Source organism: Anarhichas minor, unplaced genomic scaffold, assembly GCF_050575085.1.
Source record: "Anarhichas minor isolate MPS153535 unplaced genomic scaffold, ASM5057508v1 ptg000017l, whole genome shotgun sequence".
Lineage (NCBI taxonomy): Eukaryota > Metazoa > Chordata > Actinopteri > Perciformes > Anarhichadidae > Anarhichas > Anarhichas minor.
In genome coordinates, this window is record NW_027466463.1 from 9,621,887 (window position 1) to 9,890,000 (window position 268,114).

Below are 268,114 nucleotides of genomic sequence, written 5' to 3' on the forward strand. Positions count from 1 at the left end.
CTATGACTTTTTTGACATCCTTTGCTTTTACTTTTTTATGACTTTTTATTGACACACAAGTGTTTTTAGGCTTTGTCAACATACTTTACTATGACTTTTTTCATGACATACTGCACCAGTTAATTTTTCATAACTTACCAAACTTTGACTTTTTTAAACTTTTCTATTACATACAATACTATTACTTTTTTTTTTTTACAGTTCTGCACATAAGTAATGAATTCAGATGCGTTGATATGAAAAATGTATACTAAAACCTTCGCTTCAAGTAGGCTAACTTATTGACATAAATAATTAGCAATAAGGCCGATGTTATTCTTTTTTTCATTGTCAACAAATCCGATGCAAGGTCCAAAATCAACAAAGCCCTCATATGAAGGCCAATCAAAGACCTCTCAATGAGTAAAATTAATCAACTCAATTTAGCTGGAGCTGCAAAATGATGCTATTCAGACAACAGATAGGTGAGACAGGCAACAGGAAGTGAGACAATACGCTTGCCGTAGGAGACGACTCAGAGGATGCCTTTCCAGCATTTATTTGCTGCAGAAGACAATACAACACACGCATATTAACTTCTGGTCTCCCTCTTTGAGGAGGTGGTCTCAGGAGGATAATGACGCCCTGCAGGACTGCTTTGAGTCAACGGATTGGGATGTGCTGTGTGGACCACATGGGGAGGACATCAACAGCATGACGGACTGCATCACAGAATACATAAAATCCTGTGAACAAACCACCATTCCATCCTGGACTGTACGCTGCCTCCCCAACAACAAGCCATGGATCACCAGTGACCTGAAAGCTCTTCTTAATAAGAAGAAAGCAGCTTTCAGATCTGGGGACAGGGACGAGCTCAGGAGAGTTCAGCGTGACTTGAAGGTGAAGCTCAGGGAGTGCAAGGACTCTTACAGGAGGAAGCTGGAGGCCAAACTCCAGCAGAACAACGTGAGGGAGGTGTGGACCGGGATGAAGCAGATAACTGGCTTCAAGGTTGGAGGGAGACAACCAGGGGGCTCCCTGGAGAGGGCAAACGAGCTAAACTGTTACTTCAATAGGTTTAGTTCACAGCCCTCATCTGTCTCCTCCACACACCACACCTCACAAACACCTCTGCTGCCTCCCCCCCCCCTCCCCCCTCTGTCCCCCCTGGTGAGCAGCATGGACACAGAGGGCTCTTCCACCACTGACACCATGACCACCCTCCCCCCCTCCCTCTCTGTGACGACTTACCAGGTTAGGAAACAGCTGGAGAGACTCCACCAAGGCAAGGATGCAGGACCTGATGGCATCAGCCCCAGGGTCCTGAAGACCTGCGCCATCCAGCTGTCTGGTGTCCTGCAACACCTCTTCAACCTGAGCCTGAAGCAGGAGGAAGTCCCAGTGCTGTGGAAGACGTCGTGCCTGGTTCCTGTACCAAAGAAGACGACCTCATCTGGCCTCAATGACTACCGACCAGTTGCCCTCACATCACATGTGATGAAGGTGCTGGAGAGGCTGGTCTTGGCCCACCTCCGACCCTCTGTAATTTGCTTACCAGCCCCTCGTGGGAGTAGACGACTCCATCATCTACCTGCTGCAACGAGCTCAGTCGCACCTGGATGGAGCCGGTGGCTCTATGAGAATCACTTTCTTTGATTTCTCCAGTGCATTCAACACCATCCAACCACTGCTGCTGAGTGAGAAGCTGCGGGTGGTGGGGGGTTAACGAGTCCACCGTCTCGTTTCTTATTAAAATATGGAAAATGCAGACATATAGAGGGGATTAAACACTGCTAAGTAACACTGTTCAACAATATAAAATGTTCTGTAAACGATTAAAACACTGTGGAAGCAGCTTCACACTTTTTATGTTTGCATTTTGCATTGAATATTTGAATTGAAATGATTCAAACCCACACTGTGCATGCTGCAAGAACACTGACTGAACGAGTTCATCAGTTATTGTCCTGGTGTTGGCTGGCACCGTGTGGTGACAGTAAAGCAGTGCATGTGGTCACCATAAAGCTCTTCATTGCTTGTAAGGGTTGGATTGTTTGGATTGGTTACACCCGCTGCAGCACAGTTTGTCAAGGGCAACTTTACAAAGGTCAGGGGTCATATTGGAAACTGAGGCACCTACCATGATCTGATAAACACTTCCCAGCTTCCTGTGTTGTTTCTATTGGAAAATCAGTCACAAAATTAAAGCATATCACCATTCATGATCATTTTAAAGGTTTTTTCCAAGTTTTATTGTCATTATATTAACATTTCTGTGGTTTATGAATTAAGGTGTATGGCAACATGGCTTGGGATTCTTTTCTCTTTTTTTTTTTTTAATCGCATAATGCTCGTTTCAATAGCTTTGGAAATAATGAAGGTTGAAAGATGGTCATTATTTATCTTGTCCTGTCTCCTGCCCGCAAGCTAATGGATTTTAATTCATAATGCTCTCCTTCACAGCCTCCTCCTTCTATAGAGTGAAACCACTGGCAAAAGTCTGAGATATTCCTTTCAGTTAATGTCATATATAATTTAAGAGGTAATCGGACATACAATGTGACATTCTCATTCTCTTTCTCGCTCTCTGTTCCCTATACATAATGATCTGCTAAAAGACGTTTGTCTCAGGCTTATTGCACTGTCCTGTTCATTTCATTAGTGTTTTCTTTTTTGTGTGACAGGGGCTTTATCCTGAGAGGGGAGAGTGGATGACACACTCCTTCTCCAGCTTTCCAAAAACCACTCATGTGTCCATTAGATTTGTGTGTTTTTTTTCAGTGCTGTGGCTGCTGATGCCCTTATGATGAAACCACATCACCCCTGCATCATTATTTCTCATATAGAAAGAAGAGCACTTTCCTTGAGACTGAATCGACAATACCCTGAAAATCTATTCATGCATCTAAAGCTCCCAATGTGCACGAACTCTTTCTATCCGCATATAAGAGGACATGTTCTCTGTGAACCAGCCAGATAAACGATTGAGTAAAAGGAACAGACAGTCCTCCAGCTTTGTGAATATGGGTGTTATTTAAAATCTTAATCTTATAAATCTTATATCATAACTTTAGTTCTCAATTTCCCGGGGCTGTTTCTAATCAGCTGGAGTGTGAATTGGACGGGCAGATACCTTTTGTCTTTGTCACCTGGTAAAAGAAGGTGTGATGTCAGAGTAAATCAGTCTGGGTTGAACCGGGGGAGGCAGAGTGTTTCTGATGATTGTAATTGGTTTGCAAAGGCTTTGCAAAGCTAACTCTGAGTTGTGCAAACTGAAGGTGTTGATGCAATCACTGCTGCCAGATCCTGGCTCCTCCTTTCTTCTTTTTCTTTCTGTCTTCTGTTCGTTCATTCATTCTTTTTTTTCTTCAAATCATCCAAAATCTCTGCTGTGATATTCTGAGAAAAGGAATGAATGAATTTTAATAGAAATATTTGACTGCAAACCTGCTAAAAATGAAAATGTTCAAAGTGTTGCAATGCCAGATTTGAAACCACATATCCAGACACCATTCATCGGCAAAACAGCCACAGCTCTGTTTCATTTTGCTTTCAAATGTATCAAAACTAACAGGGGGTAAGCAAGTTCATTTATTTAGTACTGTACAATTTTATGGTACTTGTAGTTGAGTAGTTGAGTATTTCCATTATCACAAGTCCCAGTACATTTCAAAGGGAAATACTGCATTTTCACTACATTTACTGTATGTGCCATTATACTTTCAAGTGAGTATTTTACGAAACACATTATAAACGTATAAAATGTAATGCATTGTTTAAGATTAAATCAGTGGTTCCAATCATTTTGGACCTGTGACCCCTAATGAAAAAGCTGCGTCTGGTTTGGGCCCCTTGACATGTTTTGTGCTAAAATACTCAGATGGTTTTACATTTATTTACCCAAATATTTCACATAAAGGAGAACTTTTACATCCTTCCTGCCCAATTAACACCCCAGAATTATTTCATGACCTCTTGGCTGGGAACCAATGGACTGAACTACCATGTGTATTTACAGTTAAAACTAAGTTCCATGTATTAGTACTGTCTTACGATATTGTTGTATTACTTTTACCTGAGTAAAAGCTCTGAATACTTCCTCCACTTCTGAAAATACGCTTTTCATATGAATGGATTTTAGTCAAAAGGGCAGAATAGGACACTGATTAGCTGACAACTAGAGCTCCTTTAATTTACAGTAAGTTAGAAGAACCTCTTGAATAAAGGGTTCCCTTTCAAATTGGAATTATTCTATTGACATGAGTCAGTCATGATAGTATGATGTTGATCTGATGTGATACATTGTCGTGGAACTGCCTGTAAGAAAAAACAACTTTTCACGTAATCACTTGAATAACTGTGTTTTTATTGACGTCTTTATCTGATCGTTCATTTAGAGGAAATAAGAAGCCCTGCGGCGTAGTTCCTTGCTGTTTTAAAACACCAAAACTTGAACAATGTGCACTCAGTGAATAAAACCAAAGAGTTTATACTGTCATAAAATAAACTCCCTGACTGACTGTGTGATTGGGAGCATGGTTGGACGCCGTGTTCAAAGCACAGTGGTAAGTCTTCCAGTCGGCACAGCAGGCTTTATTGACCTTTCACAACCAGGCAGCTGTTGCTAATTGTTTACCACCACATCCTGTTTCTTCACTGCTTCCTTTATTGAAGAGACTCACCTGCATTTATAATGATTTGTCATGTTTGTGACGGCTGGAAAGCTCTGACTTCAGATGGCTTTGAGGCCCCTGAATCTTGGTGCAAAATGTACAGTTAGTATATTTCACTTGATTGCCGTTCTTACTGTTCGTTTATCAGAGTAAATATTACTTCACTGCTCTTATCCAATGATTGTGCTCTGTATTTATTGTTAATTTATGAACCAGATGTTGTACTTCATGCCTGATTGAATTTCAGCCGTTTTTGAAATATTGAAACAATGTCACATTAATTAACTACCTTTCTTTATACCATATTTGTACAAGGTGATAATGTTCTCTATACCTTAAGTTAAAGAAAAAAGAAAAGAAGAAATCAGATAATTGGAAACATTTCCAAAAAGTAGGATCACAGTAGGATCAAGGTCTGCTATGATATCTTCTTGCGTTGGTCTTTAACATTTTCAAAACCTTAAAGGCCAGCACACTTTAGTCAATATATTCAAAACAAGAAATCAAAGCAGGTCATCCTTCACGTTACTGAATGCACTCACCATTCAGGCGCTCAGGTGTCAGTGTATATTGTTCAAATTCAAATTCTTGCTAGCAATCTAATCAAACAGATTAAACAAAACAAATATATTTAGGTCATATTTTAACGGGGCTAAAAGGGGGGTTTAAAACCATATTATCTGTAGTACTTTACTGTGGTATAAACTTTATTTACTTTATATTTAATGAATAAATATAGACATATTGAGACAGTTATTGATTTAACTTTAGTTTTTGAATATAAACTGTGATAACAACATTTCTGACCAGAATTCAATGTTGAATTAACATCTGCAGCAATAATTAGGAAAGCGGAGAGCATGAGAATAAACAGAAGTGAGAACAGATGCGGGGATATGAAATGAGACGCAACAAAGACTGATCACATCTTCCAATCCCTGTTACCAGTTTAACTGTTGTGAGACAATTAACTCCTCGCATCCTTCATTGCTTGATTAACTTTCAATATAGACAAACGAACACATGTTTTACCCATGGCTGCTCGGTGACGTCAACCTACTACAACCAATCCAGAAGCTTCTACAGACACCCTTTTTTTGGTAATCCTCTTTGGTAAGCGGAGCTGTCCGTTCAGCATCGCACTGTGCGCTCTGTTTGCTCCAGAAATAGTTCCTTACTTTAAGTGGCCATGATCGGATTTTCTGTTCAGAATTGTCTTCATTTTGCTGCTCAGGCATGGCGCTACCTTGTAGAAATAGTTTTACGTGATGTTTAGGTGGACCTACACACTTTTACGCACTAAAACCAAGCGGGGATTTCGTTAAGAGAGTGTTAAGGGTTTAGTGTTTGGCTTTTCACCTTCCCTTTGATTTTCCTTTACGGTAAACGCCGCCGGTATGTTTTCACTCTTGTGCGGATTGTTATGTGTTTGTGCGCTTGGCAGCGGTCAACTACCGAGCGGCCAGGCGGACGATGGGAAGCGATACATCTGCCGGGCTGTACCCCTCAGCGGCGATACAAGTTGCCCTGTGACTTTGTTACCAGAGCTGAACGCCGGGAGCCAGGAAGAGGAGCTCAGGAATACTGTTATGCAGCTACGAGAGACAATTTTACAGCAGAAAGAAACGATTTCCAAACAAATAGGCACCATCAATGAGCTCACCACCAAGCTGTCCCTCTGCGCCTCAACCACTGACGATAGGAAGTACGACAAGGGGGGTTCCTGGGGCAAAGAAAAGCAAAATACAATGGGGGATGTTCCCAGAGATCCAAATGACACAATCGACAGTCTTGGAAAAACCATGCAAGGTCTCAAGGACAGGCTGGAGAACTTGGAGGTAAGTCTGAACCAATTGCGCAAGGTATACCCTCTGTACCAAAGCCATGCGTAAAGGCACCGTTTGACTCTTGGAGCGGACTTATTGGATTACCACACAATGTGGGTTCAATGCTCAGCAGTAGACGGGCACTTCTGAGAATCATTACGCACCATAGTGATCTAATAGAAGTTCCTGTGAGAACGAGGTTGTCTAATTGGCCTGCTTTAAACTTCTTCAAATGATGCATGGCATGTGACAAGAGCTACTATTCATGTCAGACCAACTGCAGTGCTTTAAAAAGAATGAACACTGGTTTCCTCACATTCTTAAAATGGCAAAGTGCGTGATAAACGGTGGCAGTAAATGATCATGTAGGCCTATGGAGAGGCACATGCTGGGGATCATTTATCGCCTCATGTGAGTTTAACGTAAAAGTAAAAATAAACTCATCTAATAACAGGATTGGAAGACTGACCAAAACCTTATACAGTCCTTAAACTATATCTGCAGGCATGTCAATCAGTGATCCAGAACAATGGACTGATAGAGTGGTGATGTAAGACATCACTTGTTGCAGCTCTCAGGGGGGGGGGGGGGGGTCTCACTGCCCTTGATCATCTCGTTGCACTTCCTGCTCATGTTGACCTGTCCGTCCTTCCTCATAGCAACAGCATCTGCGGGCCAACGTATCCGGCGCCTCGTTCCCCAGTGAGCTCCGCGACCTGCTGCAGCGCCGGCTCAGGGAGCTGGAGAAGCAGCTCTTGAAGAAAGTCAGCAGCCTGGAGCAGGAGAAGAGCATGCTGTCCAATGCCACAGCCGCCTACAGGCTGAAGACGGAGAGCACGCTGAGCGCCCTGGTGGACAGGATCAGTGAGCTGGAGAAAGGTAACGGAAAACATTACTTATTATAACTGTACAGATAAAGTTCAGATGAAATATTGTTGTGAGATCATCAGGTAGGAAAGGTAATAGAGAGGATGAGTTAATGGGAAAATGGTACATGGTGCTACACAGAAGGAAATAGAAGTCTGTTTAAAGCATGCTACCTATTGTACATCTATTACACTAATGGAGGGGAGGCAGAGGAAGGCACTCAGGGGAATACAAGAGTTGAAAGGGTCTGATGAATCAGAGACAGACAAGGACAAAAAAGGGCCTTTGTTGAGGTTTTATGTAATGTCAGTCTGTGTATTAAACATAAAGGGAAGTGAGGCTATTGTTTCCCCGTTTCCATACCAAGGTAGCGATTAACAAGATTAAAAAAACAACTCTTGGGACACTTCACACCTCTACCTTCCTGACCTATTCTCCCCTCTCTCTCTCTCTCCATGTCTCATTCCAGGAGGAGGAGACTTCAAGTCCCCGGAGCTGTTTAAGCTGTCCCTTCCCCAGCGGACCAATTACCTGTACGGCCGCATCACCAAGAGCCTGCCAGAGATGTATGCTTTCACACTCTGCATGTGGATCAAGTCCAGCGCCAGTCCTGGCATCGGCACGCCTTTCTCTTACGGTGTACCGGGGCAAGCGAATGAGATTGTGCTGATCGAATGGGGCAATAACCCGATAGAGCTGCTCATCAATGACAAGGCAAGTAGTTTGTCGTTTCATGAATCTACTAAACCTTTATGGTTTTATGATAAACTACACCACAACTAATTACATTGTATTCTGTACCATTAGGTGGCTCAGTTGCCGTTGGAGGTACGCGATGGAAGGTGGCACCACATCTGCATCTCCTGGACCACACGGGACGGCCAATGGGACGCTTACCAAGATGGAGGGAAGCTGGGAACTGGCGACAACCTGGCAGCCTGGCACCCCATCAAACCCGGGGGGGTCATCATCCTGGGGCAGGAGCAGGTGAGGAAGTGCAGTAGGACTCCATGAGTCTGACACACGCCCGCATCTGTAGATTTACTCATCACTCTAGCTCCTTTGTCATGATCAAAGAAAGCAGAACAGAACACGAACAATGCACCATCAACTAGTGCAGCATTTTCCCATTTTCACAAGTCAAACACTTCCAAGTGCAATGTCAAGCAGTTCTGCTAATAAGCAGTGTTATTTATGGAGCACCTTTGCACACCTGAAGCAGCAGTAATAAGGGTGTGGCAGGTTATCTTGACAAAATAATTAACAAAATAATGGGAGATCTGTCACTGCCCACAGATGCTGAGGTCTCCTTCTGGACCAATCTGGGCATTATTAAAAAATGTCAGAATAAGATCCATCAGTCTGTTAAGTTTTGTGGAAATCAAATCAGTATTTGAGAACTCTTCTTATCAGAGGACATTTTCTACCTATATGTCTCAGATCAAAGTCTTAAAAGCAACTAATTCAATTTAACACGTTTTTATTTTTTTAATCATTTAAATGATGGTCCAACACTTTGCTTCCTTTTGGAACAACTATTGGATGGATTACCATGACATTTTGTAGACATTTGTGTTCCCCAGAGGATGAACTCTCAACATAGACTAATTGTTACCACATTTTGTACTGATAGTCATTGCTCCCAGATGATGTGCGCTAGTAATGTTAGTGATCCCCTGACTTTGTGGACATTTATGGTTTTAGGTTACATGTCCTAATGACTATTGGATCGATGATGTATATTGTGTACAGTACACCTGCTAAGCATCAGCATGTCCTTGAGTGCATGTTAGCTTTGCTGATGTTAGCATTTAGCTCAAAGCACTGCTGTGCCTAAGTGCAGCCTCACAGAGCTGCTAGCATGACTGTAGCATGAGCGTTAGCACAATGAAAGAGCTAAATCAGAAGGCAACAACGTTGCTCAGATGATGTTATGAAGGGTCATTCACGTGAGTGTACATAACACACACCGCATTCTGCATCCTACATATTGATAGTAGGGATTAATAGTGTGTACTATAGTAGTCAGCACTGTGTGGAATGGGATCACAGTTCAGACAGAGCGTTTTGTGAACTATGGTGTGACACAGGTGTGATTAATAACATTAATCATGGGCCCATTCTATTAAACGAGTCACAGTCATAACAGTGAGCCAGCATGCACAATACCACGGCCCTGGCCCACCTAAATGGAACAGGACCATAATTATGTTAAAGTTATTAATTACACCTCTGCTTACCCTGCAATGACATGTCAAAATGGCTGTTGGGAAAAGGGCTTATGAAACAAGCACTGAAATGGTGCCTTTATTTCTTAATCAAAGCTTAAGTAAAATCTTATCGTGGCATATCAGATATTAACACAAATGTTGCGCCATTTTAGATGCGTCAACGTTTGCGTCGTCGAGCCGAACAAGGAATAAAACAATAAAACACTGATTAACCCTGAAAGTTTAATGACTAGCCCACCCATAGTCCCACTGACCCTCAGTGAGATAACTGCCTTTGATTACATCGTTGTTGATGCGTTTGCCATTTACACCCTGCTGTTTATGGCCCTTACAGGACGTGGTGGGCGGGCGCTTCGATGCTGGACAGGCCTTCGTGGGTGAGCTGAGTCAAGTGAACATTTGGGACCGCGTTCTGAAGCCGGCCGAGATCCAGTCCATGGCTAACTGCAGTGCTTATATCCCTGGAAATGTGATCTCCTGGCTAGCAAGCAACGTTGAAGTTTTTGGGAGGGGAGCGTTCAAGCGGCCCCTGGAGATGTGTCAGGAGCGACTGCCGGATGCTTAAAACTCATCTGTCTGCCTCTCTTTAGATTATCTGCTGTTTCCATCCATTCAGCACTTTTTTTTTTAATTGTCTGCTCTTGCTGAGGGGCAGTTTATGGACTTTACTTTACACATTGATGTGTAACAAGTTAGTTTTATCTGCTCTGCGCAGAGAGAATTTTGAAATTTGGGATCCAGGTGAGAGGTCATGTTAACCCCATCAGAGAGCTATATGTATCAACATTTCTTTCTTTACCATGACTAAAGTACTTCAATCCTTTAATACACCCACCACCATGGTAAAAGGTCACCTCAGGCATCGGCGCTAATCATACCTCCTCATCCCCAAACACTCTCCCACGCACCCCTCCCTCCTCACTCAAAAGCTTTGAAGTAATGAAAATCCACTCTAGTCCGGCACAGACGCACGCATGTTCTGCTACTACTACAAATACACTGAGGTCCAGACTAGCTGACAGTTTTCCTTTGACATGTGAGTTGGTATTGCGTGCAGTGGCAGTGAGAAAAGATTAAAGGTCAGGCTAATGTTATGTCTATTCCTTAACTTGGAATAGGCTTAGAGCCAACTCCAATCCCACCTCTGATCCGGACGCGTTCAGTCCTTTTTTAGGAGGATATAACTGGAAAAGTACAGTCTGGCTCTTTATCTGTACTAGCGGCTAGTTGGAGCATGTGTGAAATAGATAACACAGTGATACCAGTGATACTAGTGAGTCTATCACCGTGCTTTTCTTTCTTTGCCTTTTTCCATTTCCAAACTTGTTGAAATGGTGAATCGTGTTGGAAATATATTCATAGCTTCAATGTTGTGATATATCTTCAGTTCGTGATTTGTAACATTGTTGCAGCGGATTGTCTAAACAAGCATTCAGCAGAAAATGTAACAGATCAAAACTCTCTGAAATGTATTTTGAATGTGTAGTGTTTTGCATTATTTAGTGTCTTTTTTTATGTAATCACTGTTTTTAGCCCATGTATAAGGCATTGCCCATCTTTTTTTGTGGCCTTCGTATCGAGACCTAAGTGCCATTAAATGTGTTATGTGTTGAAAATACATTGCTTTGCCAATAATGAAAATGTGGAAAATAAAGAAAATACATATGTCGGTTTTGTTTTATCTTTCAGCCATTACATTGCAAGTTTCCTTCTAATCAATGTACTTCCTGTATTTCATTTTACACATGTATTTATAGGTATTTAATCATTCAGTTATGGTAGATCAACACCAGTTTAAAATCACTTTGCCTCTTGGTAGCCGTATTGGTCAAGCTGGTGAGATGACATAGGAGCGGCATGAGTTAATCACACAGGCTGAGCAGGATCCTGAGGCTCAGATGGCTTGGGCCAAGACAACAGGTGTCCTGGGTGGCATTAGCAATACTTAACAGATGAGAAAGGCTGAAAGGTCAGAGGTGGCATTGCTCTTCCTCAGACAAAACAACTCTTTCCAACCACACACTGCTCTGAAAGCTACTCAAGTATAGGGCTACAATTGTACATATATTTTGAAGGCCATAAAGTATGAACTTCAATAAAATCCAGACAAATTCAATTTTATTTTTAGCTCTTTAAATGCGGGATTAGCTGCTGAACCTCAACAACTGGTTAGATAGAATGTGCAAAACAGTTCTTATATATGATTGTCAAATGCACATCTGCGATAAATAGAATAATATTTGGTAAAGAAATTATGACATTGGCCTGATTTAAAAACAAAACAAAAAACATTACACTGCACCAGTCTCTGGAGACAGGCATTGGGTTTTGCTGTTGCAGGTTTTACAATATAATCTTCGGTAAAGTCGTCTGATTAATTAGTTAAATTCACACAAGGTTGGCTGGTTAGTCGTTGGTTTATTTGTGTCGTGCCAAAAATGTAGAAGTGATAAAAAAATGATGGGAAACAAAGAGGCGTAATTAAGTGTATTACCTTGTACCTACACAAAAAACTTACCATGACAACCAGGTGAAAATGTGTGACAACAGCAAGTTATTTGATAAATAATTAAATGGAAAAGGATTTGTGTTTGAATGGCTGTAAAGGCAGCATTCACTGTTTTTTCAGTGACTCTATCAGCACCATGTTACTTAAAGCTGCACTAATCAATATTTCTATATCAACAATGCAGCCTTAGATCTGCTGAATGTGCAAATAGGCACCTGTTTGCTCACATGTTCTTCACATCAGCTTAAGGCTTTAAGCTCTGTTGCTTTAACTTTATTGTTGTAATTTAGGAAACACATTTCTAATCAGAATGTTATCCTACCACATGGAAGGCTATTTTAATATTAACAACTACCCACCAGCGGTAGATGATGTAGCATATATTTTTAGATTTATTGTTTGTGAATAACATTTTCTCACACAGCCTCAGCAGAAGTTCGTTCAATGATCTTCTTCTACAAACTGTGAAAGGCTGCAGACTTTAACCACAGCGGTGTTTCAGCTCAAGGTCGATCCTCTGATGGAAGTGACGTATTCATCTTCAGCACCGGCAGCTTCCCACAGCGTCTCTGACAGCTGGCATTCATCAGGAGACTCACAATTAATAATGTTGTGACATCTCTAACAGAGGACGGGCAATCATTAAACACCAGCAAGGTGCTCAACGGCGTGAAAAACAATCTGACTGACGTCAGCGCAGTTGGAAAGATTCAAGGATTTTATTCAACCTTTTACAAGTTTTTCACTAAGTAGCTTGTACGTTATAATGCAATATGTTTTCTATATTGTGTGTTTATATAGAATACTATATTGCTCCATATGTGGCAATATCAGCCCACCACTTTGGTCCAGACTCAAATATTTCGGCAACTTTTGGATGGAATGCCATGAAGAAATGCGTCCAGAGGATGAATCCTAATGACTGTGCTGTTAATTCATACTATTCTCCCACAATGCAATGCACAATGGAAATGGAGGAAACAAATGTACATGAATTGTGGGTGAAATTGTGGGTTAAATATTGAAAGACAAACAAAGAATAATCAGTTATGCTTTCTCTTTATGAAGTTCTTACGAAAGTACCTGGCAGTAGTTACAGTTTGATTGACATCTTTGTTTCGCTTGCATCATCATCGTCTGTTAGAGTTAAATCAATATAATAATCATCAATATGGGAAAAAAACATAAATAAATGATTCACATTCACAGCATCCTTAAGTGAACACTCATTGTTTAAACATGACCGGCAATTGTGCTATAAATTTATTATGAGTTCATTTGAATGTCAGCCAAAGGTCTGTGACTCATTCATTGATCACCCATTAGAACACAGAAGGTGCATCAACTACTGGCTTACTGAACATTTCGAACAATTCATTAACACATTATTTATTAAAAACAAATCATTCACAGAATTGGCTATATATCTGTAGCATATGCAGGATGAGAATTGTTCTGTGACGCCATAACATTTTATGCATTTTCTTCTGTCTTCATGTGCAGTATGCCGGAGCACAGACAGAGGAGCAGTGTGACGGTTAAGAGCAGTATTGTGTCCCATACTGCAGGAGAAGTGGCTCCTTCTCTCCCCTCTCCACGTGGGAGAAGTTCAAAACAATTGCGCTTTGACCTTCAGAGTCTTGGTTCTTCAGGAATATAGCGTTGCTGGAAGTACCAATCTGTAAAAAATCAAATATGCCAAGACAAATGTTGTAAAACATATGTTTGTTTCAACGTATTAGATTAAACCACACAAACTTCCACAAAGACGTTTCTTGTTTTATTTTTGTGCCACACACAATTTGTTGCTCAGGCATGATCTATTCGTGGGCACAGACAGCCTCCTTGTGGTCATAAACTGCAATCACTGAGGCTCTTTATGAGGGTCTGGACTCTATTCATTAGAGCTAATGAAGACAAACACACATCAGGGAATGTTTACTGCTGAACATGATGAAGCAGTTTACCCTCGTCTGACTGAAAGTTACATTACATTTTACAATAAAATATAAAAGAATACTTTCTTCAATGTCAGTTGTCTTTGTAAGATGTTCAGTTCTCAGTACCTGAGATCTGTTGTGGTGACGAGGGCGGCAGGCGATGACCGTGATGAAGGAGAAGGTTGCTACAAGAATGGCAGCACATGACAGGATGAAGATCAAGTGGGTGTTATCTGCAATTCAAACAGAAGAAAGAAAAAAAAAACATGTTGCATGTGAGTGTGGTCCTTTTAGAATCAAAGTCACAGTGAAAGAACATTTACACAATGTCTTATGTTGATGTAGTTCCATTTGAAACTGGATATTTCAGACACAATCATGTTGAGAGCTAAAAAGTCGAGAGGTTTTCATAAACTATTCCAATACCCGGACTGTTCATATTGATATCAGAATGTTAATAAAACACTTAACTTTGTTATGTGGTTTTATCAAAGTGCAATACATGTGAATTAAAGTGTGCCATATAAACATATGAATACTGAAGGAGACTTTAACCATATTAAAGTCTCATCACAACAGCACCGAATCAATTGAACACAGCGGACATGTGCCGAGCAGTCAGATCGCTCTGTGAGCTGCCCTGATTCCTCCATTTTCACTGTTCCCTCTCCGTCTGTGGAACTAACGCGGCCTATCGGCACATGGTAAGTGTTATCTGAAACACCACATGACACAACACGGCTTCCATTAGATTCAAGAAGCTCTTTTGATTAGGGAAGACCATCCAGAAGAGAATGATTAAATGATTAATTATCAATTCACTTTTAGAAATAATTAACTGTATGCATGCACCGAATCGATTGTGAATTGATGAATCCATGTAGAGTGTCACTGATTTTGAGTCATTGAAACTGCATCAAAGCAGTGAGATCAGAGAGATAAGAGAGCCGAGCACATTATGACCTTAACCTTGTTAATGGATTTATATTTAGGGCAAAGGGTAACCGAAGGAATACATTTATATAATAACGTAGATATTTAAAGATAAATGAAAAACGGTATGGGTTTATTTGATGATAATACGATTTCACAAATAAAATAACCCAGTTCACCTGCTCAATTGAAAAGGGACATAGATTCATGAATAATTAGAATAAATGAAATAAATAAATAAACAAATACATACATATATATCAATTTGATATTTGTACTGTATATCAGTTGTTAAAAAGGAAAGGACCCTGAATGATCTAATAGTTTCCCAATTATCTGCGTTTTAGTTCCTCCCATTTAATTTCTTGTGTGTGTGTGTGTGTGTGTGTGTGTCACCACTCACTGTTTCTCCTGACATAGAGGCTGAAGGAGGTCTGCATCTTGCTGACGTCATTGCGGATGCTGATGTCAAGGCAGTGGACGCCGGCAGAGGTGAAGGTGTGGTTCAGTCGCAGGGTGTTTTCATACAGCATGGTCAGCGTGCAGCTCGCCGTCATGTCCGGCACACAGTTGGCCAGGAAACGCCAGCACACCCACATGGGAGGACTAAAGACACACACACACACACACACACACACACACACACACACACACACACACACACGCACACACACACGCACACATACAGGAGAGAGGTGTCCTGATATTTTACCTGCATTGGTCAAGCATATCAAATTCTAATTTAAATCTTAAAAATGAAAGAGTAGACAAATAAGGGGATATTCTTTTTCATACTGATAGTTATCATTGTAACTTGCATTAATCATATTGCATTAAAGATATCAAATTCAAAGGATAACCTGTTTTTAATTGCAATAAGCGTGAAAGAAAACATTTTTTTACCTTCCATCAACATGAAAAGCCAAACTTGTGTTCTGAGACACCTCGTAATCTGTGGGCCCCTTCAGCTCGATGCTTTTAATGGCATCTACAAATGAATTTCAGTTATTAGTCATTTTGTCACTTTCTAGGATTAGTTTAGGCTCAACTTTACTTGACAAAAATACAGAATGTACCTCTGTATCAATCCACTTTGACAGTTCGATCAGCACTGAACATCTAATGACAGCTACGTGAGACCATTTGACAATTCAAATCTATTCTTTTTCTGTTAATTTCCAAAATACTGAAGTTACCTCTATCTGTCTTGTTTTATTGAGATTTGCTGAAACTGCACCTCATCATCTGATCATTTTATTTGTTTTCAATAAATGAAAGTTGTAAGGCTGAATATGAAGCTTTTATTTTGTGTAAACTGCACACGAACTAAAGCGTAAAACTACAAACCGAGGACCTGGACATCCGTGGAGTAGACGTCAGTGATTGCAGGTGAATATTTGGTTACATTCACTCCTACTTTCAGCCGCAGTGTGTAGTTCCCTGACTGAGTGTAATGATAGCGGACAACTGGCTCAGTCCCTTGGATCACCTCTCTGCATCAAAAAGTGGAAGTAGTGAAAGAAAAAGAAAAGCATCCCACCTTTATTTTAATATTTAAAATGTGAAAAGTCCTCATACCCGTTCCCTAAGTCCCACGTGTAGGAGAACTTTGCCGTGCTGAAATTCTTTGGGGGATCGACGAGTTCAAACATGGTCTTAGTGGGAACATCTGAAGCCAGTTCTCCTGTGTCCCTCACGTAGGTGGCATTTCCCTCCATCTGATAGAAAACCAACTTCCCAGCGATGTTTTCTGTTTAAAAAAATTAGAATATTCTTAGTTATGAAGCCACAATAGGTGAGAAAAGTATAAATGGGAATTGTTGGATGGCCTACCCAAATCTGTCAAAGGCTCTGTGGTCTCTACCACACTCAGGCCGACCACAGGAAGGAGCATCAAGATCCATGCAACATTTTTTCTGCAAGCATATAATCCCACAGTTTAAAAAATAATGTCAGATGTCTTAGATTTAAGGGATGTTAGATTTACCTGTCCATATCTGCTGGTCCTCAGGAGGACCTCGAGTAGAAGTAAAGTGAATCCTGGGAGCAGAGCGGTTGGACATGGGGCAGCAGAGGGGTAATGTGCCTCCTCCTGACTGCCTGTGAGATTCAGAGCATGCCAACGAGAGCTGTAAAGGCTTGAAATTGTCGCCATGCGTTTCAATCATGTGGCTCTGGAGCAACAATCAGCTTTTGTGAAGGAGGCTTTGGCCGGGTCACATTTCTGTCAGAGATGTGGGGCCATCTTTCTAAGATGTGGCCGTTTAAAAAAACACCTAGTTTCATAAGGACAGTGGAGGTGTATTGATATCCACATGGTGGTGCTAACAACTCAAGGCTCAACCAAAAAAACAGGTTATTCATAGTGACTGGGGACTATTCTTAAATTATGTCTAGATGAAGTATATATAATATAAATATTGTTAACACTTCTTGTTGGCCTACATTCAGATTTGATTTTAAAAGTCAGCATAATCTCCCCTTTTCTCTCTCTTACATATAATGTACAGAAAAGAATTGTATGTATGAAGCCATTCAAAATATAGGCGACACATAATACTGAGAAGTGACATTACATTATTTGTTGTTGTCTTGCTAAAATACATTGAAGCTGTACCTGCCCCAAGGCCCTAGACCCGCAGGGGCCCCAAAAGACCCTTTTGTTTATGATTTGTCTACATTTGATTAATTGAAAATTTGTTTGAATGCGCACTATAGATTACGCTATCAACTGAAAGGGTCACTTCTTCTTAAGGCCTTAGAGAAAGGTTCTGGGGATTCACAGTGTGACATGTCAGATAGGAATCACTGACCTTATGGTCATGAAATTCTCATGTTCATTTTATGGTGAAACAGTGTTTCTTTATGGTAAAAGCTTGTATTCATATAGTAAAATATGGACTCAAACTCCAACCTTCAGAGTAAAATCTGTAATGTCTTTTTACTATAATTGTAGTTATACAGTAGTTTTTTTTTTTATAGAGACACTGTATTTATACAGTTTCTTTGTCAGTTAAGTACTTTGTCAGTTTGTTTACCTTACATGAAATGATTTCAGTTCCACACAATGAGGTGTACAGATTTGTACAGAAGTTTAGAAAAAAGAGAGCACTGTTGTCTGATTGGTACACTGTATTGATATGAACTTTGAGTTGAGGTATCATAATTGGTATTGAGGAAGGAAAATCTACTAGTTGCTTTCAGGCCTCTAACTGGGTTAATCCCGCCACGTTTGCATACATCTGCAATATGTTGCCGACAGCACATGTGAGCACTGCGCTACTGTACATTCTTGCATGTAATATGAACAATACTTTATAATGAGAAGTGGGCTATGCACCTTTACCCCAATTATGATTCGTGGTGCCTTTGAGTCTCACCAAAAGCAGGCTGGTAATAATACACTGATGGCTTTTCAATTGATTGGGGTATACAGCCCCTATCAGGCCATGGACAGTCATGTTTTACAGTAGATGTCAAACCATGTAATTGATTTGTCCTCAAGTTTCTAAAGCCATGTGTACTCGTGTACTCATGATACATGTTAATATCTCATCAGGTAGTCCAAAAACAGCATTTTACAGGTGAAAAACAATATGTGGCCCCTTCAGGTGTGACTGTACAATTAGTGGAAAGAACATTGAGTCAAGAACTGTACAATTATTAAGGTTGCTGTGGATCCATATTATGATGCTTTCTCCTTCTACTCCACTGCATTTCAGAAGGGAACTGTACAGACAGCTACAATTAGTGACTTTATAGATTTAATATGATAATGTGCAATGTTCTTTGAGTAAACAACTTAACCGCAGTTTATAAAGTGATTAAATCTGGTTCCATCTCGACTAGGTGTAAAATGAATATGTATTCCATGTTCTTGCATCATTGATAATTTTACTTTATAAATGCTTACATATCAGTGCTTTGAATGTCTTGTAATGGAGTATTTTTGTATTGCAGCAACGCTACTTTTACTTCAATAAAGGATCTGAATACACTGTCTGACTTCTACCACTACATGGATTAGCCTATTGTGCAACTGTTTGCATTACAGCGCCCTCTTTAGGCCAACTGGAGCGTTGTATTTTAACACCAGAACACAGTGCCAAATTGAGTCACACCTTTATTTTTTACAAGAGACATCTAGAGTCATAACTTTGTATAACATCTATCATGACGTCACGGCGCCCTCCCTCGCGCTCCGCCCCTCGTGAGCCCTAAACTCACGGGGGAAGTCTCTCTGTTGTGTGCCAGTCAGTCCGTCAGTCAGTGCGTCCTCCGCCCGCCCGCTGAGCGTCTCTCTGTCCACACGCGTGCAGTGAGGGTGCAGACAGGCAGCAGGACCGGCTGTGGGATTTATTATTCCGAGTCAACACCTGGATTACCAAACGCCAAATTTGTATTTTTCCTAATTTCTTACTTTTTCCGACTTCTGGGCTTGAAAAACAACCTGCCATCATGTCTCAGGCTCCAGATGATGTGAGCAAGCTTACTGAAAGTACATACAAGGTAAGTCTTTTGGCAAATAACGATATAATAATTCATGATTGATGGATATTATCTCTGGTTTGTGATGAAGGTTTAGAGGGGGGGGGGGGGGGGGGGGGGTGTCAGGTTTTTATTACTTATGTTATAACTCATTTTTGTTGCATTTTAACCATGACAATACGTCAAATATATAACAACACTATAAATGTGTTGGAGACAGTTATAGTGTGTCCGTTTTATTCCCATTACCACCTTTTTTTGTATAAAGGACCCATTCTGTTGAACTCATCAGAAACTCTCTGTTTACAAGGGGAATAAAGTTATTATTGGTTTTTTTTTAAACCGTATAGCAGCTTGTAATGTCCAACAACAAGAAAAAAGTGAATATTTTATTATTCAACTCTGCATGAAACACCACAAACCACCATGCAATCAAAGCCAACCTGCCGGTCTATGAGTGAGACAAACGTTTCTCTCATCAATCAAACTGCTCTAGCTTGTCAATGGACATTAAGTGATTTGATCAAAAGTCATTCGTCTTGTCGGTTTAGAGTAATCTAATCAAGTTTACACTGCTCCCACATGTGATAAGCAGGTGAGAGTGTGTCTGGGTGTGTGGAGCGGTACTTATGTCTCTGTGAGGACCAAATGTCTTCAAAATCCAAAAGAAGAGAGTTTGGACTAGAGGTTAAAATGTTATTTTATTGTTTGGTTTTAAGTTTTAAATGTAATAGTATAATTAGGTTTAAATGTGATTATTTAGTGGAATGTCCTGGCTGGATTAGCAATACAGTGCGTGTGTTTTGTGTATCTCTGTGTGTGTGGGTGTGAGAGAGAGAGAGAGAGAGAGAGAGAGAGAGAGAGAGAGAGAGAGGGAGAGAGAGAGAGAGAAACCAAGGAACCTGTTTCCCTTTTCCCCTCTCCTCTTCTGCTCTGTTTTTTTCTTCCTGTAAAGTCATACCTACCACTTCATTGTTCTACTGAGGGCGTGCCAGGGGAATAGAGACAGGGAGGTGAACAGCACTTGATTGTTGAGGCATTTCAATGAGAAAGAGAGAGAGAGAGAGAGAGAGAGAGAGAGAGAGAGAGAGAGAGAGAAGGGGGCAGGGGTTGGGAGGGGAGAGTGATGAGGTTCATACTGCAAATAGCTGCCACTTTGTACGGGACTTTGCTCTTATGAGGGAGTTGTAAAGCATGTGTGAGGGGTCAAGTTAAAGATTGAAAGTTTGTTGTTCTGACGTGATGATATTTTTAGAGCAACAGCGCACACACTTGCTCTTGTTTTCATGTGTTTCTGTTCTCCACCCACTCCCACAAAAATAGCCTCACAAGTTTTATTATCCTCGACAGGTCCTTTGAAAATGAGTTATCAAATTGTGTGAAACTGTTTCTAGATCAGGAGTAAAATATTAGTTTTTCCACCACAACACTCAATCTCTGCTCCTTTCCCCAGAATGTGATGGAGCAGTTCAACCCAGGCCTGAGGAATCTGGTCAACCTCGGGAAGAGCTACGAGAAATCAGTCACAGGTAAACACAGCTTTCACCCCTCAAAAAAGGATGACACCTGATGATCTATACGTCGTAATGTGAACTTTGAATTCGACCTCAGTGTCAGCAGTATCTCCACTAACCAAAGAGTTTGGTTTGAGTAAACTTTCACCAGAACACAAAATGGTCCGGCACGTTTCTCGGACGCTAACTGGATGATGTTTGTCTGTCTCTCCCATGCAGCGATGACTCTGGCTGGGAAGGCCTATTTTGATGCAGTCTCAAAGGTCGGAGAGAATGCTATCGTGTCTCCGGTCTCCAGAGAGCTTGGTGAGTTTCATGCAAGTCCAGGTCAAATCTACCTACAGTGAGTGAAATCTCAAGGGGGTCTGCCTGATAGCCATATTCAAATGTCTCTGTGGTAAAGCTAGAGCTTAAAAAAGTATAAATATAGTATAGTATAAATATAAATCTACAGCTAGCAGCTGGTTATCTTTGCTTAGCATAAATGAAACAGGTGGAAACCGCTAGCCTCTGTATACTGGTATGTGTTAATTAGTGAGGTTTGGAGGTGCTGGTAGGCACATTTTGTTGCCTTTGGACAGAGTCTGGCTGTTTCCAGACTTTATGCTAAGCTAAGCTAACTGACTGTAGCCTCATGTGTATCGTAGAGACACAGGAGTGGTTTCAATCATCTCATCTAACTCTTGCCAAGAAAGCGAAGAAGTGTATTTACCAAAAAGTTGAACTGATTCCTTTAAAGTCCCCATGAATATATGAAAGTGACTTTTCACATCACCACCATATGCCATATTTTGCCTGTATGCAAGTCAATTATGCAAACATCTGGAAATAACATTGAATGAACCCTTGTGGCACAGTAGCAGCAGCATTTCACTACAGTCTGCTCTCACGCTCGATCTGATTGAAGTGCTTCCTCTGTCTGTTCTCTGAGGCTGCCAAAAAGCCTGTACAGGTTGTTTTTCATCCATCATGTGACTCATCTCCAAATATTCTATTAGTGCTAAAATGTGGAGCTGGCCCACTTCATCCAGGGGTTGTAATTTGGGGCTATTACGATTCATCAAGTTTTTTATTTTTTATTATTATTCTGTGTCACTCCTTAATGCAGGGGCAAGAAATTGGCCCTCTTGTAAGCTCAAGTTGATGTGACATGCAGAGAATCAGAGTAGGGCAGTACAAATGGATAAATAATGCTCCGTCATTCAGCGCTGGGTCTTTTACCACAGTGAATAACAGGCATTGACGAAGTTCTCTTGTTTTGTTAGATGGCATTTGCATCGCTTCCAGTCATAAACAAAATTTGATGAAATGTCAGACCAGGCGAGGTGATTGTCACAGAGCTGCCACTGTGTGAAAGAGACAAGATGAAGCGTGTGTGTCACGTTTGGTGAAAATGTAAAAAAGGATTTAAGGAAGTTAGCAAACAAGGCAGCATAGTGTCAGCGTCTGAAAATGAAACCATGATGAAGAATACGTTTCATAATGCTCAACCGACAGAAAATCCGGACCCCCAAATATCACCTTTCTCCTGTCAGTCAGAAAGATTGTCTTCTAGATTTTTAATTAGTGACATTAAAAAAAGCTTTCTTATTACACATTATTATCCCGACAGGCTAAATGTATAAAATCCCTCTTGGTGCCAATTAGCGAAACAATTTCCGTACTCTGTTATCAGGCAATGTTGGCCAAGTTTGTCGTGCCGCATCTGTCAGTTAACAATGCAAGTACATCATTGCTTCATTAAAAAGTATGTTCACGCTACACGGTTTGCCGGTGACATTTTCACTGCATGAACGAGGTGGAATAACTTCACAAAGGCCATGCTAGATGCCCCGCCATCTTTACTTTCGAATATTTAGAGGAAAGTTTACAGCTTTAACGTTGATTGCAGCATTGCATATGTGCATCTCCAGCATATTTGAGTAGAACAATAACACTTTAAAGAACAGACAAAACTGATTAAAAGGGTTTATTTATAGGGAGTGACATTATTTGGCCCCAATCATAACAATCCATAGAAAACATTAAAATGGCTTCTAGTAAAAAGGTGAAAGTCTTGAACCCTCAGCTCTGCCTGCAATGGACGGTATTGAGGCAGTGTGAATTCTCTCACACATTGCAGCGAGCAGAGTAGCAAACACGCTGAACAAACAGTAAAAACAGAGGAGACTGTCTTCCCAGCCCTGATCCTCCTCATCCCCTGTTCCTCCATCTGCCTCACCAAAACGCCGGCCTTTACTGTCTGTCTGCGGAGGCCAGGGGAGGCCCGAACTGTATGGAAAGAGACAAACATCTACTTTCTTTTATATTGGTGCTGTATATATTAAAACAAAAGACATAAGACAGAGCTAAACAACGATAGACGTGTTAGAATGTACAGACTGTTCTTTACCTTCAGTCCTCGTAAATACTTCAACAGGATTTACGATTGCTTCTTATTGCCTGAAGTAAATCTTTAATCATACGCTCCCTCTCTGACACTAGGATGCTTGATTTAGTCATAAAACTCCAAGAATTGAGCATAATTTCTTTTTAAACTGCACCACTGTCAAGAATGACAAACCAAATGCATTACTGTGTTGTTATGACTGGATCTCCACTGCAGGCACCTGCATGGATTTTTGTCTCTGACGTGATTTCAGAGTTCAGTTTTTTTCCCCTCCCTCTGTGAATGGTGTGGTGTAAAAAGCACTTGCGTCACCGTGGTTGGCAGGCATTTGCAGAAAGTTACCTGAGGCTTTTACTTCATACCAAGCGGCTTGTTTTCCTTGTCTACAGTTTGTCCACATTTTCTCTTTCAAATTATAGCTATAATGGGGGTGAAAGTGTACAAGTAAAAAAGTCACAACTGCCTGAAGACAATGCGTGAAAACCTATTACCTGTGCTGTCTGATCTCTTTATTTATGACTTAAAAATCCGAACAGCATAGTTACTTTATCAGAATCGCTTTATTTGCCAAATGTTGGCCACAATGGTCACAGGAATTTGATTTAATGATACAGCGCACTAAAACCAAGAAAGGTAAACCCTTAGATGGGATTTTCTCCCATGTCCTATTTAAATAACCATCTTTCCTGCTCTTCCATCGCTGATCCTTTAATGGGCTGCGACCACTTCTAACCACTACCAATTACCCCAAATATTTAAGAACTTTTTAAAGTAAAAAAATGTCAATACACTCCACCATGGTTGCTAATGTTAGCTAACTTATATTGCTGTGTAGCCAATGGTAACAAATATATAATGCTGTGTAGCTAATGGTGGCTAATGTTAACTAACATATATTGCTGTATAGCCAATGGTGACAAATATATAATGCTGTGTAGCTAATGGTGGCTAATGTTAGCTAACTTATATTGCTGTATAGCCAATGGTGACAAATATATAATGCTGTGTAGCTAATGGTGGCTAATGTTAGCTAACATAAGAAAGATATTGCTGTTAGTGACATACTGAGTCAGTTTGCTCGTCTCTACTTGTGCTATATTTTAGTAGGGTACCATTTAGCATTGGACATACATTGTACTTTTTTCACTGAAGTAAAAAGAAGTAAACATGCTACGTGTTTGTTTTGAAAAATCAATGTGCCATCAGTTTTTGAGGTGAAATACTATATGATTATAGCTTGGCTATAAGTAAGTATTTGTGTTGTCATTCATATATAATAAAGTGCCATGGCAGCGCAGCTGGTTTGCCACATTTAAAAGTCATAGTTTTCAGTGGGTGTACAATTAGAAACTTCCTGTGCATGAGGCCATGACTGGACTCCACAGGGAGTTGCCATTCCACTCTGAAAAGCAGCAGGTATTCAGGGACTGAAAATGTTACAGGAGAAAGAATGGCAACATCCCCACCCCTTCCACCTTTTCTTCGTTTGTTGAGCCGAAATTGTTTTTTGAAATATTGAAGTATGTCAGCATGAGAAAAATGGTAATGTCAGCCAAAGCTATTTTTTTCTCCCCAGAGAATGAGGATTTAGAGCGGGGAAACCGCTGAGTGTTTCCTACCGATAGCTTCTGAAACAGGTCTCTGCTTTTGAGAAGGTCTCTGCTTTTTTATTTATTCTGTGGGGAGGTTGATGGTATAGATAATAAAAGATTGTGACATTTCAAACACCTGGCTTAGAGCTATTTCATGGGACCGTTTTGCTCTCTAGACACAACAAGCAGTTTTGCCCGAGACATCAGTACATGATGGGCAATTTATCTTTTTTTACAGACACAACATCACCAGAAGCATCAGGGAACCATAAATTGTTACTAAAAGTCAGTGAAGGTTCATCTCCCTTCATTTCTCTCCCTGCGTTATAGTTTGTGTCTGAGAGCACCTGAAGCAGACTCATTAGTCCTGGCTCCAAAAAACTTGTCTGGTGCAAAGTTAGTCCAAGAACTTCGAAAGCCTTCTTCTTGGCAAGAGCGGGTAAACTTGATAAAGTGGTCAGGCTCACCATTAATAACAATGCATGTCTCCATCACAAATAATGCAGTTTATATGTTAACCATTTAAGAATACATCTCCTCGTCAAGAACTTTAATAGTGGTCCCTTTGGGCCAGTTGGGTTTAAAAATGTTGGCAGCGCTTTTCTTATAATCAATGAGATGCATAGGCCAACTTAGTATACAGACATCAAAGTGGTATCGATCTTCTCATTTAACTCTTGGCAGGGAACTGAGTAAGTAAGTATTTCACAAAGATTTTAAACTATTACTTTAAAACCTTTAAAAAGTATTTAAAAATAGAAGTATGGGCAGCTGCTTAGGACAATTATCTGGACCATATGGCATAAATGTATCTGTGCCACCAAAATATCCAGGTCAGTCACACAGACACAGATTGTTTTCCCAAACCAGGCCTAGACTGTTGAAAATAAATAAAGGAGGGTGGAGGTTGTTTCAGAGTCCACTCATTGTTCAGTCAGTTATGACTCCTGTCGTCATACCACAGGTCCCTACTGATCCCAGATCTCAAACACAACCTCCTTCTGCATCTGCTATTAAAGTAAAGGCTCCCAGTACACTGGGAGTTTCCTCCAAGGGACCTCTAAAGAGACCAGACACTCACTTACCGCTCAATAAACCATGATGTCGGAGCATCTAAAAAAAACCCGTCACACTTCAGTCCTTTCACAAAAATATCCCACGAGTCCCTCCTTCGCTCGCTCGGCATCTGAAGTCGCTTATAGTCTATTATAGATTTTAACCATTATTTAGAGAAAATCTCTCTCTATAAACAACATAAAGCATTTTTTTTAAAAGTTATGAGGTTTGCCTTCAGTTTGTTGTATTAAGTAAAGAGAGATTCATATTGATGCTCGAGGCTGCAGTTAGTTTGATGTGTTCTAGTAATAAATGATGTTTAGTGCCGTGTGTGACTGCAGGTCATCGCTCTGTGTTAAGGAAGCTGTCACAGCTACTGATCTGGAGCACACAGTAGACATGCCGAATGGCAGTAGATGCTCCAATCACTAAACAATAATAAATGAATACAACCCAAAAACAGATGGCTATTGATCATCAGTAGGGTGAGAAACTGGTGATCTATATTCATGATGGCATCTTATATTGGTAATAACTGCAGGGCGCCGTCCGAAGTGCTCTAATCACGTACACGTACTTAGTATTTCAGTATGTGTGTGTGTGTGAATGGAGTGAAATAATTAGTCGATTAATTGATTAGTCGATCGACGGTCTTTGGTGATTTAATGGTAAAAGTAATAATAAAATGGCAAATTATTTAAGTTGTGATGGGATTTTTTTTCACCATAGTTCGACATTTTATAAAATAGGTGATTATTTGAAAAGTGATTGGCAGATTAATCGTCAATAATGAAATAGGGTTGTGTGTCTCCCAAACTTTATAGAGGGACTAAACTAAGCAATGCAGCCTTTAGTTTGCATGTTTGAGTTCATGCAGTTGTTGTTGACAAAACAATCTCACCTCAGGGTCCATTAATAAGCCACTCCCGAGCTTTCTTTTTCATATTACATGATCTTTATTAGCAGAGAGGGTTTGCCCAGTTTGTAGATACATTCAATTTTTTTGTCCATGTTGGATTCAAAGTTGAGTTTCAGTTCATTTCTTTACTTTTTACAAGACGGTCTCACCTCAGGGGCCATTTAAGAGCTAATCTTTGAGCTTTCAACATGATCTACCTTATGCAGTGTTTGTTGGTTCTGGGTGGTTGTTTATACAGTAAGTCCAGAGTCCAGCGTTTAACCACAGCCACCTTCCCATGTGTTTCCACGACAGTGAATTCAGCATTTAACACAGTGACATCATGATGATAACAGGAAGGGAGTAGCTCATCGATGGTCTCTCCCCACCTGCACAGGAATGTGTGCGGTTGAGACACCATTTGATCCTGAGTCATAAAGGAGGAGGCTACATTTCGTCAGACACACACACCGCAAATCTGCGCGGACAAGCCCAGTAATGCATATCATCATGATAAAACCGCTCCACAAGACCATGACCAATACATGCGCTGCCAAGTTCAGTGCTAACTCAGATGTTGTTTGCGCTTGGATAGAGGAGTAACCTCAATAAAGGAAAGATTTCCTTTCAGATAAAGTGACGAAATAAAGGCGAGGTTGAGGAAAGGTGCCACCGGGTCAGCTACGAGTGTTTGCCCTGCCGGCGTCATCTCATGTTGTACAGCTTGCTTATCTAACACCACATAGTCATGGGTTGGCACAGGGCACTCCCATTACATAAATAGCATCACCTGTTGAGAATGTCGAAATCCCTGCGTCCTCTCTGCTGTCTTGTAAAACAGGCATTTGATACTTGTCGCAAAGATTCCATACAAATGATATGTTAACTGCACCAGTTTTTAAATGACCAACTTCAGCCAGGCTTAAAGCTCCGACTACCAAACTACATGTTTCAAAGTTATCTTTTTCTAGTTGTAAGCTACAGTATCTGAATCAGTTGACATGGCAAATTTGAGTGTAACGAGGGGAGGAGAGAACAGGCGTGTTCATTACTCATAAGTCATATGAGTGAATCATGGATAGTTCAGTTTTCCACAGGGATCTCTTATCAACCATGTATGCGTAAAAATCCACGTGCACATGGTGCAAATCGTCGACGCAAGATTAGATTATCTTGGTACTTAGAATCTTCAAAAGGGGAACAAACAGCCTGCAACAGATAGAGATATGAGATTAGATAAAGTCAAAAAAGCTTGAATAGCAGTTCAGCCCAGTAGATGCTAAAAACTTTGTTGTAGCCAAATACTTCTTTTAGTTTTTTATTCACACTTTAGCTAGAGAGAATCCATTTTTGTACTTTTTTACACCTCAACTCTCACACCTTAATTCCACGGAGAGAAAGCAAGCATCCGTTATCTTGCTTTTTTGCAACATTGTACTTTTGCTCCCCTCTCGTGTGACAGATTCATGATTCACCGTACAGTCTGTACCAAGCTGTGGTAACGCGCTGTAGCATTTACCCTCCCTCTCGCAGGCTTTCACACCTTGTTAACCCCAAAGGTGAAACCTGCAGGTGTACAACGGCCTCTTTGAACCCCCTCCCGGCCTTTTCTCAGCCTCCCCCTTCCACCCCTCGCAGTCCGTTGTTGGGTGCTGTATAAACAGCCCCTGAGCCCCGCGCCACCCCTCCCTGTCGAAGCACAAAGGCAAGCATTTACCAGTACGTTCTGGTGACCTTCAGAGGGCAATGTTGTTGTAGCTGGTCGCTGCCTGCTGGATCACGGGAGTGTCAGTGGGTATCAGTGGGTCATTATGTTTGTTTGCCCTGAGTGGAGGCGTGCGGGGAGGAATGTCAGGTGTTTGGTCTAATGTGTGTTTAGGTAGAGTGTGCCGACATGGGCAGCTTTTAGAGATTTTTCACCTAAAAATCCCAAAGTGAACCTGACACCTGTTCCTGAAGGTGTTGAAACTCGAGCAGGTTGTTCTCTTTTCCCTAGTGGTGACACTATCACACGTCCAGATATGATGTCCCATATTGTTTTTTACAGGTTTCACCTGAAACACGGTGTCCTATAGTAAACCTTGAGTCTAGATTTCACCCCATTGTGATAGAGGTAGCACTATAAACTGCTTAGCTACGATTGTCCACTTCTGTTTACAGTATTGACTCACTCCCATTGTCTCGTGTCATATGCTGCTCTATCTATGCTGTAGCCTGTCTGTGAATGGAGACTGTTCTGTATCTGACCGCACGATACCAGAACGTTTCATAGAGATTACTTATTGACTGCTGTTCAAATATTGAAAGGAGATAATTCGTCTATAAAATATGGGCTTTAAAGATGTATGCAATGCCTGATGAAAACAGGCTTTGTTGGTTTATTATGGAAAGTATTCATAAATAACATTTTCTCCTGAATTTGCATCTGGTTATACACTGTTTGTCTGTGGTGGATGTGTATGTGTGGCGTCTGGTTTACATATGCTCGCTGTCACCTGCCTTGCCTCAAGGGATACTTATTATTGAGAAATGCACTTTCTTGCCAGGAGTAAGATGAGAGGATTGGTACCACTCTCATGTCTGCACAGTAAATATGAGGCTACCACCAACAGTCAGTTAGCTTAGCTTAGCACAAAGACTGGAAACAGGGGGAAACAGCTAGCTCTGTCTCAAAGAAACAAAACCACGCACCAGGCAGCACCTCCTGGAGCTCCTAAATGAACACATTATATCTGCAAATGCATATATGAAATGTGCAAATAAAACAAACCACATCATGGTTTAAAACAATGAGCTAACTCACAACAAGAAAGCAAAAGAAAATGTATTTTGAATGTTCTTGTCTCTGGTCAGAATACAAAGTCAATGGGCCATTGATCTCTGAAATACTAAAACATGTTCCTGACGTCTCTCTAGGTGTGGTTCTGATGGAGATCTCAGACGCCCACAGGAAGGTCTACAATGAACTGGATGAGAACGTGAGTACCCTTTAAAAATAGTCCCCAACAAATGCACAATTTACTGATGCTTGAGCAGCGTTTGGTAAAAATAGAGAGACATTTTGGTCTTTTCATGGGATTCGTTGACAAAACGAAAAACGTAGAATATGGCCAGCTCTGATTTTGAATGGACACCTTGTGCTTTCTCAATAAAGCTCACAGCTCTTAAGTTGTTCCTTTAGTCTTTGCTTCATTCCGTCAGACCCTGAATCAGAAGAATGAAAGCAAGATAATGGATCTAAAGAATGAAACGAGACAAAGCCTTGCCTTTGCTGCAATTATGTCATTAAAACAATTTTGTGCATTTTCAAGTCACCGACTGTCTTTCTTATAGTACCCTGTGGCCACCAACACTCAGCTTCTCTTCACATAACAGACAGAGATTTGCCATTTACTACACTGCCTGTTCCGAACACCTGACCTCTTCAACCTTTTGTGCTTATTCTTCACATTTTAGAGAGTTTTAATTTGTCGTAACAAAAGGTTAAAGAGAGTTTGTTGAGAGTGGAAAACCCACCAGAATCCTTCCTGACCCTGCTGCCTCGGGGTGAAATGCCCCCAAATACCTGACAAGAAGTAAATTAAAGTCAAGTGTTGTCGGTTTGAACACGGCGAAAACTGAAACCCAACACTCTCAGTCTTGTTGTCTGATTCTCTTTGGAAATAAGCCCAATCTCTTACGTAGAAAAGCAAATGACGTGCTGCGTGAAGGGCTCTCGTGTCTGCTTGTGCCTACCCTGGACTGATCCTAATGTATCTGCGAGAGGGGAAAGTTGTAAATCTTTAACCACAACAAGCTGATAAGACTTCCCTGATGGTCGGAATCTCATCCTCTCAGAAACCCATTATCATGCACTCCACCAGGTCACTCCACTCTTATCGCGGCGTCTCCATTGAGCCATGTGACTGAACTGTACATTGTGTTTAGAGCAGCGTGCATGCAGCATGAAGTGTGTTGCAATGAATTGAATGTGTGTGTGTGTGTGTTTGTTTTTCTCTGCAGTTCAAGACGTTCCACAGGGAGATTATTATTGAGCTGGAGAAGAAGACAGAGATGGATGTGAAATACATGAACGTAAGCGTAATCATATAATCATTTCCATCGCTTGTAGAACTCATAATGCAAACCTATTTCATGAACGCAGAGCTTAGATTGGCCAATTAGACTGTTAGGTTCTGTGAACCACAAGGTTATTTTAGCTTCTTTGTTTCCGAGTAACATTTGTATCATGAAAACTGCAACCTGCTCTCTTGTCAAACGTCCTGTAGGCCACCTTCAAGCGCTACCAGTCGGAGCACAAGGTGAAGCAGGACACCCTGGAGCGCTCTCAGACAGACCTGAAGAAGCTCAGGAGGAAAAGCCAGGGAAAGCACTCATCCAAGTATGAGATCAGAGAGAACGAGGTGAGAGTGAAACCAACACCGACGCCCTAACTTTGTTTTCCTTCCCTTCAAAACAGAGCATGTCTGATACTTTGCACCGCTCTCCAAGCAGAGTGCTATTGCGTGTTCACGCTGTGTTGCCCCGAGAAAAGAATATGCCGAGTGTGGAATTTATGTGACGGGGCGGAGAGAGATGTGGCCAAGATAGTTGTCATGATAATCACATACCAGTGTGAAGGAGAAAGAAGGAGGTGTGGCACTGAAATTGCAGGTTTTGCTTTGAGGTTATACTTTATAATTACTTTGAGATGTGTGTTTAAACACTCAATACCTTTAAATAGCACTTTTTTTATTGGATAGGATAAAGGAATAGGACCATCAAAAGTGCCACCACGCCTATAGCTGTTTGCATATTCTCTGTTTTTGCACGCAGCAGAATGAGACCATTATGCCTCGGCTCACTGCGTTTAAATATAGACGGAACATTGCGTTTCTATTGAAGGCGTACACACCCAAATTTGCACATGCGTGAATGCTTAAATGTATGCAGATAATCGTAACCAAATGGTTCATTCCTGGAAACCAAAAATGTAGTTTGTCAAGAAATGTCAGATCGACTTTCACTGCAACTAGATAGTTATATCATCCAATGACGTGTTTTGTATGCCAAACAGAGCTGATAGGGCTGCAAGAGAAACATCCAATCCTTCCAGATTGACCTTGCTCAAAATCATTTTAGTTGTTTGGTGTGTACACTTCTCTGCCCATAGAGGAATTAATCGAAGCTGAAGAGCAACAGCCAAAACAGGTTCCTAACAGCCATTTAGCGCTAATTAGCAAAAGCTAGCATGCTGACACGCTAATCTAAGCTGGCCATCGTAGTTACATTATACCGGCTTTTGATTGTGAGCATATTAGCATTCTGGCGTTAGCATTTAGCTCACAACGAACATAAAATGTTCGTCCCAGTGGATACAGACCTTTACATGACACATATAATGGACCATAAATACACAACATACAATATTAAAATCAACATTTGGAAATATTCTCCAGAAAACAACTTTCATTATAACCCATCAATAGGTAGAATTGTACCTTCAGCAGTGTTCAATGCACAGGAAATGCATAATAAATATTCCCAAGCAGACAAACAGCAGTGTGGAGTAATATATTCTTTTGCATCACACACACACATTTTGCAATCACACTGAAAACTAGTGTCACTGCCAAGTGGATAGTAGCGCACACACTTGGCCTTGAAGATTTAGTCAGTGTTGCCATCACCATTGCTTGAGTAGGTCTGTGCATTGACCCCGAGTATATTGTTTGAAGTGTATGCTTCCAAATGAGTGGTTTACGTCCTGCTGTCCGCTACCAACAGGCGACCGTAACACCTCAGACACCAATTTGCTTCGTAAATCAATGCGGTGAGATGAAGTCGAGACTGCAAAAGCCAGAGCAGTAATTCCTGTCTGTCTCTTGTTTTAATGTATTGACTGTTTTCATGTCCTCACTTTGATGATGGATGGTGTGTGGGCCTGGTTTGCTTCGACAGAATTGTTAAACAGAACTTGCAGTGATCGTAGGTTGTCTCCTGTTTATCCTTGCACTCGAATGGCAAGTTTTAGAAGACACTCTTACAGTAAGTCGTCCTATCTGGGATCCCTTCTCTCTCAGAAGAGTCTTTTTCCATTATCTGATTAAACACCGGTGGACTACAAAGGAGACAAGGCTAACGGACGTAGCTTTCTCATAATCATGTGTAGCCGGATGCCAGCGATGAGCTCAGTCCTGTCTTTGTGCTCTCCCACCTCTCGCTGAGAGTTTGGACGACTGTTTGCTGTGAAAGTGGGTACTCGAGAGCCTTGCTTCAGCATCTGACAGGCTATCGTGGAGAGAGAAAGGGACCAGACAGCAGAGGAGGGTCTTTGACAGAGCCCTCAGAGACAGGCAGCTTTAACCGGCACCATGACAACCTGGGGAAATGGGAGAAATACTGTAAAGGGAGTGGGTGTAGAATAAAGTAATAGAGGAGTGGGTTGAGAAGTAATTGTAAAGAGTTTATATGCCTTATATGAGGTCCAGTCGCCCATCTGCTCTGCGTTTACCGCTGTGCTGAGATCAATCCACGAGCAGCAGGAGGCCCAAATAAACTCGCCCCTAAGTGCAGAGACTTTGATTTCAAGGCTCGTTAGTGTTTCGATTTGTGACTCTAACCCGAGGCGAGCACACAAGCATTAAGTTGCGCCCACAGAGTTAACTTTTATTCAGAGAGAGAAAGAGCCAGTTTCCCACATTGGTGTTAAAGCAACACATTTACAATGTAGTAAAATAAAAAATACTTTATTAAAAAAATATTTAAAAGAAATTTATTGTAAATAACTTTTCATATTTCCTTTTTTTATGGCTCTCTTCTATTGTATTTCAAATAATATTCTTTATTTATTTATATTATTTTTCTGTAATTTATATTTATTCTATTTTTTTCCTTGGTATTTTCTTTTATTATTTACTTATTTGTTTGTTTCAACTGCATGTATTTACTGTTAAATATTTTTTAATTCTCTATCATTATTTTATTGCTATTATTTTGTTTTTTTCCCTTTCTACCTTCTTATGAGCCTGATGAAGCGCTGAGAGGAACACCTTGCTCTCAGTTTTATTGTTTTCTTCATTGTCTTTGTGGTCACTTCTCCATACAATATAGTACAAATACAATCTCTCCCTCATTATTTTGCTCATTTGAAACCTGACTAGTTATTAAACCAGTACCATGACCTACTTGCTATCCTATGACCCTGTCTGCAGTATGTGGAAACCATTTCGTCGCGCCAGGTGGACATGCAGAAGTTCATCGCTGATGGCTGCAGAGAGGCCTTACTAGAAGAAAAGAGACGCTTCTGCTTCCTGGCGGACAAACATTGCATGTTCTCCTATCACATTAGCAACTTCCATGAGAAAGTAAGCATGGACAGAGAGGTAATCCTGCATAGTCAGACCCCTACATTAATGGACAGTTTGACACCTTCCTTTCTCTGGTGTTTCCAGGCCAAAGAGATGCTGGCCGTGCGGCTCCCCAGCTGGCAGGAAAAGTGCAGCGACATCACCAAGGTGCCGGACACGGTGACCACCATGATAGAGGAGCTGTCCCCCACTCCAAAACAATCGCCTGTGCTTGAACATTACAACAGGGTGAGTATTAGCTGGTCCTGTTTGGATTCATGATATGATATCCGGATATCATATCATGAGCTTTATTCTCTTATCATGTGTTGCTTTTCACCCCTATCTTTAACACTCATCTTAACTGCAAGATGCTTCAGCTGTGGATAAAAGCATCCCAAATATTACACAAGGATAAACCGTGTAGTCAAGACTGGCCCTGCAGTGTTTCATCCTGTGTTGTTGCTTGTATTTTATCTTGCAATGGTGCTGACATCTGTTGTATCAGATTGAGGCTGTGTAAAGTGGTTGGTTATCGTTATCTGGCCATCAGCCATGGGAAATCCTGCACGTGCTGTTGTTGCTCTTGTACAGTCCCCTGGTTGTGTTTTTGTGTGGCAATTTATTGCCTCGTCAGAGGAACACATTCAGTTTCAATTACGATAATGGCTGTCCCCGTCATAGCCTTGACACAGACTTTACCCTGGTCATTCAGAGAAAATGCTTGTTTTCAAAATGTATTATGTCCGTTTCCGAGTTTGTCACATTTTGCATCTGCTCATCATATTCTTCTTCATCTCCTCAGAACAACGTGGAGTCAGGGGTGCCTCCTCCAGCGCCGCAACTGAAGGCACAGATCAGCCCGCTAGCCAACATGTTCAACCCAGAGGCCAGGATTCCTTTCAGCCCCCCGTCAGACCACAACTCAGGTACGGATGGCTTCTCTGAAACACAAACATAAATATACCTGTCCCTCACAAGTGACTGTGGCATCTCTCAGTCCTATCGTTAACCAGGTACATCAGCCAGTCACGTGTCATCAAGTTTTTGTCAAAATCTGAGCAATGTTGTCTGAGAAATTGTGTTGGAATTTTAAAAAACAATACAACTCTCATATCTGTGTGGTAAACGGAAGCTAGCCGTCCGTTAGCTTAGCTTTGCTCAGAGACTTGAAACAGGGGGAAACAACTAGCCTCTGTCCAAAGAGGTAAAACAAATCCCCCCCCCACCTTTCCCAAAATGTCAAACTACTTACTGCTTCAATTTAATATTGCTTTGAATTACCTTTTTGATTTCAAGTTCTGACAGATAACTGACATGATCCCATCTCTAATCTCCTCCAGACCAGGGCAGTCTTGGAGAGGTCAGTATGTCGCGGTCGACATCCCAGTCGTCCGGTCTCAATGTGGGCAGGAAGCACAGAGTTCAGACCGTCTTTCCCCACACGGCAGGCAACAACCACACACTCCTCAGCTTCGAGGAAGGCAACGTCATCACTCTGTTCATCCAAGAGGAGAAGGACGGTTGGTTGTACGGAGAGCTGGAGAATACACAGCAGTAAGTTTTCCACTAGTTTTTTATATTCCTTAAAAGTATCGCCTGTGAAGTCAAACGTCCGATACAGTTTATTCCTCTGTGCGAGAGACCGCCATTGTTGTCCAACATGATTCTTCACACCCACTGAAGTTTATTTTGATTCGATCCCACATACACAGCCCTGCTGCTGTAAATACGATAAATACTCCTTAATCCACCAAATGTGTAATAATCTGCCAGACAATCTGGGGAAGTCTGAAAGTACTGTGACACAGAACATTGTTGGTTTTGGTCTTTTCATGTGACTTGTTGACGATAACAAAGATATAAAACTATGACCTGGACAGGATATTGGGCTTTTAAGTCGGACATGACCTGAAGTGTGGAATAGGAACATTTATTGTGAAATTCCTCCCAAACCTTTGGCACACTCACTCAAGGAAATGTACTCAGCAGCACTGACACCCACATTTTTCACATAACTTAAGTTAGCAGTACATGTTTCCTGCTTTGTGTTTGTTAATATTTAGTTGTGCTAATACATCAGAGCTTAGGAACACAGAGTATGTCAGGTATGTTCCACATGACAGTCGTAAAGCTTGATCTCGCTCTCTCTCCATCTCTTGCCCCAAAAACACCACACACACACGCATGCCAAACATCCAGGTGCTTGTACATTACCCTAACTGATTTTCCCTTTTCCCTAATTGTCCCTCACCCTGGCACATGATGATGAGTGAATTAAATTAATATCTCAAGCTAAAAACGCAATTAAGATTAAATCACTCCTTTGAACAGCAGCTTTGGCTCAATCTCACCTCCAGATGGCAGAGAGGGGAAAATATTTTCAATCGCTTCAGCAAATTCTTCCCTGCTTTATATTCTCCGATGCAAACACTTATGGCACCTGTTGTCTTGTCTACTCAAATCATCAGCTTGGCCAATGTTTATGTTCGACAAGGAATGGTTGTATAGCTGCAGCAGCACAAATCCACAAAGCAGCCTGTGTAATTACAGTCACCTTCAACTACTCGCTAGATCAATTAGGCCTCATAATGCAGGCTTGTGTCGACTATTTGAAACAAATTAACAAAAGCCTCATCTGCTCCCTGTGTGTGTGTGTGTGTGTGTGTGTGTGTGTGTGTGTGTGTGTGTGTGTGTGCGTGTGTGTGTGTGTTTGTTTGTTGTAAAGAGGCTTTTGGAATTAAAGTGGTTTGCAAAGATGAGGACATGTTGGGAAGGATCACATTACATTCTGTCTCTTAGCAACAAATCCAGTGCATTGGTCTGATAAGCCATATTTTTCTCCAAACGTGACTTGGAGTCAACTTCTGGGTGTTAGTGAACGGAAACTGTCCGCCTGACATGGATTATATACAGTATACATGTCATTCAAGTGTGTCGTCTGTAGCAGCCAACTAATCTGTTGTATGCACACATGATGGCGAAAGTCAGTGTCAGTTTTTCTGCTCTGGCTCTCTTATGTGACTATTTTTTACAATGAAAGTCCTGCAAAAATGTAACAAGTGCCAACTATCCTTTTGGTGAAATTGATTTGATCATGTGACCCACTCAGGCTAAAAAAAAAAAAGTACAGAACATCATCTGACACTCTTAAAGATATTTATTATTTAGGTTACCTAAATACAAAACGTACCTATCTGGTACATTCTTCTGTAATTGACAAAGAATTGACAAAAATCACTAACCTGTATTGGCCTGATTGTTATGTGCTTAAAGGTTTGCCACTAGAATCTGGCACATTGTGGCAACTCTTTCTGGTTATTCGTGTTGTTGTAAATCAAATGTTTGGTTGTCTTAAGGAACAGCTTGAAGATTCAAGAAAAACACTTATTTGCTTTATTGCCAAGAGTTAGATGAGATCGATACCTCGCCCACGTCTTATATGACATGGACTCCAGGAAGTTAATAGTTAATGGATAGTCAAGTATTTATTGAACAATAAAGATTTTATATGACTGCTTATTTAAAATAGTTTCATGACATGATGGTGTGTTTGTCTTCCTTGTTAGGCGGGGCTGGTTTCCTTCCTCTTACTGCAGACCTTATACTGAAGCAGTGATATCAAACAGGTGAGACAACATTACAACATGCTGGGAAGTGAATCAATGATTTGTTTTACAGCTGAACCTTTGTGTCATGTGTGTTGGCAGCAATCTTGGCACGCCGGTGCGTAGGCTGAGCGTGGCCAGCCTGCAGGAGCAGGAGGAGGAGGAGCCTGTGTTGCTGCCGCCGCCCGACTACAGCGACGTCACCCCTTCTCGCCCAGTGGTCCCTTCAACGCCCTCGCCACAGAACAAGGTCAATACCAGCACCTCAATGAGCATCTACTGACCACATGTCGTCTGTTGTATTTATTAAATACATCTTTGTGTGGATGTGGTTAACTAGACATTGTTTATTCCATTAATCCACCATTTGTCACTCTTAAAAATGAGAATGGTATAGTTGCTTTTAATAATGTGGAAGCACTCTACCATAGGATGCAATGGAAAAAACGTGCTTCGTCAAGTGTGATATTTTGAAAACAGAGAGAAGAATATAGGATTTGGATTGGATTTACCGTCAGTTACCTGATTATTACTTAGAAATAATGCTAATGTTTGTTCGTACCTGCTGGATGTGTAAATAGGCATGTTTTGCTTGCTAGCTAGCTAGCTCTGGTTGCGAGACTAACAGTAGAGGACTGTGGTTGTGCTCGACAGCTGCCATGTTTGAATGTCTATGAAGTGGGCCACGTCACACGTTCTAGAAAAACTCTTATGTTCCCTGATAGGATATCTCCATTGCCTTGCCCAATTAATCACAGACTCTTTGACCTCGCCACAAAATGCCAACACACACGTCCAACTATTAGTCTGACTAATTGTGTCTTGTCAACATCTCCTCGTTGCATAGTAATTGCCTCCACACCCTTAAGAGGGAGCACAGCCGGATACACACCTCAATTCCTCTCACCAGTTCGAGGAAACATGTTGTATTTATCGAGATGAATATTTCCCCCAAATGACGTGTGAGCCCTAAAGCTGTCATGTATCCTTAAGTAGATGAATCGAGGCACAAAAGACAAGTGTGAAACAGACCAGTTCTTGTCTTCAGTTCTTGTCTTGTTTTAAGACATCTGAAAAATGCTCCCAGCCAGGTTGCGTTGAGGAATGGAGAGGTTAGAGGAGAGGGAGAGCGTTACATAAAGGACAAGAGTGTACAGACACAATTTAATTTCGTGCCCTATACTGTGTCCGCTGATTGAGAATGAACTAGTAGCTGTCCAGCCAGCAGACGAGCCCGGGCACACTTCTTTCTCCCTCATCATCACCTTCCTCGCTGCTCTGCCTGTACTCGGTGTCCTTTGTATCTGCTGCCTCAGGGTTTTACTGTGAAATAAACCACAGTGAGGGATGTACCTTTCCAACAGTAGGGATCCCAGTGCTTTTTTAAAATTTTTCCTTTGACCGTCTCATCCTCATATGATTCAACATTTTGTAAAAACTTAGCCCAGCATTGATAAGGCCACATACAACAAGAAATCCTTGCTCTGCCTTTGACAACATGTCCAGAGGGCTGAAGGCTGGCTGTGCTCTTTAGGTTTGTTATTGTGACTGTGGGGCAAAGGTGGAACTTGTCACCATTGTTCGGGGTATTTAGTTCCCTGAGTCAAGCCTCTCGGGCAGCATTCAAATCAAATCCCTTCTTCTTAAGACTAAAACGTTTTTTTTCAGGTTTGGAGTGCATTGAAAACATTAGAGTTAGATTTTTTTTTTTAAATGTGTAATAGTTTTTCATTTCTGAATAACGTTTACATATTTCTGGCAATTTGACTTGAAATGTCTGTGTCCCTGAAGAAACAACAAGTCAGGATTCTGGTAATATTTTGAGCCAGAAAAGAGAAAAAAAAAGCTCAAGTTGAAATGTTATTATGTTTGTAATTTATTCCTAAATGATGAATGTAAGAGTTTGTTGAGGGCAGTACACAACAACAACAACAAGAGAGGTGCTTCCTGAAAGGCAAAGTTCAGGACATAAAACTGAAGCTGCATGTTCAGTGACTTCTAGATGTTGTCTGCTCTCTAATGGAAGAGCAGGGTAATGCATGCTTTTCTCTGTAATTAGTAATGAATGCAATGCAACCATTCTTATAAGCTTCACAGATTTGAAAAAATAAAATGAAGTTTACTACGTTATAGTTACCTCTCTTTATCAGCCCCTCGTCATGCACAGTTAATGAAAGAATGATAAAATCGTACTTTAAATACTTGTTCCTATCTGATCTAAAATGAAAACAACATCCTAAACTAACTGACAAAGTCTTGGGTTGAAATATTTATTAACTGCTGTAGCTCCTCTTTAAACTTTATTTACAGCATTTTAAAAGCAAATATGGCAGCCTCACAAAGGTCAAGTACAATTTTTATGTTCCGCAGCTTTATCGTCCCCATGCTCACTTGGCTGTGTGGAGGGTGAAATGATTATTATTGTCCTCAGGTGAGAGAAAAAGAGGAGTGTGTCTCTTGCCATTGCAGTCTTTCTAGATTGTCCAGATTCCAGACTTGGTGAGGTCTCAGGTTAACATGGAGTTTAAGTACATGTTAAAGCTCCTCTGGGCGGATTGCGAAGGGGGGAGGGGGGGGGGGGGGGGTACTGTTGACGGGAAATCTTAACAAACCAGTCTGACAACACTGACTTTCTTCACAGCTGGTGGTGGTTCGTGTTGAACGTGTGTTGTTTCTTTGTCCACTGGATCTTGAAGGGTCTTTTCTTCTGTGTTTTTTTGACTACAGGTTTCTTTAGTCAATGGGACTGCAAAGGTTCCCTTTCTAGGGTGAGTGACCTAACACAACTAACCAAAACTCACGTTTCCACGGATGTGTGTTGGTAATTAAACTTTGGCTGATGACCACATAATGATGAATTTGAAGGCGTTATATCAGCCTGATGATTTTTTTCCCCCCATTTATTTCCTGCAGAGGAGGGAATCCATTTGCCACAGTCAAGCTGAGACCAACAGTCACGAATGACAGATCAGCACCACACGTCTAACACAAAAGATGAGGATTTTCACCGCTGTCATGCCTTCAGGGGAATCATGCAACATTGGACCCCTGCGACACACTAAATATCACCCCAACCCGACATCTCACCGGCCTGCATGCTTGTCTCCCTCAGTACCGGTCTGCTCTATTAAAGGAATCCATTGTTTCTTGGCACAAGTGTGTGTTGACAGTGCCAGTGTGTGTTTTATATTAGCCGCAACGGGGAAATATTGCATAATCAACACATGGAGAAGCAGGAATTCCAAGATTTTTGTTAAAGTAAGAATTCATCCCAAAACGAAAATTTAGAATATGTACGCGATCAAGATCCTGCACAGGAATGGCGGAGTCCACCACTACTATAGTGTGTAGATAGGTAATTACTGAATGTAAATACTTTGAATGGGACTAAAATAAAGCCATCGGGGCTTTTCTAGTTTCTAGTGACATGCTAACAAGGAGATACCTGAACCCTCATTTTGGGTGAACTGTTCCTTTAAGATGCAAAAAAGATGCTTAGACAGTGTCATAAGGCTTGTTTGTGCTGCAGTCAGTGCAGTGTTTTCATATAAAATGAAGAGATCCAGATTGACTTGATGCTGACAAGGAAGACCATGCATCTAGGCCGTCTACCTGACTTGCCAAAAATATATTGTCATTTCTGTTTTTGTTATAATTATTTTTGTCTTTTGTTTTCTTAAGAGGCGTTATGATATACAAAGGTTGTGAGAATGAAGAGAGAGTGACAGTGTTGGGAAAAACGTAATTTGAGTGAAGGCAAAACAGTATGTCACTGTTTAAAATGAGAAGGCTATTTATATACACTTGAGTATGAGATATTTAAATAAAAAATATGTGTGCAGAAGTCCATTCTGTGAAGGCTCCCTTTTGAATACGATCCCAAGATCACTTTAATCTGACTGCTGGTCTATTTAAACGGGCAATGACCTTTTGATGAAGGGAATTTGTTTTCACTGCTCATGGTTTCACTGTTGTTCAATTTATATTCTGTGTACAATGCACAGTTTATACAAAATAAAAATGTCCCGGGTAGACATTTGCATTGTATGAATGAAGTGGGTCATTGTTTGAAAGTATTAACTGTTTTGTAAAACACTTTTTTGTTGCCATGTCTTTGCTTTACAGAATGTAAATGTGTGATGAGGAAGTGACAGATGAAACAGTTGATTGATCCTCATAGACCCTCCCGTGTGTGTAAGTGAAGCCATCGTAGTTATTGCCTCATGCTTTCTGCAGAGTACCTACTCACATGTAGGGGGGAGACTGATGTAGTCTTTTTTTTCTCAATAAAACAAGGTAAAGTAAAAGTTTGCATAATTAGTGTTCGTGTTACTGCCTCACATTCGGGTATATTTTAGTGGAAGACTGGGATGAAAGAGATTACCTGTTTTTACTCTGTGATTTTAGAAGCTTAGTTGAATATTATCAAACTAATTTCCATACAAACATCTAATAAACAGTATAAAAACCTCTTAATTTTGATGCAGGGTAAGTACCAACTTTGTCATTATAGTGACCTCACGTAAATCACAGCAAAGCTTTGCACAGCTCCAACCTTGGCAGGCCTAATCAGCCACACAAATGAAAACACCTGTGTGTGAGTGCAGGGCTTTTAATCAATGAATCATATTTTATAAGCTGATTGTGTTGTCAGACAAATCTAGTGGGGTATTTAGTACTGGAAATTGAAAATACTCAATGAAAGTACTGGTATCCAGAAATTGTACTTCAATGCAGTAGTACCTGTATCATAATGCTGCTGTAGCGAACAAATTTCCCCTTGCGGGATTAATAAAGTATCCATCTATCTATCTATCTATCTATCTATCTATCTATCTATCTATCTATCTCTTACTTATCGCCGCTGTTATGAGCATATAATCAGGTTATGCGGCCAGCAGCGCCCCCTGCTGGAGGCTGAAGCTACAAACAACTGCTGCCGGGAAAACAGCCAATAGGAGCGAAGAAACAGCGGCACTTCCTGTTTCACGTCGGAGTAGACATATGATGTGACTATCAGAGCGACACAATTATGATTTAGACAGCTTTTTATTCATTATCGCCCCGCTGAATGAGCAGCGGTGACTCCTGCGCCGGTTCACGGTTCATGAGAGGAAGCTCAAGGTTGGTGTGTTTGAACTCTCGTTCATTTTCTATTTCCAGAGGCTTACAGCCCGTAAGCCTGCACCGAGAGCGAGTGTTGGCGTCCAAGCTCCAAGCTGGTTTTATTGTACAGTGAGCGTTTGTTTGGAGCATTCACAGCGTAGCTACATTTCACACCTCTGTCATTCACACCGGCGGTGTCGTGCGGCTAATGTGTAGCTTGAGTTGTTGACACGTACGTTGCTATGCAGCTGCATACGTTATTACACAGTAACACGCCACCAATAAATACACATATTGCTGTTTATTTTTGCTTGCAGCGTCGCTGTGTCCTCACTGTCAGTGCCCATGTATTCTTTGATAATCATTATTAGCGTCATTATGAGCTGCATATACAGTATTCAGAATATAGGTGACAGAGGAGACGCCTTTTAGCAGCAGCATCCCTGCCGGTTACGCAATGTTGTGACACGGAGACCAGCTGTTATAGCAGGCATTCAGCGGTCCTTGCATAGTTTACTGTTGTCGTTTCACGTTTGCCATGCAGGCGTAAATGTTGTGAGGACACTGACCAGGATGTAGAATAAATGGATTTGGGTCGTGGCCTGAGAAGAGGGGCAGAAGTTGTGTAAACAAACAAAAGAAAAACAAACACAGAGAGCATGGATCAGTGCCACCTCAACACATGACCCTTAGTGGGGGTTTTAGCATTGATTCATATATATGGTGCTGTGTGTATTAACGTCTCAGTAGGAAAACAGGTGCACAGGTGTCGATGATCAGGGTCCAGGTACAGTCTCTCTGGGACACTTGAATAGAGCACAGCCATCGATAGCAATGTTATTTATAACAGCTGTGCTCATCCTGCTATGATAAAGTAGAAGTGAGTGCATTAATGTCCCGGGGAGCTGTACTGTCTTATAGCATGAGATCTCCCTGGAAGAAGAGACCTTTTATCTGAATGGGACCTTCCTGTCTAAATACAGGATAAACCATGCCCGTCTCTCTGCTGTGGGCGGTGGACGTGTACGGGCGGGTCTACAGCCTGTCCACGGCGGGGCAGGTGTGGGAGCAGTGCCGCAATGTCCAGATGGAGTTTAAGCGCGTGACGGCAGCTCAGCAGTGCTGCTGGGGCATCGCCTGTGACAACAACATCTACCTGAACCTGCACGCTTCTGACCTGCCGGTCCGCTACCAGGAGGAGACCTACGAGAATCAAGTAAGCCTCTTCTGGCAGAATGGAAGCCAAGCTATTTCTTTGCTCTCACTATGCCTTCTTTTATTTCCTCAATTATTCTGAGTATAATCTAAAATGTGGAGTTCCCCCTCGAACATGTGTTATGTGTGATTGAGTGACTGAAAAAGCAAGTGAAACATCCTCATACAGCTGCGCCCCACTTCCTCTGTCGCTAACTCCAGCACACACCCCGTCAGCTGTGTGCGTTCACGAGCACATTATGAGTACGGTGAACCAGTTTTTAAGCAAAATACCACATACAGTGAAAGTATACTGTTTGCTGAACTTAAAGGGACCATCAGGTTGTTGTCACGCGGCTGTGTACATTAGGTCGATACTGTACAGTGGCTGTTTTTGTGACTTCCTCTCCAGGGAACATCTCACCACAAGTTCTCTTTGGTATTTCACAAACGCAGTGAAATTGGGAGAAAGGGCACTTGGGTTCGATTGTGAGGTGCAACCGAGGTCAAAAGAGTTACTTTTACGTTGCTTGTTTATCGCCCTGTGTGTTCTCTAACGTGCCGTCTCCGTCTGTCTTCCTGTCAGCGATGGAATCCTGTTGATGGTTTCTCGGATCGTTTGTTGCCAAGCGATCGCTGGCAGTGGAGTGATGTCACGGGTCTGCAGTACCAGCCTCTGGACAACTTCCGGCTGCCCTCCATTAGCTGGGAGTGGGAGGGCGGCTGGCACGCGGATAAAAACCTGGAAGGAGAGCCCACAGAGAAAGGGGTGAGTGTCCAGTTATTATTTTTGCTGGCATCTCCCTACTTTCAGCATCAGTTTCTGTCTTTTTAATTCCTGCCTTGTTTTAATGATTGTGTTTGTATCTGCAGGGATGGACCTACGCCATTGACTTTCCCGCCACTTACACCAAAGACAAGAAGTGGAACTCCTGCGTCAGACGCAGGCGATGGCTCCGCTACAGGACATACAAAGCCATGGACACCTGGGCTAAGGTGGGTTATACCTTGTGTGTGTGTGTGTGTGTGTGCGTGTGTGTGTGTGTAAAGCTTTCTGTTTGTTCACCTGCGTCTCTCTTCCTGTGTGTGTGCTCACAGATCCCCTCGCAGCAGACGACTCTTCCAGATCCTTTCAGCGACATCAGCTGTGGAGGTTGGGAGATCAGTGACGAGCCCAGGGGCCGGCTGTCACTGTGGGCTGTGTCCCTGCAGGGCAAGGTACAGCTCACACACACACACACACACACACACACACACATGCAACAACCACCTCAGCCTTAGGTGTCCCGTCACGTCAGCTGCATTTGCATTGCTTGATGCAGATACATTTCTCGTCCTCACTTACTGTCCCGATCTTGATTATCTAACCCTCCTTCTCTCCCCAGGTGTGGTTCAGAGAGGGAATCTACCACCACAACCCCGAGGGCTCTTTGTGGGAGGAGATGCCTCTCCCCGGGGAGGTGGTCCAGATCAGTTGTGGCCCGGGGGATCTGATCTGGGCGGTGCTGTGGGAGGGGCAGCTCATTGTCAGGGAGGGCATCAGCAGAGACTGCCCCAAAGGTACACAGGCTCACTGGTGGGAGGGCGATGATGGCTTGTGTGTGATTGCGTTTATTGTCTGTATTGAGCGTATTATTATTTTGCATGTCAGGTACCTCCTGGGCGGAGGTGGACTCTCCCAATCCTGATGTGGGAGCCACACATGTAGCCGTGGGAGTCAACGTTGTTTGGGCTTTGACCAAGGACAACAAAGTAAGGACATTCTGTAATGACCATATACCTTTTAATAAAACGGTTATCCTAATTAAGTACAACTGTTTTCACTCTAACAGATGTGTGTAATGCTAAAGAGCACTTTCTCCCCACTCTCCTGCTTTGCCAGGTGTGGTTCAGACGCGGTGTGAACTCCCACAACCCGAGTGGCTCCGGCTGGATCAACATGGTGGGAGAAATGATCATGATCAACGTAGGACTCAACGATCAGGTGACTATGAGCCACTTGACATCACAACTTGCGTAAAACTGTAAGGAAGTTGCAAATCAAGTACCTTCCTTTCTGTTGGTTGCTTTAGCATTACCGCATGGCTCTTAGTGCGAGGTTATGGGATGTGGACATTTCTAACCGATTGTTGTCGTGTGTAGGTGTTCGCTATCAGCTGTGAGGATCGGGCGGTGTACTTCCGACAAGGTGTGACTTCTCGCGAACTGAGTGGGAAAACCTGGAAGGCCATCACCGTCCCCCGAGACGGAGACCGATCCCACTCCAGTGCCAGCGCAAGCAGCCTGCAGAGGTGGAGAGGCCTCAGTGAACACACACACACACATGGATATAAACAGATTTTAGACGCTTTAGGGAGTGGGCTGCTGACATAAGTGGAGCCACACAAAGTTCACTATTTTCAAAGAGTAATTTTAATAACAAATCAAACATTTATCATTAAATTAATATAATTATTTGCTGTTATTATTGCTGGATTGATGTTTTAAAAAATGTACTCACATTTATATAATCAGGGGTCTGTAATCACTGGAAGCAGTTATAGTAGCTGACAGACCAGGCAGCAACCTCTGGGTCTGAAACGTGAATCCAATGTGAAAGTGCCTCTACTTCTCACTTGATTTATTCCCTCAGTAAACACTGTAAACATGAGTTTATGGTCTCAATCGCTAGTTTCAAGTCTTCTTCAACACATCATGATGTTCATTTAGTACATTATGGTCCCATTTCGAGATTAGGATTTAGGGTATGCTTAAGGATGCGGCTACCTTGTGATTGACAGGTCGCTACCACAGCGTTGTCCGGTCTGGAAGTTGTTCAAAACCGTAGTCCATAAACCAGTATAATCCACTTATATACAGTCTATGTTACAGACATATGTTTCCAGTGCAGGCCATCGTGTCAATATGTATGCTATATTAAATTCATGCGGTTCCTCTTTCTCTCCCTCCATGTCACAGCGCTGGATGTTACTTCTGTGGTGAGGTGCGTGCTCAGTCAGTAGTGAGCGATGTGGAATCGGACACAGAGAAAGGATCTATAGATGGAGCCAGCCGCCTCGTCGCCTCCATCTCCCCAGAGTCCTTTGTTGATGCCCCAACAGACCTCTCTGACCAACCTATAGACACCCCCAAACCCCGCATCCCCAAAGTCACCAGCGACAGCTTCATCTCTGAACTCGTCTCTGACCGAGAACCAGGAAAGACCTCAAGAGAGGGCGGTCCTTCTGCTCCAGCTGTTCTGGAGGAGGAACCCATCCCCGGAGAAGAAGAGGTGGAAGCCCCCTGTGCTAGTGTAGCTCTTTCCTCCAGCCAGTCCGGAGGGCCTCCTGACCCCCAGTGGAGTAACGTTGATCTGGAGGAGGCGCAGGGCCAGCAGGCCCAGACTGGAGCGGTGGCGGACTCGGCTGACACATGCAGCTTGTCGTCGGTAGCCACATACACTCTGGCCATAGAGGACCAGTACGGGGCAGATGAGCACCCTCTGTGGGCGTGGGTCAGTGGAGGCGGCTGCTCTGTGGACAGTCACTCCCAACTCAGCTGGTTTAACTGCTCTATGAACGCTTCATGTGAGTTACATGAGATAGCCTAGCTGGTAAATGATTAAGCTGTTAGACTCTACATTTTTTCAGCTTAATATTGAATCAGTGCTTTGAAGAATTGAGGCTGTTCTGGAGGTAAAAAAGAGATCTAATTACACACAAACTACAGCTCATGTAAAGAGAGGCTATTCATGTAACATCTGAGCTCCAAGGCTAGCATGACTACATTTTATTCCATGTCTGCAGGACACCCGTGGTGCATTTAAGGTAAAAACATGAGCCCATTTAGTTTCCCTTTCTGTTTTCAGTTTTTGATTTTTTTTTTTTCCTTTCTGTCTTTCCCAGCTTTGGTCCAGTCAGTCCAGTCCATGAGTCTTTCTGTCACTCCAGCCCAGACGGCAGCCTGGCGGAAACAAATCTTTGAGCAACTCAGTGACAGGACCAAAAGAGAGATGGATAATTTCCGACATTATGAACAAGCCATAGAACAGGTACTTTCCATATGTTGAGAAGACGAGACCTGCCCAACAGCAGGATCTTCAGGATATTTACTCTACTTTCTAACATCTGCTTTTATTTCTGTCTCTGGCTTTGTGTGGGTGCAGTCTGTGTGGGTGAAGAAGGGAACCATGCAGTGGTGGAGAGACTGGAAGCCACACAAGTGGATAGATGTTCATTTTGCCCTGGAGCAGTTCTCAGGACCAGAGGGCAACAAGGACGGCATCCTCTTCATCTATTACAACTTCTATGAGGAGAAGAAGGTGGGGTCGATGTTGCATAGATTTGATCAATACCACTGGGGCAGTTTCGTAAGCCTTCTCGAGGGAATTAGTTGTTTTGATGGTTTCCATGTCCGATTGTCACATTGACTGTATCTGTTAACACAACTGAGACCTTCCACGATGGAATGAGTCATTTAAATAAGTCAGTACTGCTGTTCCTTTTTCGAAAAACTACTGCTTTTTCTCTTCTTCTTTTTCTCTCTATTTACTTTCTATCTACTTGTGTTGTCTCTTCTTCCCTCTGCTGTCACTCTCTCCAGTACCTGCATGCCTTCATCAACGAGGTCACCATCCTGGTTCCTGTGCTAAATGACTCCAAACACTCTTTTGCCGTCTACACCCCTGAGCGGACCAAACAGAGGTGGCCAATCCGACTGGCAGCAGCCACAGAGCTGGAGATGCATGACTGGGTATGAATACTGCACAGCATATTTGATCCCAGAAAACCAGAATGGTGCACACCAATCTGCTAGGTGATCTAGATGCCCACATGATATGCACACATGCCCACCATTTCATTTGTATTGGCTTCTTTCTGTCTCTTCTAATCTCTCTCTCTCTCTCTCTCTCTCTCTCTCTCTCTCTCTCTCTCCCTTTCCGACCCGTTCTGTCTGCCTTCACCTCGTTCCCGATTTGAAGCTGGTGTTGTTGAGTGTCTCTTGCTGCAACTCCAGAGGGATCCAGGGTTCTCCCTCTAAGCAGGCCGTCTGGTCCATAACCTGTAAAGGAGACATCTTTGTCAGTGAGCCCTCTCCTAGTCTGGAGGCCATGGCTTACCCCACCCCCTGCGACCAGATGTAAGAATAAGAGTCACTCACGTACAGAGTTTTTCTTTTTTAATATTTGCCGTCTTGTTTTTTTTTTTTTTTATCTTAATCACTCAGCCTTCATGAAGCATTTATTCCTTTTGTGCAGGTTCTGGCGGCAGGTTGGAGGTCACCTACGGGTGGTGGAGTGCAACAGTGTTGGCATCGTGTGGGGGATTGGCTACGACCACACTGCCTGGGTCCACACCGGGGGCTATGGAGGAGGCTTCTCCCAGGGACTGGCCAGCAGCACAGATAACATTTACACACAGGTGGATGTCAAGAGTGTCTACATCTACGAGAACCAGAGGTGGAACCCTGTCTCCGGCTACACCAACAGGTAGAGTGTTTGCTCTGGGCGACGCTGAGATTCAACTTCAAGAGGGAACTGTTGGCAATTGCCAGGCTAAGACAGCTGACTGCGTCTACATTTACACCAGGGAGACTAAAAAATGGTCACATTTAGGAACTGTGATGAAATTGCAGACAGCTAAAGTGCGTGTTGTTTTGTAAAGTTTGATTTGAAATACAAAGTGACACATGACTCATTTAAAGTGTTTGTTTTTAGAGGGCTCCCTACAGACCGCTACATGTGGAGTGATGCATCAGGACTACATGAGTGCACAAAAACAAATATGAAACCCCCCTCCCCTCAGTGGACATGGGTAAGTACAGCTACACACACACACACACACACACACACACACACAGTAGGACAGGGATTCTCAAAGTGGGGTCTGTGAAAAGTATTTATTAATTTAAAGTCTTTAGCTTCTGTACTGTTACGCATTCCTGTGTAAAGAATTGAAATCTAACACATTTATACTCGTGTTCCTCCACATAACTACCTACCCGGTGTATTCTTGTGAGAGATCCTTTGTGCTGAAAAAACATTGAGAATCGCTGCACCAAATTCCCTGTGGTTCACAGATTGTGTGTAGCCAGAACTACTGATGTCTTCACAGTGTTTCACTTCCCATATTTGCTGTTTACAGGTGTCTGAGTGGGCCATTGACTACAGTGTTTCTGGGGGAACAGACAGAGAAGGCTGGCAGTATGCAGCTGATTTTCCAGCGTAGGTTTCATTTGCCATTCCTCAGTTGTTGTTGTTTTCAAACTATGCTGCCCTAATCGTTTTGATTTTAATTAACGTTTAATTCTACAATCCGCTCCTTCCTCTTCCCCATCTCTCCATGCAGGTCATATCATGGCCATAAAACACTGAAAGACTTTGTGCGTCGCAGGCGATGGGCCAGGTACTATAAAAAGCAACTCTGTCATATACAGTATGTGTATGGTCTGACAGTGGGTAGTGCACTCGACGTTTGCAGTTTTTGTCTGCAAATGTATATTTGCTGATCAACCTGTAAACAATACACAACAAATGTATTAACATGCTAATCACATGTATCTTTAGATAGTATTGAATGTGTGACTAATGTGAAATATATAGAGGTGCTGGACACAATAAAAGGAGCATCTTTACAAGCCTCATTGTCATTTTAGGTTGAAACATAATGCAGCACAATATAGAACTAAATAACACCAGCAACTCATGGTTTCAACTTTCCAAATAAGAGTGTACTATGATTCAAAATAACTTCTGCCTGGATGAAGTAATCAATGGCTCTTTTTTGCCACACGTCATACACAGATATTGTGTTTAGGGGCACCTGTGAGCTTTGTGTTTTTTTCCCCCTCCCGCACAGGAAGAGTAAGCTGACCACCACAGGACCCTGGCAAGAAATCCCGCCGATATCCCTGATCGATGTGACCATCCTGCCTTGTGCAGCGCAGAGCAGCGTGGACGTGGTTCCCCTGTGGGCGATCAGCAACAAGGGAGACGTGCTCTGCAGACTGGCAGTCACCACACTGACACCGGCTGTGAGTCACCTTTACGGCACAAACACAGACATGAACAGGTCGAACACCATTTAGTGAGTCACCCACAAACATTCTCAGCCATTTCCCTGATCTCAGGTCAGTACCACGTTGTCCTTCCCTGCTTTTCTTATCATATCCTTTAATACTAATGGAGGCTTATCGTGCATGACTCTGATACAAGAGTGCAGTGGGACATCTTTTATGTCTGATTCTTGAGGCAAAGATACCTCCAGTGCAGCTGCAGCAAAACACATTTTAAAGTACTTGGGAGGTAATTGTTCTAACATCCTCTTGTTGCTCACTCAGGGATCCTCGTGGCTCCACGTGGGAACTGACCAGCCTTTCAAGTCCATCTCCATCGGGGCTGCCAGCCAGGTTTGGGCCATTGCCAAGGACGGTTCTGCCTTTTACAGGGGATCTGTGTCTCCACAGAGCCCAGCAGGTCAGCAGGAGAACCTGTGTGTCATTCATGCACCTGTCCGGTTTGAATCTAAAACATTAAGATTTACTTATAAACGAGCAGAGTTAAGGACGCTTAAATGTGTCAGCTTCTGACTCTGCAAACAAAGAGGATTTTCACTGCTACAGTATTAAGTGTTGTGTCTCCCCCTGCAGGAGACTCTTGGTACCACATCCCCTCCCCGGCCAAACAGAAGTTGAAGCAGGTGTCTGTTGGGAGGACATCAGTCTACACTGTAGATGAAAATGGTACAAACGATTGCATTGGTGTTTAGAGCTTATGCAAACATTGATTATTAAGAAGTGGATACCTGATATTTGTGTTTCTTGGATTTCCTGTGCAGGTAACCTGTGGTACCGCCAGGGTTTGACCCCAAGCTACCCTCAGGGCTCCAGCTGGGAACACATCTCTAATAATGTACGCAAGGTCTCTGCAGGGCCTCTGGACCAGGTCAGTACCAGGACTGTTGTCACAGTAAGCCATAGAGTTGGACGTGACAGCCATCATGAAATTATTTGATGAATGATTCAGAATATATGTCTCGGAATTGATATATTTCAAAATGTATGTGTCAACACATGAATCCACCATAAGAGGTGCTGCTTTGAGATTATAAACAACCCTTTAATGATTTAGATTGTTGTTGTTTTCTTGCTGTGGGGTAGGTGTGGATCATAGCAGACAAGGTGCAGGGCAGCCAGAGTCTGAGCTGTGGAACAGTGTGCCATCGACTCGGGGTCCAACCTGTGGAGCCTCAAGGACAGTCGTGGGACTACGGCATTGGGGTAAGGCACCAAAGAAACTCTACTGTGTGACTGTGTTGTCAGGGTATTAAAGAGTCTTACATATTGTATTGTGCCTGATGTAGGCAGTAATGTTAGTGTACAGTGATTTGTAGTAGATCGCAGGCTGTCAGCAGATGTTGAGGCAGCGGATTGGGCTGCAGGAGGACGTTCAATCCTTTCTTTTGTGCTCAGAACCAGACAGTAAATATGTTTACTTGCAACAAACACAAGATTTCTTTTTTAGGGTGGATGGGACCACATCACAGTGAGAGGAAACTCCATGGAGCCGCCCCGCATCCATCTTCCCTCTCTGACAGCCCCAGCTCCTCAGAGCCCCCTCCCTGTCAGGAACACGGAGGTCAACGGCAACGCTGTGGGATGTTAGACACACTCGTACTGTACATAGCCTCCCTAAACCATATTACCTTTGTAGTAATATGCAGTTTGTAGTCTGTCGTTCTAGTGCTTCTACTTTTAACACTGGAGCAGCATCAATGATAATCCAACTCCAAACTCTAGAGGACAGTCTTCACTGCAATCAGTGCAACAGAAAGTTGTGACTTTTGGACTTTCAGAAGAATCTTAAGTGCTGAGCTGAATCCGTCTCCTTTTCTCTTTTCAATTTATAGTCGATCGACCCAAATGTCACTTTTTACTAAACTGTACGGGCATTTCTGTCTCATTCGTTTTTCGTCACTGACATTGAACTTGATGGTCTTAATGCATTTCCTTATTTATTCATCAGGCTGTTGGTTTCTGTGTATAGAGTACCTCATGTAAGGTCGAAATTAACATGGAAGCGTGATGTTTTTTTTTTTTTAAATAAATGGTGTACTTAACTTACAGTTGCTTAGCTGCTAAACTGTCGGCTCCAGGGCTAGAGTGAAGCCTGATTATTCTGAAGAATGGATAACAGGATAGAGCAAGCAGGACAATGTTTGATCCAGACGTCACAGGCTGCTAATCTGACACACATGTATGATTTTATACCACAGACTGCAGCATCTGTGTATCCCCCCCCCCCCCCCCCCCCAATTGGTTTCTAATCTTACAGCTTTCTGAAAGGACTTGTGAAGCCTGAAGTGTGGGCGTAGTGCTGCTCGCAACAATCCAGACAGTTTGGAGCCAGAGAATCCAATTATGTGTTCTGCCTGAAATCAAGGCAAGCAACCCAAAACATATGTTTTCTGCAAGCTGATGTCTGTTTTATTGGTGCAACTGAGACCCTAAACATCTTGCGAAAAAAAAAGGTTACTTTGTATTTTTTCAGGACATTTTAAAGTTTTCCCACTTCGAAGGACTCTGAGTGTTTTTTGGAGCCAGCATGTAGCAGCTGTAACAAGACCTGCACTGGCTTTATTTACCTGTGGTTGTTGCTGCTTGCCTTATACAAACAGGGAACTAATGTTTTATAAGGATTTTAATGTTATTTTCTAAAGAAATGTTATAATTTGTATGTTGTCTTGGAGTCCGTGCAATGGTTAACAATGTAAATAAGGGAATCGTGAGGATTACTTGTACAAGTCTTGTGGTTGAACCTTCCTCTTTCTCAGGAGAATATTTGCATGCTGTCTATTTCCTGATGGTAGGAGAATGACTGAGCAATTAGAAAAAAAGCACCCACTATATTTTTGTTATAAGTCTGTAAGATATTAATATTATACAATAAGTATATTCGTTGCTGCAATGATGAAATGCAGCCGTTCAGGCATCCATTTATGTTAATGGTCGGCTAAATTCCCCCATTTCATAATGCGCTGTCTCTAAATATGATCCAGCCTTTGGAAATGTTGAAAGTGTCCAGAGATCGGTGTCTTTTATCATGTATAACTAACATCATCCTATGTTACTGTAGCGTGCAACACATCAGTGCTATTGACATTGTGGAGTACTTTTCTCAAGTGTTGTGCATGGTCAAAGTAACAGTCCTTGTCAATAAATAAATGTGTTTATTGATGATAACTCCCCAAATAGCTTCTCCTGGTCTTTTTCACCACGTGGAGACACGAAAAATTTCGAATAACACACACTTTAGATATCATCTTTGCCCTCCAGCTATGGGTGCGCAACCTGTAAGAAGACACATGCTCTGAAATTGGTAGATTGTCGTGGTGAGCAAACGAGCAAACACACTTTCTATACTCTTGGTCATTTCAGTATTCAGGCCTGTCGCTTGCTTTTCTCTTCCTCCTCGATGTGACAGTTGTGACTAGAGGCTATATACGCTCAGCAGGTTTCTCAACAGAAAACACACAGAAGATCACAAGATAACACAAAAAGAGAACAAGTTCCTGCCCTGGCTCAAACCGTAGAAGATGAGAACTAAAGAGACAGAATGGCGAAAGATTAGCCCTGAGTACAATAACAGATACGTCTTCATAACCACAATCCATCTGCTCTTCACCATCCGGTCTGCAGTCTTTTTGTCTGCGAGGTGAATTGTGCTCAAATTATTTCATGCTTTGCATGAAGTTGTAGTCCAGACAGCCCACCTCTGGCTATGGTCAAGCATGGGTTGAATGTCGGAGGTCCATGATCTGGAACAGCACCCACTTCCTGCAGAGAACCGCATCTGAGCAGACCCCAGAGCAGTGCATCTGAAGGACATGGATATGGTTTGAGATTTGGCCCTAAAGCTCTCCCCACACCTCTCTCTGCCTTGGAGACGGCCCCACTGGTCTCCCGAACCACCTTGCAGCCACTGTTAGCTGCGCTGGCTGAAGCTGTGCATGTGGGTGAGGTACTGGGTGAGATCGTCCCCCCCCTCCTCCTCCAGGTGCTGCTGGTAGCACTGGAGCAGCTTGGCGGCGCTGGCCTCTGACGGGCCCCCGCCGGCTGGCAGGCAGTCCCCTGACATGTCCACGACGACGGTGGTTAAGGCTTTGATGTAATTCTTCGCCAGGGTCAGTGTCTCGATCTTGGACAGCTTCTTGTCGGTGTTGACGTGGGGGATGGCCTCGCGCAACGCTTGGAAAGCGTTGTTGAGTTTGTGCATGCGCTCGCGCTCCCTCTCGTTGCTCTCTAGTCTCCGGGCGCTGCGCTCCTTGGTGCTGGAGCCGTGCTGCCTGCGCCGCCGGCCTCCACCTCTTTTCCGCTTGCCGTCCCCGCCCCTCAGCGACCCCCTCCAGGAGCCACCGATCCGGACCGAGGCCTCCGAGCCGTCCTGCTCGCTGGAACCCGGTTCTGGTTCTGTGTCCGGTTCTAGTTCTGGCTCAGGGTCAGACCAGGTCCTCCTGGACGGTTTCACAGCCTTACCTTTGGACTTCATCCTGTGGGCCTCCTTCACCTTTCTCTCTGTGACAGTGTAGTTCTCGCAGATTTAGAAAGCTGGAAGCTGGAAGAAAAGATGGGAATGTGGGAAAAACGTTGTGTTTCTGAAATATATTTATGCATTTTAACAAGAAGTATTTTCATACAGTCTTCTCCCAGTCGGCAGGTAATCCCCAATTCCTGAATAAGCCTCTCTCCAAGTCAAACGGTTGTATCTAATCAGCCTCTTGCAGTGAGAAAACTCCATGATGTTGGTCTGTTAATCTACGCCTCTCTTATCCTCACGGCCCTGCGATAATGCCCGTTTCAAGGTTACACTCACAAAAACACAGAGGCCAGCCAGCACTCAGCTAATTCACCTCCAACGATCTTCATTCTACCCACTAGATGTTTACCTTAAAAAGATGGTGTTGATGAATGAACTTCTCGAAGTCAGTCGCGTTTGCTGTATAGCTTTAGTTGAGTGTTTTCCACAGTAAATCCACAAGCAGTGGACATTTCTAAACCATATTATCAAATACGGTAATGTGCTGAAACTGGTCAAATGTTTCAGATCAAGCTGTTTTACACAGATTAGTGCACATAATAAAAAGAGGAGGAAAACTAGGGTATTTCTCCATCAACATCCCTCTCTTCATTTTCCTAAACCAATATGACCCATACATTAGTGTTGTAACTGATATGAGATTAAACAGGCAAAAGTCCGTTTCCTTCACTGTAGTAAATGACAGCAGCAGCCATTAAAGTGGATAAAACAGCTTAAGTAAAACATGTTAAAGCCTTACCTTGGGAGTTGAACTAACTTTCCTCCTCCTCAAAGTGTTTACAGAAAAATCGTCACCATGCAGCCGGTCATTCAACGCACCATCATACGAAGTAAAAAGAGCGGAGAGAGCAGCAGACACACACACACACAAACACACAGACACAGACACACACACACACACACTCACACACACGCGCGCGCGCAGATAACTGTCACATGCGAGCTACCTGTAACTGACTGATGTCCACGTCGCGCTGTTCAGCCAATCAGAGCGCGAGCCCACTCCCTCCGGCTCTGTGTGCTGCCCAAATGTCCCGGGCTGCCTCATGCACGATGGCACTAAACCACAATAAATACTCTTCATTTTAACTGCGGTGTCCAAAAATGGGCTGCACTCAATTGAAGAGAAAGGAAGTTAATCAAATACACCACTCGGTGGTGGAAAAGGTTTTCACATAATTTACTAAGAATAAGTGAACGACAAAAATACTTGCTATAAGAATACATTATACATGTAAAAGTCCTGTATTACAAGATTTATGCTCATTACTATTAATGCATTAAGCAGCACTTTAACGTTGTATTAGGTCGAGGTATAGCTTATTTTAATATTGGGTAGTTTAGTCTGTGTCAATGCATCATATTTTATAATCTTATCAAATGATTTTGTGTAAAATCCAAAGAAACAGTTATTAAATAAACGTAGTAGTGTACAGATTATAATATTTCCCTCTGAAATGAAGTGGAGTAGAAGTATGAAGCAGCATAAAATGGAAATAAAAGCACAAGTGCCTCAAAAGTACAGTACTTGTTATTGGCTACTTACTTTTGTGCAGATAATCAGCATGGACTTTAAAAGATGCAATGATCCAGTGTTTACATTATTGCCGTTATTTGGCACATATTGTAAGGGGGTTTAATGAGATATAGTCGACAGAGTCAGAAGCACTACATTTAGTTTTCTCGTCGACTCCTTTAATTCGAAGCAGTTAACATAATTTCCATTGTGGCTTATCGCCTTCCGCTGCTTCATTTGAATACAGTCCTCCAGGCTACACCTTAATGTACAGAAGCAGGGCCAGGTCTCATTGACACTTTCTCACATTGTTTGCCTTTTACCAGACAAACAGTTTTAAACGTTTGGGACTGGACTGTGGCTGTCCTAGCATAATACAGATACAACTACTGTAAACCCAGCAAAAAAAACAACCAAAAAACAAGAAAAGAACACAAGTAACATTATCGTTTTAAGATAGTCACCCACACAACCCTCACCCATTTGCATGTGTGCTCTGAGGTAACTCCACCATGTCTGTTTGACCTGGGGGCCCAAGCACAACTGCTGGCAGTTTGGATTATTTGCCCTTTCCTGCTCTGATAGATAGCGGAGTGAGTCAGGCTGGTGTCATGGCAGTGAGATATATTGACTGACCATTCATCCGTTTCTGAAATATTTTTTTCAACTAAGGGAACTTAAAATGAAATGGTATAAACACATTTCAAGAAAAGTTGCTAAAGTCAATAGTTGACCATTTGTTATCATAAATTAACTAAAAGTTCTTAAACGTTTCAGAAATGCATTTAAATAGGTTTAATAATAATATGGTTTTAATGCTAATGGTGCTAATGTTGGTCTTCTTTCTACGTATGTGTACATCACCTTTATGATTTCTAAGAAAATATAATGTATAGCAACAGTAAGTCAAATGTTTTATGAATTAATTAGGGGAAAATGTGGCATGTTAGTTTTTCAGCTATTGTCAATACAACCCTAACACTGATATGAGAATATCACAAACATGGAACAACAACAATAATGTACAGGTGTGAGGCTCCCAGCTCTTAGAGCCAGACATGTTTAGCTTTTGGCGTCCTTGAACAGCTTGTGTGTGTGTGTGTGGGAAAACTAAGACTGGTCCTGCCAGGTTCACTATTTCCTCCTCAGGTACACTGTATCTAATCAACCAAACCTCGCTGATGCTGGCTCTGTGGAAACACTATCTATTCCTTTTAGTTTGTTCAGTTTCTGGCTCCATTGGCCCTCAGGCTTTCACTGTTTATTCAGTCACAGCTGCTGATAAATTCAGAGCTGAATACACTTCAGTAATGAGGCAAGCAAACAGGGCCTCCACAAGTATGCTCTGTTTAAGCAAAACAAACTGTCTAAACAACATATACTCCTCATATAGGTTCAACCTGGAACTTGTTGAAAACAACAATTGAATGATGAAATGTGATTCCAGACACAGATAACAGTTTTTTTTATGTTTATTTACTGGAATTGATAACATTGTGTTTCCATTTCACAGCTCAGGTCCAAGGACACAACCTGGCAGGAAAAGCAGCTTCCAAAGATGTTTGCAGCTGGAATGGTACCAGCACCGTTGTGTAACACACCACAGCCTGTGATCCTTTCTTACCGACAACTGTGAAAGCTGAATGCACTGACACACAGTCCTGCGTGGCTGTGATGTCACGAACGGCAGGTGCTTTTAATCCATTTGGAGCGGAGAGAGAAAAAAAAAAGCCATTAAAAATCCGTGACTCATCATAAAAGAGGAGGGAGGTGGGGAGATGAGTTAGAGGTGAAGATCTGGTCGATTAGTCAGTTTTTCCATGAGGCCAAGGCTGGCTGTCTGAAAGAAAAACAAGTGTGGATGTCACGTTAGGCCATGGTGACAGTGAGGTGGTCTTTGGCTGACAGCAGACGATGTGATGGAAAGGCTGCGTTTGACCACCTAAAAATTGTCCTAAAAATCAGCACCTATATACACCTGTGTGTGTGTAGATAACTCTTTATCTCACAGCTCAAGATCTGACTCAGTGACATGGGTGAGGAACAGGCAGGTTTGGGACAGAAAGAATCGCCGGGACAGAGCAGTGCTGCTCTGTGTAGCCAGGGACGAGGTGTGTTGCTGAGAGCGTCTGACACACTGAAAATGGTAGTTCTTCTCCAAAGCTGAAAAGTCATCGTCCCACTCCAAGCCTGCAGGCAAAACATACAATTAGAGACAACCGAGTGGCAATAAATAGCGTGCAGCATCTGGGATTGGCAGGATTTACACACACTAAAGTTTGTTAACCATCGTAGTGTCCCGCCCGGATCTTGTAACATAGTCAGAGGCCTCTTAGACAGTTAGTAAAATAATTAAATGAAAAAAATCCACATTGCAGGCCGAGTTTGAGAGTCGAGATTTTACCTTATTTATCAATAAATGACAAATTGATTTATTTCCCCAGAAAATATATATAAAGTCCGGAAAACTTCACTTCAGTAAAAGTTGCAATAGCACACTGTGGTCCCCATTATGAGGGCAATTCTTGTATCAATTGTGTCATTCATTTTTGTATGTTATACACTGTTGGATAGCTTAATCTATAACGATGCATCATATTTTATGAGCTCATCATATATATTATGTTTGTAAAATCTTGAGTTCGAAGGCAACTGGTCACTATAGCTGTGAGATAAATATAGTCCAGCAAAACGTTGAATATTTCCCTCTGACTTGTAGATACTATAAAGTGGTATGAGATGGAAATACTCACGTATTCTTAAACCTTTTCTTATTTGAGTAAATGTTCTTTGCTGCTTTCCAACAATGCAAAATGGTCGGCCGTGTTAAGTGTAAACATGGGATAAAACATGCAAAATCACTGGTATCGTCCTATAGTACCGCTGTCTTCGAATGTGACGTCTGGCAGAGATGTGTAGGCCTCAGAGTGCAGCTCCAAGGTGGGACTCTCCTAAGAATAGCAGCAGTGGGAATCAAACAGGGAACAAAGGAAGCGTCATCGCCTTGGCTTGGCTTAACAGAGTGGTCAGTAAGTAAACCCACCGAGCTACAGTGTAACAGACAACAGGAAAAATAGTACCTGATCGAACAGGTAGACCACGACGTCATCCTCGAAGGACACGCTCTTCCTCTTTTTTACATTCGTGTCACTCCCAGACAACGCTCCTGGAGCGTAGATGTGACAGGACTTCAGACGACTTTTGAGGTTGTGAAAATTGTCTCTGATGACAAGTTCGTGTTGATTCCCGTTAGAGTTGCTAGTGTTTGGACCGTGGGCAGCACTTAACGCATTGTCATCACTGATGTGCCAACCAGTATCCCCTATAGACAGATTACAATCATCAATGTAGCAAATATCACCAAAACGTTGCCGCGGTATGTCCACATCACAGAAAATGACAACCCTATCATTGGCACTGTCCTGCTGGGTCACAATGTTTGAATTCTTTTTGATAAAACTAAAAATCTCTCGCATGTTTAAAACAAGTCTCGTCCACGGGGCCTCCTTTGGGCGCTCTGAGACGTAAGAAGCTAAAGAAGTGAGCGTAGAATGATGCGGCTCCTCTGGAAGACAGCAAAGGTGAGGGGAGGTGGAGAAAGGTGACGGTCGCGTCACCATGCTTGATCTGCAGTCACTGTTTCTCCAAAGCTGAGACGATGCACTTCCTCTTTGATCAAGGACGCAGGTGATGGCCTGCAGCTCTTCATCGGCCTGGATCATCTCACCTGAGGATGTCAACAGCTGGAGCTCTTCATTCCTGTATGATGCACAACTTGTATTATGGGTTATTTCAACTGGTTCTGTTCATCATCTTGCAACAAACAAGTGAAGCACATTTTTTGGAGCTTAATGAGTAATTCCAATACATATTTTTGTAATAGTGCCCATTGTTAGTAACACCTGTGCTTTTCCTGCTGTGACAAAGTCAAAATGTCTGCTGTGAAAAAGGCCTATGATAATATTTTACGTGCCGATAATGGCTGAGACAGAAAACAGACACTTCTTTCTGGTGAGTGCAACATTATCATACCCATGTTGTATAGAGCAGAATTATACTTTAAAGGCATGACTGTGATATAATGTGCCAGTTACCAACTTAAAGCGGCTGTCATGGATATTTTTACAATGTATCAAATGACAATGTGAAAACAACGTGACAGTGTGAAAGGGGGGGTCGCTCGTAGATGAACCTACGGAGAATCATCAGAGCTAGTGAGTTTCAGCTTGTTGTTTAGCTACGGCCAACAACTTTACTGTTTTGGTTTCACTCTTACCGCTCTCATAGCATCATTTTTGGCCTCAGCCGGCAGCTGTTTTCAAATGGAGAAAGCTCTAAAAGCGTACTGAACAATACCTACCTATCCCCAGCAGACTGACACAGTCAGCGACTAGCTGGTGAACATAGCGGAGGATTTAACAACTAAAGATCCAGAAATTTCCCTCAGGAGTTGGTAGAGACCAAAAACAGAGCTAAAAGAGAGTGAATAGTGGACTTACAAATTGCCATGTGGCCATGCATATATGAAATTTAAAATAACTGTTTGGTCACACCTTGTCTAAGTTCGACACTTCCACAGGCTATGTTAGCTGTAGAGGACTAATATTTAGCCTGGTCTAGGTTTAGATAGCTTGGTCTTACAGTAGAGAATTATGTATTTGACAGTTACATTTGAGGAGTAGTTATCAATATCAATAACATAACCTGTATGTTTTTAAGGATAATGCCCAACACTGAAAGTCACTTGCATGTTTTAGTTTCAGGCCAAAGGGTACTTGGTTGTGGTTGGTGTACATTGGCTGGCCCTTTGACCTGAGATTATTTGTAGTCTCTGTCTGAAGATAATCTCCTTTTACAAACAAACATATTTCCATGGCAATGTCTTCTTTCTCTCTCTCTCTTTTTGATCCGTTTGACATTTCAAGAGGTGAGCTGCAGTGCACAGACCGCCCCACAGGATGTACTCAAACTGATTCGTCAGCCTTTGTGAAACACGCACACAAGACACGCACACGCATTATTTGGCCACTCGCTCCTGAGCCTGAATAAATATCGGGGACCCATCCATCCGCGGAGAGAAAGGCAATAGGAAACTTTCAACGCTCTGCAGTAACCAAGCAACCGCTGGATGAGTGACTCAGGAGGGGAAGAGAGGAGCTGACTCACAGCAGCTGTGACGTAAAGGATGTAAAAGGACACACACACACACACACACAACTGTATGGTCTCACACACGCATGCAGTAGGCCGTGAAGCCTGTAAACTGCCCTTTTTCGGGTAAGTTAACACCTCGCTGTGTAACAGGTGGAGGGGCTCAGGGAAAAAACAGATCACAGTCACTTCCAAACGACCAATACACAAACACACACTCAAATCCCCACAAAACAGCCAAAGCTTCCACCAATTACAGTGATAGATCTAAATAATACCTTTTGACACTGCACCTCCTTTTAGAAATCCAATTCAAACCATCCAGTGAAATCACCAACATAGCTCCATCCCCGAAGTATTTCAACTCTGTGAAAAAGAGAGAGGGACATGTCTATCATCTGATATGCATTGCCCCGAAATCTTGCTGCATCATGACGTTGCACAATGTGTTGCAACACGTTTTAATCTCTCTGCGTCCAACCACGCATGACACCAGCATATTTCTTTTCCTACCTTGCATCCTGCGAGCTCCACTCCTTCCCCCCCCCCCTCCCCCTGACTTTTAGTGCAGGGCAGACGCCTCATTCAGGGCCACCGAAAGAGACAAGCTAAACATATGGGCAGAGAGAGAGAGAGAGAGAGAGGGGGATGCACAGAAAAAGAGAGGAGGGGAGGGAGGCATCAGATGGAAAAGAGGGTGACTGAATGAGGGGGGGGGGAGGTATGTGGGGGTGAAAGAAGAGTGAAGGGAGGTGATGAGGAGGAAGAGGAAGGCTATGAGGACAATGAAAGGACAAAGCGCTCACATATACAGCACACTCCCTGGAGGCTGGAGGCCTTTCTGCAGCAGCAGAGTGCATGATGGGGATCAATAACTTATCTGGTCTAATGTAACACAACTGCCTGCCTGAAGGATGAGTGTAGCAGCAGAGCGGATGTCACAGTGACGCAGACAAGAGTTTCTCTACATTTTTGTTTATAATATTACCTTGCATACATTGAGCATTGAATAATTGAAGGATCCCTGTTGGTTTGTTGTATAATATTTGCTTCAGAAGGTTGTCTTGTAAGGAGCTCTGTTTCTGCCGGCACCTGTTCCATACATTTATAAAGTCATAACTGATTACTCCTCACCACTTGATAAGTATAACTTATTGTGAAATGGTCCCATGACACAATCGAAACTGCTGTACGTACTCCATAACAGTAGAAACTGTACATTTTCTGATTTGTCATTGTATTGAAGTACATTATTCATGGGCTCACTATTTGCCCCTTAGTCGATGCATTTGCTGAATGGTCTCCCCAGATGCAACAGTGAGCATTAGCTCCCTCTAGAGGTTTAAAGCAGAACAGCAGGCCGTTTTTGTCAGAAATGCAGAGAAGAGAACTGCAGCTGAGGCATGTTTCTCAGGCTTAGCCCAACAAAAACAAAACTTACCAGGTAATGACGATTTAGATATTTGGCTGATAGATATAAATGCCAATTAGTATGAAATAATGACATTTTAACGTAGCCCTATGTACACTTTTAACCACTATGTTACTGTTAATGATGCAGCTATAACAAGGTTCTATTAATAGAAACAGATATACAACTGCTAATGCTGCTACATCCTTAGTACTGTTATCATCCCTACTGCTACTGTACAGGTCCCTGTACTTCTGCTGCTGTGGCTCAGTTGTACTGTACATCCTCATCATCATGGAACCTCCAAGCGCCCACATTTATTAGGAAGTTCCCGCTGGTATGGTCCTCCCCTTGGCAACAAAATCACTGATGCTGGAGTTCTGCTTTTCCCACCCAGACAGCATCAGGATGTTGTTCCCAGGAGGCAACAATGTCACCATTCAGTCCGCCTCTGCTTCCCGCCAGAGGGGAAATGACAGAGAAAAGAAGGGTGCTGAAGCAAGAAGAGACACAGAGACGGACAGATGGTGTCCGCCCTCCCCCTTCCCTTCACTTCCCTGTAGGCCTACTGTCGTCCTCCGAGGCATCACATCACCCAGCAACCTGCAGCCATGGAAGGCTACCAGGTCAGCCGGTGCACTCTGACTGCTCACAGTCCAGTGTTTCAGTGCAGTCAACTCTTTTATTCACTGGACATTGCATGTACGTGTGAGGACGTGATGCGGTCGCCGGAGCTGAAAGCTTTTCTCATTGGCACAAAATGTGAGCTTGTTCCGGCACATTCTATTTTCACATTGGAGGAATGATTGATGCGCGCTCTCTGAGTCGCTCATAATGCGATATCTTGTCGACTTCTGCATCCAAATGTCAGATGAACGAGTGGCACCTCTTTGGTTTCAGGCCTTCTGACTGACCGGGAGGAAGCTGAGGAAGCCGAACAGTCGTACGTTATTATCTGCTGTGGTTAATTTAAGCAGAAGAAAGCAGCCAGAGGTGTGCTGAAAGCCATCAAGCGGGCGATTTTGGTTCACAACCAGCCCGCTGTGTCAGCTGCCCAACTCTCTCGTCATGCTACAGAGAAGTATCTCAATCCCACAATTCCCTGCAGCATACAGGGAAACCTGAGCCGGGGGCATCAACAGGTAGCATGTTTTGCCAAAGAGGGTGAGAACAAGCCCAAGCACCAAGGTGACACCTCAGCTTGAATTTTTACTTAATTGGTTTGGTCCTGCTATATCTCACTGCTCCGATTGAGCCGTAACAGGCTCTAACTGGAACTATCCTTTTACACTGCAGGCGCAGAATCATCATATCCAGCCTGCGAGTGACACCAAACAATCCGTGCGAGGAGTGTAATTGGAGATCTTTGGGCTTATTCTGAGCACGCGGGATACACCAGGCTTGAGGCCTGAAGAGGCCCACATGGAGCTGAAGTCACTGTCCTCCACCAATAGAACGGGGCGCTGCAAAGCGCCATGGATAATACGGAAAAGGCAAACATCCAGTCAGAACGCCGGTAGGGCTGTTTGCAGCCTTTATTTGGACACAGCATGGTCTTACAGCTGGAGAGGGGAGGGGTTCGAGAGGGGTTGGTTGAAATGTGACACTAAAATAACAACATACAAAATGCTAAACATGTCACTGTTGTGTACATGTTTGTTTAAGGTAATACAATTGTAATGTCCTCTCGAGTAAGCACTTTTTTGCAGCCTTTATATCTTCAATGACAGAAGCTGGGGTTCAGTTCTGCATTTGGTTTTGTTGCAGAGCAGCACTGGTTGCGCTGCATACTGGTGAGAAGTGCCTTAAACTCCTTTTAAAAAACATTTATCAATGGCTTTTTTTCTCTTAGGCAGGAGATTTATAAGATCTTAAATGTGTTTGCTGACAGAGTCTTTAATATGATGACATAAACGTGTAATCCACCTCAGATCCCTGGCAGAGTATTTATGAGCCTCTGTTGACAGCAGTACACCTGCTCTTCCTCAGTCCAGACCTGGGAGCTCTGCCTGCCCTGAACTAGCACCACTGCTGCCAAGGGCACTGCCATATTGGGAGAAGTGTAATGGTGTGTGTGAGTGTAACAAGAGGGGGGAGTGTGTGTGTTTGTATGACAAGGTGTAGAGAGACAGAAGGGGAGGGAGCTGTGTGAGTGAGGAAGGGGTCTGTGTTGGTGTCGTTATTCATTTCCTGGTGCTATAAGACCATGGATCATTCACCATATATAATCCATTTCATGACAGAGGGAGTAATACATATCTTGTTTACACAAAGTGTGTCTGACTCGGCGGAACAAGACCCTGCTGAAAAGCTAAATGAAAGTGCTACCATACAAAGGTGCCCTCCGTGATGCTAATGTAAAGAAGCACACTGAATTTAAGTTCTGCTGGGTTGTAAAATGCGTTCAGTTAGGGAATGTCACTGATGAATGTGCACACACTAAAGCTCTCATTTGCATGGATTTCTATTTCAGCTGTGACAATTTGAGTGTCAATATTAATTCACGTGTATTATTCAAATACATACGTACACTTAAATAGCACGAGAATGTATGTGTTAATTAAGATTTCAGTTGTGTTGATCAAAATGAAAAGTGTTGCTGAACCTAAATTATTTATAGGACCCATTTTCTATTTTTTCCAATGTTTGCGTGTATTAATTAATTCGTTATTATTATTATTATTATTATTATTATTAACCCATCAACATGACGTAAGATCAGAAATAATGTTTTCCAGTTATTGAAAACCTCTTTTTCTACAGCATATGTCATTGCAGTGTTTTACCACTAGGGGGCAGTAGAGTGTCGCAGTTGGCCCAAGTGGGATATCGGGTTGACGATTTCTGGAGCACACACACACAAACTGAAACTTGTTGGGAGAAATAAAGACATAGCAATGTTTTAAAAAAACATATAATCAGACTTAAAATTGTTTCCTTTGCTTTTTTTACTTTTACGATTCTCCGATCACACCCGCACTAGTCCTGGTACCGAACAAACAACAAAGAGCCAGAAAGAGAACAGCTTTTAACACGAAACCATTGCATCAGTGTGGCAGTGGTGAAAGGCCTGTGCCTGTCTGTCACTTCATGTGGGCCCATTTCTGCTTCTGCAATGTCTGCAAGAGTGTATGTATGTAAACACTTACCTCATCCCACCCCGTAACCACAGTTAAGGGAGCAGCTAAGAAGGGGGGAGCGATATTTCAGCAATAACATAAAGTTAACACAGAGTTGACACGTAACGAGGAATTGGTTTGACATGTCAGGACTGCTGACCTCTGACCTCACACACACACACACACACACACACGCACACATAGGCACACATGCTTGAGCACCAGCGGGCCGAGACAGCTGTGGGGCTCCTCGAGTGGTTTAAAGTGTTTATGGAGAAGCTGAGTTTGAGCGCTCGTTGACAGAGCTCTCGTTTACAGACACACACACACAATCCTGAGCAGATAAGATCAGATCTGTTTCAGCGGCTAATCTTAAATGTGATGAGGTTTACAGAGGCCTGTGACATTGGAATATATATATCTTTATTTGGGAATCAGATGCTGCCTGGGGGTATATCACACTGCCTCACACTATTGGAACAGGAAACAGGACACCAGGCTTTCATGTCAAACCCTTACTTTTAAATGGAGACTTATTTGGGCTCGTAAATCCCTTGTCCCCTGTCGTATGGAGAAAAAGTTGTTCAGAGGGAATAGATTTCAGGGGAGGACATAGCTTCTGTGTCCCGTACATCCATGTGTCCAGCACACCTATAAATCAAGACCATGCCTCTCTCTCCCTGACACCACTATCTTTGCTGAGAGCTCAACCTCCACTCCTCTCCTCAGAAACGCCCGAGGGAGTCCCTATCTCCCCCCTCCTAAATCCATCAACCCTCTTACCCTGTCTTGTCCCAGCACACAGATCCTATCGCTTGCATTCTAAGCTGGCTGGTATTCATCGGGCCCCGATCCAGTTGCACAGCAGCGACCACATTTAAGTCAAAAATGTAATGAGTCAGTATTGTCCCTTAGCTACAGCTCAAACAGATAAGAAATAGAGCAGCCCGGACGCAGAAGTAAGAAATGGCTGCACTTCTGTGCATTTGAAAGGCATTTCATATTTGCAGTTTATCTACCAGGCAGAGGAGGATCAACTTCCCTCCAGCCTGTGATAGACCAGGACAAACCCAGATCCTTGCTTCCTCCCACCTCGGCAACATACAAGCAGGTCTTTTCTTCTTAAAGGGAAAGCTTTGACATTTAGGGAAATATTCTTATTGGCATGATTCATACTGATCTCACGTCTGTACGCTAAATATGAAGCTGCTAGCTGGCTAATGTAGCTTCACATTAATTCTGGAAACAGAGGGAAACAGCTGGCGTGGGTGTTATGTATGCTACAAGACTATTTATGAGCCAGTATCAGTTACAAGACAACCAGGAAGTTACTGCTCCTGGCCATGAAATTGTTGTTGTTTTTACACTTTGGTTAGAAAGCCAAGCTAGCAGTCTTTGTGCTAAGCTAAGCTAGCTGGTTGCTAGCTGTATCTCTATAATCAGCATACAGATATGAGATTGGATTCGATCACTTCATCGTTAACTCCGGCAAGGACACAAAAAAGTGCATTCCTCAAATTGTCAAAGATTTTTATGGGATACCGAACAGTTTTTTTTTCTTCTTCTTCTTTTATATATATTAATGGAATGTTGTTCTCAGACACTATCCAATCAGGAGGATAATCAAACTTGCATTGAACCTCATTGTCCACAGGTAACTGTCAATCAAATTCATCCTCAAAAAGCTACTCTTGTACTTTTACTTGCAGTTTAGCACAAAAGATTGTAAAAAAAGTGCTTGAGTTATTTTTACATATTAAGTAAAGACCACTTTAGATTTACATTTATTTTTTACATTTTTATTTTAATGGTAAATTAATTAAAGCCAATACTGGCGCAGACGTCAACTGAAAGGCAACAACATGCACATGATACATGCATGGGCCGGTGTACAAAATAAATGCAGACCAAAACTCTCACACATCCAGTCTTGATTGATTCATGTCAAAACAGAGCAGTGAGGAGAGTTACACGCATACAGACACTGACACATTGAATGCCACAGACAACAGCAACACAGATTGAAAGATTGAGGCCAACACAGAGGAGAGAGAAGAAACTGTTAGCGAGGGTGGAGCTTAGAATGTGTGTTGGAGGGGGCGTCTTGGCTGAATTCAAGAGTGTCACTGGCATGCCCACAACACAGCTATAGATAGAAATAGAAGAGGCCGTAACTGAGCCCAGGAAAACAGAGGAGCAACCACTTTCCTCGGGGATGCATGTATGGATGAACAAGTCTCCCTGTCTGGGAAGTCGAACGCTTCAGACGTCGCAGGTGGACTTAGAGATTTAGTTCAGCATGCAGCAGGATATTATGTCTAACCTGATGACATTATCATCCATGTGAATTAAGGTGGCTTACAAGATGAATTGTTTCTGCTGAAGGCATTAAACACAGAGTGACGTTTGAAATCTGTTGTTGTAAATATCTTAACTGTTGAATTTCTCCACACAGAGAAGGTTAAAGGTCACTGTGACCATCAAGGGAAACATCATGCGTTCTCTCATGAACGTCTCATTGAAATTGTTTTGTTTTTTTCCCCATAATGCAAAGATATGTGAAGGTTATGAACAGGTCACTGAACCTGTCAGGATATACATCAACAACCACAACGACATAATCAAATAAAAAGGTTCACTGAGAAATATTCAAAGTACTCATGAAAACGATTTAATGGTTAATGGGGATAACACACACTTACTGATTGTGGTGAAGCTTTCATAAGTTGCTAAAGTGAATGGGAAGGACAAAAAGGACAAAAAGGGCAAAGATACTGGTGAATAGCGTGAGAAATAAACCCCACAGGCTGTTTTCTACAGTGAACAATTTGCTGCTGTTCAACAAACTTTGTAATTAATCTATTGTAGCTTTTACCTAAATGATGCATGATATAATAATAGATTACTTGTTAATTTACGATTAAAATGTTGACTATACAGGGGTAAAACCAGCCAAATTTCACACAATAAATCCCTATATATGTCAATATGTGTGAATTCATACATGATACATCCTGTCAAAGTGTCCTTGGGCAACACACTGAATGTCTACCAGCTCACTCAATGATAAGATGAGCGTTGTTTCTATAGATAGGCAGACTTCTACAAAACAATTCAGTGCAAAACAAGAATGTATTCAATACTGTCTAGTTCTTTCATTTGCGTAAAATGCGACCTACCATCTGTTCTTGTAATACTTACCTCTGCTGGTTCCCGTGTGCGGATTGTCCCATTGCTCACTATTTCCCAACACAAATGGAATAAAACAGGACAGTTTGTATGTCAGGCATGTAAAAGTACAAGATTCCAGGTCCTGCGTGATTTCGATATGTACACTAAATGGATTTATTTTCGCTCAAATTAAGCACAGAAGCGCATTAGATTGCTTCCTGTCCGCTTTGCTCGCAAAAGACAAGACCTCTCTTCAAGTGCAAGACACAAGAAAGAAAGTAAAAGTTGTCTATCAACGCAAAAGATTTTTACTGTGGTCTTCCCCGTTCATGGTTCTCACACTCCTTACAGCCAATGCAACAAACCAAATCACTACGTGCAAGGGACCGTCAGCCTCATCTCTATCCATCTCTCTCTGTGTCTGTCTTTTCCTCTCTGTCCCATCCCCCCCTTCCTCCTCTCATCCAACGCTCCATCACACAGGAAGCCTGGTCTTCCTGAAAACAAGTATTGGAGCGTGGAAAGGGACAAGGCTGAGGGGGGGGGGCAGGTACGTGAGGGGGAGCAGAGGATGTTTTTGTTGTTCCTCTGCCCCTCTGGTTGCTGCAGGCCTCACTGTAGTCCATCCTGAGGAAACCAGGCTCACGTCACTCTAAAAAGGCCTTGAGCCAACGGGGCTGCCTGTCATGGCCGGTTTGACGCAGCAGCTGCAGCGCTCCAGCAGCCCCCTCACACATGGGAGCTGTAAAGACATATGTGGGATTAAAATTTAGGAAAACACTGCTTTTCAAATCCTAGTGGCATTGGCAAGCAGGAAAGGTCGACACAAAGTCACAACGAGTGCATTTCAGTTACACAAAAGGGGTCAAATGTGGTGAGGAAAGATACTGGGAGGAGGGTGTGTGTTTTGCCAGAACAAAAGTCTATAACTTTGCCAATCAACCGCCCTCCAATTCCTATATTTAATAGTTGCAAACTGCCAAACCACCCGCAAGTGTGGGAATTCCTCAGCAGGTGGTTTTCCAGAGACTCCATCGTTATTGCAAATCAAAAAAATGTACCTATACCACTTGTGTTTGCTGTCTTTTGTTTGCAGTTTCAATGTTAAAATGAAAAATATAAAAAAAATGTGGCTCTGCCCCTCAGCAACATGACTCAACAATATGCGGTCACCATGAGGTCATTTTAGGTTTTAATTTCATTTAAACCTCCCCAATAGTCAGATAATAACTTTAAATTTAATAGAAAAGTTTTAAAAATCTCTGTATTAGACCAGTAATTAAAATGTTTTCATCTAACATATGATATATCTGGTTGCTCGACACCAACGTATGCTGCAGCTTGTGACTGCTTTCGATTGGACGGTGCTATAAATATTCTCTAGTTGTGTCTGATTCACAGTCTTTACTTCATTTCTTAATGGTGTAACCTGATTAAGTAAGTTTGAACCTATAAACGTTATGTAATAATAATGTACATAGTTAACAGTTATTCACATTAATGTTATTTTACCCAAATGAACCCACAGTGTGTGAGTGTGACTGTCACGATATATGTCGGTAGCATGTTTAGCATCTTTTTAGATGAACACCCGCTCGTTTGAGAGCTCACGTGCTAAATGTAGCATGTGGGAACAAGGTGACTGTGAGTGGAGACAGCTCCATTGAGCGCAGCCTGAAAGTGACAGAGGCCATAATAACAGGATGTTTACAGCCTGTGGAAACGCTGCCAGGGATTTCCACAAGCAGGCAGCGAGCAGCGAGGAAATGCAGGCCAGCCAGGTTCCCCCCAGATGCACCAAATATAACCTCACTGACTGTATAGACAGATGTTACCCGACTGGGGGTTTGTTCAGGTGGGCTTAATAAAACCACATTGACCTCTGACCCCTGGAGAAACCTCTCTTGAAAACACAGTTGTGCAGTGACAAGATTCTCCGTCTTTCAGCCTCCCTTTCACACACACACACACACACACGCATGCACACACACACACACACACACACACTCACGCACACACTGTTTGCTGAAGTGGTCAGCTGCAGATGACAGTGGACAGAAGGACACTGGTGGTTTCTGACACTGGGTGTGTGGGGGGGGGTGGGGGTGAAAACCTAGTCATTGTAACCAGTAGTTTCTTTCTGCTCGCCAGTGGTCACATATTGCACCAGGCTGCCACTTCCACCACAACAGAGTCTCCACCACCATGGCTATCACCGACTATCTTGCAGCCTCGGACATCACATCGGCTATTAATGCGTGTAAAGGTGAGGAGATGCTTGTGGAGATTAAAATGAGCATGTCCTGTGTCTTGCTCTTTGTCACGTGACGTAAGGCCTTTGTTTCTGCGGTTCACTGACCTCAAAGTAACATCATCATTTTAACTGCTTGGATCTAATTCAGTTTTGCCTGTGATTTGACTTTCAGCGAAGGATTCCTTTAGCACGAAGGAGTTTTTCAAGACAGTGGGTTTATCCAAGAAAACTCCAACAGAGATTGAGAAGGTCTTTACGATTTTGGACCAGGACAAAAGCGGCTTCATAGAACAGGATGAGTTACAGTTGAGTTTTATACACAGAAAATATATATTCTGTCCCATCTATAATTCACAAGTAGAGCTGATGTATCTCACCAAATTAAGCACATTCAATGTCTCATAACATTCTGTTCCCTTGTGTTTGGTGTCTTTTTTTTTCTTCTCAATGTGGTGCGTCATCCCTGTTCATCAGACTGTTCCTGCAGAACTTCTCCAAAGGAGCGAGGCACCTGACTGTAGCTGAGACCAGAGGCTTCATGCTGGAGGGAGACGCGGACGGAGACGGGAAGATAGGCTGGGAAGGTAAGAAGGTCTGAGCACGTAACTGTAGACGGCATGAGGAAGAGGAGCACTGCATTTCTTACTAACTCAGAGGTGACAGAGAATCCCATGAGTTCAAGCTGAGAGTGAAGAATACCACACATTTATCAAGCTACTTATTACTACTTACAATAAAGTGTAGGAGTAACCTTTGAGAGCAATCTGAGTGATCACATGATTTTTCATATTTATGCTTAGAGCAAAAATAGCCAATCAGATACAAGGATTCACCCTGCATCTACCATATTGTTCATTATCTTTACATTTTAATCTGTGATATGTTATGCAGCAAAAACACACGGTTATATGGGCTCATGCGTCTGGAAATAAAGTTGAACGATGTAAAACAAGTGAAAATTAAATTGTGAATAATAATAATAATATGAAAAACAATTGAAGAAATAATAGAGAAATAGAAACAAAAAGAAAACCAGCACCGTCACTTCATCAGCGAAAACAGATACTACAGGAAATGTCTCATTGTGAATTATACATGTTGTGTATTCATGGTATGGTGTTTTTGACTGTGTTGCTAGGCAGCTTGAGTGCAGCTACATAACATTGACCTCATACAAAGTGTCACTGCCAGAGCTGAACACTTCAGTCTGTTGGGTGTTTGTCGTCGTTGGGCTTTAATCAAATGAATGAATAGATGACGATTGCCTGGTGAATGTGAAAGAGCAAATTTAAAAAAATGTCTTCTGTCTGTCTTCTTTTTCAGAGTTTTCTGCGCTGGTCAAGTCTTCATAAAACATGCGTGACCCATGTGTTTTGTTGTATGGTGACAATCTCAGGGCGGACCTCTTTTTGTAATGTTAACTAGCTGCAGTAAATTACACAGACTCATCCAGAGATTTTATGTGTTCAGAGTAATAAGTTGTAGTTAACGGAATAAAGTGATTAAAAACATGAAATCTTGCGTCTCTGCAATGTGTCTTTCCCTTGCCAAGTGGTGAAATAAATGTTCTTTTCTCTGTGAGACGTTGCAGTGTGTTTCTTCTCTCTCGCAGACATGAGCAGAATCCTCTCATGTACCTCGTGTTATGATGTTATATTGAGCACTGGGGAGAGGTCCAGCCTGTCCAAGGGGGCTGGGAGGCTTTGGTTTCTCCAATTAACGGCATGAGCTGCTCTCCACTGTGCAAATGAAAGTGTTTGTCATTCTGGCAACCTCAATTTGACACCTTAGATGGGGTTATTTGGTATGACTTATATGTTTGCACTTAGACAACATGAACTCAACATATCAACTGTTATCTTTGAAATAGAGACAATTGAAAGATGACTTTGATATTTATCACCACAACCAAATAAATTCATACTTTGCTTCTGCTGACTTAATTAGATTTTTAACAAGCTCAGTCATTAATGTCTCTGCTCTGAGATTTGACTGTGAAAATGATTTATTTATTGCTAATTTATTGTAACTAAGAAGTATTTACCGGAGTAAGAGTACATCAATGTGAAATACTGCATTGCATTACGGCAAAGTAAAAGTGCAGAAGTATTTGCAACAAAAAGTACTTCAAGTAATAAAGTAAAACTTCTCATTGTGCAGAATAGCTCCTGTCAGTGTGTTATCTTGGTCATTATCATAGTTGGCTAAGATGGAAGTCATTTTGACTGCTTTCTGCAGCTATCAAATACACACATACATATCGATAATGTATACTATTATAAAAGAAAATGTGGAATTAAATGGAAATACTCACATCAAGTACAGGTACCTCGAAATTGTGGTAGAGTAAGTAGAGATGGGGGAAAATACCACAAAATATTTTGCTCAACCACTTCAGCCCAGAAATGTTTATTAGTGTGAATTGCAGGAGGGGGGGGGGGGGGCACACAGGCGGGACACAGCTGGAATAGAGGCTCTGGCAGACAAAGAAGTAGCTCTGTGATGGGAGGACAGGGGTGTCTGGCAGAGCCTCAGATGTGCTGGTCCAAGGAGTGCTTGCAGTGAGAAACTCTGGGACAGGATAGAGTTTCTGTGCAGGACTTCTGTCAGTGAGGCACATTTATTTGAAACTTTCTCTCAGATGGCAGAGAATATAAACGTACGTATGGGCGCTTCTATTTCTGGAACAAACTCCTGCTCTCAGGTGGAACGTTAGAAGAAACATCGTTCATTAGAAATCACAAATTTGATCACACAGAAGGGCAAAATAAGTATCTGCTGCAGCTTCGAGCTACTTAGCGCGATAGTCTGATCATGTGGTTGTTGATTTCTCAAAAATGTAAGTGGGTGAAGTTAAGGTTTAGCTTTTCAAATATTTTACTTTTTTTTTCAAATGCTCATTTCAAATATAAAGTTTAGAATAAGAAGGAGGGGGTGGTCCTCTTGATGGGTTTCATCCCCGCTGTGAGATATTTGTAATTTAAACCTGATATTGAAGAAGGGCAGGAATAGGTCCAGTATCTATGGCCGAGTCGTTTGAGGTGAGAGACCTCACTTGACCACAGCCAACGTTAAAGACCAAAGACGAGTTTTACTGAGCTTTTAAGAAGATTTGAGCTGAAAACAACATATCGTGCTTTTACTCTGGCTGCTGAAAAAGCACACACCTGAAGCTACTGAAGTGGAGGAAGTGACATATTAGTCAACGTACTTGAAGAGATCAGACTTTGTGGAACTAAATCTGGAGTTAAAATCGATTACATAAGCTACCCATAGGTTGCCTGTATAAATAATATATAATATAGGTTTGATTATGATTTGGACAGGCAATTCAAATCTGCTGATAATTCAATATTAGCTTTCGTCTCAGGATCATCTCAACACTGCCACCTGATGTATGATGGGTACATGACAGCCTGCACCTGTCTTGAGAGAAAATATGGGCATGGAAAGACCTCCATGTGCTAGTTCATTCATTTCATTGTCTGATGCTGTGTGAGAACTCCGTGTCATCACGCAGCCACACGGCGGTTTAACACACCGAAGTGTTGAGATGATGATGATACCGATGACATCAGCTTTTGGTGTTTCCTAAAATAGTATCGCAAATAGTTTCATCGCCATAAGGAGAAATGGCCTGAATGGGTGTAAGAGCTCCAAAAATAAAGCCTGGCAGACGGTCCTCAGCTGCATGTTCAGTAGATTCTGATATGTGCTGTTGAATTAAAGCATTAAAGTGGATCACTTGATTTGTCGAATCAAACCCCTCCCTCCTCTTTGGCCCCCTAATTACACTCTCTGATAAAGACTGGTGTAACATTTACAAAAATGCAATTAAGGAGGAAGACTAAACAGCTAAACTCACTTTCTGCAGCTTTGAATTAAGTCTCGTGTCGACAAACGCTCCACTACATTGAGCCAAACGCAAGAACTGAAAAATGTTATGGGATATATTCCTCTTGCGATCTTTGCAGAAAACAAAGCGTACAAAGTCTATAAAATGCAATATGATTTTTCAATTCAATTCAATTCAATTCAATTCAATTTTTAGACTCTGTCACCACATAACCATCGCCTGTGATGAGCAATCACAACAACCAGACTTTTCTGACACTGGCATGCCAGTAAAGTCGTTGCAGGCATCTTACGCATGCCAACACGGCTCGTTTTCACCAAAACTGTACAGTTCAGAGGCTCATGTAGGTAATTAGTCCTGAAAGGTGACTGTGGTGTGAAACTATAGGGTGGCTTGTGCTTTGCTATAGGCTACATAATCGGAAAGTTTTTTTATAAATGATTTCTTTAGCAAAATGAAGATGTAAAGTGACATTTAAAAGGGGCTTACACACAATGTATTTTATGAACATGCCATCCGTCATAATACAAATGAATTCTAAAAGTCACATTGAAAAGTTTTATGAAAAGCTTTACGTTGCTCGTGAGAAAAGTGTTGGATACGTGCTGATATTATGGCACAGTCTGTGAGGTTCATAACAACAATGTCATTATTAAACACACCTGTCTGACACACTACGTAGCTGCAGTAACTCACTCTATACAAACCTTCTTGACCTGCCCGACAAATTTGAATAAACAATATAAGAGTTTTCCTCGTTCTTCACTCCGTGGTGCTCTGCACAGTTTAACAGATCAAAACTACACGGCCACAGAGTATGTTTCACCCAAATCAGCAGCGTATATTATTAGCCCTATGCAATATCAAGCACTTTTGCATAGGCCCACACAGCCTACCATTTAAGCATCTTCATTTATGTGCATATAAATAGAACAGCTCTGTCTACTGGACACATTTTTTTGACCGACTGCTTCGACTGCTTTGCACACAGTGTCTATTACATAGCCTATGCATCATATTTCGGCCGGGTGAAGGTATATAAGCTTGCGAGAGCGGCTGAGTAGTTCACTGCAGTGAGCGCATCAACCTGAGAGCATCCACTCTAGCTTTTGGAGATATCCCTGAGGTGAGTTGCATTGAGGAGCTGCCGGCCTTTCGGCAATTCTACTGGCTGACTCAGAGAGTGTTTCAGGGCTTCAACTTCATGCAACGGGATACAAATCGAGGAAAGGGCCGCACAGGGCCAGATTCTGAACATCAGAGGCTCAGAGTTGGGCTTTGGACTACCTATGGACCCAAATGGGAGAAAAAAGCTATTTGCCAACCAACCACAGCTGCAAAGGATATTTGATCTTTTGCCTTGGAGGGCTTGGTTTTGGGAAAATTGGACTACCTTTTCTGATCATTTGTGCCTTGTCTTTTGGGGCTGCCAGAGAGGAATACTCACAGAGAGGAACTGTAAAATATATTGCATGATATAATGGAGATTACTGTAGCTCCTTAACTTTGAATGCTGAACCCTGACCTAAAGTGCAGTGAGGGAACTTAACATGCTTTACAGATTCAAAGTAAAACTGCTTAATCCTGTCTGATTTGCTACAGCTGAACTGATGATCTGATGACTTGTCCTCTGCTCTCCTCCCTCAGTTGAAAAAACAAACAACAAAATGGCATTAGCAGCATCCCTCAACCAGGCTGACATCACTGCAGCCCTCGCAGCCTGCCACGGTAAACCCCATCACGAACATGACACAGCATCCAGCATTGCAGTTTAGGAGAGCCTAGATGCACACTTTATCAGACCTGTGATGTCTTACTCACTTGTAGCTGAATGTCTTGCTGCAGAATTCACTTGTTCATACAGGATCACATTGCAAGATTATACAACGAGACACTTAGAAGGTGCTCCTTGCATCTTTGCAGCATTTATCATCACATGTCCTCTGACACCCATCATGGGGCTGGATCAATAGTACAGTGAGCATGCAGAATGTGACTCGAATGCAATTTCTGCTTGTCTTAGCACAAAGCCTTTATTCCAATTCATCAGTGAAGCTACTGTAAGGAAAAAAACGCCGCTGCAAATTAAGCTGAAATGCTGATTGAGAGTCAGAGCAGAGGAATAGCGACCAACTGCCAGACCTTGAAAACGAAAGGGCCAGTGCAGCTGCAAAGCACACTTCAGTTCCTGTTCGATAAATCTGCAATGTCTGATGTAATCCCTTATCTGTCTCCTCACAGCTGCCGACTCTTTCAAGTACAAGGAGTTCTTTTCCAAGGTCGGCCTGTCCTCCAAGAGCGCCGATGACATCAAGAATGCCTTCAAAGTCATTGACCAGGACAAGAGTGGCTTCATTGAGGAGGATGAGCTCAAGTATGCACCATCTCTTTTAGACTTTTACCTTCATGCCAGATAACAGAACAGACAGCCAGCTTGAAATGTTGGAACCAAATTAAATGAATTTCATGGTGAAATCTTAAATGATACAGCACTAAATACAATAAGAAGAATACAGCGAGTAAACAACTTTGGATATTTTCTGAAATATGACCTCTACAAAAATCTGAAACCAATCAATTCCTGATCTGACAGAAGACATGAATACCGGCCTATTTCTGGTCTGATGGCATATGTACTGCAATACTCAGCATTTCCCTCTGCTCGCCCTCTCCAGGCTCTTCCTGCAGAACTTCTCTGCCTCTGCCAGAGCTCTGACCGACACTGAGACCAAGGCCTTCCTCAAGGCCGGTGACTCTGATGGCGACGGCATGATCGGAATGGAGGGTGAGAAAAAAAAGAAGAGCTTTATCTGGAATTAGAACCAGTTCTAAATATATGTGAAGACCTCCAAAGATCTCGAAGCAACACTGACAATTCTCTCTTTCTTTCTTCTTCCTGCAGAGTTCGCCGCCATGGTCAAGTGCTAAATGAAGAACTGACCAACGTCTGACTTCACTACTCTAAAGGAACAACTTGAGCCAAGACATACTCCTCTCTTCTTCTCTTCCCTCTCACTCTCCCTCTCTTCAACTGTCCACACCAGTTTTATACATTTGACCTTTCCCCCCGGACCGTAAACAACCTGCTTCCCCCTCCTCCCTCTTCTCTCTCTCTCTCTCTCTCTCTCTCTCTCTCTCTCTCTCTCTCTCTCTCTCTCTCTCTCTCTCTCTCTCTCTCTCTCTCTCTTTCTCCCTCTCTGGCCATGCTCACCACTTTGCTGTCCAAGATGAATGTACCTGACTAAGTGTATAGGGTGGTTGACTTGTGTCTTTATCTCTCTCTCTCTCACTCACTTCTGTCCTTGTTTTACCATGTGAGTTTAGCTTACTGTGAGATCAGTGATGATGCACTTTCATGGGAAACGGACAGACGATGAGAACACAATAAAGGTTCTTTTTCAATAACTTTGACCCTGGTCTTCAATACGGTTGTGATTCACTAAATCAAAGTAACCAAAAAGAAAGTTTTTTGACAGAAAGGTAAACACAAAAACAGTCAAAGGAATTGGTCTCAACACTGCCGATGGCTTCTTGAGTTTTTACACCAAAGAAGATTATTTACATGAGTCTGGGAACAAGAAACACGTTTTCTGAAGCACTTAATGACCACAGCAGGGAAAGTGATCTAAAAGAGTTTTTTTTAAAGGAAATCTTAACTTTAATTTTGATGAAAAAGCCACTGAGGCCACAGCAACCACTGTGACCAGTGACACCAATGCTAAATGATAAACATTTAGCTAAAATGCTATTCTAATGCAACAGCAGCACAAGTCGGCATAATTAAAAAAGTCACAAGCTGACTCAATGATAGGCACTATATTACCGAAAGTTTGCTAACATTAGCCGCTATAAGCTACTGGTCGTACCAGACCAAGTAAGGCTGTAGCAGCATAAGCCCTGACTGTGCTTACACTTACAGTGAGATGAGATTCAATTCCCTGGCATGTCATGTTTGAACTAAAGATGGCTCTGTATTGATAGGAAGCAGCCACAAGGTGGTGCCTCTGATCTGCCAGTAAGTCACAAGGCTTTCACTTGCTTGATGGTTTCACATTGAAAACTTGGAGACTTGGTAAAAACACTGAGTTTGCTTTCTGAGCTTTACATGAGTGATAGTTCACTCTTTCACTTTATCACGCTTGAGAGGACTGAAAAAGCGTTAAGTCAGAGCGTCGCTGCATGTGGTTCTTTTAAGAATAATGAGATGTATTCCCTTGGTTCTCGTTACAAAAGAAAAAGCATCCCTCCCCTCTTTGCTATTGCCATTAGTGCTGACTGGATTCACAGGAGACGCTGCTGTGTCGGATGGTTTGAAAGGCTTCCCTTTGCACACAACAACCTCATCAGTTTAGCCCTCATTGTACAGTAAGTCAGGTGAGTTTGTGCATGTGTGTTACAGCATGTTCTAAATGAAAACCATAATACACCAAACTGACCCAACATATAAAACTCAAACTATTTCAACTGAATAGTTTTGTATGTGTCCTCTACTGCCATAGAGGTACGTTTTTGATGAAGTAGATAGTTTACTTTGTAAAGACAGTTCTGCTCAGGATCAACACGTATTTCCAGTTTTTAAACGTCCTCATATTTAGACATGCAACACTGTTAAATAATCATGCTTGTGTTCCACATACTCATTCCCTGCTCCCTGCTCTCTTCATGCTCTTGATGAATCAGCTTGCAGCTGTGTACATTCATGCATTATTGTTGTGCATAAATGGAATGAGGACTCATTTTAGAGCAATCCTCTCCCTCTGATGACATCTGTTTGAGATATGTTGGAGATTGGTAATAGGGCACCACATTGGTTCTTTTTAAGCTCAAGTCAGCAAGTAAAATGTATACCAAATACATAGCTAAGTAGAAAAATACGTATTAAACTCTGCATAGGGCCACAGACAGAAAACAATATGAATATAATGAATATAATGTTACTGACAAACATTGTGTATCAGTGTGACACATAATGTCATGAGGATAACACTGAGTCCAAAGATGATTTATGACCTGCTGCTCTCATCTGAATTCAGCAGATTATTCACTAAAACCAAAGAGAGAATGGGGACCTGATTAAATTTGAGATATTTAAGCTTCCACATATGCACCTGCAGAGAGAGAGAGAGAGAGAGAGAGGGGGATTTAGGAAATAGTTGATCAGACAACTTTATGACAGCAAGGGTGAGACGGAAGGAGATATCAGTCAGTGCACAGCAGATATAAACAGCGCAGGCTAATTGCCAAGTTAGGAACAAGAGAAGGAGGCGGCTGGCTGCGGAAACATTTGATCCGCCGACAGGTTGGAAACTCAAGCATCCTTCGGCATATATAAGACGGAGCCAGCTGTCAGCGGGGATCACAAAGCCTTATCTATCTGCTGCTGCTGCTGCTGCTTTGAACCTGAAGCCGGAGAGGACCCCAAACCAACAGCGGTGAGTCCCACAGATGCACGGGAGGGAAGGTGGGGGGGGGGGGACCATGATTTGCCGAACAATCATGACTTGCGTTTCGATGGGATCATAATATTAACATAGACACATCTGTTACATCTTTCAAAAGTAGGTTAATCCAGCATGACACAAATAATAATAAAAATATATTTTCTTTTCTTTGAACATGCAGGACCAACATGTCGCTCACCTCCATTCTTTCAGCTGAGGCCATTAAAAAGGCTGTCAAGGACTGTGAAGGTAGCATCTCCACACACACACACATACAGAGAGAGAGAGAGAGAGAGAGAGAGAGAGAGAGAGAGAGAGACACACAACCTGCCCTATACCAATGTTTGAATCTAAGTTATTTTTCATTTGAATACCAGCAAGGAAATTATGCAGAATACATGACTTATCCATGCACTTCAACATGACAGCACCTGAACAGAATTAACAGCTTTATCTCTCACTAACTAAATAATCCACAATTGATAAATCAACCTGCTCAGAATCTGTGTAGCATCCAGTCACTCTCGCATATTCAAAACACTCTCCGACTAAATCTTCTCTACGGCTGCATTGTTTTCAATATTCGACAGTATCCTCTCCACCAAATGTTTATCCAGCTTTAACTGAATTTGAAAAGGTTTTCAATCATCTTGTCTGTTTTAGCGGAGGCATGTGCCTATTGGACTTAAAAGATAAAAACATGGGTGGAAAATCTCCCACCTGGACAGCAGCCACATGCTGTTTTAATCTCCACATCAGCTCCCAACCTGCTAAACCTCGTGGGTCAGCCCTAACCCTATTTTTACTTCAGTTCTTATGTGTGTGTGTGTGTGTGTGTGTGTGTGTGTGTGGGTGTGTGTGGGTGTGTGTGTGTGTGTGTGTGTTTCCAGCTCCGGACTCATTCTGCTACAAAAAGTTCTTCCAGCTGTGTGGCCTGTCCTCAAAGACACCCCAGGAAGTCAAAGATGTCTTCAAGATCCTCGATGATGACAACAGCGGCTTCATCGAGGAGTCTGAGATCAAGTGTGTGAGACAATGACCGGATGTATAACTGTTCTCTGTGAGACATGATAAATCTAAAACTTTGATGCCTTTACTCGCATATACATCATCCTGATGCTGATGCTGTAATTATTTTGTACCTTGAGTCACTGTAAACACAGTAATGCACTGGAAACAATCAAATATTGGTGGTAGCAGTATTATTGGGATGGCACCATTAAGCCGTCTCGTGATAATCTGTTAATGGGCAAAGTGTTATTATTGCCTTTGTGTTTTCTAATTCCATCTGAGGATCGGCCCGAGCCGTGCAATTTAGGAATTGTTGCATTTATGTGCTTATTAAAGTGCACAATTGACTCTGATAATTACAGCACATATGTGTGTGTGTGTGTGTGTGTGTGTGTGTGTGTGTCTAGGTACTTCCTGCAGCGATTTGTCCCCGGGGCGCGGACACTGACCGAGGCAGAAACCAAGAGTTTCATATCAGGGGCTGATGATGACAGTGACGGCAAAATTGGAGCAGAGGGTCGGTATCTAATTTCTCACGTTGTGTTTGTACAAACTCGTGATGTCGGCAGAAATGATCTCATTGGCTGAATCAAGTCCAACAACCACAATCTGTGTCAACAGAGGAGGTAGCTTATTTAATTCTGAGAACACTTTCAACTTACAGTGCATCCGGAAAGTATTCACAGCGCTTCACTTTTTCCACATTTTGTTATGTTACAGCCTTATTCCAAAATGGATTAAATTCATTATTTTCCTCAACATTCTACACACAACAACCCACAATGACAAAGTGAAAACTGTTTTTTGCAAATTTTTGCAAATCTATTAAAAATAAAGAACGAAAACATAACATGTACATAAGTATTCACAGCCTTTGCCATGACACTCAAAATTTAGATGATTTCTTTAAGTTCACTCAATTTTGAAATGTTTAATTCTAATGCAATTCAAGGCTTTCTTCTGAAACACTTGTACTTGTACTGAGCTTTAACTCAGTGGATCATGCAGTTTAGATTTTGAGCGATTTGCTCCTGATGCAAAAAAAAAAGTTTGTATTGAATGTCGTCTCTGTGCCGTTCCTCAGGCTTCTTTACTTACAGTAAACAAAGGACTGACTATACTAAATAACAGCAACAACTTGAACATTTTTACTGTCGAGGTTCGGTTGAATGCATCTTTTGAGCTCAGAGTTAACAAAAAATGTTTCCTTCGATGTTTATTTGCAGCAGAGAGTACGAAATGAAATGGTACAGTATCTTGAGGATCCGTGTTGTGTCAAGTTAATCAGTATAGAAACCATCCGCATTGACACCAAACGTCATAGCGTCCAGATGCTACTCCCAGTTTTTGCCTATCGTCCAGTTACCAGCAATATCAATAGGATAAAGGATTTGGACAATCCAAAAACTGTTGACCACCACCGTAAGTAATTATTTCTGCAGATGATTCACAATTCAACATGCTTTTCTTCCTCTAGAATTCAAAAATATGGTCCTGCCCTGAGTTTACAGACGATAAGAGCTCAAGTCTTCAGGTCTTCGGTCCTCTCTCTGCACCTCAGGAGTCTTCTGATCCCAGCTTCCATTCCCTTGTGATTTCTTCTGTTTCCTACTAATCACTGTGTGTGCTAATTGTTTTTAAATGACCTTTTGTCCATTTAAACACAACAGGCTTTTATTAATGTGTCTTTCCTACGGGTACTTCTATGTCTTCTATTCTGTGCACATCTGTCAACGAATGAGATGAATAAACATGTGGAAACACAGATCCCGTCTTTATACTTATGTCCTCTGAGATTAATTAGTATGGGTAAACAAATGCTCTAAAATGATTCCTGATTCCATTTATGTACAACAATAATGCATGAATGTACACAAATGCTATAGCTGATTCATCAAGAACATAAAGGGAGCAGGGAGCAGGGAATAAGTATGCGGAATACAAGCATGATTATTTGCATGTCTAAACATGAGGACGTTTAAAAACTGGAAATACGTGTTGATCCTGAGCAGAACTGTCTTTACAAAGTATCTATCTAACTATCTACTTCATCAGAAATCTACTTCGGTGGCAGTAGAGGATACATACAACACTATTCAGTTGAAATAAATAGAGTTTGAGATGTTGGGTGAGTTTAGTGTATTATGTATTATATTTTGATATAAAGTTGCTAACAAATTACAATTATAAACACAAAATCATCACTTCATTGAACACAGACAAGAGAAGATGTAGTTTAGAGACAAACATACGTGCACTCATTATTCATAGATCATCTACCAAAATGTTTACAGTTTAGCTATTTGAATTTAGTATAAGTTTAGTCTGGGCTTTAAGTGATTACATTTGTTTATAAATAAAATATATGAAACATAAATTGGGTTGATGTGAAAGTGTTTGTGTCGGTATGCGGGAACTTCTTTCTTAATTGAAGTTAACAGCGTCATTATAATCGCCAGTGTGAGGACTTAATCCTCTTTACAAAATATATCTTCAAAAACCTGAATGATATCTAATACCAGACCCAGCTTTAAACAAATATGAATGTATTAACCCACATCATTGCACAGAAGTTGCTCAACTTCTCAGTATGGAGTAGGAACCTTTATTTTGTCCTGCCATCGATTGTACACGAACAGTTGAACTTGTGACACCGCGCCGTCAAAAGCAGGAAGTTAAACATGTAAAGTAGTATGCGGCATCTCCTCTCACTGATCTCATTTCCTTGTTTTTATTTGCGCACTTACTAACCAGGAGCACCTGAAAGTGTTCACGCGCTGTGAGGTGAGTGGGACCGTCGTGTAATTCTTTCACCGTCGCGCTTCACTCAGTTTCCCTCCGCCTGGAACACAACTCCACAGCTAGCAGAGACAGCTAGCTGGCTAACTAGCTGCTCAAACTGACTTAACGTCGTGCTTCTTATTAACGTGCAGAGCCACTGTACCGAAGGAGACGCTTCCGTGCACGTTAAGGTTTTAACGTTGCACTCAAAACCATGCTAACGTCAGAGGATTGTTGTGGTTACCTGACACTTTGGTAGTTTGTTGCATCAGCAAAACAGAAATATTGCACACAGAGTAATTCATTCATAAATCCTTAAGGAGCCTTAATTAAGGAGAATGAGTACGTTACTCATGGCGCATGCATTTTACTGCTGAAAGTTAACACTACATTCAGTTTCCAGTGTATTACTGTAGGCACACCTTGCTGAAACTAATGCATTACACTACAACAGCCCTGCAGTAATAACTCCTACACCTTCATGAAGGTTGTGTTCAATTTTTAGTTTTACATTTAACTTTATGTCCACATTTTGGGCCATAGTTTGTGATGCAAATGATCAGTGCATCCCTAGTCCAGGTGGCTCAGTGGGTAGAGCGGGTTGGTCTTTTAACCCCAATTTTGACAGCTCAAACTGTCTTAGCATGTTGAAGTGTCCTTGAGCAAGGCACTGGCTGCTCCTAACATAATTAAGGATGTGTTGAATGCAGAGTGTGAGTGTATGTATACAGCAAAGGTAATGAAGTGTTGTTGTTTTTATCCCTAGTATAAATGTCTTCTGTACTTTCAACTTTGACATGGTGTGTGTGTGTGTGTGTGTGTGTGTGTGTGTGTGTGTGTGTGTGTGTGTGTGTGTGTGTGTGGACCCTTGAGAAGTTAATGATGATTATCTCTAGATTTGTCATGTAGTGATGTGATGTACTTGTCTTCATTCTGCAGGCACACGGCATGCTAACCAGCGGCAAGTTCCACTAATGCTGATGATTAGGTAAAGCGGGCGCGTTTGTGTCGGTGCAATAACATCGAGAGGTCTTTCAGCTTCTAACTGTGTATCTGCTTCTGTCAACTTCCTCTTTGTGTCTGTTCCAGTCCCAGAATGGCCTCAGGAATGCAAGAGAAACAGTACACACCATCCCTGCTCAATTTCTTCGTTTACAACCCGTCATTTGGGCAAAGGGAAGGAGAGGTGAGGAGGATTCCCCAGATGACGATATGCTAAGCAGATGTTTTACTGAATCACTTCATTCAGGTAATAAGGAAAACATTTCGATGGTGTGAATTGCTAATTCAAGATGTGTTTTTTTTTAGGAAGAGAAGAAGATCTTGTTTTACCACCCAAGTGATGTGGAGAAGAATGAGAAGATCAGAAATGTGGGCCTTTGTGAGGCCATTGTTCAGTTCACAAGGTAAAGAGTTCAGTTCTGTACTTGCAACAGAAGCCGAGTAAAGCTGGAGCAGCATTGTCCCAAACATTTTACAGCCTGGGTGGATTTGAATGTTTATTTAGCGTTCTGGCATCTTGTCAAGAGTTGAGTGGATTTTAAAAAGTGTCTTACTTTATTTCCGTGGCTTCGTTTGATTCTCTGTGTTCAGAAAACCGAGAGGAACCTGAGGTATAGCAGAATAGGGAAATGTTGCAATAAGTGGTCAGACACACACTGATGCATATCTAATGTCTGTAAAAGCTCAAAACAAGGAGCCGGTCCTCTTGTTTTGGGTGTGTGTCCTTTGTTTCCACGGTCATGTCTTCTACCTTTTTCAGGACTTTCTGTCCAACAAAACCAGCTAAATCCCTGCACACACAGAAGAACCGGCAGTTTTTCTTTGAGGCCGAGGACAATTTCTGGATAGTCATGGTATCTCAAAGGCTTCCCTGTACATTATTTGTTCAGTATTCTCTCTGTTTCTCGAGAGACTTTGTTTAGCTAATCCATTTCTGTTTGAAATTCATTCCTCAGGTGGTTCGGAACCCAATGATTGAGAAACCAAACAAAGATGGTAAACCTCCCACAGTAGAATATCAGGAAGAGGAAATACTTGTGAGTACTGAGAGACGCTTGTCAACATCTGTATTTCTTTCATTGTATATCATCAGTTTGACGTTTTACTTAACATGCCCTCTTGCCTCTGTAGGACACTGTTTATGGTGCAGTGGTACGGCAATGCTACAGTATGTACAAGGTGAGTTTTAGAATCTGTCTACGACTTTGTTCTTTTGCATTTTTCTCTTCTTCTAAAAGCTGTACCCAGACTCTTGATAATGCTAAAAGAGTCATCTTGTAACAGCGATTACTCTCCTTGTGCTGCAGCTCTTCAACGGTACGTTTGGCAGAGCAATGGAAGCCGGCGGAGTGGAGCTGCTAATTCAGAAGCTTGAAAAGTTCTTCTACCGGGTAAGAAGCTCATCTGTCCAAAAACATCTTTTTTTCTAAGTGGATGTTTATTCTTTACTTGCCTTGAATATGCTGACCTTGCTTTCGCAGCATGATTCATTTAAATGTATGTGCACATAGTTAATAATAATAATAATCACAAACTCTATTTGATTAGCACCTTTCATACAAGAAATGAAGATAATTATAATTTATTATTCTCTCTCTACATTAGCTGCCTTTGCCTCATGCAACAGTCATTGCCGGAGCGACTCATCTCCGAGCATTAACGCTGATGTGAAAGTATAAAAGATTCATTTCTAATTAAGGAACGCTCTTCTTAAGTTAACGCGGGCTTCCCTCCTCACCGTGTAACCCAAAGACGGAGAGAGAAAGAGGCTGTGGTGTGGGGTGTCAGAGGTTGAATGTCAGGACGATGCCAGCGTCTCCACAGAGCATCAGTCAGAGAGTTTCTTATTCCTCTGTCGTTACTGCACTGTAAGCAAGCCCGTTATAGGTGGATAAACTAACCCCTTTCTTCTTTCCTTCTCCTGTGTCTCTGGGTTGTCTCCCCGTTTTTTTTTGTTTTTTTTCTCGGCGTGGTCGTGCACCTGCGTGCGTTTCCAGTATCTGCAGACTCTCCACTTGCAGTCCTGCGACTTGCTGGACGTATTCGGAGGCATCAGCTTCTTCCCACTGGACAAGATGACCTACCTGAAGATCCAGTCCTTTGTCAACAGAGTGGAGGAGAGCCTAAGCCTGATCAAATACACAGCCTTCCTGTACAACGACCAGCTTATCTGGTACAGACTGAACACTTGTTGAACCTGTGTGTGTGTGTATGTGCTTGTCCTTAAAATCCCCCCCTGGATGTGTTATTGTAGGGCACACACTTGTACAACCCTGCACATATTTGCAACCACACAACAATGTAAAATCCCAGCTTTGATATCTACAAACAGATCAGGGCATGCTGGATAAACAGGTGGCTTTAAACGCCACCTTTCAACCTCTTTTGGTTAATGTGCCACATGACACGTCGTTGCCTTTTTAATTGTACTGACTGCTGGGTGGGTGAGCGCGGGGGGGATTACGTCATTCCTAATGAAATGACTCGCGAGCAGCGTGGTCTTTCATCGTGAACTGTCACTGGACAACCCGAGAGGAGCCGTTTAATTATTGTCCAAATTTAGCGGTGTCGCTCTGGAGTATTCATTAAAGTGTAATTACAGCCAGGAGACACTCGCCTCATGATGCATAACACAATTGACAGCACACACACACACACACACACAAAACATGTACACAGCCACACATTTTGTTGTGCGTTTTAGCGTGGTGTGTGGTATAATGCTGCTGCTGTTGTTGTTGGGTCTGCAGGAGCGGACTGGAACAAGATGATATGAGGATCCTGTACAAGTACCTGACCACCTCGCTGTTCCCCAGACACTCTGAACCGGAGGTGGGTGGGGGGGCAGATAAAGTGAATAGCTTAAGGAAGCGCGGGAGACAAATTGAGGACGAAAAGAAAGAAACAAAGGAGCAGAGGATGTTTTTATAGGACGGGGAGGCTCACTGCTATCTACCTGCTTCTATAAACTCATTATAAAGCATATCTCTTATAAAAACATGACCATCTTGGCAATGATAGCGTGTGCCCTCTAATATGCTTCTCCTTGATACAAGAACGTCATGTGATCAATACGGTTTTTAATATTTATGATCCAGACTGACATGAATATGAACTCTGAATATCACTTTCAAAGCCATGCCGCTCATTTTCACTCGAACCCTCCCTTCACCTTCCTCCTCCTCTTCTATTTGTTGTCTTTTAGTTGGCTGGCAGGGACTCTCCTCTGAGGCCGGAGGTCGTGGGGAATCTGTTGCACTATGGGAGGTGAGTCGCTGGTCTGTATGGAGCTGGGAGGACACTCCCTTGGCTAACACTTGTTTAAGCAAAAGAGCAGGACTACCGCCGGTTCAGGGTTAAAATCCACATTTGTTCAGTTGCAGTACACATATGTAACAAGGGAGAGATAGCTCAGGTGTTTGCTGTCTGACAACTTGCATCTGCATAACGCCTGAAGTCAGTTTCTGAAGGTGAAGTGAAGACGCTGCAGTAGTCCAAGTCTGGCTCCTGGTGCCCTGTCACGGGATAGGAAACACAGATTTGAATGCTCTAACTGGATGACACACCAGATTATAAAGAGGATTTGATGAGGACCAGAAAAAAACAGTTAAAACTAGTAACTAGCCGTAAAGTAAGATTTAAAAGATCCACGCAGGCAAAGCTACACAGGAGAGGTTAGTGTTAAGTGGCATACTTGGAATCCCGTGCATCAACAGCACCACAATGGATTCCTTGTTCCGTGAGGGGTCAGCGGCTTCTGGTCCATTTTTAGTCTTGTTTTATCGTGAGTCTCTCAGACATCAGCTTTGACTTTCACCGCCGATCTTTGACTATTAACCCGGCCACTCTCCCCTCCGTCCTCTCCAGGTTTCTGACAGGACCTACTAATCTCAATGATCCGGAGGCCAAATTCCGATTTCCTAAAATATTTGTCAGCACAGAGGACGGCTATGAGGAGCTGCATCTGATTGTGTATAAGGTAAGGAAGAGTAAATGTGATCAGGAGGTTTTTTTAATGTATTAAAGTAGAAGGGAAGTTCTTTTTTATAATCTGTGATTTATATTCCACTGCTCTATCAAACAATATGGATTTTTTTAAGGATTAGACGGCTACATTTTTAAAATGATGAAGTACGTCCCACATTAATGCCATTTCTAACCTGTGTGACCTTGATTCCAGGCGATGAGCGCTGCAGCTTGTTTCATGATCAGTGGTAAGTGTGCACCGTCACCCACCTGCTGTTCTGACAGGAAATGATGCAGTTAACATTCACTTCCCCTCTCCTGGTTGATGTCTAAAAACAAAGTCCTTGTATTTTTTATTTTTGTTTTTTTTACTATGTAGGCCATTTTACTGCTCATTTAAAGCTAAAATATGATTCTTTTCTTTCAGCTCATGTCCCATAATGCCTGACTTTCTTCTCTCCTCCCTCTCTCTCCAGCCTCTGTGGAGCTGACGAGGGACTTCTGCGAACAGCTGGACGGCTTGGTGGGCCCTCAGCTTACTCTGCTGGCATCTGACATATGTGAACAGTTCACAGTCAACCGCAGGATATCGGGGTCAGTTAAGAATCCACCACTCTCCTAATTAACAATTTACCAGCGTCTGAAGAGGCCTTTTGTCTTTGAGGATACGGTCCGTCTTTTAACAGTTCTTGATTTAAATTGGTTTACGTCATTTACATCATTGACGACACAAGACAAGCTTTTAAAGCTTGAATTGATTACAGGAGCATCAATCAATTCATCATTTTAGCGCTACGTCATATATACAGGCGAAAACTGCTTCCAGAATGTAGCATAAGTGCGGGGGACAATGCCATTTAAACTATCGGTATCATCTTGATCATTGACAACATTTATCGCCGTCATCAAAAGTGTAGTGTTGCAATTTATTACATTAGCCATGTTGTTTGTCGTCAGTCTACAGTCAACCTTTTGCATTGAGTCTGCCTAGCTGGCCGCGTAGAGGAGACTCTGATATCACTGGATGTTGTCGGGGCACTACTCAGAGGTAACTCAAGCAGCAGAGCTTTAAAGACCGGCATCCTGGCCCACTCTCCTTTAACCCCAGCAGTTAGATTGGTCCTCGTCTGTAATCCAAGACCGGGCTCCCTGACCCGGGCAATTTGATGGGCTCCATTTTTAAATCACCTTGGTGAAAAATCCACTGAATAAATAATGCCGTCCCAAATTCCTCCGTCGTCATTGATGTCTGTGTCCCGATTTGGCCCGGTGTAACTGTCTATAATCAGAGGCATCATGTATAAGAATCTGTTGTACGTCCTGTTTGAATAATTACCAACACTTCTCCAGCGATGCAATCACAGTACCGTTTGTGTGGTAATAACACCGTGTCCTCAGCTCACTTTGACGTGGGTGGAGTAGGCTTAACTTAAAAGCACAACTTGCCTTTTATTGGATGTTATCATCCAAAGTGGTTTGGCTTATTGTATCATTGGGTCAAATAACTTTTAAAGGATTGTGTGGGCCCAGAAGTGGCCGAAGGCGCTTACTTTTTTAACATTTTGTGTCCATTCAGGCCAGAGAAGGAGCCCCAGTTTAAATTCATCTACTTCAACCACATGAACCTGGCGGAGAAGAGCACCATCCACATGAGGAAGACAGCCAGCGTTTGCCTCACGTCTGTTCACCCGGACCTCATGAAGATCCTGGGAGACATCAACTGTGACTTCGCCAGGTACAGCAGAGAACATTGGCTTTGTTAAACTGTCTGTTTCATCTTGAGCGAATGCGTCAAGACATTTGTTTAAAAATGTTAGTGACTGGCCACAAATCATCATCATCATCATCCTCCTCCTCCAAGCAGAAACCCAATAGTAGAACTAAAACTCTCTTCAGCTCTGAGCGTCAGCTGTGCAGAGTTTTTCAGATTTCACAAACCCAGGAAAGAAAAAAGACTACAAACTCTCTCCCGGGTATATCAGCAACATCTATGTCATTTTACATGTGACGCTCCTGGTGTCTTCTTCAACTCACTCCGTTTTGAAGCGGTCATGAGACTGTAGTCATGTGAGAATTCTGCGGGACAGTGGCATCGACAATCACAGCATTCATACCAGTATCATACCATACCAGTAATCAGTTCCTCTTTTAGTGCAGATGTTGTGTAGCTGCTGCTGGTCGGCACACGCAAAACATGATCACAGTGCTATTTGTGTCATTAAATATCGAAATGTAAGTCATTTTGTGTGTTTCCAATAAGAAATTACACTTTCTAGTATTTTAACTTAGAACATGGGTGTCATTTCTGACGCACACCATAAGAAATGTTAAATTATATGACTTGGTTTTAATGGAATGTTGTGGTCTGTGTTTTTGCAGTTGCCCTCAAATACAAAGAACCTGCCGTAACTGTGGTAGTTGCCTTTTATTTGATGGTGCTTTGTTATTTCTTTATCTTGCTCCCAGGGTTGACGAGGACGAAGAAATCATCGTAAAGGCAATGACGGACTACTGGGTAGTCGGCAAGAAGTCGGACCAGAGAGAACTGTATGTGATCCTGAATCAGAAGAACGCCAACCTGATCGAAGTAAACGGTATGTCTCCACCGCCTGGCGATGAGTAAATCTGTGTCATTACCGTCCACCACTATAGACAACCTGCCTTGATGCTAAATCTCGTCTTCACCCTTCACGCCCTTTGTCTTTTCTCCTCCACAGAGGAGGTTAAGAGGCTTTGTGCGACGCAGTTCAACAACATCTTCTTTTTGGACTGATGGAGCCATCAGACGGAGACCGTTTCACCACACTAAACACTGTCAGCGTTGCAGGGTATCATGACAGCATCAGCGTAATGCAATAATTGCATTGTAAAATTAAAAAAAAAAATTCAAAGCTTTGTAACCAGGTTTGTTTTTAATTTAACCTATAAAATTGTAATTTTCTCTTGTAATTAAATGTAAATCCAGATTTTTACTGTACATTTACTTTATTTTCTTTGTACATACTTGTAGGGTTTTGTTGGCTGTTAATTTGGATATCTTTCAAAACAAAATGTTTTTTTGTTTTTTTGAATGAACACATCATGACAATGTTTAAAATTAATTTATAAACCAACATGCACAGAACAGTTTACTCCAGGTTCCTTTGATGATCAGTCATAGTTTTAAAATAAGATGTCATGTCAAAAGTATTGTGGTTTGCAAACAACTGTGCTATCTTTAAATAAATTAAGGAGTAATTTTACTATGTGTAAGATAGTTGTTTTTTTTGGCTGAAGATGCTCAAAAAGTAAAACCATTAGGCAGCCTTTTAAACAGCAACATCAGAAATCATTTATTAAACAGTTGGACAGCTTCCATTTACTTACACAACATTTGTAAGGCTGCTTTTATTGTGGGATTCTTTTGAAGGAATTGTGCTTTTTTTTTTTTTTTGTGCTTTTATATCAATAATTTCTGCATCTAAAACAGGCAAAGAATCAGAACCGTTTATTGCCAATGTATGTAACATACAAGGAATTTGTCATGGCAGGTGGTGCATAACATTAGACAATCAACAACAATCAACAGTGCAAGGAATAGAAACATATTAAAATGTACAATAGAATATAAAATAAAGTGCACAACAAACAGATAACAGGACTGTAAACAAGTGTAATGTAAAAGTGACAAGTGTATTTAAATATGGAGGGATGTGCAGGGGAGTAGTAGGGAGGGAAGGAAATTGTCCTGGGGATGACAGTCAGTGGGGGACCCGGGCTCTGTTAATGAGCCCGACTGCGGATGGGAAGAAGCTGTTCGTGTGGCGGGAGGTCTTGGTCCTGATGGACCTCAGCCTCCTACCAGATGGAAAGGGCACAAACAGTTTTTGTCCAGGGTGAGAGGGGTCGGCTACAATCCTTCTTGCTCGCTTCAGGGTTCGTGAAGCGAACGAGTCTTGGAGGGACGGCAGATTGCAGCCGATCACCCTCTCGGCAGAGCGAATGATGCGCTGCAGCCTGCCCTTGTCCTTGGCGGTGGCTGCAGCGTACCAGACCGTGATGGAGGAGCAGAGGATGGACTCAATGATGGCTCTGTAGAAGTGCACCATCATTGTCTTTGGCAGGTTGAATTGCTTCAGCTGCCTCAGGAAGTACATCCTCTGCTGAGCCTTTTAAGTGATGGAGCTGATGTTCAGCTCCCACTTGAGGTCCTGGGTTATGATGGAGCATAACCCAGACCGCACCAGGTCACCAGAAGGTCAGTCTCCCACCTGTAGGCGGACTCATCCCCACCAGAGATGAGTTCAATGAGGGTGGTGTCATCCGCGAACATAAGATCTAAGATCTAACCAAAGAACTAACTTGAAGATTTACCTAAAATGTTTAAAACTTGGCATTGGAACATATTAACTGTTTCCGGGCCCCGATTGAATACTTTTGTGGGAGCCCAGTATTCTGAGATACAGACAGAATGAAACTCTTTAATTGTCTCTTCACACTCCAGACCAATGGATGTCATCAACTCCTAAAATGGTTACCACAAAATAAAATGTATCTCAAGAAGAAGAAGAAAAATAACCAATCAGTGATCACCAACCCAGTCGATTTGCAGCCAATCAGCGTCACCGTTGCTGAAATTCAAAAAGTCCCCCGCCATGATTGTTGTGTATTTCAGGCTGGACCAGGACTCGTTACTCTTTTTACTGGACGGCCAGTAGAGGAAGTTCGTTTTTACAAGTGTTTTTTTTCGGGGGGGAGAGAACAAGGTAATATATATGTATAATTATATATTATCTATGACGACAGTTAAGCTTGGTTTGTCGCTGCTTAACAAGGTAACGTTAGCTTAGTTCGACGCTTGCTCTGGCTTCATAAAGAGTCGGTTCGGTGGTGAGCTTGACGGGAACGTTAGTTGAGTCCCTTTAGCTAACTTTGTTAGGTAACGTGTTAACGTTACGCTTCGCACTAATTCGACGTATTGCGGTGTTCACGGACATTGTCGTTAACGACGGCTAACGTTAATCACGCGGGCTTTGAGAAGTATTAATCTCACGTCTGGTTTTGAACCACTGCTTTAAGCTAACGCCAGGTAGCTAACGTCATGTTGTTGTGTAACGTCACATTGTCAGGTAAAGGGTTTTTTCATAAACACAAAAGGTTACAACGCATTTTCTATCTTCGTGTAATGGCGTTTAGTTTTGGTTGATTTAACGTTAGTGGCTTTTTAAAAAACTTTAATTCAGTAACGTTATCCTAACGTAAGGTGAACTGATGTACAACGTGGGTTAAGGACGTACCAGTTGTCACGTTGTAGTTGCGGTGTTTAGCTTTACGTTAATGATGCTATTCTTGAGAGGGTTAGCTTGATTCAGGTAAATCCTGATGGGCATGACTTGCCATCATCTTTGTGTGTTAACTTAAATTGAAACTCAAGATTTAGAGATAATGTATGATAATAGATACTGACTTTAACCCTTACTTTTGTTTTTTTATGGTCTAATTTCTATCCAGTTGAGTTGTTATAGCTGACCACAGTTCAAAACAGACATTCTCTGATTCCTCTTATTTTGTTAAATTTTCAGTTCATAATGTTTTGCCAGATGGCATAACTACTAGCACATCAAATATGATTTACCTCTAATTACTATGCCAATAATGCACCATCTTCTGCCCCTCTCCTCTTTACTCCAGATACCTGAGTGAAAATGGATTCTCAGTTTGCTCACCTGCGCCAGCGGGACACCAGTGTGTCGATGCTGAGGGTGAAAATGTCCCGCAGGAGGTCTCGGTCCCAGAAGGAAAACCGAGAACGGGTCGTGAACACCCGCAGGCAGCTGGCCGAGCTCCCAGAGCTGGAAATGTCTTCCCTGGATGCCTCAATTGCTACGGCCAGCATGTCAACCATTCAGGAGAAGACATTGAACAATGCCAAATCTGCTCAAAGTACGTCTGCACTTTACATCGAAACTACAACTCAAACCTAATAACATGTTGACAATAAGGCACCCACAGCAATAACCCTCCATTTTCTTCACAGACGTGGCTGTAGAAGACAGGTTGAAACAGCTTGGGCGCTGGAAAGAGCGCAAGGCTCTGGAGAAAGAGAAGGAAAAGAGGGAAAGGGAGCGTAAAGGGGTGTTCAAGACCGGCATGTATCATCCGAAAGACACCCTTAACATTCCCTCACTGCCTGGAGTCCCAGCTGCCTCAACCAGAGCAAAGGAGGTGAGGGAGGACTCCTCAATAGACTATTTTACACCATTTACTGTAAATATCTACCCCACTACTCCTATTAGATACAATGACGTGAACTATAACAGAGGTATGGCTCTTTATGGCATTTATAATCATGAATGACTCCAAATGGTCAACATGTAATCTTTTGCTTGTTTTTCAGACCAAAGCGAACACGGCGTCATCCCAGAGTTCCAGAGTCACTCGTTCTATGAAGAAGCAGCAGCAAGTTGAGAGGGTAATACTGAGAAAGATACTGTTCTCATTATGTTCTTATATTAACTTCCATAAAAATAAAATCTAATATGCACTTGTTGCTTTTCTTTTGACAAAATGTCTACAGCCTCTGAAGATGCAGGCTCCAAATGCTGCGGAAAAAAAAGGTAAATAAATCTAAAGTCCCTTTTTTATTTTAAACGGAGCACACCGTCTTCCGTGACCTGGTGTATTCTAGATCTGACCTGTTACGCCTCCTACAGCTCAACCTGCTGTGGACCGATCCACCAGGAGCCGGGTCGCTGCGCCTGCTCCGGCTATTTCCAAGATTAAAGTTTCTGCAGGTGAGTAATAAGATTTAAAAAAAAAAATCCCCACACAGCTGAGACCAGCTATACTGTTGGTTTCACCCTATCGCGTTCCCTTATTTGCATCTCAATCTGTGTCTCTGTGTCATGCCATCCTACTTAAGTGGAGCCTGTCGTACGAGCTTTGAGGACCAGAGTGGCCAACAGGCCTCCCGTTACAGCGGCTCCTGTGGTGAAAGACAACCCGATGGGTAAGTCTGCAGATACGCGCTGTGCCAGGGCCGCAGTTTAAACAGTTTTTGCTATCGTTTGACAAAACCACTCTTAATATTCCTGAAATTCCTCTCCTTACCCTCAGATGTAAGAAACACAAGAAGCAGAGCGTTCGTCAACCACGTGGCCCCCTTTTCATACAGAGAAAACAACTGTAACGGTAAATCATTAAATGTTGATAAAGAGCCATCCAATTTTAGACGCTGTTGATCAGTTTTACTTTTCCCATGTGACTAATTGCTTTTAACATCTTCCACCATTTTATGTGCGTCTCTCCTTTTTGAATACGCAGCAGCTTCCATCAGCACTGATGAGCCTGTCGTGGTCATGGTGAGCATTTCTTTGAGTTTTACACACAGTGTGTTAAAGCTGCGCCTACATTTTTACCAGTAAAACGTAACTTAATAAGTTAATTAGTTTGCTGTTTTTGTGTTGTGTAGGAGACTGAGATGCTGGAACCAGAGGGAACACCTTGTCCCCCCAGCCCGGCACCCTGCTCTGAAGAGACAAACATGGCGGTGGACCAACCTCCGACCGACTCTGTCCCTGTTGTGGATCCCGTTGAAGCGTCGTCCTCTTTATCTTCTTTTGCTCCACAAGGCTTTATATTCCAGGCTCCCACTGGCTTGTCCTCCTTCAAGTTCGAGCCTCTCACTCCTCGCTCAGCAGACGCCTTCCTCACACCGAGGTCTGTCTGTTTTCAGTTTGTAGTTTTTATTCAGATATTTAAAACACTGTAAATATGAAACGACAAGGTACCGGAGATTTTTGTGTGTGCCCTCCATCATTTCTATGGTTTAAAACGTGGAGTTGTTTCCTATCTCAATGCCATGCTGTTGTTCTTCCTACCCAGCCCCAGCTTCAGTATTCCAGTGGTCCCCTCTTTCAACATTGAGCCTCAGGCTGATCCAAATGAACCCTCTCCCCCAAAATCCCCTCGCCGCTCTCCTCCCCGCACAGCTCCCACAATGGCCCCTCCCACTCCAGGCAGCCCCCTGGAATCCAAGCACGACGTACAATACTTCAGGTGACATCCCTTTTTTTTTAAAAGTATTCCTAGTCATCTATTGTTCACATTTTCCAATTACTTTTCACAATCATCATTTTTACAATCGTCTCTTTTTTTGTGTGTTCTTCAGATCTGTAATTGCCAATGAGACAGACGGACTGATGACTCTGTGTGTCCAATGGGAGTCTAAAGTGGATGATGAGTCCATCCCAGAAGAGAGTGAGTGTGTCATGCTGACTGTTTTGTGGTGTCCCTAATTGGAAGAAATGACCTTATTCCCTAACTGAACAGTTGTAATTCACTGTCTTTTCACTCATGTCTGTTCAGTGAGAGACCAGATGCGTACAGCTGTGGGCCAAGCGAGGCTGTTGATGAAGGAGCGCTTTAAACAGTTCGGCGGTCTGGTGGACGACTGCGAGCTGGGCCGGGGGGAGAAGATCACCACCTGCACTGACCTGCAGGGATTCTGGGACATGGTGTATTACCAGGTGAGTGTCCTCAAGAGAGGGACAACACACTGTTTCAGACACCAGACGCATAAGGAGAAAGATTATATTTGCTTTGTGCCATTTTTCAGGTCGAGGATGTCCACAAGAAGTTTGAAGCTCTTAAAGAAGCAGAGAGCCGAGGCTGGGTGGAGGAGCACAAGCCACCGCCACGACAGAAGAAAGTGGTGAAGGTGACGACTGTTTCTGAATATGTTTTTGTTTTCAAATAGGTTTGTTTGCTCTGTTTAGGAGCAAAAAGTGTCACGACATTGTAGTAAAGACTTGATGCCCGTACTGTGCTTTTGACAGAAACCACCTGCCAAGCCAACGGGAACTAAAGCGGCGGCCAAGTCTCGCCTGGCTGCTGTGAAAGCGGCCATGAAAGCCAAACAGCAGGCAGCCGAGGCAGAGAAGGCAGCGAAAGATGCTGGCAGTGATAAAGACAACCCCAGCCTGAACTCTGAGGAACCGCAGTCCCAAGCCGAGCCCCAACCGACGGTGGTCTTTGACGGAGGCTTCTTCCAGGTGGAGAGCCCAGCCAGACCATCGGGTGAGAGAAAAATAGCTAAACGGTCTTGCTTTTCATGTCATTCGTCAGCGTTTGCTTGTGTACTTTTCCCTGCTGGACTAACGATCATGTCGTCATATCGTCGTGTCTGTAGGTTCGGTGAGGAGACCCAGCCGTCTGATTGCTGCCGTGCTGCCTCAGGCCTCTCCGTGCTCCAACTACCTCACCCCTAGAAGAGTCACTCGGGGATCCCTTGCACTGGCACAGACCCCCCTTCACACCATCACCTCTCCCGCTCAGCCCGTCCACACTCCTGCCCACTTCCGCCTTGCCCTCGACCAAACCCCAGCACAAGCACCGAAGTCTCGACGTGGCACTCCGCAGTCATCCCAGAACAGAAAGGACACTGTAAACGTCTCCCTTTGTTTCTCACAAGTGCTTTCAGACGACACCCAGCCCGAGGGAAGTCCTGCGCACCAAGAAATGGTCGCCACGCAGGCAAACGCTGCTTCTGCTCCTGAATTGAGCACGCCCGCAACCGTGCATTCAATTCCATTCATTAATGTCGTCGAGGAGCAAGGCGAACCAGCTGAAGCCGTCGACCTCCCTCTCTCTCCATGCAAAACAACTCCAACTGTGCCCCAGTCCCCTGAGCCCTCATCATCCCTGAGTTTCACGTTGTCACCCTGTGTGACTCCCAGCCAGCCTCCCATCTCCTCCCCTCCTGCTGTGCAGGGTCTTCTGGAGGCCCACGGGTCTGTGTGTCTTACACCAGACATCTCTGTTGTTCAGGTAAACACATCTTCAGGCTTCACTAAATGTATTTATTAAGATGAATATCGGCCTCGTAAGATGCCCTTTGTTGAAATATATGATCCAAACTTCTTCTTTTTTTTTTTTTTTTTTGCTATGCCATAAACAAGTTATTTTTCTCTTTATTTCAGGAAATTCCTGGGTTGGACTTTGAGCGTTACCTCCAGCCGTCACAGAGATGCAGCCTGTCACCGTGGGAGGTTTTGTCCCCCGTGGTGGTGGATGTAGAGATGGAGAGTCCTAGCGCTCAGACAGAGGACCTGCTTACTCTGCAAGAACCAGGTATGATTGATGCCTATGGGTCCTGTGCATGCACACACACTGTACACCTGTGTTTTATACCATAACAACACTAATTTATACTAAAACTGCAGCAGACAGTATTTTTATTTATTTTTTTTATTGAAATGTGTTTGAAGATATCAAAACTTGGATTAAATTGAGTAGTTGTTCTCTGAGTGCCACTGATGTTTTTCTTTAACTGTCAATCCTCAAATATCAGACCTTCATGCTGCAACTTTCAGAGAAACTGTTGTGATTGCCTGGTTACAAGGCAATACCTCACTGGGCTTTATTCTGGCTTGTTTTAAATTGCACTACTTCCTTCACTCACTGTCATGCTCACTTCTCACTGTCACCACAGCACATCCAGCGGTGCGTTCAGCTTTGAATCTTCAGTCACCACAGGTTAAAGTTTTTCCTTTTTTTTTTTTGAAGTCTTTATTTCAAATATTGACTTTTTGTTGTTGTTTTTTTTTGTTAATCCACATTGGACTTAATTATCACTTCTATATCTTTATTTCAGCCTCATCATTGCTGACTAGTCTTACTGTATGTTTCTTTGTGTGTTTCTCAGTCCCAGACAGCCGAGTCTACCATGCTCCTCTACACCCCGGACCTGAAGGACCGGATACGCCAGTCTGTCTGTCCAAGTGACCTCATGGTCTTCACACCTCCGCTCTGATGTGTAGCCTAGAGAGTATCTTGTGCTTTTAGTTTTTGCACATATTAACTACTTTTTTTACTCTGATTGGAAAAGAAAAATCTTTGGGTGATTCTGACTTTTATATGGAAAATAGTATTGTTATACGATTAAAGTTATATTTACAACAAAGTATTGAACAATAGTCTTCATTTACATCCAAGCACAAATCGGCAGTACATTCAATGTTTTTATCAGTCACTGTATTTAAAGGCATTGGTTTGTTTTTGGACTCTGTGGACAGAACGGGTACAGAAAGGCCTGCTGCATCTCGTGTCATTCATCAGCCTCCTGATGCCCCCCCTCTACCTGTAACACAGTACAACACTGAGCTTTACACACATCTTTGGCACAATAACATGAGTAAAGGAGCAGTAGAGTGTTTTTTGTTGGAGACGGTCCACATCCAACAGGCAGAGATGATACTGGAATGGAAGCTCCGGGGAGGAAAGTGATCGGATGCCATCTAGTGGCTGCATTAAAGCAACTCATGAAACTGATCGGGTCAAACACACCAGACTATTTCTACACACATAAATCCACAACGCATACAGTAAAGAAATCTAATAAAATAAAAGTTGGTTCAATAAGATTGTAATTTTGATTGTAGAATGCTGCTGTTGAACCTGGTTTAAATCTTGAGAAATTGTACAATGATTACAACATGTTCTCTGGGAGTTGCTAGCAATGTGCTACCTGTCGCTCTGCCAGAGCAGTAAGTCTCTGGGCCTCTTGGCGGCGCCGCTCCTCCATGTTTCTGGACACCAACTGGTTATGTTCCGAAGCCGGGAAGAAGAAGTGGTTGAAGAATTGATGGATCGTCTGGTTCCAGAGCTCCACTTTAGTTCCTCTGGTTAGCGCGCCTTTTTCGTCACGTCTTTGCTCTAGAGGAAACATGACGCATGATACATGATACATGATACATAGTCACTGCAATGAATTTAATGTCCTGTCACTTTCTGAACATGGCATGTAGAAATGTATACTTCAACATTGTTTAGAATAGTGAGGAAAATGAACAAAACAAACCTGCAGACTGAGGTTTCTCAGTGACTTCAGTCTTGACATCCTGTTGACTCAGCACGTCCTGAGCAGTGGATAATTCTGCTGTATCACTTGATTTCCCTGTCTATAATAAGACACAAATACAATTATGTTTTTTAACACTAAAGCCAAGTCGTATAGCCCAGCTCCCAGCATATTTCATTAATATCAACAGAAGAGGTGTTCAACAAATTACTGATATCACTACTGGATATTTAGATTTATCTTTTCACATAATGGTGGATGTGTGATTTTTGATACAGATACTCATAACTCATGTCAAATCATTGCATAGGTGAGGCCCTAATTGTGAATTAATTTTTTTCCACATGATAGATTGCCCGTTGCAACCAACCTCCACCGACGTGGAACTAGAGATTTCAGCAGTAATGGGGGAATTCACTGGAGCGGCCACCTGGATAGAAAGAAACTGTATAAAGTCATTCTTTTGTTAGTTTCCTCTCGTGCAGGATTCCCAGCTTTACTGGGAATTCCAACAACTAAATCCCAGTAATACCGGAACAAGTACAGTCTTCACATCCAGTAAGTAAGGGGAGCAGAGGTCAAGAGAGGCTTGAAAAAGGATCTGACCGACTGGGAAGGGCTGTTTGTCATCTGTTTGTAAATCACCTCAGGGACATCCCTCCTGGCCTCAACGTCGGGGCTGGATGCTGACTGGCCCTCCTCCAGGCCTTCAGAAACCCGCTGACACTTCACCTCAGCAGAGCCCAGAAGTACCTCGAAAAACTCCAGGAATGTAATCTGAAGCGGGACAACAACAAACGTGATTCAGAGAGGGCTAGGAAGACACACAAAAAAGGGGAAGTAGATGAATGTCAACTTCAGGCCGACCTCCAGATCCAGACAGGCGGACAGGTTGCCGGGGTCGCGGCTTTCTGCAGTGATGACCTGCAGTAATCTCGCTGTGGTCAGGTTAGTGTCCAGCAGATGGAGATCCTGGCAGAGGTTACAATAGACTAATCACCACTGTGTCTAAATGAATGTACCGAATGCTGGTTTTATAATGTAGATTTAATTATTTAATCTAGTAACTCAAAATCAAACAGCATAAACTGCATCCATTTCTTATGTTAAGAGATGTCAATTTTTAAGAAGAAGCTAATTTCATCGTTCGCGTTACAGTCTGTGGCACCTTGAACATCCACAGCAGCTGGTGGTAGGTCATGGTCTGGTCATCTCTCGGGGTTACATTGACTTTGCAGTAAGCCTGGTAAACTTCCCAGCACTTCTTTGAGTAGCTCATAGCCACCACGGCACAGTCTGGCTGCCTGAACAGGAAGCCTGGATCAACACAGCTGCAGTTAATGGACTATTACTGCATAATATAGCGCTAAAACTGTACCTAAAAACTGATAATGACAGACAGAAACATTTTTTTCCTCACTCGACTTATGCCGCAATAAATCAGTTTGCTCTGTCAATTAATACGTGTATGCACATGAGCCTTTAATATTATACTGTCAGCACCTTTTACGTTCTTAGAATTAGGGAGGATGTTGTCCGTCATGAGTTTAGAAAAGCAGGCTGCCAGAAGGTTGTTTTGTGACCTGTGAAAAAAAGATGATGTTTCTCTGCTCAAACTTAGTTACTAAAGGATAAAAAGTTAATATTTAAAATTGTGTCCTTGTGTTATTTCTTGCTGGGGTAGTTATTACATGTCCCCATTCATTGTCATTAGTTTTGCAGGTATTTAGTCCTGAACCAAAGTACTGGACTAATTCATTCTGTTAGAAGTCCTTCCTTACACCGCGTCCTTATGGTAGATGTGGTAGGCCACAATCACTAGACAGCTGAGGAGCCTATGCAGAAGAATGGAAGTGTAAGGAGAGTGGACCTCTGCTGGCGTAGCATCCTCTGAGACACAAAGTAAATACATTAAGCACTCAAATACTGTAACCATGAAGCTATCAATGTCCTGCCATGTATATGTAAGGTGGATTAAGTATGTGGGAGAGATTGTGAGTGCCTCTCACCTCTGATGAAATGGTCCATCTGCGTCAGAGTGATGCCGTGATGGTGGATGTTACAGTCTTTGAGCAGGCGCCAGAACTGCAGGCTGGACAGCAGGAAGGTGTTATCTGGGGAGTGGGCATGGCCAAGTCTGCTGTAGAAACTATAGACAGACCTCAGCGCTGCCGCGTGCCTCAGCACCACAAACTCCACCTGTTTATCCGTGAGCCAGAGTATCAGGGCAGGAAGCAGGGGGGAAAAGACAAATATGTTGACGCTGTTGCAGTGTGAAGCGGGGACCGGACCTGTTTGAGCTCACTGCCGCGCTTTCTCTCGGGGATTTTCTCCAGAAGACGTTCAATGTTCAGAGGCATGTCTGTCCTTAAGATGGACGAACCTGTAACCAGACGCAACACTGTTTATTATCACCTCGATGGCAAGCTGAACCCTTTGAATGCACTGTAGGCGACTTACCAGGCAGAGCAGTGGGAGCGTTGTTACCGTTCAGGATGTGTGCCATCATCTGGTCGTCCACAAACTCCCCTTCAACAACATGCCCATCCTCAAAAGTGAATTTTGCCTTTGAAACCATATAGTACAGTAACTTTTACACATTCTTGTAACTATATACATGATGCCATCATCTTCTGCTCTTTTTCACCCTGAATTTAACTGAATTCAGGGACAAATGTGTATTGACTGTGAGAGGCGATTCTGTATTATTGATCAACCTTGCCATGTTTTTCATCCCTTCTCCATTCTTCTTCATAGGTCGCACCACTAGCGTAGTATAAGGTTCCCGGCCCGTGCCTCTGACCCTGAACGAAATCCCCTGTGTACCGATTGCTCTGGGAATACTGAGATCCATCCGCTCGCCTCATGACCCACACATGTGTGCCTCGTCCATGCTGCCAGAGAAGAGGGCAAAAAAACATAAACAGGTTTGCGTTTTTTAAGCAGCTATTGTCCTTGAATTTGTGCAATATGGATACGTTGGTGTCAGTGGCGTGCTCTCATACTTGGACTCCATTCTGCCACATCCCAACATACTGCTGTCCCAGTTTCAGCCACCTCATCGTGCCCTCTCCATGTCTCAGGTTGTTCTTCCACTCGCCGGAGTAAACGTTTCCAGAGGGGTAGCTGTTGAGACACCGGTGTCACCTTTGGGCAGTTCAAATACCACTCAGGCTACAGAATAGATGATGTACTCCATACGTACCGTCTTACTCCCCATCCCTCTCTGGTGTTCCTCACCCAGTCTCCTTTGTACCAAGAGGTCCTATCCTGGTTATAATACACTGCACCCTAACACAAAGAGAACCAATTACACACAAAATGTATAGGGACTACACCATATATGAATTGGTGGATCATACCTTGCCGTGCCTCTTGGCCTGATCCCACTGCCCTGTGTAGGACACACCATCCCATGTGTAAGTTCCAGTCCCATGTCGTATACCATTGTACACTTCCCCTTTATAGGAGCTGCCATCTGGCCAGGTGTAGGTGCCCTTGCCCATGGGCATGTTGCACACAAATTCTCCCTGATGGATTAGATATTAAAAAACCCTGCCAATATTTGATTTTGTACGTATACAAGACGCATGTTTCGGATGTTTTGTAAACATGGGCTGTTGTTAAGCACTTTGCTTTAGAAACACCCAATAAGATTTAAGTTCATTGCAGCTATCATGATGTATACCTCATATTTCAATCCGTCTGCTCCTGTGAAGACACCACGTCCGTCCATAAGTCCCTTGGAAAACATCCCCTTCACAAAAACAAAGAAGTGACTAGTTTTATTTACCCTTATGGAAATAAGACACACAGTCATGGTGTATTTTCAGAATATATTTGAAAGTGCATTTTAAGGCATGTAAAATTGACAACATGCATGCGTTCGAAGAAATATGTTAGAAATGTATTTGCAACGGTTTAAAATATCTCAAATTTATTTTAATAACTTTTTGTTAGGTTCATACACATTTTAAATGTATGTAAATGGAAATTAACTTACTAAATGCTCAGCACTCGGCTTAAGTATGCATTTACTGTATTGTTGAATATATTGTCTTAGTACCTCGTAACTATGACCTCCTTCAAAAGTAGCCACCCCTTCTCCATGAAGCTGGTCTTCACAGGTCTCCCCTTCATATCTGTCAATGAGACACCACGCAGGTTGTATGTAAACGTGACGCTTCAGGTCACATGACACTCATCATTGACGTTATGAGGGATGATTTACCTCTGCACGATTAAATTTAAAAATGTAGGGTATTCATGAATGTCGTCATTGTCGGGCTGCTCATCCTGCAGGTCTGGTTGTTTCTGTCCCACGTCCCACAAACAGCTCGCCAACTTCCCTTTCTCTCTTTCCTCCGCTGTATGAGGAGGCAGCTCTGCGTTTCCGCGCGTTTTCTCGTTTTCCTGTTTATTGGTTTTTATTGTAGTCTTCTTTTCTTCTTTCCCAGTTTCCATTTTTGCTCCGTCTGTTTCTCTCGTGTGCCTCTCCATGGTAACGGCAAAGCACGCTCACAACTACGGCAACCTCTATCGGTCAAAAAGGGTAATACCGTGACATCCGCATCTATTACTAACAGTACCACTGATTTAACAATATAGATAACAGAGTGACATATCAGGTTTATTTACCCTATTCATTGGGTGTTAAAATATAAAAAAAATATATACAATTTTATGATGCAAAAATAAAAATAAAAATAGAGCATAACAGATATTAAAAACATACCAAACAGTCAATAACAAGCATTTCAACCACACAAAAATACAGTATCTATGATGTGGACCCTTCTGTTAATCAGTGCAACACTCCAGTTATATTAAGCACATGTACAGTAAGATTCTCCCAACGTGGTCAGTCTTGTGAGATGATGTCCAGGTTGGCGAGGTGTCTCATGGTGGGCCTGCCGTGAGGACAGTTCCATGGATGGTCAATCTCCCCCATGTGGACCAGGAGCTTCTTCATCTCACCGACACTCAGAGCAGTGCCAATCATCACCTGGAGATGGATGTCAACAAAACAATCGCTAATGTGTCTGGAAAATAGTAACGCAATTAAATTAGTCGACAACAAAACAGTTGGTCTTATTGTAGATATTTCAAAAGTACCGTCACAGAGTTTTCAAACTACATATCACAAATACACCTGACACTACTTCCAATACTTGACGTTTTAAATGTGTGGGTTTTATATATATTTGATCTTCCATGCAGCCATTTCTTTCCAGTGCAGTGCTACACTGTTCAAAAGTTTCTTGAGATATGCACACGTCTACTTTTTTCTTTCAAATTAACAATATCATTGCAATGGCAATTTAATTAACAGCACGCACTAAATTCACAAGTCTCTGTTACATTACAACACCATAACTCCAATACTTGTCTAAAGTGTCTTGTTTATCATCAGTATGAACTCACAGATTTTCGACAAGATCGGGAGGCAAACATCTGCCTGACGCGAGACGGTCGACACATGACCCCTGGGCTGTCACTCAACATGAAGATCAGCTCTTCGATGTCGGCTGGGCCAAATGTCCAGTTTTTACTGGTGGGCAGAGATACCAGCTTAACCCTCTCCATCACCTGAGCTGCAGTCACAAAAAAAACAAAGTGGGAACGAATGGTTTTGAACTTGAGATAAAATCACGATTAATCACTCGTATTTAAAACAGTTAAATGTTCATACCGTCCTCGTCGACAAGAAATTCAAAGCCATTCTTTCTGAAAATCTCAATGTTCTCCATGAGGACGTTTTCACTGACAGCGGTGAGGTGAAGCTTCTGAGGGCTGCAAAACAACAACAGATCAGTAAAGTGGTCATTCGAATGAACACAAAGCAAACTCCGTCAACTGAGTCAGATTCTCACACGATGAGTTTCTGTCCTTGGAGCACGGTGTGCTGCTGCAGCATCTCAAAGTTGTATTTCTCATCTGTGGCATGTTGGTCAATCATAAAGATGTCAGAGTTGAGTTTGGTGATAATGAAGCCCAGGTTGAACTGGCCGATGATCTCCATCTCTTTGAACATGTCTTTACTGTGGGGATGGAAGACATTTTATTTTACTGTCATGGAAAGAACACTTTAATATTGGCAAGTTCAGCAGCAAAATCCCACCTGATCTCTTTCTTGAGCTCATCCTCCGCGCTCTGGTTTTCTCCGGGGTTGATTTTGGCCCTGAAGCGTCGATAGAGCAGATCCTCCCCGGCCCTCTGTTTCTGCAGGTCCTGTAGCCTCCTCACCTTCCCCGCCAGCTCTTGTAAAGAGAACTGGAGGGGCACCGTCCTCTTCTGTAGGCACACCGGAGCATCCACCGTCGGGGAGGATCTCGAAGAAGTGTCGGACTTGTGTTCAGCTGGGGAACGCGGCTTCTCTGTCCTGGCCCTCTTGGCATCTGGGCTCGCAGCACGGTCCTCATTGGAAGTGCACGGCTCGGTCTGTACCTCCGGGTGCTCAGGAGCAGTGTGACTAGTCTCCGGCGTTTCTTCCAACGCTTCTTTTTTTACGCCGTCAGTCGGTTCAGGGGAACAGACCTCCAGGCCGGAACACTGAACATCTGGTGTTGCCACCGTGGCGTCACGATCCGACAAGGCGCTGTCCTTTTCAGAGTCCGTACCGCTGCATGACATCCTTCCGTACCTGAACCCATCGAGCACCGACTCTCCCACTGGGGGGCGTTTAGCTAGATCGCCTATGGGTTTCAAAGGCGATGTTACAGGAGGTTTGACGGCGTCCTTAAAAAAAGACTGCAGTGTTTTCTGCGTTGGGCCACTGTTGGCAGCTTTTGCCACACTTGACTTGTCCCCAGAATTGGAGCTGTGATGACTTGAAAAAGCAGCTTTTAGGCCGGCCAACTTTGAGCTCCGAGATACTGGTTCCATTTCCTCTCCGGGTTCTGGCATGTTCTCATTAGACGGGACGACAGGACAGATTTCGGACGCAGACTTTGTGTCTAGAGACAAGTGACAGACAAACAGTCAAAGTAAAAGCACTGGAAAATCTCAATTATATTACTTTCAACATAAACATCTTTTATATGCAGGTTAAATGTCTGTTCTTACTGGTTCTGGGTATGAGTGTATAGTTCAGGCTGATCTTATTGACTCCAGCCTCATACATGTTGATGAGAGATGTCTTTAGAATCGCCAGCAAGAGTTTCTCCTCCTGAAGGAAGACCTGTCGTTTGTCCGGGGTTACGTTCACGTCCACACACTCTGAAATAACGTCACAGAAACGCTCAGGTGGGACAGAAAGCCAGCAGTAGGTTTCAGAAATAAATTTTCAGCGATTTTTTTTTACCAGAGGCAACAGCTATGTTCAAGGCGACAAATGGATATTGATGTCTGTTGTACATGTGGTACACTTCATTCACAAGTTTGGTCACCTGCAAATTGGGGAAAAAAAGTTGTAATAATAGAGAACATGTCTTTGTAGGAGAGGTTATAATGTTTTGATCAATAAAAACTTAAAGTGGCCTTATATCTGCTCACAACTAGATAATAGTGTGTTCAAAACCATTTTAAATGTTGGTATACTGCTTACAGATGATGAAATGGGGAGACTTAAACTTGAATTACCTTCAGAGGATCACAAGGCCGGTTGTTAATGAAAAAGAACTGCCTGTCAGTGGCACTTCTCCCAACACCGTGGTCTCCTCGTGACACGAACCCCGCCATGCTGCCAAAACAGAGTTCTCAATTAGAGAAACGGCCTTTTATTATTTGCAGAGAAGGGAAGAGAAAACTTACTGTACATGCAATGGTGTCACTCACCAAAAAAGCTGCTTCGGTAGATCTGCATCTTTGAGTCCATATTCTTCAATAACATTGTCTGCGGGAGACACTTGCTGAAAAGGTATAAGACTCTGCAGCTGCAGAACACACAAGAAAAAATGAAATATTCAGCCAATCAAATAAGGTTTGAAGAACTGAAGAACTACACAGGTCCTGTAAGGGATCGGGAAATTCTTCAACTCTTCGATTTGACAATGAACATGAAGAGAGAAGTTGTATTTAGTTCTAAGCAGCGTCTGAAAGAGCAGTAATGTGGTCAAACTGACGCGTTCTGCAGATTGCAAATAAACAGCGTAGTCAAGAAAAGTGTGAAACCGATGTTCCAACCTGTTTTGGTCCAAATATGGCCCCTATGTTGTCTCTCATACTCTGGCTGCCACTGGTGCTGAGGACTGTGCTGCGCTTTCCCTGCCCATTTTGGTTGGAGCAGGTAATGCGCACTCCTGTAGCGATGACACAGTAGGACTGCAGCACATGTATCATTTTGGCATACTCCTGAAAGAAAACAGAACAATCAAAGATACAAAATGAAAAATGTTATATTGTGTTCTCTCGCTGTTTCTACAGTGTTACATTTCTGCAGACTATTTTCATGTGTAAATGTGTGTGATTTGTGGTCCCATAGGCTAAAGTATGCAGAAACACAGGAGTGATCCTTAAACGACTGACCTTCTTTATGTTGCGTTGGAACTCCTTGTGTCGAACAGCCAGGGTGTAGAAGAGCTGCTGCAGGCTGACTGTGGTGCCTTGCTGCCGGGGATGGGGAGACCGCTGCACTAGGTGGCCTTTGTGGTCAAACACCAGCTTGGTCCCCACCTGGCTGGACTCGTGGCATGTCACCACGCTCAGGCCACTGAAGCAAGGGGGTCGGAGGGAATATTTAGATGACGAGGATGAACAGGTTGTACGTGCCAATAGAATGCGGGCGTTTAAGTGTTTTACCTCAGAGCACATAAAGAGCTGAGGGCCTCTCCTCTGAAGCCAAATGTCTCCACACGGATGAGATCAGAGAAATCCCTCAGCTTTGACGTGTGATGCTTCAATGCTGCGGAACAGGAGGAGGTTTTTACTTAACCATGAAGATTAGGCAGACTTTAACTAACACGGACGGGATAAATAACACCGACACTTACTCAGTCCTTCAAAGTTGGCCTCTTCTACCCCTTTGCCATTGTCCGACACTTCCACTAGTTCAGCTCCACACTCCTTCAGCCGGACATCTGGGACATGCAACAGAAACATGATATTTGCTGATTCAATATCTCTTATTGTACTGGACTGTGAAAGATGGACACCATGTAATTTTGACACAGACAGCATTCACAAATGTAGCTTCCTGCTGAGTGATAGGTGGGCAATCGAAAGCTCCAGAACCACATGTCAGCTTTTCAAAAGAGACCGATTAAAGACTGTACGATATGGCATGCATCAATCCTTACCAACGTTAGTAGCCCCTGCATCAATGCTGTTTTCCACCAGCTCTTTGACTGCAGTGGCCAAAGTCAGTACCACCTGTCCTGAGCAGATTTGATGCACTGAGTGCTTGTCAATGGCCTTGATGGCTCCTGCAGGTTCAGAGCTGCTGAGAAGAAACCCAGTGCTCAGTGACAATGATGCATAGCCTAGAGATGTATCCTGCTGCAACAGATTTATACATGAACTTAACTTATAACTTACCAAGCATCGGACATCTTTAAGGACTGAAAAGCTTCAGGAAGAATTCATTCAAATTATGAAATGTGACTTAATCTGAAACAGAGAAAGGGAAGAGACGCCAACTAAAATGTTAGCATTAACGCAAATGTAGCTGGTTTGTTTTCATTAACTGGTCAAATGTGTGCAAAAGCTTCACGACAGCAGATTGTAAACACAAGAGAAGTTGTACCGCGCGCACTGCACAGAGTGTCGCGAGCGTCACTCGTGCGCAAAACTGCGCAGGTTGACTATTAAAACCAATAAGATAAAAAGGTTGAGTGTGTAAAACAGCAACTTCCCAAATATATGAATGATAACTGTATCAAAAATGATATATCTCTGTACATGAATACCTTTGATCAAAACCGTTGCCTCACACTTTGTAGGATTTCATCACCTGGCCGCTAACCCACCGGAATCTGACCTAGCAAGATGTTAGGGAGCGTCTGCATTTACCTCATATAGCAAAAAACGAATAAATCACTTTATTGTTGCCGAAGTGTTCTCAGTAGTTTGAAGCTGTAGTATTCGAATTATAATAGAAAACAACACGTGTAATCATTTTGTACTGTAATTATGTGGTAATATTTTTTTCTATCCGTTAATATTTTTGTAAACCATGCATGTACATTGCCAGACGGTCCCCAAACTGTTAAATCATGGCCGTCTTTTGACAGAATAGTCCATATGGGATTTTGGAGAGATATATTTAAATGTCTCTATATTTAAACACCGGGGAAGGACCGATGTAACGAGTCGTTTGACGATACGAGGTGATTCGTGTGAATTCGGCAGCGTTTAAAAAAAAAAAAAGAAAGAAGTACTTTATTTTGTCATGTCAACATTTTTCACATACAACAAATGTATAGTTCAACATCCAACACCGGACTCCTCAGGGCAGAGGGAAGTTCTGGAAGCGGCAGTGACCATTGGGTCGTCCGCAACCTTAAACCCATCAGGAGACATGGGGCTGAGAGTGACGTTAGCCTCTTCAGTGCGGCTAGCGAAGAGGACGACGAAGTCCACTTTGACAGTAAGCAGCATTTCCTCCTGTACTGTACTCCATGTTGCTGCCGGAGGCAACGAGCACTGGTCCATATTGAGCTCGCTTCGGTGGCGGTTATAATAATAAAACGTCACGTCATTAATAGTTTAAGACTTTCGTGCTTTTATAAACAGGTAGGGGCGAAGTTGAGGTGTAATCTAGGCCACGTGACCAACTTGATTCTGATCCCCCTCCCTCCCTGTTTAATGCAGCCATGTTTTTAAACTGCATGTCCCCCCTCCACCGTTTATAATGTTTGGACCCTGATGACATCATCCAGGTTACTCTCTCAGACTTTATAAAGCTCCCTCAGGTGCCACAGAAGACTTTATACAGCTGTCTTCACAGGCCAAGTAGTACTCTCCATGACAAGTAAATGCACCTCTATGTATACATTTGGTGCAATTACTCTTTTCCCATAATGCTACACAAACTTGCAGTTGTCAAATAAGTGTGCGTGGGTCTCGTGAGGTCATTGTGTGTGAGATCAAGTCAAATCTTAAGTCGATCCATGAATTTGTACTTCAGAACAAGTCGGGACTTGCCCATCCACTCTTCCTGCTGTAAAAGGAAATAAGAGTAGAGACATGTTGGACAGACGAAACGGCTTTTCCTTCCCATTCTGGCACCGTGACCAAGTGTCCAAGTGTGTTTACAATCGGTGAGTGAGTACAGTAGGCGGAGGAGGCTTGGCGTCTGCTGGTAAAGGCAGATAAGCGTTACTGCTGTGCACTCCCCCTTATGTACAAACAAGACCAGGTCATTTCTTTATGCATTGGAGGTGAACAGGATAATCATTAGTACAGCTTTGAGTGCTTAATGTTAGTTTTTATACAGAAAAATGGACCTAGGGGACAGAAACATTGTTGAAATGATAGCAAAAGTTATTGAAGAAGGTAAGACTACGGAGAGGAGATACTGTGGTTATATGAGTGAAACACAATCTAAACTGTTTTTACAGCTACAAGAAGAGAACCAAACATAGTATTATGTTGAAGCAGTTAATTCTTACTTCCTTATTTACCACCGCTTCCCCTTTCTCGCTCCTTTTTTTTCTTTCTTCAAAATGTTGTATACTCAGCTTCCGACACCGATAATAACCGCGAGGTGCTGATGGCTGGTAAACATTACCCGTCCATCCAAGAGTTTGCCTCAGCAATCCCCAACCACCTCCTCCTGGGGTCTCTGCTGGAGCACCTGTGCTTCGTCTACGAGACCAACCCGACACGCTCACGCACGCTGTTTAAAGGTACGTACCGAGATGTGGGGACCTGAAAATTGACAGTTAGATTAAAACTTGTATGTTTAAATCATTGTCCCTACATCAGGATCCCGACATCATTGCTGACTTATTCTAAATTTAGTTACAAACTACTTTTGTTGTTTTCCGCTGACAGTCATTGGCCAGCGTTTAGCTGCCATGAACCTCCTCTCACCTTTGGCCATAAGTGATGAGTTCAGCACCGTCAGACTGCAGCACAACCGGGCCTTCACTGAGCTGCTTAATGCTGCCAGCTCCTCCCTGTATCCACAGGTAACTGGACCACTAGGGGCCTTTGTTGTCAGTTTAGGACTATTATGTAAAGTGTTTATTTGTACTTGGTATAAATATTAGGCCAACTGTACAGTCTGGTGTGGCTAGTGTGTTTATCCTCATCTCATTTTTCAGGGACAGCAAGGTGACGGCACAAACGCGCACAAGCCTGCTGTAAGGTAGGCGATGCTTTGAGTTGCTTCAATGGAATATTAACATGTTATTAAGTATTGTGTAAGAGATGTTTGTTTTTTGCCTTCCCGCAGACCAAAGGAGGGACTGTTTCAAGCACAGACGTCCCGGTATCTTAGTGAATTTGAAGAAATATTTCGACTCGGAAAAGGATCTTATGGAAATGTTTTTAAGGTATTCCACTCTGTTCTACTCCATGCTAAAGAAGGACATGAATTCTTCAGTTTATCAACACAATCATCAAATTTTTTTATCTCTTCATCTTGAAGGTTATGAACAAATTGGATGGACAGTATTATGCCGTGAAGAAAATTCTCATCAGAAAAGTCTCAAAGGATGACTGCATGAAGGTAGGCCATCAGTGTTTTATCAATACAGCCCGTATATCTCCATATTCGGAGATATAATGTACTAATAATATGATTATTTTTGTTTTGCTCCAGGTCCTCAGAGAAGTCAAAGTGTTATCCAGCCTGCTGCATGTAAACGTTGTGGGCTATCACACTGCGTGGATGGAGCACGTTCAGCCTGCGGCATGTGAGTACTTCTGTTCTGTGACAAGTTTCTTGGAATGAGATAAGTGTCCTTACTATTCACTCAGTTTAGAGAACAATAACACTGACTGTTTTTATCACAAGAGAGACTTTATGTGAAAACATCTCTGTTGCAGATCCTGAGTCTCTCCTGCCTGCACTGGAGTCATGTGAACAAGACAGGTAGGATCCATGTACTGTTTTCTGTCATTGTATAACCCGATTGATTGGGAGATAATCGGCATATAAAGTGATGATAGAGTTAATCGCAGCCTATTTTTCCTCGTTGGAATAATTACTGACTTTGATTCTATACAGAAATAACGTGAAATTAGATTTTCTTTGTTTGTTTTGTTTTGTATGCCAGTGTAGCAGGTGAATAAAATAAATATTTCAAACAGTATTTACAGTATTTGTCTCAGGGCATGTAGATGCAATAATAGTCATTAAATTGTCCAACAACACTGAATCGATCTCGGCTCCTTCAATCGCAGTTCCGATGAGAGCTCTGACAACATCAGCAGCAGCTCCTCGATCGTTTTTCAAAGCCTCAGTCAAGCACCAACAGACTCGAGTGCCAGCGCACTCCCGAGAGCGGCCGAGCCCGTCGAAGCTTTGGATCCGACCCCAGAGAAGGGCCAGGTGGTGTGTGCCAAGACGATGCGCCGGATTCCCAAGAACTACGTCCCCTGTGTGTTCCTGGGACAGGGGGGTCCCTCGAAGACCTCCAAATGTCCCGCCATGGGCTGGGACAGCTCGGCACTGTTAGAGGAGGAGTCCAGCAGGAGTAGCATCGAACTGAACAACAACTCCTGCATCGACAAGGAATTTCAGCAGTGGGCTGGCAAAAACCGCACAACAAAGCCTTCTAAAGAGGTAGGCATGATGCCCTGTCCACACTACTCCGTTTCTCCTTGGATGCAGATTTGTCAAATAGAAACGATCTCCGTCCACACGGGTGTTTCAGCATCATTCTCGAGTTGATCTGCGTCCACACGGCAGCCGTAGAAGGCGGACAGCACGTGACCATTAACGTACACTGGGCATGCGCGTGACGGTGTAAACAGGAAGTGAATTGCTTGCTTAGTTTAAAAAATAAATAAATACGACAGAGTAATAAAGTAGTCTTTAATAATGAAAGGTTGTATTTGATACTTAAGATCTTCCTCTAAAATCTCCCTCTATAAACTCAAACAGACAGTTCATGGAAAGTTTTAGAAGTTTTATTTTTCAGACGTAGTTACAGCGCTGCGGGTCTATCTCTCTCTCTCTCTCCAAATTTACTTTAACATCAACACTTACACGTAAACGTTTACTAGAATATGGGTCCATAAATGTGGTCAACACACGTCTCTCACTCTATCCTGCTCTTGCTTCGTGCAGGAAAGCTTAGCAGATCGCTAACAGTAGATCCGTGAAATAAAGACCATGGAATACATAGAAGAGTTTCAAGACTTCAGTGTGAATCTTTATTTGTAAAACTGTGGAAACACAATATGAAATATGGCTTTACGAACTGTCCCTATACACATTACACGAATACAAAACAACAATCCATGATATAGCCAGCATGTAACATGTCCGCCTAGCTAGCTTCTAAGCTAATTTTAACATTACCGCCAATGGAGAAATGCTAACCGCGATTAGCATTTAATACAACACAAATGTTATACTAAACACGCGAATAGAATAGATCTACGTACATCTTTTCATGCTCCATGAATACATACTTACAGACTAAGGTCTCTCAAGGCTACCAAACGGAAGAAGTAAAACGTTAGAGCAGCATGTCTTCTCATTAGAATCTAAAAACAACCAGCTGCTCCATAGGGCTGATGCCGGTCACGCCGCTCGCTAATCACTCCAATAACAGCTGCTTCCTCCACAGAAATGCAGACTTTTACTGCATAGCTGCTGCTAGCTGTTGTGCTAGCAGCAACATCATGTAGCTGTTGTGCTAGCAGCAACGCTTGCAATTAGTTATCCATGTTGAAATGAATCGCTGGTAGCCCAGTTTGTTTTCTTCCGGGTACGGGTCACGTGATAGTAAGTGTGACGAATAAGGGACGGAGACATCATGGTTGCCAAGAACCAATCCAGTAGGGAACACGGGTGTGGGCGTAATTTTTTCTAAGCACATCCGTATCCAACCGTCCACACACAAACGCAACCCCGGAGTTCTCAAATACCTCCAACCTCGGCGGAGTTTTCAGATTCCTCCGTTTAGGGTGCTCCAAAACTCCAGCGTAGTGTGGCTGCTCAGTGTAAACGTAGCAAATACGGAGTAAAAACGGAGTAATGTGGACAGGGCCTGTCCACATTACTCCGTTTCTCCTTGGATGCAGATTTGTCAAATAGAAACGATCTCCGTCCATACGGGAGTTTCAGCATCATTCTCGAGTTGATCTGCGTCCACACGGCAGCCGTAGAAGGCGGACAGCACGTGACCATTAACGTACACTGGGCATGCGCGTAACGGTGTAAACGGGAAGTGAATTGCTTGCTTAGTTTAAAAAATAAATAAATATGACAGAGTAATAAAGTAGTCTTTAATAATGAAAGGTTGTATTTGATACTTAAGATCTTCCTCTAAAATCTCCCTCTATAAACTCAAACAGACACAGTTCGTGGAAAGTTTTAGAAGTTTTATTTTTCAGACGTAGTTACAGCGCTGCGGGTCTATCTCTCTCTCTCTCTCCAAATTTACTTTAACATCAACACTTACACGTAAACGTTTACTAGAATATGGGTCCATAAATGTAGTCAACACACGTCTCTCACTCTATCCTGCTCTTGCTTCGTGCAGGAAAGCTTAGCAGATCGCTCACAGTAGATCCGTGAAATAAAGACCATGGAATCCGTAGAAGACTTTCAAGACTTCAGTGTGAATCTTTATTTGTAAAACTGTGGAAACACAATATGAAATATGGCTTTACGAACTGTCCCTATACACATTACATGAATACAAAACTTAGAGCCTTAGAGAGGCTTTCAGTGATCAGACGAACAAATAACCATCGCCATGTTTTATTGCATAAGTTAAACGTGTGATTTTTTTTTTTTTTACTTTATTAAAACGTATGGTTGCTCTGTATCTGCAGGTACAGTTCCACCTGATGCTCTACATCCAGATGCAGCTGTGTGAGCGCTCACTGAAGGACTGGATCTCTGAGAGGAACACCAAGCCCAAAGAAGAGCAAACCCCAAAATGTAATTGTTTAAAACACACATGACTTCACAAAATGACGTTGTTCCAGTAGAAATTACAGATGAAATTCCATCAAAAACCCCGATATACTTTTGTTTTTTTTCAGGTCCTTATGGATGTGTTGACACCGAACACACACTCAGCCTGCTGAGAGGGATTCTTAAAGGAGTGGAGTACATTCACTCCAGGGGAATGATGCACAGAGACCTGAAGGTAAGGTGCTTCCATGGATTTCGTTTGATCAGCATGTGTTTTCTCTGTAGCTTAATGCTAACTTTTGCAGTCGCTTATAGTTTGCATTGACACACCGGTGTCAAATAAGTCACGAATGGTCTTGGTCACGAAAGGAAATGTTTTGTTCCCAGTAGTTGAACACAAAGTCATAGAGCCTATCAGGCAGAAGTTTTCTCAACTCGTCGCCCTTGCCTTGGACGTATTTTAGATAGATGTCACTACTGCAGATGTCCCGAAGCCTCCTCGGCTGCTGAGTGACTTTTAGCAGCTGGTCTCTCTGTTTAAAGAAACATGGTTGCGTCAAAGTAGAGGGCAGGTGGCCGCTCTGGTCGTAGACGGTGAGCGGGGAGGTCAGACTGAGGAGTTTCCCCAGCAGAGAGCTGTTCCTTACATTAGTCCTGTGGTTCAGGAACAGGAACAGACAGCTCTCCCCCGCTTTGCTCAGCCTTTTGATGTTGGCTCCATACCTGAGCAACACGTCCACCAGCTCCGTGTTGCCCATGCTGCACGCCTCCTGCACAGGCGTCATCCCAGCCTTGTTCACCGCGTTGGCCTCGGCCCCCTGCTCAAGCAGCTCGGACATGCAGCTAATGTCGCCCTCCAGGGTTTTAGTGGTCTTCATAGATATTGCCACAGCAGCGAGGTGCAGAGGAGTGTTCCCAGAGTGCGTCACCCCCTTTAAAATAGTCAAGAATGCATGGAATTTATTGTAGGACAGATGTAGAACCTAAAGCATATATTTCAACAGGCTTAAAAACACAGATTTATATGCAGAGATAGACAACAATACCAACCATGTTCACGTCCGCTCCCTCCTTGATCAAGCTAGCCATGATGTCCTTATGGAGGATCCCAGCAGCCATATGCAGGGGCGTCATCCCACTGCTGTCCGCAGCATTAGCATCAGCACCGAAGCGGCCCAGAATTGGGACAGCAGACAGAGCCGTGTAGCGTACCGATAGGTGGAGAGCCGTCTGGTGACTCCCCTCAACCTAGAGAGCAACCACAAGAAATACAAACCATAGAAATAGGGCATTTACAAAGAGATATATTTGCATTCTTGAGGATATTTTTGTCATGATTTAATTCAAACATTACAAATGACTCCCACTACTACTCTGCCTGTTTAATTTTGCAGATAGGAGCTTCATTTAGTACAAAGAGAAGCTTTTTTTACATTAATAACTTTTTACCTTTGCATTGATGTTAATGCCGTGCTCCAGGAGGAGCCCTAGACAGGCCTCTGCCTGCCTGCGTACGCCACTCACAGCAATCTGGAACTTGGAGCTTGGTTTAGTAGTCAGGATGCTCGGCCAACCGGCTATCACTAAGTGCAGAGGGGTTCGACCGAGCTGGTCCCTGTGACAGAGGCAGAGACGGTGAAACTGGTGGGACCAGTGACATGTGTGTCATCACTTTGCATGCATTCATTCGTTTTTATTCTATCAGAGGCCTATACACAGGAAGTAGAACCTCATGTACGACGGTAGTATAGATCGGCGGGATGTCTGTGTCCTTGTCCGGGTGTGTGTTAGTCCTGACCTCATTTCAGGGTCCGCCCCCGTTGACAGCAGACTCTGCATGCTCTTCACTCTTCTGTAAGAGGCAGCCAGATGAAGGGGAGGTGTAGCAAGGCCCTGAGACAGGACGAGACAAGACGAGACATGACCAACTAGAAAACTAGAAAATACAAATATGTTGCAGTCTACTACTGAAAGAATGTTCTCTTTTTTACTTTTAATTTCACAAATATAATGATCACACCAGAGCGTAAAACACTTGACAATTGATAGTATTTACTGAGCTGTCTATATGCGTCATCAATTGTATACGACTTTGTGATATTGTTATATATTAGATGCTGTTTTCACACTTACATTTAACACAATTCTCACAAGTAACATTGTTGCATTTACCTTCCACAAAACTTGTCCGGGTGCCCCGCGTATCTCGATAAGAAAGTTGCTCCCATACTTTTTTGACATGTCTTCTATACGTCCCAAGTCTTCGTCCATAATTGCAGTATAATATTCATTGTTGGGAAACTTGACAATGTTACTGCTCCTGTCCCCCTCATGTCCCTTGCTCTTCTCCAACATGACCAGGCATCGCAGCTTCACTGCTGTCTGTGTCAAGTCTTTAAGGAAGTGAGCGGTGGTTGAAAGCTGGTTATTCTAGTTCATCAGAGGATTTCACCACATCCGTGTGAGAGTTTGTCTTCCTGTCACATCTGATAACTTTGTGTTGTGTGCAGGGCCAATGATGGGGACCGGTGACACCCTTCTGGCTAATTTATAGGTTTTTTTTCACGCTTGTGGCACTTCAGTATTTTACTTTGAGGAACGCAAAAGCTACCTTACAAAAGCTTCAAATGCAGCGATTAAAGTTCAGTATTTGAGTTGCCTGTGTGATATAAAGCAGCTACATGTTTCAGAATCATATCTCCTTTATTCACTTTCAAAAACCTTGGAAATCAGTATCTTTACACTCACTGACATATAACGTAAAACTAATTGTAATGTGTTTGTTTTTTCCCCACAGCCCAGGAACATTTTCCTCCATGGTAACGACTGCCATGTTCGAATTGGGGACTTTGGTTTGGCCTGCAGGGATATAATAATGGATGGCCATAAAGGCACCGCACCTCCCAGCAGTGGTAATACTGCACCTCTTAGCTCGTTTCATTTTCACGACAGTACCTCACGGATTCACCAGTAGATGGCGCCATGTGCTATAAAGTCACATCTCTGGTGTATTTTGCAGAATCCTCACACACTACAGGTGTTGGCACATTTGTGTATGCTGCTCCAGAGCAACTGAAGGGCTCCCATTATGATTCAAAGGTAAACATATTAACAGTACGACAACTAAATTAATATAAATTCACACTTCATTAAACATGACACATATTTCCGTGCTATACTTTCATCATTTATCAACTTTATTTGTGACGTTGTTGCTCTCCCAGTCAGACATGTACAGCATCGGAGTGCTGGCTCTCGAGCTATTCCAGCCCTTTGGGACCGAGATGGAACGGGCCCGGACCCTTGGGGACCTGAGAGAGGGGAAAATCCCAGACCCGTTCTGCCAGAGATGGCCGGTCCTGACGAAGTTCATCACGAACCTGACGAATAAGGAGCCCAGTGTTCGTCCCACAGCCAGCCAGCTTCTACAGAGTGAACTCTTCTGCAATAAAGACATAGTATGTTGGCCTGAATGGATACATATTACCCTGATGACTTTTGTGCCATTAAAAAAAAAAAAAGTTTATGAATAGTTATTTTAGATTACTGATCTAAAATCTGTGTGTAGCTGTGTGGAAATGAATGTCAGTTCCAGGATTACTTATAAAGTGCAGCTTTTGTTATTCTGTATGTGTAGCTATGCTCACCAGAGAGTGCTCTCTGTTGGCTCCAACAAGGCTTATAACACTTTTGAAGTGTTATTAACAGTTCCTGATCATTTTAACCCTTTTTTCTTTTCTTTTTCCTCTCCAGGTGATCCATAGTTTACAGAGACGGGTTGAAGAGCAGGAGGGAGAGATCATGCAGCTGAGGAGACAGATCAGCCGGCTTCAGAGCTCAGAAGTCGTAGTTAATTTGTCTGAGTCCGACAATGCCTAAGCCTAAAGGGTCTCAGCCATCCACAGACAGTCACAACTTGATTTAGTCAACTACTGCTGTACTATGTTTCGGTAACTTGGTACAAGTGGTAGAGCGTGTGTGTGTGTGTGTGTGTGTGTGTGTGTGTGTTTGAATGTGTCTTGTACACCGGGATGTAAGGGTGCAGTTATTTATCTTCATTCAGCTGTTTAATAAAACCTACTTCTACTACATCTTGTTGGATTTACGAGAAGCAATATGTGATTATTGATTATTTGAGATGTTGCTTTTTAAAGTAGTACACTTATAACAAATTGTGTGTGGGGGGGAGTGACATATAGGCACTCTCCAAGAGTCCGGGAAAAACTACTTTGTCACGGTCCGGATTTAAGCTCGCTTTTTTTGGGGCCCATTTGGGGCCGCGGATATCCATTGTTTCAGACAGTTCATAGATTGGTTCAATCAGAAAGAGTGTGATTTTGCTCTGTAGCTTTGCTTGCATTCAGTATATGATAACACAAGAGACAGAATTTCAGGGTCATAGTGAAATTTGACAACACAAATATGAACATTTCTCAAATAAAGAGAGAGAAATAATTTTCCTCCTTGTAAAGGAAAGACGGATAAACTAGCTTTCATATCCGCGTCACTCCCAAATCCTAATTCTTAAAGGGACCGCACACAATGGATGGAGAATGGACCTGACAGTGTCAACTTTTGAGTTGTTTACTTGTTTTATTATGAGCACAAGGTAATAAGATTTTGATCAACATTTACATCTATTTTGTTGTCAGGTGTAGGTTTTACATACCAGTGATATTTTATGCTCATTTGGACACTATCACTGAGATAAAGATGAACTAATTCAGTGTCAAATATACCATTCAATGGAAAAAAAACATTTCAAGTACATCTTAATTATCGAATGATAAATATTGTATGATAGGCTGAAATGGAAGGAATCTTCTTATATCCATCTGGTCAATGAATTGGATGATATACCGGTACAATAGCGTTATGAGGGACACTGACATTTAGTTTTCACTAGCATTAACTGATTATAAACAACAACATTCTACAGGGACTGATATTATTGTTTCGAAATACTATAGAGATATATTAATGCAAAGAATAGAGAGATGTCGATAGTTATTTCTTGTATTTCGAATTCGCTGGTTCACACTCTTGCTCACTGGAGACAGTTTCTAACAAAATAGCTAGCTAGCTAGCTAGCTAGCTTAGTGTTAACATAGCCCACTACAATATTCCATTTCATTTGCCTCAAGTAAACCTAAATTTAAGCAGGTAACAATCTTAACAACTACAGATAGCCACATTCTGAAACTACCTGTACTTACAAGTTCACTCCGTGCATCATTTGCTTTGAGCTAAACTCCTTGGCTATGATCCTGGCTGTCGTTGACGAGAGACGTTACTTGGCAGAGTGAGAAAGCCAGCGCAGCAGCCTCCCCAAGGTCCTAGTGCCCGGGGATTATATCGTTCAGTATGATGATGGCTATTGGATTGGATTGTAATTTGAAGGGGGAGAAAACATACAAACCAGAACGCACGCACATATGTAGCATGTTAGAGTTATAAATAACTTGTCCATGTGAGAAACAATAGTTTAATTTAATGACATCACCAAAATATTATTATTATTTTTTGTTTTTTTAAAGCCAATAATGCCAAATTATTTGGGGGGGGGCTTCACCCTGCCTAACGGTGATGAGATGATTAGAGACCGGATCGTTTTCGGTATATCACAATGTGTATTATGATATTGCGCTTCTTGATCCTTCCATATTTGATTTTATGGGGATAAGGGCACGTTTATTTTCATGCATGGATCAAACATATGTCTTTGTTCTCTCACCTGTACATGTGGTTGATGGTAGTTGTAAAGTTAAATTACTGGTCACGGGGAATGTGTGTTTTATTTTCAGAACTTTTAAAAGTGGAAATATTGTGGGTACTGTGTAATCTATTTTTAAAAGAGTATTTCAGCATAAATATAACAATCTGTGCTTTCAAGTTGGTCTGCTTAAAGCCAAGTAATGATTCTGAAACCACTTATCGTGTATATATGGGTGTAAAGCACACACTGTTGGTTGTACATTATGTACACAAAGGTCAGAGAAGTGTTCATGCGACGGATCTTCCCGAAACACGTTCCGCTGAGAGAAACGGCCGTGTGAACCAATCAGAGACCTCGTTTCATCGAAGGTACCCGGATGTACCCGTGGGGCAATTAGCTACGTCATTGTTCACCGCCGGACACCCGCTGGAAATAAGGAATGGATTTACTACCGATATTAACGTATTCATAACAGATTCCAGGTGAGTGGGTTGTTGATTTTACGACCGAGTGGCACTTGAACTGTACAGCAGTATTATTTTAGTGGTCCCGAGCCGCTGAGAGTCGTTGTAGTAGCCTTACACCGGTTCTCTGTCATGTCGGAGAGAGCAGCGCAGTGAGCACACACAGCCGCCGGTGTCGAGCCCCTCCTTTCTCGGCTAGATAAACGTCCCGTTACCCGTGCCCACGCATTATTTAATGAATTTATTTCGAAGTGGAAACACAAAACTCCACTTTGACGTTCATAGTATATGGTTTCGTTATTCTCCGCCATGTCAGTCAGCCTCCATCGTGCCGAGCTAGCGTTAGCTAGCACCACTAGCATCAATATTGCCGAACGAGCGCCACCACGGCACGTAGCTCGCGCCGTTCGGTAGCTAACACTAATGTGTTACGTTCGTCGTTTCCATGGTGTTCGTGACTTCTGGAGTCACTCGCTCTTCATCGGTCACTCTATTCGGGGCATCGACGAGAAAGGCGAGCTTTTAATCGGTGCACTGTCTCCCAGACGGGCTAACGGAGGTTTAATGGGTGTTTTGGTGAGGTTTAGCGACGCTGCGTGTGAAAGGCCTAGCAGCCGTCTGTTAGCCAACGTGAGCCAGTGTGTCGGAGCAGGTGGGAGGGAACAGCTGTTGTAAACGCGCTTCCGACTAGGACACATCCTCTGTCGGGGGTCTGAACTAACGTTAGTAACGTGCACTTGGTAACTTTAGCAGAAGTTGCTCCATTTGAACATAATAAAAACAAGTAAATATCTGCCCAGTGTTTTCTGACGTTTGTTAAAAATGAAACATTTCAACGTCCCTATAATGTGCTATCACCAAGGGCCAACATCAAGCCTTTATGGCATCTTGTGTGTGTAATTTCCTCATGATATCCAGTGTTAGATCTAATATTCAGGGCTGAGACATTTAACGCTAGTTATTTCAGACTGCCCCCACTGAGTTTGGTTACTTAATGTATAAAACAATCTGCTATTCAGTAGCTGGCACGTTAGTGTACTCTCACAGTGTATGATATCACAGAGTGTTGATAACAAAACTGTCTTCTCCAATACAATAATATCATCAGACTTAATATTACATTATGACTGTCAAAAGGGGATAGTACTAGATTGGTGTGAAGTTGGCTAATTCAAATATTGCAATGTATTTATTTGACTGCACCTTTTGAGTGATTTGTGATAAATAGTAATATTATGGCAATTGCATTGATTGGTTGTAATCTAATTGTACTGAAATGTTATCCAAATGAGTTGTGAGACACACATACACATGTAAAGCCACATTAGAAATTAAAAACACAGCACCTTGAATTTAATCTGTATTTTCAGCAGTTGTATACTTCTGTGTTTCTGCCCCTCGTACAGCAATGAACAATGACCATAGTTGACAGATCTTCAGAAAAGTCTGACCACGAGTCAGTCGGGTGTAAGCGATCTCCCTTCACCAGTGGAGACGTGGGGATGGACGGTAGCTGCTCCAGCAGCTGGGCCATGGGTCCCACCATGCCCAGCGACTCTCCGAGGCTGAAGGCTGCAGGAGGCTGCCTGGGTCCAACACCTGGAGCTGCAGTCTACAACAGCACACCCTCCTCTGGGGACCGGCCCAAGGAGCAAGGTAGGAACGAGGGCCAAGCTGCACTAATGAAGCTACGCTATGTGTTACTGTGAGATTGTGGCTCAACTGGTTTTGTGGGTGTTGCTGCTTCATGATGCTTCATGGTGGTTTGATATAAAGAAACAAAAGAGAAACTCTTTATTGTCTTTCCTCCTTTAGCTTGTGTTACAGTCGTACTCGTTAGTCAGGATCAAATGATATAACTCCTAATACTGATAGCTATGGCTGTAAGGTCCCGAAGCTACCTTTTATCATTATGTACTTACAGAGAGTACGTAGCATATATACAGATACTTGTTTATGGCCTGGACCTGGTAAATTCATTGAATTCAACTTTAGTAATACTGTTGGCTCTGTGTGTACAGTGATGAGCAGTGGTGATGGCATTGACTCGCCCCAGAAGGTCCTCTTTCCTCCAGAGCGGCTCAACCTAAAGTGGACACAGGTTCACCGCATTGGCGCGGGCCTGCAGAACATGGGGAACACCTGCTTTCTCAACTCGGCCCTGCAGTGTCTCACCTACACCCCTCCGTTCGCCAACTATTTGCTGACACGGGAGCACTCCAAAACATGTAAATTATTGTTTCACGATGCTTCTTTGAACCAAGGAGGTTCTTGTGTATGTGTACAGCCATGCAGTCATTATCACATCACTCTTGTATCTATGAGCAGCATTCTTGTCTGATTCATGTCTTACTCATCAATGTTTTGTCCGTCTTGTCGCTGCCGCAGGTCACGAGCCGGGGTTCTGTATGATGTGCACCATGCAAAACCACATCATTCAGGTCTTTGCAAACTCTGGAAATGTCATCAAGCCCATTGGTGTGCTCAATGAGCTCAAAAGTAAGTGGTTGTCTGTTGAGTAAAACACTGAAGTTGTGCCCTTTTGATAAAATGTTTAGCTGAAATGAATGACAGGAGGCGCTGTTTACCTTTTTCATTTTGGAGGGAAATTTCTCGTGGGGGTTTATAGTGTGCTGTTAAAATACTTTTGAACTTACCACCCATGTGCAAGTGTGATATCCTATAACAGCTTCTTACATATCTGACTGTTTTGTGTTTTTCCCCTCTCAGGGATTGCTAAGCACTTCCGCTATGGAAGCCAGGAGGATGCCCATGAGTTCCTGCGGTACACAGTGGATGCTATGCAAAAGTCCTGCTTAACTGGAACCAAGTAAGTTTCATACATTTCCAAAACTATACACAGCTTAGGATAATTCATTTTTTAATATCTATATAGGCCAAATAGGAAGGGAAGTATTATTGTATTCTGTGTTGTGCTGATACATTGAATATTCTGCCCAGGCCATTGCCAAGTATGTTATGTACACACACGAAGCTTACATGCATGTTTAATAGATACCCTGGGCTGGCCAGTGTGGCTCTCAGGGGACCGAGAGTGATCTTAGGAACCTCAAGTATCAAGTCATTTGTTATTCTGTAATAACAGGTGGCCTCTTATCTAATTACTCTTGCTCTAATTCTTCCCTTTCTCGCTCCTGCTCTTTTGGCTGCAATATGTTGCGACTTGACAGTGCAGATTACTGTAAAGTGACATTTTTTCTCTGCTCCAGTACAACCTGGAAATATTTTTGTTTGTTTGTTGGATTAATAAGGCAACCAGTCGGTTATGTCTTTACCCTTGTTGGTTGTTTTTCATCCTCCATATTTCTCTTTGTGACAGATTGGACAGGCAAACGCAGGCAACCACTTTCATCCATCAAGTATTTGGCGGGTACCTACGATCCAGAGGTACGTTAGAAGTGTTGATTTAGTTTTCTTGTTTTGTTTTACAGCTTTCCTGGACTAATAAATAAACTCTGTATTTTCTTTTTCAGTTAAATGTTTAAACTGCAAAGCCGTCTCGGATACATTTGACCCTTTTCTAGATATAACTCTGGAAATTAAGGTAAAGAAAAACTCTGATATGCCTCTGTTTTGCAGGTTACTGCATCACGATAACTACTTTAGTCTGACGATATATTGTCCCGGGAATTATTGCTAAAAACAACATTAATGTAATTTTAAGACAATTTTATGTGACTGGAAAAATTATAGCATAATAGTGCAAGTACACCGTTTTAAAGAGCAATGAACTTTTAATTCTTAGAATATTTTGACATTAGAATTGGAATGTGAAAAAAATATTCTAACTAAATAAAAGAAATAAGAAATATAACTACACAATCAAAGCAATACATCAAATGGACTCTTGGGCAAACAGGCAATGGCGAGGTCAGCAAAAATGATGGAGGTCACGTCCATATAAGATATGATGATGTAATTATCGTGACAGGCGTAGCAATAAACCAATTGATTCAGTTTTTTTTGCAACGATCATAAGAACAATACCAAAACCCATTTTTCTCTCCATGCAGACAGCTCCCAGTATCTCCAAGGCTCTGGAGCAGTTTGTCAAGCCAGAACAGCTTGATGGAGAAAATGCCTACAAATGCACCAAGTGAGTTGTTTTACAGACGAAACCGTGACGAGAAAGAGTCCGTGTTTTATTTGCTTATTAATATGCGTTTGACAGCGAACTGACCGAGCATTACTTTCCCTCAGGTGCAAAAAAATGGTCACGGCCTCAAAGAGATTTACAATCCACCGCAGTTCAAATGTGCTCACCCTGTCACTCAAACGCTTCGCAAACTTCAGTGGAGGCAAAATCGCAAAGGTAACCATGACATCTGTGCACTATAATATCAAGAATATGATATATTATGAATAATTGGTGTTAATCAGCTGTTGTTTGGTCATCAGGATGTGAAATATCCAGAGTACCTGGACCTGCGGCCCTTCATGTCTCAGTCTCAAGGGGAGGCCCAGGTCTACGGGCTGTATGCGGTGCTGGTCCACTCTGGATTCAGCTGTCATGCTGGGCACTACTTCTGCTATATTAAGGTACTGGCACTGCTATGGACCTCTGTCTTAATCTACCAGGTACACATGCACACATTTGTCTCTCCAGCAGTCTATCAACAACTCCTTAATGAAGAGTTCCTACGACAGCTCTTAGCAGTCTGAAGTCTTGACTTTGATAAGTGTTTCCCCTGGTCTAGTCTTGTGTGCATACAAGTATAAACACAATATAGTTATTCTATTAAGATATCATTATATTTGTTCCTGACAGTCAAAAGTTCTCAACTTTTATTATATTTAACACTTAAAAAAAAGAAGAGAACTTTAAATGGAAGATGTGTAACAGAGATGATTCTGTTTAGCAGTGTTAAATGTTAAAACCTGCCAACTCCTCTGTTGTTTCCCAGGCGAGCAATGGGCAGTGGTATCAGACGAACGACTCCTCTGTGTCCGTCAGTGACATCAGGTCTGTCCTCAACCAGCAGGCCTATGTCCTTTTCTACATCAAGTGAGTAAACCGTCATTTTTAAAGAGATTAAGAGATTAAAAAGTCTGAAAACCTTTAACATGAACCCTCCCACGCATTTCAAATGTGTCATGTTGCTAATGTCTCTTCCATTTGTGTCCCTAGGTCCAGTGATGTGAAGAAAGCAGGGGACTACAGCCACATGAGCCATAACCCAGGCATCCCGGGTCAGTCATCTCCACGACCGGTGGTGATTCCACGCATCAACACCACCGTCCACCACAACAACAACAACATTGGCTTCATAGGTCCACAGCTGCCTCCACACATGACCAAGGTACTGCAGACTTGCTGTCATTTAAATACTGGTGATCATATTGTTTTATACTGGTGATCCAATGTTTTAGATGCTCAAAACATGTCCTTGTGTGCTTTTTGTTTCCTTCTCAGCGCAATCTCCACGTTAATGGGAATGGATCTCTAAGGGACTATCCCACCAACTCCAAGCCCAGCACCAGCAGCAGTGTTGTGGGAAAACCTAGCCATGGACTGGCCTCTTCCTCCTCTTCCATCTCCCACTCAATCAGCAGGCCCACTATGATCCCTGACCACGACAAGCGCCAGAAGCTTTCCTTCTTCATTGGACAGGGCAAACAGAACCGCCCGTCCTCCTCCTCCTCCTCGTCCTCTTACAGCCAGCCGTCCTCGGCCAGCAGCAGCTGCTCCTCCTCCTCCTCCAGCTCTAGCTCTTTATCCTCCTCACAGTCTACCTCAGACGTTCGCTTTGTTCCACGTCAGCTTAACCACGGTAACGGCATGTCTCGCAGTAACGGGGATCACCACACGGGAGGGAACGGAGCGTCGTTCTTGGTGCCGTACGGCCAAGAGTCGTCAGAGGAATCGGACCAGGAGAACTGTGGCACTTTGGAGAAGGGCGGTTTGGCCAAGTGTCACCTTAACGGAAACAAGAGAACGGGAGACATGTTTGAACATTCCACTCAAGCCACCAACGGACAGTCAGGAGTGCACCACAACGGCAACGGATTAAATATACCAACCAATGGTGTCTCTGGATCCAGTCAAAATGGGCACCATTATGAACACCACAAAGTGAACGGACACAGCACCCCTGATAAAGTAAATGATACGCTTTGTGTTTTTGCTATCGCTTCATAGTGTATTAATAACCTTATGAACAGAAGTTTTATGTCTTATTTGCTATATTATAAATTAATCGTGGCTTGTTTTTGCTCCTAAGGTCCCTGGCAGTAATCATGGAAGTTCATCCTCTGTGACTACTGTTGCTGCTAATGGACTAGACAGTGGCCATAGTCAAACAGGGTAAGATCACATCTTCACGGTATACACAGACATTGAACCCCAAAAGTATAATACAAAGCAATATTTCAATGCTTCATGTTTAGTTTTGTTTGTTTCTACAGCAAAGAGGCACAACATTCTGCCTCATCCCAGGCCAGTTCTTCTCAGAGCATCCATCCTGCTGCCAGTGAAAGCCAGCACCTCTCCACTCCTGACACGAGGGCTACAAATGTGTCTGAACCCCTCCCTCAGCATACAGCATCCTCCGCTGTTAGCTCTCCACCCTCAGCTACTGCAACAAGCACTCATTCTGTCTCATCTAAAGAATCGGCTTCCTCTTCTGCTCTTCATTGCAACCCTACGGCCTTATCCATCCCGCCAGACTGCTCCCAGAAAACCAATGGGGCCACTGCAGCTCCGCAGAAAGTTAGCAGAGGTGGGGAGGAGGCAGGAGATCTACCACAGTCCAGTGATCCGTCAGCAGGAACTGAAGGACGCACAGATTCAAAGGAGCAACACCAGTCCAAGCCCAGTTCTAGGGGCAATGAAGTACCAACTTACCGTGACAGGGAGAGAGACAGACTGTACTCTGACTGGGGCAGAGACAGAGAGAGACACTACAGGGACAGGAGCCAGGAGCGAGAAAGTGTCTGCGATCGGCATCGTTACAGACGGGACTCCAGAGATCCCCAACACCATCAGCGCCCGTACAAGGATCGCAGTCCCCCTCACAATCGTTCCTCCAGGGACTGGGAGTCGGAGCATCGCTGTGAGCGGACCCTCCACCACCCAAGGGAGCGTGATCGCGACAGGTGCTCGAACCATTACCACCACTATCACAACCGCCGCTACAGAGAGGACTCGGACCGAGAGCGGAGGGGACACGGTTATCCCTACAGCGAAAAGTCTCACAGTCGAGGGAGGTGGCAGCCAGACAGTCGAGAATCACGGGTGATAAGGGACAAGAGCAATGGCAGGGAGAGGGACTATTGTCCGTCAAAAGAAGAGAATTCCTCGCCCGCCACAGAGCCAGAAACAAAGTCCAAAGGCTCGCCGCCTCAGGCTCGGCTCTCCACGTTTGAATCGGCTCTAAACCGGGAGGATCAGAATCACAAAAGGACGGCTGATCCTCTGAGCAAGGAGAGGGACGACAGCTCTGAGGCCCGGCGCTCGAGAAAACACAAAAAGAGCAAGAAAAAGAAGAAGTCAAAGGATAAAGACAGGCACCGTGAGAGCGGGTGAGTGACGCCATCTTTGCCTCCATGCTTCATGGCACATGGCAAATTTGTTTTGGATAGTTGTGTTTGCCATTTTGTTCAACCATTCAACATTAGAGGAACACCATCAACCATTTAGTTAAGAAAACAAGACATTTGAAGGCATCAGCCTGGGCCCTGTGAGGTTGCAATCAGCATCTTTTCTTTATATTTTGTTATTCTATAGATTTAAACGATAATGCAAATAGCCTTGAGCTGTAGCTCTACATGTTTTTGTCTTTAGCTGTTGACAAAGCCCGACAGTTTTGAATTTAGTCGAGAATTGGGAATAATCGTGGTGTGTTTTCTGTCTTCCCCTAGAAGCTCCGAAGTGGATTCAGACAGAGCCGCTGAAACAAAGAAGAAGAAGAAGAAAAAGAAGAGGCCGCGGGACAGCGAGCAGCACAGCGAGCAGCACAGCCCAGGAGCAGCTCGGAGCCACAAGAGCAGAAGCAGCGAGGAGGAGGAGAGCCGCAAGCGACGATACGACGACGTCAAGGAGGCTAAACAGGACCAGGCTTTTTTGCCAGAAAAACGCAGGTGCACGGACTACAATGATGGCATCAGTGAACATCTACTCTCCTCCAACCACGCATCGCCCACAAACGGTTCAAGTCACCACTATCTCAACGGATACAAAGGTATTGAAGGTTTTTCTCTTGCAAAGTCGTCCTCAAAAATAACCAACATGCGGTAATGATGCTGCTGTGGAGCTTGTCGATTTTAAAAGTGTTGATCCTGTTTTGCAGGAAATGGTTACAGCCAAACCAATGGCGACTCCCACGCGTTCTCCAGTGGCTTGAAACACTGACTCTGTGAGTGGGCGCCCTTTCAATGATTATCACAGTTTGCTCCGGCACAATCAGTGCTGACAAACAGTAGGAACTCTCATCATAGGTGCAAATATTTCTGCTCCTCGCTATGCAAACCGATTGTATGGAGGCCTCTTCTTTCTCATTTCAGACACATCGACACCATTTTAACAACAGCAGAGGAATGACATCAACGACTTTTTTTCTTTTTGACGTGGCGCTTCTTCGTTGGGAGCATAATTGTATTTTTACCACAACGGAAGTGTTTTAAACTGTTCAGAAATCTTTTTTTTTAAGGCAGATAGATTAATCTGCCGTAATTCTCCGAACTATTGAAAAACAAAAAACTGTCACCCGATAAACATTTAAGATGAAAAATATTAATATATACTTGTATGAACACAAACAAAGCCTGGAGCTTAAACATGTCAACTGCTGCTCAGTGGAACTCAGGACTTGAAAACTTGTTAACATCCATCGTGGGTATCCGCCGGCATCAAACACGAATGGAACTAAGGGGAAACCGTGAGGCAGCGTGCCGGCTGCAGGTTTTAAGATGTCACCATATCTACAGAGCCCACTGGGAGCGGACAGACTAACGGAGGGCGATGTTAACGAATGAGACGGAGGAGTGACTGATACCTCCACATTAACCCTGGACAGAACTTGAGGACATTTCCCAGCTTTTTGTTTTTAATTTGGTTTCCATTGTTGCTCTGAAGCCTAAGATTCACCCTGTCATTTTTTAAAACTTTTTCACAGATACAGAGGGTCTTTTTTCTTCTGGATCATGCCTCTCTCTCATTCTCTTTATTTTATTTTTAAACATTTAAAACAAACAAAAAAAAAAAAGCATCAAATATCTGTTATTACAGCTGTGGACCATTTGAGTTTGCTTTTTAATGAAAAATACAGTTTGTGTCTTCTAGCGTCATAAAAATACTGTGAATTTAATTTTGAACTGTATTATCAGTTATTTTTATACGTAAAAATCCTGTATCAGGGTTATCAGTAGATGTTTTGTTGCTTTGTTTTTTTCAACTTTAGTTGAAAAACTTCTGTTATTCCTTTTTAGTTGAGCATGTCAGAATTTATACATTGTATAAGGTCAAAGCCTTAAAATACATTTGTTCATGTCAGAAATTGTAATTTGTTGGTCTTTGACTTTGTTTACACGCTGCGTTGAAATGAATGAAACGTGCTGATTGAGATGACTCACCAGTTGTCAGGGATTTTTGAAAAGCTCCTGTCTGCCTTTTGTATGATATGTTAGGAATAGACCGATTGTATCCGAGCTTCTTGTACATCAAACTTTCCACGGTAGTTAAATTATGATGTAGATGCATTGAGTGTGGATTGAAGCCGATGGCACTCTTCTGTATTCACACACGCACACTCATTTCTAGCTATTGGCAAGATGGCTCAGCTGGCTCTGTTTTCTTCACGACACTGTTTCCATGTTTGAAATAACCAAAGACCTGGTATGTTTAGGGAGTCGAGCTCTTTTCACTGAATTCGCACGCACACAATGACTCGTTTTCTGATCAGCACGTCATTTTATTCAAAGTTTTCATCAAAGTATTCAGGAGCAGTTTTCCCAAACTAATATCAAGTCATGTTTAACTCTCACAACTCCATCTGCTGAATGACAGATTACGCTGCCTTGTTCTTGATCTGTGTTTGGGGGGAAAGCAGTCCTCAGATTCCAGTCAGCATTCACAAGTATCCAGTATCTCCTTTGTTTAGCCTTTTCACGGGTGTTTTTGCACCCGCCTATGTTCTACACTCTCTTGTCCAACTCAGCATCGTGACTTTTTACTTCATAAAACATGTATTATCTGATCCTCAGTAATAACCGTGTGAGGAGGGTTCACTGCTCTGCAACAAAAAAGCTGCACACCGTCCCTCTTCCACTATTGTAATCTGTAAAGCTGTTAAACTAAAAAGTTGAACGGGTATAGGCTACGGCCATTATGATGTACATGCTACATAAACACAACAAAGAAAAAGGGAAGAAAGAAACCCAGTATGTACAATATCTTCTATACATGCATAATGTAAGTTGGGGGCTGCCTCTTTTGTTAATCAAACTAAGAAAATAAATACAAAAGAAATGAACTTGAACACAGAGGTGGATCTTCAATACATAAAATGACCGTTGACAGAATTAATACAGGATGTACATAGCTTTTTAAAACTGGTCACATAAAAGGTCCAACACACTCAATATATGTGACGTATTCCTCAGCCTGCATCAAATGCTTCAAAGAGGAAACAAGGGCGCGTTCTGTAAATGAAGTTTCTAGCTTGTAGACTAAATCTGTGTTTGCATATACAGTCACTTGAGTGTTTACAATCAGACCAGCTGATCTATAAGATTGAGGCTTTGTGTAGTTACAGGATACTGTAACTACACAAAGTCCTTCTGATACTTGTCAGAAGGACATTTCAGCTGAAGATAAAACGTAAACTGGCATCTGGGAGTGTTGTTGGCAGACAGCAGGCGGGCCGGTCCGGATGAAAGGGGAGGAGGAGGACTGTTCAGGATTCAAGTCCTCCCGTAGATTTAATTCCTTGTATGTCCAGCAGAGGGCAGTCTCGTCACAGCCACACTATGCAAAGATTTCCCATGATTCCAGTCATTGGCTTTGGTCCTCATTTGTTTTCATCCGGCTTAGTAAAAGTTTTGCACGCAGTCTCCCCCAAAACGAACATCAGGGTCTGTGTCGGATGAAGAAACCAAGAGCCGAGGTGCAGACGGTCTTCAGGTGGAAATGAGCTAGAAAAACTCCAACCTGTGTCTGCTGCTCGTCCTCCAGACCTGAAAGAACAAACGAGAGGGCTTCATGCCCCCCCCCCCCCCCCCCCCCCGTGACCAAACGCACACATACACCCGCGAGCACTCTGCTGGTCACAGACACGGTGGCGATGCAGGTGTGGTTGAAGGCGGGCGCTCATCATTTCTTATTGGCTATCCTCCGCTTCCTGGTGGCCAGCATGTCGTAGAAAGGATCCTTGCTGATGCTTGCTCTGCAAAAAAAGAGAGAGAGGAAAGAACGGATCACTGATCCACTGTTTTACACTGAAATCTGATTCTATAGAGCGGAGAAAAACACCGTTACACATGATCAAGTCGGGATGTTTTGAACATTTGAGGAGTATTCTGGGATGAGGTCCAGTAGTTTCTCATTGTACCAACTTGTCCTTGATCTGTTTTGTATCCATCAGTCACTGCATCTTAACCAAAGCACATCCCGTCTAGTGTTTGTATTTCTTTCTGGTGAATCTAGAGAGAAACCTGTTCGCTTTAATTCTGAGTGATCAACAGCAAAGCTTCACATGTACAGTGATACAGTTACACCTCACGCTCTTCCATCAAACTCCTCTTGCTATAATATATATATATATATATCTCAATATCTCATTATTTAGGCTTTCCACAGAAAAAAACCCAACACACTGAGCAACAAGATGCACCCAGTTACACCACATAGATGTTGTCAGCTAGTCAATTTAAAGCGGTCTATCAGAATGTACGTAGGAAAGTCCAATTATTCTTGATAAGTGTGACAGGTTACTGTCATTACAAACAGTTGCCTATTTGCACAACCAGCAGACATGAAGCAACATTGCCATTCGTTTGAAGTCGTGTTTCTGTAAGTCACTCTGATGTTCACTCTCCTTTTTTGCTCTGCTTTGGTCCCCACCAACTGAGGGAAAGTGTCTTGCTCTTCAACTGAAACATGTTCCACTTTGTTCACCAGCTAGTTGCTTTGTCATTTTTTTAATCGGGAAAAGTGACTTAAATGGCTCCACAGTCTTCCACGCTCCCTGTAGGAAAGTATAAGCCTCATAAAAAGCCCTAAAGTGACACACAGACGATGAGAACAATGCTGAGTAACCCTCAGCCTTCCCAGCAGCAGAACAGTAGTAATGCTGAGCTGGCACAGTCCTATAAGTGTGTGTGTGTGTGTGTGTGTGTGTGTGTGCATAGAACCTCACACCACAAGAGCAGTTTCCAGCCTCACAGATGAGTCAGGTGGGACAGCGTGGCTACACTGTGTGTGTGTGTGTGTGAGAATCTGCTGACCACAGGACAGTCTGCCGCCCCAGCAGCTGAGTCAAGTGAGAAGCTGTTTGAGGCAGCACAGCTCTGTCCTTCTGAGTCCAATCTCTGATAATTCATTCTTCCAACAATGGCCGGAAGAGGCTTCGCATTATGATGTTCCAGCGCAACTGGACTAAAACACTGCCGGTTCACCACTGAAGGGTCTGGGACGTGTGAAACAGACAGTGTGTGTAATCTGAAGGTCAGTTGACTAAATCTCCCAAACAGAAAAAGGACCACCTCTCTCCTCTTTCCAATCACTTCGACTGTGCGTGAAGCAGCCTCACTCGGAACAAGATTTCCAGTAAGTTAGCCAAAAAAAAACATCACTTTCATTTAATGGATAAACATATGTCAATGCTAAGTGTATTTTTCAATGTAATTAGAGCATGGAAGCGTTGTGTAATATGATTTCTGCTGTGGTATTGATCATATCTTCCAGAGTAGCTGAAGCTGAGTGGACGATAACCAGCGAGCTGATCAATTACCCATCGGCCCCAATTTAATGCTGCACCTCCACTCTTCTTACAGGTTAACGAGGCAGCGTTTCTACATGACGAATCAGGTGTAAGGGCTGCCAAAACACCTGTAAGAGAGCAGCACGGCAAAGTGTCTGAGTAGGTGTGTGTGTGTGTGTGTGTGTGTGTGTGTGTGTGTGTGTGTAGGTGTGTGTGTGTGTCTCTGTGCCTGCTGAGCTCCAATCAAAGGGAAGCAAGTTTATCCAGCAGAGCAGAAATCACCTCTGAGTGTTATCTGTGTAGAAGTGTGAGAAACAAAGTCACATTCAGTCACCAGCGTGTATGTGTGTGTGTATTTGTGCTGGTCTGCACATTTCTGATTAAGCTCACAGCTCTGTGTTAGTGTTGGTGTGTGTGTGTGTGTTGGTTTCTCACAGTCAAGGTCAGACATGAGAGTCTCACATGGGAGGAGCCCGGTGTTGGCTAAGTGCCCTCTCAGTGTAAATGGATCCACACTAACACAGCGTCTCTTACTTGATGGATTTGATCCACTCCTCCTTCTCCTCCGGCGTGGGGGCCGATATCCTGTACACCACGTGGTTGCCCTCAACAACTCGCCCGTCCGCCTCCGTCTTGCAGGCCTTGATCACCTGACCTTTGTGGCCGGGGTTGAAGAGCTCGAAGCAGTTCTGGGGAAACAGGAGGCAACCAGTTGATATTATACATGGTGAGAAAAATATATACGATCCGTGAGAAAATATAATTTCAATTTAAAAGAGACACAGATTCAGGAGGGACAAGACGGTGTCTAGAAATGAGTTCTTACAGGTTTCCGGGGCTCGTCCACCTCTCTGATGCTGAGGTTCTCCAGAGGAATAATCCCACGAGGCTCTTTATCCTGGAAACACACACACACACACACACACACACACACACTCAGCGTCAACACATTCAGGGCGCAACGACACATAATGAAGAAAAGATCCTGCCCAAATAAAATCACACACTCGAGTCTTTGAAGAAACGGAGTGACTTCTGCTTCATTGTGTCCGTAGAATAGATCATTGTCAAATCAGACTGAAACCATAGTTAAAAACATCAGGCCTCTTGGTCCTACCACTGTTTTCACTGTTGCTAGTGTGTTTTTAAATTACATTAAATGTGTTACAGATATACAAGAAGACTATTTCCCCAGCAAGGAGCAAAACTACTAATATCACAAAGTTGATGGAGTAACATTCTTCTACGTTACATGGAGCACCTTTGGCTTCCACCGAAGTATTTGAACCGTTATCTCTACATGATGAGCCTGCCGCCATCAAAGTAGAAATCAAGGTGGTGATAAAAGCACACTTGAAGTTTTTATTCATCCTGGTCACGTAGGGGACAGCGCCCGAGGGAAACATAACCTTATGCTCCCTACATCCTCCATCTTCCATCCTCCAGCGACTGCTTTTGTGTCTGCGGGGCCAGATGTGGGGGGGGGGGGGGGGGGGGGGGGGGAACCTTGAGGAACAGCCTCGTGTCCTGCCTGTCATCTTCCTACTAATGAGGGGGCACAGCAGGGGGAGGAAATGCCCTGGGACGGCTGCTCACAGCTGGCTGTGTGTGTGCCTTTTGTTGAGTGTGTGTACCCCCACTGCAGTGTGTGTGTGTGTGGAGGGATTGGTGCATGTGTGTGTTTGGGGAAGGGGGTGTTCTTAGAAATGGGGTGAAGCGTGGGTTGACAAGGCAGCGGGCTGGGGGAGGCACTTGGCTTGCGGCTTAGCGGTGCCAGATGTGCACCGTAGACTTTGCAGATGTTTCCTATGATGCTTCATGTCAATTGCTGGAGTGAGGTTCATTTAGGTCAAAGGGGCTGCATTTGTTAAAGTGCAGAGCTGGAAGGAAAAGACCGCTGTCTTTAACTGTGTGTGTGTGTGTGTGTGTGTGTGTGTGTGTGTGTGTGTGCGTGTGTGTGTGTGTGAGAGATTACATGTGTAGCCTTTATTCTTTATGTTTTCATTTTACTTACAGTTTATCCAATTTAACTTAACCTGACAATATTATATTAATTTACACATTAGCTGTTTCACACAGTTAGCTAAACTACCGATATTTGATTTAATATTTTTAAAATGAAAAAACTATATTTATTGAGAAATTAATATGTTGATATTTTTGCTTTCTTGAGATGAATGTTTGTGTAATGTGCATTCTGGTAAACAACAGAAGAACCCAGATTGAGTCCGTTCTGACACATAGGAAAACGTCAATCTGCCTACTTACTGTCGTGTATTCAAAGTAATAGAGGCAGTTGTCGGTCAGAATGAACCACCGTCTCTTCCACGTCTTCACCCTGCCGCCTGCGGAGAAGAAAATGTAATGTTTGAGTTCAAACTTAAGAGGCGACAGTGTTTGTGCATGTAGAGGTTAACCTGCAGGAGACCTTAGCTCCACGTGCCACATCTGGTTCTGATCATCAGCTCTCTGCATTATTAGGCTCAATCAGAGGCCTCCAGCACCCCCTCCCAGTCTCAAGAGACGGATGCCCGAGGGCTCAGCAGGGCTCGCTCAACACAGCGTTACCTTCCAGGAGAAGCCCCAGACAGGTACACACCACATACACGTGACAACTAAAGCAGGAGTGCACTCAACTTGTCTGACCAATGAGAGTGACGGATTTTATGAGCTTGACTTGAGAAAAGCCGGCTTTAAATATTAAAAAACTGAGGCAGAAAACTGTAATGATCGTTGCAGAGAGCGTTTGAATTTGGAAAATAAGGATGTCTCCTTATAAGAGACACATTCTCTCCATCTGCCTCCCGCATCAGATGAAAGAAGATTATTGGGATTATTGGATTTTCTGTTAATTACATCATCAGTGATGCAATTTACCTATGTAATCCAAAAAAAACACAATGTGTCTGATGTCAATGTCCAGTCTGCAGATTGTGCCCCATAATGACATGTTTGCTGACTTAACAGGATGAGCACAAAGCAGCCGTTACTGATGTAATCAATATGTAATGTTGGCTTGACCCAGATTTCACTATATACGGCCAGCTAGAGTGAAATCAAAAATCTGTCGTGTATTATTTATGAGAAATGTTTACTTTCAGATGTACTCGCTGCATTTAACTCATTAAAATGTAATGAGGATTTAAAATACGGTCTACTATTGTTGGGTTCATACGAAATATTTTATTTTGCCGCTGACAATATGGCGGTCTGGAGAGCTATTTATCCCATTTAGCCAGTTGTTGAACTTCATCCTGAAAACCTGACATTCATCGTGGATTTCCGCTGCAGGACCTCCCATGTTTTCATGTCTCTAATGCTGATCTATCACTCACTGGTTTGTTTATGGACGCTCCGGGGAGGGAGTATATGTGCACAAGTGTCAGGGAGTTAAAAGTCTTGCATCTCTCAATTTCATAATTTGAATTGTTGAACAGGATTAAAAATATTTCCCACTAGTGTAATTTGGTCAACAGCTTCTATGTTTGGATGCATCTGAAGTCCTTGCATGCAGAACAGGCACAATACCGGTCATTTATCTCATCTAAATGTCGATTAGATGGCGTGTTTGTCTGTTTTCATGCTGAACACTTTGCTGAGAGAAGCCAGTCGGGGACAAGTCCAGATATAATGCTTTGACATCACATCTCCCTGTTCCATTCACTTCAGTTCAAATGAGTGTGGAGGACAGGAAAAGGTGTTTGCATCCGTCCTTGTCTCTTTATTCTGAGCTTTGACCGTTTTCTCACATGACCAACAGAGCTGTTTTGTGACCCTTCAGTAGATATGAGGCCTTTTTTTTTTTTTTATATATGTTTAAATAACTTTATTTGAAGACATGCTGTTCATACGTGATGATGATGGATTCACGCATAGCAGCAGGCTCAGTCCTGGATAATAATGAAGTGTAATGAGAGCTCAAGGAGCTTCACAGCCTCATAGCAGTGCAGCAATATATCATATTGAACAGCCCGACAGGCCACCCGAGTGCTTCGTTCAAAAAAGAAAAAAAAAAAAAAAAAAGTCTCTTATAAAGCATGGACTCTGCTGATGGAGCTGAAATTAGCGTGGAATTCACTAATGGGGGAAACCTGGACCTAAAATGATGTGACAAGTGCAGCTGATGGGATAGAGAGCAAATGAGAAAGAGGTGGGGGGGGGGTCTGCAGCAGCGTGGGGTGCTGAGGCCTGTGGGACAGGAACAGAGGGAGAAGAATGACAATAGGCAAGGGTCTCCTTTATTTCACTGCATGACCAGCCACGCAGCGGTAGCTACACATTCCCACAGCGCAGACTCAAGCAGCCCATTCATTCACTAAAGCCGAGCGTGTGCGTTCTGTCAGATAAGCTACACAGGAGCTGTGTGACGCGTAGGGCCGTCTCTAATGGTACAGAGCGTGAGGCGACCTGTTCAGCTGAGCTCTGGCTGTTTTTGCTTCAGGGAATCGACGAGGAGGCAGACGTCATTTTTGTCGGAGCAATGCAAGTGAGAGTTAAAAGTCAAAGCACGCAGCAGTTTGATTTAGTTGTTTGGTTTGACTTGCTAATGTTTTAAGGGGTAATTTGCATTTTCACTTTCTTGCCGGGAGATCCCACGCCTGTAAATGAAATGTGAAGCTATAACATTACGGCCAGCAGCTCGGTTAGCTTAGCATATCACAGAGATTGGAAACAGGGGAACGCACAGACACGACAGTGGTATCAATCTTATCTTCCAACTCTCAGCAAAAATGCGCTAAAGCACATTTCACAAAAGCTGGCACTATTCCTTTAGACAAGAGCAATCAGTTGTCTTGTCCAATATGGAATTGAACATGAAGGTGAAAGCACCCAGAATTCTCCAGTGTAATTGTCAAACTGCATGCAAATAAAGCCATTTTTGAATCCAAATAAGGAGTTTAAATAACTTGAATTAATATGGATTGGTTTCCAACTTGCCTGACTACTAATGATTTGCTTGTGACTACATAACCTTGGCACATGTTGGTGAAAAGAGGCAGGATAATAAAGAGACTGTGTACTGTGGTTATATGAGGTCGACAGTTATCTTTTATGCTGAGAATTCTTGGGATAAACGTTTTCGCGTGCACACCATCTGAGACGAGCCCTCTGCGCCATCCAGAGCCACGAGAGGGATGCAGCCAGTCCTCATGCAGAATTAGAGAGATCGCTGACCTCCAACTCGCCGTGGCTTTGAATGAGATAACCCATCACCTCACAATGCTGTTCTTATTAGCCCAATAACAGCTCTGATACAATAAGGCAATTAAATGAGGCGGCTAGCATGTTCAGGGGCCCGGTGTGCTAAGGAGATAATGGCAGCCAACGCCAGTGTGAGGGCGCTCTGTGATGAACCGATGAGGATGGAGGAAGGAGTGTTACCTACCTCCTTATACAGATAGTTAAGAAGGGACAGCCATCACAGAACAGAATGAGAGAACAGAACAAAAGGTGAAAGTGTGAAAGGTTAGAGAAAAAGGAGTGTGGAACAAAAAACAGAAGGATTTTGAAAGACACAACAAGCACAAAAATCACAATGCCAGTAATCAGAAAAAGGAGCATGCTTTAAGTGAGAGGAGAGGAAGGAGAGGAGGGACAATACGAGACGAAGCGAAGAGGAGAGGTCACGAGATGAAGGACGAGGGAAGAAAAGACACTTTGCAGTTCCTTCACAGATCTCCTAGCAATCTTATCAAGCACCATCATGAAGGTGGACAGTTTCTGGGCAAAACTTTCTTTCGTCTCCCAGTGTTAGCGCAAAGGGCTCACAGCTAAAAACAAGCTAAATGTCTACAGCCATGCTAGTGGCTTAGTGAGGCTGTACTTGGATGTTCTGACACCACTATTGATATATTTCTCCATTTTGGACTATCAAGTTCTGTCCATTCCCTCAAAAGTCAGCGCTATCAAGACACTTTACAATTGGCGTAACGATGCAAACTTGTGTATCAAAGTTCACCTACACTGAAATCTGGGCAGTTCCCTTGTCGTGAAATAATTCAACATAATATTACAAATGCAATTTTCCGCCATTGTTGCCCAAGAGCTGTCAACCTCCAACATGGCCGCCTGAAAGCCCGTCATAAACAAGTTACACACAAACAAACGACACTCATCACCAGGGTATTTCTCAGCAAGACTGATGTTGAGGGTATGCTTACAAATGATAAAATCAACACAATCAAGGTTACTTTTTTTGACTCTGAATGCACATACCGAGCTTTAAGAGCCAGCCTTCTCTGTCGGGGTTGAAGAACGTGTGCGTCAGATCGTTCCCATCATCTTCTGGGATTTTGAAGGGCTCGTTTTTGATGCTGTCGTACAGGTTCTGCAGAGAGGTGAGGGAAAGCATTCATCAAAAAGGTGAACAGTAAGGGGAATGCCTCACTTGTGAGGAGCAGTCGTGACTAAGCGGTCGCAGAGACCAGTCATTGCACGGACAAACAAAACACATTACAGACAAATCCTCACCCTGAGAAGCTCCTCTGGCAGATCCCCTCCTTCGTTGATGCCTCTGTTCATGGAGATGAAGCGTTCCACGGGGGGCTTGTCTCTGACGTTGGGGTTATGGAGGCTGGTGTTCAGCATGATGATAGCAAATGACAGCACGTAGCAGGTATCTGAGAGCAACAAAAAGGGAATCAGATAGATCAAAAATACATAACAGATCATTAATATCCTGATTCTATGAGTTTTTATTTTCCCAATTATTTACTTTGTTTAATTACACAGTCAACCAAATTGTCTTTAGTGTGGTGTTACATTTACAGGTTCCAGTACATATAACAGGATGTCATCAGCATATGGTGATATTTTTTCCTCATTTCCGTTTCTTCTTACACATATTGTTATATTATAGATAGTTAAGGGGATTGGAAAGTGAATCCTAATTCCTCTAAATGTAGATTTACTTTTAGTTGTTATTCATTTAAAAGGAATTTTCTTAGTGACTGGTAGGAACAGACAAAGACTCAGAGAATAGACGGAGTGGACTATTCTTTTTCTGTACTGCATTTGTATTTGAGAGAGAGAGAGAGGTGGAAGTGGGATCAAAAGTAGGGGGGAGGCAGGGCGTTAGTCTCTCTACTGTGAGTTAATGTTCAGACACACACGGGCCAGTGGCTGCCTTTAAATGAATCATTCATTCCTGTCTGTCTGCCTCCTCTCACTGACACACTTTGGTCCTGGCTGTGCTGCGAGGCCTATTGTCTGCCCACTAACAAAATTCTCTGTAAAGAAAAAAAAGAGGAGCTTTGCACACAGTGTGTAATACGGGGCGAGAGCAGCTGCTAACTGTGAGAGGAATGTCAGTGTATTGAAACACTCGACGTGCATGATGAAACACAGAGAGAGAAAGCGATGGATTGCTCACGCCATTGGTGATCAAAGATCGCTGGTTTATTTTATGGTTTTATGAGTTCAGTGTTTGGTTGCTGCTTCATACATGGAGCTAAGCTGCTGTTCTGCCCTGAACCCACAACTGTCTCACACACACACATGCATGCATGTGCAGAGATTGTCACATTGTCGCCGTCTGTAGAAAACCCCATATCTCTAAAAAGCCTTCCGGGTGGCTTAACCACCCTATATTATTCCATTTTATTTAGTAGCATTTGAATTTAGTATTACCTCCATGGGACTGCATGCACCCTCAACCATCTCGTACACAATACGTTGCTCTAAAACCTCTTTAATTATTTACTGGCTGTTGTAGTTGTAGGCGTTGTTTATCACAAGACCATGTATCACTCAGCCTGATTCAGTCTTCCTAAATAATGGATGTCCCTTGTTTGTTGCTGGTTGTTTACTCTGAACTCATCTTCTGCAGCGAAGCGTGATCTGTAGTGACTGTAATCTGCTTAATCCCCCATTGAGCTTTAGTTACAGAAACTCTTATGGCTTAATGATTGAAATGCATTAAACAATACAGGCCATCACTCGATGCATCCTAAACCCTCGGGCAGTACATTACGCTAAATTGCTTATCAGTGCATTGCCTTTGTCCAACATATTGGATTTCCCACTTTGCTCTCATGTATCCCAGGGGGTAATTTTGATGTTTCCAAGGGGTACGTGGAAAGTTTAGCTCAATTCATTAAAAATAATCTGCTTAAAAAAAGAAGAAATCAGCTGTAACATCAACACTGTGGCAATTAAGAATGATTACAAACTAAGAAACCAGAGAAGTCAGCTAAAAGTAATGCATTAAATGGCCAGTATAGATAGCCAGATTAATGGCAATGGAATAGCTAAAGTAATGGACAAATTATGGAAGATTCTATAGGTAACTTATAATAAATGATTTTCTTAAAGTAACGGATAAATTGCTTAAACATCTAGTAAAATGAAACTTGAGCAACCTGACCAAAACATAAATTGTTAGATTGCATGAATACAAATATTGTAACAGTATTTACTTATATAACTATATTAACATCCAAATCAATTCAAATTAAGACATTTGGAACATGACATGGTTGTGAGTCAAGTCAAGTCTGACAAAAAAAAAAGGTTTGTGCACCACTAGTTTACACTGCAGTCGCCTGCTTTGTGTCTGACCTGTCGACTGGAAGACTCCGGGGTTGCACTGGCAGTAGCGCGAGGCAAACGACTCCATCATACGGTCGATCTTCTGGGCTTCACCTGGCAAACGGAAACTCCACAGGAACTGGCTACAATTGAGAGGGAGAGGAGGGGGTTTCATTTGTGATGCCACAGGGGAGTCAGGGTGCGCATGACATAGCTGACTTTTTTTCTGCTCAATATTTTTGGGTCAATCGTTCTGCTGACCGTAGTGCTTGGACGAGATTGAGGTCTGCAAACTCGTGCAGCTCCACAAAAGTATGCAGCACCTTGAGGTTGAAGTCATCCCTGGTGGGAAAAGAAATACAGATGAGAAAATCAGATTTCCAATATCATCCTATCTCTAAGCAATTCCTTTAGCAGGAAGACCATCCAGAGAAGATGTAAGATCTCTGCACCATGTGAACCCAGAAGACATGCTGGGGGAAAAACATATTTCCTCCATGAAAGCATTTCTCAACCTGAATTCCTGTTTCTTAGCATTCCTGTCATATATGTGCACTTATTCATACTGGGCGCTGAGCGTGCGGTCTGGAAGCAATTTAAACAGCTGGCTGATGCTGAGTATTCCTCCACCCGGAGGGGGGGGGGGGGGGGTGAAATGGTGCGTTTGACTGATGAAAAACAGCTTAATTTAAACCAAACCCACACAGGCTCTTTTGGTCAGAGGTTTGTTTGGCCATTGGTGGGACTTTAGTAGGAAAAGTCAACAGCTGCTCTCAGGCTGCGGTCACAGCTTCTCAGATCATGTTTGTTGTACATCAGGGGCCATGATCCTGATCCTGTATGGGCTTTGTGATGTGTATTGTTCAAAAGTAGCCGGGAATTTCCTGATTTAGCAATTCTGGGTGTATTTTTTAGAAAGACATTGTGGAAAGGCTGAGAAAAGAACAGAAAGCGTTGGCTGACATGAAACAAACATCCAACTTGTTTCGCAATAACTGTAATTATTTGGTGGATGACTTTGGGGCTTTCGTCTTCTTGTACCCTATACTGGCCAAATGAAATGAATCCTGTCCTACGAGGGCTATATATAGTGTATTGCTATAGGTACATTTATTACAAAGGAATGGGAATGTGGCCTGCTGTTTGTAAAAAAATGAAATTGCATATATACAATATGTGTCTCGGTGTGATCGCAATGAGTGTATTGTATGCAACAAACAAAGCTGAATTATACAGGAACAATAAAAAGGTCTGGTTGTGTAATTTAGGAGTCAATCACCCACATCCATCTCCCACCATCTATTCTCCTTCTAGCTATTTTTCCTCCTTCTTCCTCCTTTTCATGTGTGCGTCCCTCCTGTTTTCCCCTCTCTTCATCTCCCTCTCCACTCAGCATGTAATGATAGGTTCCTGCTCCCTGCATAAGCTCAATTAGTGATAATTACTGAGCGCAAACCCTCAGCCTGTGTTTAGTGTGATTTCCACCGGGTAGGTGGCCTCTTTGATGATTCTCCATGAGTAAAGCCTATTGCCAACAAGAAGAGTCCCCAGAGTCCCCAGAGTCCCCCCCCCCACACACATCCCCTGTCCCCAACTTTCAGCTTCATTCACAACGTGTGTGTGAGAGTGTGTGTGTGTGTGTTTCATTGCTTCTGCTACTGTCTACCGCTGAACAATCAGCACCTGTACTGAGGTAAGATAATACAGACTGTAGTCGATGTGATTCCCTGCATAGAAAGAGTTCAGACAGTGCTGCATTTATCCAGGATCCTCTTAAAAATGTACCTTTTCCTGTTTCATTTTGCTATACTTCCTCTCTCTCTCTCTCTCTCTCTATATATATAATATATATATATATATATATTATATATATATATATGCCCTCTTGCAGCTCCCTTTTCCTGTCTTCTTATTTAGTGTATTTTGGCCCTGTACGCCTCATTCAGTATGTTCTACTATCTAATCTCACCCTCAGATAACACCATATATCTCCCTGGCTGCAGGACTTCCTTTCTTCTTCATCATCCAGCAGTCTGGCCTGAGATCTGAGGAGCTGGATGGCCCTTTTATTACCAGTTATAAGTCCACATAGGTGGACAATGACAAGACACCCACACTGACTCAAAGATTCATGTTGGAGGGGGTCAATCGTGCTCTCTATCAATCCAGTCCATAATGTCTTTCTCTAATCACAGGGGGAGCATAAATCTCATGTAAGGACTTTCTCCTGCAGCCTGATGGATGCTCTGTCTCACCGCTCGCCCAAGTAATCCCCGATGACGGTCTTGTTGAGGCCCTCGCCTTTGTAGAGGAACTGGGATATGTCTTCAGGGGTGTGCTGGAGGAGGTCGTTCTCCAACAGGAACTGGATTCCCTGAAGGCGAAAATGAGAAAACAGGACGGTTGATCGTCTCAATTGAGTACAGATGAAGGAAAGTGTCAGGGCTGAGAATGGATCGCTCTTCAGACAGCGTAGAGCCTGTTACACGGTACCTTCTTTGGATCCATGTTGAACTTCTTCCTGCCCATGGCGATCTGCTTGTTTCTCTGGGATGATTTACTATTAACACAGACGCATTTAATTAGTGTTACTGGCACGTATTAACCAAAAACAACACTGAGAATAACAGATTGTCAAGTACCTGAATGTCAAAACACAGCAATATACTTTATTTAAAGTCCCAACAGTGATTTTTATTTCCTGCCACATCTGTTCCCATCATACGTGTGTGCACATAATCTGGAGAAACATATGCACAGAGACACCTGGCACATACGGTATGCTATACATTGACTCTCATTATTTGTTTCATGCAGCTGTTTGCTTTGACACTTTCTAGTCAATAAGTCAATATTTGATCTATAAAAAACACCAGGTAGCTATGGCAACCTAATATTTCTATGATATAAAATGACGTCCTTCCCAGCTACGTCTCGGTCAGCCTACACCCGCGTAATCCAACTGCCTTTGACGTCTCATGAGCCTACATGCAAATCCAAAACAGCCTTTTAGACTTTAAACATTTACACACACTGTGTTGTCAAGCCACCAAGTGCCTGAACATACTTGATAACTACTCTGTTACTGATACATACGAGATGTAAACGTCAAACATGCACAAACTGCAACTTCAGTTACTTACCTTTCTCCCACACACGTCAGCTGCTCGATCTCCGTCATGACCTCTGCTATCTCAAACTTCAACCTCTGAGAGAAAAAGAGAGTGAGACGGTTGGTTTCTTTCTTTAAATTGAAACTGGAAAAAAAAAGGTTTTAAGGCATGCAAAGCCAGAGGATGTACTGCACAGTAAGCAGTGGATGTACTGTAGGTCTATTTGCATTATGTACAGCATGCAAATAGACCTGCAGTAGATAGGCAAAAAATAATTAACAGGTCAGAAATAACTGACTAACAAGTACTGTGCTCCTATTTTGGTTTCCAGTTCCACATTAAAATGATCTGCTATCAATACAGTACATGACAATTACCAGGAACAACAAAACGATCAACCTAGCTCCAATGCACTGCTAACAAACAGAGGCCTCAGCTGCTGAGACGAAGCTCAAATGTATCCTGAACATATTGTATATTACACTCATGTGTGCAAACACACACACCTCAATATCGTCGAGCAGCTCTCTCTTCCTGCGTCGGATGTTTGAAAGCTCATCCCTCTCCTCCAGAGACAGATCCTCAGGAACTGAAAACATGCGATGGAGAGAAAACACAGCAGACTTTAACCCTCATATGTTCACAGCTCGCATCACGGCACCCCACTCGGCTCACTGCAGAAAACAGAAGTGAATCAAATCTAGTGACTAGTATGGAGAATCAAACAGAATACATCCTCCTCATGCGGTTGAGTGACGGCGCTGCTGCTGCTGCATTGACTGTGCCGGCTTGTTCAGCAGCAGCAGCGCATATCGCGAGCCTGCATGTTCATCTTAATTAACCAGAGAAAGAGAGAAGGCCCTTAATTATTCCACTTGAAAGTGTTTGGTCCCCCCCCGCCTCCACTTAGCTCAGGGGGGAATTCTATTAATAAAACCAATCCAGATTACGTTTTCTGTCATTAAAAGTGAATTTGCTAATTTAACACGGCCTGCTACCTTGATTCCCCGGCCGTGAGGGTTTGGGAGGATAACTCGCTTGCTGTTCAAACGTTTCCTTCCCCCTCTTCATCACTTTGTCTTTCCGTCTCAATCTTGTTCCTCATTTTTATTTTTTTTTATCCCACTCCTCTCTCTCTATTTTTTTCACTCCCCCCCCCCCCCCCACACACATTTTATTTAATCTCTCTCCGGCACAAAGCGCAATCTCGCTTCATTAAGACAGCTTAGAGGCAGAAAACGCAAATCTCTCAACGGGAACATGGCATGTCTACTATCACAGCTTTGTGCCTACATGTTGCTACAGGAGAGATAAAAAAAATAAATATATATATCACTTGTTATTTTCCCTTGCAGGCGGGAAACCACGCCAATTAATGAAAACAAGGTCAGTGGGCTGAAGAGGAAGCATTCAGCACACTATTAATTCAACAGCTTGTTAAAGAGTTGAGTTCAGGGGAGCTTAGCATTGTTATAGACAGTATTCACATTAACACTGAGACAAAAGGTGCTTCCTAACCGAGTTATGTAATCCTGAAGCGCCGCGATGAGGGTCAGGTAAACAGCAGGAGTAACAGCTGAGGGATTTCCTTTGAGGGCCATGTTTTTAATAATAGACAAGACAGGGGGATAAAAATGCACAATGACTTGAGAGTACGAAAATAAAGACGTTAATTAGCGTTGCTGATCTCCGGCTACCTCACAGCACTTATACGCAATACAACTGTGAGCGCTCTGAATGTGGCTCCAAAGCCAATTAGTGCTCTCAAAAAGTTCCAAGGCTGTTTTACACAAATCCTCAATCTTCTACTTGAGGAGTGCTTTCTGCATCCGTCCGTTTGCCCAACGAAATGTCTCAAACAAAGCAGACGCTAACCTGTTGGTGAAGGATGCATTGTTGCTAAGGGTTAATGCTTGAAGCAACAGTTTGACATTTTGGTAAATCACTCTCGCTATCTTGCAGAGTTAGATAAGAAGATTAATACCACTCTGATATCTGTCCAGTGAATATATATATGGCTGTTACTTTCAAACAGCTAAGGCTTCAGGTTAGCTGTTTTACCCTGTTTCCAGTCTTTATCGAATATCCATCTGTCTGGATGTTTGTATGTATACATATGTTGCTCAGAGGAAGATGAAAGCTCCGTGTTTTCCATTTGCCTGAGGCCGTGCATTAGCTAATGGAGATTTCTACTGGCTGTAAACTGTGTGCATGATTACAATCTTGATTGATTACAAATCTAATGAAAAGCAGAGGATAAAAGCCTGTCACCATTAATGGCAGAGCACTGCTATTATCCTCAAAACCAGGTCTCTCTTACTGTGTTATACACTGTAATATATGTCTTTCAAACCACACATTTGATAATAGAAAGGACTATAAAACCAGTGTTAGGGTTTCTGTTCCAGTAGATAATCTTGTTTAGTGGTGGGGGGAGCTCTTCTACAGAGGTGGTCCACCAATTACATTATTGACACACCTCCCCCTGTGACCCTCTATTCAGGAAATTAGCTTAGTGTCTTCAGCAAGAGAGGTCATGGTAGGGCTGGTCTTTACCTCCACATTGGCTCAAAACCAAACACAGCCACGCTTCAATGTTAATCCACTAAAATCGTTTGTGGTGCGAGTCATTGCTTTGTAGCGGTCGATAGACCTTGGGAGGGTCGCATCGTCCAATAGTGGGCTATAGCTGTATTTGGTGAGGGTGCTCATTTAAATGTGTGCGTGAGAAAACTAGACTTAAAAGTCAAATAAATCCGCTATATGGAAATCCACTGCATGGAGTGGTGGGTTGAGAGGGTCCAAAGGGTTTAAACTCCAACACGTGCACCACAGAACAAGAGGCTCGGGTAATTTCCCCCCTAAAAACAAAATCCCTCAAAATCGACTTTAAGGCGTAAATCCCCTGCTGCTCTTCACACCCAAAAACAACAACTGTCCCCGGCCACCCACTGAAACCTGAGGCTTTGATGGCATTTAAACTAATGCAGGGATACTTTGACACGCACAACCCCCACACCAGTCTGCAGCAACCCTCAGTTTCATAACTTTCACCATGCTTATTTTGGTCGCATATCAATATGCTTAAGCCCTTTGTTAGAGTGGATGGACAGAGAGGGGAAATAAATCAGATTTAAAAGGCCTTTTGAAGTGATCACCATGTATTCATACCAGTGGCGAGGTACTCAGAGCACATGGAGCTCAGAGTGAGAATCCCACGCTCACTTAACACTGGCCACGCTCCCAGTTTTCACTGACTCGTGTGAGTGAGAGAGGATTTGTCGAGATCTAGTAGCTTTAGACTCGCGACTTTACCGGCTGTAATGTCTTTTAAAGTGGATGAGCTTTTAAAAAAAAAAAAAAAAGATAACCCTGTTACTCTGGTTGGCCTTTCAGCACAATGGGACACATGCAAGGAAACAGGAAGGCAAGGGAAAGTTGCTCTTGGATCCAGACTCTAATCTGAAACCAGCCACCCCAAATCCCTGTAAGTGTAGACGAAGACATGCTCTGTATTAGAGCCTGGGTCAGAAAGAGACAGACAAACAGTCGGACAGACAGACATGAGCACATACACACTAAGACCAGCTGGCACTAATCCCACACATTCGCCCTCCCCGCCGCTCTGTGAGCCCAACACGAGTCTGTCAGAGCGGAAGTGTGATGTACAGTACAACAGCATTCACACAGATGTTGCCGTCAACCGTGCCATTGTCTGGCCCTGCCTTTAACCTACTTTGCCTCAGTGATGAAATGATGTGACAGAATACGCAGCAGCACATTAGTCCGGCGTATAGCTGTCTACAGAGGCACTTTGGCTCTGAGCCACAAAGCAGGAATGCTGGGACGTTAGCACAAAGGCCAACGTGAGGAGGTGAAGGAGGTCATGATGCAGACGGTGAAAGGTCGAGCACACAGGTGTCTACGTGCATGTGCGAAAAAAAAAAAGCCTGCTGCCACGTAGCAATAGGCTAAGTGAAACTGAGACTTCAGCATGACAAAAACTAAACTTATAACTTCCTTTCAAATTGTATGTTTTGTTTGCATTAAAATCACGCATTAGTACACTGTGTTGTCCAGTAGTAATTCAGTCCTGGCGGTCGCGTGAGAAGAGAGATTTGGGGAGCTGATATGGCTTCTAGTTTTTAACTACATCTGGGGTCGGGGGGAGAATCTGGGGCTCGGGGAGCTGAAGAGCCCTCACGCTGATTGCTCTGGTTAATCTGCAGTTTTGGGTAGGGACCTCCTGCTGTGAGTGCATTTGTGCGAGTGTGTGGTTGCAGAGGAGGTGGTCTTGCACACGATGTCCTCCTTATATCACACATCTGCTCGGCATCAGCACTATGTCAATATTGGATTCGATGAACGCCGAATCGGAGGGGGGTCTTCCACTGCCATATGCTGGCGGCCAAAGTAACCGTAATCTGACGATTTGATCGGCCTGAGAATGGATGAAATGGATGCCGTTTCTTCTGGCGTCCGGGCAAGATGAGGGGCTTTCACAGGCTGAGCGCAGTCCAAGTGGCTCCCTGTTCACTCGCTGCAACAGATGATCAGCCAGGTTTTTGGCAGATTTTAGAGGGAAGCTGTAGAAGTTTAGTCTACAAAATCTATGTTAGTATATTTCTCTTATATTCTCCAACGTTGAGCACATCTAAAATTCAACAAAAGGTGTCTGAATACTGGTGTTAGAGGTAAAGCCTCTGTACTCAATCTAGTTCACATTATTTCCAATCACAACTGTCGCTGTTCCTTGTTAATTAACAAATATTAGCACGATAGCGCGCTAAACTAAGATCAAAGCACAACGACGTCACACAGCTGTTAGCGTAGCTGTCGACTGTTTTAGCATTTAGCATTGTAAAATTCACACTGAAGAACAAAGGATGGAAGACATGCATGCGACAATCATTTTTGAAAGGAGACATATATTTGAGGGATCGTTTCCTGACAGGCACTGCTGTTGCTTCCTGCAGGGTGTCAGGTGATTGGCAGGAAGCAGAATGAACGAATGCTTTATCTGATGTGAACACGCTCACCTCCATTATTGTGAAAAGATATCTATCTTGGGAGGCAATTTTGAAATCCGTATGGCTGCTTTTCATTCTGTACGCCCTCGAATGAGGGGGAATACGTTTTGATATCTCCGATGACGCCGACGGTGTGCAGACACCAGCAGGGAGAGGGTCCACCTGGATGATTGGCACAGACTTCAAGCCTTTCGGTGTGCAGCTCTGTTGACCAGGGACGTAGTAGCGCTGTGTCGGCTTGGAGGTCCAGGATGTTCCTGTGGCGTTAGTGCGCCTGCCCGCAAAAACACTGACTCTGGCGGACAACCCTTATCCCATTCACAATGACACCAGAGCGACCTTTGATCGTTACAACAGAAACCACCCGCCAAGTTGAGATGATTTGTCTCTCTTGGTATTGGCTCTAAATTCCCTACAGTTCCTTATAGATGGATCACGTTTAATATCAACCTGTCCCATGGCTACATGCTGGATCAAAGACAGCTCTGGCCTCAAGTTAAAATGGAACATTAGGGAATATATGCACTTGATCATGAAAAACAGAGCAGGAAATGAAATGAAAGAGCGCCAGGGCATGTTATTAATGTGAGAACGAGCTGGGCGTTGGTGTGGTTCTCCATTTCTATTGAGCCAGAAGCCAAGAAACACACGCCTACCCTCCAGACTCTCTCTCTCTCTCTCTCTGAACACCCCTCCCTCATGTCTGTATGGTCAGCTGGACCCGGTTTTCTCTTTACCCTCCTTCCACTGACACTAGGTGTGGATTACTCAGACACAGTACATCTCTGCCGCCGTTAATGTCTGTCTGTGTTCTCCTCCCAGACTCCCGCTCATTCAATTTGCCGTTCCTTTTGTCTCCCATCTGCTCTCTGTCTCACGCTTAAAGAGCTTCCCCCTCTCGACAGCTCCGAGCAATAACTCCAGGCAAAGGCATACCTCTAATCACAACAGCCGAAATGTTGCCTTACAATGTCTTGTGTTCCCCTCCCACCCACACACACCCACACACACACTGCCATGGTGATGGGAACATGTCGGGAAGCCTCCCAAGTCTCTCTCTCTCTCTTAATCAGGTCCATATGTAGTCTTCTCGCTCAACACTTAAGTAGTGCAGTTTGTTACAAGCTCCGGCTCAATCCCTGCACATCACGCGCCAGCACTGTCTGTGTCTGTGTATTTGTCTGGTTGCATGTGGTGTACTTTACTGTATATTTAATCTTCTAATGTTGTATCACGAAACCCGTAATCTTGGCAGTCAAGATGAATTTCTGTTCTTTCCAAAATCTCCCCTTAAGCCTTGAAACAACACAGCCAGCCTGCCGGGTCAACCAAAGAGATTGTAAAGAGTACATTTTAGCACATTTTGTTGGCATCTGTGTCGACACACAATAAGAGGCGCGTTTTTTCCTTAAACATTTGCCGGCATTCATTTCAGGCTACTGGGGTGTTTCAGGAAACTTGGAAGTGGTGAATTCAATCCAGCTCCATGTTTTTATACCCAAAGGGAGAATTCTTTCTGCAGCCAGGTGAATAAAACAGATGTGAAGTATGGAAGGAATTCACATAAAAGCAAAGGCTTTTAAAAGGATTTGTAGCTTAAGATACACCTATATATCACCATGCAGTGTTGGTGGTATGTGTTCTGGTCAAACACTTGACAGTTTGGGAAATAAACTTAGCTTAGCACAAAGACTGGAAACTTCTCTGTCGAAAGGTAATCAAATCCACCAGGAAATAGTCTGTGACACAACACCTGCAAACACCCAACATGTCCTTTTCACAGGCAGGTTTTGTATGAATTAAACAAACAAGATATGAAGTGTTAACAAACGAGCTTCTTGTTACCTTTGGACGGAGCCAGACTAGCTGTTTCCTCTGTTTCCAGTCTTTATGGAAAGCTAAGCTGTCCTCACTTGGCTGTAGCTTCATTTTTAACGCATTGACATGAAAGTGATCTTCACGTCTAGATGTCGGCAAAAATCGAATATATTTATTTTACCAAAATGTCGAACTATCACTTTATCTACTGATGTCGGGACAACTGTGGAACAAATGTTGGCGTAAGCAGCTAGAAATGTCACAGTCTGTTCCCTAAAGATAGACAGGTCTCTTTGTTTACGCTAATAATGGAGGGTAAAATGCTCAATATATTCGAAATGCAAAACTTAGCATCCATATTTGTGGCTTTATTACACATGGTGTCTGTGATGCCTTTACTTTTCATTCTTAATAAGATGATTTGAGCTTCAACTAATTATGGATGTATGATTATTTTAATCATGGATTAATCTATCATATTTGTTTTTCTTGATTAATCTAATGCATGAAGCAGTGAAAAATACCCGTCATGAGTTCACAGACCGCTCGGTGACGTCTTCATATTTTGTCTGATCAACAGTCCAAAACCTGAAGATATTTAGTTTACTATCATGGAAGACTATAAACCCCCCCCAAAAAAAATCACATTTGAGCGGGTGGAACTAGTGACCAGTTCTTTGTCATTTTTGCCAAAATTGCTGTAATGCAGATTCCACATGCGGTGCATCTCCAGGGAGACGTTAGGTAGATGACACATGTAGATGCAGAGCGACACAGATGTCTGAACTCTGTTCTGCGGCTATCTAGCCCTTCAGCACGGACCACTTTACAATAAGCCAGCCAGACTCCCTGGGCGAAGTTTAGCTAGTGACTCTCTGATGTCCTCCCACACACTCACCCTACAGCCACAACAAAGGCCGTGCCCTAATCACACCAACTTCCCCTTCTTACCAGCTAATCCCCCTCAGAACTACAGCACTATAGGCGCCAAGAAATCACACATACAGTGTTGATTCAGGTTTCCCCAAAAAGCCACCCTAGCTTGGGTTTCATGCCTGCTGGGTGAATGTGATGTGACATAATTGCATACAGTCACATGTCCAGTAAGTTTGAGGAGAAGATTACAAAAAAATGCAGAGAAGAAAGGTTTTCTTTCTACTGGAGATATTTTCAGTCACAAAAGCCGAGGCGTGATACTGCACACGGACACTGCCGTGTGTGCACCATTAAAAAGGCCCCTACAGACAAAACAGCAAAGTGCTGCAGTCAGATACGATTTGTTATTTCAGCGCACATTCACACATTCGGTCCAAAGAGAATAGAAGAATTGAAGGAAAGGCCTTTCCCATTCAACTTTTCCCACGGTCAGATAGAGAGAAGAGTGTTGATTGACACAGCGGGGTTATCGCGACGCTCACACAGGATACATGGTCAAGGAAGCCCCGTTAACAAACATTTCAGCACATTTTGTGGCGTCTGAACCCACAAACACAAGGCATGTTTTGCTAAGGAGCTTCAGTCGTCACAGGCGTCTTTATTTAGGTGCAAGGCATTTTTTAAAAGGTGAATTCTATTAATTTCAGCGTTTTAATACCCCAAACTCCCAAAACAGACGTTTAGTCAGCCCATATTAATCCCTTGACTGCAGCACAACAAAGCTGCTATAAAGAAGAGAAAATACAAGAGAGCCAAGTGTTAAAACCCGTGGCCTCCATCCAGACGTTCAGTGAACCGCTTTCCAGCCAATTTCTGCGTCTGTGTTTTTTCCACTCCTCCATCCAGCTATACGATGATGCTAAAAATAGACATGTGAGTAATAAAAAACACTTCGAATTTCCAAGCCTGTTGACGATTTTCATCCATTTTGAGGCCAGGCTCTGTCTGCTCTGTGGCATGTTTAACGGAGCAGAGAAGCGCCAACTCTGATTAGCGAGCGCTGTAAACATGCACTAATGAATCCCGTGCTACGACGGAGTACCGCAAAAATAATGCACACTGCCACCGTTTATAGTGTAATTCATTGTGTGGAGAAGTTTAGCTGAGAAACAAGCGTGCCGGTCCTTAGCCGTTCACATAACATGTATTAATCCCAAAGAGTATTGTGGCATCTGTTCACTCTGGTTTACTGGCGCAGAACAAATCATAGCCCCAACTTCGAACATATGTTGCATAGTTTGCATGCGTACTGTAAACGCAGTGCAGATGTGTTGGCACACACAGAGCTACACAGGATGGAGTCACAGGCACTGAGCGGAAAGGTCCCTCGATATGGCTTAGGCATGATAAGTTTCATTCATTGTCTGGTGATATTTCGTTGGGATGTCCGATCCTGTATTTAAATTGACTAAAATGCTGATTAAACACGTATCTGACATATTGAAATAGCAGCTGTAGGCTACTAAATCGGACACATCCTGATCCAAACATTGCAGGTCCTGATTCAAAACGATTAAGTTATTATAGTAAGTTTATATTTATTTTATTTTGCCCCGGAAATTACCCAATGAATTAATTGGCTCTTGATGTGGGTGTAACTGTGACTTCAGCTGCTGGAAGTGACTGGCGGAGACACATTTAGCTCTAAGTGCTCACGCTGTGATACCAGACTATATCAAGGTGTGTGCATGTGAACAATGTTAAGTGATGCGTGCAAGAGAGCGAGAGGCAGCGAGGGTGTGAGTGAGCGAATGAGAACTCTTAATTACTTTCACATTTATGGTAAGTTATTTTAATAACTCTCTCGCAGGCTGCACTGCGCTGCACACAATCTCTCTGGGGCTTGTGTCGTTTGTTTCCAGTTTGATCACCAGACAGCGAGCGTCTGTGCTCTCTGACATCCTGTCACATGTTTCAGTGACCGGTATCTCTTTCTTTGACTGATCTGTGGCGGGCGGATCATGTGATTAACTGATTTTTTTGTTTTTTTTGGAGGGGACATTTATGCTCTCTGGCACAGTTTGAATCACCAAGAGGATACAGGCCAAATCCTACACTGTGATTTCAGAGTATTATTACTTTCGACAAGCCTCTGAATCAACATTTAGACTGCGGTGAAAACCTCTCCTTTGAAACACACGCAAAAATAAATTTGATAGTGTTTATGCAAAGTTTTCTAGTAAAGCTAGTGAAGTGTCCAAAATACAAAAGGCTTCTTCCCCCCTGGATCATGAATATGCTAAATTACTTTCATGGTAGTTTGCCCTTTATTTGGCCCAGATATGGATATTTCTTGTGACGAGGGTCTCTCCTGGATCATGCTAATCTCTCACAGTTTAACTGACAAACTGGTATCAGTGTATTGCCATTTGTTGACACACTACACCGCCTTCAGCCCTCAAGGCGGTTTGGATTATCTGCTCGGAAGCATCCTGCATGCGTGTTTCAGCACACATATCATATAATAATAACTGATATGGGACTCCGGGCTGCAGCCGACCATGTGAGCAGTAATCCTGGTTAGACATGCAGCTGCACAGGCTCAATCAGACGTATCACAACACCACACATTCAGGTCTATGGCACCAAATACTCCTATGTCTGTTTTAATACTCACTGGGTATAGCCCAATGTGACTTTAGTGTAATTAACCCCCACCTATAGTGTTATCTTATGTATGCAACTCATTAAGCAGTCCCTTATTTTTCCACTTCATTTGCATGTTTTCTACACCAAATAGTGCATTCAAAGTGATCTGTTATATTCCATATCATTGGCACATACTATATTTTGCACAATTTGCAGCTCCTGCAGTAACCTAATCATAATGTGTTAATCTCCTGTGGTATCACGATATGACTATTTTTTTTTCCATTTTAAATATTTTTGGTAAAATCCTCCATATGGAAGGCTGCCAGTCAGATATCTTATCAATATCCCACCGGTTTAGAGGCTTCAAACAGCGCAACGAGATAGTGGGAGCAACTTCAAAGCCTTACAGCAAGACATCAAACAGATGGAAAAGGTGCATGCGTGATAAAAAAAAAAAATTGCCTGCTTATTTTTGGTGTGTGTGTGTTTTTCAACCATGACTTCAGCGTTTCTAGACATGTTTCTGTACAGGAGACTCTTTCTCACCTGCGAAAATCCAACCGAGTCGCACTGTTTTTATGAGATATGCTCCTAAATCATGACATCCTGCCGTTGTTGTTTTTTCTGGGCAGGTCTGCAGAAAAAAACAACAACAACACAACATCCTGGTTCTGAAATACCTCCATGCATCTCCGTACATCCGCGTCTCCTCCTGACTCACACACACACACACACACACACACACACACATCCATGCCGTGCATCCATCCCTGCACACGGGCTGAGGAGAGGAGAACAATGTGGGTCTGCAAGGGGACGTAATAAAAACACAGCCTTACCGTGGTTGTCTTCATCCATATTGATTGTAGCAGTGACAGGGCAGTCCGGTAGGAAGGTGTGTATGTAGAGTGTTTTTAACGGGGTTTTGTTTTGTCTTTGCTTTCCCTGCTGGCAGACAGTCCAAAGAGCCGGTGAGACAGAGGAAGTGGAGTGGACTGGTGCGAAGATGTCAACAAGAGAAAATAGTATAAAAGGTGAGAGAAAAAGAAGCCGCAGGGAGGTCCGCAGATACCGAAGGGCTATTTCAGAGGTGTCTGACGGCGATGTGAGAGAGCGGCGGCGCTTCTCCCTCTCTGCTCTGCTCCATCCCCAGCTGTCTGCATTCACATGCGCTACGCTGCGTCCACGGCGACGTCACCAAGCCCCGCCCCTGCTAATAGCACCCCCATGCTACACAGATTACACACACACACACATGTATACACACACAGACACACAAAGAACACGTTCTAAAGGCAGTTCAATTTAAATATAGCCTATAAATGCTTGATTTGTTATTCAAACCTACAAATATGAACTAAAAAAAAAAGAAAATCCCAGAAAAAATACAGAGGACCAGGGGTGGAGGAAGTATTTAAAAGTAAAAGAAGCAATATACAACTGAAAAAAGTTAAGTTAAATTTAGATTTTAAGGGGAAATACTTCTCTCCATTATTTAACAATTATTTGCTGAATCCAGTTACATTAAAGTCCAACAGGGTATGTTGTCAGTAAACATGTCGTAAATTAATCCCAAATTGTATCATATTATCTAATCTATTTATTTAGAAGAGTTAATTATTACCCTCTTCATTATAAATCGATTTGACAGAGCATTTGTCACCCTTATTTGTTTCAGATAATTGGGTTTACTGGGGTTTTATTTACAGCATGTGTCTGGCCCTAACTAATTCTGTCTGTGTAATATGTTACTATAATTGGTGGGAATGATGGCCAAATGTACACTGGGAAGAACCAGGGTCTCTTAACCCTTAAAATTATTTTAAAAGTCACTTAACGTCTTCATTAGATGTTTAAAACAACGCACTGTATTTCCTCTGTACCATCTAGTCCTGGAATAATGGAGATCCAAAGTTTCATCCAATATAGTATCTGACAAAACAATGCACCACGAGATCCATTAGTGGCACTATTGTGTTCAAGGTCAAGAATGAACTTTCAGTCTTCAGTCATTTTAACAACACACTTATAATAATAAACAAAATGTGCTATTGTTACACTGTTTTCTATTTGTTTTATTTGGCTGGATGTCTCTGAATCTTTGCACACAATAGTGTCTCTTTAAATCTCATGTCTGCATATGAAACCAGTGAGGATACAGCAACTGAATTGTGTGGACAAGATAAAAGAAGCCGAAACCGACCGAGGATAAAGTCAAGAAGCTGTTTTACACTACATCTGACCACACACGTCACTCTCTGGGTTGTTCACAAGTAGATCCTTCTGCGACTTAGAGACTCTGGACAAAACACAAAGACTTCCAGCCAGTGTTTAGTTACTCTTTAAGGTCAGAGGACAGGCTCCTTGAGTTCAGTCAGGGGTTAAACTCCTTAATCAATGATGTGAAGGTAAACTGATAAGCACAAGAAACATGCCAGGGGTACCTTTGGTTTTATTGCAGATTCAATGTATCTGCTTTATCTCTTGAAGCTACTTCCATATACGTTCAAAATAAAACATACTCTTGCAAGTTTGCAAGTCACTTTGTTTAACATTTATGATTTAGAGTGAAATATTTGATTCATACATTTGGTGAACAAACGCCTCTAAAGTTCTGTCAACATTCTGACCTCATACCTCCGCCTCTCTTTCCTTATTGGCGATGCAGGCATGAGGACAGGACACCTTTGAAGGCTTGTGGCCAAAGAAAAAAAAAAACAGCTTCCTGTCAGTTCCTGCCCATATGAGCTCATGCCTCACTGAGGCTTTTCCAGGGAAGATCCCGGCCACACCAGCAGTGATGTACAGCAGTGACGAAGGCAGGACCCAGTTTGTCGTCCAGCGTCCAGGAAGGGAGTTGTGCTGAGGACTTATTGTGCAGCAATACAGGCGGACAATGGAAGAAAGTTACAGAAAAGGAAGTGATGTGATCGGCCTGTCCTCCTCTACCCATAGACACGAGTCAGATGTAATCGGATCTGACCCGTGTCACTTCACTGCCAGTGGTGGAATGTTACTAAGTACATCAAGAACTATTCTGAGGTACCCACCTTCCTTGAGTATTTCTATTGTAATGTTACTTGATACTTCTACTCCACCACAATTCAGAGGGAAATATTGTACTTTTTACTCCACTGAGTACAATTTGAAGAACCTTCATTTAGAAATACACACCATGGAAGCATGATATATACTAACAGTAATAAAAGGTGTTTACACAAGATTTTGACATGAGGTTTCACTAGTTAATAACGCAGGACCTTTCGTAGTTGATATCGTATTTTATTGCCGCAAATTTGTTAATTAATCAATTTTGAAGTCCGGGGTTTGTGGCCTTTTTGCCATCTTGGTAATCCAGCCTTCAGTGTTGTTTAAAAAAGTCATGGGTTTGCTAATGATAACATGTACATGGATATGCTGTGAACTAAGAGAGAGTTTGAATATGTTGGCTTTTCCCTTTGTTCATGCAAAGCTTGAACTGTTACGCGACATGTATCATGAGTAGTACACTGCTCTCACCTTACTTTCCCTTCTCTGGTACAAATCTGCACCTCTACTGTTTTGAAAGACCACCTGCTGGCAGTACAGCCATGCTGACAGTACAGCCATGCTGACGTAACTGATGCATGAATCTATTGTTTCATCCACCAGGAGTGACCTCAGCGTTACTGGAATGAGTGAAGTACAAACAGACTAAATTTACACACATTTCCAATCAGTGCAAATTTGATATAATACACCTAACGTGTAACTAAGGTTTAGTCATTTTATCAGTTGTATCTTTGATCATTCTTTGAACTTCACCTGTTTCAAGGACTGTCTTGAACTGACAGGACCTTAACGTAGGCAGATTACTTTGTAATATATATATTTTTTGTATGCTGGTACATACAGCATACTGCAGTGCTGTGTGTTTACTTCATCAGCCTGTAATGGTCAAATCCTCAAATGGCCAAAGCTCAAAGAGTCGGCATGGTTTATTTACCTTTAAGTATCGATTAGTTCAGTCTCAAAAAGAGTCAGTCTTATGATCTGATCACGTGTTACTGATACAAAAGCTTCTCTCTCCTGGGACATAAAGATGACTTTACTTTCCTGCATTTTTCTCAAACATATATCTGGCAGAAATGCTCTATTACAAATGGATGAAAGCGTACTGTGAAACCAACTAACCAACTATCCCTTCTCAAAAGCTCCAGGCATAAACAAATACTGACTGCACAGCAATGGTGGTTACAATTCATTTGCAGCATGATTCCATGAATTCCCACAGGTCCGCCTGCAGCCGGGAACTAAACAGAGTTCCAGGGTTTCATTTTTACTGAGAAACTTGTTGGCCTGACACATCCTCTTCATTTACGTCTCTCTTTTCCTATGATATACTGTAACTGCCAGTGTGTCTGCCTGACAAGCTCACAACAAGTAAAAGGGGTTTGTGTGAGGCAAGTGAAGGACGTCAGTTTTGGGAATAATCCTGTGTTAAGTGCAGATGTCCGGACCAGCACAGGAAGAGGCTCCGTTTCCAGTTTCAGCGGAACCAAAAAGGGCGGAATCCAGCAAAAGCTCTCTCCATGTTACAAATCAATTAGCTCCGTCAAATCAATTAAACACAGGAGTTAATCAATTTGCTGTTCACAATGTGCCCAGTGTTTAGTAGGACTAGGAGCATTTGGAAGTGAAGCATTTGTCTCACAAATGAACGGAGACAGATATTACCGCAAACATAATAACAGAAGATGCAAGAGTCAGCCTCTGCTTGGCTCAGCCTCTTTGATTCATTTTTGACACATAAACTTGGAGTCAGTATGACATCATTTTTGCCCTCAATCAAATGTAGTTATATATTTTTCCCCCCATTTACCAGCCAGCAGAAAAACGTCGGATGCACTCTGGAAGCAGGGGCCTACAGGGCAGCATATGTCAGTCACATTAGAGCATCTCAGTGAGTGGACGGCCTGACCTCGAGCCCTGGTGAGTGGTCGTGGACGACCATCTGCATGTGCTGCAGTCTGATTACAGCCGGGCACATACATGTATGCATGCGTGTGAGATATCTAGGGCTATGTCAGTTTTGCTGATGTCTCTTTGTTCAGAAAGATCAAGCGGATAATCGGGTGAATGTGTGATTTTACTCATTTTTAAAGAGGCATTCTGCACAGAAACGTGGTTCAGTTTATTGCAGTTTGATATTGTTTAACAAAAACAGACAGATGATTTATTCTGAACATGTTTGTTGTTTGGTTGATTATGTTTATTATTCCCCTGCAAGTCAACAAATGTAGACAAGATGTCATGGTGAGATTTTGTAGTTTGTGCACTAATTTCACCTCTGTCAGTGGCCTCAATAGACCAGAATGCAATGCAGCGACAAGACATGTCCTTTATGAGTGAAGATTCAATTTATCTTTAATGCTAGCGGCTAAAACACAAAGCATGGCTGAGGAGAATGTGAATAACCTAAGTATTGGTAAAGACATGTACTTTCTGAGTATGTGGAGTCTCACTTTTATTTTTGACTGGAAAAACATTTTGCTGTTACTATCACAAGATTATACCCAACAGCAAGAGCATGCAACAAGTTCTACTCTATATCGCACAAACCTTGAGGGACAGTAGGGGCACCAAAAAGCAAATTACAACAATTCATCAAAACTGGGAGAAAAACAGCCATTTAGTCCATAGAGAGACACATACAGGTCATGCTCGATGCCAAAGAAACACACACACACACACACACACACACAAAACCTCTCACAAACAGTTCCACACTGCAAAAGTTAAAAACACAAGTAATGTGACACACTTCCTTTCTCACAGTGGCTGAGAGAGTGAAGCAGGCGGTGTAATGAACGGAAGAGAATGGAGAAGGAGAAACACACACACACACAAAATGAGAGGGCGGACAAAGGAAACGCGTCAGTCATCTTTCCATCTGGGAGCAAAATGCTGCCATTTGGCTGGAAACTTCCCATCACATCCACTGCAGCAGCATGTGACTCACCTCACGGCTATAATAGATTTGATCAAATCTGTATGCAGAAATGACGCATTGTTGGATGTCATCAGAAAAATAAACAGCTTTGTGAAATGATGGGACTGGACACAAGTAATCCCGCAGAAGAAGTCCCCTTTCACCTGATGACTGAAGCTCTGCATATGCTGCAAGTCACTGCTGATGCAGAGTGAGGACTCCTTCAGAGGTTTATCTCTAAGGAAGTTTAACATCTGCTGCCACCGGCTGATAAACAAGCTGCACATATAGCTGCCTGAAACCAATCTGAGGCAAACTGTGAATCCTTCTGTCACAGCTCAACATGCGGTCGAATGTTGGAGGCTTGCAGGCCGCATCTAGAGGCCGTTATACCTTTAAAAGAATAACAAGACATTCATTTCCATTGCTGAGACATTTCCACGTGGAATTTGTTGTGTTGTGCAGCGGTACGTGCAGCTTTAGCACAAGAGCATTTTGTAGTTTTGTGCATTGATGAGTGTTTATGCGTAGTGTGTGGTTGAGTCTAATTAAAAGCCTTCATGGGTGGCAAAGCGTTGTTCCTTGATGCAGCTGTGACAATAAAAAAAAAGCACTGTTATTAAATTCTATCATCAGATTTGCAATGCCCTAATAAGACTCACCTCCACTGATAAGTCCTCTGAAAATCAATCAGATGCTGAATGATTCATAGGGACGCTTGTATGGGATCTTAGGCTTATAGCATATAGGCTTAAATTGATCATGTGGGAACTGGAGATAGCAGCGGCGCAACTGCCAAAGCCCGGTTCTTGCATCTGCTTTATGCGTTCTGTTCAGCTGAGATGATGAAATCCAATGAATAACATGTGGATACTCTCATCCTTTAGCTTCCACTCCATTAGTAATGTTGACTTTCTCCACATTGTGTGACACCAGACTTCCCGTGGACTCTGTTGTGAGTGCTGCTGTCATTACAGAGCACATTCTGGCATTTAAGTGTTGATTGCCTGCAGACAGTCAATCAGACTTCGATGCAAAGGAGAGCACCATGACAGGGGTCATTAAATCTTGGTGATTATTTAGAGAGCTAATGGTTAAACATAATGATCCGATAAAATGAACTGCATTGTGAAGGAAGGTGCATGCGGACTGAGGGCGGCAGGGAAGCAGGAGGAGAGCTGAGCGTGACGGTGCACAATGAAAGCCTCACCAACAAAGTTCTCTTTGATAGTAGCTCTGGCTTGTTGAACCCTCTGATGTGAAGCTCCACCACCAAACTTTCCTCCAAAGCCAGGCTAGCTGTTTTTCTGTTTGAGTTGTTATGATAAGCTAAACTAACCAGCTTGAATACAAGGTAATTTGAGAACACAAAAGTGCTGCATATTTGGGTTATGTTGGGTTGAAAGAGAGTTAAAGCAGTATTTTTTGCTATAAAAGTGGTCTGACAAGAAGCCCTTCATGAGCTCCGAAGCGGCCAAATCGTCTGTGTAAAGTGCACGGGTACAAACAGCTGAAAAATAATAACAACACATGCCTAACACAGACATATTGAACTGTAAAGAGGAACTACTCTAAATGTGATATGTTTGGTAAATACAGTAGTTGATTTCCTGCTAATTTGGATGCAACCATTGCATGCAGTCCATTGTGAACAACCTTTTTGAAAAGCCCCGGGTCCGTGAAACTCATTCAAGGCACACTTAATTCTAAAATATGCTGAGTTTTTTTTTTTTTTTGATGTGTGGACGCCTCAGAACAGATTTCCTCTAAAATGCATTTTCTCCGTTTGACATCCCGAGGTCCCACAGCGTGACTCCACTGTGTTTTACAGCCTCCCTGATGTGCCAGCGACAGGCCTGTTTATCCTTCATTAATCTCTCTCCTCTGCTTTTACCCCCGCTTAATGGTGGCGTTTATCCTATTAATGTGTTGTTTGCTGGGAAAATCCCCCAATAACATGATCCAGAGTCAAGGTTACTAATGTATTGATGTGTGTGTGTGTGTGTGTGTGTGTGTGTGTGTGTGTGTGTGTGTGTGTGTGTGCTGCACTTAGGGGTTGCCATGGAGTCAGTGATTAATGGATGGAGAAATAAAACCATTACAAAGATGATACATGATACTTTAGGCCTGAGAGAAACTGTGATGAGAGATAAAGTGCGTGCGTGTGTGTGTGTGTGTGTGTGTGTGTGCGTGTGTGTGTGTGTGTGTGTGTGTGTGTGTCTATGTGTTTTAGATTTTTTTTGTCATTAAAGATTTGGTATTATCATAGACGGCAGTTTGACAGTCAAACTGTAAAATTGTAAAGTGCTGTCCTCTTGTGTTCATATGTACATACTAACCAGTAACTATAGCTGTCAGATACATGTAGTGGAGCAAAAATACATTATTTCCGTCTGAAGAATAGTTGAATTTAAGCATAAAAATAAAATATGTAATAAAGTAGAATTACCTCAAAGTTGCACAATTGTAATCGAGTGAATTTATTTTCTGCCACAATTCGTCTTTTATTTATTCAATGCATTAAGCATCTGAGATCCAGTTCTTTTGTTCACCAAACATTAAGGGAGAAAACCCTTGAATATGAGATCAAATTATAGATCTTACGCTGCTGCATTAAGATGACCAGAAGCCATATATGAAAGTAAAAGTACTCACATGGGCCAACAAAGTATAGGTGCTTTGTTTAGTCGTTCACACTTCACACATCCAGACTCAGTTCTGTAGTTTGTTTTATAGGGAAGTCTGATACGTTCCTAAAATAGCTGTCATTCAAACAAACCAGTGGTGGAAATAAAATGTATTTATTTATTTACTTCAAAGAGTAAGGGGTACTTACTTTCTCTGCGTTCTGCTTGTCCTCCACTACATTTCAAAGAAACCCGTTATAGATTATATATCTACTTGACAGCTATAGTTACTAGTTTCTGTAGATAATAAATTAGCTCCACCTCGACCAGCTGCAACGTTAAAAATCGTCTTACACATCTATGCATTATGAATTATTATCCAACTAACTACACTGAGGGCTATTCTATTGCATTTTATCTTTGCAATCTCTGCTCAGGAAAAATAATAATATTTCTCCCATCACCGTAATTAACGAGTCTAGTTTTGTTATGTGACACTGGTCCTTCTTATTGAGCTCAGTGTCATGCTCCGTTGTCACCACTAGATGGCAGTGTTTGACCATCCTGCTCTGACCGGATATGACTCGCGGGGATCTCGGGAGCAGCAGCTTCCAAACTGTGGGCGTTTTTTCCCCTCGATCTTTTTTTTGTTCTTTTCTGGGTGTTGCCTGCTCGGAAGTTTCACCGGCTGTTGCAGAGAAGGAGACAAACCGGATAATTTCTGTAACGACATTTATCAACTTTTTTGGACTGCAGTCGAGGCCCCTCACGCTTTGTGCACGTGGTACTTTGGAGTCGACACCGGACCGGTTTTATTGTAGCCGCCGTTAGCTCGCTAAGCTAACTGGGGATCGAGCTGCTGTACCGTTGGCTGGAAGGTTCCGATGCAGGCCATTAAGTGTGTGGTGGTGGGGGACGGGTACGTTAAAACATCCTTTTTTTAATCATTACTTCGACCTGTAAAATGTCCCGGTTTGACTCGTGCAATACGGTTATTTAACAGTTGTCTTCGTTGACCCAGTTACCAACACTAACGAGCCCCAGATAACATGGCAACTTGAGCGACAGCTGTTGTTGTGCCTGTTCTCCGGTCCAGCTGGGTCACACGGATTTACCTCCATGCTGGGTTAGTTAGGTGTGACTGAACGGGTCACAGCGTGTCAGTTGACGGACGCGGTGCCGTGTCGACAGCTACGGGATGACTCGTCGTGTGTGGAAGTTCTTGGGTTGTTCACTATTGAATTTATCTTAAATGTCACAACTCATATGTTTGTCATTAACCATACAGCCACGTGAGGCATTGGAACAAGATTATTCTTTTTATTGTTATTTCATAGGATATCAAAAATGCAACAAAGTCCCACCCCAAATGTATAGCACCCAGTAATTAAAAACAACTGAATACCAGTAGGTATCCTATATAATCTGAAGAACCCAGTCCATTTTGGGATTATATAAAAGAGAGTCAAATCTAGCATTTATAGTCTGCAAATCATGGCTATTTTTCCTAAACCGGTTGAAACAAGCTGTGATCTCTAAATGCCTCATTCCTCCTTGGGCAGGAAATGTTAAAAAAAACATTTATTTAGTAAAATATTTAGTTATCAGAAGTTTTAGAACAACATTTGAACATTAAAGCAGATACAAAGCTTATGTTTGAACTTGGTTGACTTCAAAAGTCTACTTCAAACCAACATAGTAATGCATAATTCATTTTAAATGTCTGATAGGAAAACGCCATATTTAAGATTTATTTTAAATCTTGTGTCATCGTTTCCAGGTATTAGTTCTGACCTCTGATGGTTCACAGTATTAATGGCATTCAATGTATGCAGACGTGAATGCATTCTTTGACCCAATCAGATTTACTTAAGTCTGTAAACCATTTTTCAGCTCAGCTGTGGACATTATCACGAGTTTGTGTTATAATACAAAGTTACACCCCTACAGTTTTGTTGTCAGCTTTTTGGTACGTCCCATCGAGAGAAACGGTTAACCATTACAGCAGATCATTTAATGTAGTAGGTCAGTATATTGCCTGCGAGTCTAGGACAGTGTCTTCTTAACCCCAAGTTCAGTACTGGCAAAGTCATACTTGAAAAATGTATAATGTAATTAGCACTCAAACCCTAAAAGCTTAACTCAATTGATAACAGTTAAACCAGGCTTTCCTTACTTGTAAAGATACCACATATTCACTATAAAACTGTCTCGCTCTTAGCTTGATTTCACTGAAGAATATTCTGTAATGTGACAACAAATCAAGCAGCAATCTTCAGTCCTCATCGTTGAGTTTTCTCTGTCAATCTTTGCTCCTCTGCTTTCTAATCCCAGGGCTGTGGGTAAAACATGCCTGCTCATCAGCTACACTACCAATGCCTTCCCTGGAGAGTACATCCCCACAGTGTAAGTAACACACACACACACACACACCTCTCATGAACAGCTGTGAGATGGTCAGAAATTGGTTGAGAAATGCATTAGCATCTATGCACAACTCAATCTCTTCACTGTACGTTTGATTTGGATCCTAATGTGCACCTCCCCCGTCCTACAGCTTTGACAACTACTCTGCCAATGTGATGGTTGATGGGAAGCCAGTAAACCTGGGCCTGTGGGATACAGCGGGACAGGAGGACTACGACAGGCTCAGGCCTCTGTCCTACCCTCAGACGGTATGTATATGCATTCACGCATCGTAGGAACAACTGTGCGTCTCACACCACTGCTGTGCACAGACTAGCATCAGCCAGACAATGTTGGCATGAACACTGCTTTCACTTCAGCAGCAGTTGTAATGCTTAAGACCGAGTCTTTGCACTCGGCAGAGTAGAGCCCTGTATCCATAGTACCTATACACTGTCTGGAGGAAGTGAAAGGGAGCCCTTGTTTGCACTCTTTGTCCTGACAACAATCTGGCCTCTGTGCCAACGACTCACAGGGAGCTGAAAGTGGGAGTTTATGTGTATTTAACCAACAAAGTCCAGATTTGTCTAGTTTTGTGAACCCTCATGTCTGAACCTTTTCAGTCTATTAAGTCAACATTGTCTATCTGCTTATTTTCAGCATCGCACAGTTGATTCATCGTAACGTTAAGATTCTTCTACCAGTTGTAACAGAAACGTCTCCACAGTGAGGATTACGGTTTTAATGTTGTGTTGATGTTTATCATTTTCTCTCCTCAGGATGTGTTCCTGATTTGCTTCTCACTAGTCAGTCCCGCCTCCTTTGAAAACGTCCGTGCCAAGGTGAGAACAACCTGCTCTTTACAACTGCAGTGTGTCACATCTGTCGATAGTCGTAATATAAGGTCAGCTGTTTTCCATTACATCTCACGGTCAGACCTGCATGTGTGGAGGAATAAGAAGAACTCTAAAGCAAACTTACTCAGAGAACTTTATTTTCAGATGTTTAAGTTTATAACGAGATAGAAAATGCAGAATGTTATGCACAAGACTTTCAAAATGTTGTGTGTGAGGTAATGATGCTGCCATAATAAACATATTTCCAGGCAGAGAACCACTGTTTGTCAATGTTGGTCACGTGCAGGTTCACCTCGACTTGGCCGTAATTCAGATTTGCGTATGGCACATTGTATTGCTTTATGAAAATGTATGTTTGTTTTTTTCCTCCTGTTAAAACGACCTCAACGGTAATAGTTGAACAGAAGAGGATTATTTGGAGTTCAGTAGATAAAGTAACGGGAATAAATGCCATACATTCTAACAGCAGGACTGAAACATGTTCACTGAAATCTCTTTTTTAATGTCAATTCACTCACGTTTCACGCTATCTGCCGTGCTGTGCCCCTCTCTCCTCCCCTCAGTGGTACCCTGAGGTGAGACACCACTGCCCCAACACGCCCATCATCCTGGTGGGCACCAAGCTGGACCTGAGAGACGACAAGGACACGATCGAAAAGCTCAGGGAGAAGAAACTCTCCCCCATCACCTACCCTCAGGGCTTGGCCATGGCTAAAGAAATAAGTCAGTTCAAACACCACGCATGCACAGATACAAACGTTTAAATCATCTTAAGGTCAAGACTGTTACGGTTTCAAAATGAAACACCCTTTTTTTACAGAGTCGTGTTTAAGTCATACTGTTAAATTGATAGAAAAACACCTGCTCATCTTACTCAAGCCTTAAAATATCTACTATATGTACGAGGATGATGAACCAAAAATCAACCTGGTTTGCTGACTTGTTCCTCTGCTCTCTCCTCTCCTCTGCCCACCAGGCTCAGTAAAGTATCTGGAGTGCTCCGCTCTGACGCAGCGCGGCCTTAAGACGGTGTTTGACGAAGCCATCAGAGCGGTGCTGTGCCCCCCGCCCACCAAGAAGAGGAGGAGGAAGTGCAGACTATTCTAAGGGACCGCAGGGAAAAAGAAAACACGGTTGCAGTAAGAACTCGCCTACTCGGAAGAAAGAAGATGATGGCTGGGTTCCCCAAATATCTATTCACCCCTTGTGTCCTTGCTTATGTAGAAGCTCTGGTAGTCCACACCTCCATCTGAAAAACGTCACAGATTTAAGCAGCTTTCAGCTCTGGTTTCTGTTTACTTACATCTGTTTTGTGCTTTCAGTTTGACGGGAATGACGTGACTTTGTTCAGGCCTAGGGGAATGTGAGGGTGGGGATTTGATCTGGGGTTGATTAGGGAGAAAGAGGGAGGATTTTACAAAAAAAAAAGCCATTTGTGTCATTTTTCTCAGACACTGGAGAAACGCTACTCGAATGTGATTTTATCATGACATACTGTGGATTTAACTCTACAAGAGAAGGAGGTCCTGCACTGCACTGGTTCCCCCTACACACTAAGAGATTCCTGCTGCCTTGATGAAATTTTACTTTCAGAAAAAAAAATGTAGTTTAGAAGTTTTAATGTCTCCTGTTTCCATCGTCATGCCAGCTCTGCTTTAGAGACCGTTTTGTTTACATGTGTCGCCAAAATTCAGTCAATGGTCATTACTGTGTAGTCACTCCACGAATACTAACATGTCTCTTCCTTTTCATTTAGTTTTAACGTGTACAAGATGACGACATGCAGAAAGAGTTTAGCCCTCAGATGACTTATTACAATTGTTGCAGCAGCTGCTAAGATACGTAATAATTACTAGTCTCCATAATTAGCGAGCATTTAAAACGGTCTCTGCTAGATAATTATCTTGTTTTGTTCCTAAAAGCTGTCTAGATGAATCCATTTCTCTCTTCTTGCTGCGTGTCAACACACACACACACAGTATTTCATGACTGACTGTCGAGCATGTGAAGGTGCAGTGCAGCCGGTGTTGTTGTGAAGGTTCATTCTCAATCTGTCTGTAACGGTTATATCATCATTTCATGTTCCCACTAAGTTCTTGTTGATTTTGACCACATCTATTCCCGTGTTTTATGAAGTCGAGGAGCTGGTTTATTCACGCTCGAATGTTGTGAAAGATTTTAATGTTTTTGTTATACAATATGAGCATTAACTATTCAGCAAATACCTTTTATTTTGTAATGAGCAATGATCAAATTGCATGGGTGCTCTGGGGAACCACTGTAAATCTGGATTAATTGTATCAGTGTTTCAATGGTGCAGTGGAAGTGCACACTTGGATTTACTTTCTTGCTAAATGGGGTTTAATTTTTGCATAATGTGGTGATTTTTTTTTTTTAAAGCAAATAAATTCATCGAAAATGCTTTGTGTAATAATTAATAATTTCTGTCCCAACATAACAGTTCAGGGAAATAGTGTCAGACTGCAAGTAATGATTGTTTTATATCTCACAATATAGTATATGTGAAAGATCAAAAAAACACAACAGTACACTGTGTTAAAAAAGTAATTAAAAAGTAGTCACAGGATGTTTAAAAATACGTCATAGTAAAGTCTGTCAAACGTCTTAAAAGTCATAACAAGCCATCGTATAGCATGTAAAAAAACCTGATGTGACAAAATTAATTCTGAAAGAAGACCTCTAAAAGAAACAAGTCGGAAAAAAAGTCATAGTATAGAATATTGAAAGGTCATTAAAAGTCATAGTATAGCGTGCTGAAAAGAAGTCATGAAATAATCATAGTATGTCGAAACAAGTCATAATATTCGTAGTATAGTATGTCGGAAAAAATGTCATAAAAACTGTACAACGTCGAAAAATGTATGAAAAAGTTGTATTGTAGTTTGAGACATCTTTTAATAGTTCACGATATGCTATTTACACAATTTTCTCTCGAAGCAAAACACAAACCAAATATTTTATGAAAAGCTACAAAAATACAGACAACCAATAGATTTAAATTTATTTTTTAAAGCTTTTATTAAATCAAACTTGATCACAACAGGTGTGCAACATGTGAAAGAAACTGGTGAGCTAAGAAAACATTTGTTATATTTAGTCAGGGTTCTGTTAATAAAGACATGTTTATATTAACATCAGGTTACTGTCGGGACATTGCACACTTGAATATAAAAGTCTCAGAGTTAAATCCTCAGTGCAACAAATCAGACATTTTTTATTTTAAAGTTTAAATAAAAATAGGAGCCAACTGAAGTCCTGAAGAGCATTGCTGTGGAAAACAACCGTTTAGAAAGCTTCAAAGTATAAATTAAAAGGTAGCGCTTTGTAGAGTCTGCTGAATGAGTTCACAAATTTGATTCAGTTCACTTTTTGATTAATTAAGACCAATCCAGCTGCCTTAGTCAATTCTGTCTTATTACAGTAATGTAGCGTTTATTTGTTACCTGTCTGTCTACAGGTAGGACAGCTATTTGGTTTAGTAATAAAAACAAATGCAAATTGTTATTTGCCCACATGGGGTGGTTAAGGTCTCTGAGACATATGCTCGACGCCGTTGGCTGATGCCGTCCTCAATTTTAGTCTGGACCTCAGCTGTCATCTGAGGAGAAAAGAGGAACAGGAAGACATGAGAATTCACATCACATTCACGAACATTTGCCTAAAACAGATACTGAAATAACAACTGCTACTAAAACAGGGGTTCTCAAAGTTTTGATTACTAAATGCCAATTTAGAGAATTTCATTAAATTGTAATGATATAATATGCAATGACATTTTCAACAGTAAGTCATAAAGTCATAGTATAGCATGTCGAAAGAAGCCATAAAAAAGTGATAGTATTGCATGTATAAAAAGTGATAAAAAAGTCAGTAAACAGTATGTCGAAAGAAGTCATGGTATTGTATGTCAAAAAAAGTCATAGTATAGTACGTTGAAAAAAAATCGAAAATAGTCATAGTATAGCATGACGAAACAACACAAAATAATCATAGTATAGCATGACGAAACAACACAAAATAATCATAGTATAGCATGACGAAACAACACAAAATAGTCATAGTATAGCATGACGAAACAACACAAAATAATCATAGTATAGCATGACGAAACAACACAAAATAGTCATAGTATAGCATGATGAAACAACACAAAATAGTCATAGTATAGCATGACGAAACAACACAAAATAATCATAGTATAGCATGACGAAACAACACAAAATAGTCATAGTATAGCATGATGAAACAACACAAAATAGTCATAGTATAGCATGATGAAACAACACAAAATAATCATAGTATAGCATGACGAAACAACACAAAATAGTCATAGTATAGCATGACGAAACAACACAAAATAATCATAGTATAGCATGACGAAACACAAAAAAGCCATAGTATAGCATGACGAAAAGAGTAAAAAAGAAGTCCTAGTACAGCATGTTGAAAGAAGTCATAGTATTGTATGTCATAAAAAAGTGATGAAAAAGTCATAGTATAGCATGTTGAAAAACCCCCCAAAAAAGTAAGTTTAGAATGTCGAGTAAAATCATAAAAGGTTATAGTATATTATGTCGAAAAACATCATTAAAAAGTCACAGTATTGTACTGTATGTCGAAAGAAAGTCATAAAAAAGTCACAGTAAGCTCGTCAAAAAAGGTCATAGTACAGAGTGTCGAAAAGTATAGAATGTCGTGAAATGTCAATGCAAAGTATATTATTTCGGCAGGTGTGTCAGGTTATACGGCAGAGGCTGTTTTTGTCAGGATGGGTAATCTAAAGTAAAACGATTTGGACTGAACTATATTATTTCTTGTCCTGTATTATATTGCCTTGATCTTGATTAGCTTGTGGGCCATGAATGTGTAACAAAGAGGTCAGGGTTGAAACACATGGCCACCTCATGGTAGGCTGCCTTTGGCTTTCCATTGGTCAAATATCAGCTTAGCAGACACTGCATCTTCAACTGCCATTCCTGTAAATAAAACAAGTCATGATGTACTGAATTGTAGAAAAGTGCTTTCCACATAATATGGACTGGGCATATCAAGTAGTGCTTACCTAGGGATTTGAAGACTGTTGTCTTCTCTCTGTGTGCAGGTTTTGTCCCATTAATAACATCTCCAAGCTCAGCAAACACCTCAGCCTAAAACAAGAGATCTACAATCATATTTTCTACTCTGCATACATTCTGCAAAGGGAGCCAATAACACACCGTTCAGGTATTGAGGCAGTGAGAAATGACAGACTGACCCCAGAGAGGATGACGTCACCGGACTCTGTCATTGCTCCCTCCCTGCTGTCACTGTACACCACCGCCTCCTTCATCAACACATCGTCCAGCTCCCGCCAGTCTGGCCTGCAAGCCCCCACCGCTGCTCAGCAACAGGAGAGGAAACACAGTGGGAAATGCTGATGTATAAATCTCACTTATTTCCTCTTTAATTTTTTTATCTGCGTTATCATTTCTTCTCACCGGCCACGTGGGCTCCTGGTTTGACCCAGCGACCAAAGAGCACTGGCTCTGTGCTGCTGGTTACCGTCACTATGGCGTCTGCTCCCCTCACCGCCTCCTCCACTGAGACGCATGCTGTCACCGGACCACTGACAGAGCGGCAAAACCTCTCCACTCCCTGTCTCGTGCGGCTCCACACACGCACCTGTTGTGAGGATGCAGGGGAAGTGTGACAGTTGCACTTGTACATCACCATTCAGTTATCAATATCAATCAGTATCAATCTTCTCCTATAACTCTGGGCAAGGAAGCCAATAGGTTTATATATTGTACTGTAATTACCTCTTTAAATGGAAACATTTCTGTGAAGACATTGTAATGAGTCAAGGCCTGTTTGCCAGTCCCCAAAATGGCCAAAACCTCTGCTTCAGGGCACATCAGCAGCTGTGTGACAAAAACACAGCAGGACAGTGTCATAATTAGAACATCGCAAGGTTACAAAACGGGCATGAATAGTAGTGGGAAAAATGGAAGTACCTTAGCAGAGATGGCCGAGACCGCAGCTGTCCTCATTCCTGTGATTTCGTCTCCATCAATGACCTGCAGGTTGGAAACATGTTATGTGGCCTGGCTTGGTGAGGCTGGTAAACATACCCGCAGGACCTAAATGTTTACAGTAGTTGTTTTTATGCGGAGTTACTAGAGCCAGCCTATTGTAGCTTCTTTAGAGTAATTTATGCATGCATTGGTTTTACTCACAGCCTTTACGTTCCCATACTCTGGGTCCAGCAGCATCACTGTTGCTTGTATGGCTGGCAGAGTTGAACCAGCCTCCCTCTGGTAGAAACACACGAGCTTTGTGCACAGAACTCCATCATTCTCCATGTACGTCGGCATTGATCCTAGGACGCTGTAAAAGTGAAGGAGTGTCAGCCAGCAATAGCAACAGTTTGTTAATGTTTAATTTATGTCTCCGGTTGAAGTACAGTGCAGGCCTACCCGTGGTGTTTCTGCAGGGGGAGCGTGCAGCGCACAGGCTGGATCACCTCTGCGCTGTCTCGTCTGGAGAATTTCCCCAAAGCGTCCTCCAGACGGGGGACCAGCTCTCTGTAACGCAACAGACGCTGCACTTCTTGCTTCCATATAACAACAGGAGGACCGGCCATGACTTTCGCCTCTGAGAGAAAAGTTTGAGCCACTCCCCCACTGGCCGTAGTCATGGTTGAAGGACGGGTTCCACACATGCGCAGTCCAATAATTGAAGTGCGCGGATTTGTGAATCATTGTCGCAGGTGGTTGAAAGCCGTCAAATGGAGATAGGCCCAATCCCAATGTCCCCCCCTAAACCCACAAATCCTGAACCTTCAAGGATTTACTGACGTCACCTGTGGGTGAGTGTGAGAGACTGTGAGGGCTTGAGATGGTGTAAATAGGAATGGGACAGCACTTTGCTGCAACATATCACGTTACCATGAAAACGACAGAAAATATGATGTACAATTGTGGGTATTTATTTTATACTTTGTAGTCCCTGATTTGAAAGTCTTCCTGGCTCTTTCCTCACAAGATGAGAGGTGATTTTATAATCTATTTACTCGTTTTTGTCAAAACAGCTTCAATGACAAAATCAAATATTTGATGAATGAATAAATAATCTCTGATTTCATGTTTATTTTTTCTTCCATCTTTAACCCTTAATGTTTCTGAGTAAATTTAATATGACAGGCTGAACACACGTGAGCCGTCCTCTTTGTTTACCTTTTTTTTAACTTCTCCATGCGTCCACTGGTTACCCCGTGTTTAACATCACATTGCAATGATTTGTGGGTAATTCCCTTAGGCTAAATCAGCATACCATGCTGAGTTAGCATACCATGCTGACTTACGGAAAGGGTTCATAAAGGGCTCAAAATGTCTGCAAGAGCCTCAAACACTTGACGATGTGACATCCCTAAACCCTCACGGACTTCGCGGGAGCGCGCCTCAAAGCCCGTGCGTCCATAAGGGGGGACATTGGGATTGGGCCCACAATTGTACATCATATTTTTTGTCGTTTTCATGGTAACGTGATATGTTGCAGCAAAGTGCTGTCCCATTCTTATTTACACCATCTCAAGCCCTCACAGTCTCTCACACTCAACCACTTACCAGGTGACGTCAGTAAGTCCTTAGCTGGTTGATGTAACAAGTATTTGAATAAATGGTCTCAAATTGAATCCAATATTTTCAAATAGGGTTAATATCTTAACAAACTCAGATATTAGCTGCTGTTGCATTTGGTTCCAATGAAAACATGCAAATGACCTCAGCAGCGTATTGCCCTGCCTAGGGCTGAAATTAATTGTCATCCCCAAATGTATCAACTAATATCAATTACAAATGACATGGGACACTTCTGAGGTTGTTTAATTTAAGGTAAACTACACAATCTGAATGAAAACACTGAAATTAACAGAACACTAGGGTTTAAATAAAAAAAATGTTTTTATTATGAATCAGGTGATGCAATGGCAAACTGATACACAAAAGTAGACGCACTGTCTGAAGAAGTAAAAAAAGAAAAAACATCTATACTCTCTTGTCATGCATTACAGCTTTTTTGTTTTTTACATCAAAAACAGAAGATTCACTTCAATCTGGAATTTGTCTTGACGTTGTCACAACAGTGCAACAGAAATCAGACGAGCAGTCTCTCAATAGCCAATTGAACCGACTGAATCTGCGGTTTGAGCTGAGACCCCTCCTTTATGGTGACTGAGGTAGCTATGACGGGGCGAGACACCCCACAGGCCCGTCCCAGGGCCTGCTTGGAGCGGACAAACACGTACGGGACGTTCTTGTCCTCACAGAGCAGTGGCAGGTGGAGGATGATCTCCAGCGGCTCAGCATCAGCAGCCATCACAATAAATTCAGAGATGCCTCTGTTCAAGGTTTTAGTGGCTGGGGGAAGAAGGAGAACACAGTTAGTACGTGTGCACGTTATCACTATTACATCATCATTACTTAAATCAGTGTTCAGCAGACTTCTTTCTTTCTTGTTTAATCTATAGAAAATGTAGTAAAACAAAAATAGTGCAAAACATCTATCACAACCTCCCAGAACCCAAAGTGATCCCCTTAAATTGCTTGTTTAATCAAAACAGTTCAAAGCAAAATCATTGTAATCATAATTTTGAGAAGCAGCACCAGCAAATAATGCACATTTATTGCTTGACAAAAGTTGATTCATTGTATGATCGACTTAATCTACAACAGTGGTTTGATAAAGTCTTAGTGATATTACTTTACCAGGTCAGTCTTTTAAATGCACAGATTTGAGACACCTAACAAAACCCAGCTGTGTTTAGGACCACGCTTCACACACTTCCCTGATGTTACATTACCTCTGAAAGTAGTGGATAATCAAATTACTATCTTACATGAACCCACTAACTAACGTAAGTTACATTCTATTCGCAAGAGTTTGGTCTCCTCACCTTCATTAGCCCCCTTCCTCAGCTGCTTGTAGTTAGAGGCTTGCTGCACCAGGTCCAAGATAGTTTTGGAGAGCGTGGCGTCGGCCAGCGGGTAGGCCTTCGGGTTGACTTGGGGTTCAGACTGGTCACAAAACAATAAACAACCACATTAACAACGGGAAGGAGGCACATAGAGTAAACAAACAAGTAGACGTGATGAGTTAAAGGTTAGTTCTCGCTGCAGCCTAGTTACTTTAGCTAACGTGAGCTAATAGTTAGCTCGTCTGTTAGCTTGTCAGTTCATTCTGAATCAATACTTACCATTGTGAATAGTTTGGTTTCTTGTATTCCGGCCCTCTCGGCGAAATGCTTCACGGAGGACTATTTTCTTTCACCTGGGCTAAAAAGGGCAACAAAAAGCCGAGATAAGTTTTGTGTCAGTAATATTTTGTGGCACTACGAACTCTCTAAGCTCTGTTGCATGCAGCCAGTTCAATCGTTCACCCCACGTGTGGAATACCACACATGCGCACTGGCGACACACGCTGAAAACGACCGGAAATACTATTTTTTCCCCCCTGGCTGGTTGTTATTAAAGTAAATTGATAATGCTGAAATGTTAAACTGTGTCTAACAGGTAAATATTGATTATACCAATAATATAACAACTAAATAATGACAAAATAAAAACACTGAAAATCATTTAAATATATGTGTCGATAATATAGAAACAACACAATAAAGATATACTATGGTATAAAACAGAAAATAGTCTTTCTTAGTGAATATAGATTTATGTACATGACATTTAAGATGTGCTTGTATGTTTTTCTATGACTTGTGAACCTAAACAATTTATTCATTTATAAAATAAAATAAAATCCCTCATTCAATCATCAGTACTAAGCCTGGAAATATCTTGCCACAATCTCTGTGCATAATGCCAAAACAAGTGTGGCTTGTGCAGTCAATAAATCTCTTTCTTTCTCTACTGTTCAGTTTGTTGTTGTGTCACATTCATCTCCGTGCCAGCAGGGGGCGCACGCACATTATCCACGAGGTACTTTTGCGAGCAGGGAACGCGCTAGGGATTGTGGGTAGGACACTTTCACGTCAGCCATATTGCTCTGGCTGAAGGAGAGAGATGAAGGGGATTCGGGGAATAAGTCAGCTGTCGGTAAGGACTCCGTTACAATCCTTTTATCTTTGTGTGTCGGGACAGCGTTAGCAGTCCGTTTCATTCCTCGTGTGAGTGACAGACGGTGTAAACACTCAGGGTCGTGTCCGGTCACGGTGTGATGATGAGCAGATGAGGAAGCAGCTAGTCGTGACCCTTTGCTCAACCAGCAGTAACCAGACTCATAACGTTACATAATAAACAACTGACAGGCCGGTACACGTTTACATTCACTGGCAACCCCAATTTACTCCATTCAGTGTCTGAGAAGTGAGAGCTAGCTTCTTGTAGACTTGACTTAGCATCACCTTCACAACTAATGTTGAACACACTGTTGTAATGTGCTAACTGAATATTATTTATTTAAGTTATGGTGAGAAACTTTCCACCACTGCTCCCATCATTTCACCATCTTACATGCCTCTGATTTCCCTCCCCTCAAACATCCCTTGCATCAGTCAGCCATGGCAGTACAACACATAGAGAGTTGTAATGTCCCGCCTTCCCATCTTCTCTATTTTTCCAGACGAGGCTTTACGCGGCTCAGGCTGCCCGTAAGGTGGAGTACACCGAGGCCGCCGAGCATGTTAAGTTTCAGCCGCAGGATGTGCAGGTCAGTGGTTGTTGACTTGTGTTTCTTCTCCGCAGAGACACTTCCATGTGGCTGCCAGAACAGGCCAGTCCCTTGGTCAGCCCCTGGCTGGCCTCAAGCTCTCTCCGGGGGCTGCCCACGCCTTCCAGGACGTCCATGTATGTTGGTGATGAGGATGGGTTGGCTCCGTCCAGACAGAGTGGTTTTTAAATCTTAGAATGAAGAGATGAGTTGGCTTTGTCGGAACAGATGTTGCTCATGTCTTTTATGTTTGAGCGTTTAAAGTTTAAAATGAGAATCATTGGCCGACATGTTTGAACTTAATGTCTATCTATTCTTTATGTAATGGAATGATGAAACTTAAGGACATATCTCTGTGTCCTGTCCAGGTGACTAGACTGCCCAGTGGACTGGTGATCGCCTCCCTGGAGAACTATTCCCCAGCCTCCAAGATCGGAGTGTTTGTCAAGGCCGGCTGTCGGTATGAGACCCCTGAAAACCAGGGGGTCACCCACCTCCTCCGGCTGGCCTCCAACCTGGTATGAAACTGCACAGTTTGCTACAGTTTCAAACAACTGTTGGTCATTTAGTATTTGGTCCTTTCTCCCAGAGTTTTCACACAGTATTATTTATACCCAATGTCGAGCACGAACTGTCTGTCTTAGCTCGGTGTTGACTTGCATTTTCTGCTTCTCCAGACAACCAAAGGAGCTTCATCTTTCAAGATATGCCGGGGTGTTGAGGCAGTGGGAGGCAACCTGAGGTCAGCAACCTCTTAGAAAAGTCATAACAAACTATTGAACACAAGTTTCTTCCATGATCAGCATTCTTACCTGGATGTCTGCATGTTCCTCTGCAGTGTGACTTCCTCCAGAGAGAACATGATCTACACCGTTGACTGCTTGAGAGATGACATGTGAGTCTTTGAATAACATCAACACGAGTCACAAGTGAACAGGAATCGGGACCGTGTCCCATGTTTGTAGATATGTTTTGAGTATCTTTTGGAACAGAAAGGAACTTGTAGTTTGAGCTTGAGTTACATGATTTTCTCCCTCTTCATTGCTCGTCTGCAGTGACACAGTGATGGAGTATTTGATCAACGTGACCACCGCCCCAGAGTTCCGGCCATGGGAGGTGTCAGACCTGACGCCCAGAGTAAAGAGGGACAGGGCCCAAGCTGCACAGAGTGCTCAAATAGGTGGGCCTTTAGTTCCGTTGCAATGACACAGACACCCACGTCCGCTTCTTGATTGGGTCTTATCAGTCACAACGTGTCCATCCGTGACCCAATTACATGATCCTTTTCTGGAAGAATACAATCAAAATCAGCACGGACTACCAGTGGTAAATTCAACATGGATAACGAATTACAAGCGCTGCTGATCTTGTTGTTTATCCGAGCAGCTGTTGTGCAGTTAAATACCGCATTTTATAATGCTACTGATGCCTACATGTGCAAGTTCATTGAAAAGTAGTCCCGGGACTAAAATTGCCATAAACCTTTTGGTGGAAACACGGTTTATGGTTATTTCGCCTGCAATAATCTGACTTTGGACCTCATCCCAAGTATTGTTGGATTTGTTTGTCCACATTGGTTGATTAATGACCAGATTAATCATGACCAGACCAGATTAATGACCTCTTTGATGCTTGATTATACTTGTTGACAGTACTGCCACAGTTAAAGCTGCGATCCTTGACCTCGTCTCGGCTGTAAATGACAAGAAAGATGTCAAAGCATCCAGTATCTAGGTTAAACATTTTCAACAAAAGTCTGGTAATTCCCATAAAAATCTGTTATTTACTTGAGTGACAAAAGCAGATGACTTTAGAACCAAATTCAATCACTGTTTCTTGGAAGTCTCCACCATACAGGCAGATATAATGATTTATCAATTGAGAAGACATTGAAAATGTCAGCTTTAAGATGAGCATATTGCATTGTGATCGTGCCTCTTTCTGTCTTTTCCAGGTGTGATTGAAGGTCTGCATGAAGCCGCCTACAAGAATGCTCTCTGTAACTCCCTGTACTGTCCCAACCACATGGTCGGCAACATCCAGTCTGGGCATGTAAGTCTTTTTCAAATGTTCATTTCTAAAGACTTATGGTGTAAATATTACCCATTTAAACCTTTTCTAATGTTTGTATTTCTTTCTCCAGCTGCACCAGTTTGTCCAGAACAATTTCACAAGCTCAAGAATGGCTCTTGTTGGACTTGGTACGGTTCATTATAATTTGTAATTTATGGTGATAGCAGTATTGTATGAACTTGATGTGTTTTTATGGCACGTTATAGTGAGTAATATACCCAGTGTTTTCCTTAATCGTTAAGTGTAAGATGTTCGTCCTTCCTTCAGGTGTGGACCACACGGTGCTGACGCAAGTTGGGGAGCAATTCCTCAACATCCGCAGCGGGGCCGGCACCACCGGGGCCACGGCTCAGTATCGTGGAGGTGAGCTGAACCGCCATTTTAAAAAAAACAAAAAAAACTGCCACCGCTTAAACTTTGTAATGTAACGCCCTGAATTCCTCTCTCTAGGTGAGATTCGCCTGCCCAGCACCGGCAGTCTGCTCCACTCAGCGGTGGTGAGCCAGTCGGCAGCAGCGGGCAGCAGCGAGGCTCTGGCCTTCAGTGTGCTGCAGCATTTACTGGGAGCCGGTCTGCATGTCAAGAGGGGCTCATGCGCCTCCGGCAAACTGGTCCAGGGTGTTGCTCAGGCAACTGCTGACCCCTTTGATGTGAGTGATTGTCAGTTTTTGATAGAAACCTTTAAAATGGTTCATACTATGTCGAGGCGGTGACTGGTTTAAATCATAATTTCAACATTTATCCCCATTTCTTTCTTTTTCAGGTCAGTGCTTTCAACACAAGCTACTCTGACTCTGGTCTGTTTGGAGTCTACACCATTTCCCAGCCTGCAGCTGCTGGTGATGTGAGTATCCAAAACGTCATCACAAGAGTCCGTTCAACAAAGTAGCTGCAGGAAACCGTAAGGTGTGTTGCTGTAATATCTGTCCTCCTCCGTCTCTCCAGGTGATTAAGGCCGCTCTAGCCGAGGTGAAGGCTGTTGCTGATGGTGGAGTCACCGCTGCCGACCTCACTCGGGCCAAGTAAGACATACAGACGGACAGAGACACTACTTTAATATGTTGCCTCTTTATAAACATGTAGTCTAAATTATGAATGCGTTAAGAAGTCAATTCTTAATTTAAAAAAAACGGGTTTATCTAACTATCAAAGCAAGGAATCTCTGTCCATGTGCTTGTCCTTTGCATGTCTCAAGAACCGTTCGTCTGATCTGCTTCAGTTTGCGAGTGTGTTGCTGGTAACTCAAGGGAGTGCATCGTCAGATGGTGGCTCTAAAACCAACTTTACATTTTGGCCTGTAACCTTTAAACCGTACGTCTAAGAAACAAAATAGTTTCTGTACAGAACATCTCTGGACCGTCCAGAAAATGTTACTTTTTCAGATTTTTGATGTTCCATACAGTTTTACTATAACTTGCCCCCGAAGTTTGCTTTGTGGGCATCGCTTATATCATGAAAAAATATATCTCCTGATAGCGTTGTCCTATTGCTTCCATATTTGGTGGAAATAGGATGTCTGAGTGATCATCACAGATTTGGTGCCATTTGGCCAGTAGGTGGCGCAGTTGTATCTAACTATAAGGAAGGAATTTGTGTCTGTCTCTGTATGTATGGCTGGCCTTTGCAAATCTAGTCATTCATCCAGTCAACTGGACTATTTAAAACATCTCATTTCACGCTCATTCTTAGCGTTGAGAAGAAAACACATCAAGTCAAAGGTTTTCCTCCTGGTTTGCATTATTGTACCGTCGTCTCTGTTTTCTCTGCAGGGCCCAGCTGAAGGGGCAGTTCCTGATGTCACTGGAGACGTCGGAGGGTTTCCTGGAGGCCATGGGCACTCAGGCTCTGGCCGAGGGATCCTACCGCTCCGCCGAGGAAGTCTCCAAAAACATTGACAACGTCTCCTTGACTGATGTCGCCAACGTAAGACGTCTGGTTCTTGGTCTTTCATTTACTGAGTGAAAAAAGTGTTTTGTCGTTATTAATGGTGCTCTTAACTTTCTTCCTGTTTATTCGCAGGCTGCCAAGACATTTGTGACTGGCAAGAAGACTATGGCGTCCAGCGGCAACCTCGTAAAAACTCCCTTCGTGGATGAGCTCTAAAGCCCTTCCCTCGTTATATCTTGTACTCTACACAACAGATGTTGTTTCCTCTACATTTAGACAAAAACAGAAACAAGGCAGAGGTCAACAATGCTGTTGTTCTGAGGGATACAATGTCATGACGCCACCGGGTATTTATAGGTGTTGTAACAGTATATATTCAGTTGATGCTGCTCTGGCACATCACAATATTGTGCTCCACTCATCTGTCCACATTAACTGTATAGCTAATGTAAAATAAAGAATAAATTCTATCTACCTTACGGAGTTGTATGTGTTTTGTTGTGGTGTTTATGTTTTTGATACTATCATATCGCATGAGTTTCATCTTGACATTGGAAACAAGCATTTCACTAAAACAATCCTGACTCCAGATCCACTTGCTGGCTTGTTCTTTAGACAGACTAAATAGAAATGAACTGTCAAGTCAACATGGTTTTTACAACTTCGTAGTGTAAAAGAAACTGCCGCTTTGTAGATGTGACTACATGAGTGTGGAGGTGTTACTTAAATTGCCAAACTGCGCCCAGAGATGTTTTTGGGAAATCCTTTTAAATGGTCACCCCTGCGTAATCTATGACGATGCAGAAAGTACCAGCAGCGCGAGCAATTTACAGATTATCTCGCGAGAATTGTTCACTTACAGACCTGGAGATGCGAGCTGCCTGCATTTGAGTTGTAACTGCGGAGAGAGGACCGTCCTGCTGAAACACACACTTGCTCCGCGTTTGAGAAGGTTTTTAAATAGATTAACTGACGATGTTCCGCATATGTGTGTGTCAGTGCGACAATGTGAAGCACCGGAAAAGCGCTTTTATTTTTTGAGCATGGGCGGTGTTTCCCGTCTGTGTGCGTCCAGAGGACAGAAACAGCTTCCATAAGGGGGGGTGGGGGTGGGGGCTCGGGGCTCCACGCAGACTCAGGAAATAAGTCGACTGCCTGCATGAATCCTTCTTCACTGCTGCAGATTTAATCAGCGATTACTGCAAAGTCTCCAACTCGCTTTCTGCTAAAGTCTCCGGGATGTGGTGGAGCATCCCGGAGCTAAAGTGATCCATGATCCCGTGCAGGGACTCGCTCTCCTCCGGGGCTGAAGAAGGGCCAGCTGGTCGGGTCAGGCTCGGCTGTTGGCGGACTAAATGAAACGGGATATTGTGAGGGACCATCCTGCTTATCTCACCGCCTTGGATCAAACACGATGTGCAGACAGATCGTGGATCAAGCCGACCCCTTCACCATCACCGCAAGTTCCCTAACGATGGCTGGCTTCAGGTTACTGACTTCTACATGTCCCGCCTCCCTTTAGGTGAGAGAGAGAGAGAGAGAGAGAGAGGCACAAATACACTGACCTCCACCTGGGGCCACAGACATGGATAAACTCACCGTGATATCAGGATGCCTCTTCCTCGCTGCAGACATCTTTGCCATCGCCAGCATCGTTAACCCGGACTGGATCAGCACTGGAGAGTCAGCTGGTAGGTCGTTGTTGTTGCACTTTGTCCCACTCCTGCACAGTTAAATGTGGTCAGGTCATATCGCTGTGGTGGGAAATGGAGCTCTAAGTAGGGAAATGGCATCTGTTTGTAGCTGGGGAAAAAAAAAATCACATAAATATGATGTGAAGTCAGTACACATGTCAGAGTGTTTTCAGTTGTCAATGGAGTGTGGTGGTCAACATGTTTGGCTTGTGACCCATTCAAAAGAATCAACAGGTTATCACAGATAACAGATGTGTTCCTTTGGTGGCTGCCCAGATTGATCTCGGGACCCTTTGGAGAGTCCCGACCCCAGCTTTTAAAGGATTGGACAGAGATGTTGCATGTAGAGAATGAGTGGCAATGAAACAAAAAAATAAAAGGGAAACAGTAACGATCTAAATTGTTTGCTGAATTCAGCAAAGGTCAAGCAAAGGTTTGGGTAGGAAAGTAACAACCTAGTGCCAGTAGTGTCACCCTCTGTTCTGTGGTATTTTAACATGTTTAAGTGCCCATCATCTTCTTGCAAGATCATCTGCACTCATCTTTCAACGTAAAGTAAGGAGTGTGGCGCTCACAAACATTAGGGGATTCTCTCCAGGAGCCACTCGTACTGTAAATACATGCTGCGTCGTTTTAGTGTAGTGGACTTTAAAGGCCCTAAAAACTCATTTTCTCAATCAGCCATTTAGTTCAACACGAAAAACACAATTTTTTGCCAAAGTTTTGGTTATTTCACATGCAGGATTTCTGTATTTGTATCTGTTCTCGTCTTACTGGAACTGAAGGTGTTAAAGCTGTATGTCACGTACATTGACCGATCAAGATTTTGCGATATTTGAACGTAAATGTGAGTACAGTTATTGTGTTGTTTGAAAAAAAAAACACTATCAAAATTCATGCAGCAGATCCAGAGATATTGTCTTTTTCATTCCACTTCCTTGTGCCTACGTTGCCCACACTGCAACTCGACAATCGACAATTCTGTTCGAGATTTGAAATCATGTTAAAATACATTTACTTTGCACCGCTACAGGGACAAATGATTGTGTCTGATCGGATAACTCAGATTTACATCTACATCAACGTCAACAGCTGTTGTTCTGGATTAAATGACTACTTTAGTTATGACCTGTATGATCCTTGTAAAAGCCAGTCAGCATCATTTGAAGGGAGGCACATTTCCATGATTGCACACTCAATCCTAGAATTAAGCGTTGAACACATGCGTTTACCGAATCCCACAGCCTCGCCGGTTATTGCATATTAGAGTAATATTCAGATGCAAAGTCCGAAAGCTAAACATTGACTAAAACTGATGCAACACACACAACCATACCACCGCAGTATATGCACAGCTGCCCGGGGTTCTTGTCCGCCTCCATCCTAATGCCACAGTGGAGCAGAGATAAGCACGTAGCCGGCGTGCCAAGTGGTTATTACAGCATTTGTTTTGTTGTAAAAACAAACCCTGACTGCCGCAGCAAGTTGAGTACATAACGAGCAGTTTTTTGTTGCATAATTAAATGAGTAACCCCGCACCAAATCGCTCTCTCTAAATGGTCACGGTACAAAGTGGACTGTAGTTCAGACCAGCTCACACACTGACGGTTTTACCTCCCATTCCCTCATAGTAAACAATGGTGTGAAATGACTGTACTGTGCTTACTGTACTAAAAGCTTTCTGTTCTCGCCTAATTAGCCAAATAGCACTAACCTGAAGGCAGGAAGTGTTGTTCGGGAATAAAGATGTGGGACTTTTAATTAGGCCTCCTGGGAGAGTAATTCTTCCCACCTGGAGAATTAAGGTTCCTCGGGCTCAGTCGTGACGTATTTTGAAAAATCTTTTTTTTTCTTTTTCTCAGCTCTGTCGTTGAGTTGGCTCTCTAGATTTTTAAACACATGGAAGAAGAAGAAGAAAAAAACAATACAATAAACTTATAATAATATAATAATGATAATATAGCAGGCTCAAGCTCACCGTGAACATGCACGCTGATAACTTCTTAATAGTTCATCAATAATTAAACCTAGTCCTTTAAAGAAGAATTGGACTGATAGCTTTCCATACAGTGTTCCATAACATATCCGTCCGTTTCCTGTATAATACACCAGTAATACCTGACGTTCCCATACCAAGATAAGCATACACAGTATTTGTGGCACGTATAATGTACAATGACTAATTTACTGCTTTCACTTTTTCTTATGCTGGCTCTCCTTCATACTAACTCAAGTTTATTTATTCATTCAAAACAAAAGCCACTTTCCACACTGGCATGAGGCAAAAACACTTTTATGTTGGACTTGTTGTTTTGCTATGAAGTCCAGTATGCAGGGAAATAAAGGCCCTTATTTACGTTGTCCCCCACCCTGCGGCATGAAAGGATGTGTTGAAATGGAAGAGGATATCCTGTGTAGAAGGGGGATAGGTCAGCCGGCAGGAGGGTGTGGTCCAGGCCTGATGTTCCCTTCATGGACCCAGCACTTTATCCAGGATCAGGAGCTGAAGCCATTTCAACGACAAATATTTAAAGGGCTGATGGATATGGGAGTCGCACTATGAGCATGAATACAATCTGTTTTGTGGACTTGTTTTACATATTTTACACATTTATTTAAAAAATTGTCTCCGTGTTTGTCCTGCACCCGTTGTGATATTAGTTACTTGTAATTTTGGCCATCGTGACAGTTGTATGAATTCTACAGTCGCTGGGTTTAAATCGCCCCTGAATAAATCCATCAATCCATAAGATGTTTAAAGCTCCTCTTCCCTTTGTGTCTGCTTGGCAGGCACTAACTCGCTTGCTGAGGATAATAAGAAAGAGAAAGGAGGGAGGCAAAAAGAACAAATGAAGGTGTGGGAGGATTTCATTTTGCAAATTTTATGTTGTGTCTTCCATGCAGACAGACTGGATGCAGAGTAGAGCAGATGCAGTATCTCTGTTGGCCTCCGAATGTGTGTGTATGTGTGTGTTTACTGTTAATATGCTCCTACCTGACATGGCAGCAGCCACCAGGCTTTGTGAGGGAATCAGAGGGACTCCTGTCGTCATGTCTTATAGCCAGAGTCAGCACACAGTGTTGGGGAGTAAATATTCACGTGTAACTGAGTTACATATCAAAATGCTGGCGGTTACATCCGAATATATACTTTTCCATAAAAAGCTTATCTGTAGAATATAACATTTATTCTGTTGATCTGATTACACTGCATGGTTTACGTTGATGTTTTTAGGACTTTCAGCTTAATTACTCAGTTTAACACTTAAGAAAAGTAACCAAAAAGTCATCAAATGTACTAAGTTACTTTATTTTGATGAACTATTTAAAATAGTTGCATTATTATAATTTTCAACAGGGCAACTGTAACCTATTACATTGATCAAGTAACCTCCCCAACACTGTGAGCAAATGATGATGCATGTTCAGGCTGAGTTTGTTATATGAAGCATGCAAACTCATCAAACAGGCTGCCAGCTACCATTACGCTGTAACTACACATTGTATCAAGTCACTTTCTGGTTGAAATACCATCTGGACTGACGTGTACTGTGGAGCACGGCTGATGTTTTATCTCTGAACAAATAAATAATCAAAGCCCCTAAAAACTTTACTTTCTCTCTGTGCACGTGTTACCTTCTGCTGGAGCCTGTTGTTCTGTCTCCGTCCAGGCTCTCTGACGGTGGGCCTGGTCCGGCAGTGCCAGACCATCCACGGCCGAGACCGGACCTGCATCCCCCCGGAGCTGCCCCCAGAGTGGATCATCACGCTCTTCTTCATCATCCTGGGCATCATCTCCCTCACCGTCACCTGCGGTCTGCTGGTGATGTCACAGTGGCGCCGCGAGGCCGCCCGATACGCCCGGTGGATCGCCTTCACGGGGAGTAGGTGTTCACGGTCATCGTCCTCCTAAGTTGAGAGCAAAACACAAGCGGTCTCAAATGTTCTGCATCAGAAGACTGAGGACATATTCTCCTTTAAAGCATCAGCAACCGTAGCAAACATAATTGCTCTGTCCAGTTTCCCGCTGTTATACAACAGGATTTATGAAAATTGTTGCAAAGTTGCTTTATTATCACGTAAAAGCACCACATCAGGGTCAGAAAGGAACTGCAGGTGGTTTATAAAATGCCGGTGAAAGTAAGAGATGCTACTTAAGAATCTCCTGTGAAATAAATGGGGCTTACCTCGACGTCAGAATTTCAGGAAAGCTTTTAGTCTGGTAATTATGAGCATCTTGACAAAGTGAATCCAGGTGAGATGGTTTCTATTTTTAAAGGCAAGAGACAGAGTTTGTTCTATATGACAGAGCAGGAGCTGCACTCCACTTGGCTCTAAATGTGGAAAAATATGAAGCAGGTTCTCACTGGAGGTCGTTTTAATAACATGTTCATACCTGAAAGCTGCTTTAAGAAGGTGGTAAAGAAAGTGGTTTAGGGTTGAGAAGAAGAATCAGATTTACACATGTAAGTGTGTCGTACCTGTTTAATCTCCTTTCTGCCCCTCTGTTTCTTCTCTGTCACAGTGGTCCTGTTCTGCATGGCTGCTCTCATATTCCCCATCGGCTTCTACATCAAAGAGGTTGGAGGACAGCCATATAAGCTCCCCAACAACACGGTGGTGGGCTCCTCCTACGTACTCTTCGTTCTGTCCATATTCTTCACCATTGTCGGACTGCTGTTTGCCGGGAAGGTGTGCCTGCCCGGCTGACTTCCTCCTCTTTTTGTATCTTTGGAGGAACACCACAACTGGAGGCGAGTTTTGTTAGCGTCGACTCTTCCGTGGCAGCGTTGGAAGCATTGTTGGAAGTAGAACTAAACCGAGCAGCACCCGTGTATGTTTTCCCCTTTGGATGAATTGTCATGCGAGCCGAAATCATCGCGCTCCATCGCGATTGTTCTGAGACTGAGCAGAGAGCTCTGAAACTGGATTCAAACATCCGGACTTTGAAGGGGAGCCCTGTGGTATTTTCCGTCTTCTTAAGATCTAATGACAGATTAGATGCACATAGACTGATGCGTCGGGCCCGATAGCGGCCAGTTACCTCGACTATGATGGAGGCTCTTCCAGACCACAGCCACATGGAACAATATGTGATACACACAACGGACTTCTACTTTCTAGGCACAGTTTATTTATTTGTTTAATTGTTCAGTTATGTCTTTTTGTAAAGGCAAATCTCATGAAAAGGCCCAAAGTATCCCAGTGTTTCCCCCGCCGTTAATATGCGTGGTGGATCACTTTGCCTTAAAAGACTGATACTGTTGAGTTAGTGGCTTTGGATCAACTCTAAAATTCTGTATCGATGAAATGATTTAGCATAAAGATATTAGAACTGGAACCTAACATGGGCATTATGGGAGTGAGTATTGTAAAGTTGTGGATGTGTTGCAGGACGATGAGCCGGTCTCTACCTTCAACAGTATGGATCAGAGGTGAGCAGGTCAAACCTGTTCTGGTGTCCGTTACAGCTTCGTTACTTTTAGTGACAATGAATGAATCCTCCACGGTTTTGAGCATTTCCTGTTGTTTGAACACTGTATCAAGAAATGACTGAATCCATGACTAGTTTGTTTTTTTATTTTCGAGACGCCGACGCTGACTTCAGTTCTGTATAAATGAGCAGACAGCCAGTCTGTGGCATGTTCTAGAAACACTGATGTTCTTGAAGGAGCATGGAAGATCTCATCTCATTAAAAATGACTCATTGGAACACCGATTGTCTCATCCATTGAAGAAGACCGTGGTGCTGTCATTATTTACAATCTCAAGTGGTCAGAGTTGGGTTCATGACAGAAAAATACGCCATTTCTTCTTTCTTAATTCAAAGTGACTGTATATTGGAATGTCAACATATAGCTGCTATGTTTTAAAACTTCAGCTGAAGGATTTTCTCTCAGCAGCTCATGTAATAAAGTAAAATATATCAAGATTAGAGCTTAAAAAAAAGGCCTTCTTGCTTTTAAAATCTTAGATTAGATAAATGAATCTGATGCCCAAAATAAATATTTTCAGCAGATGCTCCTGCAGTGAAGCAGCAGCTGTTTAGACCAGAATCTCTCTCACACACACTTTTCATCCCTTGTGTGGATGCACAGCATGTTTAGGTTGCCATAGGAACATCTAAAAAAAAAAAAAAGGTATCTGGTGACGTGCGTTTTTGTTTTTCAGCGAGCTAATGAGTGACAGCAGCAGGAATCCGGTCGTCCCACTCGGCTCACTACTGCTGCCAAAAGAATACAAACTGCCTTTGACGTTCAAATCTCCCGGTCACAAGTGCTGCTATTTCAAGCCCTGAAATATGTCTGTCTGAAATCTATTTGGTCTTTTTTTGGAGTGTGTGCAAATGTTGCAGTGCTCAGGGCAACAAAGAGAGAGAGACTCTGGTACTGGCACTAAAACATGATGAGTAGCTTCTCTCTCTCTCTCTGCTGTGAAACAGATTTAAGTAACCAACAATGGCAAACTAGAGACTAGATCAATGGTTAGAAACTGGTTGAGAAGTAAAGACACTGAATGATACAGACACTGTTGTGGATCATATACCCGCAGTACTGAAGGAACACGGGAACCGTTCTCAGAGAACCAATGTTGCTGCAGTAATGTAACATTTTTAAACTGCACTTATGTGGAACAAATATTTATTACACATTTTCAGTAGAAAAACATGTAGCTAACATGTTATCATACATACAACACTTAAGTTTTACTCGTGTTCCAACGCTGCAAACTCAAAATGCAACAAACAAATACAGCTTACAACAAATAACCGGCATTAGAAATATAGACGATATGAAATGTGAGAATAAAAGTGTATCTATAGATCTAAAGTATCATGAAAGTTTTTTAAAGTGTGAGTTTCTCAGTTTAGTTTGGCACATTACATTCCTATATGACAATAAGCATGGTCAGGTGAACACATGGTGGATTTAAGGAGCCACTTCAATTCTAACCACAAGAGGGCGCAATTGGTCAAATTTAACTCAGAGCAGCCCCTCCACTTCACTTCACTTGATGTAAATCACCAGATCGCCACTCTGAAGCAGTTTAATTTAGACATTTAACTTATAAAACACTCTTTTAAGAACAGTCCAAAACATCTTTAGTTCAACATGTATATTTAGTGAAAGCCTTAATCGTGTCCAGCTATTGTTTGTTACCTTGTTCTAAGGCTGAACCACATGGCGGCAACACGTGCAGTTCAGTGCAGTTCAATCCTCCGTACTGAATGTGTTGCATGGTGTCAGATCATGGTGGGACGGCCATGCTGCCGCTTGGCCATTCGTGCAGCCACCAGCAGCAATACGCTGGTGAGGAGCTCCAGGCCGTAAGAGAGCCCGGCCAGACCCAGAGACCAGCCGAAGGAGGTGTCAATATAGGCCAGACCCTCCGGCCCCACCACCCTCTCGATCTCAGCCAGGGCCTGGTACGAGTAGACGATGTAGAGACTCACACCGCTCAGGGTCAGCTGACCTGGAGAGAGATGCATTGCACATGCATACACACTTAAATTAGTGCTTTACTTAGTATCTTGGCCATCTGTTGATTGAAAAACATTTTAGATATATTCATGTTCTAAGGAACAAACACTCAAGTCATCGTGTTCCAGCAATTATGAAGCGGAAATTCGCACCAGTCAGAGTTGCGTGCTGAGAGCTCATCAATAAAACCAGCAATAACATCACGCCATTAGCTTTCCAAAATCTCATATTGTGAGAGACAGGAAACACACTGACGTATGTGTCGTCTGCTGACACAGTAGTCATCGGAGACCACTGAGGCACACGCACACAGTCCTCACAAGTTTCATAGTGTTGCTATTGGAAACCCTCTACATTTGGAACGCTTGCTACTGGTTTTAAGGGGATGCAAGTGGAGTGCGGAGTCTACCCAGGGCGGGAATAATAATTGTTTTATTACAATTGCACCCCGAGGTGCTACGAGCTCAGAGAATGAGCAGGAGGCAGCATCTGAAGTCTCATTTTTATGCAGAGAGGCACAAATCAGAGACAGACCGGAAACTGCCTCATGTATTGTACATGTAGGACTATTACCTCTACTAGCACTACTGCTACAGCTCAAACAAAAAAGTCAACACCATTTTTTTTTTTAGCAAAAATAAAATAAGATTCACTGGTACTGGTAGATTTTTCTGCTTTTTAAAAAAATCTTCTGTGAAATGACACTGAATACCTCTGAGGTTTGGACTGTTTTTAGCCAAACAAACAGGCAACATGTCAGCCTGGGCTCTGGGAAGTTGCTGTGGTTATTTTTAGCTGTGGATGGAGAGAGATGGAGAGATATATCCGTCTGCTACTTTGGTCCAGACAAAACCGTCTCAACAACTTTTGGATGAATTGTATTGAAATGTTAAACAGACATTCGTGGTCCCCAGAAGATGAATCCTAATGTTGTTGACGATCCCCTGACTTGTCCTCCAGTGCCACCATGAGGTGCCATTTGTGATTTTGGGTGAAATATCCCAACAGCTATTGGATGACATGCCACACAATTTGGTGCATTTGACAAAAAACGTTCTGTGATTTCCCTAACTAGAATTAGTCCAATAATTATGTTCATGATCAATACCTGCAAAACTAATGACAGTCTTTTGTATTTCATATTGTCATGTATTGTCCTACTGGTCCCGTTACTGTAATCAGTCAAAACAGATTTTCAGACACTACAACGCAGAAAACAGCAGCAACAACAACATTAATGTTTGTGGGTCAGCGACACAATATTAATGACGACATATCATGTACTTCTTAAGTGTGGATTGGTTTGTTTAACATGGAAGCATTTTGTGGATATTCTCATTTCAGAGGAAACCTTCCTCGGAATGGCAATTACCCTGAAAATGAAATACAAGGGAAGCAGTGGAATGGCCCTGCAGGGAACCCAGACAAATACCCATTAGGCTTTTTAATGGTTGGTGAGGACAGAAGTTGCAGCATTAGAACAAAGACGGAACAAAGCACTAACAGAGAATTCTGATATTAAATATATACAGTATATATATATATATATATATATATATATATATACATACATATACATGTGTGTGTGTATGTAATGCAATCAGGCATGATCTCATTTTCTGTTTGTTTTGGGGGTTTATTAACACAATACACAGTGACTGAGGAAGCACAGGTGATCAACTTTAATCAACTTGCCACAGAATGTTTTGAAATTATATCATTTTAAGAGTGAAAAGAACGCTGCACAACAAACAGGGCAAAGATAAATTTGGGGGACAGCAAAGACACTAAAAACAAAATAAATGCCTTGCCTGGAGGCGGCTATTTTAGAACTCAGACAGTCAAAAAGTTCCCAAGACAACTCAATCCAATTCAAGCCTTCTTACATTCCACACATCGCCATGCGCTGCCTATTAAAAGGGAGAACACAAGGAGTCTTTTAAAGTAAGTGTTTACCCATCACAAGGTCCTCTTGATAGAGATCATAAGGCGTTGGAAGGGGAGCGCCCAAGAGATGTTCAGGAACTACGTCCATTGTGCACACCAATAACTTCATTACTGCAAATACCCAGATTAACATAATGGTGCTAACATGGTTAACGGTAATCTAACTCTCCTAATTTATACAATCTGTTTGAAAGTAAAATAATGACCAAGTCGGTGTGTGGCAGGCAGCTTAAAAGGGAAGGATTGGAACACCAGATTTATTTTTTGGCCCAAAAAACAAGTACCATTTGTCTGTGACTAGGGATGGGATGGTGTAGGATTGTATTGCTGATTGCAATAATAAAAAACAACAACTCACAATTGTGCTGAATCTCCATTATCAGGATAATCGTCAATATCGACATGAGTGACTTGAAAAAGCAGGCTCGCTATCACAGGCGAGTGCTGAGCGGGAAAACGTATCCATTTTAACAACGGACGTTACTAAGACGTTACGTTGTGTAGCTTTAAAGATCATCTTATGTTGTTGACAGGTGCAGCATCAACAGTCATGCTAGCTTTGCATTTGCACAGAGTGGGTTGAGGAGCACATTAGCAGAGAAGATGATGTACGAAAAGACAGCAACTTATAGATATTCCTCTAAATCAAAACACATGTCAGTTTTTGAGACTCATCGAGTGTTATTGAAGACGGTATGAAACGAAAAACAGAATGTTAGAAAGATGCACATTTTTGGCAGCAATTGTTTCTGAAGCAAATTTACTTCCTTGTTGTGCCTCCCCCACAGACCGATACAAGCTCTCATAACCCATCCGACAGAGTACAGGATGAAGCCTTCTGATGTAACAGAAGCAAGAGCTGCCAGCCACACACACACACACACACACACACACACACACACACACACACACACACACACACACACACACACACACAGACACTAAAACACACCTGCCCCTTCATGCATACTTAACCAATATGGCCAGATCTAACAGCCAATCAGTCTTTGGTGGTAATAAATGTCAGTCCCTTTGGCCACATGAGGTCAATAACTATGAGTGAGGTCAACTTCACCTCTGCACATAAAGTGTTCTCGTCTGCGCAAATTAACCACATGGCCTTGCTTTACTGCCACACTTCAGCCATATAAATTGCACCTTCCTAGTGTTCCACTTCCCTCTGTAATATAATCAGTGCATTAAATGCCGTATGAGTGGAGAGGACTACCGTAAATCACAACCATTGATTGTGACCCTTTTCTGAGCTAAACCATAAAACTGTATCTGTTCTGTGCTCTTTTAATCAGGTTTTTGATCATCCTGCTTCTGTGTTTATTTATGTGTTTACTTGTATATTTGGAAGGGACACGCACCGAGAAACATCGACAGCTGCAGAAGCAGTGCCCAATGTACTGCACACATGCATGTAGCTAAAGCTAACTTTGATGCGCACCGCTCTCTTGCACTTACTGTGTTGTTGTTTTTGTGCACCTCGTTTTTATTAGCATCTTTCCTACAACCTACTGGCAATAACGTGTAGTATCAATGTTGCAAACACAATTTAATCTTAAATGTGACAAAAGCAGCACTGTCTTCTGGATAGAAAACACAGGAGCAGCAGTTGTGGGAGAGCGTTGTCCATTCTATAGATGGAACTCACTACTGCTCCATCTTTTGAAGCTCTTTGAAGTATTGCCACTAGTGGTGGTAGTAATGGCAGCACTGATTCATCTTGATGAATGAGAGCCACTGGGCGTTGTTTTTTTATTTTTTTTTTATGGATTGGTCTTGAATAGCTGCTAAAAATATATATGGAGGGTGCACAAAGACGGGGCTCTACAGCCCCACTAGAGCTGGAGATGGATACAGTGAGAGCAGAGAGAAGGAACTGAACCTCAACTTACTGCAGATGAAGAAGTAGACGGCCGTCCGGGTGAGCAGGATGGGGCTCCGAGCCAGGGAGCTGACCAATCCACAGATCCCACCAAACAGCAGCAGGACCAGGCTGAAGGGAAGCACCACCACTATTGCACTGTGCATGCCTATGTGTGTACGTACACACACACACACACACACACAAAACAGATGGATTAGTAGAGTTGTGGCTGTTTTGACATTGGAACTTCATTAGCAGTATGTGTTAAGATGAGCTAAAATGAAGGAGAGACTCACTCCGCTCAGTCTCAGAGTACCTAGAGTAGTCAGCTGTATAGGAGTCAGCGTCTGCCGTCATCTTTCCACCTGGATGTCACAATAAAATGCATCCAAGTTATGTACATACCAGTATTTGGGTTAATTATTTAACTGATTATGAGAGAGAGAGAGTTGGGGGAAATTAGCCTACCTTCGTTGATGCTCCACAGTCCCGAGTGGGAGCTCAAGTCTTCTAAGTCGCTCGTATTCATAGGATTCATCTCGATTATGTACCAATATTTGGTTCCGAGGGAAGTCGCCAAAGAAGCGAAGCTCAAAATACCGCAGATGCCGGCTGTGATCACCAGAGAGCCAAAGGTAACCTTCATCCCGAACGAGTGATGGTGGAATTGACGCGTAACGGTGATGGCTTAAACTCATGCGTAACGCGGATTTTCTAGTGTTGATCCGGTGTTTCAAACGTTGACGCGCTCATTACGAGATGCGCAAATAAATCCCGACAATGGTGTTGAGGTTATGCTGCAGAGCTATTAATTGAAATCTAAAGGCGGAGATGGAGGTGAACTTGTCCCTGACTGACTGAAGGAAGTCAGAGCTGCACAAGAGTACCCTCACTGAGCAGCTTGTGTCTGGGAGGGACTTGAATATTAGGGAGGCGTTTACGCAGCGAGTCTACAGCCAGCTGTGCTATAACAAAATAAAAAAAGAGCGAGAACAAGGATAATATATTTGAAAATTGTATATGGAGTTGGTGAACATGCACCACTGGACAGAGCAAGCCAAGAATACCAGCACCGAGGTGTCATAGTAACATAAAGCCAGACAGTTTGAGTGAATGGGGTCGTACAGCTTTCCTCCGGCTGGTTTAATATATTTTCAGACATTAGTACATTTCCCATCTGAATCCCCCCTCAAATAACGAACACGGGTAACTAGAAAGAACAAGTTTAATGATAAAAACAGATAGCATGACAACAGAAAAACGTTAAAGGTGAAGACATAAAAGGAAACATGGAAATAACTTCAGCCAGCAATTAATCTCTCACACAGCGCACATCTCATTCATCTGCATCTATTATCGTGTCACTCTTCCCCCATGGCTGTCTTGATGAGATCTGCTCTTCTTAATTTGGCTGCCTCTTCAAACTTGGTGATGACCTCGTTACAGGATTTGTTCTGCGAGTAGAGGGAACGAAATCTGGATGAGACATAATGTTCTCACAGGAAGCTCGTAACATTTCAGAGATGGGAGCCTTGCTGCACAATTAACTCTCGTTTAAGACATGTAAGGAAAAAAACAAAAGGTAAAAGAACGGATTGGAAAAGTATGTTGGCAGGTACACGGTTTAATCCAACAGTCAATTTATTAAATTATGTAAGTCGGTAATTTGAAATGTATGGAGTTCCCTGAACAACGTACAATGATGAACTTGCGCCTCTCCTTCTGTAGTTTGAAGAATTCCTCCACAGTCAGCTCTTCTACTTCCTTCTTCAGGGCGATGAACTGGCAGGCCGGTGAATGAGATGTGTGCTCCTTCCTACCGACAAAAAAAAGTGGAAGAGTGAGGGGGAGACAAATATCTCATTTCAAGGAACATGTGCAAAATGTGCGCACACACACATATGGAAGGAATGGACATCGTAACACGCACTGTACTCTAACAACATCATAAAAATGTTTATAAAAAATGAATTATTTAGGTTTCTGCTTAGAAATTAACAGTCTGGTTACCAATACAAGTCTGCTTGCTGTGGAGAAGACAGCTGGTAAAACACTAACACTGAATTATACACACCACATACTGTTAAGTTCACCAACAGTGATTTCACATTTCCATTTCAATGACCATGAATATAAATTGAATATTTACATAGTTAAAGAGTCCACATAGTTAATGCCTGAAGTGTTGATTCATCAGTCAAGAACACTGCAAAATGATGCAACACACCGAGGAGGAACGTCTTTTGGATTATAACATCTTATACAACAAGTGAACATTTTAACTGGAAATGGAGCAGAGGTCAAAAGTAAACTCTCACACACCAAAGAGAGGACAGTTAAAAAAGGACATGTGCTTTGCAACATGTTGAACTACAGCCTCGAATATGAATGTTAAGAGCTCTTAGTCTAGGCTTAGACATTTTTAATTTTAAAATTGTCGGTTATTTTGTCCATTGCTTCCATCACCGCATCTCCCACACAGTAAGATTTTGTTACTAGTCAGCCAAAGAGGGTACGTGTCCCTGGGTCGAGAAAACTGCCTTAAAAATGTGTGCATGCCAAATCATTTGGTGGTCATTTACACACATATTTGGCCAGTCAGTTTCAAAGTTTGACAAGGCAATCTGCAGATTCGACACATTTAAGATCAGTTTAACATAAACTGCAAAAACAGTTTATGTTTCTGAAGTCGAAGAAAATAGCCTTGATGATGTCTTGGAGACTAAAACGTATTAAACACAAAGTCTGTGTTATAAACATAGAGTTTAAAAGACTTGGCTGTTTACCAGGCATGTCTAAAAAAATTAAAAAAGGGGGAAAAAAGAGATAATATTGCATTACCTTATGGGAAATTAAGGGATCTAGTGTTTTTGGAGCTTGACCCATAATAAGGAAAAAAAGGTTGAGGTATCTTTGCCTATGACCATAGTCTCTCAAACGCCTTTAACTTTATGGAAGTGCAATATAAAATCACCAGAGTGCCACTTTAACCATATGCATGTATCAAATGATTTCACTTTGCAACCTACTTTATTATTTAGCTATATGGTTTCTGAATTTATCTTGTGCCATTGTTTGCCGTGAGCCATTTATCTTGCTATTTGTCCGTGCCGAGTCATATATTACATTTCTCTATAGAATTTGACTACTAATACGATGAACTTAAATTGATAAAGAAAGGAAGCTGCATAAATCTGCTGTCATGTTATTGGCATGTCTGACTCATGGGCCTAATGATGTGGTTCTCTTACTGTGGGTCGTCCTCTGGCTCCCACCCCTCCAGCTCTTTGAGGCAGAAGAAACACATCGCGATGTCTGGGCTGTTCCCTGAAGGGGTGTGAATGAAGCCAGCTTTGGCCATCTGGAGAAACAAATGCAAATACAAACAGACCACATGAATACAAATGATATTTGTTGTAGCTGTATAAGGTGAAATGGTGAGTTGATAGACAGAAATATTAATCAACAATCACTTAGTTGTTCAATAAAGGTTTTTATTACGAAACAAAAATGTCCTAAACAGAAACAATAAGCAGAATAACAGTAGATACACAGAACATGTGTCAATTAACTATTAATTCATTAACTATTTTGATAATTGATTAATCGGTTAAGTCACTTTCCAAGCTACCACTAGTTAGCTACATTAACTAAAACCAGTGAAATCTAACGTAACACTATTCAAATCCTGTGCCTAAGCTCCAAAGCATGCAGGTATTCCTTCAAAACACTTCTAATGATACATTTGACCACTATTATTTACGGTTTTCTTACTTTAGCTAGAGCTAGCTAACTTTTACTTGTTGTGCTAGCTTAGCTAGCTAGTAGCCGTGTAGCCAAAGTCAAACAGTTTAAACGTCCACTCACGTTCTCCGGGGTACACGAGCAGTCTTCGTCAAACGGCCACCCCTCGAAAGTTTTCAGTCTGTTCTCATAAAAATACATTTTGATATCCTCTTCGTTTATCAGCTCCATTGTATAAAGCGTTAATACAGTCAGTGGTTTTACCAACTGCAGCCACCGAGCTAAAGGGTGTTTTCAAATTTCGGCAAATGTTTAGGTCGAGTATTTTGATTGGTTGATGAAGACCACGAGCGTCACGTATTTTCTTCTTCGTGGATCACCCGATCGACGTTTTCATGAAAAATGCACAGGTACGCCACCTAGTGTTGCTGCGAGCAACTTTTACCGTCAACTTTTACTGGCGCTGAAACAAAAACGAACAATCTACACTTTAATTGTTTTTAGAAGAATACATAACACATTTCTATTCTCTCACCCTCTTCCTTGTATCCAGAAAGAAGAATAAACACCAAACCCACATCCACCGTCTGACATCAGCCTTCCGTTTGTGTGTCATGGGGAATGTAGTTTTGGCTGTTATTGGTCTAAACCGCGACGCGCGGAATTTTATGAGGGCGTCCCGTCGTCCCATCCTCTGTCAACAACCGGTCCAGGAGCAGCGCTTCCTGTTTTGCCACACATGTTCCGTCTTACTGTCTCTCACTAAGATAACAGTGTGCTTAACGTCACATATGCAGACTGGTCCGTTTTTTCTTCTTCTTCGTCGGTGTTTTGGGTATGGCAGGACGGTGTGCTGTTGAGACTTGGGCAGAGTTTGGCTTTTCAGGAACATCATGCACACCGAGGCTCAAGTTTGGTTTTGGTACAGATGTGTTCCTCTGCACTGGCAACGACGAGGTCTATGTCTTCAGTTCTCAGGACAGAAAACTCACGGTAATATACCTCACACTGCACACTGGTCAGGCATCACAAGTAAACTGCAAAGCTAGGTAACATTGCTGTCTACATTTTCTGTGATTGTGTGTTGTTGCAGGCTGTCATCGAGTGTCCTGCTCCTGTGACGGACCTAGTTGAGAGTCATGACAAGCAGTTCCTCTATGTAGCCTCTAGAAGCGGCGTTTATTGTGTCAGCTTACAATCTCTGCCATCCAGGTATGAGCCCTCATGTAGGTGGTCGAAAAATGTGTTCCTCTGGTGCATATGTAGTCCAAGTACATGAATAATTGCCCATTTGTACTATAAAATTGGTTATGTTTAATCTTGTCAATGCCTCTTCCTTATGTGACCTTTCACCTCGGCAGAGCTCAAAGCTCCCCAGCTGACGCGTCCTCCGGTCCAGCCGAACTGAAAATGTCCACTGAGTTTCTTGCTGTTGCAGAAGAAGGAGTGTTATCGCTGCTCCTCGTCGGCTCTGTCCTCCTGACTCTTTCTCAGAGAGACACGTCCTGGGTTTTGACTTCGTACAGATCCTCAAACTATGAGATGCTCAGTTCATTCAGTCTACCACTGGTCTCAGGAGATGTACACAATGAGGCGGAGGGAAAGACGGGAATGAGAAGGAGGCCTCTGCTGACTTGTGTCCATTCTAGTGTTGCAACGCCGCCATCTTCCCCCTCCACTTCTTCAACTGCAAGTGGCGGCCACTCATGCCTCGAGCCGGTCCTCTTCAAACTTCTGTTTGGGATCGACGCCGCCCTCGCCAAGTCACCAGTCATCCTATGTGGCCTGCCAGACGGGCGCCTGTGTTTTCTTCCTCTGCGTCCCCCAGGATCGCGGCTCAGAGTCCTCCACAGCCTCGAGCAGCCAGTCGTATTTGTTGGAGCATCTGGTGTCATGGAAACTGGTCCAGGACACGCACAGTGTTTGGTGGCAGTGGGCGAACAAGGGAGAGTGGTGTTGATAAAATCAGACAAGGGAGGGTCGGAGGGAGGGGGAAACAGGACGGTTTTTATTGAGGGCTGTGTACCGGGGCCTGTGATGTGTGGCTGTGTGGATAAAAAGCGTCTTTACTACAGCACCGGGTCAGACCTGCTGCTACTGGACCTATCAGAGGTATCATCTGAGGGAGAAGGCCAACAGAGGGATGTAGGGACATCCAGTATGACAGACGCTGCCCTCCAAAGCCCCACGAGTTTGAATGTGTGCAGAGTCGTCGCCTTGGCTGAGCCTACATGCAACACTGCAGGTAAGCAGGCCTAGCACGGAGGTGTTGACTTTACAAATGCCTACCTTAAGACAAATTCCCTCTGGCAGCTACTGCTTTCAGTAAACACCGCTGTATGTAATGTATTGCTTTTACATACAAGGGGAAGTTCAGCTGCTGGGACTGTCTGTTAGAGGGCAGCTCCAGAGGATGACCTTACCTGTGGAAAGAGAGGATGCAAGATTGCCCACGGTGCCTTCCACAAAGGGGGGCCGCAGCGTCAGGGACCTCCTGTCCGCTATCGGGGACGTCTGTGAAAGGTATACCCAACACAGTACACATTTGATGGAGTTAATATTATGTTTCTGTTGATGTAAATGTGATTCTTCTTTGCTTTCCTTCAGAGCATCCCTGCTGAAAACTGCCATCAAATCCAAAAACCAAATTCTGCGGCACCTGAATCAGGTGCTGAACATCAGCTTCCTGCTGATAGCCAGCACAAATACCGAAGAGCCTCTTCCCATCCAGGAGAAGCCAATCAGATGTCACGCCATGGCCGGTTGGAGCAGATTACTTCAGACAGACTCCCTGAACCTGACATGTGTCCTGGATAATTCAAGTCCTTATGTTTTGGAACGAGGCTGGATGCTGAGCATCGCCGTGTTTCCTCTGTCCTGTCCTCCCGGAGCAGGAGGGGAAAGCTCCTCCACAAATTTCTCTTTCCCGTTCCACAATCTCCATCCAGGTGAGACGTTGGAAGTATCGCTGCCCCTAGCAGCTGCAGGTGAAGCATCCTTCCCCATGACAGTCAGCTGCTCGCTCATCTTCTCACTCACCGGCCTCCTGGGCGAGGAGGCCGCAAACCTCCCTGGTCTGCAGGACAGTTGCGTCAGTTTGCCGTTGAACACGCTGACAGTGGATTGGCTGCACGCCCTGCAGGTGACCGGTCCCATCGCCACCCATAGAAAGGCCGCATCTCGACCCAGGGACACGACAGACCCCATCCAAGCTTTTTTGAGATCACGCCGGATTGGCCGCGGTGGAAGAGGAGAGGGAGGAGGAGAGACTGAGCGAGAGCAGCATGCGGCAAGCGTTCGGGTGTCGTCGGAGTTACTGAGGGACACGCTGGTGTTGAAAGGCTCAGATTTGGACCCTCAGGGGCGCTCAAAGGTGGCTTCTCAAAATGTGGGCCTCTCTCTGCTGGAGTGGCTGTTGTCCGAGGCTCCTGGAGGCGTCGCAGCGGAACGCCACGGAGACAAGATCGCGCTCAGCGGCTCAGTGGTCCACGCGCAAGATCCAAACGGACACACAGTCAAACTGACTGCAAAAGAGGTAAAGAATGATCGAATGTTGTATTGATTAAGGTTTCTTTTTATCTTGTGTAACTTCAATGAAAGTGTTGCTCCTTTGTTCTCCAGGTAGATGTAGGGGAGGAGGAGTCCCTGGCCGCAGTGGAGGTTCAGGTTGAGAGCTCATCTATAGCAGCAGTGTGTGGACTGCATCATGCTGTGCTGCGCCGGATTCAGGTACAAACACACATTTTTAGAGAAACTTACAGTAGCGGAGTTTTGTCTGACATTTGCAACATTTTATACTTGGCAGCGACATGTTTTTTTTTTTGAGGAGGATATAACTGGTTACTGAAAACTGCTGCATTGCCAGTCTTTCACCAGTTCACACCACAGCATTATAGAAAGACTAATCAGTGATACCCTCAAACATGTTAGTTGTGGCACTTGGATTGTATTCGAGAGAAACCTAAATCATCCCCTTACACAATCACAATGATGAGACTGGAGCTGAAACCAGACAGCACAACTACCGCTGACTATTCCGGACTGATGCCAGATCAGATGCATTGTCCCGCTCCGTTTCTTCACACAGGCTCTGTTGCAGACGGCTCCCGAGAGGGCTGCTTCTACAAAGAGCATCCAGAGTTTAGGTTTACGACAGGCTCTGCAGCGGGCCGAGGTGAGACCTATACCTGCTTCATTTTGTCGATTTTGCGTCGTCTAAGATTGATGTTAACATTAAATTATCTTTGTGGTATTTCTTTGTTTATCAGCGCCTGCTGCAGCAGATCCGGCAAAGTCGAATCTCAGGGGCTTTCGGTGTGGGCGTGTCCACGGGGCAGATGAGCCAATCGCTTCTCAGTGTTTACCAAGAACTCAGAGAAAACCCTCTCCTTATAATTTAACACTTTGAGCCCACGCAGCTGCCCTCTGCCTCCTCCAATGTTACGTAACCGGTCTTCACAGCTGATGCACAACTAATAATGTCCATCAATGTGCTTTTACATCACAGTAAATGTATATTTTACACAAAGAAGCATTTATGATTCATTATTTTGCTATTGTACATCACCTAAGTCTTTTGCTTCAACTCAACCGCACTGTACAAACCGTTACATCCAACTCAAGGTGTCTGTAGAGCTCAGGTGGAATAAAAATATGTCTAAATGTTTAAACTCTGTCTTGCAGCTGGTTGAAGGTTGCCGTTTCACAATATCAAAAAGTGTCAGACATGTAGGTGTAACATTGACACATGACATGATTGCAGAGGTTTGATGATGCATTGCTGATGGCCAAAAAGAATAAAGAAAATAAGTGTATTCATTTGAATAAAGCTTGTAATCTTCCTAAGAGATTGTCCAAGTGTACATCAAGTCTTGATTCTGGACTAGACAAGACAGGAGGGATCGGTGATTTTTTTCTTAATCTGCAAGGGAGTATTTGTACATTGAGGAAAGCATCTCAATAAGTCTTCCACCATTGGACTGTAAGCATGGATGGATTACTGAACGGGCCCCCCCCCCCCCCCCAGCTTTCATCTACAAAATGTCACACAAAGAGACACAAAAAGACTAGAAGACCAAAACAACTACAAAGTGATGCAAAAACAACAAGGACTATATCACTACGACTATAAAAAAGGGGGAAAAACAACCACAAATAGACACAAAGCAACAACAAAGAGACACAAAACGACTACAAGAAGGGGAAAACAACCACAGACAAAAAAAATTACAAAGAGACACAAAACCACAGGGGGATTCGTAAGGACTACAAAGAGTCACAAAAGAGGGTAAACAACTATAAAGTGTGTGTGTGTCTTGCTCCTATGTAGGACATGTCCCGAGTATGGATATGTTTGCTGAGCAGGTCAACCAAAGAGCAATGTTTCCTTCTCAGACTGTATTATTTGAAGGTGTTTCACAGGCATACGCTTTAAAAAGCTCCAGTCTTTTGTGTTACTGATGTCTAGGACGCTTGCACACCTGTAGTTCAGTTAATGTGGTCAGGACCAAGGTTAACAATGATACATCGTTGTAATTTAGTTCTGGTCCGGTTCATGTTCACACTGGCTTTTTACCAACAGACCATGAGGAGGAAACAAGTAGTTATACAGACATTTGATTTGCCCACGTGGGTCCTTGACATTACTAAAACAAAACATAACCAGTCATAGAAGTGTATTTTTAATCTTTATGTTCATAAAAGACAGAAGAAATGTAGAAAAACAAAAACAGACAAATGCAATTTCCAACCCCTGCCAGTTGCTTCCTATTAGTAATGCCGCCATGTACACAAGTCTTGGTTACAGTCTAGCTTCTGGAAACCCAATCATTCTTCTCTCCAAATAAACATCCTCGGACAGCGGCGCCATGCTAATGACTGCCTTACTAGCAATGGTGACCATGTCAGTCTCACGTGGCCCCCTGATTCATGTGCTTCTTAGACTGGATGAGTGTCATCATTCCACACCTGCATTTAGCACTTTGTTGCCTTGCTGTCAATAACGTAGTAGCTGTCAAGGCGTTGGTAGAAAAAGTTTGGAAGATGGAGAAGAGGAGAAAGATGATGCCCAGAAAAGATGGGGTTTGCATCTGCAGGGGTTCAAGGACATTGAGAGATCTACACGGCATTATTGAAAGGAGCGCATTGAAAAAACAATCGCAAGGAACAACACAAAAACTTGAATGTTCATTCACACTAACTGTCTGCTGTTCACTCGAGACTTATCTTGGCTGAGTATAGTCAGTTCGTGTTGCACTTTCTCCTGTCGTGTGAGGCAATTATCTGTTGTGAGGTCTCTGTTGTGACCCCTTTGTAACAAGAAGGTGAAAGAAAAGTGGGATAAAATCAGGTCAGGCTGGAACTCGTCTCTGATGAGTAACCGTCTTTCTCTAGATGAAGCATTGATTGGTGTTGGGGACTAATATTGGATTGTGTTAATACTCCCACAGGGCTGATCTGCTCAGGCTGAGTCCGTCTCCCTTCAGCGTGCCTCCCTGGTCTCCACGCAGGTATCTGCCGTTCTTGTCACGGATGGCGAGGCGACCCTGCTCCAGGAGCTCCAGGGTGAAGTCCTCAGGGGCCTCGCCGTCTGAGCACACCAGTCCGGCGCTGTTCACGTACCAGAACCGACCGTCCACGCCTGCAAGTGTGAACACGCAAAGAGTAGAGCAGCAGCAGAGTGTCAGTGAACTGCACTTGATGTTTTTTCGTCGCTGAAACACAGATATGTTTGAGAGAAGGGAGCAACAAAAAAGAAGAAGAAGAAGCAGAGATTAAATCAATCTTGTTTGAGTGGGTACATCCTGACCTTTAATATGGTACGCCCCATTGCTGAATTGCAGGGTGAAAATGTCATAGACCGATCTGCTGCCGTCCAGTAAGTTGGAGTTCTTGTGGTGGCAGATGAATCCGTTCTCTCCTCTCAGGATCAGTATGGGTCGGTTGATCAGCTTCAAAGTGAGCTGCTCGTCCTCGCCTGACAGAAGGTGACGGGCAAATTATGAAGCCACATCAGAGGGGACCACAAGGGAAGTCAGAGTGAGGAGGTGGATAGAGAAGAACAAAACCTAACATTTTCTTTTTACCTATGGAGTCACTGACAGCCAGCAGCTGGCCGTTCTTCTTGGTGCAGATGTATTTTCCATTGTTAGCCTTTAGTGCCACCCTGTGGCCAAGCCACTCCACTGAAAACATGGTGTTTGCTGACCTGCGTGGGCATCACAGGGGAGAACATTAGTCTTTCCTTGCTTTTAAGAGCTTTTGGAAATAATGTGATTGCACATATAAGGTAAAGCAGGTCAACTAAGACAGACTGAAGTTTTTACAAAAATCAAATTTACCAAGATAGGTTTAGGGGGTGAGATCATGTACTCAAACCAGTGACATATCACTATATTCATGCAAGCAACTATGCCTATTATTTTCATTCTTTCAGTGTTAGTCATCAATAACTTCTATATTCAGTAGATTACATTTTTATGACTGACTTGCATTTTCAATGACACTTTTTTGTGTTCTTTGAGAACGGGTCGGAGACAATATAGCATTATTCCTCAAATAAATATCTGCAGTTGTGTCATGAAATCCCCTTTAAATTGTATAAAGCATTCATTTACATTTATAACTTGTATGTATCTCCTAACTGTTATGTTTCGACAGTGAGGTAATCATTGAACAGTTCCTTTTGTAGGCCCATATCTGTATATATATAATATAAAATATAGAACTGACACATACAATTGATCATGCATCCACTTTTACTCTGCACAAGTTACATGAGAGCATTCACTCACACTTCAGTGGCAGTAATCTGGATGCCTCCGTGGGCCACCAGATCCCAGTAGTTCCCTTGGCTAGTGCGCAGCGTACACTTCCTGGTTTCCTTGTCGATCTCCATCTGAAACGTCTCCATGTCCGTCTCATCTTCCTGATTGGCTGCAAGGCTTACTCCTGGGAGGGCGTAGCAAGCATGCGATGTCATTAATACTTCAACAGTGAAGCTCGAGGGCTATTTAGTGTCTGGAGAAATCCATCCATTCGCCGCTCTTCACAATGTGTTATTGATGGTCACTTTCCATTTCAGTCATTTGTATGTACAGTATGCAATTGCTGCTGAAACGTAAGGAAGCATCAATATACGTGTTCACATAAATACATGGGATTGTACTGAGTGGGTCTAATTTGTTCATAAAAGAAATTTCTCTACAGGCCTCTTTTTTTTTCCTTTTTGGATTCTAAGTGCAAGTCGAAAACCAACAATGTAATTTGGGAAAACAGCGTCATAGCAGCTTGCTCATCAGGTTGTATTGTATGTAGGCTGTTTAGGTTGGCCCAGCATGAAAGAGTTGGTAATCACATTTGATCCTGGGATGTTGGGTTATTTTTAAGCGATTATGTCTTCCACTGCACCCTTGCTCTGATGAGCCAAGGATACACTTTCCTGAGGGTAAACACATTTTCACTGATTGATGTTCTGGATGCATTAACAGACAGAATATATATGTAAATCAAATAAATGCACTAATTGTGCCCTTGCAGGAAAATCTTCCAGAGACAAGCGATCGCACACTAAACGTGTAGAATGCATGCTTCTTATAATAAAATGTGCTATACAGAGATAACAGAGATAACACTCTCACCCTGCATGAATGACATCGACTACTTCACAAACCAACATAAAGCACACCGTTGATTGCCAAACACTTTATAGAAAGCACTCAAAAACCAATTAGTATAGCATTCCCATTGCTCACACATGGGAGAGTATTGGTGTCAAACCATGACAAACACAAGACAGTGACATCACTCCCTTTCTGCTTTGATTGGTGGTTTAGTTTCCAACGTCAGAAGGCAGCTTTACTATCAACCACCTCTCTATTTCAGAAGTCCTTTGTGACATTAAAACAGGCAACTGTTATATTTCAACTGTCAACATTATGATAAATGTTGGCAGAGAAAAAACAATTGCTGGTCAGCACCAAGAGACAGATTGCAGAGAGCCAAATCCCAAATTAGATTAAATTAGATGCATTTCCTTAATCCTTTAACAGCACTGCACTCATGTGTGCTTATCAGCCCCCCCCCCCCCCCCCCCTTCTCTCTATGCTCCCCTCTCTGGTCCCCCTTCTCTAACTTCCTCCCTTCCCCCATCTCTCCCCCTCCTTACCCCTGACCCCCTATACCTCCCACCACCTCCCACCATCACCCCACCTCCGGCCCTGCCTATCTGCCCTCTTCACAGCGGGGCTCTGATGTAATCAGCTTTCAAGTGCTACCGGTCCAATCCCTCAATCCCCTCAATAAAAGAATAAAGGAAAAACTGGAAAATACCAGAGGATTTTATGGTCCACACTTAGCGGGATGCACAGATAATTACCAACCCCTCTCAACCCCCAAGCTAACGGGGCAATGAAGGATCAAGCATATGGAAAACATGCCAAAAAATGTAACAGCAGTAACTGGCTACGTTGTTGTTTTTACATCTTAAAGGATAGAGGAGACTATTATTTAACCAATAAGAACCACATTTTATTTGACAACAGAGCTTTAAAAAAAAAAATCGCACTTGGGCATGGCATAAATCAATCGTACCTCATAGAGTGCTGCTGGGATGATGTATTTTTGTAGGCCGACCCCGGCAGTGAACATCGCACTGGTTCCCTCCATAAAAAACTGCCAATGGGATTTTTCCATTGGATTTTGGATTATTGCAGAAAACAAACTCTGTGGCAAATACAAGTTCATGACACTTACACAGTTTGTCCAGCAAGATAATCTTCACAAATGAAATGAACTGTTACGATTTTTGAGTACAATCACCAGAAGTATAAAAGCTAACGTCATATGAAAACACTCTGACAGAGACAAGACAGGCCGTGCTAGAGGTTCAGCGAGACTCTATTTCGGCACAGCAGTGCTTTGATTTAATCCTAACGCAAGCATGCTAACGTGCTCGCCAAATCTGAAACACAAAACTGACTATACTTCATATACTGAATCAGCATCGTCACTGAACCAACTAAGCGGCTTTTGAAAGTCATGGCACCTCCTTCCCTTTCTCGAAGGCACAACAGATGAAGGCCATGCTTTCTAGGAAAGTGCACCCATGTCCTGCGTGGTAATCCATCCGCCAGTTGTTCACTCGACATTTCAGTCTGGACCAAAGTGGCGGACCAACCGATTGACCAACAATGCCATCGCTAGAGCCATGCCGCTAACGTGGCAACCAAAGACAAGACATTGTCTGCATGTCCTGAGTTAGGTCAACTCAGGTTTCTCCTATATTTTATGGCGATGTGCTCTAAAGGCATCACAAGTGATAAACCTGAGCTCACTATGATACGCTGCATCAAGGAGTTTAAGGCTACTCAGGGATGCATGCATACAAAATACATCTGCATAATACAACATAGATGCACATGACCGTACCAGTTTGAAAAGCCTGGTTGCAGCAGTTTTTTCATTGAAAAAACAAAACAATTTCATCATACATTTTTGATACTCGTTGTTCAGCCTTAGCCTGTGGTTCATGACAGTGTGAATCCCATTCGTGTTAAGATTCTTTTGAGTGCGTTTTGCTTTAATATGATATCTACAGACTGGAGGATGGAGAAAGGGGATGACATTGCGACAAAGATGTCATGGTTACTGAGCTACCGGGACGCTTTAATCACATCTTATTCACACCCGATAAACTAGGTATCATGAGGTCTTACAACTGGTGAATTATCACTGATCTTAAGTGCATTTGAAGCATACATTTCTGCCCCTCTACTCCGCACCTATGCCTGGGGGCCCATCACTTTCATTCTGTCTCATCCCGACTCAATGTCATGCTTTGTCTACCTATTCCATGTGTCCATTTCACACTAATTCAACCCAAAAATGATCCTCTGACAGGGCTCAGCTGGGACCTCGCAGACACTATCTGATAGATGAGAGGAGAGGGGACAGAGGAAGGAGAGAAGGACAGAGGAAGAGAAAGAAACAGAGAATGGGGGGAAAAAGAGATTAGATACGCTGAAATCCAAGCCAGCAATCTGAGGATATCAATTGCAGGATTGATGACCACCTTTGACACAGCAGTTGGTCAAGCATACGAAATAAGGTGTTGTCATCACAGCCACGACCACCGATAAACTATGCACGGTGCGCTCCTAATCAGTACGCTTGCTGGTGCATCTACAAAAACACACTCACAAAAGCACACATCAGCAGTGCCACATTTTGGAACAGACCCCAGATCCAGCTCCACTTTCTGGCGTTGTCCTACCTGCAGGCTGCAAGTGGAGCAGGCCTCACTAATCCATCAGCGATAGCTGGCTCTGACATCTATTATTAATGGTAAGCTGCTGCCACTATCCCCCTGTCCCTTATTTTCGTCATTCTCCCAATCCTTCATCCTGCGCAACTGCATTTTCTGTTGTTGTTTTTCCGTCCACTCGTTTTTTTTCTCCGTGAATGCGTGTGTGCATCACGTGTGCATGCTTGTATTTATGTGCATGTGTGTTAATGAAAAGTGTGTCTCATTGGACTATCATCTCTTTTTTACTTTCAGCGTACAGCGAACCACAGGGAGATAATGAGAGACATGATGGCAGATCTACATGACACAAAAACACACCCACACACACACACACACACCCCCACACACACACATTACACCGCAGGCAATAAAGATAAAGAACAACTCAGGGACAGACTGAATTTTCTGCATTCCATTGCATTCCTTTCACAATTTTCTATCTGAATGCAGCTGTACCTCATAACAGGTGACCCTCTTTTATTACTAACCCATTTACTGCTTTCGTACTCGCTTTAAAATAGATAGCCAATGTGACTCCTCTGCGCTAAATGGAGCAGAAACAATGGCGCTAATATATGTGTAAAGACACAGGTGACATAAGGTAGGATAAAGAGCCCACCTGTCTCCACACATTCTCCTATTGTCCTCAAATCCTTTGAGAGTTGTATCCTCGATTCTCTGCTTTCCATTTTCTCTGCATCTCCTTAATCATCATGGTAGAAGGTAACAGGGTATTTTTACCCGAGTACTGAAGGATTTGAAGGAACAAGCATGGAAGGATCTTCCAAATTTGTGCTCTGTCCCTCTTTTAGTCCAACTTAACAATGTAACCTTTCACCTAATACACTGTAGGTCTTTTGTCTTTGATAGTTTGTTTCCTAGATTTTCCGCAGCACATCAGCACTGACTGACGTGCTGGGGGTAACCGGGTTAGATTAGAGGGTTAGAGTGGGACTCACAGGGGCAGAAGCTTTGGCCCCAGGTGAGAGGCAGCTTGGGTTTCTGAAAGCAGACCCCCCCCCCCCCCGCCTTCCAGGAACAGGGGCCAACTTCATCAATAATTCAACACACCTCAACTCACCACTCGCCGCAGCAGGATGGTACGGTTGTGTGCGGGGGTGAGTGTGTGAGGAAGATAAAGCTTTTGTTTGTACAGAACAAGTGTAGGAAGAGAGAGTGAGAAAGGAAGAGATAGACAGTAACAGAAAAATGTGAGCATGCTGCAAGTATTTCTGTCCGTGCATACGTTCGTACATGAAGCTGCTCTATATACTGAATGTGTGTGTGTGTTATACTGCACCACATCTTTTCCTTCCCTTCAACCAATCAGTTTACAGTGCTCCCAGTCGTTTGGTTTCTGCCCGAAGCTCCCACTGCTACCCAGGAACAATGAGCGGGGAGAGATTCAGTTACTGCACCCAGGACTGAAGTAATTCGACCCTGCAGACAAGAATCTGCAGCCAGTGGATGGGTGTCATGACCGAGTATGCTGACAAGCACGGTTGGTGTATGCTAATCTACCCCAAATCCAGCTTCAAATCAGACCAGCAAACCATTTAGAATATCAGCAACTGAACACTTGTCCAAGTCCGTCTAGTGCAGCTCCTGTTAGATGAAACCCGATCGTCACAATTAGTTTTTCTAGGATTTGCACTGATCAAAGAAATTCAAACCTTGTTTTTGTGGGAAAAAAACCCATCAACTTTGAAGCCAATGTGGAGCCGGTGTAATCCATCAGTATAGTAGTGTGGTGTTGGGCCTGCATGCTGATCAAATAACGCACTCCAACAGCCCTGTCACCAGACTGAAGAGTAAATACATAATACAGTATCAACAGAGCAGCACTGTACAGCATATAGGTTACAAGCAGCTGTTTCAGTAAGCCCAAAAGGGAAAAGCGTAGAGCGTTAACACCATTACCCAATAAAGCCAGGAGGTACATTTGAGACGGAATGAAAGCGGATTTTCGAAAAAGATTACCATTCATGACGGATTATTTGGCAAAACTTTTTCTATTATAATTGCTGCATTCAATAACGAGTATTCACCGTTTTAGGAATACGACACCTTCTCTGAAAAAACTCGTTGCAAGCTGTTGTTGTGAAATCTATTTCTGTATTCATTCCCAATATAGTTGCACATTAAATCTGTCACGAGTGTAAGACTCAATACCGACAGTGGACTAACCTAAATCAATTGCAGCCCGAAAACGAATGACGTATTTGTCTCAGGTCTCCCAGATGAGGCTGATAGTCTCCCATATCAGCCTCATCTATTTTGTTTTCCTGGAAAGACGCCACTGTCCAATGTGATGTCGATGCATGTTGATGTGCAGACTACACTACCCATAATTACCATGCATCCCTTATCAGTTGTCAATCATTAGAGAGTGGCCTATTTCCTTAACCATGCAGATTAACCATGCCCACAAGTTACTTCCTGTGAATTGTAAGCTCAGTTTCCTGGGGGCGTATCAGTACACAGTATGCATTGTGTACAGGTTAGTAGGAGTAACTTAAGTAGCTGTAGTATTTGTTGCAACTCTGCTTCGTTATGTATGTGAGCAGGTCACTGTGTGTCAGCTAAAGGCTCATGTGACCAACTCCAGGGGCACATAAGGTCAGCCTTTGGCCATTTAATCAGACATTTGGGATCCTGTGAAAGGATTTAGGAAACCTAGGAAGCTGCAAGAGTTGCGGCTTGTAAATGCATGCAAGGCCTCGAGGCAAAAATCTCATACTGATGCGTGTCTGTGTTTTCCTTACCTTGTCTTATGGAGACATATCGCCCATTGGCGGCCATCAGAACCACTTGTGGGTGGCTCTCCTGAAGGTCAAACAGTTCATCTTTGCCCGGCTTGGAGCACCGTCCAGACCTCAGGGTGCCAGTAGGCCCCATAGGAGACAAATACTTCCCCTCACTGTCTTTAAAGGCCAGCTTCCCGCACTTCAGCTCCAGCGTGTACGCCGTGGCCCTGCCTCTCTGCATCAAGAGCTTCCCATCATTGCTGAGGAAGCGGCTGTCGCAGGTCTTAAGGCAGTACTTCCCATCCAGGTAGACAAGTGTCAGGAGCGCTGCCACGCCCCAGGGAATGTTCATATCCACGGCGATTTCCCCGTCCTCCGCGGAGAGGCGGGCGTAACGCTTGCGGGCCACAGACAGCAGGTTGGCCTGCGGATGCAGAGCCAGGTGCACAGCCCACAGCTCGGCATCTGTGATTACCTGGGCAAAGCAGGACAGGTAGTCCCGGGAGCCACCAAAGAAGCGGAGGTGCTGCTCCGACTGCAGGGCCCAACGACCATCTGATTGAGCCACGATGAGAAAGCGGCAGTCAGAATTTTGTCCGTCAGCCTCACCGATAACTTTGCCGTCCTTGTCAGAGGCCAGGTAGCGTCCCAAGTGGCTACGAAAGTAGACCACCTGGGTGTCCTGAGAGTCCTGCTCTAGAGTCCATATCTGCTTCTTCTTCAGGCTGGGTGCTGACGCGTTCACCTGAGAGAGAAGCAAATGATCCAAGATAGGAGCATGAAGGCCTTTCATCCTTAGTCTTATGTTCTCTGTATAACAAGTTCATGCCGAAACACAAAAGAAAGACTTGCACAGACACCAAAAATCATGTTAAAACTCTTCTATTGGAGGACATGTTTGTACCTTGAAGCCAAAGGCCTCAGCAGTGAGGTAGCGACCCTCATGGTTGATTAGACCAAACTGCAACTTCAAGGGACGGTTCCCATTAGCAGGCATCTTCACCTGTGGATTCAAGAAAAAGGAGAACAAGAGGTGAGACAAGTTAAGGATGTGGGGAAGAGTGGGAAAGGAGAAACAGGATAGGCCAAAAGACCTGACATGGGATGCAGAAGTGAGCATTATGCCTTAAAGAAGGGCGGTGTAAAGACTTGTTTAAAGAGGTGAGGAATAAGGAAGGGGATGGATGAAATGAGAACGTCTTAAAGACAGGAAATCAATTCATTAAGGTACAGTATAAAAAGCACCCCATAGACCACAAATTCCTTCCCCCGCCCATGGCTTCATTATACATTTTTCCTGCTACAGCCTCCTAATTTACTTACTGTGGTTTTGTGGCTTCCCCTCTGCAGTTTCTGCGGCTCTAATTCCAGCTCCCAGATTTAAGAGGCTTCTTTTGCCAAGCGTCCTCTTGTAATTCTTTCTCTCTCCTCTCCTCCTCTCACTGGCTCTCACGTCCTGTTGATCTGGTCTCCCCTCCACCACCAACTCTCCTCACCCTAATCAGGCAGCAAAGACTTGAGTCAAGCTTGATCTCTCTTTAGTCAACCTCTCTTTCTCTGTAGCCTAAATTTGTTCTGGACTGCTTGCTTCCAATTCTGCAGCTGACCCCCTCTCTCTCTCTCTCTCTCTCTCTCTCTCTCTTGTTGAACAGTGCTCTCTCGTCCAGCCTCACTCTTGCTTGACTTGTTATTCACCCTGAAGGCTCAATCACCTTGTCCCACCTGACTAGCCTTCCCTTGGGTTTTGATTTTGCCCCTCCTTTGGTTCCTTTTGCTGACTATCTTTGGATCAGGTCGAATACACTGACCTTCTTCTTCACCCTTCCTTGAAGTCCAGGTTCCTCGTTTGTCAGACAAAAGTTTGATCAATGAAGAAGAACATCCTCGGCGGTCCTGCTAATTTTATAGTAACGCATTGAAGGACTCCTTCACTCTTCCCCCTAAACATAAGCCGTCCATCACAGCTGAACTCAGCAACAAAGGGTGCTCGCCTCTGTAGTCTTAAGCCTCTCTCTGTCGCTCTTTCCTGCCATCCTCTCCTTCTCTCTCTCTGCCTTTCTGTAACCCGCCATGTGTATAATCCTGCCTTTCTCTGCGCTTTATTCTGAGCTCTGCACTTCGCCTCTTTCTGTGACACATAAAGACAGGTAAGTAGAAACAATGCGCGCACACACACGCACACATGCACACACAGCACCGGGTAACCAGAGCACTCCCCGTGCCTCTGGGGTAGTATTCTGAGTGCGGCTCCCCTTACTTGCCTATGCTGGGGGTTAAGTTACACACCTTCTCTGATTGCAAGCTCTCTGGGTCAGTCCTAATGGGAAATGTGTCTGAGAGGCCGAGGGAGTCGCACTCTACATCCAAATTTAGGAGACAAACAAAGGGAAAGGAGATGGTGGATTTTGTAAAGGAAACAATAATAAGCTAATCAACATATGGGGTTTTAAATGACTGTGTGTGTGCAGCAAGTGCATGTGTGTGTGTGTGTGTGTGTGTGTGTGTGTGTGTGTGTGAGTAATCAACCTTGCCAATCAGCCTATTATAAGTCTTCTTTGCAGAGTAAACAGACGTGTCTGTTCCTGAATCCATCTAATCCTCAAACCAATCATCCCAACCTGGCTAATCTACCGGCACAACCCCTCCCGACTCCTCACAAACACAAACACACACACACACACGCACGCACACACACACACACGCGCGCGCACACACACACACACACACACACACACACACACACACACACACACACACACACACACACACACACACACACACACACACACACACACACACTCCCCTCCTCCTGCTTGTCAAAGGCTATAAACATACACATAGACTCAATGACCCACAGCAACATGCGTGTCATCACCACACACACACACAAAGGTTAGAGTAGGGTCCAAGGGTTCATAGTAAACACCACCCACCCACAGATTTACTCCTCCTGACCCAGACTTGAACTGCTGCGCTTTACGCAAAATGTGATACACAATGTGTGTCATACACACACACACAAACACAGATACTGAAGGACATGAGTGCTGTAATTGAGTGTGTGAACACTAAGCAGACGATCATCGCACATTTCTGAGATGTAGGCTTGAGATCAGCTTCCCTAAACTTTGCTTTTTTTCTGCTAGTTTTATCCCCACAGTAGCAACTACTACGTCCAAAACTAAATACTAGATACGATAAGAGGACAGGAGCAGACCGCTGGCTTTGCAAAATATTTTTTTTTTTCAAAATGATCCATTCGAATGTTTCAATATCATGAAGATGATCCCTTTTACCCACACAATATCTACTTAGGAACCTTACAAATCCTTCAAAATGTCCTAAAACCAACACTGGGATCAGACATGAAGCCAAACCTGTGGCTGTGGTGGTTTTTGTTATTCTTTAATGATTTTACTAGTTGCTGTAATGAACTATAGGCACCGGGTAATTTGGGTTCTACTAATTGATTTTAAATAATTATAACTTTTTCATTACAAACTTCATTTTTTGGGAGAATTTTGAAGGCCTACAGATGATTAAAGCTGACGCTGTCACGTGTATGTGTGTCATATCTTTTTAATAATGGCCATATGATAAAGGAAAGTGTTCATTAAAATGCTGACTCTTCACATCAGTGTTTATATCAACTGTTATTATCTAAATGAGGATATTTAATGAGACTCCGTTCAAAAACTAAAGTCTTAAAAAATGTTGTATTGGTAATTATTATAGGTGTTTTTCCAACTGTCTCTCATACAGCAACTAAAAAACTAAAATTGCAATGCTGACAAGTAGCTCTGAGTCATCACTATAAGATGAGGATATTACTGACTGTTGAATGACTGGTATGTGTAACGTTTCTGGTACATAAATCTGACTCCCCTCATAGCTCACAAGGCTCTGTTGCTCAACCTTCGGAGGGCGTCGGCATGAAGCCTGCAAAACCATTTTCAGAGTTTTAGGTTTTCTCTGAACATGTACTATTCAATTGACTTGACGCGTGCCATTCAAACTAAGATTTAAAAGGGCCATTCAATGGCATTAGCAGGGTACAATTAGTTTCTACAATAGGGTAGGCTGCTTTATGTAGTCGATCAGGACATTTGAAAAACACTCTGGTTCACCTGTCTGTTCATATGTGGGTGAATCGCATCACTACAAAGATGTCTGATCTCCTGCTGGTGATCATGCATGTGTGCAGCAACACTGATTGTCTTTAAAATAAACAAAATAATCAGATCCTCACATTTGCCAATGCCTGAACTCCTCATCTGGGAAACCAACACATTCTGTCTCCCTTTCTTATTTAATATACAAATACACACACGAACATGCATACTTACTGTACACACACACACACACACACACACATAGAAAGCACACCACAGAGAGTTGGAGAAAAAGGGAGGCAGGAGGAGCAGATGTACACAAATTTAACAAAACTAAAAAAACAAAGTAAAATACTGTTATTGTTATCAGTCTATTATTTTCATTACCATCACTATTATCACTATTACTGTACTTCCTCCTCACATGTGTCCTATCCTACGCCCCATTAGCTCGCTCTCCGTGGCCCCCCGGGGCCATGTCATCGTCTGCTGTTGTGCCGGCACTCCTGCTGCCGCCGGCACGGTGACGTCCTGTCGATAGCCAACCAGATGTTTTTTTTTCTTTTTCTTTTCGTTTTTTTCTCTCCACCCTTTATTCTGGGACGGAGGCTGTGCAAGGTTCACCGTGGCAACCGTGGAATGGTGCTTTAGAAGCCATTACAGTGGTCCTCTGATGACACTCAAATAGCTATCATTACACCTCCTCCAAGGAGACACAGAAGGGGGGAGGAGGAGGAGGAGGGAGGTGAGAAGGGAAGGGAGAGATGAGGCAAGGGAAAGAAGAGGGAAGGACGGATGGGTGGGGGCTAGGAAGAGAGGAAAAGGGGTGAAGAGGAGGAGAAGATGGAGAGAGAGAGGAAAGTAAGGGGCAACAGCTGAAAGGAGACCAGTTGGAGACGGGTTAAGGGTGCAGGGAGACGGAGGGAGAATCGGCAAATTACACAGGCAGACAGGGATGGGAAACCACGTTAAAGACATAGAAGGTGCATGGAAGAAGGGATGAGGAAGGGAGCGACTGAGGGAGAGAATGGGGAATTCAAAATGACCGTTCTGAGTTAACAGCCTCCAGCCTTTTTCTACCCTATTAAGTTCTATTCTGCCATTACTTGGGACTGCGGGGGGCATGCCTCATACCCCACAGTGCCCCCCCTACACTTACAGACACCCCCTCCCTACACACCGCAAATACACACTCCCTTCCACACTCTTCCTCCAGTCATTCTCTTCCTCCCTTTTTTTCCACTTTAAGTAATTTTCCCCCCGTCCTCTCTCTCGTCTTCAGTTCAATTCCAGAGGTTGTGAACTGAATGAAAGAGAGATCACCTGGATCAATCTTTGAGTCCACTGGTTGTCCTTGTTGTTGCAAAAAGCATGCCAAAACAAGCTGTAAGGGGCTTTTGTTCACTTTCCTTGCTCCATTCCCTGACACATGAATCTGTTTCTGTACAAAATCATATCAGGACCCAAATTTGTACTTAACACCTGGAGTATGCATTTCATGGCAACCTGTTACTCAGTTAAACGTGACTGTCTCAGGGCCGGGTCGTGCCAGAGGAGAACAAGGTTTTACAACGACCGTGTTGGAAATCAAAGGGAAAAGGGGGAGAAAAAGGGAAAACACAGACTCTGTTGAGTATTCTGCGGCCCTGTTAGACTGCTTTGTCATATTTGAGGTGTAAGGGTAACTTCATCAAGGTGAAAAAGGTAAAATAACTGCTTTATATAAACGTAAATCCTCGGATTGTCCTCCTGACATAAGCCCACATAAATGTCTCTTACTTGTTTACCCAGAAGTCACCGTCTTATTTTTCCATAAAACTACACAACTTTTGTAAGAAAGATAATGGAGAAGACTTTTCCTCTTTTCTTGCAGTCACATGTTTTGTGACATGCATGGGAGTATGAATCAATGGGAATAAGTTTGAGGATGCTACCACCCACAAGAGCTTCAGTGGCTAACTGTAATCACTGTCTGGCTGAAATATCAATGATAAAAGACAATCATGTTTCAATGCAAATAAACCAAACACAATTACTGTTCCCAGCATTAAAGGGTTTTTATATGTGAAGGCTGCCCCATATCAACTTTTTCTTACACCTTCATCCTCCCCGCTTTTACATGTTGTGCCATTTCATGAACATTTTCAGAAAGTAATGTAATACAACTATTACCATAAGACCTGTAATGAGAAAACAAACGTTTTAATCACTCTTTCCTACTTTTTATGCATGTTGAAACGTCCTCACACACACACACTCGACCTGGCACGCTCACAATTCTAATTCCCAAAGCCACCACTGAGAGGCAGTGTCAGCCTTCTACTTTGGCTCCTTTATGAGAACCTTGCCTATATATTTTTTGGAGGGTAAAAAAAGAGAGAAGATTGATGCTTGGTTTGTCAGTGTTGGTGCCTGTGTGACTGCATAGCGTAGGAGGGAATGACTTGCTATTTAAAATGGCTGCTTTTAATGTCTCCTTTTTTGGAGGGGGGGGGGGACTTTGCTGAAACTGAAAGGCGTCAACAACACGTGCAGCGTTATCAACTGTAAAACATCAGTGCAATTAAAACGAAAGAGGAGGAGGGGGACTATTTCCCAATGTTTCACTCATTCCCAGTCACTGTACCAGAGTCTGTTTCTCTGCCCTGTACTGCAGGCTGTACATGGTATAACAGGAGCAGGTTTGACCCACAGTTATAGAGCCTGAATCTGTTAATGTGGGTTATACCTCACTGCCAAGCATGCATTCATCATGTGCTTTTAATCCCATTGGTTTTCTTGCATGCTGATTTGATTATGATCAGGGCAACACGCACGCTTGAAAAAGCTGCAGCGCTGCTCTGGTCGCCCCATGTGCTCCACTACAGTTCAGTATATTACCCTCGCTTTTCTTTAAATGTGTCTGAAACAGTCCGGATTAACTGATGTATCGCGTTTCTAAAAACAAACCACCTCTGAATCATTCATTAATTCACATTTGGCTATTACAGTGCGGGTTTCTGTTTTATGGGTAGAGCAGCTCCTTCCTGTGTGGTAGGAAAGAGTTAATAACAAAGGGCTAAACGTGATGAGTGAGGGGACTCTGTGAAAAACAGCGAGCCAATCCGCATCAAGATTAACACCTTGCGCGTTCGTGATTGGTCTAAAGCCTAGTCATTGTTGTATGGAACTCAGAGCCCACGTGGGGGCAAGAACCCTAATTTGAGCTGTCATTGGCGGAGACCCGACACTCAAGACCCGCCCACATGAGTCTCACTGCGTTATTGGCCAAACTGCCGCTATCAACCCCTCCCCTCCCCCCAGCCTTCCTTGCCTCGTTTTTTCATCCGAGAGGAAAGGAAATATCCCTCTCGCGAGCTCGATGGGCTCGCGCGGGCAGCCGCGCCGCCGTTGTCGTCGTCGCTTCACATTTATCAGGAGGCGCGCGAAGTCAGATCTGACATTTCGCACCGATCCTCTTAACGGCCCGAAAATACGAAATAAAAAAAAAACAGATTACTAGATATGATATTTAACTCAGCGTCGACATCGCCGCGCGCGGAGGTTCCCGTTATTTCATTTTAACGCCAATTTCCCCGAGACGTTTGCTCAGCCTGTCTCTCTGTTTCTTCATTTTCTCTCTTCATAAAGAAGCAGCCGCTTCGCTCTGCGTGTGTGCTCTGTGCACACACACACTCTCACACACACACACACACACACACACACACACACACACACACACACACACACACACACACACACACACACACTTGTCTATGTTCATATATGCAGTTTTGCAGCGACAGGACCATTAACCTTTAATGAATTAATTATATTGCTGAAGATTAACAGGCAGGGGAGCTTAATCAAATTTGGTGTGCAAGTATAGCCTCTGGTATTTATCTATCTATTTATCTATCTATCTACCACCTACCTACGTCCTAGGTTCTTTTAACTTTGCTTCTTAACTATTAAATTAGTCTGCATCACTAAAAGGTATGAGTGTTATTAAAGGACTTATTGAAATGTGAATTGGTAGTAGGCTACATTGTTTACTATTTTCCTACAACAGATGAGCGTCTGTCTCAAAGTTAAACATGTCAGTTCGGTGAAATCGGGGCAAAACAGTGAGTGTGTTAAAAGTAAGGCACCCAGGTCATCTAAGACGTGCACATTTTAAAACTAGTTGAATTATAAAAAGTTAATTCTCAGTGCCAGAAAGAAAATTGCAATTGGTGCACTGCCAAAACCTTTGTTGAATGCTAACAAAATCATTGTTCTTATAGCTTGTTCAGATTGTATTAGAAACTACAATCAGCTTTGAATATTGCACTATTTATGTTTTTAAAAATAATTAAGCAAAGCCTCCATGGTAAGCCTGCTAGCTGCGAGCCAGAACTTTTACTCTCTAATCTTTTACTCTCATTTGTTTTCCATTCAGAGATAAAATGAAACCACAAACAAAGCTACATTCACTCCTGCTCTTCGCTCTTTAGCTTGCCAAATTATGTTTTTTTATTTTTTTTGAGCTACCCGCCAACCCTGTCTGCTGTTTGGTCGTGGGCAGGTATGTGTACAGGTTTATCAGAGCTCCATTGCTTCACTGCCGACAGTGGAGATGTTGTCAACAAAAGAAAAAATGAATGGGCTAAGAGCAGCTAAAACGATCTGTAAGAGTTGGGAAGTATTTCTTTATGACTTTAGCATTGTGATTGACCCATTTTACATTACATAGTCATATCATCAGAGTTAATGTAAAAAAAAGAACTAATGCTGGTTTTATGATCAAGAAAATCACAAAATACTACTTAATTTTGCACAGCAAACACCAGGCTTATTTATATATTTAAAGCGTTTTTTACGACATCCTGAACCTGAGTCATTCAGTAACAAATGCAAACTTGATTTTCAGACAATGAAGGGCAACTATTCTCTTGAAATGAAGTCTAGCTGTACTTCGTGAGCCTCACAGACACGCTACAGTGACTCTTCTTGGGATATCTGCCTCCAGAACGTCCCTCGGCCTTCCTCTCCCTCTCCAATTGTTGAATAATGCAGCTAAACTCGACTCGGATTGAATCTCCTGTCCGTTCAGTTCACCTCAGAATCGAGATCAGTCAGCTTTTTCTCGCCTCATCCTATGCCGGAGCCGTGCTGCGGATTTAGCTCGCCTCTGATCCGGCAGCAGCAGGCGAGGCGGCCCTCGCTGTGTCCCGGCTGCAGGAGGGGGAGCCGGGCCAGCAGGGAAGGGGGATACCCCCTGTGTGCGCTCGGCAATTGTTGTCGTGGCGATGGTGGCCGTAGTGGTGGTTGCCAGGGAGATGGCGGTTGCTTGTCTGACCCGTCCCCCTCGTGCTGTCACCAGCATTATTGATGCACGCCGCTGCTTGGCATTGTGGGAGTGCGGGAGGGAGGGCGGAGAGGACAACGGTTAATGAGTTCAGGAGGAACAGGGACTCTCCCTGCTCTCTCCTTCCTTTCTCTGTTTCCTCATCACCTCGCTCTCTCTTGCTCCCTTCCCCTCTCTGCGCCCTCTCCCCCGCCCTTCATTTCTCATGGGTGTCTGTCTTGTGCGAGTGTGCATTAAGAATGTGGTTCTCTCATGATCCATCATGGCAAAATGCACTTTCCCTCTCCTTTACACACACACGCACACACACACACACACACACACACACACACACCTAAACGGCATACAGACGGTGCACTCACAAAAACATGTTCTCCCACACCTTTACTCAAACAGCGTAACTGACTCATTCACAACAACTCCTTTCCCACTCAGTTATACACACACTCATATATACACACACACACACGCTGCCCTGCTGTTATGCCTGAAGGTAGGAGAGCTAGCAAGATTAATAATGACCCCACACTCCCCATAGACAGACCCAAATATACACAGTGTGGAGAGAGAGAGAGAGAGAGAGAGAGAGAGAGAAGGCAAAGAGAATGAGGGGAAGAACAAGGTGAGGCCAAGTGGTGACTAAAGATACACAGTTAAGACACAAAGAGAGAGTGAAAATGTATATTGTTTAGAAAGTGATAAAACGAGAAAAGAAAGAGTGGAAGAAGAAGAAGTGGGAGGCGACACATGCAAGTTTGTGTGAAAGGAGTTGTGGGAGAGAGCACGTCGACGATTCTTTTAATGTTATGAAAGGATGATGGACATGCTTCTAAGAAACTGTTGACTGCTGGTAGGAACATAACTGCTTTTAGGCATTTGAAGGAATAGTCCATGCCAGAGTCTTCCTCGTGAGATCGGTAAAGGTGTGTCATTGACCTGTTCTTGTGTTGATATTGCCAGACAACTTTACAATAATCCTAAAATTATATTGAAGGGTCTCTCAGCTGAAAACGCTAGTTTAGACACACATTGTTTTTCCCCCACACGTAACCAGGCTTAGTGTGAACGCAGCCTAAAGAGAGCGACGGCGAGAGTATTTTCTTTGACAGTGTGTTAGTACCTCACTTTCATTCGCTAAAGCGACCCGCTAAAGAGTTTTTTCAGCTGTCTCCCTTTCTCTCTTTGGGTCACACACACACACACACACACAGGCTTGTACGCATGCCTGTGTGTGTGTGTGTGTGTGTGTGTGTGTGTGTGTGTGTGTGTGTGTGTATAGACAAAAACACTCACAGATACCAGTGGAAATATGAAGACAAATACACACAGAGAGTTACACACGCACGCACACGCACAGAAGCACCGCCATGGATTAATGTGTTTGGCTCAACTATTTCATTTATTACTGTCGGAGGCCTTTTGTGATGAGGGCATTTTTCAGGTTGCTAACCATTATTCCCTCTAGGCCTGAGGCTCATCAAAGGACTGTGTGTGTGTGTGTGTGTGTCAGTGTAAGATTTACTCAGCCTTATGGTTATGGTTATGGTCTAACCAAGTAGTCAGATTTTTTTCTTTCTATTCTTCAGGGGATTCACATTGCCATTTCTGACTGTACTTAATGCTCCCTCCCCATTTGTCAACACAAGCCTTAGCAGCTCGAAGGCCTGTTTGTTTTGCCATGAGAGGATTTTTTTTTTTTTCTTTGCACCTCTTTCATACCTTGAAATATTGCTGAGCGTGCTGTATCCATCAACATACCAAAAGTGTGTGAGGGAGGGGAAAGAGAGGGAGGTAGAGAGGTGGATAGAGAGAGACCACAGCACTCATCTCTGTCCTGATGTGTGTCTCTCCCCCCCCCCCCCCCCCCCCCGCATTAAAATGTGTTTACACAGTCCTCGGATCAACTACAGCACAAATTACATGCACATAGAGATATAAACTCAAACCAGATGGCATTGCTTCTGCTCTGAATAATGGTTGGTATTTGGTTCCGTTTTCACGGGCTTGACTCTGCCATCGCCTCAAGAGTAAATTAATTCATCGGTTTATTCTTGGTTTTCTTTGTTTGCTGAGGAACATTTGTTTTCTGGCCAGTGGGCTAATGTGTGACTGTAATGCAATAATTAATTGAAATCATTCTCGGAGTAGGCCTTGTAAAAGGCAAGAAGTCATCATCATCAGTAGCCTGCCTTCCACCACCACATCATCCCACCATTCACCGATCAACCCACATGTGTGGTTGGCCAGAGTGATCTCACGAGAAGGGGCGCAAATAGCACGTCACTTCAAAGGGACATTCTGTGTGTCATGATGCACATTTTTAAGCTTTCCGCAGGTCATTTCATGCCACGCTGTTAACATTGTGAAACAGCATCTTGGTTGTACTGATGTTGCGTTGTTTACGCACAAAAGCAACACAACGTCACGACAGAAGACACATCACAAACGTCACTAAAGTAACTGGCGAAACTTAAAATAAGTCAACAAAATGTTTGGCTTCACACGGGACACTAACACCAAACTCCTGGGTGATAGTCCTGTGTTTGTTTGACCCAATCCACCTCCCCTGCTGCCCACCATAAGTAGTCTTTTTATATTACGTCACTAGCTCTGAGCGTAGCATTTTCACGCTTTTACATTGCAATCAGTACAGATTAAATTGGGTTAAATCACATGCTAACACACAAAATGACTTCAGAAATTGGCGTGTTAGTCATACACCATTTGGTGAGACCAGGCTGGATTGGCTTAAAGTGTAATGTTGTTGGTGGTGTAGGTGGCGAGAGCTAGCGGAGTTAGCAGGCTCCAGAATAGCAGCTTAGTTTAGAGTCGACAAAACAGAGATTTCCACACAGTCACTTTATTCTACAGAATTTAACAACAACCAAACAATGTCAGGTCTCTACGGGACTATATTCACAAGTCATATGCGAGCAGTGGAACATAGATAGCATAACCTGCTACGAGTTAACTCGATTGACTCGTAGAGACTCTTAACTCATCACAACAAAAGGAGGCACCGCCTGGTGGCACTATTTAACATTACACTGTAATGATTACAGTAATACCACAACTCAGGCTGTTACAACAGGTACTAAAGCACTACAAGTGGTCAACTGAACTGAATATAACTGGTTGAACCAGCAACACGCTGAACATACTACTAAACTGAGGATAGTCAGTCACAGTTATGAGTGGTGATGCGTTCATTTACTGCTGTACGTACTGAAGTGCCCATTTAGATATATTTCAGATTCTGCAGAACAAAACTGCTTTGCTTGAACTGGAGGGTGAGAGTTGACCTGTGCAAGGGTCCTTAAACACGATAAAAACTAAAAATCACAGCTTTTGTGCTGTTGCTGTTGGGTTCCCCTGATTAACGGCTGGATGCGTTTCTATGGGTTGAGAAAGTAAGCCTGCGATCCTAAAAATAAGTTGTCATAAATAATACAAAATAATAAAAAAACGATCATGATTTTCTGAAAACTTGACATCTTGGTAATGAAAGAGTGCTCTATCAGGATGCGGTTCTTATGAACAACATTTTCCCAACACATACAAAAGCAAAAAAACATCTTTCATGTGTTTATTTAATGGATTAAAAGGGCCAAGAGTTAAAGTGTTTTCGGGTCAAAGCTCAGCCACAGAGATAGACAAACATTTACTGTAATGGGAATGCTTCTAACATTTGTAGAAATACAAACTCTGGCCACTGATTTTAATCAACCTCTCAAACTTTCTGGGACACAGGGTCAACTAAAGCTGTACAGTGTGAAAGCCGGTATTCAGGGCTGCCATTCACAAACAGCCTATTACCAAGGCCAATGCACAAAGATGCAGTTGGTGTGTGAGGACCAGAAAACCCAGAGGCCTGGACAGGAGTCTAGTTCTAGTTTCAGGTATTTATACATGATGACTACAACAACACATTTTTTCAATGTCACCTGAAAGAAAATATCACGCGACCATTCACGTACACAACATGCGAGTATTATAGTACTCTTAAATAATAAAAGGTCAGCTTGATACGATCTTCCTCTTTATACTCAAACAAATTTAGTAGAACTTAGTTACAATGCTGTAGGTCTATCACACACACACACACACACACACACACACACACACACACACACACACACACACACACACATCAAAATTACTTTAAAATGAACACTTACAAATCAAAGTTTACTAAATTATGGGTCAATAAATTTGGTCAACACGCACGCGTCTCTCACTCGTTTTCTGTTGTTGTCTGTTTTCACACTCGAAGCTCTGCTGGTGGCTAGAGGTCCCTGTCGCACTGGAGAGCATTTGCATTGTGCAGAACAAAATAAGCATTAATAAGAAAAGGAAAGTCCACGGTTTTGTGTCCATCGCCCTCCTCAAGGCCGCAAACCGTGACTTCAGACGCCGCTCCACAACAGCTGCACAACAGCTGCTAGGAAAGGCATCAAGGTCAGCAACGCCTGTAATCAGTTATTCATGTTGAATTAACCACTATAGTCCATTGATAATCAAGGCTGTTGTTGTTTGTTTTCTTCCGGCGGCGTGACGAATCAGGGAAGGACACGTCATGACTGCTAAGACCCAATCAAGTAACGAACACGGACATCTACGTCATGATTTTCAAAGGTCTCCGGTTCAGCGCCTGTCCACACAATGAGTCACGCCCAGAGTTTTCAAAAGTACCCGGCATCGGTACAGTTTTAAACTCCTTCGTCTTCGGTGCTCTAAAACTCCGGAGTAGTGTGGACGTCAACGTAGCAAAAGATATGAGTTTCACAACGGAAATGTAGCAGTGTGGCTGTAGCTTAAGTGCCACTAACTGAGTACGATTTTCAGCGTGAATTGGCCAAAAAACTTGCTCCACAAGCGGGTCACATTCACAGTCTCCCAGTGCCAGAATACAGTCCATGTAAAAATGCAATTTTTATATTCTAAAAATATAAATGACCGGGCGTTCAAAGCTAATTCATGGTGGTAACAAAACATGTTTAAAAGTTCAAAAAGCCAGACAAAAAGCTACTTACTATAGTTTAACATTTAAGCTATAGTGTGTAGAATTATATTACAAATGGCTTAAAATTCATTAAATGTATTCTTAAAGATATTCTCAGCAGGTGCTGGAGAGACATACCATAAATAAAGACAAACACTTTCAATGTCTAATGGTTCTAATTTCAGCTCTTTGGAAAGTAAATATGTGTGCTGCTGATGATCTTGTTTTTAAAATAATCTCGTGAGTAATGCTGATTGAGGTTGGGGGTGGAGAGTGTGAATGGGGGGGTTCCACACCCACCACATCTACCACATACCATATAGCCTGCGAACTTCTTTTCCTGGTCACAGACCGGACTGCACATCTGTCTCTAAGCTGTAAGTGTGATCGTTTATAGTATTTATTATCAATCGCGGTGTTTGTAACGAGGCTTCTTTCATCAAAGATTAGAACTTCTAAAGACTAAAAATTATTTTACAGTCCTGCTGTTAAAAGTTTGAAAAGTTGTTAAAAACAACAAGATTGAATTTGAATTGAATCCAGTATTTTCTTTGTATCATGAAATATATGTATAGTATGTTAAAGGAAAAGTGCTTATTTAATCTTAAGCAATGTAAAACCTTTGTCACCTCTTGTGTTACTTATACTGTTTGTCTTTTCTTTGTCCATTTTGGTGTAGTCGGTTGATGCATCAATGGGGGCGAGGGCAGCAGGAAGTACATTTTGGGCCGTTTTTCTCGTGCTGTTTCCTGTGGCAGGTACATCTATCTCTACATTACGTTATTGCTGTTGTGGTTACAAAGCTTTGGGCAACCGAGACTGTTAATCGAGCAACATAACATGTTCGTATTTGTGTTTTTTTTTTTTTTTACAGTTCAAATATCATCACCCACGTGCGTGACCTACAAACGCAAGGAAACCTGTGGCTTAAAGGGCTCAACTGTAGAGTTTCCCTGCTCCTATCCCAATATCAGTCAGGTCATCTTGACATCAGGATGGTCCAAAAAAGTGCGACCTACCCTGGAACATAAGCCCTTGAAACAGATGCCAGGGTATTTGTTTCGAATGCACTACCTTGAGCGTGAAAACAACGACTGCACGATGAAACTGACAGACTTAAAGGAGAGTGATGCTTCCCGTTACTATTTCGTATACAAATTTAGAAATGTTACAGGTCATGGCGTGACGTGTAAAGGAGACCCTGGTGTGAGGCTCTACATTTTAGCCTCTCCTGTGAGAATCCTGGAGAAGCTTGTTGGGGGACAGAATGGGCCTGTTGCAGATCGGACAGTGATAGAAGGTCAGGCGATAACGCTGACTTGTGTCCCCACCTGCGCTGCAAATCTGAGCTCCAACCCAGGCTACATCTGGTACAAGAACGGACTGCAATTAAATGGCAGCAGAGCAACGACCACCTTCCTGTCTTTGGACCCAATCAGCGATGAGGATACGGGCAGTTATGTCTGCGCCATGATTGGCTACAAAGACCTCCCCTCGTCTGCTGTCAATCTCACAGTCCAGAGAAGACCCGTAAACACTGTGTCCGAGATCTGTGGCGGTGGATCAAAGAATGACGCCGTATCGACTCAGACAGATGCCGATAACTCCAAGGACCAAATCTTCAACAATTACCAGACACCCAAAGCTAAAAGCATGTTTTCGTTCTCTATAATGCTCATAGCCAGTGTTTGCATCGGATTTGTAGTTGCAATAACGGTGGCTGTACTAATCCTCAAAGTAAAGAAGAAGAGGAAGAGGAAGAGAAGATGTGCTGGTTCAGTCCCTGGGCCTCCCAGCCTCAACAGTGACTTCTACATGGCTCTGGATATCAGATCCATGTCTGCTGACTACGACACACTGGACACAGTGAGACGCTGCTCAGCTGCTGACCATGTTTATGAGAACTTACACCAGCCTGGAAACTGCCGGAGATGAGAGAGAGGTTTTACAGCAGCCCACCACCAGTTTTGCATGTTATATGTACAATGTGTATACGTTTCATATTCATTCCACTGGTGAGCACAAATCCCTTATATCCCAGTTTATCTCGATTATGAACGTCACTATTTTTGTGGACTTTATTTAGCATATTCTGTACTTTCTCTTTGGCTCAGATGTCGAGCACGATGTTCGATCTGCAGAAGTCCAAGTCACCTGTTGTTTGCCTGTGTCCATCTCAAAAGATGGGCACGCAAGCAGCCAATAATGCCCTGCGCTTTGGTTCACTTCCTGCAAATTGGGTCGCAATATGTCCCCACTGCAATCAAACCGCTCTTGGGTTTGCTTGGTTGTTTCACAACTGCCCAAACTAAACGCACCACAGTTGGATTAAAAAGGACTAAATGTTGGCTTGTGAAAGCACCCTAATGGCCCATGGCCCATGGCCAACATGAGAACGGTGTATCAAGTTGCTGAGGCACATACTTTTGTTTTACCAACATGTCATCTCAGTCTTTTGCTCTTGGTTTCTGTGTATGTGTGTGTGTGTGTGTGTGTGTGTGTGTGTGCGTGTCTTGGTACCTGCCATCATCCGCCGTATGTGTGTGTACTCAGCAGCTCCAGCTAATGACATAAGTAAGCAGACATGTTCAGCAACGTATTGGTGCATGTAAACATTGTATGCTGCAGCAGCCCAATCCCTCCCTCCTTCTGTTCCTCCATGCTTTTATCTCTCCTCTTATCTCCTGCCCTCTAAATCTGCTCCTCCATCTCTCCCTGCCTCTTCTGTCTCTACTCGCCTCTATCTGTTTATCCATCTCTCTTCCCCGGGCATTCAAATCCTTCCCCGCTGCGCTTTCCTTTCCTTTTCCTCCCCTCTCTCTCTGTATTGTAATTTTTTTCCTCTCTTTTCCTCCTCTCAAAACACCTCCACTGGCATTATGTATTTTTCCCCGCAACTCCATCTGTCTGATAGTCTGCCTGCCTTTCCAGCCATTCATCCACCATCACTCTGTTGCTGATGCGGTGTGATGGAGGAAGTAAATAAACAGAGCCTAAGCCAGGAATCCTAAAAGATCTTGTCTTAGCATGAATGACGGTAATTCATCACCACCTTGTCTCTCTCTCCCTGCTTCTCCTGCGTGGCCTATAGGAGGATATTTATCTCTAATTGTAGGGGTGAGTCAGGTGATCGAACAGGGAGGGGGTGAGGGTTAGTGGGAGAGAGGGAATTATTAAATGTCAACAGTAGTTTGATGCCACCTGGGGCTGAGATGCCATCTTTTTGGGGGCTTACAGTTGGCTGCTGGTCACATGGATGCGTTTGGTTTATTGGCAGGTATTTTCATTGTTTACTTCACCTCCTGGCAACTGCTTTCTTCCAAAAAAGAAGGAAGAGGAGATGTGTCTTGTGTCTGCAAAGGCCTCGTCCTGAATTAAGGTGAGCAGCCATAGATGTGATGAATAGTTGCAAACCGGTGGTGAACAATAGAAGACACATTTTTCTCCCTTTATTGTAGAAATCGCCCACCAAACGCAGGCTTCCTCCTGTCCCCTTTACCCAGCCCTCCACCTTCGCCTCCCTTCCTACCCCTCCACCCCCTCCCTCCCTCCCTCCCTTCCCCATTACCAATTAGCTGTAAGGCCATAATGGATGTTGTTTGCCGTGTTTCCCTGTCAGCGGATTGAATTAGCGCCTCTGTGTGTGCGAATGTTTGTGTTTGTGTGCGTGAGTGATCATCTTATCGGCTCTTAGTACAGTAATGAAACACAGTTATAAATGGCTGCAATCCTGTTAACAAAACAGCACCTGAGTGTAGCCCGCTAGATAAATCAGAACTGGGCCGCCGCCACGCCGACCCGGCGGCTGTTGCCAAGGCGTGGAATCACCAGGAGACAATTGAATCATTTGCTCACTGTCTGATAAAGCGTCTGTCTTTAACAACCGGATCACTGCTATAAAAAATAACACCATTTGTTATCACTGTCCCCCCCCCTCACAGGGTTCTAGAGAAGTCTGCTTGGATTTCTGGTTTTGTAATCAAACTGATTACAAAACAAACAAACAAAAATATTTCTTTGTTTTGCAACATTTGGTGCAACATTTGGTGCTTTAAAAGCATTGCTTCTGGTCTTTCTACATGGCACCATGGTGATAGGGGTTGTCATGCATGCACTCTCTCTCACACACACGCACACACACACATTCCTGTCTTTTTTGCTGGGGGACTATTAAGACGGTGGCTAATGCTGCGACATACTCCAGTGCTCACATACTTAATTGTGTTAATGTTTGAGCTCACATAATCTTTCAGGGCTGTCATTCTCTCAGATCATTCTGTCCTGTTTTCAATTACTGAGCCCTTTGGCACTGTCGGCCCAGACTGCATGATACCTGTCCCTGTCCTCGCGTCTTTTCACACCATTGTTTGCGCGCGTGATTCACCAGCGAAATGTGAAAAAGTAGCGTGAATTCTTTTGATGATGCCTTTACTTATTTTGCTCCAAGGCTGTGTGTGTGTGTGTGTGTGTGTTTGAGCGTCTGAATATTTTAACCTGCTACGGGCCTGTGTGTCTGCGCGCATTCCTGTATTTATAGCTCAGGCTTTCAACAGCCAGTCGGTTGACAAATTGAACAGCTCCTCCTCCATCTCATTTTGAAACTCGTCTGCAATAGTTTTGGCTACAGTCACCGATCACACCACATCATCAGTTCTTGTGAATACAAGAAGAGTGAACTCTGTTAGCGTTTCGTCACATGCACAACCACACACACACACACACACACACACACACACACACACACACACACACACACAAGGCAGTGGAGCATGAGTCAACTATAGGGGATTAAGAATAATAAAAAGCACATAGCAAAGTCCTTGCGTGCTGAACAGAGCCCATTCAAGCAGATCAATGTGTGTGTGTGTGAGACAGAAAGAGACAATGTGTGCAAAATGGGTTTGTGTGCTTGTGTGTACTCAAGTCAATCATCCTTCCGTCTCGTCGCTGCTTGTCAACAGCTGGAATTTTCTCATCACGGTTAACTTACTGTCACACAGAGTTGTATGTGTAACTATGTACAGCCTGATATTCACTGTGTCCCGTGTTCACCAGCTCCCATATAGCGTTATTCCTGTGTGTTGTGTTCTGTAATTTCTTGATGATGTGTTGAAGGGAAAAGTAAAAATAGCAAATAATGTGCACGGTTGGTGGTAAATACATCCATTTAACAGGTAACAACCTACATAGTTCCTGTTTCAGCAAAACAGGAACAACTCCAGCTTATATTCACCGGTTTAGGCAGGTTTCATTTACCTAAGACCAAAAAATGAACTGAACCACTGCATTGTAAGAACAATATAGTTGGAATATTTGCATATTACCAAGGACAGGACCTTGTCAACCGGACATGACGCATGTATGGTGTATTCGGTTTTGAAAAGAGGACTTTGAAAGGAGTTGGCTCCTGGGCTGGCACGCACTTATAGAGGAAATAAGTAGTTATCTTGAGCAATGACAGCAGCCACGGCTAGACAGACAAAGGTAAGAGCGCCACCTACAGAAACTTTGACTTCTTTTATTAAAGCAGATTAAAGATACCACTGTTATCAAACCACACAGTTTAGTGTGTTGAAGTCTTAATAGATAAGACAAACTGTAACCTTTTGCCTTTTTAGTCATGAATATCAAAAACTCATGGGCTTTATGACAAACTCTGCAGGTCTCTATAGATATGAAAAGGTCCGTGGGAGATGAAGATTCACAGTTAAAATGTGGTGCTACACTAAGTGCTCATCATATTCCACCATTTCCTTCATTTTCACATGTAAAAACTGACCAAAAAAGACCATCGTTATGGAGAACTGTGGTCTCATTTGTGCTGAAGTCTGACAGGATGCCGGTAAAGAGCGTGACTTAACTCATCTGAATGTACCTGTGCAGGACCTGTTGCTGGAGGGGAGGGAGACATCATAAGTCACGCCAACGTTTCTATTGACTAATCTTTAAAGTCAAGGTGTGAGGAAGGTTGACATACCTTTGATCGTGCAGAGACTTTTCCCTTCCCAAACACTCATAAACACAAATGTCAGCTGTGTTTTGCATTGCGTAGATTAGTTGATTTATACCTTTGTTTTATTACCTGTCTAACTGACGGGAAACTCCTCTGTGGCTGTATTTGTTTTTCTTCTATGGAATCATAATGTTCATCATGACCCCAATGTGAGCGCCTAAATTTCAACTGCCGTCTCTGACTAGTTTAAACGAAGGTAAAGAAGGCCGAGTCTCAGAGAAAGAAGAGAGGTGTCACACAGTTTTATGAAGCGCTGTCTTTGTAGGTTGTTGGGCCCGCCGCTCAGAAAGCTTCTGCAGTCATTTGTGAGGCACAAGTGTCATTTTATCACGGCTAGAATTAAATGCTTAAAGCTTATTAGCTGCAATGAGGCATTTCATGTACAAATACACTCATCCTATTTAACCAAATACATTGTACTTTCTGAGGTAACAGGTTTTTAAATAAAAAAGACATGTATATGTTGATTTCATCATGAGTATGCGTGTCTTCATTTTTTTGTCAGCTCACTTCTCCCCCCACAGAGATGGACATTTCTTTTATAAAAAGATTTCTTCAAATATGTAAATTATTTGGTGTAATATTAGCATTTGGGCTGTGGTGAAAAGAAGTGAAAACACTTTGAATAATAAAACTACTGTAAATGTGTGGAGGACATTTTTTTTCGAAATATTCTTTATTGCTGAGATACAAGTTGCTCACCACTACACTTCACTCACAACTCAAAACAACAGCAACACTGTTACTACTAACTTTACATTATTGGACTCCTCCCAAAAACACATGTAGGTCTATACCTCATTTTCATTCATATTTGGAGCCAATAAACACATCCGATTTTAATATTAATCTTAAGATATGTTTCCTTACATTGCCAATAGACTGAAAATTTGTAGTATCATGTTTTAAGAAGATTATCCTTTTTAATTTTGTAATACCGCAATATAAAACCATCACCTCAAAACCCCCCACAAATACAGAGATAGGAATTTTAGGTCATATCGCCCACCCCTTACGCGGCCGCACACTGTCTCTTATTCCAATTTCACACTGACAATCTTTACTAATACGACAATACAAGTGTCAAGGACAAACACAATCCTCCTGCTGGGGACTGAAGCACTTGCACCGTCAACTTTGGTAAACTAAAGATAAGGATTATTTCAAACACTTCCGTATGACACTGAACGAATGCAAAACAAAATACTTCCCCAAAAGGCAGCAGGTCACAATTAAAAAATATCAAAATGCATAGAATAATTTAGTTCGCAGTGTTATTTAATGACATAATGAGCACTTGAGCAACACTATAACGGCGACTTGCACACAATGCAGGGTAATTTGACTTATAATTATATGAATTATATGTCAGATCCACCTCTTGCTTACACTTTTACACACGCAGGTGTGCTGGTCATACAGTCATAGCATATGAGTAAGCTAAAGCTAGGCTAATCTCACCAGTTAACAAAACATCAGTGAGTAAAAACAGGCTTCCGTGAGGATAGAGTAAAAAATAGGAAAATGTATTTCATATTCTGTAATAGCATGGTAATGAGTCAGTAGGATACATTGTCATTTTTGACAAAATGCAAATTAAGTTTCTTAGTTTGTGAGGAATCCAATTTTCCAGAGAAGGATTTAAGTGTAAAAGCTTTTTTTTACCTTTCTGTTTCTGCCGTTTGCCCTCGTGGGGCTAAATAGCTGTGTTGGGGCCGACCCTTTATAAACAGGCTGTGGCTCCGGTCAAGGCTGCGGGAGCCTTTTAGAAGAAGGACAGGCCGGGGAGACAACTGAGGTTGTTTGCCATCAGGTGTGTGTGAAGATACCTCCAAACATTTGGACCCTGGAGATAACAACATGCCAGAGAGGGGGGAGGCAGGGAGACAGCCAGGGATGAGTGTATTTCCCTGGGACCACCTAAGCTGCCTAATCAAGATATGACTCTGCCACATGTGTGTGTGTGTTTGTGTGAGAGACAGACAGAGAGAGAGAGTGTGTGTGTCTGTCTGTATGTGCCCGAGATAAAAGGCGGTGAATCAGAGGTTTCCCTCATCCTGATCCCCTATAGCAGGTGAAGCTAGGTGCGTGTGTGTCAGACAACTGGGAGGCAGCTCCCACAGCCCCCATCACATCTCTTAGACCATGGAGACCAGCCATGCACAGGAGTAATGAGCAGTGTGCTGTTGTGTCTATGTCACTCAGTATGCGTGTGTGTGTGTGTGTGTGTGTGTGTGTGTGTGTGTGTGTGTGTGTGTGTGTGTGTGTCTATGGGGGCGAGTGATAAACGTTAGCGCTGTGATGTTGCATTAATTGCGTGCAGAGTCTTTGGTTCCCTCTCGCACAGTTAATGAAGACACGACACGTCGCTCATCGCTCTCTGAAGCTCGGCTTTGAGTGCCACCGTGGCCTCCGCCGCATCTGAGCACTGTAATTTGGCTTTTAAATGAAATAAATGAGTTATCCGGGAGATCCTAAGGATTGCGATTATCATTATTTTTCCCTTAGTGACAAACGCCACGCTGTGATTGGTTAATGACTTTCTTCTGAGTGGCAGCCGTCCTATGGGGTCGTCCGGAGCGAGGAAAATGGAAAGGGAGTGGAAGGCGCCAATCTATACTCCTAATGAGGTGCAATTATATCACTGACTCTCTGTTGACATGACCCCACCAAAACCCTCTACACACACACACACTTATAGCGAACCCCTTCAGAGACCCAATTTTAGGTGGTTGAATATGTGAATGTTAGCTGAACTGATGGCTGGCTCATGGCAAACATAATTATTTTAGTGTGGTTTATGTCGTACCTCTTTTTAGGAGTTCAGGTGATCTAAACTCTACTGATGTTACACAGTTTTATTCTGTTTACAAGTCTTGGAGAGGACTACAGCATATAGATATACGTTATAAATGTTTGTTTCAATTTACAAGGTTTACATTTAAGTTCCAGTGCTTCTTTCTGAACAACCTCTCGACCAGAGGTTGCATTAACCGAATATTTTCCGTCATTGATGGAACTTTTTCAACAATGATGGAAGAATCTGAAGGCCTCGGAGCATCTGTGGCTACTTGTCACAGCGCGGTGCCGGTGCAGTGTGATAAGTCCAGTCTCTGTTGATAAGAAGTCGTCTGTACGAGGCAAATATGGAAAAAGGATCATTGATCTGCTTCGTGTGCGTTGACATAAAAAGTGACCGTATGGTCGGAGACGTTTCTCCGTTTGTCTTTTCTCTCTATTTCCTTATAAATGCCACCCTGTCTGTCAAGTGACGGACAACGGGAACGTTTCACGCAACCGCTGCTCTCGACAGTAAGTGGGATTAACTAATTACGCAGGACCACACAACACGGTATTGAGTTCCAGGGGGGGGCGTCTCTGTGAGCCTCTGCAGCCTATTCGGTTACCCATAACACACTCTGCAGATGAATGACATTAACATTTATCTTTGCAGAAGAATAATTTCAAGTCATAGAGGTCAAAAAGGTTGCACCTCAACCCCAACCTGAGTCATGCAGAATGCAGAATTGGCCTGAATTTGGTTTGAGTGGTTCAGATGGAAAACGTGTCAGAAAACATCTAAGACTTAGAGCGCCAACAGACAGCGGCTTTTTGTGATTCCTATGAGTCAAGCGTGGGGCTTCCTGAACGCCTTGAGCTGAAGAAATTCAACTCAGAGCGGTAAAAGGGACCAACAACATGAGCGTTTTTTGTCATTGTGATGTGACTGTTGCTGCATACCCGGTGCTATATGACTTTACCAAGCGTAGTTACCATGATCTGGAAACAGCAGGCCCGGAGGCAAATAAGTACGGTAACTTGAGATTTTGCGTAAGTATAGCTTTCATTAAATTAAACTGAGCTATTAACTATTAACGTACAGTTCATGTTTGTGCTACGCTATGCTAACGTTAGCACTCCTAGGTCCTTGGTCAACCAGCTAACACTTTCTGTTCTCAACAAGACAGGGCTACTGATATTCTGTGTTTTTTAATAATCGTCAACAAATCCCATGAAAAGACCAAAACCAAACACAAGAATTGATCCTACGAACAAGTGATATCTGTTCATCTAAATTGTTATTTGTCATTGTAATTCATTGTGCCAATAGGCTTCCATTGTTGTCCAAAAACTATAAAACGCACATTAACAGGGTAGGGAAGTCTGAAAGTATTGAGAGGTAAACACATTACAATAGATATATGAATAAGGAGCAAAAGGAGCCTCGTCCTTTAACATTGAATTCTGTTTCTCTCTCAGGAGCAGCTGCATGATTTATGCACATTGAGTTGCAGGGTTATATTTTTCCTGTTCTCTTCTTCTCTACAAGTAAGTCTCAGGATATGGTCTTTCAGCCCATCACCTTGGATACCTTATGTCCACACTGTATGCAGGAAAGACGATGACGTTAATTACTATATGTTCACACATTAATGAGACTAGAAGTCTTTATGTCCACACTGAAAGCAAAACTGAAGATCTGTTTGATCCGAATTCACGTCACTGACGAGGCTGGAGTTTTTTTTTTTTTCTCTCTCCTGCAGTTTGTAGAAAGCCTTCCACTCTTCCCTTTGTCTGTTTCTCTGAATGCTTCTCTCATTGTCTTCGACTTCTTTCAGATAATCTCATTTAGACTTCCCCTCTTGTTTCTCAAGCCTCCTTCTCTCTCTCTCTTTCTCTCTCTCTCTCTCTCTCTCATGGCTCTCTCCCATGGCTCCGTCTTTCTCTCTCTCTTTCTCAGTCACTTTGTCTAAATGCACACAGTATTGATGTTTTTCTCTCCATCATGGCCCCTGTGATGCTTTTCTTCCTTTTAGTTCTCCCCCCTTTGTCTCCCACCTTTTATTTGTCAAAGGTTCTCTGTAGTGTTTTCTCCCCAGGTATACTCTCCCCCATGCACACAGATGTATAGATATACCGGGGGTTTGACAGACTTTTTGAAGGCTAAGACCAATACTGACGGACAATATATATGTCAATGTACGATATGTATAAAAATGACAACTTTCCTGCTGAGCAAATTAACTCTATAGAAATGTCCCCCCCCCCCCCCATTAAAAATGCAATGTGTTGGTGTAAGAAGAAAATATGATTTAATATGTTTCTAGACTGACATGCAGACAAATAAGAGACTATGAAAATGGCTGTCACTTCTTTTTCAAAATTTGCTCAAACTACTGCTCAAACAGGGAAAAAATATATTTCCATCAATCCATTTTCTACCGCTTATCCGGGGTCGGGTCACGGTGGCAGCAGGCCAAGCAGGCTGACCCAGACTTCCCTCTCCCCCGCAACATTTTCCAGCTCATTCTAAATATATATATATATATATCATTTTGGATGTGACTCCATAGATGGAAACATCGTGGATAACGATAAGGTTGGTAGCTGACTTTATAAAATGCGACATACTCACTTTCAGTTAGCTCGTCAAAAGAAGCCGCAAAGGCACCGGCAAGTGTCTGCTCCAGGACCCACAAACACCTGCGCTACGTACGTGTGTCACAACATTTTAAACATAGTCATGCCTCGTGAAATCATAAATATGCCGGTTTACGACTGGTTGGCTCACTGGTCTGTTGGATCCCTCAATCTCTTCCTTTTCGGCCTCCAGTTTCAATTCGAGGCTAAATTTGCACAACACAGTCTTGTGTCGTGTTCCTCTTTCCGGAAAGATTATTTACTGCAGGTCATCATGAGACAGAGACACCTAACAGAAAGATGAAACGTCTTTACAACAGCATGACCAATATGGCTTTGTAGTAGTTAATCTGGGACGCAGCACAGCCCTCAGCGAAACATGTACATTTGTGACGGTAATTCAGCTGTAACCTTTATGCTTCCTGCAACATTTAATATTAAATAAAGATAATTACAGCTTGATATATTGGCTTACCTGTAATAAAACACACACATTCAAAATGCACACACAACCTTTGCACCGTCTCTTTTGACTGCGAAAGGCACACCGTGTCAAGCTGTATTTTACATTTACAAGCATATCTCCCAACAAGCCAGATGAGGCTGCTGCATCGCGGCCCGTCTAGTCAGCAGTTGCTGGGCTTGTAACATGGCCTGTATCTAAGCAGAAAGGATATTTAGGGAGAGATGTAGAGAGAGATGAATGATGGGTGGAAGGGAGGACGGATGAGAGAGGCGGAGATGTAAAAAGAGATGGCTCATGTACAAGAGAGGCCTTAAAGAGACGAGAGTTGGTTTCAGCGTGTTTAAGAGCTTTGGCAGAGGAGCGGCTACCGCTACGGCGACTGTGGTTTCTGGGGAATCGATGTGTGTGTATCTGTGTGTGTGTGTGTGTGTGTGTGTGGTATGGGAAAAAGATCCTGGGGTATTTCCCTGGCATTTGATAGACAGCTTAATGCCCGGCTTGTAAAAACAGCAGAGCAAAAAGTTCCACGTGCCAAATGATGGGAGGAGGTCTCACACACACACACACACATACACACACGCACAATAAAAGTGAAGTCCAGAGTTGTAGTCCTATTTATTAGGGATCCTGTGGTGTGGGGGAACAGTCACTGGGTGGTAGGGCGGCGTGGGCTAAAACCAGATGATGTTTTCTTAACATTTCCCCCCCGATTACCTCCAACATCTCCCATCTGTAATCAGATTTCCAACATGTCCCTGTAGGGGAAGTCTGTTAAAACCCTCCTGCTGGTGACCACATAGCCTCAACTGGCTCTTGTGGAAATTCTGTGTGCAACTAATGAGATCCAACGAGAGCCATAGTTCAGGCTGTATTGTAAGTCGTCCAAAACTAATGGCACAACAAGGAGAGTGAAAAGAGAAATGGCCTTGATTGCACAATGGCAGACAGCACTCGGACTAAATGATGAAATTCCCAGATGAGGGAGTTTCAGGCACAACTATAAAATGTCCACAATATCTCTTTGGGTAGTTCATCAGCTTCCCACCTGTTCACCTTCGCTAATCCTGCCTTTCACCGTCCACATCGCATTCAAACCCGCCATTCTTCTCTCCAAACATCCCGTTGAGTCCAGCGAACCACGACGGAGGTGACGTCATTCAGCTGCGCGTTACAGCCAACATTGCACAAGCTTTCCGTTTAACTACACCCGACCTCTCATTCCTATTCCAATCTCAACACGACGGTCTTGAACAACTCTTACAACATTTCAAGTTTGTTGCATTTTGTTGGCCGATTGAGCGACGGACACAGAAGATTGATGGAAACAGCCAGTTGCGTTACTGGTGATGGATGATTTTAATGTAATCTATGCAAATACTGACACTGCTGCCTGATGAGCTCAAGTTATAACAGTTGCAGAGGAGTTGAAAGCAGAAATGTTAAGTGAATATTTTCAATTTAATTGCAGATATCAGAGTTGACATTGTCGTGATATGGGGCCTGTTCCTTACATAAAAGCATACAATGAAATACAGCAAGGTCTTTTATCAAAAAAAAAAGATATCGAATAAACACTGCTGACCTTCAATAAATCAAATCCTGACTCAGACGCGATGAAGATAAAGGAGGGAGAACAGAGAGAGCTTTCATTGTAGGGAAATGTCATCTTGTGATGCCGGTCATAATGCTTTTTGAGAAACCACCGTCTGTCTGTCGGTCCACCACATCGGTCCAACTTACTCTCAACAAATATTGGATGGTTTGCAAGTTTGGTACACACATTCAGGCCCGCCCACAGAAATGACTGAGCCTCTGAGGAGGTCTGGCGTTGGGGGGCTACATACAATTCACTCCAACATGTTAACCACTTGCCATCGCCACACAGTCGCACATGCGCATTTGTAACCGTAGACTGCAGGTTGAAACCTGACCTTGAATGAGAGAGATACTCATCGTCGTGTTCTGAAATGATTCTGGTGCCATCACGCACATATATATATATATATACATATATATATATATATACATATATATATATATATACATATATATAGTGTGGACCCTCAGAGGTTTATAATTGTAATTTCATGCACGCGCATGTGAACACACAACACTGTTGCCTGTTGGCGTTTACCAAAATAATAATAAATAGGTCGTAATTCACTCAGACGTCCACACACAGCCCTGAAAGTGGCTGGCAAGCAAGCGAGACACAGACAGACCAATGAATGCACTCCCCATTAACGTAAACGTAACGTTAATGCTTTTTGCAAACGTAAAACTTGAAGATGATAAAACACAAGTTTACCTGATTGTTGTCCTGACAGTGCCTCTAGCATGGTTGAAGACTCATGAGGAAACGTCCAGCGTGTATAAATGAGTAACACATTCAACATACTTGCAGACTGATGTTCACATGACGAAAAGATTTAATGTCTCATTGCATATAAGTTTATCATGATTAAAGTTTCACAGTGCAGAACATGTTTTTCGTAGATTTCATAGAATCATAGAACAGAAAATACCATTTGTATATAATTCATTATTCAGTTGATACAGTACATAACGGAAAAGAAGTCTAAAATATATGTGAGATATGTCCTACGGATATGAAATGTGTCAAAATGAATTATAGAGTCACCCTGGTGTGAGTCAAGCTCAGCTAACTCAAATGTGTAAGAAGCATGTGGTGCCAAAAAGAAACATCATTTATCCCCACGGCAACACTGATTCATTTACACATACAGTATAATGATGTTGCTCCTTCGCAGTGACGTGTACGTTTACATACACACGAGTACGTTTTTTCTGCACTGTTAACATGTTTTTTGAGGTTATTTGTCTGTTTGGCAGGGTTATAGATCAGACTATAAATCATAGTCAGTTTTTTAGCAAAGAACCGGTATTGAAAAAATAAATATGCAGCCCCTGAAAATGGCAACAGCCACAGCTATTTGTTTTTAACTAATGTGTAGTTTTTAACCTCCAATTTATCCCTGTGTGAAAATAAGTTTCTGTTTTAGTGCTTTTACTGACTTTATTAGTGCAGCTGGAGAAAGACAGGAAAGGGGGGGCTTGTCAATGATAGAATGACAAGCTTATACAACATTGACAAGGAGATGTGAGACTGTCAAACAGTCCAAAGTAAGACCTAAAAAGAATAGCCTGGAGATTACGTTAAGAGATCCAGTGCAGTACTTATTGTACATGCTAATGCACCAATGTGTTATGTGCATGTATTCTTAACCTTGTTTGCAAAAGGGTTTAAAGATTCAAAGAAAGAAAGATGAAGTTAACACAGTGTACACCACAAATGAAGCTGGCTTCCTTTGGGCCTGGCGTTAATGGGACGTGTCAGCCCTCCAAACGTCATCAGTAATCCATGTGAATGCCAGAACACAGTGTTAAAATCATCTGACCTCAACCTTCATTTTACAAGAGTACGGTCGTGGACAGGTTGATCCATCACGCAAAAAAAACATGCTCTTATTCTAAGTGTCTTTAACTTATGAAGCAGAACAGAGCAATCGCCTGTATTAACACGTAGAAACTAGTGCTGAATTCTTTTATTGTAACAACCAACAGGTCTCCTCGCTTAACTTCATAGCAAAACAACCGTGACACCCAATCCAGTACCTCAAGGAATTCAGTTTTGGATGAGTCTGCGCCTCAAAATTCATGTCCAATTCCACTAATAATGAACATTTAGTGACAGTGCAGGAAGCAGTGATTAGAGTGCTGGCCAATTTGTCTCAGCAATCTGCATCCGGAGCATTAAACTTCTACTGTTGGGCCAAGAAAATTGAACTAGAAGCCCATCACTATTTTAAGGTATCTTTTAATTATAAAGTGGACAGAAAAGAACAGACAGAAAATTGAGAGAGACATGACATGCAACAAAGATCCCTGACAATGTAATTCATGGCCTGCACCTTAATCACAAGCTGTTTAATACAATCAAACACAATCGGTTTCATGTCTTTCAAAAAGCTGTCAGTTGAGGTCACACGACTTCTATTCTTGGAGTGGCGGTCCCGTTGATATGAGGCTCCAAAATGGCGTCTGGTGAAGGTTTCCCACACAATGCTGCCCCAGATCCTCTTGAACAACTGTCCATGTCAGTGTGCTGGATATCACACATCACTGTTTTTCTACCACTCCCTTCCAAAAGTGGAGACAGAGGATTCTGTGTGTGTGTGTGTGTGTGTGTGTGTGTGTGTGTAGCTGTCCAGGGTTGGGGTTTTTGTGAGGACAGTCCTCCTGTCCGGCAAAGCCCCAACATGCCAACTGGTGGTGACTCACAGGAAATAAAAGGGATCATCTCTAGCATTAATCACAACCATAGTGTGACGAGGGCCTCTTTTCACAATCTCTGGCAGAACAGCCAATCTGTTCGCTCCCTCCCTCCCTCCTTCCATACCACACTTACCTCATAATGAGGAGCTGCCACTCAAACTGCTTCAAGCTGCACTTATTGCAACACCGTGGAGGTTACAGGACGAGCCAGCTCAGCCGGGATTAAAGTCTCAGTTGCATTTGTTGAAACAGACTTTAGAGCAATACAGTGGGCAAATCTGGAGGAAAGAGTTCGGGAACAAAGAGTGCCTGTGCCGCAACACGCTGGATGGGCCAGAAGAAATTTAGCTTATGAATTGAGGCACATGCATTATGCATAATGAACAGAGGCCGAAGGGAAAGAGAGACAGAGAGGAGACATCTTGTCATCACTAAAGGAGAGCGATGGAAAGATGGACAAAGGAGATGTCCCAAGGGACTATGCACTCATTCTGCATGGCTGCCTATCCGTCACCATGGAAACTGTGTGTGCGTGTGTGTGTGTGTGTGTGTGTGTGTGTGTGTGTGTGTGTGTGTGTGCACTGGCGACCAACAGAGCTGGAGGGTGTGCGTTATGAGGAGGGAGAATAATGTGTAGGTGCTTCGCGGGAGGCCTCCAACTGTGTTAGCAAGAATACCTTCAAAACTCACTATGATCACATTCCAGGTCGTGTGTGTGTGTGTGTGTGTGTGTGTGTTACAGAGAGAGAGAGTCTGTGGACCGAGAGATCTTATCATTTAAAAGCAGGACCCTCTGTTGATGAGTGATCTGCTGGTTGGTGTGATTGATGAAGGACGAAGTGATGAACGCTTGATGAGATGAAAGAGTGAAGAGCCATCAGCACACAAACGCTGTCTCACACACACACACACACACACACACTGAGACGAGGCCCATGACCAAGGCAACACACATGCAGGCGTACTTGAACAGACACACAAACTTATAGAACCAAGAGACACATTATGCAAACACACACACACACACACACACACACACACACACACACACACACACACACACACACACACACACACACACACACACACACACACACACACACACACCTCCGTGGAAGATGAAGGGACGATTATAGATGAAACGTTTTCTTTGAGCCAACAGAAACGTGACATGAATAGCACAGAGGAGGCTGCAGTGCCATACTGTATACATGCTCACAAACACACACTTACACACATAGATAGATAGATAGATAGATAGATAGATAGATAGATAGATAGATAGATAGATAGATAGATAGATAGATACTAAAGGATAAGACAGGCCAACCCCTTTAAACACACACACACACACATAGACCCCTGGCACCTGAGGAGGGTGCCCTTGCTGCGCCAGACTGTGCCAACTTTTGGATGCAGTTAAAGTACAGACACACTGCAAAGACCACTCTGGGCAGGGCAAACAGCAGCCAGGGTCACACACACACACACACACACGATCCATGATCTCAAACCTACAGCCTCGCTCACACACCTATGCGCTTTCACAACCACAAGAACATAGCCACAAATTCTCCGCACAGCTTCCTCACACACATAATCCACACATAATCCTCCACCTCTTCCTCCGTCTCCCTTTCGCATGCAAACACACACTCACACACACACACACACACTCACACACACTTTGCTGAGTCAATGCGGATAAGAAAAGACCAAAATATAACCAGGATTTCCCCCCCGCCTGCCCTGATTTCTGTTGTGTGATATATAGGAAGCTTAACTGTTCCATTGATTTTGTACTGTACATTCCTGGTGTGTTGGTTCAGCTCTGCTCACTCAGCGTGACGTCTTAATCTCTCAGGATCGCTGTCAGTTGATGAATCGTCAGTCGCACAGACCTAGCCGAGCAGCTTTCAGCTTTGGGGACTATAGGCAGAGACGTTTAGGCAGAAAGCGTAAAATAGACATTGTATGGAGGCAGCTGCCTCTGCAACATATCGCCATTGACTCTCTGTGTGTCTCGCACAGTCTTATATTATCAGTGTGAGCTTTCAAGATGAGCAACGGGTCTGCTGGGGCTACTTTCGGCGCACAAATTGCTATGTTTACCAATTATTCTCTAAATTGTTAATTAATTTTCTGCCATTTATTACCATGGTAACTATGTCTTGACATTAGCCCTGTTCGACTGGGACTAGTATTACCTGGGCTCCTCTTGTGATTTCTAATAACTGCAGAGGTCGTCTGTTTCCTTAATTGCTGTGAATCTGCCATGTGCGTAAAGTGTAAAGTAAAAAAAAAAAGTCCATTACAAATTACCTTTCATGTCTCCCGATACACACAGGTCATCAGGTAATATTTCTTTAGAGTCTCAGTAATTAGAGTTAAAAAAAAAAAGGATTTAGGGGATTATCTATACTTTGTTTCTTGTTTTTGGTTAAGAGCAGTCCAGACTGCAGTGGTTAATTGTGATTGAGAGCTTGTATTGAATTTGGGGTGAAGATGCTGGAAGCTCATCCAGCTGCTCAGCATGGGGAGCCATTTAGAGAAGCTTACTGTAAATCACTAATATCAGGACTTTACCCCCTATGTCTATGTTTTTTTTGTGTCGGAAATACAGAAATGAGGAGCAAATTCCCAAATGGCACAAAGTTCATTGGTGAATCTAGACTGGTGAGGTTAGGCCTACAGTTGGTTTCTGTTACATATGGACAGAAAAACAAAAAACTTCTCATCTCTCTGAACTCTCTGCAAAAAAACCCAAATGTTTTCCAAAATGTCTAACTATTCTTTTATGCATCAAAGAGGATTTTCTTTCCCCCTTTAGAATACAGATCATTTCTGTCCTCGTAGAAATGCACATTTACAGCGATCTTTAGCAATTAGTTCTGTGCTTTTACTGCTGTCAGTGTAAAAAAAAAATGGTTACAGTGAGTTTGTGGTGCAGCATCAATTTAATGTTCAATACTTTTGAGAAAATCTGATGAAATGTAAGGAAATGCAGCCTGACTGTCTCGCCTGCTTGCGGATGTTCCGTCAATTCACATTTAGAAAGTGGTGAGAGAAGCATGTGAGGAGATGAATCCTCAAAGACGGTTCAGGTTTCACTTTAATTTACTGTACGCATTACATCCAGACAGGTGTACAGTTACAGGTATTTTGATGACCCCCGCAGTGTAGCTGACAAGTCATCAGGAGGAAAGAACATACAGGGCTGTTTGAGACATGCGTGTGTGCGTGTGTGTTTGCACCAGTTGTTTCATATAAATACACTGTACATATCTTTTCTCCTGCTGTCACTAGGGCGGAGATGGCAAACTTGGCAATCAAGTGCCTCACACACACTCACACACACAGACACACACAAACACATACAGATATAAATTCCACCCTGCATCCAGATTGTATCATAAATATCACACACACATTCCCACGCAGCAGCTATCTGGCGTCTGTGGCTCGGGTTGCTGTGTCCACTAAGACTTTACAGGATGTTTGACCTATTCTGACCGTCGGAGCAGGCAGCCTTGAGCCGGCCAAGATGCCTCTACTATTCCAAATATCAAATACCAGCATCAGCGAAAACCACCAAAACTGCTCGCAGTAAGGCACGACCTGATGTAGGTCTGTGTGTGTTGCCTGCATGAAGGAGGGGAAATGATCGTGGTGTTGTTTTTTTTGCAGTTTTGTGTTAATATCGTGTGGATTAGGAGGTCACGGAGGGAGTTTGACTCTAGATGACCCAGAGCCACTACTCTGTAGTACTGTCTATGAAACACTCATCATCTCCTCCTCTTCCTCCGTCCCCCTGCTCTTCTTAATCCCTTTCTCCTCGTCACTGTTTAGATTCTTTTTTCCTTCTCTTCTTTCTACTCTTTGTGCTCTGTCTTCTTTCTTTATAACTTAAAGCACAACATGGGTAAATGGGGAAAGAAAATCTGTTTCCAAATAATATGTTTGGAACTACACGACTTTTATTTTGACAAAAATAAGTGTATTAATGTATGCCTATGCCTTCTAACGCAAGTCAATTGAAATGTGAATTATTAGTTTAAAAGACCTCCCTTGGTCTCTCATTGACTGTGTCATTCACATGAAAAACTAAATTATTTGGTAATTTACAAAGGGATTTATAAATGTGTTTTCCTTATCTAGAAAGCGTCTATATTTAGTGAAAATACACACACAAAATTCTGATTATTATTTTCTAAATGTAAATTAATTAAATTAAAGACAATAAGACACACTAAAGATAAGCTGTAGATAAAGGTTAAATAAAAATACGTAATTCTGCAAAATGAGAGAAAAAAAAGTGTCCAATTAAAACCTGTAAAATGTGGCTGAAAAAGCGAAATACATCAATAAATAATTATCAATCGTAAATAATAAATAAACTCATGTGTTAAATTTCCCCCAAATTTTGAGCTCAATACACCAGACACAGTTAGTTTAGAAAAATAGAGACAATGTATGATTTGATAATAAGATGATACATTTCTTATCATTTGACCCATAGATCCACTACCAATAGTTTAAACTCTCACTGGACAATAGATTTTATTGATTGTTGAACACTGATGTTAAACAGTGAGTTTAAAAAGCTCTTTAAGGAAACCAAATCCTCTGACGTCTTAGATCGGTGAAACTGCTCCATTGTTGAGCAAAATATTGCCTTAACGTCTATATTTGGTTCACTTATCTGTGGGAAATATAACATTATTTTCTTTATCCTGTGAAACGGGCCAGAAAGTGAAACAAGTCATACAATTGGGGGGGAAATAAAAACAACAGTGGAGGTTTGTTGGTGTAATTTAGGAGAACTTGGACAAGACTTCCACACGGCCAAGAATCTATGATTTATGTAACCTACCATCTGTTGCTACAGAATACGTTGCACAATGAGTCAGATTGGCTATACGGACATCTTCAATGTCTCTCTCACACACACGCGCACACACGGACACACACACACACACTGATAGTAAGATGGATTCCGGTGGCGAGGTCGCAGTGGCTCATATGAACAATGGATGAGGTGAGAGAGAGGACCGCTGATCTCCTTACTCCCACTCTGAGTGACCTGAATATACCCCAGCACACACACACACACACACACACACACACACACACACACACACACACACACACGCATACAAACGATCTACATACACACAAGCTGCATCCCGCTGCAGCTGACAGCCATTCATTCACTTCAGTGACATGCTCAGGCTATATCTAAATGGAGGGCTTTCTCTGGATTGGAACCTCGCCCCCCCCCCCCACCCCGCCCCCCCCACCCAACACACAATCTCTCTGTCTCTGTCGCTCTCTCTCTCTCACACACACACACGCACACACACAGGTCCTTTTTCAATCCCCATATTTGTACTGTTTCAATGTTTCAACACATCTCTCTCAGCTTCTTTTCCACATCCATGTTATAAAACACAACACAGATACACACATTTGCACAAATACAAGCATGTAATAACACACACACACAAACACACACGCACACACACATGCATATTGAGCAGCTCGCGTTGTGTAGCATCTAGATTCATCTAGACTGGGGCTTTAGATGTGGTCTTTGCTCCCATCCACCAGCCTCCACCTGAAAAAACTAAAGAAATACAATAAAAAAAACTGCCACACCTTCTGACACCTTGACCCTTCGCACACACACCTACACACACACACACACACACACACACACACACACACACACACAGAAATGCGCTTGTGGCATGTTTGCTCCTACGACGTGAAAGCCCTCTCTCATTAACCCAGAGGGCACCCCCAGCCTCCCATTGTGCCCCTATCTCCCGCAGCATTCTGGGTAAAGTAGTTTAACAATGTCAACCAGATAAGCCCAATGCAAACCTGCTGATAAGCAGTCAAAGGCTGCACTTAATGTCTGTGTGTTTTGAAGGCGTTGGGTGATTGAGGAGCCGATGTAAAAGACCAACAGTGTGCAGAATGGGTGCAAATGTGTGTGTGTGTGTGTGTGTGTGTGTGGTCACACTGGAAAGTGTACCGTTTCATATCTTTGTAATAACAAGTTAAACTGCCAAGACAGCTAAACGCAGAATACAAAAGGAAAGCAAACACACACGCTGGACAAAGAGTCTGAATGTGTGTGTGATTTCAAACTATGGCCAAGGACCATTAGCAAAGTTATTCAGGAACAAAAATGTGAGTGAACTCTTCCTGTATTGACAAGTAAAGCAGAGGGAGAGATACGCTGGCTGAAAAGAAAGAAGAAGAAAAGGGGCCGACATTAAAAGGGCAGCTCAGTAAAATAAAGTTGACGGCCGGCGTTCAAGGCGACGCTGTGCTAAAAGCCTTCTTCGCGGGCCGGCACGAGGCAACCGCACTGTAATTCGAGGTCAAAGGTAAAGGCCTGTCCTCCATCCAGAATTTAATGTTGCAGTAAGCCGCGTCACAAAGGCTCCAGTTACAGTGCGATAAAAAGGTGTGAATATTTCACAGGAAGCCTCAAATAAAAAGCAGTAAGTTTGCGCACTTTGTCCCAGAAACTCCACACCCTGCAGCGGATAACCTCAACTGTTCTTCCCAGCTCTCGCATTACGCACACACACACACACACACACACACACACACACACACTTTAAAGCAAGCAGAACACCTACTCTCTACTACTACTGTTTGATGAGCACATGTATGTACACACACACAAACACACACACACACACACACACACACACACACACACTGCACAAAGTGAGGCATCGAAATCTTGGCAGGATGAAAGCGGATATCCTCGCTTTGTTCTCTTAATGGTCTTGTTCCGTTTTTATTATTCTGAATACCTGACTCACCTGTACAGCCAGAGGAGACTCTATCCTGCCCGTCTGTCTCACGAAATGCCGCCAGATACAGTTTCCCTTTCTCTCCTCATTCTTCCCCGTCTTTCGTCTACAGCTACAGTTTCAAATAACTTCCTCGTCTCGTGTCCACCCCCCCCCCCCCCCCCCCCCTTTCTTCTGTGGTCCATTTTCTTACCGGAGACAAATGATTGGCATTGATGAACACAAGGCCGTGTTCAAAAGGACTCACGCCCCGCATGAAAGCGGAAAAAAACAATCAAGATGTATTTTTCTTCTTTTTTTTTGTAAGAATCTTTTTTTTTTTTAATGAAACACAAAAAGGCAATAAAATTAAGATAAATAATTTTTCCTTTTGTACATGAGGAAATATTTAAGTCATATTTCCAAAGAATGACTGAAATTACATAATATATTTTAGTAGGCTATCTCAACAATACAAAGCAGTTTTCCAGTGGGTCTAAAAACAAAAAAACACAATGATGTCAAAACAGGATGGTTAGAACTGAATCCAGTGTTTCTTAAAGAAAAAACTGCTTAAAAAAAAAAGAAGCAATTAAAGACCCATAAAAGTAATATTTCAAAATTGAGTTCACATTAGATTCCTTTTAAAGCTTTTGCTTTGCAGTGTAACAGCAACGTTGTTGTTAAAAGTCAGTCAATGTCCAAAAAAAAAAGAAAAAGGCAATCATGTTCTTCCTCCCTGTACATCCTATACACCGACAACACACAGTCGTCAAAGGCTTGCATAAACAGTAAGACAACGGTAAACCAGGAAAACAAGCAAACGTAAAACACACATTTTTTGGCAAAGCAGGAATAAAAGTGACAAGAAGCATAATTTGTGATTTGATCCTTATCTTGTTGTTTTTTTTGTCTCTCAACATCGTCCAATTGATTGGCTCTGATTGTCCTTCACAGTCACGTGATGCCATTCTGGTTGCCACAGTTACCTCAAGTGCATCAGCTGGGCAGCGTGCAGACATTGTTGCTGTCATAGCAACGCTGGATGAACGCGAGCAGACAACGAGAAGAACTCTACAGCTCGGTGATTGCAGGGGTCCCGGATTCAGATTTGATTGAATGTTTTTTATGTCTTTTTTCATCATATGTTTCCTTCTAACGTGGTGAAGCGTAAACTCACAGGTGCTTTGGTATGTTTCTTTTTGATGCCAGATAAATATCTACATTTTATATAGGTATACAGGCTAAAATAGATAAAGAACGAGATTCTTTTAGGATCGGAGAACAGCAGAAACTCAGTTTCTTTTCCAGTATTTGTTTAAAAAAAAGGAAATGCACATTTTAAACCCAACGGAGTGAAACAAAGAGAAAAAAGAATTTAGACACATGTTTAAAAAGAGCCTTTTTTCTGATTTCCTTATAAAACATTTCCCAACCACCCTTTCTACATATTCACCCTTCGCCTTAAGCAGGGCTTACAAGCACAATGTCTTCACATCAGTTGTACAGTTTGACCGCAAACCCAAACCTCCAATCCTGTTCAGTGCATTAAGAGAGAAGCAGACTAACCCGACCTCCTCCCTCTGTCAGACCCCCCCCCCCAACCCACCCACACACCCTAAAAAATCTAAATAAAATAATCTCTGCAAAAGAAAACAAAAAAACAAGAACAAATATATATGTATACTATTTACAACATGTTATATTATACATGATGATGCTGTACAAAGCACACACACACACACACACACACACACGCCCATCCGCACGCACACCACCATGCACTCACATTTCAAATAAACAATCCAACTACCTGTACATGTGTCTTCGCACCCGAATACGAGGGTACGAGAGAGAGGTATTGACGTGTATGGCTTGACAGGAGAAGAAATCGTTTCGTGTTTCAGTCGCGGCTGAAAACTGCACGTTTTAGTACAGGAGAGATTAATATTCAGAGTGTTACCGACATACCGACGGTGTGTCGTGACGTCCTCCCTGCTCGATGAGCGTGGGTCGAACACGCGCACGACCACACATACAGTACAAACACACACGCACGCACGTTAAAGCGCTATTTACTTAGAGCTCATTAAATGCCTAACAGGGTCATCGCAGCCACTCTGCAAACACACACATACATGCACTTACACACAAAGTCCGAACTACAGTGTTTTGTTTTTTTGGTCCTGTTGGGGATCTCCCAATCACGATGTCATAGTCAAACTACCAGTATAAGACCATTGAAACCCTCCAAACCAGTGTGGTTTACAGTAAGTCTCTGCTTACCATTCAGTCTCTCTCCCGCTCTCTGAGTCAGTCTTTGTTTCAGAAAGCCAAATCTGACACCCTCCCTCCATAGCATATCCAAGCGACTGTACTCCAAAGTGCTCATGTCCTTGGTTCCTGCTCTTTTGTTGCAGTAATCTTGTCGCAGCGACGAGAAAATCTGTTATTTCAGCCAAAGGGAAGGCTGTAGACTCTCGTTGCGAACAAGAGGCCTCAGTCCACATCTGATAAAGAGGTTAAATCTGACATGGATCAGACTTTTTCCCCCAGAACAAACCGGGCTCCTATAAGTGCCGGTACTGTCGGGATTTATCCAGTGGCCTAGCTCCTTCTCTTACAAGGGACGGATCAATACGCAGAGTCAAAACTCTTTGTCTTGGTGTCCCTCTGTCCCCAGCTCCGTTTCTGAAGGACCATCCTGGAAGCAGTCATCTCCAGAGTTCACGTTCAATATTTGGATCTCTCTCCAGCTGGTGGTGGCTCTAGGACACGATGGCCATGCCGTCCGCACTGATCAGCTGGCCCGTGGTCGGTTCGTAGGTCCCCGCCAGGTAGAACAGGTCGTCTGCCGCACTGCCAGGCTTACGATCGCGCATCAGGTGGTCATACTCAGCCCTGCTGAGCACCTGGCAGCGATGGGAGATTGTCTGCACGTCATTCTCATCCTCGTGGCTCGACTGATACAGGGCATTCTGGGAAAGAAACGGGAAGAATGGTTGATAAATCAGCAAGATAATATAAAAAAATCAAAATGTTGCTTTCAGAAGAAGTGGTCAGAATGTTTTTTTTGCCACTTTCACTCTGCACTTTACGTTTCTGCAAACTTTCTTTTGTGCTTGCTCAGCCGTGGTGGATGTTGCTGATCATGCTAACTACCAAGGTTTTTTTTCCCCATTTATTCCAAACAAACCACTATTGTTCTTGCATGAAATGCAAAACACATGACTTCCTCTGCAGCAGAGACATTTTTCCGTGGGAAAGACCCACCTTACGCTGAGTATTTAGATCTGCAAATGGTAACAGTTCCATGAAATAAGTGAGTGTTCAACCATTCATATCAGATGGGAACAGGGAATAAAAAGCAAAGAGGTAATATACTTATATGAAAATGTCACGGACTGTTACTTTGACCATTCTCATTTTAGAAATTCCGCTTGCGCTGCCTGGCCTTTACCTTGCCGTCGCGGTGTCGCTTCCCCAGGCGAGTCTCCTCCGGGTGGTAAAACCACTTGACCCTGACCACCATGCTGGAGCTCCATGACTCCCAGAGGCTCTCCACTCTGCCCACGTAGGGCAGCTGGGGCCGGCCAGGTGACAGGAACACAGCACAGTCCCCGACACGCACCGTCTCCTTGCCCCTCACGATGGCCTTGTAGAAAAGCTTGCGGGCTTTACCCTTCAGACCTCTCCTCTGTCGGCCAAAGAGAGTAAAAATAACACTCACAGTCAATTTATTCAGTGTGGAGGGTTTATTTCACCACCAGCCTCATTTCACAAATCAATTTATTTAGTTTGTTTTGCTAAACCCAGTCTACCAAAGTGTGGTAAGATTCAATATGTCTTTCAAAGCCAAGGAATAGCTAATGCCTAACACCTATCATAACATACTGATCCTATTGAGTTACAGGAGTATGTTTTCTGGCACATCAATAATTCACAACCCGATAAAGGCAATACTACTGAAAGTCATGAAGAAATTACGATCACAGCAACCTTAACCCGGGTAGCACACCTATATTTCTGCCCCGTCTTTTCATCCGCTGCACATCTCAGTCGACACATGCAGCCGGCTGTTTGGGAAGCAAACAACCGGCTGAATGGAAGCCGAGAGCGACAGCGGTCGCTCGGACTGTTTTGTTCCGTTATCTCGGGATCGTGACTAAATAATCAGGATAATAAATTCAGGAGGGTAAGCCTCATAGTGTTGCCAATCTGTACAAAGGACTGAGGCAGAATGAGCACTGCAAAGAGAAATGATATTTGATCATCGCATTTACTGTGTCACCAAAGGTGTGACACAGCAGAAACTGCCGCAACAATCAGTAACCTACTTCAGCTGCGAGGTGGGGTCGGTCACTGATACCCAGGACAGCAGTCTTCAAACCATATAACTATGATAATAACGTGTGATTATGAAAAATTACTGTCTGATTAAATCAGGATTTCAGTGAAATGGGATTTAGTTGGAAAATAAATCACAAAAAAAGAGAGATATTGGAAATACTATAACTCTTCAAAAGCATCTTGACTATGGAAAAAGAACATGTCAAAATACAACCCAGCGTGTCCTACCTGTGTGGGGTTGCCGGACCATTTCCAGAGCTGGCGTCCAGGCAGAAGGGGGCTCCCCATATTGGTCAGAGGCTCAGGTGAGGACATCCGTTGCCTCTTAGCTGTTGCTGGGTCCTTGGATGCAGGTTTGGTCTGCTGGCTCACGGGACTGCTCTGCCTCTGATGGTGGCTGCTAGAAATTCCTTCTTTCCTCTTCAGCTGGTTCTTAGCTGTGCTACTGTTACCCGTCATACTTCCTTTTGACATGAACTCCTTCCTGTCGTCTGTTCTGTCAGCCCTCCCCTTTGACCCCGAGACGGCCATGCCGGCTTTGGCCACGTAGCCATGTGCCGGGGCTGACGCGGAAGGAGAGGAGCCGGAGTTGGTGGGGTCGGGGCTCAGGAGGTCGGAGGTCATGTTCTGCCTGTGCTTGCGTTTGTCCTGCTGGAGCAGCGCGCGGCGCAGCAGCACAGAGGAGGACTCTTCGTCGGAGGAGTAGGAGGAGTCGTTGTCCAACGAGCAGAGGGATGAGGACGAGATGGAGCCGGAGGAGGAAGAGGAGGAGGAAGATGAGGAGAAGCAGGGAGAAAGACGGGAAAGAAAGCGGCCACCGGGGTGGGACGTGTCCGCCGCACTACTTTGAGGTGCGTCGGCATCCTGACCATCATCCTCATCGTCCTCATCCAGCTCAGAGTAAGAGCTGGGGCAGTCACTCGGGTAGTCCAGACTGTAATCGCCACCTTGGGCTCCAAGACCTGCTGACGGCCGATCCTTTCTCGGAGGTGGGGCGCCCTTTACAGTAGGCTCAGGACGGGTCCCAGCGGCGTCTCTTTCCCCTCCTCCCTTCTTGCCATCCTTCACCATCAGGGTAGGGTGGATGTATCGCAGCGGTGGTCCAGCGGACGAGACACTCTTGCCTCCCTTTCCTACACTTCCACCGAGTCGTAGCAGGGCCTTGCCGTTCTTTGTTTTCGGGGAGGTTACTCCCTCATGGTCAAGCTTCACCAGGAGCTGTTTCCTGTCGCGTTCGCTCGCCGGCTTCTTGCTTCCAGCTACCGTTGCCACGGTGACAGCTGAGGAGCAAACGGAGGACGAGGAGTCCCGGAGGCCCGTGGAAGCTACTGTGGCAACCGGTCGCCCCGCTCCAGAGCTTCCACCGCTTCTGAAGGTAGAGTAGCTGTTGGCAATGCTACTGAATGAGTCACCTTCAAAAGGGGAGCCAAAGATGCCTTTGATAGGCACCGGCGGAGCGAGGAGGTGGGAGGTGGGTCGATGAAACAGCCCCAAGTCTCGCTCTCGTATCCTCCTCTGGGTCTTACGAGACGTCCCGTTGAAGAGGAAGAAGTCAACTGGCGGTCTCTTCCTGGGAGCTGACCAGTCCAACAAGGAAGTGTTGCCTTGGGTTAAATTGTCTGTTACTGATGTAGGTGTGCTGGCCGTCTTAGGCACAGAGAGGACTTTCTTCGGCCTGCCAACTGAAAAAGGAGACGGCAACAGAGGGGAGTTATAATCAATATGAAGTGACAGGTCTTCAGAGCAGACTGGGATAATTGTGGAACTAAGAGCTTTGAAGAAACGTAATATCTTTATCTCCTAGATCTCCACCTAGCCAGCTAGGTTTCGACATGTCCATTACTCAAACTACAACAAACCTGGCAAACCTGTCTCTCCCTCCAGCTTTAATGTCACCTGGGGTTTGTGATGAGTAACACATGCAGTATGTTGCTTAACAGCACAAAACACAATGATGACACCTCGTAAAAGCATGATTAATGTCGTCATACAGAGGTTAATTGATAGGCGGCAAACAAGGAATTTTAATGTACGAGTCTTCTGGTATATATACCTTCACTCAGTGCTCTCCTGTGACTCGGAGGCATCTGATAAGTGGTTGACAGTTGAAACTGTAAATGAGGATTTGTTTGGGCCTTAAGGTATATGTGTCTCTGAATGCATTTACTAGTTAGACCAGTACTTCTCAGTCAACATAAAGAAAAAGAAAAAGCTTCGGCCTTCGGTCTTTCTTTCACATATCAAACTAATGACGTGTTATAGCTGATTAAATTATAATAATTCTTTGAAACCTTTATGTGTTTGTTGGAGATGGACATGCGGTCCTAAACTAAGTGTTGCATGTGCTCCCTTCTCCCTCACCTGGTCTTTTCTCTTGGGGCCTCCCTGCTGGCTCTTCATTGGCTGGTTTCTCTGTGTGTGTGTCTCTCCTCTCCTGGGTGGAGCTTCGTCTCCCGCGGTGCCCTGGTGAGATCAGCAGAGCCGGAGAGGGTTCCGCACCTGACAGAAAAGAGTTGTCAAATGGCGATTGTCAAATGATGGTCATATATTCTGTGTTCCTGTCTTCCCATCCTTCTTTTTAAAGCCGTACTCACAGCAGATTTGGTATCCTGGGGGCAGAAGCCGGATGTTTGCGAGGGAGATCCTACCCCTGTCTCCATCATCAAACTCCACCATCACACTGCCCTCCTTCTCTTCCTCACCTGGACCTCCTAAAGCACAACACAGAGGACATGAAGTTGCTGGGAACATACCGGTGTGTGTGTGTGTGTGTGTGTGTGTGTGTGTGTGTGTGTGTGTGTGTGTATGCAGAGTCAGGTCGTCGGTGTTTCTCGCTTACCTCGATGGACGTATCCGGGGTAAAGACAGCGAGAGCGCTCGCTCCAGTACGCGCACACTCGCGTCCCTGCAGTCAGGATGGCCTCGCTCTGGGGCCTCACGTCTAACACCTGGAGAAAAAAAATCAACGCGGGTTGAGTTTTAGTCAAAGCTACCCAGCAACTACCCACAAATCTGTAAACTGTAATAGATGCAATGGAGACTGAAACTCACAGCTTCCTGTAGTAGTTGCTCCAGCGAGTAGATCCGGGGGCGATTCCCTCGTTCTCCTTCGATGACAACACTGAATCTAAGAGGAAACAAATATTGAATTCCTCAGGAACCTAAACTTTGTTTTGATTTTTTATTTATAATTCAAGCACAATTTCCCACTGTTAGATTTCAAGGTTGTCTTTTTCAAAAAGGGGATTTTGTCATGCATGCTCAGTTTTGTTTTTTTCACTGGCAGCTGTGTTGGCTGCCACTGCTGTGTGTGTTGGCTTTGTAGAAGTCTAGACTTCTTGTTTGTCAAGATTCACACAGTTGTCAGGCATTTAACTAGAGCTAAGCTAAGTTTTCAACTCTTTTGTAAATCAGGGAAGGCTCTTGTTGCTATATGTCTTTTTAGCACTTAACTCCAGGGTTCCCCCAGGATATTGTGAAGCTGAGGTGGTTATCCACCCAAATGTTGATGCATCGCCTATTGGGACGTATAGATGACGGAATAAACAGCAGTCATATATGGCAGTTGCTGTGTGAAATTAATCACTCTGCTCTTTCCTTTGGAATGTTAATGTTTTATTTTGTGAGGGGATATGCATTTTTTTTGCCTCTGTGGTGACACAGCAGGGAAGAAGGGACTCACATGTCAGGCAGGTCCAGAGATTGGACACAGGCGGCATACAGCAGCTCGTCCTCCTTGGAGATCAGGATCTTCAGGCCGTCCACCAACATCTCTTTACTCAGCACACAGTTTGGCAGGGCTGCGGAGGGAGGGCGTGGTAGAAAGATGGATGGATGGGGAAGATAAAGGGTGAGATATGCATAACTTGTGAGTGTGTTGAATAATTGCTATGTGAAGTGAAAAGGAGGGATAAAAAGGCAGAGAAAGAGGTGTGTGTGCACGTGGGAAAAGGATCCAATATGCTTTTTAAACCCGCATGCGTGTGTGTAATTATATACGAGGTGTCACTGTTTATGCCTACCAGGGATTCTGCATGGCATGTTGGGAGGGAGGTGGATCAACTTCATCTCCTCCTCCTCCTCCTCCTCCTCTTCCCCTTCTTCCTCCTCCTCCTCCTCCTCCTCTTCCTCCTCCTCCTCCTCGTCCTCCTCCTCCTCCTCGTCCTCAGAGAAGCTGCTTTCCTCATCCAACTGAAAGCCGTCGTCGGCTGCAAAGCTCTGCAGGAGCCGGCTCACTGCGTGGCCCTTGGCCTGGACGGGAAACAGGATGTGACATCAGTAGGCAGAAAGCAGGATACGGTAACACTTCCTCATATGCCCATATTAATCCACAGTAAACCGGCTCTGCAGGTGAGTGAATCAAGTCGATTCCAGTCTGATGTGGCGGAAATGGTGAATCCGTCAGTGAAAAGAAACCACAGGCACCAGCGCCTCTTGTAATGTGATACTTCAATAAAGCCTGCAGGGTTTTCTTTTTCTCACTTAAAAAGTCAGAGGTCTCAGTCAGTAATAACCGCAGCACTTGAACAGGTAGGACCAGTGTATTGCTCAAGGACACTTCAGTAGGGTGGACGCCTACTAATAAAAAAACTTGAACCCTCATTTACATTCTCAGCCTCACACACACACACACACACACACACACACACACACACAATCACACAAACCAGATACTATCCATCTCCAGACCAGTTTAGGCTAGTCTATCCAAAGATGACTGATGACTGACAGGTTTCTGCTTGTATTTAGGCTTTCTAAAGAAAAGACCATAATATATAACGCTAAGAGAAATCGTGTGAGTGAGTGTGTGAGTGTGTGCTGTGCGTGTGTGCGCGCATGTGTTGTGTAGATTTTCCACATTAGGAGACCATATATTTTAGTGGCAGAAGTTTCGTCACCAGAGGGCATGGGTGATTATTTCTCTTTAGTGCTGGTGGTGTGTGTGTGTGTGTGTGTGTGTGTGTGTGTGTGTGTGTGCGTGCAGGCATGCATGGGTGTGTGTAGGGTTACGGCCAATCATTATCTTTATATCTCACTGTTTGGTTAGGAGTTATGTGTTTTTGGACATTCCCTCACAATGAGTCAAAGAGTGAAGCAACCCCGGGGCATCTCTCATTAAAATGAATGTGGGTGTCTTGCCAACGGCTGCCTTCTCGAATACACCGGGCCAGTGGTGCGTTAGCACAGCATGCAGGCATGCAAACACATACCTACAACAATAGCAAATTGTATATTTGACAAAGTGACTGATTTACAGATGATGCTAAGCATCTTCCTGTAAGGGATTTCTGTCAACTGTAATCTACAGGATTTAAAAAAACGTCCTGCCAGGGTGCGGCTTGCTTCAACAAGGAAGGAGTGAACTTGACGTGAGGGCTTTTCTGAGAATTCCTCCTTGTTTTTCTTGCTTTCTCAGGCCAAAAGGGAGGGAACTTCTCCGAGTCATCTTTCTTCCTTTACTCACATTTACCCATAACTAATTCCAAGAGTAATGTGATTACAATCCGTACAACTCTGTGACAGCAGTCATTTATTGTGATTCTCATTGTATGACCTTTCCATCACACCTCTAAAATTGGCAATTGCATCTCACCTTTCCCTTCTCAGTTCTCAGTTCTCTTTCATGCACTTCTGTGTTGATGATCACGGGAAACAAAATACCAGAACTTCACACAGATTCTGTCCCCCTTAAATGGATTTTGAACTTTAGAAGAGCATTTCGTTGTACAGCTTCCTGCTCTTGATATAAACTATAAAATGTTCAAGTTCAATATTTTATTGTGCATGTTTTTACGACCTAAAAGTGCGAATTTCCTGGAGCATAGGAGCAAACGGTCAACACGTATCATGTACAGGAAGTTGTACAACGTTGTAAAAAGTTCAACACGTCTTCAAGGGGTACAGAAACACTATAATTCCATACTGTCTTGTCCCCCTGATCATTTCCACAGAAGTGTACAGATGAAGCAGCTGAGGAGGGAAATGCAAGAGGCCAGTTTTGAGGGTGTAAATGTGACAGAGTGTCATAAATCCCTGCTGTCAGGGAGTAATCTACTCGTTGAATAGCTGCTGTTACACTGTAAGGTTAAAAGTCACCACCCAACACCGGTCCTCACCTTTCCCAGAATTCCCTGTCCCGATGATCTCTTCCTCATGGCTTCCTTGCTGGCCCTGCTTACTTCTGTCATAGAGCCATGGTTCCCCTGGCCGTCCCCAAAGCTGCAGCCCACTGACGACACACCCCAGCTGGACAGAGACGCTCTTTTGGTCCCTAGGTGGACTGGATGTCCCCTTTCTGTGTTGGTGAGGCTCGGCCTTCTGGGCACTCTCCTCTGATCTGCGCGGGGCACGCTCCTCATGCCTGAGGGTGGAAGTGACATCATGGAAATTAGAGCTGGCAGATAAATTGTCAATATCTGATATTACATTATAAACAGTCAGAAATCTTGTTTAATACGAGGTTAGGAATGTAGGTTTTCTTGGTCTTGGAGGCCGCATAACGGTTATCCGACACAACGTATTACATACATATTAGATTGTTCGAGGTGATTTAATGAAGAAAGACTTGCTTGGCCATCCTATCAACATCACTAATATGACAATGTTTCTTCCTTGCTCTAATTTAGATTAAAGATGAGAAGAAAATGGAACCACAAACCATCCATAATAAATAGTTAACACTGTTACTGGTTGGCGAAACCTGAAGTCAACCTTGTTTTTAGCTGAACTGCCATACATTTCCAAGTGTATCCTTTTAAATTGTGAAACTTTTCAAAACTTCAATGAATGTAAATTTCTCTAAAACCTAGGAAATCGTGTTTATTTCAAGTGAAACACTGAAAGTCACAAAGTCACAGGGCGATAGCAGAATGTATAAAGACATGTATAAAGGTCTCATCGGGAGGCCCTGGTCTCTTACTCCTGGCTTTCTGGTTTGCTTGGAGCATGGAGGACTGCGATGAAAAGGGCACAATCCCGCCAGGGTTTGCAGGAGCTTCTTTAGAGGATGAGCTAATCTTGATGTCACCGGCTCCATCTTCGCTGGCGTAGCTGCCGTCGTCGTCGTCGTCGTCGTCGTCGTCGTCCTCCTCTGTGGAATCACAACATCAATATGCTCAGTCAGAAGGCGTCAAGTGATCTGCATGTAAACACTCTTAACTAAAGCCCGGGACTCACTTGATGAGAAGTATTGACAGCAAGCTTTCAATATTCCTCTAGCATCCACAGTTCACAAGCTTGCGGCTAAACTTACGTCATCATAAATACAAAAAGTTAGATGAGCAAACGGAGAAAAGTGGCAGTTGATTGACTTTTCTCTGAGAGCGTTTTTAGGTGGGGCATTTTATCACATTAACTGCAAGCTGCACAATAACTAACTGCAGTGATGGGAAGCAAACGGTGACACCATTGCACATATGCAGCGTGCACAAACTCGGGCAGAAACACAGACTGTTATTGGCAGCTGTGTGCCGCTGACTGCGGGGGGTTGTGTCGGGTGTCAACACATCTCTGACACACTTGTCACTTACACGGCGCTCTCGTCAACACTTTGCTTCGGTCACACACAAACACTGACACACACACACACACACACATCCAACCACTACTTGATATCAAGGCCACAAGGTCAATCGGACTGTAGATTTCCTGAAGTTTTGTTCGTTTCAGATCGGACCGTGCCTCTCCTCTGAGGCATTCATTTAAAAGTCGGGAGGAATGTGATTGTTTCTCCTCAACTCGCGAGGTTGGCGAGGCGAAGAAGAGAGGGGAAGACCGGGGTGTGAGATTCTGAACAGGGCCAGAGTGGGCTCACGTTACCGTGTGGCGTTGAGGGCAGGGGTGGCTGTGTTGCATGCCTGTGGCAAGTCGTTAACGGTTTTAACGGCGTGACAGATGAGCTGGGAAGCGAGAGAAGGGCCCCCTGATGATGGCAGACATCTCACTTCCCAGGCGCTTCGGGTGTGCGCGCGCGCATACACACACGCACACAAACACAGTGACGCACTCTCAATGCGAAATCACACAATGTCTGGTTGATGTTCTGTGAGCCATCAGCCAAATCAGCGCTGCTTGACTCACATGTGTAATAGCCTGTGAACTCTGCTGGCTGGCTGGGGGACACACCAGACTACATACTTGTGTGTGACCTGTATTATAACTCACCGCCCTCTGAGCTCTCGCTGTCACTCCTCTCTTCCCTAACGTCCTGTTTCTCTGAGGTGCGGCCGATCTGGTGGTGAGCTCTGTTTGTGTTGACGGCCATCAGCTCTTTGGGCTTTCGACCCCTCTTCCTCTTCGCAGTCTGACTAGTTGCCCAGTCCAGCTGCAGGTCTGATGGACCAACAGCAAGAGAGGGAGTTAAGTCTTAGGGGGCTACTTAATGGACAACAAGTGTCTGTATATACCGTTTATGCTCCCTCTGTACTCACCTTTTCTTCCTTGTCTGCGGTGACTGTTGGAGGCGCCTTCCTCACCAGGGGCCCCTCTGCAGTGCAGGATGTCTGCCGACGACGGTGCACCTCGCTGGGCCACAGCCTTCTGCTTCAGCTGGGTCACCCGCCTGGCCAGCCTGGAGCTCAGGGCGCCGGGCCGGCCTCTGTGCTTACAGCGAGCTTTCATCTGGAGACGGGGCGCGAAACAGCTAATTAGTGACTCATTTATTTTCGCTAATTGACATAAACAGGAAAGTAAAAAAACAAAACATAAACAGTAGTGTTTGTCAGAGTGTGTGGATGAACCAGGACAGACCGCAGGGAGAGAGACCGACCTGTGCAGTGCTGAGGCTGTTGAAGCCGTGATTGGACAGTTTCTTCCTGGCTTTTTCCTCCAGTAAATTCAGCCCCGCTCTGGAAAACATAAGACCACAGCAGAGACTTGAATGAGAATTTATCATACGTAAAACAGATTACAGAATCAAACTGATTGCACGTTTCTTCCCTTTCCAGGATGATTTTCTTTGCATCTCTACTCTCCTCTTTCTAGTTTCGCCTCCCTCTCTGCCGGGTTCATTCATTGCCTCAGTCCCTCCCCACTCTTCCTCACTGTCTCATCATTTTGATGAGGTATGAGGCGGTCTCTGCCGACCGTCTGCACAGTTTAACGGCAAACACAGAAATATTCAGCGGCCGTGCGAATATGGAACTCCGCTGAATCACCACATGAAAGGATCAGACTGATCTGGTGTGTAGGAGAGTGGAGAAGAGACAGAGGGAGAGACAGAGGGAGGAGGAGAATAGTTGAGGGGGAAGGGAAAGAGACAGAGAGAGAGATGAAGCAGTCTCGGGGGAGTCTGTCCGTTGACCGGAGCTTCGGGGCTCGATCGATAAACACTAACCTCTATTGAACACTACTCCTCCCTTCCTCCCTCTCTCTCTCTCTCTCTCTCTCTCTCTCTCTCTCTCTCTCCGTCATTCCTTCATTGTATGCATGCTCTCTCATACCACAGGCAGCCAGCACACACACTCACACACACAGCAGCTCACACACTCTGTTAACAGCTGGTGTCTGAGGCAGGTGAATCCTATATTCCCACAGAGGGAAGGTTTGGCTCTCAGCATCTCCACTCCCAGGAGAGGAGAGAGGAGAGGTAGGAGAGGAGACAGGAGAGGTAGGAGAGGAGAGGAGAGGAGAG

General features: G+C 43.1%; 27 protein-coding genes and 2 long non-coding RNA genes across 50 annotated transcripts in view; 16 read left to right on the forward strand and 13 right to left on the reverse strand.

The window, feature by feature from the left end:
* The first annotated feature begins 6,052 nt into the window (after positions 1–6,052).
* On the forward strand, positions 6,053–10,144 carry nptx2b (neuronal pentraxin IIb). The gene is made up of 5 exons (XM_076093322.1): positions 6,053–6,493; positions 7,141–7,360; positions 7,818–8,062; positions 8,156–8,335; positions 9,914–10,144. The coding sequence occupies exons 1-5, from the start codon at positions 6,053–6,055 to the stop codon at positions 10,142–10,144; spliced, it is 1,317 nt and encodes a 438-aa protein (XP_075949437.1).
* Positions 10,145–13,720: 3,576 nt separating this feature from the next.
* tmem130 (transmembrane protein 130) lies at positions 13,721–17,024 on the reverse strand. The gene is made up of 7 exons (XM_076092766.1): positions 16,949–17,024; positions 16,540–16,711; positions 16,309–16,454; positions 15,865–15,949; positions 15,365–15,567; positions 14,109–14,261; positions 13,721–13,767 (listed from the first exon to the last, which is right to left on the reverse strand). Exons 1-7 carry the CDS (start codon positions 17,022–17,024, stop codon positions 13,721–13,723), a joined length of 882 nt encoding a protein of 293 aa, XP_075948881.1.
* Positions 17,025–19,419: 2,395 nt separating this feature from the next.
* On the forward strand, positions 19,420–40,820 carry baiap2l1a (BAR/IMD domain containing adaptor protein 2 like 1a). The gene is made up of 14 exons (XM_076093011.1): positions 19,420–19,470; positions 20,903–20,978; positions 21,183–21,269; positions 29,815–29,876; positions 30,901–30,972; positions 31,167–31,301; positions 34,092–34,244; positions 34,332–34,475; positions 35,032–35,155; positions 35,570–35,783; positions 37,796–37,855; positions 37,937–38,084; positions 40,562–40,602; positions 40,748–40,820. Exons 1-14 carry the CDS (start codon positions 19,420–19,422, stop codon positions 40,818–40,820), a joined length of 1,440 nt encoding a protein of 479 aa, XP_075949126.1.
* A 2,003-nt stretch (positions 40,821–42,823) lies between these two features.
* On the forward strand, positions 42,824–54,361 carry tecpr1a (tectonin beta-propeller repeat containing 1a). The gene is made up of 24 exons (XM_076093369.1): positions 42,824–42,958; positions 43,924–44,156; positions 44,721–44,903; positions 45,008–45,130; positions 45,233–45,352; positions 45,520–45,694; positions 45,786–45,886; positions 46,017–46,118; positions 46,277–46,425; positions 47,093–47,700; positions 48,019–48,164; positions 48,279–48,434; positions 48,716–48,865; positions 49,095–49,252; positions 49,371–49,601; positions 49,830–49,926; positions 50,257–50,336; positions 50,461–50,517; positions 50,971–51,145; positions 51,452–51,587; positions 51,761–51,853; positions 51,949–52,055; positions 52,271–52,390; positions 52,635–54,361. Exons 2-24 carry the CDS (start codon positions 43,932–43,934, stop codon positions 52,773–52,775), a joined length of 3,633 nt encoding a protein of 1,210 aa, XP_075949484.1. The 5' UTR covers positions 42,824–42,958; positions 43,924–43,931; the 3' UTR covers positions 52,776–54,361.
* bhlha15 (basic helix-loop-helix family, member a15) lies at positions 53,903–56,630 on the reverse strand. The gene is made up of 2 exons (XM_076093370.1): positions 56,446–56,630; positions 53,903–55,724 (listed from the first exon to the last, which is right to left on the reverse strand). Exon 2 carries the CDS (start codon positions 55,656–55,658, stop codon positions 55,095–55,097), a length of 564 nt encoding a protein of 187 aa, XP_075949485.1. The 5' UTR covers positions 55,659–55,724; positions 56,446–56,630; the 3' UTR covers positions 53,903–55,094.
* Positions 56,631–72,279: 15,649 nt separating this feature from the next.
* On the forward strand, positions 72,280–73,680 carry LOC142951314 (parvalbumin, thymic-like). Its single transcript, XM_076092810.1, has 4 exons — positions 72,280–72,340; positions 72,501–72,633; positions 72,803–72,912; positions 73,652–73,680. The coding sequence occupies exons 1-4, from the start codon at positions 72,280–72,282 to the stop codon at positions 73,678–73,680; spliced, it is 333 nt and encodes a 110-aa protein (XP_075948925.1).
* A 4,151-nt stretch (positions 73,681–77,831) lies between these two features.
* pvalb3 (parvalbumin 3) lies at positions 77,832–79,583 on the forward strand. Its single transcript, XM_076092760.1, has 4 exons — positions 77,832–77,912; positions 78,426–78,558; positions 78,860–78,969; positions 79,087–79,583. Exons 1-4 carry the CDS (start codon positions 77,852–77,854, stop codon positions 79,110–79,112), a joined length of 330 nt encoding a protein of 109 aa, XP_075948875.1. The 5' UTR covers positions 77,832–77,851; the 3' UTR covers positions 79,113–79,583.
* A 2,230-nt stretch (positions 79,584–81,813) lies between these two features.
* Positions 81,814–84,139, forward strand: pvalb9 (parvalbumin 9). Its single transcript, XM_076092767.1, has 4 exons — positions 81,814–81,874; positions 82,516–82,648; positions 83,044–83,153; positions 84,114–84,139. The coding sequence occupies exons 1-4, from the start codon at positions 81,814–81,816 to the stop codon at positions 84,137–84,139; spliced, it is 330 nt and encodes a 109-aa protein (XP_075948882.1).
* Positions 84,140–85,280: 1,141 nt separating this feature from the next.
* Positions 85,281–93,627, forward strand: ccz1 (CCZ1 vacuolar protein trafficking and biogenesis associated). 2 transcript variants are annotated; one of them, XM_076093379.1, is made up of 17 exons: positions 85,281–85,420; positions 86,357–86,405; positions 86,507–86,603; positions 86,726–86,823; positions 87,180–87,273; positions 87,376–87,456; positions 87,551–87,598; positions 87,727–87,810; positions 88,417–88,592; positions 89,170–89,251; positions 89,625–89,686; positions 90,287–90,398; positions 90,600–90,633; positions 90,862–90,979; positions 91,962–92,120; positions 92,852–92,979; positions 93,103–93,627. In XM_076093379.1, exons 2-17 carry the CDS (start codon positions 86,392–86,394, stop codon positions 93,156–93,158), a joined length of 1,443 nt encoding a protein of 480 aa, XP_075949494.1. In that variant the 5' UTR covers positions 85,281–85,420; positions 86,357–86,391; the 3' UTR covers positions 93,159–93,627. The 2 variants fall into 2 exon arrangements, with proteins under 2 accessions (XP_075949494.1, XP_075949495.1); XM_076093380.1 differs by lacking the exons at positions 85,281–85,420; positions 86,357–86,405 and having other exon boundaries at positions 86,550–86,666; positions 86,726–87,273.
* Positions 93,628–93,765: 138 nt separating this feature from the next.
* On the forward strand, positions 93,766–101,327 carry dlgap5 (discs, large (Drosophila) homolog-associated protein 5). The gene is made up of 19 exons (XM_076093372.1): positions 93,766–95,130; positions 96,056–96,307; positions 96,402–96,589; positions 96,762–96,836; positions 96,942–96,981; positions 97,078–97,158; positions 97,287–97,373; positions 97,481–97,555; positions 97,688–97,725; positions 97,836–98,083; positions 98,249–98,422; positions 98,535–98,623; positions 98,732–98,892; positions 98,982–99,083; positions 99,202–99,442; positions 99,555–100,192; positions 100,345–100,495; positions 100,857–100,900; positions 101,070–101,327. The coding sequence occupies exons 2-19, from the start codon at positions 96,070–96,072 to the stop codon at positions 101,175–101,177; spliced, it is 2,778 nt and encodes a 925-aa protein (XP_075949487.1). The 5' UTR covers positions 93,766–95,130; positions 96,056–96,069; the 3' UTR covers positions 101,178–101,327.
* Positions 98,963–106,736, reverse strand: rsph10b (radial spoke head 10 homolog B). The gene is made up of 19 exons (XM_076093392.1): positions 106,456–106,736; positions 106,291–106,366; positions 105,913–105,981; positions 105,587–105,754; positions 105,430–105,515; positions 105,230–105,350; positions 104,942–105,118; positions 104,685–104,790; positions 104,516–104,607; positions 104,234–104,423; positions 104,006–104,114; positions 103,728–103,807; positions 103,393–103,541; positions 103,092–103,196; positions 102,831–103,001; positions 102,595–102,654; positions 102,225–102,324; positions 101,892–102,079; positions 98,963–101,504 (listed from the first exon to the last, which is right to left on the reverse strand). The coding sequence occupies exons 1-19, from the start codon at positions 106,722–106,724 to the stop codon at positions 101,472–101,474; spliced, it is 2,349 nt and encodes a 782-aa protein (XP_075949507.1). The 5' UTR covers positions 106,725–106,736; the 3' UTR covers positions 98,963–101,471.
* Positions 106,737–106,833: 97 nt separating this feature from the next.
* Positions 106,834–114,134, reverse strand: pms2 (PMS1 homolog 2, mismatch repair system component). Of its 3 annotated transcripts, none has more exons than XM_076093373.1 (16): positions 113,774–114,134; positions 111,699–111,770; positions 111,461–111,603; positions 111,155–111,241; positions 110,964–111,066; positions 110,691–110,874; positions 110,349–110,516; positions 110,001–110,098; positions 109,806–109,905; positions 109,528–109,612; positions 109,290–109,442; positions 108,346–109,180; positions 108,098–108,265; positions 107,917–108,017; positions 107,649–107,818; positions 106,834–107,229 (listed from the first exon to the last, which is right to left on the reverse strand). In XM_076093373.1, the coding sequence occupies exons 2-16, from the start codon at positions 111,710–111,712 to the stop codon at positions 107,086–107,088; spliced, it is 2,553 nt and encodes an 850-aa protein (XP_075949488.1). In that variant the 5' UTR covers positions 111,713–111,770; positions 113,774–114,134; the 3' UTR covers positions 106,834–107,085. The 3 variants fall into 3 exon arrangements, with proteins under 3 accessions (XP_075949488.1, XP_075949490.1, XP_075949489.1); XM_076093375.1 differs by having other exon boundaries at positions 111,461–111,600; positions 113,774–114,133; XM_076093374.1 differs by lacking the exon at positions 113,774–114,134 and having other exon boundaries at positions 111,461–111,600; positions 111,699–111,912.
* eif2ak1 (eukaryotic translation initiation factor 2-alpha kinase 1) lies at positions 112,394–122,297 on the forward strand. Of its 2 annotated transcripts, none has more exons than XM_076093376.1 (15): positions 112,394–112,749; positions 113,843–114,010; positions 114,159–114,295; positions 114,431–114,474; positions 114,562–114,661; positions 114,757–114,837; positions 114,931–115,024; positions 115,158–115,203; positions 115,515–115,896; positions 118,122–118,230; positions 118,335–118,441; positions 121,004–121,118; positions 121,226–121,305; positions 121,431–121,664; positions 121,960–122,297. In XM_076093376.1, the coding sequence occupies exons 1-15, from the start codon at positions 112,578–112,580 to the stop codon at positions 122,083–122,085; spliced, it is 1,995 nt and encodes a 664-aa protein (XP_075949491.1). In that variant the 5' UTR covers positions 112,394–112,577; the 3' UTR covers positions 122,086–122,297. The 2 variants fall into 2 exon arrangements, with proteins under 2 accessions (XP_075949491.1, XP_075949493.1); XM_076093378.1 differs by lacking the exon at positions 112,394–112,749 and adding an exon at positions 113,497–113,657.
* Positions 117,887–125,003, reverse strand: LOC142951678 (ankyrin repeat domain-containing protein 61-like). 5 transcript variants are annotated; one of them, XM_076093388.1, is made up of 8 exons: positions 123,941–125,003; positions 123,423–123,542; positions 121,854–122,013; positions 120,379–121,648; positions 119,936–120,099; positions 119,656–119,821; positions 119,257–119,454; positions 117,887–119,138 (listed from the first exon to the last, which is right to left on the reverse strand). In XM_076093388.1, the coding sequence occupies exons 4-8, from the start codon at positions 120,559–120,561 to the stop codon at positions 118,551–118,553; spliced, it is 1,299 nt and encodes a 432-aa protein (XP_075949503.1). In that variant the 5' UTR covers positions 120,562–121,648; positions 121,854–122,013; positions 123,423–123,542; positions 123,941–125,003; the 3' UTR covers positions 117,887–118,550. The 5 variants fall into 5 exon arrangements, with proteins under 5 accessions (XP_075949503.1, XP_075949504.1, XP_075949501.1 ...); XM_076093389.1 differs by lacking the exon at positions 121,854–122,013; XM_076093386.1 differs by lacking the exon at positions 123,941–125,003 and having other exon boundaries at positions 123,423–123,716.
* Positions 124,268–134,882, forward strand: usp42 (ubiquitin specific peptidase 42). The gene is made up of 18 exons (XM_076093371.1): positions 124,268–124,404; positions 125,793–126,042; positions 126,408–126,614; positions 126,775–126,885; positions 127,117–127,216; positions 127,727–127,794; positions 127,881–127,951; positions 128,421–128,503; positions 128,608–128,719; positions 128,806–128,946; positions 129,312–129,412; positions 129,536–129,707; positions 129,821–130,507; positions 130,629–130,711; positions 130,813–131,928; positions 132,268–132,587; positions 132,696–132,761; positions 132,910–134,882. Exons 2-17 carry the CDS (start codon positions 125,802–125,804, stop codon positions 132,755–132,757), a joined length of 3,675 nt encoding a protein of 1,224 aa, XP_075949486.1. The 5' UTR covers positions 124,268–124,404; positions 125,793–125,801; the 3' UTR covers positions 132,758–132,761; positions 132,910–134,882.
* Positions 134,292–165,586, reverse strand: cyth3a (cytohesin 3a). 5 transcript variants are annotated; one of them, XM_076093385.1, is made up of 14 exons: positions 165,344–165,586; positions 160,182–160,572; positions 149,473–149,555; positions 148,997–149,061; positions 148,347–148,413; positions 148,109–148,227; positions 146,115–146,195; positions 145,884–145,996; positions 143,796–143,944; positions 143,541–143,652; positions 139,593–139,669; positions 138,151–138,222; positions 137,859–138,013; positions 134,292–135,788 (listed from the first exon to the last, which is right to left on the reverse strand). In XM_076093385.1, exons 2-14 carry the CDS (start codon positions 160,198–160,200, stop codon positions 135,716–135,718), a joined length of 1,185 nt encoding a protein of 394 aa, XP_075949500.1. In that variant the 5' UTR covers positions 160,201–160,572; positions 165,344–165,586; the 3' UTR covers positions 134,292–135,715. The 5 variants fall into 5 exon arrangements, with proteins under 5 accessions (XP_075949500.1, XP_075949498.1, XP_075949499.1 ...); XM_076093383.1 differs by having other exon boundaries at positions 160,182–165,162; XM_076093384.1 differs by having other exon boundaries at positions 161,980–165,586.
* LOC142951680 (uncharacterized) lies at positions 137,496–162,565 on the forward strand. 3 transcript variants are annotated; one of them, XR_012954597.1, is made up of 4 exons: positions 137,496–138,051; positions 139,806–139,915; positions 160,298–160,376; positions 162,011–162,565. It is a non-coding gene; the product is annotated as an uncharacterized LOC142951680 (long non-coding RNA). The 3 variants fall into 3 exon arrangements; XR_012954598.1 differs by lacking the exons at positions 137,496–138,051; positions 139,806–139,915 and adding exons at positions 156,403–159,775; positions 159,975–160,142; XR_012954596.1 differs by lacking the exons at positions 137,496–138,051; positions 139,806–139,915 and adding an exon at positions 156,403–160,142.
* Positions 165,587–168,551: 2,965 nt separating the features above from the next.
* Positions 168,552–173,624, forward strand: LOC142951681 (ras-related C3 botulinum toxin substrate 1-like). Its single transcript, XM_076093393.1, has 6 exons — positions 168,552–168,859; positions 170,275–170,346; positions 170,498–170,615; positions 171,126–171,188; positions 171,767–171,926; positions 172,180–173,624. The coding sequence occupies exons 1-6, from the start codon at positions 168,825–168,827 to the stop codon at positions 172,308–172,310; spliced, it is 579 nt and encodes a 192-aa protein (XP_075949508.1). The 5' UTR covers positions 168,552–168,824; the 3' UTR covers positions 172,311–173,624.
* A 648-nt stretch (positions 173,625–174,272) lies between these two features.
* crym (crystallin, mu) lies at positions 174,273–177,846 on the reverse strand. 2 transcript variants are annotated; one of them, XM_076093159.1, is made up of 9 exons: positions 177,680–177,846; positions 177,440–177,590; positions 177,218–177,280; positions 177,023–177,124; positions 176,702–176,885; positions 176,479–176,600; positions 176,287–176,371; positions 176,126–176,200; positions 174,273–174,822 (listed from the first exon to the last, which is right to left on the reverse strand). In XM_076093159.1, the coding sequence occupies exons 1-8, from the start codon at positions 177,844–177,846 to the stop codon at positions 176,127–176,129; spliced, it is 948 nt and encodes a 315-aa protein (XP_075949274.1). In that variant the 3' UTR covers positions 174,273–174,822; position 176,126. The 2 variants fall into 2 exon arrangements, with proteins under 2 accessions (XP_075949274.1, XP_075949275.1); XM_076093160.1 differs by lacking the exon at positions 174,273–174,822 and having other exon boundaries at positions 176,044–176,200.
* Positions 177,847–179,145: 1,299 nt separating this feature from the next.
* Positions 179,146–180,664, reverse strand: snu13b (SNU13 homolog, small nuclear ribonucleoprotein b (U4/U6.U5)). The gene is made up of 3 exons (XM_076093399.1): positions 180,457–180,664; positions 180,157–180,277; positions 179,146–179,620 (listed from the first exon to the last, which is right to left on the reverse strand). The coding sequence occupies exons 1-3, from the start codon at positions 180,457–180,459 to the stop codon at positions 179,358–179,360; spliced, it is 387 nt and encodes a 128-aa protein (XP_075949514.1). The 5' UTR covers positions 180,460–180,664; the 3' UTR covers positions 179,146–179,357.
* A 562-nt stretch (positions 180,665–181,226) lies between these two features.
* On the forward strand, positions 181,227–186,364 carry uqcrc2b (ubiquinol-cytochrome c reductase core protein 2b). Of its 3 annotated transcripts, XM_076093394.1 has the most exons (15): positions 181,230–181,312; positions 181,839–181,871; positions 181,961–182,062; positions 182,294–182,443; positions 182,603–182,667; positions 182,764–182,820; positions 182,981–183,105; positions 183,880–183,977; positions 184,069–184,126; positions 184,266–184,361; positions 184,449–184,648; positions 184,762–184,842; positions 184,944–185,020; positions 185,768–185,921; positions 186,018–186,364. In XM_076093394.1, the coding sequence occupies exons 1-15, from the start codon at positions 181,280–181,282 to the stop codon at positions 186,099–186,101; spliced, it is 1,413 nt and encodes a 470-aa protein (XP_075949509.1). In that variant the 5' UTR covers positions 181,230–181,279; the 3' UTR covers positions 186,102–186,364. The 3 variants fall into 3 exon arrangements, with proteins under 3 accessions (XP_075949511.1, XP_075949509.1, XP_075949510.1); XM_076093396.1 differs by lacking the exon at positions 181,961–182,062 and having other exon boundaries at positions 181,227–181,312; positions 181,839–181,925; XM_076093395.1 differs by lacking the exon at positions 181,839–181,871 and having other exon boundaries at positions 181,265–181,312.
* A 378-nt stretch (positions 186,365–186,742) lies between these two features.
* On the forward strand, positions 186,743–193,318 carry LOC142951684 (uncharacterized protein C16orf52 homolog B-like). The gene is made up of 3 exons (XM_076093397.1): positions 186,743–187,576; positions 191,251–191,463; positions 192,105–193,318. Exons 1-3 carry the CDS (start codon positions 187,471–187,473, stop codon positions 192,287–192,289), a joined length of 504 nt encoding a protein of 167 aa, XP_075949512.1. The 5' UTR covers positions 186,743–187,470; the 3' UTR covers positions 192,290–193,318.
* On the reverse strand, positions 187,432–190,214 carry LOC142951686 (uncharacterized). Its single transcript, XR_012954599.1, has 3 exons — positions 189,949–190,214; positions 189,294–189,462; positions 187,432–187,688 (listed from the first exon to the last, which is right to left on the reverse strand). It is a non-coding gene; the product is annotated as an uncharacterized LOC142951686 (long non-coding RNA).
* Positions 193,319–194,247: 929 nt separating the features above from the next.
* tmem235b (transmembrane protein 235b) lies at positions 194,248–199,969 on the reverse strand. Its single transcript, XM_076093408.1, has 4 exons — positions 199,352–199,969; positions 199,159–199,248; positions 198,912–199,049; positions 194,248–195,052 (listed from the first exon to the last, which is right to left on the reverse strand). Exons 1-4 carry the CDS (start codon positions 199,527–199,529, stop codon positions 194,823–194,825), a joined length of 636 nt encoding a protein of 211 aa, XP_075949523.1. The 5' UTR covers positions 199,530–199,969; the 3' UTR covers positions 194,248–194,822.
* Positions 199,970–200,094: 125 nt separating this feature from the next.
* Positions 200,095–203,369, reverse strand: birc5a (baculoviral IAP repeat containing 5a). The gene is made up of 4 exons (XM_076093407.1): positions 202,751–203,369; positions 202,135–202,244; positions 200,582–200,699; positions 200,095–200,337 (listed from the first exon to the last, which is right to left on the reverse strand). Exons 1-4 carry the CDS (start codon positions 202,856–202,858, stop codon positions 200,245–200,247), a joined length of 429 nt encoding a protein of 142 aa, XP_075949522.1. The 5' UTR covers positions 202,859–203,369; the 3' UTR covers positions 200,095–200,244.
* faap100 (FA core complex associated protein 100) lies at positions 203,322–207,468 on the forward strand. Of its 2 annotated transcripts, XM_076093400.1 has the most exons (8): positions 203,322–203,620; positions 203,721–203,839; positions 203,989–204,872; positions 204,994–205,150; positions 205,235–206,162; positions 206,249–206,356; positions 206,715–206,801; positions 206,896–207,468. In XM_076093400.1, exons 1-8 carry the CDS (start codon positions 203,465–203,467, stop codon positions 207,025–207,027), a joined length of 2,571 nt encoding a protein of 856 aa, XP_075949515.1. In that variant the 5' UTR covers positions 203,322–203,464; the 3' UTR covers positions 207,028–207,468. The 2 variants fall into 2 exon arrangements, with proteins under 2 accessions (XP_075949515.1, XP_075949516.1); XM_076093401.1 differs by lacking the exon at positions 203,322–203,620 and having other exon boundaries at positions 203,727–203,853.
* An 827-nt stretch (positions 207,469–208,295) lies between these two features.
* Positions 208,296–224,461, reverse strand: fscn2b (fascin actin-bundling protein 2b, retinal). The gene is made up of 8 exons (XM_076093402.1): positions 221,216–224,461; positions 218,003–218,176; positions 217,584–217,682; positions 216,698–217,424; positions 210,421–210,577; positions 209,713–209,834; positions 209,436–209,603; positions 208,296–209,267 (listed from the first exon to the last, which is right to left on the reverse strand). Exons 3-8 carry the CDS (start codon positions 217,674–217,676, stop codon positions 209,062–209,064), a joined length of 1,473 nt encoding a protein of 490 aa, XP_075949517.1. The 5' UTR covers positions 217,677–217,682; positions 218,003–218,176; positions 221,216–224,461; the 3' UTR covers positions 208,296–209,061.
* LOC142951689 (uncharacterized) lies at positions 224,044–237,613 on the forward strand. 4 transcript variants are annotated; one of them, XM_076093404.1, is made up of 6 exons: positions 224,044–225,337; positions 229,871–230,019; positions 230,394–230,578; positions 230,684–230,821; positions 231,802–231,880; positions 231,997–237,613. In XM_076093404.1, the coding sequence occupies exons 4-6, from the start codon at positions 230,783–230,785 to the stop codon at positions 233,055–233,057; spliced, it is 1,179 nt and encodes a 392-aa protein (XP_075949519.1). In that variant the 5' UTR covers positions 224,044–225,337; positions 229,871–230,019; positions 230,394–230,578; positions 230,684–230,782; the 3' UTR covers positions 233,058–237,613. The 4 variants fall into 4 exon arrangements, with proteins under 4 accessions (XP_075949519.1, XP_075949521.1, XP_075949518.1 ...); XM_076093406.1 differs by lacking the exon at positions 224,044–225,337 and having other exon boundaries at positions 227,966–230,019; positions 230,684–231,499; XM_076093403.1 differs by lacking the exon at positions 224,044–225,337 and having other exon boundaries at positions 227,966–230,019.
* Positions 237,614–254,947: 17,334 nt separating this feature from the next.
* Positions 254,948–268,114, reverse strand: part of bahcc1b (BAH domain and coiled-coil containing 1b) — a 50,531-nt gene continuing 37,364 nt past the window's right edge. Inside the window, exons 14-27 of the mRNA XM_076093409.1 lie at positions 267,251–267,329; positions 266,913–267,102; positions 266,647–266,814; positions 265,403–265,573; positions 264,600–264,844; positions 262,506–262,734; positions 262,166–262,283; positions 261,535–261,610; positions 261,323–261,431; positions 261,078–261,194; positions 260,845–260,982; positions 258,712–260,165; positions 257,594–257,830; positions 254,948–257,111 (exon numbers count right to left, since the gene is read on the reverse strand). Of these exons, the coding sequence (XP_075949524.1) occupies positions 256,902–257,111; positions 257,594–257,830; positions 258,712–260,165; positions 260,845–260,982; positions 261,078–261,194; positions 261,323–261,431; positions 261,535–261,610; positions 262,166–262,283; positions 262,506–262,734; positions 264,600–264,844; positions 265,403–265,573; positions 266,647–266,814; positions 266,913–267,102; positions 267,251–267,329 (3,541 nt within the window). The 3' untranslated portion in view covers positions 254,948–256,901. The remainder of the gene's footprint in view (positions 257,112–257,593; positions 257,831–258,711; positions 260,166–260,844; positions 260,983–261,077; positions 261,195–261,322; positions 261,432–261,534; positions 261,611–262,165; positions 262,284–262,505; positions 262,735–264,599; positions 264,845–265,402; positions 265,574–266,646; positions 266,815–266,912; positions 267,103–267,250; positions 267,330–268,114) is intronic.

Bases quoted from the DNA above. Each gene is read 5' to 3' on its own strand.
- nptx2b (XM_076093322.1), top strand. From the start codon at position 6,053: ATGTTTTCACTCTTGTGCGGATTGTTATGTGTTTGTGCGCTTGGCAGC. The intron at 6,494-7,140 runs GTAAGTCTGAAC...CCTTCCTCATAG, and splicing joins ACAGGCTGGAGAACTTGGAG to CAACAGCATCTGCGGGCCAA. The intron at 7,361-7,817 runs GTAACGGAAAAC...GTCTCATTCCAG, and splicing joins GATCAGTGAGCTGGAGAAAG to GAGGAGGAGACTTCAAGTCC.
- tmem130 (XM_076092766.1), bottom strand. From the start codon at position 17,024: ATGTCCAACCGCTCTGCTCCCAGGATTCACTTTACTTCTACTCGAGGT. The intron at 16,712-16,948 runs GTAAATCTAACA...TTTTTTAAACAG, and splicing joins GGACCAGCAGATATGGACAG to AAAACATCGCTGGGAAGTTG. The intron at 16,455-16,539 runs GTATGAGGACTT...TTTTTGATGCAG, and splicing joins ACGTGGGACTTAGGGAACGG to AGAGGTGATCCAAGGGACTG.
- baiap2l1a (XM_076093011.1), top strand. From the start codon at position 19,420: ATGTCTCAGGCTCCAGATGATGTGAGCAAGCTTACTGAAAGTACATAC. The intron at 21,270-29,814 runs GTGAGTTTCATG...ACGTCTCTCTAG, and splicing joins TCCGGTCTCCAGAGAGCTTG to GTGTGGTTCTGATGGAGATC. The intron at 34,476-35,031 runs GTGAGTATTAGC...TCATCTCCTCAG, and splicing joins TGCTTGAACATTACAACAGG to AACAACGTGGAGTCAGGGGT.
- tecpr1a (XM_076093369.1), top strand. From the start codon at position 43,932: ATGCCCGTCTCTCTGCTGTGGGCGGTGGACGTGTACGGGCGGGTCTAC. The intron at 44,157-44,720 runs GTAAGCCTCTTC...TCTTCCTGTCAG, and splicing joins AGGAGACCTACGAGAATCAA to CGATGGAATCCTGTTGATGG. The intron at 50,518-50,970 runs GTACTATAAAAA...CCTCCCGCACAG, and splicing joins CGTCGCAGGCGATGGGCCAG to GAAGAGTAAGCTGACCACCA.
- bhlha15 (XM_076093370.1), bottom strand. From the start codon at position 55,658: ATGAAGTCCAAAGGTAAGGCTGTGAAACCGTCCAGGAGGACCTGGTCT.
- LOC142951314 (XM_076092810.1), top strand. From the start codon at position 72,280: ATGGCTATCACCGACTATCTTGCAGCCTCGGACATCACATCGGCTATT. The intron at 72,341-72,500 runs GTGAGGAGATGC...TTTGACTTTCAG, and splicing joins GGCTATTAATGCGTGTAAAG to CGAAGGATTCCTTTAGCACG. The intron at 72,913-73,651 runs GTAAGAAGGTCT...CTTCTTTTTCAG, and splicing joins CGGGAAGATAGGCTGGGAAG to AGTTTTCTGCGCTGGTCAAG.
- pvalb3 (XM_076092760.1), top strand. From the start codon at position 77,852: ATGGCATTAGCAGCATCCCTCAACCAGGCTGACATCACTGCAGCCCTC. The intron at 77,913-78,425 runs GTAAACCCCATC...GTCTCCTCACAG, and splicing joins AGCCCTCGCAGCCTGCCACG to CTGCCGACTCTTTCAAGTAC. The intron at 78,970-79,086 runs GTGAGAAAAAAA...TTCTTCCTGCAG, and splicing joins CGGCATGATCGGAATGGAGG to AGTTCGCCGCCATGGTCAAG.
- pvalb9 (XM_076092767.1), top strand. From the start codon at position 81,814: ATGTCGCTCACCTCCATTCTTTCAGCTGAGGCCATTAAAAAGGCTGTC. The intron at 82,649-83,043 runs GTGTGTGAGACA...GTGTGTGTCTAG, and splicing joins ATCGAGGAGTCTGAGATCAA to GTACTTCCTGCAGCGATTTG. The intron at 83,154-84,113 runs GTCGGTATCTAA...TTCTTCCTCTAG, and splicing joins CGGCAAAATTGGAGCAGAGG to AATTCAAAAATATGGTCCTG.
- ccz1 (XM_076093379.1), top strand. The intron at 87,811-88,416 runs GTAAGAAGCTCA...GTGCGTTTCCAG, and splicing joins TTGAAAAGTTCTTCTACCGG to TATCTGCAGACTCTCCACTT. The intron at 89,687-90,286 runs GTGAGTCGCTGG...CGTCCTCTCCAG, and splicing joins AATCTGTTGCACTATGGGAG to GTTTCTGACAGGACCTACTA.
- dlgap5 (XM_076093372.1), top strand. From the start codon at position 96,070: ATGGATTCTCAGTTTGCTCACCTGCGCCAGCGGGACACCAGTGTGTCG. The intron at 96,837-96,941 runs GTAATACTGAGA...AAATGTCTACAG, and splicing joins AGCAGCAGCAAGTTGAGAGG to CCTCTGAAGATGCAGGCTCC. The intron at 100,496-100,856 runs GTATGATTGATG...CTGTCACCACAG, and splicing joins GCTTACTCTGCAAGAACCAG to CACATCCAGCGGTGCGTTCA.
- rsph10b (XM_076093392.1), bottom strand. From the start codon at position 106,724: ATGGAGAGGCACACGAGAGAAACAGACGGAGCAAAAATGGAAACTGGG. The intron at 102,655-102,830 runs GTCAGATCCTTT...CTTTCTATCCAG, and splicing joins CAAACAGCCCTTCCCAGTCG to GTGGCCGCTCCAGTGAATTC. The intron at 102,080-102,224 runs GTTTGTTTTGTT...TGTTTCCTCTAG, and splicing joins TGAGAAACCTCAGTCTGCAG to AGCAAAGACGTGACGAAAAA.
- pms2 (XM_076093373.1), bottom strand. The intron at 109,613-109,805 runs GTAATTCAAGTT...CCCAATTTGCAG, and splicing joins GGCCTTGTGATCCTCTGAAG to GTGACCAAACTTGTGAATGA. The intron at 108,018-108,097 runs GTGAGAATCTGA...GTTGTTTTGCAG, and splicing joins CAAGGACAGAAACTCATCGT to CCCTCAGAAGCTTCACCTCA.
- eif2ak1 (XM_076093376.1), top strand. From the start codon at position 112,578: ATGTATAGTTCAACATCCAACACCGGACTCCTCAGGGCAGAGGGAAGT. The intron at 115,025-115,157 runs GTGAGTACTTCT...TCTCTGTTGCAG, and splicing joins GCACGTTCAGCCTGCGGCAT to ATCCTGAGTCTCTCCTGCCT. The intron at 121,306-121,430 runs GTAAACATATTA...TTGCTCTCCCAG, and splicing joins GCTCCCATTATGATTCAAAG to TCAGACATGTACAGCATCGG.
- LOC142951678 (XM_076093389.1), bottom strand. From the start codon at position 120,561: ATGTTGGAGAAGAGCAAGGGACATGAGGGGGACAGGAGCAGTAACATT. The intron at 120,100-120,378 runs GTAAATGCAACA...GTCCTGTCTCAG, and splicing joins CCGGACAAGTTTTGTGGAAG to GGCCTTGCTACACCTCCCCT. The intron at 119,139-119,256 runs GTTGGTATTGTT...ACTATTTTAAAG, and splicing joins AGGGAGCGGACGTGAACATG to GGGGTGACGCACTCTGGGAA.
- usp42 (XM_076093371.1), top strand. From the start codon at position 125,802: ATGACCATAGTTGACAGATCTTCAGAAAAGTCTGACCACGAGTCAGTC. The intron at 126,043-126,407 runs GTAGGAACGAGG...CTGTGTGTACAG, and splicing joins GGACCGGCCCAAGGAGCAAG to TGATGAGCAGTGGTGATGGC. The intron at 127,795-127,880 runs GTACGTTAGAAG...TTTCTTTTTCAG, and splicing joins CGGGTACCTACGATCCAGAG to TTAAATGTTTAAACTGCAAA.
- cyth3a (XM_076093381.1), bottom strand. From the start codon at position 160,042: ATGTACGGAGATGCATGGAGGTATTTCAGAACCAGGATGTTGTGTTGT. The intron at 148,228-148,346 runs GTACCGTGTAAC...TTTCGCCTTCAG, and splicing joins TCAACATGGATCCAAAGAAG to GGAATCCAGTTCCTGTTGGA. The intron at 135,789-137,858 runs GTAAGAGACGCT...CTTTTTTTGCAG, and splicing joins GAGTGGATCAAATCCATCAA to AGCAAGCATCAGCAAGGATC.
- LOC142951681 (XM_076093393.1), top strand. From the start codon at position 168,825: ATGCAGGCCATTAAGTGTGTGGTGGTGGGGGACGG. The intron at 170,616-171,125 runs GTATGTATATGC...TTCTCTCCTCAG, and splicing joins CTCTGTCCTACCCTCAGACG to GATGTGTTCCTGATTTGCTT. The intron at 171,189-171,766 runs GTGAGAACAACC...TCCTCCCCTCAG, and splicing joins TTGAAAACGTCCGTGCCAAG to TGGTACCCTGAGGTGAGACA.
- crym (XM_076093159.1), bottom strand. From the start codon at position 177,846: ATGGCCGGTCCTCCTGTTGTTATATGGAAGCAAGAAGTGCAGCGTCTG. The intron at 176,601-176,701 runs GTGAGAAGAAAT...GTTGCTGAGCAG, and splicing joins ACCAGGAGCCCACGTGGCCG to CGGTGGGGGCTTGCAGGCCA. The intron at 176,372-176,478 runs GTCAGTCTGTCA...CTCTTGTTTTAG, and splicing joins GTGACGTCATCCTCTCTGGG to GCTGAGGTGTTTGCTGAGCT.
- snu13b (XM_076093399.1), bottom strand. The intron at 179,621-180,156 runs GTGAGGAGACCA...TTCTTCCCCCAG, and splicing joins GAGGAAGGGGGCTAATGAAG to CCACTAAAACCTTGAACAGA.
- uqcrc2b (XM_076093394.1), top strand. From the start codon at position 181,280: ATGAAGGGGATTCGGGGAATAAGTCAGCTGTCG. The intron at 181,872-181,960 runs GTGGAGTACACC...TCTTCTCCGCAG, and splicing joins CGGCTCAGGCTGCCCGTAAG to AGACACTTCCATGTGGCTGC. The intron at 183,106-183,879 runs GTGGGCCTTTAG...TGTCTTTTCCAG, and splicing joins TGCACAGAGTGCTCAAATAG to GTGTGATTGAAGGTCTGCAT.
- LOC142951684 (XM_076093397.1), top strand. From the start codon at position 187,471: ATGGATAAACTCACCGTGATATCAGGATGCCTCTTCCTCGCTGCAGAC. The intron at 187,577-191,250 runs GTAGGTCGTTGT...GTCTCCGTCCAG, and splicing joins CAGCACTGGAGAGTCAGCTG to GCTCTCTGACGGTGGGCCTG. The intron at 191,464-192,104 runs GTAGGTGTTCAC...TCTCTGTCACAG, and splicing joins GTGGATCGCCTTCACGGGGA to TGGTCCTGTTCTGCATGGCT.
- tmem235b (XM_076093408.1), bottom strand. From the start codon at position 199,529: ATGAAGGTTACCTTTGGCTCTCTGGTGATCACAGCCGGCATCTGCGGT. The intron at 199,249-199,351 runs GTAGGCTAATTT...TGTGACATCCAG, and splicing joins ACTGTGGAGCATCAACGAAG to GTGGAAAGATGACGGCAGAC. The intron at 199,050-199,158 runs GCTCATCTTAAC...GTACACACATAG, and splicing joins TGAGTCTCTCCTTCATTTTA to GCATGCACAGTGCAATAGTG.
- birc5a (XM_076093407.1), bottom strand. From the start codon at position 202,858: ATGGAGCTGATAAACGAAGAGGATATCAAAATGTATTTTTATGAGAAC. The intron at 202,245-202,750 runs GTGAGTGGACGT...TTGTTTCTCCAG, and splicing joins GCTCGTGTACCCCGGAGAAC to ATGGCCAAAGCTGGCTTCAT. The intron at 200,338-200,581 runs GTACGTTGTTCA...CTCTACTCGCAG, and splicing joins AGAGGCGCAAGTTCATCATT to AACAAATCCTGTAACGAGGT.
- faap100 (XM_076093400.1), top strand. From the start codon at position 203,465: ATGGCAGGACGGTGTGCTGTTGAGACTTGGGCAGAGTTTGGCTTTTCA. The intron at 205,151-205,234 runs GTATACCCAACA...GCTTTCCTTCAG, and splicing joins ATCGGGGACGTCTGTGAAAG to AGCATCCCTGCTGAAAACTG. The intron at 206,802-206,895 runs GTGAGACCTATA...TTTGTTTATCAG, and splicing joins AGGCTCTGCAGCGGGCCGAG to CGCCTGCTGCAGCAGATCCG.
- fscn2b (XM_076093402.1), bottom strand. From the start codon at position 217,676: ATGCCTGCTAATGGGAACCGTCCCTTGAAGTTGCAGTTTGGTCTAATC. The intron at 217,425-217,583 runs GTACAAACATGT...CTTCTCTCTCAG, and splicing joins CTGAGGCCTTTGGCTTCAAG to GTGAACGCGTCAGCACCCAG. The intron at 209,268-209,435 runs GTCAGGATGTAC...TCACACTTGCAG, and splicing joins TGGGGCGTACCATATTAAAG to GCGTGGACGGTCGGTTCTGG.
- LOC142951689 (XM_076093404.1), top strand. From the start codon at position 230,783: ATGAGTCACGCCCAGAGTTTTCAAAAGTACCCGGCATCG. The intron at 230,822-231,801 runs GTACAGTTTTAA...ATTTTGGTGTAG, and splicing joins TTCAAAAGTACCCGGCATCG to TCGGTTGATGCATCAATGGG. The intron at 231,881-231,996 runs GTACATCTATCT...TTTTTTTTACAG, and splicing joins CGTGCTGTTTCCTGTGGCAG to TTCAAATATCATCACCCACG.